This window comes from Drosophila simulans, chromosome 3R, assembly GCF_016746395.2.
Source record: "Drosophila simulans strain w501 chromosome 3R, Prin_Dsim_3.1, whole genome shotgun sequence".
In the NCBI taxonomy this organism is placed as follows: domain Eukaryota; kingdom Metazoa; phylum Arthropoda; class Insecta; order Diptera; family Drosophilidae; genus Drosophila; species Drosophila simulans.
The window spans coordinates 24506342-24791433 of record NC_052523.2 but is presented as its reverse complement, the minus strand read 5'-3'; the positions used below and the strand labels follow the sequence as shown (position 1 = coordinate 24791433).

At 45.3% G+C, this 285092-nt stretch overlaps 15 protein-coding genes and 3 long non-coding RNA genes across 37 annotated transcripts; 11 read left to right on the top strand and 7 right to left on the bottom strand.

Moving 5' to 3' along the window:
• Positions 1-4031: 4031 nt before the first annotated feature.
• Positions 4032-4545, top strand: LOC6729946. The gene is made up of 2 exons (XM_002105205.4): positions 4032-4186; positions 4245-4545. The coding sequence occupies exons 1-2, from the start codon at positions 4129-4131 to the stop codon at positions 4430-4432; spliced, it is 246 nt and encodes an 81-aa protein (XP_002105241.1). The 5' UTR covers positions 4032-4128; the 3' UTR covers positions 4433-4545.
• Positions 4546-10611: 6066 nt separating this feature from the next.
• On the top strand, positions 10612-12979 carry LOC6729945. The gene is made up of 3 exons (XM_002105204.4): positions 10612-11713; positions 11771-12163; positions 12237-12979. The coding sequence occupies exons 1-3, from the start codon at positions 11671-11673 to the stop codon at positions 12839-12841; spliced, it is 1041 nt and encodes a 346-aa protein (XP_002105240.2). The 5' UTR covers positions 10612-11670; the 3' UTR covers positions 12842-12979.
• A 691-nt stretch (positions 12980-13670) lies between these two features.
• LOC6729944 lies at positions 13671-15910 on the top strand. Its single transcript, XM_002105203.4, has 3 exons — positions 13671-14654; positions 14771-15166; positions 15230-15910. Exons 1-3 carry the CDS (start codon positions 14606-14608, stop codon positions 15838-15840), a joined length of 1056 nt encoding a protein of 351 aa, XP_002105239.1. The 5' UTR covers positions 13671-14605; the 3' UTR covers positions 15841-15910.
• A 1053-nt stretch (positions 15911-16963) lies between these two features.
• LOC6729943 lies at positions 16964-19298 on the bottom strand. Its single transcript, XM_016177701.3, has 3 exons — positions 18651-19298; positions 18296-18590; positions 16964-18236 (listed from the first exon to the last, which is right to left on the bottom strand). Exons 1-3 carry the CDS (start codon positions 19127-19129, stop codon positions 16983-16985), a joined length of 2028 nt encoding a protein of 675 aa, XP_016036704.1. The 5' UTR covers positions 19130-19298; the 3' UTR covers positions 16964-16982.
• A 763-nt stretch (positions 19299-20061) lies between these two features.
• LOC27208741 lies at positions 20062-20823 on the bottom strand. The gene is made up of 2 exons (XM_016184296.3): positions 20446-20823; positions 20062-20385 (listed from the first exon to the last, which is right to left on the bottom strand). Exons 1-2 carry the CDS (start codon positions 20821-20823, stop codon positions 20227-20229), a joined length of 537 nt encoding a protein of 178 aa, XP_016036703.2. The 3' UTR covers positions 20062-20226.
• Positions 20824-26755: 5932 nt separating this feature from the next.
• Positions 26756-53918, top strand: LOC6729942 (ankyrin repeat domain-containing protein 50). The gene is made up of 6 exons (XM_016174525.3): positions 26756-27552; positions 45689-51252; positions 51335-51645; positions 51709-51892; positions 51953-52208; positions 52277-53918. Exons 2-6 carry the CDS (start codon positions 45831-45833, stop codon positions 52458-52460), a joined length of 6357 nt encoding a protein of 2118 aa, XP_016036702.1. The 5' UTR covers positions 26756-27552; positions 45689-45830; the 3' UTR covers positions 52461-53918.
• Positions 53876-55802, bottom strand: LOC6729941 (protein C12orf4 homolog). The gene is made up of 3 exons (XM_002105200.4): positions 55500-55802; positions 54144-55443; positions 53876-54084 (listed from the first exon to the last, which is right to left on the bottom strand). Exons 1-3 carry the CDS (start codon positions 55684-55686, stop codon positions 53964-53966), a joined length of 1608 nt encoding a protein of 535 aa, XP_002105236.1. The 5' UTR covers positions 55687-55802; the 3' UTR covers positions 53876-53963.
• A 452-nt stretch (positions 55803-56254) lies between these two features.
• On the bottom strand, positions 56255-61817 carry LOC27208518 (heterogeneous nuclear ribonucleoprotein A1). 9 transcript variants are annotated; one of them, XM_016184082.3, is made up of 6 exons: positions 61624-61813; positions 60666-61155; positions 58920-59095; positions 58549-58855; positions 58170-58260; positions 56255-56392 (listed from the first exon to the last, which is right to left on the bottom strand). In XM_016184082.3, exons 1-5 carry the CDS (start codon positions 61669-61671, stop codon positions 58187-58189), a joined length of 1095 nt encoding a protein of 364 aa, XP_016036701.1. In that variant the 5' UTR covers positions 61672-61813; the 3' UTR covers positions 56255-56392; positions 58170-58186. The 9 variants fall into 9 exon arrangements, with proteins under 9 accessions (XP_016036701.1, XP_039151611.1, XP_039151613.1 ...); XM_016184079.3 differs by lacking the exon at positions 56255-56392 and adding an exon at positions 57684-57808 and having other exon boundaries at positions 60666-61143; positions 61624-61814; XM_016184076.3 differs by lacking the exon at positions 56255-56392 and adding an exon at positions 57684-57808.
• A 464-nt stretch (positions 61818-62281) lies between these two features.
• LOC6729933 (zinc finger protein 330 homolog) lies at positions 62282-63525 on the top strand. Its single transcript, XM_002105199.4, has 2 exons — positions 62282-62853; positions 62947-63525. Exons 1-2 carry the CDS (start codon positions 62362-62364, stop codon positions 63400-63402), a joined length of 948 nt encoding a protein of 315 aa, XP_002105235.1. The 5' UTR covers positions 62282-62361; the 3' UTR covers positions 63403-63525.
• Positions 63526-67470: 3945 nt separating this feature from the next.
• On the bottom strand, positions 67471-75131 carry LOC123327256. The gene is made up of 2 exons (XR_006541864.1): positions 74318-75131; positions 67471-73935 (listed from the first exon to the last, which is right to left on the bottom strand). It is a non-coding gene; the product is annotated as an uncharacterized LOC123327256 (long non-coding RNA).
• Positions 75132-76627: 1496 nt separating this feature from the next.
• LOC27206425 (protein fork head) lies at positions 76628-80492 on the top strand. Its single transcript, XM_016174526.3, is given in 1 exon segment — positions 76628-80492. A coding segment is annotated over 1 exon segment (2079 nt). The 5' UTR covers positions 76628-76911; the 3' UTR covers positions 78991-80492.
• Positions 80493-116526: 36034 nt separating this feature from the next.
• On the top strand, positions 116527-119105 carry LOC6729930 (translation initiation factor IF-2, mitochondrial). 2 transcript variants are annotated; one of them, XM_016174528.3, is made up of 5 exons: positions 116527-116794; positions 116899-117019; positions 117086-117654; positions 117708-118127; positions 118193-119105. In XM_016174528.3, exons 1-5 carry the CDS (start codon positions 116648-116650, stop codon positions 119024-119026), a joined length of 2091 nt encoding a protein of 696 aa, XP_016036693.1. In that variant the 5' UTR covers positions 116527-116647; the 3' UTR covers positions 119027-119105. The 2 variants fall into 2 exon arrangements, with proteins under 2 accessions (XP_016036693.1, XP_039151210.1); XM_039295276.1 differs by having other exon boundaries at positions 116655-116794; positions 116910-117019.
• A 1914-nt stretch (positions 119106-121019) lies between these two features.
• On the top strand, positions 121020-140611 carry LOC6729929 (papilin). Of its 6 annotated transcripts, XM_039295272.2 has the most exons (18): positions 121021-121462; positions 129693-129753; positions 129813-129991; positions 130133-131161; positions 131222-131525; positions 131582-135173; positions 135234-135413; positions 135697-135867; positions 135974-137010; positions 137067-137250; positions 137310-137504; positions 137587-137757; positions 138025-138590; positions 138653-138803; positions 139047-139463; positions 139580-139738; positions 139798-139914; positions 139973-140611. In XM_039295272.2, exons 1-18 carry the CDS (start codon positions 121440-121442, stop codon positions 140140-140142), a joined length of 8706 nt encoding a protein of 2901 aa, XP_039151206.1. In that variant the 5' UTR covers positions 121021-121439; the 3' UTR covers positions 140143-140611. The 6 variants fall into 6 exon arrangements, with proteins under 6 accessions (XP_039151209.1, XP_039151206.1, XP_039151207.1 ...); XM_039295275.2 differs by lacking the exon at positions 139047-139463 and having other exon boundaries at positions 121020-121462; XM_039295273.2 differs by lacking the exon at positions 135697-135867.
• An 85-nt stretch (positions 140612-140696) lies between these two features.
• Positions 140697-141946, top strand: LOC6729928. The gene is made up of 3 exons (XM_002105194.4): positions 140697-140917; positions 140989-141222; positions 141285-141946. Exons 1-3 carry the CDS (start codon positions 140846-140848, stop codon positions 141615-141617), a joined length of 639 nt encoding a protein of 212 aa, XP_002105230.1. The 5' UTR covers positions 140697-140845; the 3' UTR covers positions 141618-141946.
• Positions 141723-174534, bottom strand: LOC6729927 (dynein axonemal heavy chain 10). 3 transcript variants are annotated; one of them, XM_016177700.3, is made up of 46 exons: positions 173415-174534; positions 172673-172728; positions 172444-172567; positions 172220-172326; positions 171244-171470; positions 170288-170418; positions 169504-170132; positions 168988-169178; positions 168201-168795; positions 167842-168148; positions 167387-167785; positions 166451-167324; positions 166037-166390; positions 165687-165978; positions 165451-165609; positions 164132-164284; positions 163502-163720; positions 163296-163430; positions 161620-162041; positions 161359-161554; positions 160133-160366; positions 159613-159718; positions 159104-159224; positions 158015-158759; positions 157434-157961; positions 156788-156946; positions 156292-156402; positions 154803-155633; positions 154591-154683; positions 154353-154513; positions 153947-154271; positions 152285-152473; positions 151436-152229; positions 151010-151374; positions 148634-150939; positions 147859-147930; positions 146697-147162; positions 146480-146622; positions 145915-146245; positions 145718-145849; positions 143926-144137; positions 143409-143549; positions 143144-143248; positions 142811-142912; positions 142512-142658; positions 141723-142121 (listed from the first exon to the last, which is right to left on the bottom strand). In XM_016177700.3, exons 1-46 carry the CDS (start codon positions 173995-173997, stop codon positions 141972-141974), a joined length of 15222 nt encoding a protein of 5073 aa, XP_016036686.1. In that variant the 5' UTR covers positions 173998-174534; the 3' UTR covers positions 141723-141971. The 3 variants fall into 3 exon arrangements, with proteins under 3 accessions (XP_016036686.1, XP_039151205.1, XP_039151204.1); XM_039295271.2 differs by lacking the exons at positions 168988-169178; positions 169504-170132; positions 170288-170418; ... (3 more) ...; positions 172673-172728; positions 173415-174534 and adding an exon at positions 168855-168871; XM_039295270.2 differs by lacking the exons at positions 168988-169178; positions 169504-170132; positions 170288-170418; ... (3 more) ...; positions 172673-172728; positions 173415-174534 and adding an exon at positions 168846-168866.
• On the top strand, positions 169061-169611 carry LOC27208515. 2 transcript variants are annotated; one of them, XR_005544256.2, is made up of 3 exons: positions 169061-169181; positions 169236-169412; positions 169476-169611. It is a non-coding gene; the product is annotated as an uncharacterized LOC27208515 (long non-coding RNA). The 2 variants fall into 2 exon arrangements; XR_001600899.3 differs by having other exon boundaries at positions 169073-169181; positions 169241-169412.
• Positions 170012-270769, top strand: LOC123327293. 2 transcript variants are annotated; one of them, XR_006541936.1, is made up of 3 exons: positions 170012-170149; positions 175948-176174; positions 270627-270769. It is a non-coding gene; the product is annotated as an uncharacterized LOC123327293 (long non-coding RNA). The 2 variants fall into 2 exon arrangements; XR_006541935.1 differs by lacking the exon at positions 270627-270769 and adding an exon at positions 181692-182127.
• On the bottom strand, positions 185447-250360 carry LOC6729926. 2 transcript variants are annotated; one of them, XM_016177699.3, is made up of 7 exons: positions 249665-250360; positions 225473-225518; positions 206103-206298; positions 204456-204547; positions 204058-204168; positions 187832-188101; positions 185447-187616 (listed from the first exon to the last, which is right to left on the bottom strand). In XM_016177699.3, exons 3-7 carry the CDS (start codon positions 206245-206247, stop codon positions 187236-187238), a joined length of 999 nt encoding a protein of 332 aa, XP_016036685.1. In that variant the 5' UTR covers positions 206248-206298; positions 225473-225518; positions 249665-250360; the 3' UTR covers positions 185447-187235. The 2 variants fall into 2 exon arrangements, with proteins under 2 accessions (XP_016036685.1, XP_016036684.1); XM_016177698.3 differs by having other exon boundaries at positions 206103-206295.
• Positions 270770-285092: the final 14323 nt, after the last annotated feature.

Here is a 285092-nt window from a genome sequence, read left to right as displayed (position 1 = left end):
GACAGCCATGCTCAACACGACTGCGAATTGTTGAACAAGCCTTGCAATTTCCATTTACCCAGCCAAGTTTCGCATTAACCGAACGCTTGAGCTAATTGACTAGACAGCCAAACTGCAGTTGTTACAATTTACCCGTGTACCTGTTTTGGCGAGGCCCATTTTTTCCCCCGGCTAATTAGACGGGCAAACAGCAAAGGGGCGTGCCGAGTGGGCATATAAATTACGCCATCAACCCAATAAGTTTACACCTATCGAGAGTTCGTAATAGATTGCATTGCAAATTTGAGGTGCACGGCTGGCAATTCAAAAATGATTTACGCACACACGCACTCACCCCAAAAAGCCAACGCTGCGTATACGCATTATATATATTTTGGGAGCATTCAGTTTCAGCATCTGTAGGAAATATCTGTGTGCCACCCCAAGTTAATTAATGTGCGGTCAGCATAGGTTTTTGTGGCTTCCAGCTGCTAGGAGCCAAGGATCCAAGGAGCAGGCATTCAGATCCTCCTGATATTTATGTAGCCTGATGTTTTGCATTATTGTGGCCAAACATTGGGCCGTTGTTAAGGCGTCCGGAGAAGGAAATGTATGCGGCCAGTGCATATCATTTAATAAGAATTTTAATGCAGAGGGAGAATGCACATTGCATATTGCGTATTGCATATTGCTGCAGGAAATTGAATTCCAGCCCCATTTCATGATGAATTTATGTTGTGTGGTTAAATTAAATAAGACATTAAGTGCTGCATTATGACCGAGCTGAGTGCATTCCGTTCCATCTGGCTGGGCCGGCAATCAGTTGGCTCGAGAATTAAGAGCCATGCGGCTTGGACTATGCCAAATAACTTGCCAAGAACTGTTGCCACACCATTCTGGGCCCTTCAATTTTAATTAGCATTCCGAGAAGCTAGCAGGCCGGAGGACTTCTTCTTCTTATCCCGGTCCCACTCACGTCCACCGCCAGGTAATTAACAATAACAACTACGACACTCCGGCGACACAAAGCCGCCAACCGAAAACATGACATAACAACAAGCCGCCGAGCTTATTTGCCTGGCAATGGTCAGCCGGTTGAATTAGCACTGGGCTCTTGGGCCCGGGTGGCTAATTAAAATGTATTGCTTTGTTGTTTTGTTTTGAATACAATCCGGTGGGATGAATTAAGTCCTGCTTTTAAAGACTCCCCCTCGGAGGAGTGGGCGATATGATGTGGCAGCAACATCAACAGCATCATTATTCAAGGAGTAGACGTTTGGCAAAAGTTCGCTGGAAGCGCTAACGATCTGCCAATGTCGAGCTGTAGCTTCAGCTTTAGCTTCAGCTGAAACTGATGCGAAATCGAGCCGAACCGAACCGAGTTGAGCTGAGCTGCGACCATGCACCATTAACGATAACATCATCAAAGAAAATCCTTTACAACCATGTGTCACGTCAGAACGTAACCACCCACCCACTCCCCCTTCGAAGGACACGCACACACACACACATACGTGCATACACACGCTGGGAGAGGCGCAATAGAAGCCTACGCTTCCTGTCACAGGACAAAACGCACAGCAGCAAATTGGCAGCAACGACAGCAATTGCTACAAAAGGGACGACCATCCGAGTATGCCCGCATCCGAGTATCCCGATGAGTCCCTAGCATCCCCCAGCTTGCCCCACATCCCGGCCTTCCAACATCCGAGCGTCCTTCGGCGCCGGAGACGCACGTCGCCAAAGCTCAACTGCACACACATCAAAAATAAACCATCAGGCGAAGGCTGGGAAAAACCGACAACAAAAAACGACGACATATCAACATTAGTCAATGTCGTGTAAGGGAGTACCCGTGTCTAGGCCACCCAATCTCCCAGTCGTTCCATCTCCACCCGCTGTACTCGGTAAGCATCGAGTAAAGGGTATACTGTATTCGGGTGCATTAAGAAATTTGCTTGAAAATAATACAATTCATATCAGATTTTAACATTAATCTATAGATATTGTATTTGATTATACCCATTACTCGTTTTTAAATTCCTATTTTTGGTTTTTTCATATCAGTTGTATAAAACTGCCCAACTGCTAAGGGTATGTCATAGTCGTTCCAAAAACTATATTATTTTTTCTTTGTTTTTTTTCGGGTGGTTTGGGCTGTGCGGCTGTTTTGAATAATTGAGCTTCGCTCCGCTTGTGGATTTTGTAAAGTATGAAAAATATGCGTGTCTTACTTAGAGCCGCGCCATGGGCCTAATGAAGTGCTCAGCCCCCAAAGGGCTGCACCGCCTGACCCGCCCCCTTGGGCCAATAATTAAAACGTGTCGGGCGATTCCTCTCAGCTTACACGCCCCTTCCGTTCCGTTTATCTATTTTTTGCCATTTTTTACCCCTTTGCTGCCACACGAGGCGGCATCGAGGTGTCATCGAGGTGGCATCGTTATGGCACTCCTGCTGTCTCCAATTCAAGCTGCCTGCTGGTGCGAATGGTTCGACTGGATCGAGTGGCCGAGATAGAGATGGAGATGGAGCTGCATTTGCACGAGCTTGTCATTTATCAGTGGCTCTGCTGCGTCTGCTCTTGAATTTCAATGCAGCTTATACAATTTGCCCGACTTTGCATAAAAGAAAACGCCTGCCTGCTGCCATCATCGAAACATTTTCAGAGCCCTGCTTATGTGTGTTCCAAGTGGCGATGTTTGCTAAGTCGTGGATATTTTTGGAGCACGCACCGCACTCTCGATTGGCAGGCAATGGATTGAAAGCTGGAGGAGCTACTTCCCCAATCCGCTGGCTCTATATTGACTTGCACATTGTGGCGCTTTGCGGTATTGCGTGGTGCATGCGAAATGCCTGCAAGACAATTCGCCGAAAGAAGCGTCAGTGGCAGAAAAGCCAGGAAATGATGGAACAAAACATAAAAACAATTTTCACTTGCGGTTCGTCTTTGAGCGCATTTCAATTTTCAGTTGTGCTTCTTATTCGCGCCACTTTTTGGGCTCCTTGAATCACTTGTGCATCGTCTTTGGCATACCATTCCACAAAATAAGGTATTTCTTTAAGAGTATTTCTTGAGATAGAAACTTAGACAATATATTTCTATTTTTTTTTGTGAAACACTTGTTCTTTTATTTCCAACGAATAACGCACCAAAAAAGTTCCATTGAAATTGGTGGTTTCTTTTGTTTTTACTTTTGTGCTCACCATTTTTTGTTGCAGCTTTGTTAGGACATCACCCGTTCATTTCAAGACATGCAATTGCTTATTAAGAGTCCTGCGGACCAAGCGGCGTATGCGTAACGTAGACAAGAGAATGTGACACGTAACAGGTGATTTGACCTAGCCAAGCAAAGGCAGACAATGGCAAAAAACTGATAACGATAACTTTATCCCAAGATCTTTTGACATGAGCAAACAAATAACGAAGAAAGCACGCAACAGCCAAAGGAGCAAGGAATGGCAGTGGAATGGAATGGAAATGCAGAGGAAAAAAACTTGGAAAAATACAAAGTGCTGTCATTCATTGTGTACAGCTATTTGCCAAGGCAAGGCAGTTCCACTGACATTCTCCTGTCCCCCACCTTCCCCCACGTTTTGTTTTCCTTGGCCGCCCCGCAAGGACATATGCGTATGTCTGCGTTTGTGGATGTGTCCAAGTCCAAGTCTTTGTGCGTGTGACGTTTTATCTCTGTCACTAAATTGACACTTTAGTTAATGGATTTTGTGTGTGTGAGTGTGCCACTTTTGTGGCGCTTACTTTTTATCTGCGCTCCTTGGATTTGGATTTCTGCCACTGTTGCTCCTTAACATATCAGACCCAGGAGCCAGCAAACACAAACAGGACACGCACTTGCCCGAAACGCTCGTTCGCAAGTGTAAGTGTAAGTACTTTGAATAATAAGAATGCTCACTTTGATGGATGCGCAACAAATCTCTTTAGATTTATCAGCGGAACGATGACAACGCTGCGGATGGGTAATATGTTGTGTACACCGCGTCGAAGGCGTCATGATCCCCATAACAATTGAGGGATTATTCACGTGCTCGTGAACGTTCAAAGCAAACGATTTACCAAGACTTTCGTGTCACAGTGTGTAGAAGTGTATAAACGTTAGCAAAGTCTCTGTGTCTCGATTTCGGTCAAACAAAATGCCCCGTCGGGTACTGGAAACCTACGGATTTGAACCAGCCAAGCAGCCATGTCTTCGTGAGTCCTTTCACATACTTGCAAACTATAAAGAGTACAGCTTATGTACCGCGTGCAGGCAAGTCAAAATTGGAACCCAAAGGTAAATGCGGCGCTGCCATCAAGAAACAGCCGAAGGAGCAACCTGTTGAGCAGAAGAACCCGCTGCACTTCCTCCACCAGAATACAGATGGGCAACTCGTCGTGCATTGGACTCGTATTAGTGGAAGTACTCAGTCTCCAATCAAGTTGTTGCCTCCTTGGTAGTTGTGTGTATCGCGCATAAGTATTCTGTTTACCATGCTCTCTCGCAATCATGGTCGTATTAACAAAAGTATTGATAATATTTGCAAGTCCAAAATTAAAAACAAAAGCATAGATTTTTAATTTTCACCTACCTGGTCAGTAATACACAACCATTTTGATATTTAGCTGATCAGCAGTCTTAGGATAGCTAAGCTGTGGCTATCTCGTTTTTAGCAAAAATAAATATGTTTGTTACCTTTCGGGAACATTTAAATATAAATATAATCAAAACTTTTCCAAAATTGTCATAAAGCTGCCCTTAAGTATTATTTTTGATTGCTAAGCTCCTTTGAAGGCTCTCGGTATGCTTATTCCATAGACATGATACCATAGAAAGCGAGCGCACACATGCAGCTTATTTTCAGGATTTTCCAGTTTTTCGAGGGGAAAAAACAAGGAAGAAGACTCCGCTTAAAGTTAAAAAAAAGTGAAATACTTAATACCTTCGGCTTATGTGCGGGATTTCGATTCGACCTGGGCCGCGTGCGATAAATACACATGTGTATATCTGTCACACTGTGTCAAGTTTTAAATCGGCTTTCGGGTCGGCCAGCAGCTTCAATTTGACGCAATAATTTATATGTGATTTGGTCGCATTGCGGCGGCTTGTCAGGACGCAGTGCGTCCGGGGGGCAGTTCGGTGGGGGATTTGTAAGTTCTGTTGACAAAATAAGCAAAATAATATATTACAAAAGTTGTGGCACGCGCTGCCGCCGGGATTTGGTTAATCGAATATGCACACAGTGGGATACGCTTCGAACCGCTCCAATCACTTTTCCCAACCGACCACGACGCATCATCATCATCATCACCACCGTGTGCTGGTCCTTGACAGATTAATTGGCCAAGTGCTCGGGAAAGTTGAGGGGCTCCTTTGGCCGCATTAAATAAATATATGGGCATGTGCTTTATGCAGCACCCAGGTGTTCTCCAAACTGGCCAAAGCCGAAGTGGTAAACTTTCCTCTGAATGTGCCAGCACATGCAAGTTGCCAGTTGCCAGTGGTGCGCTGCTAGTTGCAACATGCCCATGCAACCGCCACCCACCACTTGGGCGCTGGGCGCGAACTTGGCCCAGCAAACTTTTCCTGTTCGCTTGCGGATTGCTTTAAAGCGACTCTATTTATGCCACTGCCAGACTAGCCACTCACACTTGAAAAAATATAGTTTAAACTTTGGAGGAAGCTGCTACCTTGTGGCCAACGTTATGGGAACTTGAACGAGAAGTCCTTGATTTGAAGTGGAACTTTCTCCAATCAGAAGTAATAAGAATATTGATATACATATTGTACATTGAAATTATGTTTAAAATCGAGATAAATATTATGCAGATTTTTTTGGAGTGCAGATTGCTTCCCGAATACGGACCCTTGGTGACCGGGTGCTCATTATGCCCATTGCCGAGGGTATCGCGCTAAGTGGCTCCTGCATTGGGAATGGAAACTAAATGAATGGCCGCTTGAAATGCCTTGAAGCCCAAAGGATTAAATGCTCGCTGCACACACAAAGGCGACGGATTGTGCCACCGCATTGTGAAAACAACTCATTTATCATAAGCGTGCTGCAGTGGGGATGATGATGGTGGTGCTGATGAGTAGTGGGGCTCCTAGGGGCGGGGCAGCGGGATTTCGAGAGCGGACTGGAGCTTACGACAAAAGTAACTGACAACTGCAGATGAAATGTTGAAAGCGCGAACTGAACACACAGCGCAACAATTAATTGTCTCCGCATTCATTTGCCCTTCGCCAAGATGCCAGATGCTATTCTATGGAGGGGAGCTGGAGGCGCTGACGCGATGGGGTCAAGGGGCAGGTGGGCGGGGCGGTCACTTGGTCACGGGTGCGGCAGCAAGTTGGTCCGCGCGGCACGCAATAATCGCCCGGCATTTGCCCTTAATTAATGGTTGAGCGCAAAGTAATAAACGATATTTAAACAGAAATTGCTTTGTTTTTTCTGCTCTGCTTTTGTAATTGAAAGCAGACGGAATTCATATTTTATGTGGCTGTCATAAAACTTTAACAACTATTTTGCCAGCACAAATAAAAACAAACTGAAAACAACAACGTTCCTTTTAATTAACTCAAAAGCTCGAGCATGCGATAAAGGCATTGGCCAATAATTACCCTCCCTTAATTAAAATATTTATTATTAAATTAGATAGGGGTCAGCAAAAAACTCACCCGATCCAAGCGAAGATAATTCATTTTAATGATGACAGACGCCGACTCAGGGGTCCGTGCGTGTCAGGACAAAAGGCAAGAAAACTAGGACCAAGGATGGGTCCCAGGTGATCGGCTAGAATATAAGAAAAGTGTGGGAAAATGGCCATAGTATTTCTATGGATGTTTAAATTAATTCCATTCCTTTGAGAGATACCCCATTTCGACACCCATCAATCAGCAGACAAGTTAACCCATCGCTTCATTTAATTCAGAAATCCAGCTCTTTTCGGCTTGCCGCAACATGACCAATCACTTTTACCAGCCACCGCGATCTAATTAATTTGTTGCAAAATAATTTATTAATTAGCATGTCAGTGTCAGAGATTTTTGGCCACGGCTTATCATTAAACAAAGGCGAAGCCGGCAGCAGATGGTGGGTGGCGGTGGGATTCCACCGAGAGGTAAATAGGCAATTAATCTGGCTCAACTGCGGACAGGTGTGTGCGCGAAAAAGCTGCATAGGAAAGCCGGGAAAACGGGCCGGACCGGACCGAGCCGGGCCAGTCCATGCCAGTTGCCATCGGCCCGGCCATGTTTCTCTTTCGCCGGACATCGAGGAAGAAAGGACGAGCAAACTGGCGGAGCCAAGTGCGACACAGATGGAGGACAGCCAGCGGGAAATTGAACGAGCAATTATTTATTAATTTAACAGACACGCAATGCACATGGAGTTATCTCGATGCGATTCCTGACATCCGCACCGATTGCCGGCAATTCGAGTTTTCGCAGCGCAGTCGAATGTCAGGCGAGGATGCGGATTCAGATGCAGATTCACAAGCAGTTTCACATGCAATTGCAGTTGCAATCGCAGTCGCAGTCGCAGTGCAGTGCGTGTGTGGCCATTAAGCATTTATGATGTGCATGTCAGCGTCGGGATTCCAGATTCCTGATTCCAGCTCCTGGCAGGACTTGCAGAACTGATTTCCCATGGCGACCTTTCGTGCGCAGGACTTTCCGGCTGGTCGGCTTTAATTCGACCAGCCAGGCTGGCTTAAGAATCATGAGACAATTAATCAATTGCCTTGATAAGTTGCCCTTAATTGGGCAGCTCTCGACGTATCAAGTGATTGCTGACAGCCATTCTCGGGCACATCCTCTTAGAAATTTTATTCAAAAGTAGTCTGCTTTTGGGAATTTAATATAAAACCAACGTTGTATTTTCGGGGCTCAGCTTCTGGCTTTGGCCTCCTTTTCCACATCGCCTGAAGGGCTTGGCATTTTGGCTAGGTTTTAGCAAATTGCAGGGAGGCATTTGCCCCAAGCCGAATCCAACCGAAACCGAAATGAAAACTAAAACGTCGCATTTTCCACTCACATCTGCAGCACTGCATTCAAGTCTCTGGGTCAGCAATTTGCCAAGTTTCTGGCAAGTGAAAATGAAAGCCCTCAGTGTCTGTGTATTGGCGGTGAGTGTGAGTGCGGGGATTTTGCAACGGAAGTGGGTAAATAGTGCAAGGAGGAAATGTACAAATAAATATTTGCAAATGAAAATGAACAAGGAAATGCAAGCGCCATGTGGCAGCGACAAGCGCTAAAACGTTTTCTATATGTGGGCAAGTGTCCGCAACGATAATAAATGCGCCTCCTTGGCCACACAAAAATTTGCAGCAACCCTGATCCAGAAATAGCTCAAAGAAAATTCGTTGGAAAATTCGTGAATTGTTTTACTACAGCACAATGGGCAGGAAATGACGTTTGTGAAAATACACAAAATATTTTTCTCCCGTCGAGCCAAAATATCAAGGCTATGTGTGTATACACGCCCGAGTTTGTGGAGTATTTGGATACCTTAAAATTCTATTGATCATTATATTAAAAAGCTTTTCTACCATAAAAGCATGAAAAGTAAAGTCCCATGGGACGCAATCATTCAGAAATGAATAAGCCTGGGCCCAAATCATGATTGAAAATTTAATGCGCAACTTTAAAGCCAAAGATTATCGCCAGTGAATCAAATTAATTCGAGTGCAGGAATTCCAGATAAAAGAGGAGCGAAATATGTAAAGGCAAAAATGCTAACCAACTGAATTATTTTCAAATCATTCTAGGCAAAAGCAATTTGCATCTCAATTGGTGCTCAAAAATCGAGGGGCGACGGCACGAAGGATCTGATGGGAATGGCAATCGGAATGGGTGTGTGCGGCATGGGCATGGGTATGGGTGAAAAAATGCTGCCACAAAGCGGCAATCAGTAACAGTTATAGCGGAAAATAGCTATAATATGAATAGGGCTGATATGAATATCTAGCCCAAAACAGGCAGAAAATTGCAAAAGTGCCTAAAAAGAATCCACAGAAAAGGGGCTGCACACATGACTGAAATTAAAATAGCAACAGCAACAGCCGAGCTGATGAGCAGAAGGATATTTGCGGGGCGGCGGGAGCCGAGGTCCTCCGGCAAGTCCTTCGTCCCCGGCAACCGCACAAAAGCAATTTCGATCAGGCACAAAGATAAGGAGCGGATTCGAGCAGAGAGAGAGAGAATGAGAGCCAACGCAGCACATCAGTTACAAAAATGTAGGCTACCCCCTGAAAAACACCCTCGAACATCCTGAAAACCAGACCCACACCTCAACAAAGGACCCGTGAAAGCAAAGCAGATAAAGACGAGCCGAAAAAACGAACGAGCTTGAAGGGCCGGAGTATCAAGCACACAAGGATGCGCTGCAGGATTCGTGGTTTAGGCCTCTTTTTTTGCCCCTTCTTTGCGGCTGCTGTAGGTGCGCTAAAATTATGCAAATCATCGTAATACTTTCCCGGCGCAAAGCAAAGCGGAAGGAAATTGTGTAAAAGCGGCAAGAAGGCTATATGTGCTGCTGCCTTGTCTGTCTGCTGCTTTTGGCAGCCTTTTTGGCAGGCTACAAAGCAAATAATTGCCCCAGAAATTGGGGCCATGCAAACTGTAATGTAATGGAGCCGTTTCGCTTTGAACGTCGTCGCATGTGAAGCCCTAATGATGATATTTCCCGAAAAGAACTCTGAATCAAATAAAGCGCCTGTGTGTTCGGCTGGTGGAAAACAGTAAAATGAAGTGAAATACTTGGAAAGTGTTTGCTCAGGCGACCGCAGTCAATGGTGGAAAGCTTAAAGACTCTTGGCCCATAAAAGAGTTTAAGCTGCCGCCCAGCCGAGCATAAAGTGCACACCCCTCTCGCCAGGACTCAGTCCAGCCGCCAGCATCCTTGGTTTCCGCTTCCTGTGGTTTGGTCGAAAAATTTAATAAACGTCAAGCTGAGTGGCAAAGAAGAACGAGGGTCCAAACATTGCACCTGCCGCTGACCGCATTCGGGAATGTTAGTGAAAAGGTGGCACGCCGAAATGCATACTTGTATGGCCGTACACCCGTACGTATACGTATTGTCCACACGAAGCAGCGGCGGCGAGTATGCAATATAGCGTATACGCCCCGTGACACTTTTGGGACAGCCAGCAGCCTTGATCCCAGTGATATCACGGAAACTTCATAAGTCTCTCGCACACGCACACGCCCAAGACCCATCTCTGATTTATGGTCTTTAACTTGGTTAACTTGCCATCGCTCATATGTCCTCGTGGTCTTATAATTGCACTTCTAAACATGAGCCATTTATAAATCTTAGACTTGCAAAACTTTTCCCATTTCCCCAATAATTTCGCGCAACATTAACGAGCTTATTAATCGTTGCCCCCTTATAGTCAGAAACATCAAGCACGTCGCTCGCTCGATTCAGGACACAGGACTCTGATCCTGGGATGAAGGACGCGTGAAATTGTCACACACAACCACATTTACGTGGGGTTGGGGTTGAGGTCACGGAATTTTATTGCCCCCCGGTTGGGTGGATACCTTTTTTGAATAGCGCGACACATTAACTTAATAATTTAGTGGGTGTCGAGTGGGCTGTTATAAATATTTATAAGAGCCGCCCTGAGTGGGCCGTCGATGGCAGGACTAGATCTGCTGCTAAGAGCTACTCCAAACTATCCCATCCGTGCGGAGATTCCCCTGGATTCTCAGGCTCAATTGCGCGTAAAAGTCAAATGTCTGTGCCTTTCGCCCAAAATGCTTCCTTGGCACTTGGCAGATTCCGATACACACATGCAAAGTTTGCACGTCCCGGCACACACACACGTATAGGTATCCCATATACATGGCTCTCTAAGTCGACGTTATATATGCGCATGTATTAGTTTTGGCCGCCATTGCTGCATGCCGCACAAACGGAAAAGCTTACAGTCGTTAAGGGATTTAGCAGGCAAATATAAATTTATGAAATATTCGCAAGGATGTGCGAGATGCCCGTCTATGGTGGCTACTGCTAGTGCACCTTTCCGCAAACAAACCAGAAAATCACACCGTTTTGGCCTGGTTATAGCTACAGCTATAGCTCCAGCCATGCAGCCATATAGATGAGGCAACAAACACAATCTCAGCCACAACACGAGTTGTTGTTGCCCACTGGACGTGGACGTGGAGCAGGACATGGACAAAATCAATGCTAAACCAAACCAAACCGAACCAAACCGAACTAATGTTATTTGTGGAACAAACAACGATAATGAAATCATGGGGCGCTGGGTAAATGGAAAGTGATTCGGTTGGTTCTGGTCAGGTTGTGGCATCGGGCCAATAACTAATTTCATTTACTCTGCCAGGCACATTTGCAATCGGCAAATGGCAGCATATGCACACAAAAGTTGACAATATCCGCATCAGGCCCCCGCCTTAAACATTACCTGGGCGCCTGATCTGGAAGTAATTAAGCCAACCAGGTGATAATGTAGGCCACACTTTTTCACCTTTAATTCGTTACCCAGTTTAACCAATAATGATGTAATAATATAATTAATTCTGGATCGCTCGTGCAAGTCGATGCAAACAATAAAATTCGAGAATGAATTGCACATATTTTTGAAACAGTTGTGCACACACTTCTCCGATTTCCGAACAATATAAATAGACCTGCAAGCGATTAACTGCCGAGTTGAATCTTTCGGATATGTTGCGAATTCTACTTCTGCTACTGGCATTCTGTGCCTTGGGTAATAAATGAAAATATGTTCTCGCCAATTGCTGGATGTAAAGTTTATATTCTTAAGCACATGGACAGTGCCGATTCACCAGGGCTCAAGTGGAAGGGACCAATCGCATCTTTATGGTGCGTGGTCGGAACCGCCAGCTGTCCCTGAAGCGAACTGCCAGTTCGGCGGTTGGAGAAACCCTGCAGATGTGGTGCAATTCCCGGGACATAGTGGCCACCACCTGCCAGGCGGGAAGGGTTCCAGCCTTCCGACCACCCCTGCCCATGACCTGCCGCGCTGCTCCGGCGGCCATCACCACACCGGTCCAGGATCGCAGCTGTCCGGCCACCATGTACCGGGTGGGCTACAACGTGGGCAACAACCAGTTCCTGGAGCTCTATCGCGCCTGCTTCGATACCAGAGCTGTGAGGGCTATCTTCGTGGAACACCGGGTGTATGGAAAGCCCTTCTGTAAGTATATATACGTAAGTGTAAGATACATCTTAATTATGATATGTATTTCATATTTGTATCAAATTTTTAGATATCACCCGACCCTGTGTCCAGTTCAGTTCTGATGGAGTGATCAGTGGCGCGGATGAGGCTAGCTATACGGTCCGAAATATCCACGGCACCTTTAGGAGGCTGTTTGGCAACAACCAGAACTATATACCGAACAACCGCGATGTGATCATCAATCGCGGACATCTGGCCGCCTCGGCTGACTTCTTCTTTGGTGACCAATTGTGCGCCACCTTCAAGTATGTGAATGCAGTGCCGCAGTTCAAGAGCATCAACGATGGCAACTGGGAGACCATCGAGCGATTCGTTCGCAATTCGGTGACCGGAAACAACTTTGTGAATGTGCGCACCGGGGCCAGGGGTGTACTCTCGCTGCCATCGGCCAGTGGACCCAAGAATGTCTTCCTAAGTGGCAACAGGAACCCGGTGCCCCAGTGGATGTACAAGATAGTGCGGAACGCCAACAACCAGCCCATCGTGGCCTTCCTCACCCTGAACAACATCTACGCCCGTCAACGTCCAGCTGCTCCCAACTTTTGTCAGCCCGTGAATTGCCCAGTGGCATTGGCCAACACGGCACAGGCTGGCTTTTCGTTCTGCTGCAACCCCGCCACTTTCAGGCCCTAATTGGATGTCTTTCTCGATACAAAAAACCTTCGAGCCTTACAAATATGAGTCATTTTATTACCATGATCTTTATGCTGGCTGGGTTTTTAATACAACATAACAATCAAACATGGTAAACTTGCGATAATTTCAACTGAAATTAAAAGTATATTATTTCGCCTTCAGGTCGCAAATCAATTTTCATTTTCATAAATCGTAAATGCTTGCGTGGCAGTTTAAAACGCGTGCGAACACTTCGAATTCATGGCTCATTCGGAATGGACTCGAGACGTCAGTTTTAATGGTCATTCAGCGGCTTCTCATAAATTTATCCCCCCGGGCCGCCACTGCCACTGCCGCCCGCTTTTGGCCCATTTAAATTCAAGCTGCGATTGTGGCGGAGGGCAAACGCTTTTCAATGCGTGCGAGTGCAATAAAGGCAGGCGGCCATGGCAATTGCTTGGCCGGGGGTTGCGCCTAAAAGTAGACATTAAATAAATTATTCAGCAGGGCATGGCTGTTTGTGTCTGTGCGGCTTTTAAATACGCACGCCTGCGAAATTGTTTTGTGCGTGTGCTGTCGGAATGGAGCTGATGGATATCCTGGGTGGATGATGGAGCCGCGGGGCTGTGGGGCCGGGGACACTGGGAGCTCATAAAAGTGCAGAATAAATTTAGCAACCCGGACATGCGTTCAACTGGGCTCTCATAAAACCTAACAGTTGTAATTGTGCTGTAAACACGCAACTCAATGGCGTTGTGAATGGGCTGAGCACTTGCACCACCCAGCTTGCCGGGCACCCACATTCTGACCATTTCTATGCATCCATTTTGCACTGCGGCACAATTTAATTTATGCCCCGTTTTGTGGCCGGCTTGTTGATTTTGCTGCCCCTTTTACTTTTATTTCTATTTTTATTGACCATTACAATTCTACACAAGCATGGGGGCAGAGTTCCTCACACCAACCGCACGATTTGAGGCACAAATTTTATATGGGATAATTCGGTTCGCCCCTGTGAGCATGCATTAAAAGTGCCCAAATAGCGCCAAATTGCTCGTAAGCAGCGGAAATTGCGTTACGCCCACTTCAAATCCAGACGGACGGAAATCAGACAAAAGCCTAGCATACTTTACCCAGCATTAACCATTTCGCAACATGGCCATTAAAACACATAGCCACTTAGACAACTCCCAAACATTTGGGCACGGAAAGCATTTCAATGACCAGACAACAACTGACAGACGAATAAAACACGGCCATTATGCAGCCTCTGTCTGGCATGGATTTTGTAAAAGTTGAACCTTGCTTTCGGCCACAAAAATCTATGGAAATCACTGGCTAACTAACCACAACACCTCTTCCCAGGAAAGTGCCATCAAATTCCCAATAAAACACCTATCCATATGCACCACTAATGGCCAACTATGCTTAGCCATGCATAAACTGTATATATTTCCTTCTAAGCCAGTTCCTGTTACTGAATAGCTTTCGAAAATAAATTTCATCGGCAGTCAGGAAAAATATGCACCAATTACTACGCATTTTCCAAGTGGAAAACGTGCCTGAGTGCAGAGCCGTCCAGAATAGTGAAAAGTAATAAAATCGCTTTTTCATGCATTTAAGTCAGTAGAAGAAGAGGAAGTATGCCTATGGCCAAAAATAGTCTGTTGTCTGAATGCACACACGTGCCCACGAGCCGGCCAGAACAAAGGGCCAGGCCAGAAAAGCCGGCCTAAACGGTATATAAGCACCAGTGGCTCAACTCATTGATCAACAAGCACGATGGAAGTGAAACAACTGCTCCTAATCGTAGTCATCGGACTGGGATTGGGTAAGAAAACATAGATATAAACCACATACAACCTGGCGATTCTAAATGAAATTAACATTAATAAGGAATCCTAATCCCTAATGCAGCAAATAACTAACTTGCTTTTCCCATTCCAGTGCTCCTGTCCCATGCGGACTGCCCGCTCTCCAGGGCAATGATCGAGGGCACCAATAGGATCTTTACGAACCGCAATGCCGCCGGCCAGTACGAACTGAAGCGTCTGCAGAGGGTCCGCACCAACGAGGTGCTCCACATGATCTGCCAGCCTAACGACATTGTCCAGACGACCTGTCAGCGGACGCACAACAACTTCAGCAGGCCATTCCCAATGCGCTGCCAAAGACCACTGGCTGCCTCGGCCACGGCAGTTACGGATACCTCCTGTCCAGCTACCATGTACTCCGTGGGCTATACCATCAACAATCGGCGTTTGGAGCTCTACCGCGCCTGCTACGATCGCAATGGAGTTCGGGCCAGGTTTACTACCCACTCCGTGTACCACAAGACCTTCTGTAAGTTACCTTCTTCTGATTGTTAGCAAAGAATTCAATGGTTTTGTTTCCCCCACGTTGCAGTTCCTCAACGACCATGTGCGGATTTCTCCAGGGACGGCGTGCTCAGCGAGGCCGATACCCAAAGCTTCCTGCCTCGCAGCATTTACCGTGCATTCCGCACCATCTTCGGCAATAACCAGAGGTATATTCCCAACGAACGCGATGTGATCATCAATCGGGGACATCTGACCCCATCGGGAGACTACCTCTATGGAGACCAGATGTGCGCCACATTCAAGTACGTCAATGTGGCACCCATGTTCAAGAGCATCAACGATCGCAATTGGGAGACCATCGAGCGGTGGATTCGAACTCGCATAAGTGCCGGCGGATCGCTGAGGATCAAGACCGGGACTAATGGCGATCTGCACCTTCCTGACAATCGGGGACGCCAGCGTCGCATTATCCTGGGCGCCGGCACCAAGAACATAATGCCCCTGTGGCTCTACAAGGTGGTCCGCACCTCCTCCAATGCACCGCACAGTGTTTTTATCACGCTGAACAACATCTTCGCCAGAACCCGACCTCCGGCTCCAGCTTTCTGCACCAGCATCACCTGCCCCATGGCCCTGGAGAGTGTGGCAGCTGCTGGATGGACTTACTGTTGCAATGCCACCACTTTCGCCCTTTAAATCCACGCGTCATGACAATAAATATATCTCATATCAGCAAAACAAAGCGGCGCTTTAATGTATTCCAGTGACTTTTTGTCACTTAAGAGAGACCTTTGCTTTCAATTTTGACTTTACCAGGACCTCACCCTTTTTCCACTGAGTCACGTAAGCTCAGCCCCATCACATGATGAAATCCTGCTTAAAGATTGCCCCGACGAACGGTTTCAAGTGCGGAATCTTATTTTATTATTCCCTGCTGCACCTAAGATTCAATTTTAGATAGGTTTTTATGAGTGCTGCTGACAAAATGCAAGCCACATAAAGTTCATTGGATGCAGCTGGAAAGCTCGCAGGAAAAGGAAGGGCGACTCCTTTGTTATTAAACGTGCGCTTGTGCAGGTAAACAACCCACGCGATGATAAGCGCAGATAAGTCCGACTGAAAGGAGCGGAAACAGAGGTGAGCTCGGATGGCTTCCACCTTTCCATCCGCCCTTTGAACCTAGAAAAAGCGCACGGCAAGGTACCCATGCCGCTTATCACCGATGACCTGCGAGGCGCCTTGATGAATGTCTGGATTCTTTACAGCTAGATATATAGGAAAAGTTCTAGCATGAGCACCTTTGATTGGTCAGGTCTAATCTCGATCTCCGGTTCCAGCTGAGAAGATGATCGCGCTGAAGTATCTGTATCTGTGTTTCTGCGAGTAAATTTTGTAGATGCAATCATTACCTTCAGTATTAGCTACTGCAAACAAAACAAAAATAAACAATATTTCTGTTATTTCGATTCGAAACTGATAAGGAAAAACTACTCAATCCGATCATCGAACATTCTCAGAGTTAATTTATAATTATATTTACATATGTTTATCAGACAATAAAGAGAACAGCAACCCTCTACTAACAAGTGATGTAACAACAAATGCTTATCACAAAAGTTGCGAAGTATAATTGCAGTCGGAACTATGACATTTTTCGATAAGAAAAATCTATATATGAAATTGGAATACGTTGTCTGATCTATTGGGGAACTTATCAATTATCGTAAATTTTGTTTCAAAGATTAAAAAAAAGATATCCCTAAAATGCAGTCAATGTTGTAATCATTAAACCTACTATGCAAGTAAAGGAGGCAATAGATAAATATATGTACAACATTTTAGTCATCTTTGATATCACAAGTGCAAATGCAATACATCTTGTCGGTTTTATCTTTTACACACGTGGAATCATCTTCATAGCTGTCCAACCGACTAATGGTAGGTACATCCACCTCCACGGAATCTGTAACATTATTGAAGACAACGGTGGCTCGAAAGTCGGCGGAGTTCTGCTTCACCTTGAACATGGTGCGATAGGTGCCCACCTCCACACGGGGCACATCGTCGTGGAAGTTCTGGTCTAGCTCGACTTTCATCTCTGTCAAGTGAATATAGCTGAGCGTGAGTTCCGAGCAAATCTCACTCAGATTCCTGCCGGCCAGATACTCGTTGATCCGACCGATCACCTTGGGGGCAATGCTCTTCGCCCATTGCGTATCCAGTCTTTTGTAAGGCACACAGGTGCAGAAGTGCTCCGGTATTCCGGCGTCCTCACACGACCTCGTCTCATCGACGGGATAAAATAGGGATTGGCACTTGGGACAGTCGGCCGCTTTGGGCAATGTTTGACCATCTGGAGTGCCGCCCAGTTCGATGATGTGTTTCAGGGTGTTGTGCAGATCGTAGTTGGATGTAAGCCGATTCCGATTCAGCTCAAGGGCCCTGGCGTATTCCGGATACTGAGCCCGGAACCAAGGCGGCAAATAGATAAACATCGAGGGAAGACGCTCTTCTAGGAATCCACTGGGCAGGGACATGATTCTGCCATAGCGTGAGCCATGATCCGAGAGGAACACCATAATACTCTGGTCGAACACACCATCGGCCTCGAAGTCCAGAAGGTACTTAAGCACATAGTCCTCCATTTTCGAGGGCATCTGGAAGCTGTCGTGGCTGAAACTGTTTGACCAGAACAGACCCCAAATGGGTCGCTCATCCACGAAACGGTTGGCAAAATTACTGGCCATGTCGTAGACGTAACTGCTCGTGATCCGCCGGCCGATGCAGTACCTCATCGAGCAGTCACTGCATTTCCAGGTATTTAGGCCCGATTCAACGGCCTTCTGAAAGGGCCTTAAGTAGAAGTCGGTGGGCTGCTCCAGGAAGCCCGGTTTCACGTAGTTGAAAGTATTCATGCCAGTCTCATCCTCAGCATAGGCTGTGAGGTAGCTGGCATTCCGGAAGTAGTGCCATATAAAAGGCGTCCTATCTAGGCATCCATCTTCGTGCCAGTTGCACACCTTCTTAATGGCTGACTCAGGATTGTAGCCTGTCAAAATGGCCAACAGATTGGGGAAGGTGTTGTCGCCTATCTACACATGATATAATCCATATTTAGTCCTCGGCTATAAATCCCGGCTTCTTTACCCACCTTGTTGTATCCTTGCTGCTCGAACCACCCGTCCCCCGTTAGGAACTTATAGACCTTCGGCATAGTTCTACGCAAATTGATCCGCGAAAGGCTGTCTATGCCGAACATAAGGACACTTGCCTTCCTTTTGGACGGTTCCAGCGAGAGTCCTTCGGGTGGTGGCCTATATTGGATGAGGTTATACGCATCGCTCTGCAAAATGTCCGACTCGTTGCCCAGACGATGGCAGGCCAAGATCAGGCCCTGAACATGGAGCGGCACCTCGTAGTTCTGAGTGAAGTATTTTCGCTCCACTCTGAAAAGTATGAAGTTAATAGGGAGTTGGTCATAAGAAACATATCAAGCCAGATATTACTTATCATAACTGTCGTGCTCACGGTCCCGCGTTATCTCCTGATAATAGCAATTGTACTCCCCCCCATGGGAGTTGAGAATTATGGAGGCCAACGACTCATTGATGAAGAGCATATATCGCTGCCGACTGATGTCATAGATCGGAGTAACCAGTGCGGTTTCGTTGGAGCAGGTCTCAAAGTGCTGGGGCTGGAAAATGGCCATTGCATCTGAGGCGAAGGGATCAACATACGGGATCTTGCACTTGGCGGACTCCACAAAATATGCGGGTGGGACTTCGTCCTGTACTTCTCGATCTTCTTCAGCAGTAAGGAAGTCGGAATTGGAGTCTTCCGATCCTGTGACTTCTGAAGCTCTGGGCTTTTCCGATATTTTCTTATATTTAGTATTTGCATTTTGGGTTTTAATGCCGAGTATTACGATTATTGCAATTAGGCAGAAGCAGAGCCATTTATGAATTGGTCGCATTAGGGTTATCATGACTGTTTAGCCAACGATAGTTACTCACAAACTGTTCAGACCAGCCGGAATGTCTTGCCATTTAGATAGCTTCCTCCATCACCACAGTGTATATGCTCTTATCGCTTTACCGTTAAGCAAAGTAAATTGTTTCATTGTTTTTAAAAATAAAACTTTTAATTTCCGGAAATATTCATTTAGTTAATGCTGTAGTCGAGTTCGCCGACTATTCCCGTTACTCTGCTAGTAAAAGTAAGAACGCTAAATTTCATTATTTTTCTGGCATATCGATAGATATTGGAGACTATGATGAGAAAAAATTAACGGTTTGTGGGAGTAAGATGGCACGTGGCAAGAAGTTGTTTTATCAAACTGATAGAAATTATAAAAGATTATATAGTTTTCAACGAATCCTAAGACGGCGGCTACTGCGGAGCCCAGCGAAAAGACTGAAGCAACGACGGTATGTTGAGCTTTTTAGTCGCATTCGGAAACTGCGTCCCGATGCACCGATGATTCTCCTGCTAACCAAGTTCCACGCCAATTTCGTATGGTAGTTAAACCGTGACCTTCTGTTAATAAGTGATATGGATAAAATAAGTGTGCCGACGTAATCCCTGCAGCTATTTTCTTTTTTTCCTATTTACTTTTATCACTGGAGGATGTAGGCTCGACTGCACTTCTATGATGCCTGGATAAGACGCCGAGACACAACTGGCGGTAACCCCAAGTTGATCGAGTGTGGATCGTCAGATAAAGCTGACGGGAACCTATGGTAAGAATAATGCCCCCACATCTTCCACAACAAACTCACTCCTAGATGGCGACACCATACCAACTACAAGCGAATATATTTAATATTTTACACTATCGTAACTACGATTTCAGAGCACAAGAACTTTGTGACTTAAACGATATGCTTCTGTACAATATTTTACATTCACTGCTTGAAATTAAAGCGGCTTAAGCGTTGCTAGAATTTAATTTTACACGTTGTTAGTCAAATGGATTGTGTCATTGCTAAAACGGGAAACATTTGAAAAATTTGGTTTGACTGTAGACACATATACAAAAAATTAATATTACGAATATAGCTAAAACTAAATTTAATACAAAATCTACACTTTGTCAACATTTATGTCCAAATAAGAAAAAACAGTCGCCCTCCAAGCGTCGTTAGCCATAATTTTTATTACGAACATGTAGTTACCCCTGTGAACTGGAACAATTGAGAACATCTTGTCATCCAAAACGAAATCCTTGAGTATGATGTCGTGCTGTGAGATAGAAAAATTAGAAGAAAACCATTGAAAGAAAATGTTCGAAACGTAACTTACGTTGAACGGACAAGAGTGATTAGCATTGATGAAGGGCCGTAGTGCCCCATAAAAGTAGAAGAATACATTTGACGGATTCGGGTGCTTTATGATGTGGCAAAGATCCACGGTAGTATTAAATAGATATGGATGGTAGCCGGACAATCTTTTCCACACACTGAAATTGACATGTACCGTCTTCACTGGTAGCTTCTTTACTTTGTAGTAAACGTTAGCTCCAATAATTCCCCGACCCAGGACTTTCAATCGACACTCTTTTATTTCACCAAAGGATTTATCCTTATCCTCGCACTTAATGTTTGTGTGTCGAGTTGTGGGTATTCCGTGTACCAGAGCACCGAAAACCCACATCAGAGCAACTATAAGTGGGATGTTCATTTCGTTGAAGTTCACAATGTACTAATTACTAGAATTGCTGTCGCGACTATTTAGATACAGCTGTGTTCAAAAAAATAGCAGTGCTTGGGACCTGCGAGTTTAAGTTAAAAAATTCCTATGATTTACAATTTTAATGGTCAAATTTTTTTTAAAATATCGTTAGGTATTTAATTTCAAACAATTTAGCAAATGTTTCACTTTTATTTCTTTAATAGTTTCGAAAATATAGATTAAAACAACATAATAGGCAGAAATTCAGGTTTTTTTTTTTTTTTTTTTTTTTTTTTTTTTTTTTTTTTGGATATATTAATTTAAAACTGTCCTTCGCGGACAATCATTAAATTTGATGACTAAACTTAACGGTAGAGAATTAATTGATTACATAAATTGTTGCGAAACTATACAATAACTGTCGATATTGTATGTATGATGTATATAATAATGTATGTATATAATTTAATTTAATTTGCGTGTCTAATCCCAGAGAGGTCCAAAGGGTGTGATCGGTGCAGCCTCCTGGTGCGTTGACTGGTGTCCAGCAGGTCTTGTGCCAGGTTGTTTGGGTGGTCTTGAAGCCTCTGCATGTACTGCCTGCTGCTTTTCTTAATCTCATCCTTCACCCAGGGGAAGCTGAGGACCTCGTGTATAGTGGCATTATCGTGGAAAGGGTGAGCGTTTGTGACTGTGCGGAGCGTTTTGTTTTCGAATGTCTGGATTATGTTGATGTTACTTTTCGATGCAGTGCCCCACAGTTGAATGCCATACGTCCAGATTGGCCTTATGATCGCTTTGTAGATAAGGAGCTTAGTGGAAGTCGGTAGCTTAGATTGTCTGCCCATCAGCCAGTAGAATTCACGGACTCTGTTCTCCGCCTGTTTCCGCTTCTTTAGCAGGTGTGGTCTCCATGTAAGTCTCCTGTCCAGTGTAAAGCCAAGATAATTTGGATTGGCTACCTCTGGGATTGGGAACCCGTTGAAACTGACTGGTGGGCAAGTGCCGCGTCTAGTTGCGAAGGTGGTAGCGGTTGACTTGTCGCTGTTTACCGATATATTCCATCTCGTGTGCCACGTGTTCAGTAGATCTAGTTGCTCCTGCATAGTCTGGGAGGCCTCTGCTGGGGTATCTGCTGTTGTTAGGAACGCAGTATCATCGGCGTAAGTGGCTGCCATAATGTACTGGCTCGGTATCACCGGCAGGTCAGCCGTATACGCGTTGTAGAGGAGCGGACCGAGAACGCTTCCTTGGGGAACTCCTGCACGGGCTTCTTTGACGTCTGAGCGCGCTTCTCCACACCTGACGGCGAATCTTCTGCCCTCCAGGAACGATTTTAAGAACTTGAAATATGGCTGGGGCAGGCCGTTTTTGAGCTTTAGGAGGAGACCGGGGTGCCAAACACGATCAAAGGCTTGCTTAATGTCCAGCATTACTGCTAGGCAGTATTTCTTATTCTCAAAGGCGTCCAGGATATATTGCGCTACTCGGTGGCCTTGCTCTGGTGTCCCGTGGCGGCGCCTAAAGCCAAACTGGTGATCAGGGATCAGACCAGCCTCCTCAATCACCGGCAATACTCTGGTCAAAAATACTCTTTCGAGTATCTTGGAGAGTACTGGTAGTAGGCTGATCGGGCGGTAGGAGGCGGGATTGGCTTCGTGTTTACCAGGCTTCAGGATCATAACTACTTCGGCGCGTTTCCATGATGAAGGGAAGTGCCCCAATTGCAAGCACTTATTTATTATGGTCGTGATTAGTGACTTGCTAATAGGGGGGAGGAGCTTTAAAGCAATGGCATTGATGGCATCATCGCCTGGAGCCTTGTGGTTACCCATTGCCGCTATTAAATTGCTGATTTCCTCTTCCGTGGCCTGGGGTATCGACTCGGAGTCAAAGAGAGGTTCTGACAGGAGCCTGGCTGTTTCGGCTGCTTCATTTGGGGAACATCGATTGGCTGGTGTGAAGACTTCCTCCAAGTGCTCGGCGAATGCGTTGGCTCTTTCGGTCTCAGTTCTGCACCATGAGTTGTCTTGTCTTCTGATGGGCGGGATCCTCTTCAGTGGCCTCTTGATGCGCTTGGTAACATTCCACAGGTTGTGGTGGGGATCACCCGGCGCGAGATTACCAACAAAGCTGTCGAGGGCCTCCTTCCTTAGCCTGACCAGAGTTTCCTTCAGCTCCTTGGTGGCTCTGTTGAGAGCTGTTTTGTCTCTAGGGTTCCTGGAGAGGAACCAAACCCGTCGGAGACGCCTTTTCTCTGACTTGAGCTCATTAACCCGAGGATTCCAAAAGTGGACGTCTCTACTTCTGTCCCTCGTTTGGTTAGAGAACCTTGGAGCAGCATAAGTTGCTGCCTCCTGAATTTGCGAGGTGAGGTTCACAACGGCCGCATCTATAAGTTCAGGGGTATCCAATGGTGGATTAGTGACTGTCGAGTTGTTCAGCCAGTGGTGGTATTTGCTGATGTCGGACGTTTTGAAGATTAACTTTTTACCCGCGGATCTCAACATGGCTGAGGCGTAGACCGAAACGGCAATGGCACTATGGTCCGAGAGAAGGTCTTCCACCTCCCTGGTCTGGATTCTTGCCGGGTCCAGGCCGCCAGAGATCGCAAAGTCCAAGATGTCTGGAGTTTTTGCAGGGTCAGTGGGCCAGTATGTTGGCGTCCCAGTTCCGTGGCAATTGAGGTTGCGGGAGAGAACCTGCCTGCATAGCGCGCGTCCTTTTGGATTGCATACTCTGGAACCCCACCAAGTGTGCTTGGCGTTAAAGTCACCTCCTATGACGAATTTGGGGCCGAGGCTGTCCAAAAGCGAAGAGAAGCAATCGTCCGTGGCTCTAAATCTGGGTGGGCAGTAGGCAGCAGCTAAGGTAATGTCTCCGTGGGTGGTGCTTACCGATATTCGGGCGCATTGCACCCAATCCTCTTGAATTGGTGGTTGGGTGTCGAATTTGATGCTGCTGCGAATAAGGATGGCGGCGCCGCCGCGTGCTGAACCATTAGGGTGGATGGCTGACACGAGGTCATACCCCCTTAAGGTGAAGTAGGACCTGTCTGAAAAATGGGTTTCGGATATGAGAAGAATATCTGCTTGGTTGGTCTTGCAATAAAGCTCGACCTCTGGCCTGTTGTTGATCAGGCCGTTTGCGTTCCAGATAGTTATGTCTAGTGCTGATTGCATAGGGACTTACAGACGGTTGCCATCATCTGATTCATTTGACTCATTACCTTCTCCATCATCTGATTCGTTTGACTCATCGCCTTCTCCATCATTTTTTCAAACATGGCTTCCATTCTGCCCATTATTGTTTCCATCAGGTTGTCAAAATTGGCCTGAGTATGAGGGATGGCATGTGTCTCATCAGTTGCCTGTTTGACAGCGTTGGCAAAACTAACGTTAGGAGTAACCTTGCTGCTGCTCACAGTGTAATGGGCGCGTGGGGCTGAAGCCAGCTTTGGAGCGAGCATGCTTTTGGCCTTCTTATATGCGGGACAACCTTTATATGAGGCTGCATGCGGTCCTTCGCAGTGCAAGCAATGGGCCGGCTTATTATTATTTTTACACTCAACGGTTGGGTGGCTGTCTCCGCACTTGACACACCTGTGTTCTAGGTGGCAGTACCGTTGGGTATGTCCAAATGCCTGACAGCGATAGCATTGCGGCACGTCATTAAACTTTATCGGTGGCTCGATTGTCACCACTGATCTGCAAAGTCGCGTAACTTTATAGGCCTCCTTGTTGTTCTTGGCCGGCTCGAGATTGGCGAAAAATATGTTAAGTGGCTTTTTGGTACTTCTTTGGGTGGGGTTGTAGAGGTCTCTGACCTTGTGTCCGTGACGGTTTAGCCCATCCCGAATTTCCTCTGGGTCCGTTGAGTAGTGAAGACCTTTGATGACTACTCTATAGGCACGTTCGTCTCGGGGCTGGAAGGTTTGAAACCTTTTATTGGACTTGGCCAAGAAGTCCTTCAGGGCGGAGAAGCTTTCCTTGTCCGGGGTCATCACGCGAACGTTGTTGTTGCTTGCCATTTTCAGTGTGAACTCCACATCATTGCCAATTACTCCAGGAAAAAATAGTAAAAAAAATCAACTTGACTTAGAACGAAGTTAGTTTTTCTTTTTAATGAGTTAATTAGGGCCTAATACTTGGTTGGATAGCCTTTGTTAGCCAGCACAGCCTTACACCCACGCGACATGGAGTCCACCAGGTCCTGGCAACGTTTGGGGGGTATTTTTGACCATGCATCCTGCACAACTTGCCAAATCTGAGCCTTAGACGTCGGGGATTTCTTCGACACATATTGTTTAATGTCCCCCCACAGGTTTTCAATCGGGTTTAAATCGGAAGATGATGCTGGCCACGGCATTACATCTATTCTATTTTGGGTGAACCTATTCTTAGCCGATTTGCTTCTGCGTTTCGTATCATTATCCTGTTGGAATGTCTATTTTAAGGACATATTATATTCAGAATATGACAGTAAGACATCACTAAGAATATTTGCATATGCGTTTTGGTCTCTAACACCATAAATCATATGGTATGGACTCATACCATTGTAAAAAAAACAAGCCCATACCAGGATTTTAGGTCCACCATGATTGAAAGTCATCAGTGTGTGTTTTGGGTGGTACTCCGTGTTTGGAGGTCATCAGGTATACTGTAGTGAACCAGTTCCACCAAATATAACTATTTTTGACTCATCAATCCAAAGGATATTATGCCCTTTGGAGACTGGCCAGATTAGGTAGGTTTTAGGGAAGCTTAACCTTGCCTTAATATGCCTAGGGCTAAGTAGGGGATCCTTTTGTGGACTCCTCTCACATAAATTATGATTCAGTAGTCATCTCTGAATAGTAACGTTGCTTATTCCCAAGTTCAGCTCAGACTTTATGTCCCCAAAGGATGCAAAAGGATAGACTTTGCTGTAACGAACTATGCGCCGATCCTCTATATCTGTGGTTTTAAGTATGGTACCACGGTTTTCGGGCTTCCATTCATATTTAATGGCATTGGATACCATTTTGGCAGAACATTCAAGGGTTTTTTGAATGTCCTTATATGTTTTTCCTTGCTTTCTAAGCTTAAAAATTAACATTCTTTTCTCCTGGGAGCAGTGTTGTCCTCTACCCACTAAAATAAAATTTTTAAAATTTTTTTTTAATTTATTGCCCTTTAAAATATACGAATTAACTTAACCAAACTCACTTTTTAGAAAATATTGATCATTTCGAGACTTTACAATGGACAAAACCAGAGACTGCTATTTTTATGAACAGCCTAAAAGTGGTGAATTTGCTCAAGAATTTAAATAAAAAAAGGATAACATGAAAAACTGACGCGATTTTCTTTTTTTCTATATCTATACATTCCATTTTACAAAAATATGTGGAAAAAAAGTGGATTCCAAAAAGGGACATGGAGAAATACATTTGTGTTTCTTTGCTTCCATCGCACTGCTATTTTTTTGAACACAGCTGTATATAATCAAAAATCAATTAGTATTGCATGCTTGGTTGTAAGCTTTGTACATCAGGCGATCTAAACGGTGTTTAATCTTTACATTCCGTTTTTAATTACCCAAATATTTTGTCTTTAATAAGAACTTTAATGTTTTTTAACAAAGAGAAGCAAGATTTATAAGATTCAAAATAAAATAACTTAACTTATTCAAACAGCGAATGAAACCACCTTAGCCGTGTTGCCCTTCGCCTAGCGGAGTTCGTCACCCCAACCATAAAGCACTGTTTGCACAGGAGACTATTCATAATATTATCGCAACCCGGGCTAGTTATATTTTTCTTTGCATTTATCGAGTATATAGGAACATATATTAAATCCAAATAAAGAATTGTGACATCTTGCTTAGTGGCCCAGTGTGAACTGTTATCGATAGCTCGCGGTAGTGTGAATACGCTGCTAACGCGTTTGTGAGCTCGAGAGAATATCTGGATTTTTTAGGGCATTCAGTTGCGCATTTGGGGGATTTTCGTATTAACTGCAGCAAACACCCTGCGCGTTTCGATTCGATTGGTTCTTGAAATGGTAAAATGCGGCTGGGCCGTCGAAAAAATTGAGAAAAATAAATCGCGTCGAGTGTGGGACGCGAACGGAATCGCCGTGAAAATACCGAGTTAAATGTGTGTGATCGAATCTCTTCTCCGAAAAGGATCTGCAATCGAAACGGAAGAGAAAGCGCAGCGCAAGACATCCTTGCCCACGCAGGATAGCTGTGTGAAGAAGACGCGACGATTGGTCAAGAGGGAGGGGGGAGCACAAACAGGATAAGCAGTGGCAGAAGAAGAAGCAGAAGGCGGAGCCGCATCTGCCGCAGTCAAAACAAGAGAGGAAGTGCAACAAAAGCGAGATAAAAGTGCATTCAGCTGGGGGAAATGTGAAATGTGAACGATGTTGCAACGTCGCGCTGCTTGCATCGCCAAGTAAAAGCAGAGTCAGAAGCACAAGCAGAAGAAAAGCAAAACCAAAGCAAAGCCAGAACAAACAAAATACACAAAGTGAGAGAGGAGAGAAAGAGAGCGGGAGTGTTTGGTGTATCTGTGTGCAGTGCGTTCGCGTGTGCGCTTGTGTGTGTGCGTGTTACTTGCTCACAACAAATTATCGTTTAATTTGCTTCGATTTTGCACCAACAACAAGCAGTGCGAAAGGGGATGTCCTTTCCACCACCACCACTGTTACCACCCCCTGCTCCCTAAGGTCATAGGCCACCAGCCAGGAGGTGAGTAAATCAAGTTGTTTAAATTTTGTTACCCAAAACTCTTTCGCACCTAACGATAACAAACTGATGAGTTGACCTCGCTGCAAGCCGCGTAGGAAACGAATGCCAAATTTAACCAAAATAATAAAACACGTTTGCCAACGCCAGCAGCGGCGACAACAACAGCAACAACCCATGTCCAATTAAAGTTGCAGTAGGGAAAAAAAGAATGAAAAAAAACCGGCATGCCGGCTGCTGCAATTCAGAACTCAAAGTTAAACGAGCCAAGTAACACCAGAAACAACACAAACCGCACACCAGCCACAGTGAAACCTCGGAAAAAAGGGCAAAAAAACAGTCGTCTTAAAACTTAAGATTGTATCCAATAGATACACCTTCGCATTTGAAGATACATCCTGAGATCAGTATATATTTTAAAAAAAACAATTTGGTTTTCAAGAAACATTTGAAAAGAAAATTGTTTTAAAATATGTAATTGGTCAATCCATATTCGGAAATTATTTTTCAGTTCTCAACTTATTATTTCTTACTTTATCTCAAAACATCTCGGGTTACACAGGTACCACTGTACAAAGGGTACACAAATCGCGTGAGTGTTGGTGCTCCTTTGTGGGTGTGCGTGTGTTTTGGTTAGCAATACTACACCAACTCACGGCGCACTTTAAATATTTTGCCCAACTACACAGAGAATTGTGCTTGGGCTGCGGTTTTTTCTGCGCCGCCAACTTTTTGAAATGAAAATAATCATAATCAAGGGCTGGGCGCAGAAGTGGGAGGCTTTCAACAATGCCACACCCACTCGAATCCTCCAGCACTACCCCCCTCCCCCTTCCGTGCACACTTACTTCATTTTTTTTCTCTGGAAAGCCAGAATGTATGAATGAGTTAATCAGAGAGAGCAGAGGCAAAGCGCCAAAAGGCAACAGTCAGCAGACGCATCGTCTGCCCAGTTCACTGGCTGCCATCGCCATCATCAGCAAACAACCAAACAACACACAAAACGCAAAAAACAATTGCACTAAAGTTTCACTAGAATCTGCAATGAATCAGAAGGGAAAACCATGGAGAGGGGCTGAAAGTGCTGGCTATAAACTGTAAAAGTAATACTCTATTTCAGTTCGGAGTTATACACTCATATAGTTTATTACAGTATTCTAAAGATAAAACAGTAAAACAGATGATTGTATTAAAAGCTAGAATAGAAAGTCAAACAAATTAGAAACAGGTAGTATTATATTGCATAAGCTCATGCCTAGAGTGCGTTCCAGCTAAGTGACCCATTCGGTTCGGAGTGTATCAAATGCCATGACAAAGATCCCGACGATGAGTCTGCTGTAAATTGCGATGGCATTCTGCGCTTAACGGGTTTTTTGTTTGTTACATTTTTCGACATTTGCGCCATTGACGTAATTGTTAGACCCGGCCCAGACACACTACTCAACTGAACCGTCAGCAGTCCGTCTGACACCGCCACTCCAGAGATCCCGAGCTGCAGAATAACCATTCGCAGAGTTCCCAGCTCCATGGCCATTTGAATACCCACTCCCATTTCCATTTGGAACCGTCGCTCCCGTCTGCGCCTTTTTCAAGCTCAAGAGCAACGTCGGCTTTGCCTTGGTCTTTTCATGAATTTGCATTTGCGGCGGCCGGGAAAATGCTCGTATTTTCAGCGGGTATTTTTCATAATTTTCTGCTCGCGCTCTCCGATTTTTCCAGCACATTTTCCCTTTTGGCTCGCCCGGGCCGCCGCACGGTTCGTTGCACTTTTGTCAAGCTTTTGGCAAAGTTTTCGGCTGTATTTTCGTGTTATTGTCGGAATCGCATAGAAGAAATGAATGGTCTGATAAATACTGGATGCCTAGTAAACCCAGCAGACCAAACAGCGCACCAAACCGCCGCTGACTGCCAATTTGGGCGGACCACAAGCAATTAAAATTTAATTTGCCCAAAACCTCGAGCACATAAACCGCAGTATTAAAATTTAACAACGCACCAGGTCCTGCGGCCAAACTGCCTACTGACTGGGGCCCACTTTAGAGCCCAACACTTTGGATCCCAGATCCCAATTAATTGAATTGAGACACATTTGCGAGTGGCCGCAGAAAAGAGAAATTATTTCGGGAACGATTCTTGTGGGCGGCGTTGGCACATCAAATACATTTATAATTTTATTAGGCGACTTTTTCCCATTCAGCAGAATGACGGGGAAATGAAAGGTCCTTGGCAGTTAATGTTCCGAACTCACGCACTCCATGACAGGCGCAGAGGATACACTGAGAACAATAATTGAAAAGGCTTTCCTTTACAATATTTATTTGTTATTGGAAGTTTCTTAAGTGCCCTCTTATCTTGGGTCCTTAAGTGTCAAGCACAGACAACTTTGTTAAGGATACAAAGACTTGTTTTTCTGAGTGTACGGTCAAGTCGAACTGAGTCATACCCATTCAACGTGAGATGCGCCGAGGAGTGTGAAGCGCCTCCCATGATCGGCCATAAAACGGTTTGTGTTTGACTGTCGCGCAACCTTGTAGCAGAGTGTATTGTTTATGTGCCGGCAACACGCTGAGGTTCCGGCAAATCCCGCTCTATCCCTGGCTCTTGTCCCACTGTGCGGGTGTGTGCTAATGACGCCGCACTTAACCCATGTTACCAGAAAACGGGCGTGTCCAATTCCGCCCGGCAGGTAGTCGGAGTAGGGTCGAATCGAGCACCTCGATTTTTATGAGCACTTGACAACTCTATAAACAAAGAACGCTTATCACTCCAAGAACAGCTCCTCGACCCTTTAATCTAGCATATATCTTGTTACACAAAGTCTAGCACTTGAGCTGCAATTTTCACACGGCTTTAATGCTCGGTTTTATGGCTGATATGCCAGCTAGATAACTTTAAGCCCGTCCCCAGCCGCGTTGCTCTCTGGATTCCCTCCAGACAGTGGCCCCTAACCCAAACCAAACAGGGCCAGCAGAAATATGGCGAAATGAAAGCAGCATTGCGAAAAGAAAAACTGGCAAAAGATGAAAAACTTACGAAGTAACTTTTCGCTTTGCGGAGAGGAGGAGCATTCACAGGCTGTTCCAACTCAAACCGAAGATTTGTGTGGGTTTTTGTGTGTTTCTGGGGCTTGTGCCTCCTCGAGATCTCCAAGTTGCATGTTGTCAAAATTGCTTTGACGTTTTATTAGTTTCCAACTGGCCCCCGAGCAGCCGCACTCTAACAAACCGACAACATCATCATCGCCATCCCCATCGTCATCTGCTGGCATGGCAAACAAAAAACAGAAAACAAAAAGAAAAAAATAACACAAAATCGACGGGAAATTTACATAAGAAACGTTGAAGGATGCTCCACGGACCGGGCACACTTCACTCTAGCCGGCGCTAAAAATAACAAAAAAAAGCGAACTCCCAATGCGCTGACCAAAGCGAAATGAATACTCTGTAGGAAATAGCAATGCGACTCCGTCGACGAGCACATTTGAAAATAGTTTGCGGCATGTCAAAAAGCCAGTGACCGCATTAAATTTTCTCCTCTCCAATAAACGAATTTTTTCCCATTTTTTTGGAAGGCATCCAGGGGCCCAGCAAGAAAAGCCGCAGCCGCTTGCATTTGATCGGGCAGCCAGCTGGGACCCCTGAGATTTACGTTCTCATCCAGCAACTCTTACACTTTTTATTTTTTTGGGGTAGAACGATGCTCGCGTGCAGTTTGTTTTCCCAGGGCAGCAGATTTGGTCATTGATTAATCACACGGAATGGGAATTTATTGGGGAAATCAAACGATCAAACGCGTCTGAGAATCAAGCGGATTGCGAAGAGCTGCTAAAATTAGTCATTACAATAATATTGTATTAATTATCTGACTTTTGGGGATCTGGGGTTGAAGCTAAAAATGATTTGGCAGCCAAATAAATTTGTAGAAAATAAATTATATCTCATACTAATCCTCAGAGTTTCGTTTTGTTTCTATTTTAGTCAGGTCGCATCGAATATCACGAATCTTAAGATTAAATGCAGAGAACCCTTTGATTAAGAGCTGAAGAGGGGGATTTTTTTGTCGTGAAATAGATCCACATTTATCCCGTGCTCTATACAAAATGAAAAGGGCATCTAAGCTTCGGCCTTTTCCCTTCAGTTCTGTGCAGCAAATGGAGCACACGGCGCAACTCCCAAAAATGAGATTTGTGCACACGGCTATTTTTGTGGCCAATGCAGCCGGGCAGGAAAATAAATCGAAAAAAACACATGACAAATAGTTCAAAGGCCCAACTCGTTGAGAGATATTTTTTCCGGCGTCAAGTGTGTGTAGCTTGTTATTTTTGGCCCAAAACGCTGGACTGGACTCGACGCACCCAAGGGGGAAAGGAAAACTGCACATGACAGTGGGAATAATTAATTCATTGCATTGGCCAAACGGTTTTCGGTCGGCTCGGCTCGGTTCGGCTTGAATCACCCCGGCTCACCTCTGAAATGGGTCAGCAATTGTAATTGTAAGCCGGCAGGCGGTTGGTTGGTTTCCTGCCTTTTGTTTGACATGACGATCATGAGATTATGACGACGACGACGTCGACGACGCCCATGTTGCGTCACAATGCCACGCCCATGGCGTCATTTGCCCTTTTGGCCTTTGCTCCAGAATCAGATAAATTTGGTTATTGCGTTTTATTGGCGTGTTAAATTGTTGCAACTTGCAGGCCATGTGTCTATCGATTGTCTGCCCCACAGGCCCGACTCATTAAGTGAAATTGCCATAAAGACAAGCGGTTCGTTTCCCCCCAGTATTTGCTGGCTTTGCCTTTTGTAATTCAACTGATTATGAGATTGTTGACTTGTGTGCGCCTTCCCTTCCTGTGCGTCGTGATTCGAGGAAAGGGGGTGAAAGTGCCGGGCCTGGGGCTATATATATCAACACAATGAGCGCCAGAATAATAGCACTGTAAAGTTAGCACTTCTTTGCTTTAAAAACTCTCAAAAAGTTCGAGTTTCCAGGGGGTCAGATAATGTAATGTAAAGGGTACAGAGTTCCAAAGAACTTTCGTTACTTCGACGAAAGTTTGGTCCAGCTGTAAAGGAATCCTTTAATCTTTCTTCAGAACTCGAACTGTAATATACTTTTCTCACATATTAAGTTATTTAATAATGTACGTTTGACTGAACTGAACTTGAAATATTTATATATTTATAATCCGACTGCCTCTTAAGAATTTATAAAGGTATTTTGAGGTAGTATTGTCAAATCGAATGAAAATAGTACTATATGTATAGTGTCCTATTGTTTTGTCGGCAACTGTTGGTACTTGGTATGAGCACTTTTATGCGGCTCCTCTTGTTTTTGTGCTTTATTTACGTTCTGCTTTGGAGCAGCACTTCGCCATGGTCAACGGCCGATCCGCTGCATAAAGTGGGTTCTGAACCCGTGGCTATAGGATATGGGATATGGGGGAATACCATGGGGCATGTGTTATGATATAATCTGCGGTCGCCAGCGAGTGGAATAACATTTCTTCTAAGACTTCCATGCTGCTGCGCGTGGTGGCAGCTCGCTCCATCACCCGTTCGCAGCTCCCCAGTGCCCCAAACCACGCGCCACATGCATACATCCACACACATTGCCGCTTTGTCAGCTGCCAACAGCGACGGCTAAATTAAAAAAAGGGGCAAAAAAGTGAGGAAGTATGGAAGTCTAGAAGTGTAGAAGTATAGAGAGGGCCGCCAGCAAGTGCCGTTCAGTTTAACTAACGGCCTGACAAATGGGAGTGGTGTTAGCATTTCAGTTCTCAGTTAGTTTTCCATTTGCTCACAAGATGAATGCAAACAAAAACACACAACACGGCAGCGCAATACTCCTCAAAATTAAACTGGGACGACGGACAGACGGATGGCATAGGCGGACCTTGCAGGTCCTTTTTAGCAGCGCACCATAATTTACATAACACTCACTTGCACTTAGTGCCTGACCTAAATTTGACAGCCACCTGCTAACGAAGCCCGTGCTGCCAGAAAGAAAATTCCATGGGGCCTTTTGTGAGCTGCCAAGGGTGGGTGGGTGGCTCGGGGCAGGGGGGCCCGGAAAATCCAGAGATCGCGGGCTGTAATTAACTAGGGGTGGTGTGAGGGGCGGTGGGCGCAGGATGAGAGGAGCCAGCGGCAGCCGCAAAGGTCAGGGATTTCGTGTCTGCCGCAGAAGGCGTGAGGTGAAAGCGAAAATGCTCGTAATGCGGGTCTATTTAGAGCTTTGGCTAAATATTCATAAATTCAGCTATTTGCTTAATTCGTTTGGCGCCCAAGCCAGCACGGGAATAGAGAAAAGCCATTAGGGCGCTCTAACTGCCTTATGAATGATGATTCATATTGTTGCTGTGTTTTGTGCAGTACAACTTTTACCAACTTCATTTATTATGATCAGCAATTTACCCTTTCACCCGAAGAAATTCGAATGCTTTCGAATTTAAGTTGAATTAAATTGTTAAATTAAACGGCAAGCTAACAACATAAACTGTGCTATAGCAAGCTAAACATTTTGGCTTATATTTATTACTTATTTTTAGAGGAAAGCTAAAATTGTAATGAAATATGACATCAATTTTAGATGTTGCACGATATGTAAGCCAATTTTATGGTTCTCTTGCGAGAATGGAAGTTAAGAACCAAATGCTTTTGGTTTTAAAGGGTGTTGGCTTTTAATGGGTTGCTTTGTAGCATGCCCCTCCTCTCTTCACATATCCCAGAGTCCATCGTTGATAGCCGATTGCAAAGACTTGTGCAACATGCAGCGAACATTTATCATCGATGGCAGAGCTCAAATGGCACGTTTCGATGGGCGCCCAGGCAATTTACGCAATGGAAAGTGTTTGCCATCTGTGCGTGTGTGTGTGGGTGGTCTCGCCCACTCAGCCACCACCCACCTCCCCAGCCATCCTCCATCCAGCCAAAGTGTCCAACTTGCTATCTCTTGGATTTCCATTTAGCTTTATTGTGTAGCAGCGACAATTTCAATTTCTATAGACAGGGTAAGGCCTGATTAATGAATGAATACCCAAGTCAAGTGACAGAAATGTTGTTTAATTTACGGCTCCAGTCGGCGGATGAATGAGAGTACTAAACAACAGAAACGAGGAAGGGAAAGATGTTGACAGTAAACCGGAGAAATCCTTACGTAAACGGCGCTGCGCTGACTCATTCTGCTGAAATCTTCCGCCCATTTACTGCATATTAACAATATAATTTGCAGTGTGCCATTTTGAACGGGGCAAGTGGGAAAAGGAGCCTGTCAGCCAGCCCTGTGCAGTTTGTGTTTTTACACAACCCCATTGTGTGGACTAAGCCAAAAGTTTAGAGTGCTGGAGCACACACTTCCCATCCCCGGCTGCATTAGCCGAGCTGCCACTTCAGTTTGCCGATTGGCATTGTATTGGCCTTTCACTGCCCGAGTTGGCCGACAAGTGGCCGAAACTTTTGCCAGCCTGACCCATATACGTCTGCCAGTTCCGGGAGGCCATTTTAATTGCTTTGTTTTATTGCCACTGCCATTTCCCCAATAAAGTTGTTCTCTGCTTGCTTGGAAAATTTGTGTTCATTACCTAGAAGCCGTGTCCTGACGGCTGCATAGAATCACCATTAAAATCTGGCCGCAATTTTGCTAAAATATCCAAACGCTTTAACTGAGCATTGTGCAATCGGTGGCAACAACAAAATTTGCACTTCGCTAATTCCAAAGCAAGCACAAAGCTCGAATTGTTTACTCATTACTTTTCGCTGGGGCCAGTTTTATTTATATTTTTCTTTTCGAAGTGAGGCAATCGAGGCTCATAGTCAAATGCCCATAATCTATATATAAGTATGGCCAGGCAGCGCACAATTATGGCAATAAATATATCAGCGTTAATGTATGCGATTTGGGACCAACTGTTAATTAGCACTCCCTGCCCCAAAAGGCCAAAAGCGGCACAGACAAATCGGCAAATGAAGCGTGGTAAAAAATAATAGCCAAATGAAGCGTGAACAACGAGAGCGGCACAATCTGGCCAACAAAAAAAAAGTTCCATGAATGAATTGCTCTGTGCGTGTGTTTTTATTCCGGTGCTACGGTTGTCTAGCCACGCCCCCATTGGCGCCATTCAGTTGTTTACCAGGGTTTTACGGGTATTACCCATATGTACATATACGTACGAGCAACCGTTCGTGGGGCTCTGGACTTTAGCCTCCTCCGTATCGGAAAATGCCAATGACTGCGACTTTGTCTTGCTACTCAGCTAATTGTTTTGTGGCAAGTGACTTCTGTTCTGCTCTCTTTTCTCCCTTTCTTGGCCAAAACCGAAACCGATAAGCCGAATGCTTTGAATAAGTTTGTTGAGAACTTACTTGAGAATTGAACAAGAACAATGGCCAATCAGGAAGGAATCTTTGTGGGCGAAACTTTTCATTGTGCGCATCATAATCGCATTTGTCATTCCTCTGTTTTTCTTTTTTTGTTGACTCAACGTGAAGCATTCTTGAGCGCTTACTCCACTTCTATTTGCGCTTATCAATTCGGCTGGGTTTCGTCATTATTCGAAGAGGTTTTCATTTCCGCTGCGAGCGCACTTAACTGGAAGCCTAATGATGAGAATATTACCACTGCGTTTTGGCTCTAACCAAGCCCCACTTGCCCCCAAATAGGCTTCAATTAAATGCGGCGCTTTTGGCATCGCACTACCAAATCGGCAAATTACTGCATCGCCAATTGAAAAGCATTTAATTGGAGAGGGTTTTGGGTATTTGCGGTGTTGTCTATGGTCATGTCTGCCCGGTTCTTGGCGCGGATTTTGCGTTAATGCTGTGTGCCAACGCATTAACATGCAGCCAGCACCGATCGCATTACGCATACGCCACGTGTGCAGCAAACCATGTTCGGATTTGCCAATTACCCATGCAGCAAACCCAGCCGCACAAAGTGTCAGCGTAAATAATTGACTGACGGGCGAGACGACGACTACGAAGACGAGGAGGAGGAGGAGAGTCAGTCTCCTCCGGTTCAGTCTCTTTGTGATGGAAATGCAAATCTTATCGGGTTGACATAGTTAAGCCAACTAACTGGCCAACTCGCTGGTAGGCGGAAATTCGATTGTAATTACGAGCAGTTTTTAGCACCAAACAAGTTTATTTACAAGCATAACATCCCGCGGGCATTTCGTTCTTCAGCAAACCAAGCAGAGCAACAAACTCGTTTGCTGCCTTAACCATTCAGTTTGCAGTTAGCCAGTTATCGCCCACTTAGTTGTAAAAAAGAGTTCGTTTTGCGGTCGAATTGAAATGACAAATAAATAGATTCAAATCGAATAGCCGCGCATTTGCAGCCAAAATTATGACGCACTACAGGGCGTATGGGCAATGCATTTCCTTTGTTTATTCAGTGGAATATGAATGTATAGCCGCCAGAGTTTACAGCAATTAATAATAAAGTGGCAGTATTCTGATATCTCTGTGGTTTCTTTTTGTGCTGCGCGTAGATAAGGTTCGTCGGTTATTCAACGCGAACAACAGAGATTAATTACGGCACTTTAAATAAGCCCAGTTTTTTATTTCAAGCATTTTTCTCAAAGCTTATTAGCTGGCCGCGCCAATTGAACCCAACGAAACCACCCACGCGGGCGACACTCGCAATCTCAATAGCATTTGGTGCCACCGCAGAGAGTCAACTGCTCTTAATTGCGTAATAATTGAGTTTATTTTTAGTTTATTACCCGGACCACCGCAATTTTCTTTCATTTTCCGTAGTGCATTTGCAATTTGTTGAGTGTGTTTCAATTAAATTAAATGAAAAACTTTTGCGGCAAATGAAAATTTTCAGCGGGCAAACAAAGGCAGCAAAGACTCTCAACTGGCGCTCCGAGCTGCGGTCAGCAGCCGCAAAAAGCATTTAACCCACATTCGCCGGCGACACGGAAAACAACTGAAAGCCATCGTCGAGACTTGGTTTTTCGCATTATGCAAAGTGCTGGCCAGCAACTTCGGGATTCCGGGCCAACTGCCCATGGCCGAGGAGACAGCGTAGGCCTAAGAAAAAAAGTAGTTTTGAGGATGCCCGTGATGGGTTTTAAGAGACAGCTGCAAGGGGCAGTGGCTAAACAGCATTTTCATTTGCTCCTTACTCGCATTAATTAGCCAAAAGCCATGAATAACATCTGCCGTCCAAGTGCGGAAAAAACAACAAGAGTCGGGCTGAAAATGCAATTGTGCTGGCAAACAAACGAGTATGACCGGCAGTCGAAATGTGTATCAAGTGACCAATTGGCGCACTTCGGATGCCGGCATTTGCATGGCTCCCACGGCTGTCGTTTCTTTGAAATATGTGGCCGGCTAACGAAACCATAAAAAATAAACTAAAACTCGGAGGCCGAACGGTGGCAAAACATTGTATATATGTCGCCTAATTTGTACTCGTCTGTTCAGGGATGACAGAAATGTACACTCAACTAAATTAGCGATTTTTAGTGATTGAATTCGTGTATAACTAAACATATTTTCAGTTGTAAGCCTTCAATAAGAGTCTTCTTATGTGTAGCCATTTTGAAACTATTGTTTCTAATAACAATTAAATTTTACTTACATTTTCCTTGCTATATTTTTCTTTTCGCCGCTCTGTAATCTTCTTGAAATGCATAATTTTTCGCTCTGTAATTTATTTTACCCCTGTGTTTACCCACAGTTTGGCTTGCGTTGCGCCGGACATGCGATTCCCGCCATGACCATGCCCAACTGTTCAACTGACACAATTCCTATATTCCTATGTAGCGCAATCTAAGCTTTCCCGGGTTTCGACGGGGCTCCAGACCCCAAAAGCTCAAACACGTGCCCCGTCGTCCACATGCATTGCCATCAAAATATGTGCGGCAATAAATTAAATAAAATATGCAATGTGAGGAGTTAAATACGAGCATTGTCACTGTCGTCGCATCCACTTTTTGCGTGGGGCACGGTACCAACGAGTGGTTGGGGGCGTGGCTGATGGTGCGGTGGTGGCGCTGTCGGCTGCATTTACATGCTAATGGAGGAGCGTTGTAATTTATGCGATCCGCTTTTGTTGTTATCGCATATCGCGCTGGTACCGCGAACTGAGCCGTGCACAAGGTCATAACTGTGGCAACTTCCGGGAAAACAGAATTCCAAAATGGCATACGCAAATATTTATTCAATAAACTTCTCAACTAAACAGCTTTATTACCAGCCTGTCCGAAATCCTCATTCCATCACTTAGTCAGGGCTGATAAATATTTAAACATCACTCAAGTACAGAAGCCTCACGCTATTGGCAAATGACTTTAAACTAATAGCAAACAGGATAGACATTTTGCTGTCGGAAAAACAGCACAAAATCCGAACTTCATAGCCAGAGCATGTCAGAAACCTCAATCCGTTTAAGCCGTTTCCTCTGCTTTGTGCATTCTGGAAAATCTCCAGTTCTGATTCAATTTACGCTTGCCAGAAGAAGCAACAAAATATAATCTAAACTTGCCCGGAAAATTGAAAACTGTAACAGAAGAGTTGGGGCGTGGACTTCAGAGTTCCTCGGCGTGCGTTGTTCATTTGGGTGTTGTTGATTTTGATTAGCAACCCGTACACCTGATGATGCTGCTGCCACCTGCCCCACCGGAATTAGCGTCATCCATCACGAAAGTTCACTTAGCCCATAAGTTGGGAAGATAGGCAAGGAGGCGGAGATGGATTAGGCTGGTTAACACATCGCTGGTCCAAATTGATGCCACTCCATGATTACATGCCTCATTAGGGCAATCCGCCGTGGATGATCATTAATAAGCACCCGTTGATGGGGGCACGAGTTTTGGTTTATTGATTTTTCCCTAATTAGGGCAGATATTTGTATCACTTTTCCATAATCGAGTGGTAAATGTTTTGTGTATACAATCTGAGCCAATCAATTATTTAATTGAATTACTCATTTGTATACAGGTAGTTTTGTGGGCCATTCCAAATGCTATTTAATCGACTAATTGGACTAACCATCTCTAAATACGCATTTAAATCTAATTCTATCTCCTTTTTGGCTCAATTAACTTACAGTTGAACGTTTAAACTTAATATTCGTGTGTTATCTGCCTAATAAATTTAAACAACGAGTGCCAGAACATCTTGTGGCAATAACTGTTATCACATTGATTGCACTTCATGTTCATAAGTGCTCTTCAGTTGTCACTTAGTGACTTTGGTCTAGGTTGAGGTTATTCGCATATAATCCAGACGGGCAGCTCACTTAATGTCAAGTTTATTTGCGCTGATGTGCGTTCTTGCACTTGACCGGCGGAAATGCCGCAATTAAGCGACATTAAGCTGACCCAAACTGCACACGCACCGCCCACATATTTCCCATTTTCTGCACACTCTCTGATTTTCCTTTTCCCTTTGGAGAAAAGCCAGCGAGCGACAAGGGCGACAACGTGGGTTTATCAATGCCAAAACGAGGGACATTTGTTACTGCATACTTAGGAGCGACTTGGACCTTCTGCTCCCTACTTTTTGTCCCTTTGTAATCAGCAGCAACATTAATTAAACCTGAGCTTAGGATGCCAGACAACGACGACGTGCTCCAGGTTTTCACTTTAATTGAACCGAACTTCTGTCTGGGCAATGGAGAATGAGTCCTCGGACATGGATATGCACTGCTGCTCCTCCGATCGAATTAATTCCATTTTCTTTGGCCAGAACCGAAAAAGCTACTTGCCAATGGCCTTTCATCCTTTCAGACATTCTGTCAGCTTTCCGTATTCAGTTCAATTAGATTGCCAGTCAGAGTAATGAAAGGCAACTCGAATGGGGAGCACAAGTTCCCTTAAAGTTTACACAAAAAGAGGCCATGAATTAAATTTTGTATTCATGCCCTCCAGCACCACCACTACTTCATTTTCTTCGTTTCCCTTTAATTTCGCTGCCAGCCCACAGCCACTCCTGCTCATTCATCAATAAACGGCGGAAAGGACAAGGTTGTAAAATGTCAGGCAGCTGTCAGGACATTCGGGTCCTTCTGTCCCAGTTGCGTCTGCCTGTGTGTGTATTAATTTGATTAAATGCTACTCGGCACACACATGGAACATAACCCAAATCCAACAACTTTTTTCGACTTCTTTGGCAGGTTTTGGCATTACACTGAAAAAAACCGAAAATGTATTCTTTTAGATATTCTGTTCGGGTTGTAATTTCTAAACTTGGTCATTAGTTTTCACAGTGTGGCTGATGACCCATTGATTACATTGGAAGCTTACTATCAAACTTTTTATTACACCAAGCTGCTAGCTCAAACAAAAATTTCAAATTTAAATGCTACCAAATGAATAAATTGTTTAAATAGAAAGGATATTGTTAGAAAAAAACTGTAAAACTGTATCGAATCTGATTCTCCCAGTGCTTCTGATGACATTTACACAAGACTACCAAGCTCGCAGTTATTGAAAGACAAACAGAGAAACATGGACGAAACCAGGGAGCGGAAACTGGAGAGCAAAGGGCAGGGTGGAGGCGGCGGAAATGCCAAGAGGCAAGTGCGTGTGCCTGCATTTTCCGGGCGGAGAACAGGCGTCAAGGAGGCGGGGTGTCAGGATGGGTGTAGGGGTGTGGCCGGGATGAAAAGGTGATATCGGGGGCATATAGCATATAGTGTTTGTCAAAAAACGATGTCAATATGCTTGCTCTGGGCAAAGCAGACAGCGAACAAGGCAGTTGACACAGATAAACCAGAGGAGCGATGCCAGGGGCCAGCTTTTCAATGTGCAGATACAATGCAGCTGCCTGATAACAGAAAACGAATAGAAAACAAATGCGATTTCAGTCGTTAGAAATGCATGACTCGAATAATTCATATTGCTTGAGAATATAATTGCTACGCACTTTGTCTTAAAAACAATTGCCTGACTTTGCCTTGGCCAACTGCCAATTTGGAGCCTTAAAACAGCCCTTTCATAGAGAAGAAAGCTGCTGGAATAAAAGAAAAGTGGGCGTTTTCAGTTCATCTTACAGTGCTCAGCAGAATTACTTTTTCAACTTAAATAAATGCATTAAAACTTTGCAAATCGTGCAAAAAGCGGCACGCCCTGTTCTTTTTTCGGCACTTAAGATGAACTCTTGCGTTTTCCACGAAACTGTGTTTCCCCGGAGAGCGTTGAAAAATGCATGGCAGGAAGTTGGATTGGCGTGCCAAGGAGGAGCAAAAGGGGCAAGGATGCGAGTTTGAAAATTACACAAAAATCCCTGCCAAGAACGATGATCATGATGATGATGGGGACGGCAGGCTGTCAGGCTTAATGTTTGCCCTTATGCAGAATACAGGATACAGGACACAGGATATGCGCGCGCTGTTCCCTCTCATTTTCATATAGCCATAATGTCCTGTGAATGCATAAAGTGCATTTACAGAGGCATGAAAAATTTAAGTTTAATTAAGCGTTCACCCAAGGGCCCACGGACATCGCATCCTGCCAGCTCTGTGACATCCTGTTCCCATTTGTGATGCTGCTCCGTGCCACCGGCACACACCATTGTCCTTTCCGATGCCCGCATTGAATCCGCTTCCGGTGCAGCCACAAATGCTGCAGGAGGAGCGGCATGGGAGGGGGCACGAAAGCCAGCACACAATGCCATTGGTTTTGGACACGTTCCAAGCTGCAAACGCCCAACCCACTGGGAGTCCTTAGGAGGTTTAGAAAGCGGGAAGCTGCTCAGCCTCCAGCGGCATTGTATTACGAAATTAAGCGCATCTGTAAGCGGAGCCCAGAGCATTCGTTTTGATTTCAAACGATTTATTCCCTACCGTTGAAGGTGTCATTCCAATTCCTCAAGGATTTGCCACCTGGAAAAGCGGAAAAGGATTGAATGACCTAGGGCTTTAAGCAATCTCCTTGTTATACCGAATTTAATATGTATTGGACATAAATAACTATTGATTGGGAAACGCCCGGATAAAGTTTCACTTCGTACGGCATTATTCGCCCATATATCATCATTTAAGATATTTATTTAGCTGGCTAAACTTTTTGCAGAGTATGCAGACTTTGAGTTCGGTTGGCCCCTTTTTCGCCATCGTTTTTCATGGTTTCGCTGCCGGGGGAGCCTGGAAATGTGAAAATCGATACGGAAGTGCTCCTGAGTTTGCAAACTCTGGTTGGCTCTAAGCTGCTTTTGCCGCTGTTTTTCACATGATTCTGCACGTACAGCGAATTTCGCTTGATTTTTTACCTTTTGCCTGCTCGCAAACAATTTGATGCAATATTTGATTCAGTATTTGCGCTCGCAATTGTCGCACTGATGAATCGCTGCAGCCACCTAGGCATGCCATAAATATACCTACTGTATTGTATCTAACTTTGTTTGCATGCATTTATCTGGGCTCGCAAACTGTTTGGCCATGCATGGAATATATTTTGTTTGCGAAAAGTTATTGCCTGAATAATTGAGCAAGTCAACGAGTCACAGAGTTATTATTTAAACATGAGCCCAGCGCCTCCTCCAGCGGGAAATGCAAAAAGAGTAAAAATGCGAGTCAAAATATGTAAATACAAATTAATGGAGTACTTCCTGTCTGCATCCTTTTGAATGCCAGCCAGGCGGTAAATGCAAATGTAAATGCGAAGTGCATTAAACGCCCTGTCTGTGGGTGCAACATTTCAATTACATCCCAAACCGACCACTGGCTTCCTTTTCTTCTTGGGTTTTCGGCTTTTATTTGCGCCTCATTTTTGGGCGGGTCTGTTTTTCCAGGCGAAAATATTCCATTTGCATTTTGTTTGTGGGCACACGGCAGCAGGCGAAATATTCCCACGCCGGCATGGCTCAAGTTCACCCAGCTGCCAGCCGCAGATATGTTATATATATATATATGTATATGCCACATTCAAGCTCCAGATCCAGATGTCTGCAGAAAACCATGCCCCATGTGGCTTGCCGACTTGTCTGATTGCTACCCAATGTGTTTGGCAGCGGCGAATATATTTGCCCATTTAATTAAATCGCTTCTCCGCTATTTGTTTAACATTTCCCTCCTGTTTATAGACACATTTACAATGTGCGAGGGATGTGGAAAATTCCTAGCGGTGAATCACATGCGAAATAAAATTGGTTCAATTACAATGCGTGATTGGCTCTCTGCGTTTAATTAGCATAATTGCCGGAGGAGCATCAATTAAACTTTGGAAACTACGAAAAATCAAAGGGGGAGCTGTGTAATGGCCAAAGGAAACTTTATCGAGAGTTACACGGTCTGCCAGTTTGTCAAGTTTGGAAGGGAAAACTTATGCCGAGCCGGGAAAATTGCAATTAGCTGTGGGGTGCACCCCCCATTTCCCTACTGAATTTGCCTGCAACACGCACCACTCGCCTCGGAAAAGCCATTAAACTTGCATAATTAGCACTCTTTCAGCACTGTTGGTAATCTTTAAAATCCGATCGTATCGTACGGCTGAAATCACAGACTTTTGCCATTTCCATTTCGTTTACAATGGCGAATCAATTTGGTGCCCATAAAAAAGGAGAGTCGTGAAAAACGTGCAATACTCCAATGTGGCAAAGTCAAATGCAACTTGGTACGTGCCGTATTGTTGTGGATGCCTTTGCAGGGCGGATGGTGGGAGGTGCCCTGTGGGTGGTTGGGTGGAAAACCGCGGTGGCAATCGCTGGCAAACCGGGTTGAACAATGCGGGCATCCATCCAATAATTACGCTTAAACGGCCGCAGTGCCAAAAGCAGAGGAAAAGCAAAAGCAAAAGCACTCACGTGCCATCGCGGTCAGGAAGTTGATGTGTCGCCAGTCCGGAGCATTTCCATTTGACTTTACTGCTTGTGCTCCCCGTTAGCTGTTATCCTGTCTGTCTACCTGGGCCACCCCGTCATCCCGTCACCCGTTCAATCAATGGATTTTACAGCTGACTTGCCAATATTATGGTAATCCATCGTCGTCGCTCCTTTCGTCGCTGTCATTTTGGAAATGGCTCTCCCTCGTTTTCCAGCAGGCGTAAATCATTCATTTCACTTGGCCCGGATTTTTTTACGGCAAGGGTTTTGTGGCCTCGCCATCAGCGGACCAAGAGAACGTGCTGAATTTGCTCCATTTCTGGTGGAAAGTTGCACAACAAGCGTGCTGGGACGTATCATTAGTTACATTGCAAAATCCCCATCCCCATCCCCATTCCCAACAGACGTGGACACACGGAGACTCAACGAGTAAATTGAAGTTTAAAATAAAAACTTTGTGGCATCAAGAACATTATTTACACAAAGCTGTGGGCTGGTCCACCCGTTCCACTACCAGGAGCTCCTCCTCAACGACGCACATAAATGGCATATAAGCTTAGATATGGCAATAGCAACAAAAAAAGCAGAAGCAGAAGCAAAAGCCCCAAGAACAAAAGACACTGCGCGTAAAGACAAGCGCAGGAAAAATGATGACAAGTATATGTATTTTTGTGTGCACAGCCAGTGGGCGTGGATGATGTGGATGTGGGCGTGGGTGTGGATGAGGTGAATGGCTGGGAGCGGGATGGGACCAGAGCTGCCAAAGGGTTAAAAATGTATAGGAATCAGGTCAATTGTTTGCAGGATGTTAAAAAAGTGAAGCTAGTGGAAAGCATGGCAGAAGAAAGTGCTAGTTAAGTTCAAGTAATGACACATAAAAGCTAAAATGTGGAAGGATGGGAAAGGGTAATTTCTGTTATCTTAAGGATATAATAAAGCTAACGAGGAAGGAGATTACGAAAATGAAGAAGTCTTAATAACTTAAATGATCCGTTGAAATTATGCAGTGAAGATAATCAAATTCCACTGTATTTGAGTGCTTTCCTCTGTTTTCAAATTTAAATTTAAAAAAACTTACATTAGTTTGGCTAAATCTACGGGATTCATTAAAATGACGAGGTAAATCAATGCTTTTGTTACCCAAGAGTATAAAAGTCCATGAAATAAATTACCAATTGGAAATCAAATCAAAATGCAATGCAAAACTGAACTACCCAACGGGGTAACCCGTAACAGCAACTGATCTCCCCATAAAATGCAATTAAACCATTTGGCATTCGCTTGCAACGATTAGTTTTGAGAGTTGCCTGCATATTAAAGTGATAAAACTAAACCCATTTCCATGTCTCACTCTCCTTTTGCAGTCAACCGAGGAGCGGCTTAAGTGAAAGGCAGACAGACACACAGAGCCAGCAGAAGCCAACGAACCCGCTTCTGGGAGCAGACAGTCGACAAACGGATTACGCACATCCTGCAGAGCAACCAACAGCAAGCAGCCAAGCCACAATGTCTAAGCACACGGACAACGATAATCTGCGCAATGACATCTACGAAAATCTGCCCTGTCAGGCGATGTACAACGATTCGGTGCGCAAGATGCAGCAGCAGAAATCATCGACGCAGACAGCCAGCAGCAACCACAACCCCAATGCCAACTCCATTGGGAACTGCGACTCCACGCCGGCAATCAACAAGAATCATCCGCCGCCAGTCAACAACATGCCCAAGGAGATGCTGTATGCCACACCGCTGCGAAAGTCCGATCGCTACAAGAGCGGCGATAGGACTCGCCACGTGGCCACTGGGAATGCGGAGACGAAGCTGTCCAACTTCCGGGACTCAAATCGATTGGCCAGTGCTCGCAACGGTAATCCCGTTCAGGTCACCGATCTGGATGCGGACGAGGACGATGCCCAGGGTGACGGTGTAGATGGCTGCGCCTCCACCAGTGCACTAGTCGGTGGGTCCAAGTACAGCAGTCAGCCATCAGCTGGCACTGCCAACCAGCATCTAGAGGATCGGCGCATCCTCAACTTTCTCAAGGACACCACTCAGTTGCAGAAGAAGTTGGAGATCACCGGACGCGACTGTCCCAACGCCAGTTTTTCGAATCTGGCACGTGAGGAGCACTTCGCCAATCTGGTGCAGCAAAACTTTTCCCAGGATGTGGCCCACCACGCAAATGGTGAAACCAATGGATCAGCGCCAGAGGAAGATGGCCAAGAAGCAGCTGGTGGATTGAAGACCCAGCCAACTGAGGATACCGATGGCAACCTGGAGGCTCTTATGCAACGCAAGGTGTCCCCGGACAAGGAGGTCAATGGACTGGTTAACAGTGCAGGCGTGGAGCCAAACAATCGGATCGTGAGCACCGTTTACATCCACCGCGAGTGGGTGCTAAAAAAGATTGCCCTTTGCCTGGAGCAACGAACGGCGGGAAAGAAGTCAGGACCCGTGGCTCTGGGAGGAGCAGCTTCCTCCAGTTACGTATCTGCCCGAGCCAAGGCGGCGGCTATATCGAGCTCCAGCTACAATGGCTGCCTAGTGCTAGGTTCAAATGGCTCTGGCAAGACCTCCATTTGCCAGGCAATCATGAAGGGCAACTCTGGAACCAAGGGCATACTGAACCGGAAGCTGCTGGCCTGCTACCTCATCGAGTCCCAGAATCCAGAGTGCCACAGCCTTTCGCTTTTTATGCGAAAGATCGTACTGCAGCTGCTCAGCCATGCCTCGCTGATCAGTCGGGATGAGAGCCAGCGGATCATCGACGAGGGATTTTCCTTTCTGCGCGATGAGGCCCAGCAGCAAGAATTCAAGCTGGACGAGGCCATGAACAACATCAGTCTGAGTGAGAATGCCGAGGAACTGCTGATCGAGGAGCTCAAGAGGGGAGCCAGCGAGTGCGACACCAAGGAGCTGGACAACTTCCAGTCGCAGCGCACCTCCACAGTCAACAAGGCAGCCAGGACGACGCTCACGCGGCAGCAGTCGGAGCCGGCTCCGTTGCAGGCCGCGGATGCACTGAATCCGGACGAGAAGATTGGCAGTAACTACGGCACACATCCACCGAAAAGGGCCTCCCGGGAACGTGGTGATGCCGAACAAGATAAGGACATGGGCAGCGAAAAGGAGCAGAAGCAATCTCAGGAACCCAAGGAGACGCCCAAGTCGAGTCCTGCGAAGAGCAAGTCAAAAATTCCCGTCAAGCGGGGTCGTTCTGGCAGCGGTGTGCTATCGCCCTCTAAGCTAGCCACCATCAGCAATGGTGGCCAGTCTATTCAGCAAGGTGGTGGCGAGGATATAGCCGATCTGAACACAGACCAAGAGAAGCACGAAATCGAAGCGGCCATCAAGGATGACAAGGTGGAGGAACCACAAACCAACAACGAAGACAAGAAGGAAGATAAGCCTGAAGCAGATAAGGAACTGAATGACCTACTTAAGGAGGAATTGGATAAATCCAGCCAGGAGCCCAAGGAAGAGGTGACCAAGGAAGAAGCTACAGCGGATTCCAGTGCGGAACCCCTCATTGATTTCACAGAAACTAAAGTTAATGGCAAGCAGGAGGAACCGCAGCTGAAACCACCAGTTCCAGGAGAGAAGCCCCGGATAAGCACCAACACCCTGCCCCCACCACTGCCTAAAACGAAAAGCTGTCGTACCATTATAGCGGATGGCTACTATGAACTTCTGCTATCCAATCCGGAGATCCTTGAGTGCCTGAGTGTGGACAACATCGAAAAGAATCCGGATGAGTGCTTCAAAAAGGCCTTCTTGTTTCCCCTTCTGGAACTCACGCCTCCAAAGACGGCATTACTCCTGCTGATTGATTCAATCGATGAGAACTACATCAACGAGGGGAACCTCATTTCGACATTAAAGGGAGGAAGGGGCACTGTCACCAACCACAAGAGTCGCAATGTGGCCGAGCTGCTGTCAAATCACATCCACCTGTTTCCCAAATGGCTATTCCTTGTGTGCACCACCAAGAAGCAGACCAAGCAGATCACCAAGATGTTCACCGGCTTTAAGAAAATCACGCTGGATGATTTGCGCAAGTCCCACGTCGTCAAGGACGTTCAGGAGTACATCATCAACCGGCTGAATTCTGACTTCAAGGATAGCATCATGCTGACCAAGGAGATAATCGAGTCGCTTCATCAGCTGTACATCAAGTCGAATGGCTGCATTCTTTACCTCGAGAAGGTCCTGCACGGCATCAAGGATAACTTCTTCAGTTTCCGGGAGATCAAGCTGATCCCCTGCACTCTGAACGGTCTCTACTTGTACATCTGCCAGAAGTCCTTCAACAAGAAGCAGTATATGAAGATCCGACCTCTGCTAAATGTCCTGCTAGCTTCTTCCGGCTACGTGGACAAGCTCTTCCTATTCAACTGTCTCCGCACCCACAACTACACGATCGATTGCCAGGAGTTCGAGAAGCGTTTGCAACTGATGCGCAACATTCTGGCGTACGATTCCAATGCCCAGCGCCTGAAGATCTTCCACAACTCCTTTGCCGATTGGTTGGTGGACGTCAAGTTCGCCACCAAGAAATTCATCTGCGATGTAAACGAGGGTCATGTGATGATCTCCATGTACTACCTACTAGTTGCGGATACCCTCTGTGCGAACACAGTTCGAAGATTTGCCTACCATCTCATAAGGTCGGGGGAGTATCTCACCAGTCGGCACGTGGACCTGGATCTTATTCTGATGTTGCTGGAATCGAGGCTCAATTTAAGCGACTGCTTCTACACGAACCAGATGAACTGCTGTGCCCAGTGCGAGCACGATTTCAAGTACGACGTCAATTTTCTGCCCAAGACGCGGGCCATGTTGGAGCGCTTCTTGGCCAGCGAGCTGAGCGAACCCTTCGCTCAGTTCCTGTGCGATTTCTTTAAGCCCAGCCTTCCCACAGACGCCAAGATGCTGAAGCTGCTTATTGAGACGGGCATCAACAATGCCGAATCCCAGAACTCCTGCGAGTCGTCGCTCATGTCGCCGGAACTCTCTGAGAAGTCGCAAAACATTGATTTCGAGCTGGCGGATCTCCTCTTGTCCAGCGAGAAGAGTTGCCTGATGGAGACCCAGCGGGCTGGTAGTCCCTCGGAGCACAGTGAGCCACCAGCTGAGAGTCAGGATGAGAATGCCTCGAGCACGCTGCACCAACTCTCCGATTCCCATCACATTGAACTGCACAAGGGCAAGGCTCTGATCCACATCCTGGCCAACGATGGCAATCATCAGCTGCTGGAGAGGGCCCTCAATGCCTGCAAGAGTCCAATTGATCTGGAGATTGAGGATTACAATGGTCAGACAGCCCTGAACATAGCCGCGAGGAACGGTCACCTCGAGGTGGTGAAACTGCTTCTAAGCTTCTCCCAGCCTTGCAACGATGGAACTGGACGGATGAAGAGGGTGGATGTCAACCATGCTGATCGCGATGGTTGGACTCCACTGAGATCCGCCTCCTGGGGTGGTCACAGTGAGGTTGTGCGTCTACTCATAGCTCAACCAGCCTGTAAGATTGATCTCGCGGACAAGGAGGGACGCACCGCTTTAAGAGCTGCCGCCTGGAGTGGACACGAGGATATCCTAAAGCTGCTGATTGAGTCGGGGGCTGATGTGAATTCAGTGGACCGGCAAGGACGCACTTCTTTGATTGCTGCCTCCTACATGGGTCACTATGACATCGTGGAAATTCTGCTGGAGAATGGTGCTAATGTCAATCACTTGGACCTTGACGGACGCAGTGCTCTGTGCGTAGCCGCCCTGTGCGGTTCCTCAGGATATAGTAAGGTTATATCCACGCTGCTGGATCATGGCGCCAATACGGATCAGTTGGACAACGATGGCATGTCGCCACTTCTGGTCAGCTCCTTCGAGGGCAACGCCGAAGTGTGCGAGTTGCTTCTGGAGAACGCTGCAGATCCGGATCTCGCCGATTTTATGGGTCGCACACCACTTTGGGCAGCCTGCACTGCAGGACACGCCACCGTAGTAAAGTTGCTGCTCTTCTGGGGCTGCGGAATTGATTGTATGGACTCCGAGGGACGAACGGTGCTAAGCATTGGTGCCGCCCAGGGAAATGTGGAGACGGTAAGGCAACTGCTCGATCGGGGACTGGATGAAACGCATCGAGATAATGCCGGTTGGACCCCACTGCATTATGCCGCCTTTGAGGGATTCCACGAGGTGTGCCTGCAACTGCTTGAGTCGGGAGCCAAAATTGACGAGTGCGACAACGAGGGAAAGACCGCGTTGCACTTGGCCGCTCAGGAGGGACGCCTCCATTGCGTGCAGGCTCTACTGGACATCCACTCAAGTTTCGTCGACCAAAAGGCCCACGATGGAAAGACTGCCTTCCGACTGGCTTGCCTGGAGGGTCACATGGACACTGTGGAGTTTTTACTGAAGTTCTGCTGCGATGTGAACTCCAAGGACGCGGACTCGCGTACCACCCTCTACATTCTAGCGCTGGAAAACAAACTGGAGATTGTGAAATACCTGCTGGACATGACCAACGTGGACGTCAACATTCCGGACAGCGAAGGACGGACGGCACTGCATGTGGCCGCCTGGCAAGGACATGCTGACATGGTCAAGACTCTGATCGAGGCTGGAGCGGATGTGAACTCCATGGACCTGGAGGCTCGAACACCACTGCACTCGTGCGCCTGGCAAGGCAACCACGACGTAATGAACATCCTACTGTACTACGGAGCTCTGGCTGATCATGCCTGCAAGCAGGGAGCCACTGCCTTGGGTATATCGGCCCAGGAGGGACACGAGAAGTGTGTAATTGCCCTTCTGCAGTTCGGAGCTAATCCCTACAAGTCAGACCACTGCGGACGAACGCCCATAAAGCTGGCAGCCAAGTCAAGTCGTACCAGCATCCTGAAGATCTTCGAAAGCTACACCAAAAGTAAGAGTTCATCGCGCAGGAGAAGCCTCTTGCTCTGTTACTAATGCTTTCCCTTTTATCCTTTTCCCATTTCCAAACGTAGATGAAGCTAGCAATCCCAACGAACCCAAGTTCCATGCCCATGCCAGCATGCTGAGATCTCCGGATCAGCCACCGGCTCTGCCGCTTCACCAGAACCTGGCTCCGTATCCGGCACATGCCTCTGCCTCGTCGGTCTGCTCAGCAGCCACCACGGCCACCGTGCACAATGGCAGCCACCTGCACGTCCTCAATGCCTCCAGTTCCACGCACAGCTCTAACAACTTTTACCAGAACACCATGCAGTCGGACACGAGCAGTTTGCATAAGCGCAAGAGCGTCATCTCTAGTCAGTCCACGGGCAGCAGCAATGATGTGAGTATCCTTTAAAATTAATGTCATGTTATCCCATCGCTAATCCCTTGGAATCCCCCACAGCAAGCGCCGCTTACCTTCACACAGCAATTGCAGCGACAAAGCAAACTCAGCTCACGCAATAATCTGATGGTTAACTCGAAGCACGCTTCCAGTTCAGCAGGAGCAGGACACAAGTCCAGTGGTGGAGGCGGAGGGGCTCAGCGGCACTCTCAAGTTCTGCCCGATCTCAGCGAGCATCAGCTTGGTATGTCCAACAGTGTTTCTATAGCCCAGCTTCGAGCTAACATTATTGTTCTCCATATAGCATCGAACATGACCAACGAGGCGGACATGTACGACATGGAATGCATGTCGCCGCTGTACGCTACGCCCCCTCACTCGCCCAGCAGCGAATTGAGTTCACCCGGGCAACTTCCGGGTCTGAATGCCTTCGTGGACGATGAGAGGGCCGGAACCAGCAGTGGCGGAGGTGCCAAGCTGCCGGATAATCATTTCGCGCGAGACACGCACATGCGTATTATTCTGGGCAACCTCAAGGAAAACCAGCCCAGCTCCTCGGGGTAAGAAAAACTAAAACTGAATTATTTAACATCAAAGAACTTATGGATTTTGTATGTTTCTCCAACAGCAAAAGCAAGCGCAGCGGAGTATCCAGCAATCCCGCAATGCGGCTCATCCGCAGTCGCTTTGATGCCGCATCCCAGTTGATCCGGCGCACCAACAACATACTCTCTTCCAGCAGCAATCAGGGCTCCTCCAGCATTGGCGTCAAGTCGGGCACCTTCCAGTGGCGCAAGGAGAGTCAAATGTAAACGCACCGGATTACATATTATTGTGCTCCCCGAAAACTCACACCTTAAGGCACCAAAACACCCACTTGCATACTCAACCCTTAAATCGTAACTTATTTGAGTTTATATACCTTAGTACTTTTCAGAAAGTATTTGTTTTTTGTGATAGTTTCAATTTTAGTAAACTTTTGAATATGTTCTGATTTAACTAAATATATTTAGGCATACTACCCATACGACGTAGTTTAAGGCATGCGCCAGGTATTAAGCTAAAATCCCATATATAGAATACTTCATTACATTTTTGGCATGCGAACAGTAGCAGATTCTTCTTCAATGTAGCAAAAACTAACGAAATTTGAATAGATCACGACACGAATGTATACTTAAGAGAGCTCAGACCACAGCACTGTTCTCAGAATTAATTTTAAAGTATTTATTAAATCACATTGCGTAAGACAGAGCATCGGCTTATAATTTAACTATAAAATATAATTTATGCTGGAACAGGCTTCCCAAAGACAAGGGATCGTGCTCTGAAGGCCATACTACTCCAATGCGCATTTATTGGCAATCGGCTATAGAAACGTAATTTATTTATACGAGCTACTTTACCAATTAATTACGCTGTTTATGTCAATTCTTTAAATCCAGTTCCCGAAAGTACCAAAAAGCGATTATTCACTCCCACGATGTGCTTTTAAAGGCACAAGAAAGATCCCAGAGATACGATATATGTGTATTATATTGCTCGCACCTAAAAACTCAAAGCGGTCCGTTCCTGTACCTTAACACTTGTCACTAATTTTATGTAACCCTTAAGCCGGACAAACCAATCAAATACACATACACAACTGAAGCATTAATTAAATATTTTCTGAAACTCTACTCCCACTGCAAAGCAGCAAATCACAGACACAACAAACAACGCACTGGGCTAAATCCAAAAAGAATAAAACGAAGCATAGTTGAACAGCGAAATGTTAATGAACAGAAAAAACCTAATTATTGTTAACAAACCTATAACATACCGCAGAATACAATTGTTTAGATATACATAAATATATATTTCAAAAGCATATTTACAAGTTAATGATCAGAGTTATTCAAAGTATCATTATTATAATCGTAATAGATAACCGAACAGACTAAAATACAATCCACAGAGATACACACACAACACGAAATGCATGGGGGTTCGAAACCAAAGATAAACATTTACATTTGGAAGTAATATACACATGATACCTATGCCTAACATATAACTATATATATGAGAATATGTACTTATACATTGTAGTGTTGTAGTTTTGAAAAGGTTGCGATGAATTATTGACAAAAACTGATACAGGAACATTTACAGAAAATTCTGAGTGTGTTGAAGTTAAAACAACTTTTTGAGCGAAGCGACGAATAACGAAGCATATACATACATATATAACTCTGAATCTGAATAAAACTGTATATTCATACAAATAATTTAAAGTCTTTTTGCAAGTGAAGTTTGAGGAATGTGTTCGCAGTCTACTTGCTGGTGTCCACAAGTATCTTGGGATTGGCCACGTGGAAAACGCTGGGAACCATTCCCGCCAGAGTGGTGAACAAACTTTCCGATATGTCATCAGGCAGTAGCAGTTGCAAGGTGCTGAAATCGGCAAAACAATTAGCACAAACATTCACACGTTCGAAAAGCTCAATAGCCACCTTAACTCAGCTCCGCCCCAAGAGGCTGATTCTATCATAAATCCCTTGGCGCACTTAAACACCAGCTCTGCTCTTCTGATGCACCACTGGACGGTCATGTCCTCGCTCATCTCGTGGCGCAGCAGAGCCGGGATGGTCAGCGTGGTGATGTCGTGCCTGCTGGCTGTCTTTAGGATGTTTCGCAAACCCAAGATCACCGGATGCCGCGAGTTGATCTCACTGGGACTGTTGATGGGTTCGTCCGAAATCAGGTGAAAAATAACATGCGTTTGCGAGAGATTCGAGTGCTTGGTGATGAAAAAGTCTCCTGTTTTCAGTCTGGGCACGCTCTTCTTGGTCGGCGAGGGTGTGGCACTGCCCTCGGCACTGCTGTTGCTAGTACTACTGCCACTGGAATCTTCAGTGGTCAAATTCTTAATCTGCTTCTCGATCTTTTCCATCTGAACGTCGATTTGTTCAAAGTGGAACTCGGTGGACTTGTTGGCATTCTTAATGATATTCTTGTTTGCCTGCGCTTGAATCGAAGGGGTCAGCACGACGACGCCGCAGAGGGAACTGGAGTACAATCCCAGAGCCATGTTAAGGCCATTAAGACTCTCCTCGGCGTGCAGCGGACTGCAGAGCTCCGTGACATTGGCACTCAGGATGCGTATGTTGTGCATGTGCTTCAGCTGGGAGCCCAGGTGAATGGTGAAGCTCTCCTCCATGGAGGGCTGTTGCGAGACGAACATGGAGGAGCGGTTGCCCAGCGGCGTGGCCACCGGCGACACTTGAAACATCTGACTGACCTGACTGGTGATCCAGTTTCGATACTCATTCTTCTGATGACCCATCATTGCCTCTAGTTCGGATTCGTATCGCTTCCGCACATAATTCTGCGTGGTATACTGCTGCGCCAGCAAATTGTTGATATCCTCCGAGGTGGTGGTGATGTCCAACTGGTTTATCTGGCTATCCATCTCCTGCTGCTGAGAGTTGTTTAGCGTCTCCACCTCGCTGTCCATGAGCTCGGTCATGTCGGACACCACCTTGGCATATGCACGCTCTCGCTTGAGTATGTCCTCCAGGGACGAAGAGTGCACCAGGCGATGGAAGCTCTGGGCGAATATGTCCGCATCGCTGGGACCCACACGATCGGCAAACTGCAGTAGTTCCTCCTTGTACAGCCTCTCTGTGTCCCGCACAATGGCCTCGATGTCCAGCTCCTCGTGTGCCGCCTGTTTGAGTAGCTTTTCGGCATGGTCGTCCAGGAAATTTTGCTGCTCCGTATCCACGAATTTCTGCAACTCCCGTTCGAGGTCTAATTGGAATAGCACGACTTAAGCTCGTACTTTATCCAGAAATGCTGATACTCACTGATATTCTCGTCCAGGTACCGCATCATGGGGTCCATCTGGTTGAGAGCCATCAGCTGGGTGATACACTCCTCCAGATTCTCCTGGTCAAAGGGGAAAGTGATGTCCAGCCGAGATTCGCAGTCTTGGCCTTCATGATTTTTGTACTTGTACACAAAGGGCAGCGTACGAGTGGCAGTAGAGTCCATTTCAGAGGCCTTTAGTCGGTGTTTTAGTTAGTTACAGTCATTAATTCGCAAGTTAACGCCCCCTGCCCAAAAGAAATGCAATTAGTATGACCGCACTGCGACCGCTTAAATATACCGCAGAAAACATATTCACCACTTAGAGAAGACTCAAACCAACCACAATGTTTTAAAAAAAAACGTTCCCATATATGAAGTAATTATGATTTTTAGTGGCTTGATATTAAATGCAACAAAATGAATGTTTTCAAAACTATTCAAATATATTTAACAGAATTTGTGGTTTCATGCTAATCAGGTTACATTCGCACAGCAATTATTGTCCATATACCGTTATTTTCCCCCATATGCGTCCTGGTGAAATTTAAATTAAAAATCATTTTCTTTGGTTTTCTGAAATTTCTTTATTCAAAGATTGTAAAAATTAAAATAAAAGAAAATAAAATGAAATAATAAATAAAAGTCGTATATTTACGATGCTGCAGAGGGGAAATCGTTCGTTCATCCATTCCATTCTCAAGTGCGACGAGCCGATTCAGACCATCTGAAAGTTACAACTTTTTCCGGATTTGGGATCTGCGGAGGATTACTTACCCAGAGGGAACCGAATCCCAGCGACGGAGTTGCTGGCAAACGCGGGCACCTTTCGTGGCTGCATTCAGTAGCGCGGCGGCAGTCTTTCAGCGCTTCGCATACTTTTCGCAGCCAACTGGCAACAGAAATTACAATAATATACATGGTTGTAAATGACATGGTACAGCAGGCGGGGGGCAAATCAAATAAAGGGGAAAAATGATTCCTGTTAAGCGAGTGAAAGGAGAACTCTCGAACGACGTTAATGGCCCGCCCACAACAAATGCTATAGTAAAGTACATAGTATACGAGATTCTTGGCTGGCTTTTGGACCTGGTCAGACTTGCTTCTTGCTCCTTGTTACCTCTGCAATACACTCCAAAATACACTCTCATTCTGATCGAGATCCTTTTGCTGATGGTGCTACAGAAATATAGAAAACTACGAAACTTTGGCTTAGCTGCTATATACTTTTTGTTCTTTCGTCAGAGTTTACATGAATTGGGGGACATTTGCGTATTTTTTTTGCATCTTGTATTTTTTAGCTACATTAAAATGTAAATTTTGTTAAGTATAATTGCGCTGACTCCTCAGACTGCTTGCTAAAAGGTATAAATTACAATAAAGGTTGTTTGTTGATCGGTTACATCTAAGCAGCGGAAGAGGTTATATCCATGTCGACACTTATTCAAAAATCTAAGTATCTAGGTTCCTCCACACACGGTCAGGTTCGCTTAGAACTTGAATAGTAAAATTATTTAGTCTAGGGTAGCGTGCGGATGTATGCAGAAGTCGCTCCGCACGCTCTACTCGATTTAATTCTATGAGAACTTAGCCTAGTAAAGTTGTAAAATGTAATACATGTTTTTATATATTTTGTGTTTTCTGCTCTGATTATCAAAAGTAGCTGGCAGCCGATGGACTAGAGAGCTGTCTGCAACCAAAGAAACATATCTCTCGGCTGCCGCCTTGAAGATTTACATAGCTGATTCGTTTATGACTGGTTGTTTTAAGTTGGTTGATTGGTTGCTTGTGTGGTGGAAATACAAATGTTTGGCCTGTCGTCGGCTTTGTGGATCTAATTACAATGTTACTTATGTGGATTGCTATAGTGGGTTGCAAATTATAGATTACAATTCTGTGGGTATTGGATAGTTTTCGATGCGCCTCTTGACATTCAATTTATCACCGCTTGCGAAGACAAATTGAATGGAATCCTGGTCACCTTCTGTGTACGTGTATTGCCACTTGCTGTGTTTCTTCTGTTTAGCTCACACACTGCTCTGCACTGCACTGCACTCTGTATTGGTCTGGTATGCTTGGTACTGATCTCTCTTTCTGTTCTAATCCAAGACTGAACCAAACTTCTTACGACTTCACTGCACTGCACTGATCCTGATCAATCAATCTGTAATGTTTGGTTTGTGGTGCTCGGAAAACTTCTTAGGACTATGAACGTGTGTTCATACTTCTTCATATTGATCATTGAATTGCGTATCGTTTACTTGACTTTGAATTTTGGGATTATACTGAGCGATTTTTACTTTATCACCTATAAAATGTCGATAAATGAGAAACGTTATTTAAAACAATTGGTATGCAAAAGGAGTTCTTAATTGGTTGATGGGTTTTTGTTCTCTAAATACTTAAAAGTGTAAATACGTATAAGTTTGTTGAGTAAGGTGGGTCGGACTGTCTCAGCCGTTTTGCTTTTTAGTCTCAATATGCTTTATAAAACTACCGAAAATGCCGATAAGGGCGCTATTAAAAAAAAAACAACTTATGTTTGTCAAATCAAGCGAAAGATTAATGGTCATACGGGATAGATAAGCGGTTGGTGGTTGGTTAATGGTCTGAATTCGCCTTGGACTATGTATATTTTGGTGTTAGTAGTGGTTATTTGGATGTCTCACCTCGTCCGGAATCTCTCTCAATATCTGCGGTTGTTGCCACCGTTATTGAAGCCCTGATTGTTGCCGCCATAGTTGCCTTGATTGCCACCGCCTAAAAGAAAACCCAGGATCGTTAGGAACATATCCAATCGTCTTTCTAGTCTAGTTTCTACACTGGTGGTGACTGTTCATAAAAAAAACTGTAACGTGGCTGCGTGTTACGTCGTACTGGGATTATCTTACATACGCATAACATAGCGAAGGCCATCGTCAGTTGATCTTACAGCGTTTAATAAGCTAACTGCCAAACTCTATCGACGCTCTAACAGTTAGGTGTCAGGGTACTGTGTCTTGCTATCTAGTTGTTATCAATACATCAACAGATGTGCTCTTTGCTCACCTGCTTTGAATCCACCACCTCCTTGGTAGGGCTGCATGCGATTGTTGTTGAAGTTGCCGCCACCGCGCTGAGGACCGCCGCCATAGTTCTGCTGGTAGCCTCCAAAATCATTGCCACCATTGTTCCAGTTGTTGCCGCCGCCTCCAAAGTTGCCGCCTCCATTGCCATTGTCCCACGGATTGTTATTGCCCCAGCTGTTGTTGCCACCGCCATAACCACCACCACCGCCGCCGCCGCCACCGAAGTTGTTGTTGCCCCAGTTGTCGTTACCCCCGCGGTTGTTGCCCCAGTTGTTGCCACCGTTGTTCTGCAATGCCAATTAACCAGTAATAAGTCTCAAATCGAATTGTTGGCGATCAATAAGTCCTTACCCAGTTGCCGCCACCATTCTGGTTGCCGTAGTTTCCACCGCCCATGTTTCCGCGGTTTCCACCGGCACGACCTCCCGGACCACCGCGTCCTCCGCCACCTCCCTGTTGGTCATTCTGCTTGGGCAGGGCCTTCTTCACGTCCACCATTTTGCCATTCAGCTGATGCTGCTTTTGCACTGCAAAAAGAAAGAGGGAAAGCACGCTATTAGTGGGATTCGAAAATAAATTTCCCCATATGGTGCATCCGGAGGATAGTGTGCCATATACTCTTTCATCATTGGTGCACAAACACCACCAACAACAACAATATAATACTGGCTGGGATTTCATCTTACAGTCACAAACGCCGCACGAGCACATCGAACATTGCTATGCGGAGCTGGGACTGTGGAATTTTAGCTAAAATTAGGATAGATATCCGATAGTACACTTCACCATTCGGTGCCTTTGATTTGCAGTTGTAACGAGGCTGCGTGTTACACAGAATTGATTTATAATATACATTCGCATAACATAGCTTAGCCGACGCTTAAATTAATCTCACAGCGTTTAAATAAAAACTATACAGGCGACTGTTTCAAGCCCGTCAATTTGTCAGTACTGTGACGTCCACGAAGGGGGTGATCTAGAAACTTTCTGATTAATCGGTTCGATAATCAAAGTGTGCCATATACTCTTTCATCGTTGATGCACGAACAGCACCAACAACAATGATATAATACTGGCTGGAATTTAATCTTACAGTCACAAACGCCGCACGAGCACATCAAACATTGCTACGCGGAGCTGGGACTGTGGAATCGTAGCTAATTACGATATATATATTCACGCTAAAAAATATTCACCATTCTGTACATTAGTCAGTAGACTAATTGTATACTCTTTCTGTTCATATAGTTGGTAAATCACTGATATTGTGCCTTATACTCTTTCATCGTTGATGCACGAACAGCGTCAACAACACGATATAATATGGGCTGGGTCTTTTATCTTACAGTCACAAACGCCGCATAAGCACATCGAACATTGCTATGCGGAGCTGGGACTGTGTATCGATTTCCATAATAACAATTAATTGAACTATTGTAACGAGGCTGCGTGTTACACTGAATAGGCGCAATGTTTACATTCGCATAACATAGCTTAGCCGACGCTTTGATTCATCTCACAGCGTTTAAAAAAAACTACCCTGGCGATGGTTTCAAACCAGTTAATTTGTCAGTACTGTGATTTTAGGAAACAGTTTTAGATTCAAGCTATATTGTGCCATATACTCTTTCATCGTTGATGCACGAACAGCACCAACAACAATGATATAATACTGGCTGGGATTTCATCTTACAGTCACAAACGCCGCACGAGCACATCAAACATTGCTATGCGGAGCTGGGACTGTGGATATATGGTAATAAATGCAATTTCATCGAATTTCTTGCTTATAGTTTACATTCGTTTATCCGACGCTGATGGACATTTGTGAGAAGCCTTACAATTTCCAGAGCTGATTGAGCATATAGATTAGGGGTTGTTGCAGCCGCATGTTGTTCAACGCCGCATACACAAATGGGGTTAATATTTACAATGTATACCATAAGATACGTATTCGTTTCCTGTGCAGATAATTCAATCTGTATTGTATAAAACTAACAAGGCAATGTGATTTTCCTAAAAAGCTACTCTCAAAGAAATACATGACTTCTAAACTATGCGCAATTTTGTCTAGATTAGGAAAATCGTTCTACTTACACACAACTTTGTCCACGGGATCGTAGTCGTCGAACTCGACGAAGGCGAATCCTCGCTTCTTGCCAGTCTCCTTGTCGATGACGATGTTGATGTCGACGATGTTGCCGAAGTTCTGGAAGTAGTCGCGGATGCTCTGCTCATCATGGTCGTCCTTGAGGGCGCCAACAAAGAGCTTCTTTACGGTGGCTCCGGCGTTCGGGGAATCGATGTCCTGGCGGGGAACAGCGCGCTTGGGCTCCACCACTCGACCGTCGATCTTGTGGGGACGCGACTTTTGCGCCTCATCAATCATGCTCGAGTGGGAATAGGTGATGAACCCGAATCCGCGGGATCGCTTTGTGCGCGGATCCTTCATGACCACCACGTCCACGATGTTGCCCCATTTCTCGAAGTGAGCCTTCAGGTTCTCGTCGGTGGTGCGGTAGTCCAAGCCACCGATGAACAGCTTGCGCATATGCTCCGGCTCGGTGATGGAGTCCTGAGCAAAGTCCTAAATTATTGATTTTATCAATGACTGTACATAACCTCACTTTCCGCCCTTGAGACACATGCGTAATTTTCAAAATGGCGACCGGCAAGGCGAGACACCCGTTTGCACGAAATTTCTAGACCCTTAATAACCAATACTTACATCATCATGGCCATTGGAGTTGCCGTTCTGATTCGAGTTTACCATTTTACTATTCCAAGAGTCGAGTAACTTCTATACTAACTATTTTTTGCCTTTGCAAATGGAGAAAGTCCCCTGACACACGAGACGAATGAAAAACTGAATACTGTGTGACCGTTTCTAAAAACCGATTAAACACAGCAGCTATTCGATAATACTAATACGATAACGATAATTTGACAGATAGATACCCTTGTTAATACAATACTTTTACAATATCTGTCCTCTTTCTTTTCACCATGCCTTAAAAATGTATGTAATATGTGTATTCTTTTGTATGCAACTTACATCTTGCTCCTCATTTTGACCGTTGTTCCAGTTGTCGTGACCACCCATTTCGAAGTACTTATAAATATCTAACTAAACTGCAATGATTTTATATTTCTTAACCAAACTAGCAAAATTACGACACTGAGAACGCTCACTATAGAAGTCGTTACCTCAGACTGAAAAAAAATTTTGATGTGACCACACAAGCCGTAGACAGACCTTAGCACAGCTCTTACAAAATACAAGCAAAGGCATTTGGTTACACTAAACGGTACTACCGCAGACATTATGACTTGCTTCCACTGAAAATCTGTGTCCGTCAAATAAGCAACGATAGCGGAACGGTGGAAATGGGAACATGCGGACGTGATTTATAAATCAAAAATGTAAACAAATCGAACTTTTCAAGAGATCTTACTATCTATGTAAGTCGTACATACTGTTTATTGGACTCATAGAGTAAATAAAATATGCAATTGATTATTTCCACTCGCAGAGCATGTTCCAAAGTGCACGCAGGGCCACTTTAAAGGACATTTCAGGAGAAAAAAAATTATCCACAGTGTTGAGAGGAGTTCAAAAGTATTTTTACTTATTAAAAATCAATTTTTATCAACGTTTACATTATTCTAGCTATTTTCAAGATTTAGCTACATATTTATTCGAAAGCTTTTTGTGGTATTTTTCGCCGCACCCGCAGTAGCCACACTGCCGCACACGTAAGGAAATAAGTTTTCTAGTTATTTGATTTCCAAAATGCCGAAAAAGAAAACTGGGCAGCGTAAGAAGGCCGAGAAGCAGAAGCTTCGCCTCAAGGAGATCCGCAGCAGGGAGGTTCCCCTGGCGGATTTGCCCTGCAATGCGCCAATGGAGTGCGACAAGTGCGAGAAGAAGCAGAAGTCGAGAGCCTTCTGCTACTTCTGCCAGAGCATTCAGAGATTACCCATTTGCGCCCAGTGCGGGAAGATCAAGTGCATGCTAAAGACCGGCGATTGCGTGGTCAAGCATCCGGGCGTCTACACAACGGGCCTCGGAATGGTGGGCGCCATCTGCGACTTTTGCGAGGCGTGGGTCTGCCACGGACGCAAGTGTCTCCAAAACCACGCCTGCACGTGTCCGCTGCAGAATGCGACCTGCCTGGAGTGCGAACGCGGTGTCTGGGAGCACGGCGGCCGCATTTTCAAGTGTTCCTTCTGCAACGGATTCCTGTGCGAGGACGATCAGTTCGAGCACCAGGCCAGCTGTCAGGTGGGTAACCAAAAATACTCATTAAGCTTTGTTTCGAACTTCCTTTCGAGATTTATGTAACGCCTTTTGGTAATGCAATCCATTCGATTTCAGGTGCTGGAGTCCGAGAACTACAAGTGTCAATCGTGCAACAAGCTGGGTCAGTACTCCTGCCTGCGCTGCAAGACCTGCTACTGCGAGGATCACGTTCGTCGCAAGGGCTTTAAGTACGACAAGAACAAGCCAATTCCGTGCCCCAAGTGCAACTACGATACTTCGGTGACCAAGGACCTCAGCATGTCCACTCGGTCGCACAAATTCGGGCGACAGCAACAAGGAGGCAACAGCGACGACGAGGAGGGATACGGTGGATACTATGGAGCGGGTGGCAGTGGCTACTATGGTGGCGCCGCCAGTGGTGGCTACTCCTACGGCGGTGATGATGATGAAGATGAGTCCGATGGAGACTACGAAGATGAAAGCGATGAAGACGATGATGATGATGAGGAAGAGGACGAGACCACAGAAAGTGAACCGGAGAAGGAAACCGACAAAAAGGCCACCAAATAAGGCTGAATTGTTTATATACTCGTAAATGGCCTTTTGTTAGTCCTCTAAGTGTGCGAATGAATTCTCGGCTGTGCACTCGTTTCTCTCGATGTAATAGGGAAATAAATTCTTTGTCAAATTGTAGAGCTTCCAAGTAGAAATTCTCTAAAATGCAACAAGCTGCAAGTGGGCTGTGGGCCAAAGTCGAAAGGTAAATGCGCAAGCAAATGCGAACCCAAATTCCACGAGGGAGGATAACTGGGGAACTGAGGGTGCGGATTGGAAATAATTCGACTGGGCAGGGAGGAGCAGCAGGGCCAACCCATACGCATATGATGATGGCGATGCCAACGGCTCTGCCAGCGCCAACTTCTCTGCTGATAGACTCATCCATCTCCAATCCACTTACGAGCGCAAATATTTACACAATTTACTCGAAAACGGAGGTATGAGCATATAATATTTCCAAAAACGATGGCAAACACACCACACACACCAAGCGAAAGACACGCACTTCGGCATTTGGGAATGTTTGGCAGTTAGGCAGAGCGGAACAGCAACAGCAATGGGTGATGGTTGCTGGGCCATGTGGGGCACGGGATGTGGGCAGGGACGGACCCATCATCAGGCTGAAACATTTTAGGCATTGCAAATCAATGAGCGGCCTGATGGAAGGGAGGAGCATAGTTCTTCTGCATATGAATGAAATCATATGTGGCGTTACTTATGTAGGCGAGTCCTGGGCGAGGATGTGGACGCATGGGGTCGGGGACTGGGTGGGTGAGTGGCAGGCAAATCAACTGTGTACATAATACAGATTAGTGTGAGAGGATATGGGATGCACATACAGTCGCGGTCGGAACAATAGTCCTCAGATTTAGTTCTTTAGTAGCTAATATTAAACATTTGCCATACGAACTTTAAAGTTGGATTGATACTAAGCATGTCCTTGGTGTTATATGTAATTACCCTTGCTAAGATACCCCCTGCTGTGGTTACTTACACGACCATACTTATGTATAGATCGGAGCAGCTTAATGGCCGCCTGCCAGCATTTGTGTCTGCATTTCAATCAAAATGGCCTGTCTATTCCGGCCGAGGCGATGTCCAAGCCATTGGAGTTAGGGCTACTCAACAAAATTAGAAACGGGGTGGCTTATGGTGGCCAGATGGAGGGGGTGTGCCATTTATGGACTGTGGGCTGTGGTGGTCAGTGCCAAACATCAATAATAATTTCATAAATGTAATCAGAGAGAGGCAAACAAGACCCGAGTCGAGTCACAGTGATTGAGCTCTTAATTGCACTGCGATATTAATCCTTGAGCCCACTCCGTCCAGCCAATTTGGTCACTTCCCATCACGATGACCGCCTTCATTAGCCGGAGTGCATTCTCAATTACCAGATGGATGGGTCTCGGGTTTAAAGTCTCGCTGGGATCAGGATTCCCAAGAAAAGCCAAACGCAAACTCTAATCACTTCCGATCAGCATTATCTACTGCTTATTTATGCAATGCCAATATTTTTGTCGGCCAAAGTCAAGCCATAACAAAAACACAGCCATGACCAAGGATTAAGGTGGGAAAATCCTGTGGACAATCCGAGGAACACGTGGAGAAGTCAAAAAGTACGGCTTATGGCCAAACGCAATTAGCGTTAATTACGATGCAAAACAGCCGGAGCGGCACAGCTTCCCATGGCTACGGGTTAAGGACTCTAGGATTTCAGGATTCAGCAGGTCCTTGCGGCCACTTGAGGTTTAATTTAATTTCATCTTGCGTCTGCCGCAGCGTTGCTCGCTTCAAGTGATTGCGCCATGGGATTGGATTGGATTGGACAGGATTGGTTGGGATGGTCTAGGTAGTTTGGATTCGGTGGGGGTGGTATCTAACGTCATCATCAACATCAGCCATATCCACATCCACTTCGCCATCGACGTTCGTCAAAGCTGGCGATGATTGATGGTGCGTAATTTGGAAAATTAGAACCAGGATACGCAGCGAAAAAGGGGTGGCTCTCGTTTTCAGCGTACTTTTTTATTCGGCCCCTGCTAATGTTGTTGGCACAACAAGGTGTGTCCTGGTATCGGTCCGTATGCCGCGTGTCCTGCCGCCGCTCGCCGCTTGCGGACGCGTGTTTTGCGTCCAGCAAAGTAGCGCGTGGTTATTAGAAAACAATTTAATTAAATATTCACTTGAACCGGCAACACCAACACAACGTGGTCCGGTGGAAAAGCGTAGGCAGTGCCACGGAGATGGCCTCACTTTCCCATCATAAAGCGCTCAAACAATGGCCATCAATATTAAACGATGTTGTTCGGTGTCCATTTAGAGCGCTCCAGTTGCTCGTCCTTGTTGTTTTAGCCGTCCTCACTGGTCCGTGATGTAATGTGAGAAAGTTTTTTCTCCTTTTTTGTTGTTGTTCGGTCCGCGGTCGAGTTTCTGGGCAGCGGATGGAATGGGAACCCAAGTTTCTGGTCTGCGCTTTTCGACGCGGGGTACGCCTTTGATCTACTTCGTCCTGTGGGCGAGTCCCTGAGAATAAGTTCTCAAAATAACGGCGGGTTAATTGACCCTTGCCTTCCCCAGAGAAAAGTGTCGCCGACTGATTTATATGTTATTATATTATATGGAGTGGTATTATTAATATCCAACTATAGATTCTTTATAAAACCCGCCAAGGACCTAATTCGAATTAGCACACTTCCGCAGACAACAGCATCTATGATCCTTGCCGAAAGCTGTTAGAAAGTCATCGCCATCGAGTCGGAAAAGAGCTTCGTCCAGGTGTGCCGCACTGCACCCGCACAGCAGGACTGAGCGAAGGCAGAAGCTACTGTGCCGGGAAAGCGACACCAGGAGGCCCGCCCGCACACAGGCGATTCAATGGAGAAGTCACGGCAGGACAATGGGAAAGTCGTTGGCTGTCTAATTGCATCAGCGGCGCTTCCCTGGGCACGCGACCCGCTGCGCCTCACCTGCAATTAAACTGTCGCATTAGGAGCAACATGCACGGCTCTTCGCCAGAAATTCAAAGTGATGACGCAGCCAGAAAAGCGATTCCGGAACACAATCGAATGGCCTGGGTGGGTGGGAGTTGGTTTACGGCATGTAACAATTGAGGGTCACGTGTCGGCGGCGGGGGATGGAGGGCGGCGAAACTTGGACCTGAAACGAGCTTCCACCAGCCAAAAGTTTGGCTTAGGGATTAGCCGCACGCCGTGTCGGTGGTTTCTCCTTTTGCCATTGTGTTTGCCAACGCAGCTACATACTTTGCACCCGGCAAGCCGCCTAATGAAAGCAAATCTCCGAATTAATTTCAAACGAATTTGTTTTGATGCCACGATAAGCCGTCGTCTCAACTGGCTGCAAAAAAAAGGGGCAGTCGCAGGAAGCAAAAAATCTCGCCAGCGCTTGCCATTTAGCCCACTGAGCCCACTGAATCCGCCCATTCTGGCCCGTTTTGATTTCTGTCAATAGCCCGGCGGGCTGGCACTTGAGCGGCGAGACGCTCCGCTCTGCCATCGAGCGAAGCTGAATTTTGCAATACGCCCGAGGGTCCTGGTTCGAACCCCACTTCCCCTCACTCCAAACCATTCCACTCACCCACACACGCGCGCGCGCTTTGCATTACAATTGGTAAGCGGGCACGCCCACCTACGCGTCCCACGCCCACGGCGTGCTACAGTTATTAACCTCAGCTTACACTGGACTGCAAGGAAATACATAGCTTAGGTTTTTGCTCACTTGGGTGACCAGGATATACACTCATCATCATTCACCACAATTCGCTACTACTATACTAAGCTACTAAATTTTATCCATATTTTATACATATTTCCAAAACTATATCCATCCATCATATCATTTTGCAGTTTTATAATATATTTCCATTATAATGCTCATCATTGATCAGAATAAGTGAAATGTAAAATGTTCACTGACACATTATAAAAATCTGATTACCAAACCCAACTTACTACTGTCCAGATTTACCGCCCTAAGTTTGTGTTGGCCAGTGTAGTTTGCCTGCGGCTAACAGTGTAATTAAAGTAGTTGCGGTCGATTGTAATAATGTCGATGATGATGCCGATGATTATGATGACCCGCACTTGTCGTGAAGCACCAGTTGAAACGGCCTGGGAATCTATTTGCTCGCACATCCATCCCATTACATGTCCTGGATTTCGAGTCCTGCCACTTGTCCTTCCTCCAGCGGCCGCGTGCTCTGCACGTGAACTGCCATGATTATGATCGCAATCTCGCATGCAATCGCCGGTGGGAAAAGTGTGGGAGCGTCTCCTCCTCCTCGCAGGCATCAGCACAGCACTCATCAGCGGGCCATTATAGATGGCTAAATTATTTATTGTCAACAGTGTGTATGGTCGAGAAATCGCATTTATATATGCCAGTGGGCCATTGTCTTTGCATCTGTCTCTGCGGCAGCAACAGCAACTCAATGTCAAGATTAATCGCCAGCTGTGGGACGAGGCTGGCGGACAGGTAACACATCGAGCGAATCAAGCCAGACCAGGAGTCAGACTTCTATATGTTGGGTATATGCCGTGTATTTGCCGGGGGTAACAATGAAATATTGAAATGAAAAAAATTTCAAGTTCGGCAGCTTGTCAAGTGGCACTTGTCGTCAGTTGAACGTCACGGCGTTCGGGCACTTTGTCAATTCAAGTGAAATTTTTATTAATTTCGTTTTTTAAACCGTACTATAAGTATGTATGCCCTGTGACAGATACGATTGTGTGCCCTGTGTGCATTCACACTGATATGTGTGTTATTGAAAGGTTCTCGATGCACGTCCTCATCAATGGCAGCCATTAGTTGTTGTTTAATGCTAACTAATTGCCGGCAATTCGTCAGCGGCCAGTTCCCGAAAAACCATCTCATCGTGATCCTAAAACCGGCGGTGCCTTTGTGCCGCGTCGGGTGACCTGTATCCTTAATTTCTGGCCGATCTCCTCTTTGGCCACCATATGCACCCTTCGCTGGCCGGCTTTGTTGCCAATTGACAGTTGTAAATGTTTGTTGTAAATTGTGCTTTAGAGGTGCTAATAGAGTGCCACCGCCGTGCGCGTTTTCCCAAGTTCTTCGTTTGGGTTTATGCTTCCAGATTCCTGTTTTCTTCTTCAGCTTCGTCTTGGATTTTTGATTGAGTTGCCCCCCAAACAGAAAATCAATGAACTCTGCTGGTGGACACAAGGTACCACCTTTTTATGATGCTTTTGGCCGCCGCCTGGCGGAGATCTCTTTGATTTCGCACCGACCGAGTGAATCACAAGAACTTCACACCACAACTTCAGTTCTGGAATATTGGGGAGCGGGGTTTGGGGACTTGGGGATCGGGGCAGGAATCAAATCAACGGCTTCTGCTGCAGTAGCTGTCAAGTGCAAACTATTTATGAAGTGGCGGATCTTTGTTTGTCCAGCAAATTATTGTGGCCGGCCATAAAAGGCATTGTGTTTTAGTGCCACTTGATTTTTAGTGAAAGGGAAATTGGCGTTCTATGCTTCTCTATTTTTAATTTTTAGACATCTTTATAAGTGCATTTCATATCCATATTTGTATTCAACTATTTATATTCATAGATTTTAGGTTTAGTTTCTTATGGTTTCCCGTGAGTTTTCCCTACTTTCACTTATCGATTGATTCAGACTTTCAGTTTTGCCGAGCACTTCTGGGCTGTTTGCTCAGGATGTCATTGACTTTGTAGCTTTGACTTTGGTGCAGCCGAGTGTAACAATTATGGGCAGCAGCGACTTGGAAAACAAACACACCTCCCGTGCCGAAAAGGTGCCACACATTTCCCAAATTATAGTAACCGACTTTTAGTCACAAATTTGGCCATTATTAAATTAACGCTTTCGCCGATTGCTGCGTCATCGGGTGGAGGGGAGGGGGTTGGATTTTTATCCTGTGCTGCCCGTTATGCGTCGAAGGATGTTCAGTCACTGCCAGATATGAGCATATGCATGCCCTGCAGAGTCCCAGTCAGAGAGTTGGAACCAAAGAGGCAGAGACAGCTCGGGCTAACAAGGGTGCCGCATGTCCAGTTGAAATGCCAATGACTTGCCATTTTCGATGGCACTTGGCACGTCAGCCGCCCGTCACGTCATGGGTAGACCGGGCCAAAACCAAAACTAAAAACCGGGAGAGCCGTCGCTCGCAGGCCGTGGTAAGTCGGTACGACCCATGGATCGGATGCATCCAAAATTCTCTTATCAAGCGCCATCGATGGACCACACACGACGCAGCGGTGCTGCATTTAACAACTCCGTGGTACACCTAACACGTTCTTATCAGTCGGGCCAAGTCGCAACCAGATGGCGACGAGCAAAATGATGAGATGACTCTTACAAAACGATGAAGACAAGCTGCGGAGCTCCGGACTGACTTTTGGCTGCTCGTTGGATGCGCACGCATCATCGGGTAAGCGCCACTTATGTCACTTGTGCCGTTGATGTAGAGATGGAGCCTCCAGTGGAGCACATGAGCACTCACCACATGCAGCTCCAACTCCAACTCCAAGCTTTGCGTTCCACACAGAAAAGAATTGTGGTCTACATATGGGATGTATTTATGACCTTGAATTTAAACTATTTTTAAAAGGCATTTTACTTCTTAAAATTCGTTTATTTTATATATTTCTTAGTAATATTTTCATAATACATATGCAGCTTATCTTTAAAATATGAGAGTCTTACTTGGCTGTAAGTTAATGGGTAAAATACTGTATATATATACATTGAGTATTAGTATTAAGTGGTTCTAATGAACTACATTTCTTTCAGTGCAGCTCCAGTTTGTGCTGTTTCCATGTTGGTGGTGGTGGTGGTGCTGGTGCTATTGTTGCTGGTGTTGCTACTTCATAATGTGCTGGGTCTTGATGGGATTAACACAAACGGGCAACACATCTCAAGCATCCGAAGCTGTGTGCCAGTTTGGTGTTTTTACTTTTCGTTTTTACGCAGTCATCACCGTGATCAACAGCCATGCTCTTCAGGTCTCCATCTCCATCGCCAACTCGAACTCCGGAGTCTGGAGCTCTTCAGCGATCGGAGTTCCAGCTTTGGACGACTCCGATCTGCGATCTCCGATCTACGAGATCTCGGAGATCGCTGCGCTGTCTGCCTTGGCTGAAGAGCTAATTTTCATGTCAGGCCGCACAAAAGTTTATGAATGATAGCCAGAAAATGGCAAACCGGTATTCAAATTGTATTTATTTTATTATTTACCGATGCCATTGCTTAAATCTCGTTGTAAATTGATTAATGCTCGGCGACGGGCTCGTATCGCCACTGGTCATCGGTTGTCATTGTTTTCGGAAGTAATTAAGACCCAATCGGACGGGCCAGAGTAAATAAAACTCCAATCATATTTGCTTTGGCGTTTCGACACTCAAAAAATCACAACGCCACTGTGATAAGTCGGTTCCAGTTCCAGTTCCAGCTGTAGTGATAGCTGTGGTTATGGTTGTACTACTGGAACCCCAAGTGGACGCCACCCATAAACCTGCATCTATCTGTGATACGGGGGCCCCAGCTTGTAAATCAATAAACTACCGAAGAGTTTGGGCTTACAGCCCCTCAAAAAAGAACTATATGCCCAGTCCAAAGCTAGCCATCCATATCCCTCCGATGTGACATATTCCGCTCTACAACAATTAATTGAATTGTTTGTACGGACATGTGTAGATACAAATGTATCTTTGTAGCTGTATCTGTATCTGTATCTGTCTTCGTATCTGTATCTTGAGCTGGAGCTGCGTGTGAACACGGCCACTCAATAACGCGCAGCACGATAACAATAATTTTTTCGACAATTTGACAGCTTTTCGGCTGCCGCAGCGCAACGCTCGTCATTGAAATGGGCGGCTTCTGGGCCCAGGCTCAGTTCATAACATATTGTTAGATAGTTAGATAGGTAGATAAAAAACACACAGTTTTTTTGAGGGGGGACTTTATAAAACTGGCAGCAGTCTCGTTGTCGCCACTGCCATGCTACAATGTTCGCCGCTGGAAAGTTAATTTTTCAGGCAACGAATATGTAATTAGCAGCCTGGTGCTAAGTTGCATGGGTATTTTGAGAGGAGTGGATAGAAGAAATCTGTATCTTCGGACGCGAGCTGAACAAAACATTCTTTCGCATGATCAATATGGGCGGTGGTGGTGGTCACTCTCGAAATCCCAGCTAAAGTTTGGGGTTGCATAAACTGGTTTGGTGGGAGAAAACCGGCTCTCGGGGTTCTAATCAACTAAATCGATTGGAGCGATTCCAGCCAAAATATAATTTGTTTGGAAAATTACTTAAGATCGGATAAACATGGATTAAAAATCTGCTGTGAAATTAAGTTAAACAAATTAGGAACAATTGGTCAAAGTGGTACCTATTTTAACTACAATGTGTGCTTATGTTAAATGTTACATAAGATCACTTGAATTTAGAAATAAATAATTGGGAATGCCTTAGTAAAATTAATTAAAGACAAACAGTGGCACTTATTAGCTACTATTTTAGTTTAGAAAAAATGCTTACATAATTTGAAATATGGCGTATATTTTCTATTTACCCCACAAATTAAAATGGAATTCCGCTGTTTGGATTGCATGTGAGGGGTTCACCTCTTCTGCGGATTCTTAATTAAAAGAATAGAATTCGCTGTTTTCTTGGGGGCCGGTGGAAATAAGGTCGCCAGGGCCTTAATAGCACTGCTTTCCCGTGTTTGCACAAAGATAAAAACCAGAAACTTTATAGCCACCCGCAGCCAAATAGATAAAATGGAAATAATCAAGCAAAAGCGCGACTAGGCTCTGATTTATGCGATATCTAGAGTCGTAGCCCCATGGGCTCCCCAGCGATAAGGCACGCACCCCAAAATGCGCCAAATTCCCTCGATTCCCAAACTGCATCGCCCGATTCGAACCCCGAGTACTGGGGCCCTTGGAAAAGTGCAGTTTTCGGTTTCCGTCACTGTTTCGAGTGCAAACAGCGGCGGGCAGGGAGGGAAAAATGTGAATCACGATGACGACGGCTGACGCGCCAAAAACTGATAAGGCCGCGAGGGAAAATCACATGTGAAAGTAGGGAAAGAGGAAAATCTTGAGGCGGCTAAAGGTGCGCTGCGCGGCTGAGTGTGCCGGCAAACACACTCGCCAGATAAATTGTGAAACGGAAATGAAACACCTACGCAAATAGTGAAAACGGCGATGTTGTGCAGACACAGCCGCAAACAAGCAACATCCTAATTTAGATAAGAGCCGCTTTATGGCCCCGAAGAAAGTAATTTCGATCCTGAAACCCATACATATATCCGCAGCGTTCTAATTAATGCAGCGTCCCGCTCGCCAGCACCCTTTCGACCCATTTGCTCTAGTTTCGCCGTCACCTTTGGCCCCAGGTACATAAGGAACTATATACCCTACATACTCGCTGGATGCTGGACTGTCGGGATGCGGTTCTTTGGGCCATTGTCTGCGTGGCCGGGGCAGCCATAAAATTGGCATTGTTTTCTATGGTAAACACGCGCGCAATGCGGTCGTAAAACAAAAGACGCTTTTATGGTTACGCTCATTACGGCACACGCAGTACAAAGAACAAGATACACACGCAGCCGCAGATACAGATACGGATACGCATACCGATTCACAGAGCCATGGCAAAATACCTGGCAGATACACCCCACACTCAAAATGCTCCATAAAAAGCGGCAATTCTAAATTGAATATTGAAATCTAAAATAAAACTTTCTATCTAATCTTAGCTGTTTAAACAATTTGCTGTTTGGTCTATGTAGAGCAAAATCAAGAGTAAAAAACAAGAGTATATCTACGAAAACAAAACGCATTAAAACTGTTCAATAATGCAAGCTAACACTTTTCTAATGAATTTCATGGAAAAGTTAATGCAAATTAGTTGAAAAAAACCGAAACAAGATTTAAATGCCAGCGTAAACCGGATAATCTGCATTTTTTTTTAGTATTGAGTGACATAAACAAAATATATATGTTTTTAAATTGACAGAAAACCCCTTCTTTAATTTGCATACACTCCCAAGATTCTCAATACAGTATATCCATTTAATTATCCGAAGCAGAATCGTTAAGTAAACTTCATGAAACACTGCAAGATCTCGAATTGTTTGCGCTGCATATTAGAACTTTGCGATCATCTGTTGCTGCTGTTGCAAACGGTTAAATAATCACTAATGAGCCCCGATAATTGGGTTAAGCCAAAAAATACAAAGCAAATAAAACAACGAAAACCGTTTAAACGACATTGATATGGATGTCCATCGTCCGATGTCCGATGGTTGTCGGGTATTTTAATTTGTGTGAAAATATTGTTCAAACAAATAAATCAACAATAACCAATAATAACAATAAAAATAAATATTATTCGTATTATGCCACCACGCCGATATAGATATAGAAACAGATACAGCTGCGGACGTCATCTATCTGAGAAATGTTGGTCAAATGCTCCGGTGGATATATGTATATGATTTTGTAAAGTCATTGCCACACGGCGCATGCGTCACATAAATGCTTAAAACAAACAGAAAGCGCAGCATTTTAAAGCCATATCAACAAAAATCAAAACAAAGCGGCAAAAAAGTAGTAAAGCAAATATTTTCCATAAATATACATTTATACATTGTTGGGGCGCCAACAATTGAAACTAATTAAAAAGTTTGGGCATGGCTTAGATCCGAATATAGCCGACTGTATCAAAAAGGCAGCCAATCTGAATCCGAATCGCAATGTGAATCCGACCTACAGTGGCGCGCTTTTAAAGCAAATAAATAAATAGATAAATGACTAAAGGTAAATAAGTACACATTTTTGGACTGCCTGGCATTACTATTTGCAGAGAGTCTACGCCAAAAAAGCACACATTTGATGCGCTCCGAACAACCAAAGTACCTACCAACCCAACGCCCACACGGCAAACATTAATGAGCCAAAGCCACTTGAATTGCCTGTGAAATACAATAAAAATATTAAATATTTAAGCACATTACGGTTATTAGAAGCGCACATAAGGATTTGAGTACATATGTGCTCAGTCACCGAAAGTGTTTGATGTTTAATGATCATCATGATGGGATATAGATATCCGAGTGGCAAGCCAAACAATGTTAAAAAGGTTAAATATTATGAATACCTTTGTGGAGCGAAAGATTTTTTCCTGATTCAGTTTCGCTTATCTCTCAATCTTATCTAGCCCATGGTTATTGTAAACAATTATTCAAACAATTTGAAGATAATCTTGAATATGATAAAAATATTACTCAGTAGTGCTTTTGTGAAGGCAAACGGCTCTATATAACATGATCATTAGTCATTTTAATAACTCGGAAATGGGGCGATCATAAAACTGTGATTTCAACCACAAGTGAAATGTTTCATTGCATTTCATTGATAATTTGAAATATTCTAGGTCTCTGCGCCTAGATGCAGGCTACAAAAACGTGAGAGGAAAAGAAACTGCTGCATTGACAAATGGAAAAGTAATGCGGAAATTCCCCGCTTTTCCTCCAGCTCAGGTAGATCTTAATTGAGCAAAACATTCATTGAGAAACGAGACAATCGTCCTTTTATGACTCGCAATAATGAGCCTGGCTCACACACACACACTCTCACGGATTGGCACACACTCGCACACAGACACACACACACACACAGGCACTCGCAGATACACTTGGCCAAACGAAAGGGTTAAGCGGAATAGGAAAGGCGTCTATGGTTTATGGCCCGAAATTAGAATGCGTTTTAACCGGGACCATAAACGTGGATAGATGGCCGGGATACCAGGAAGTAGCCGCCAGCACGCGCTATCAATGAACTGTGGATGCTCGTGTTTCGGGTATCTCAGGTAGGATGCAGTGGGATGCTCGGATGAGATGCGGATGATGCTGGCCAGATGCAGAACTGGGTCACTTTCGCAATGACTTGCCAAAAAGGTGAACTGCGCCGCTGGTCTGATGATTTGCTGCTGCCGCTCGCGATGCCTCGCCACGAATGCGAATGGGAATGAATGAGAGTGACATTGGCATACCTTAACCTCAAAAGGGAAAAAGCGGTGCGGATACGGAAAAAACTGGCTGAAAAAACACACACAGATATTATTAAATGTCTTGTTTGGGAGCCAAACCCAGCCAAGCCAAGCCAGGCCAGACCAAAGCACTCGGTCTTTTTGTTTCTCTCGAAAAACAGAGCGTCGTCGCATTCTCAGTCTCCCCAGAGATTCGGTCTCCAGAACCCGTCTTAATGGTCTTTTTTCCACATTTTTTCTTTTTATTTTCTGATAGCACGCTACGGCGAGAAGGAGAGCGAGCGATTATTGATCGCATTAGGGAAAATCGTTAACTGTAACATGGCGTCGCTCAGCATTAGGCTAGGCCACTGCGGGTGTATCTGCAGCTGTGTGCGTATCCGGTATCTCTGCCCGTGTATCTGTGTCCGCACGGCTGAGGGTGTGTGAGTGGAGGGCGTTGCTGACGGCGGCCTGGCCACGCCCCCCCAATGGCCAGTTGCCTGGCAACCGGCCCTGCTCTGTTGATACAAGAGGCCAGCCGACCAATGCGCTTGCGCCGTAGCACCACTGTGTACGTAAGAGAACCGCCGCCTGTCATTGGTAACTCCGCCAGGGTGGTGGTGAGACGCACTATACCGCCGGGCCATTGGCGAGAACGAGTCGGAGCTGGTGCTGCCCGGGCGCGTCGCTGCTGCCGCCGCCGCCGCTGCAGACGCCGACGTCGGCCGAGGCACTTGAGCGCGGCTCGAACAATATTTGTTGGCAGCAAGCGCAAGCCAAATAGTAGACAAGCGTTCCCCTCTGCAAACAGTCACATTCAAGAGCTCAAGCCAAAGAGACACTCGAGCGGACCAGCAGCTAAAGCGGCAACGGCAACAGCAGCATCAGCCAAAGCAGCAAAAGCAAAAGCAGCAGCAGCAAAAGCAGCAGCACAGCACAGCACAACTCCCAGCTTCAGACTTCAGTGGCCAACAGCCAGCTAGATATTCACGTTCGTGCGTCGGTGTTTTGTGGCCGCTCGGTGCGGCAGACAACAAAAATCACATACAAAAATACAAAGAAAATACAAAAAGAATCGCATCATAATAGAAAATAAATATATATTTTATATGATTATCCCGCACAAATAATTAAGCCACGGTGTGTTTACAAACAAAGCTTAGAATCAGAAACGGAATCGGAATCAGAACCTTCCAGCCAACAAGTGACAAGTGCCGAAGTGCTTTCGATAAAATGCCAGATATATGCAAACCGATTGAAGCAGTGATAGTGCACTGAAACCGCAGTTGATATACGATATATCACAGTAAAGCCACGTTTTAAAGACCTCCTTTTTGATTTTCGTTTTGACTAACGCGTTGCAGAACGCGTTGCCTTTTCCATCGATCCACCAGAGGGCAGCGCCTCCGAAAGCCGGCAACATAACGGCGCAACTATTGAACAGCTTTCTGAAGGGTAGCCCCCACCAGACCACCATTGACATCATGCAGAAGCTCTACGCGGAGCCGCCTCCGAGCAGTGCTCCGGTGAGCATGGCCAGCTCGGGTGGCGGTGGTCCTCCGTCGGGCGGCGGTGGAGGCGGCGGCGGAGGAGGAGGCGGTGGGCCCCCACCGCCCAGCAACAACAACCCGAATCCGACGAGCAACGGCGGCAGCATGAGTCCCCTGGCCCGATCCGCCTACACAATGAACAGCATGGGCCTGCCGGTGGGCGGCATGTCATCGGTTTCCCCTCAGGCGGCGGCCACATTCAGCTCCAGCGTCCTGGACTCGGCGGCGGCGGTGGCCAGCATGAGCGCCAGCATGAGTGCCAGTATGAGCGCCAGCATGAATGCCAGCATGAACGGCAGCATGGGTGCGGCGGCCATGAACTCGATGGGCGGCAACTGCATGACCCCCAGCTCGATGAGCTACGCCAGCATGGGATCACCGCTCGGGAACATGGGTGGCTGCATGGCCATGTCGGCAGCCAGTATGTCGGCGGCAGGATTGAGCGGTACCTATGGTGCCATGCCGCCGGGATCGCGGGAAATGGAGACGGGATCGCCGAATTCCCTAGGCAGATCGCGGGTGGACAAACCAACTACGTACAGAAGGAGCTACACGCATGCCAAGCCGCCATACAGCTACATCTCACTAATCACCATGGCCATCCAGAATAACCCCACCAGAATGCTGACGCTCTCGGAGATCTATCAGTTCATCATGGATCTGTTTCCGTTCTACAGGCAAAATCAGCAGCGCTGGCAGAACTCCATTCGGCATTCGCTGAGCTTTAACGATTGCTTCGTAAAGATTCCCAGGACGCCGGATAAGCCAGGAAAGGGATCGTTTTGGACTCTGCATCCGGATTCGGGGAATATGTTCGAGAACGGGTGCTATTTGCGGCGACAGAAGCGTTTCAAGGACGAGAAGAAGGAGGCCATTAGGCAGCTACACAAGAGTCCGTCGCACAGCAGCCTGGAGGCCACCAGTCCGGGCAAGAAGGATCACGAGGACTCGCACCACATGCACCACCACCACCACAGCCGGCTGGACCACCATCAGCACCACAAGGAGGCGGGCGGAGCATCGATCGCCGGCGTGAATGTCCTGAGTGCGGCGCACAGCAAGGACGCGGAGGCCCTGGCCATGTTGCATGCCAATGCCGAACTGTGCCTCAGCCAGCAGCCGCAGCACGTGCCCACCCATCACCACCACCAGCATCACCAGCTGCAGCAGGAGGAGCTGTCGGCGATGATGGCCAATCGGTGCCATCCGTCGCTGATCAGTGACTACCACTCGTCGATGCATCCGCTGAAGCAGGAGCCCTCTGGCTACACGCCCTCCAGCCACCCGTTCTCCATCAACCGCCTGCTGCCCACGGAGTCCAAGGCGGACATCAAGATGTACGACATGAGCCAGTACGCCGGCTACAACGCCCTCAGTCCGCTGACCAACTCACACGCTGCCTTAGGCCAGGACTCCTACTACCAGAGTCTTGGCTACCATGCGCCCGCCGGAACCACGAGCTTGTGACATCACCAATACCCGCTGGCTTAAGGACGCGCGGAGCAGATGCTGCGCTCGCAGCAGCAACAGCACTTGCAGCAGCAGCACCAGCAACACCAGCAGCAACAGCAGCAGCACCAGCTGCATCAGCAACAGCAGCAGATGCAGCAGTCGGCGCAGCAACTGACATCCGCTTCCAATACACCAGCAACATCAGCAAAGGCCAGCGGCAAGGCGGGATCGGCTTCGGCCTCGGGATCTGGGTCAGGATCGGGTTCAGGATCGGGCTCTAACTACTCACAGAAGCTGCAACAGCAGCACCAGCAGCAGCAACAACAGCAGGCAGCGGCGCAGCAGCAACACCACCAGCAGCAGCAACAACTGCTGCACGAACTACAGGAGGACTCGTCGAACATTACCAGCGATCTGAGCGAGGAGCAACTGCAGCAGCATCAGGCCGCCCAGCAGCAGTTGTACAACAACTATCAGCAGTATGCCGCGGCGGCAGGCTATAGAAATTGGAATCACGGCCTGGCTTTCAATGGAGCCGCCGCCCTGCAGAATCTTCTGTAGCTATAGCTATAGATCCCGATCTCCACAGGCAGCGGCTTTGTTGCGGGCCTGCCAATTAGCGAGTGCAGTGGCGGTGGCTTTTAGCACCTGGCCGCATCCGCATCCGCACTCGCATCCTCATCCTTTCAGCACGTGAGTCTTGGGCCGCAACTCGCAGTTGTACATATAGAGATAGCTATGAAGAGCGCTGCCTTTTGAGTTGTTCAGTTCCAGTACTATATAGATTATATAGATTCTGTTCCGGGGGGTTATTAAATCGAGACGGAGGAGGAGGAGGAGGAGCGAAAGAAACCGTGATGTAGTTGTAAGTGCAGCAGAACTTTTGTTAACATTTTTACGTTTTGCTAATACAAATACAAAATAATAATTCCGTGCCATTTGTTTTCGTTGTTTCGAAACAAGCAATAACAATCAAAGCGGTTATAACTGAAAATTTGAAATCACATTTTAAATGTATCCGAGTAAGGAGAAGATTGAGGAGAGGAGATGTAGAGAAGGGATCGTGTGTAATGTTCTTTCAGAAAACAAAGCCCCAAATGAAACAGTCCCAAAAAGAGAGATACAAATACTAAACCCTTTATCCAAAGGCAATCGCAATCGCAATCGCAATCGAATTCGAATCGCAAAAGATCAAAACCAAAAAGAAATCTAAAACCGAAATCATCATATTGAGCAGTCCAGCAAAACCCTAAGAATCTTCAACTATCTAAGCAACAAAATCTGGCCATGCATAAGAAAACGACACGTTTTAACTGAATAATTTAACAAATTCCCATTTATATATACGCGCATCGATATACGACCATGTATCGCAAAATCCCGCATTTCATTTACATTATGTGTCTTCTGTTGTTGTACGAATTCGTTAGATTAAGGCATTTTGTAAATAATCTATAAATAGATACATTTAAGCAACCCCCTCCCCGAAATACCCAATTTAACTAAGGACCCATTGCAAGCAACCAACTTTTAACTAACTCGAGAATTAATCAAATTGTATGAAATTATGCCACACCACTTGAAAGTAAACATAATATAAATATAAATACTGTATAGCATTTAACGTTTAATTAGCATAAATAATGAAAGCAAAAAACAAAAAGGAAAAAAAATCACATAAAAAGCGAAACTGCAATTATTATTCAATAATTTTTAATATTAGTTATATTGTGCGTAATGAAAAATAAAAAACCAATTGCAAACACAAAACAAAGACCCATTTTTACATTGAGCTAAGCTAATTAATTAAACTTGATAAAAAATAGTCTAAATATAAACACAACCACACACACATACTGACACTGACAGACACAGAAACAAATGAAAATTATTGTAAAATACACAATATAAAATTCAATAAATGTCAATGCAAGAATTAAAATCCAACTCTAAAGCTAGTAAAATTAATATTATTATAAATCATGCAAAACAAACACAACGTCAACGACAACCAAAATCGACTATTTTAATGTTTGAAATACAAGAAAAAGGAAAAAAAAGTACCATAAATTAGTTTTCATTTCCCAACCTTTGTTGACTCAAGCAACTGACCTCCAACAATCATTTATATATTGATTGGGCCGCCCGGATGGCTGACTATCTCCATCGACGGTATCGACGCTATCAATGCAGCGAATTCGAATTGAACGACCGATAGCTGAGCTGAGTAGTTCCAGGAGTCGCTATCTTATCGCCGTCACTCAGATGCAGAGTGCAGTTTTCCACCACTACCATGCCGCGATAAACCCTTATCGCCGTGCACTCATAAATTGCAACGGAACAAGAAGGTAAACAACCAGGATGGGACATGGGACCCATCCCAACCCATCCCATCCCGTCCCATCCCGTCCCATACCGTCCCATTCCCGCCCGGACTTGACACACTGACTAACCCATCTCAGTCCAGGCACAACCCAGCCCGATCCCCCTGGCCAAAAAGAGCGCGTAGGGTAGTGGATATCTTCTGCCCGACTCGACTCCCCTCTGTTTGCTTTCTAGTAATATTCATGGAGCACTACGAGTCGAGTTCGAGCACCTTCCCTATCGCTGCAATGGACCTTATCGCTGCAATATAACCCAACAGAGCCTGATCCGACGCAGTTCCCCCTGGCGAACTACAACCACCTTTTGATTAACATCGGTGTGATTCATTTGGAAGAATCTACGATCCAGGTCCTACGATTCTCGGACATTCCGAAGACATTAAAATTATTGCTTATCTAGAGCTCGGGCATGAGCGTGTTTGACGAGCAGTTGTCGCTTTTAATTAAGCGGGAAGGTCACCATTTTCAATATGTCCATACGACACATTTTATTTATATGTACATGTACATACATGTGCCTGTGGGGGCGACTGGACTGGCTTTAATACATTTTTTATAGCCTCCAAGCCGACTGGAGCTGTTCCATAAAGAGTTCGCTTTGTTGTTCAGCTGGGGTCGTGCCGTCGACGGTATTGGATTGTATTGGACTGGAAATGGGCACGGCGGTTAGGGGATAGGGGATAGGGGATTGTGGGATCGGGGGACCTGGGAATGGGTGACTTGGTCTGGGTCTCGGTCTCCAGCAAAAGCGACAACAAACGAAGCGCCATTTTGTTGTCGCTTCAATTTCGATTTTTCCTTGACATTGTGACTGTCAGCGTTCTGGCGGAGTTTCTTCATTTTACCCCGGCTGGCAAACAACCCCATCTGGGCTGGCTTAGGAAATCTGTGTTTTGGGGTTGGTTCGGCTAAACTGACAACCACCCAACCACCCACTCGAACCCCCGCCGAGCCCGTCCACAATTTATATATCGATGCCTTAATGCCAGACATGCGCGCTAAAGACGCTCCAGAGTTTGTTGAGCTCTCTAGACAAGGCGGCCCGGCTATATTCCATATCTATATCTATATCTACATATACATCTATATCTATATCTATATCTATATCTATTCATAAATGCCACACCACAGACTGCCACCGCTGTAGCCATCAATTTGCAATTATTTTTGCCGGAGACCGATTTAAAATTCTATTTCCACCAACAAGTTCAGCTGCACTCTCTCTTTCACAAAACTGGCAAAACAAAGGCATTTCGAAATCGGCAAATAGGAACATTTTGTCATGACATTTGTCGGGTCATTAAAAATTTATGATAGTTCCGTGAAAGTCATCGAATAATGTCTGGGAACCCCCTCTTTTCATATTATGTGCATGCATCTATTTGATAAAATGTATTATTTACACAAGCAAAATTCAGCAAAAATGCCAAGTTTAAATTGAATTCAGAGTGAAAAGTTTCAGACACTTTTCCAAAAGCAACCGAATTTCAGTTCGGTTTTCCCGCAGCACAGATTGTGGCAACAAAGTTGAATTCAGTCGAGTTTCTGGCCAAAAGCCCCGGCTGCTTTTGCTGCTAATAAAGAACCACAATCTTGTAGTAATATTCTAATGGAATATTTAATTTTAAAACGAGACACTGCCAACTCGGAGCGTACAAAGCGAGGAGAATCCCTGCGAAGCGTTGAAAAAGTGGTCGGGCAACCCTTTTTTCCTCAGCTTATGCCGGATGGATACACAGGAAGTAGTGCCTTTGCCATCCTCCCAGCTCCGTACTCCCTCTCCTCCTGCTCCTTGATCTCCAAACAGCAAGGCACTCAAAGACAGCGCAAGTACACTGGATTAAAAAGTGGTTAAGCATTAGGATTGCCTCAAAACATAATAGTTAACCAAATCGTTTGCATTTACTATTTTCTATAGTCAGTAGCTCACAATAATGGCAAATCTTTTCTATTCAAAAAGCATTAATTATGTTGGTAAGATCACATTTTTCGCTCATGTGCTAGTATGTGCCATTAAGCATGGCATGATTAATGCGATTGTGGCACTCAAAGTTTTGCAATCTAGTCGGCTTACTTAATAGTAAGAAAATAGTATGGGTATAGTATAAATTCCATAGTGTCAGTGCTGACTTGAATACTCAAGCGCCAAGAATTATTAATGGTATTTCGAATCACTTGTTTAATAGTGAATGTAGTCCATGGGAACATATGTTTCTTTTTGCCAGTGTATCCATCTCCTGGTTGGAGGTGGTGGAAACGGAGGATGTAGTCGTGGATGTCGCTGCAGGGGCAGCACTCGCTTGGTTGGTTGGCTGGTTGGCTGGATGGTTCCATCTCTCCACGTGGACCCCCATGGACCCGGACCCGCCTCTGCGATCTCCACTCGCTTTGTGCACTGCTTTTTCATTATAATAATACTTTGTAATTAGGTTTTCGAAAGTTAATTAAAATTCGGTTATGAAAGCGGAAACTTTCTCATGAACGCTTCCGGTTATAAAAACGCATGATGGCGGATGGGTTGAGAGTTTTGCCGTTCCGGGTGGTGGGGTTTTTTTTGGGGGGTTCAGTCCTTGTGGGTGGGGCTACCCGGTTAGGCAAATGGAAAACGCCTGGGTAGAAAAAAAGGGTAGAAGCATGAGAGGGAAAAAGGATTTTCGGTCTACAGTTGAGACAAGCAGGGAATAAAAGATGAAAACGTACAAGGAACCGAAAATGTGGGGGGGTGGTCTCTTTTTTGGCACAGGGAAAAAGGACACGGTGTGGATACAGCGGGCACGGCGGCTGTACAGCAGACAACGGACTGGCGCTCTCAACTTTGTTTCGAGAAAATTTTTGTGCAAACATTTCTGTGAAATTAAAAAATACATATTATATTTTAATGAGCAAAATGGCTGCCTGCCATCGTGTTGTCACGTTTTAATGCCAGCCGCGCCCAGAAACGCAAGGTTGCCATTGCCAGGCATTGCGAACGGGATAATTAAAATGATGACTTGAAAATAAATTGCCGTTATCTCTGACCAACAGGCTGGCTCTGTGCGCTCTGCCTCTGCTGCGCTCGGCTGTTCTGTTCTGTTCTGTGACCCCACCCAAAACCGTTGCCGGTTGTCGATGACACGTCGATGTCGACAGCGCCCCATCATTATGAAGTGGGTGGGTGGGCACTGCTGGCCCAGGTCCTCGTCCTGGCGAGTGTCCTCGGTGTCCTTTTGGCGGGTCCGTTGCTGTGTGTGTGTGCTCTATCAGCGCCTGCCGCTGCTGCGTGCTTGAGAACGACACTTACGGATTAGGCCAGCACCAGCGCCATCACCACGAAGCATCACCATCAGCATCAGCAGCAACAGCAAGCGAAGCAGCCAACAGCAACATCTGATGTCCTTTTGGCCGCTGCAGCCTCTTCCTTGCTGCATTGTTCGCTCTCCTTGTTTATCTAAAACATTCCACACATAATTAGCAGCAAAGCTCTGCAGTGCCACACCCTCATTTCCTGGCTGGCAAATTGAAATTAATCCGCGAAACCTTACGCTCGAAAATGCGGGCACGTGTCCTTCGGCGCAAAGGAGTTCCGAAAGTCCTGCCACGCGTCATCCTCTGCCCTCCGACAATCAAAACATTACAAATCTGTATGGGCTGAGTGTGAAATCTGCTGGGCATTATCTGAAAACAAAGTGCCATACGTTTTGGCCGATATCTTGGACTATATCTGCTGCCGATGATGGCCGGCAACAGCGGGCTTAGCTGCAACGTCAACGCATTAATCACGTTTCGGCATGGGTATGGATGGTATGGAAAGGTATAGGAATTGGTATAGTAGGAATCGCTGGGGAGTGGGTGGTTGCCCATTTGTGGTTGGTGGGTGGCTCGGCTCGGCTCGGTGGGTTGACAGTGACTGATGTGCTGGGAAAGAGGAGGTCGGACGGGCGGTTAGGAAGGCGGCTTATCGATTGGCAGTTCGAACACACCTTTATCGTGGAGCAGCAGCCCATTCGATTGGATGAAATTTCAGACGACCACATGGCTGGCATCTAATAATCAAATTGCATTTTGACAGGCCAACAGTAGGGGAGTATGGTGGCATGGGAGTGTGGGATGGAACTCATTAGGAGCTGAGTATGATGAATGAACACAGCACGCAGTGTTTGGCCAGCGGCAGAAAGTCTTATTGGAAATGTTTAAAGCCAGCAGGAAAATGAAAAAAGTATCCGGATAGCATTCAGCATTCCGGGCGAATGAGTGCTCCGCATCGCAGGTTGATTATTTATTTTTGTTTTAATTAAAACTCGCACGAAATGCACTCGCAATGTTTTTCATTTAAATGCAATTAAGTTAATGCCCGGCACAAACGGCGGAAAGTATACAGATACATTTAGCATTTGGCAAAAATCAAATCAAAATCTCGTATTAAATTAATTCGATTTGTTTGAAAATGTGTTTGCATACGCAGGCGAAATTAATGCGAAAATGGGGAGTGGGCGTGGAAGTAGGCGTGGCAGCTGGCCCATCCGGTTCCGGTTGCGAATGCCGAACAGCGGAAAGCGGAAACGGACATGGTCATGGTCCGATCTGCTCGGTTGTTTGCGGAAAACGCCTCACTGCATAAATGGACGAGTGAGTGATTGAATGGGTTCCACAGCCACATCAAATCACATTCACATCCATACTCACATTCACACAACGAACAACAAGGATAAACAAATTTGGCAGAGGCAACAGTTTCATGCAATCTAATTCACAATTAATGACAAATTCCCTGCCACTTACGAGTCTACGTGGGCATGTGTGTATGCATGTGTATGTGCGTACGAGTATCTGTGTGTTGCAAGCGAAAATATTTGCACAATAATTAATTGAATAATGTCAATAAATTTTCAACACATTTCCTCACTGACACACACACACACACACAATGTGAGCCAAACTTTCCCAGACTCACACATGTCCGTGCACAGGACAAACACATTTGCGTACGAAGGAGCAAGGGAGTCGAGTCCTGACCCGCTTCCAACTTGGGACAATGTGCTCGCCAACTGGACAAGTTTGTCTGCCATTCCTCGACCATCCAACGGACTCGTTCCAGCAGCGAATCCGCCTCTCCGCCGCTTCTGCCCTCCAGTTCCCCAGCTCTCCAGCTCTCCGGCTCTCCGTGGTGGTGATGGTGCGATTAGGCGAAACGAATCAACAAATCAACACACTCAGCAAATTCGTCAGCAGGATGCGGATGCCGTTCGCCACTGCTGGTGCACATTGTGTCTCATTTCCATTTTCAGCAAGACCAAGAGCAAAAGCAAAAGCAGCACGACCAGCAGCAGCCGACGTCGACTGTTCAAAAGTTTGTCTTTCAATTTCGAAAATGGTATTTGTCAAGTGGGTGCCCCAACCCATCGCTTCCCCCATCCCCTCTCCCAGTCCACCCACTATGCCACCCCCACATGCTTCACCCTTCTGTTGGGCTTTTGGATTTGCATAGCTCAGCAGGAGCAGCTCGCCCGGACCGAACCGCTTGAATCGTAGGGTCCATGTGTGTCCTTCAAATGGCTCAAGTGGCGTTGAGCAACAGCCCCGGGAAAAGGCGACTCCGGCTGACACACAGACCGGCTGCCCCAATTCCGGGCTTTTTCCTGGCCTTTCGCATGTGAGCGCCGCTTGTTTTACTCCGAAAAAACATCCGAGTTGGTCAGCTTGGGAGAAGGATAATAAGGCTTGGTCGTGATCGGTATTTAAATGTTCGTGGTTTTTAGTTGAAGAACTGCACAGCATAGATTCAGAAAGAAATCTGTCATTGATTAACTTTTCCTAGACAACCTTTTCCATAGGTATGAAAGTAAACCAAAAGTATGTAAATGATTCTAAATGCGAATTGTTGTGGATGTTTGCCAGTTGATGAGATACATTCAATCGATGGCTCATAGGTGAATGCGCTGGCATCCTTTTGCCCGGCAGGCTTGATCCTTGATTCCATTCATGAATCGCTAGCTAGGGAAATAGGGAATGGGATGAGCAGGACGGACAGGACAACAGAACCGATCTGGCATGAGAGCGACCGAGGTAGGATCCCAGAGCAATTGTTAAGCCAGCTAAGCCATCAAAACAAGGACCATTCAAAGCAGCGACGACTCACGGCATCTTAAGCCAATAAAGAAAACAGGATAAGCCATCATTTCCGAATTGCAAGTCAAAAGGATGTAAGCAGGCGGAATTCCCCGCAAAACATCAAATGAGCAAATGCGCAAATGAGCGCCGAGTCGGGGGAAATGCACTTTTCCCTGTCATGTGTTCGAGAGTGCTCAAACAGTTTTTCCGGCCAATTGAGCAGGGGCCACAACAACTACCAGAAGTTACCCAGAAAGTTACGTGGAGTGGGCGGAGGAAGCCCCGGTGGCAAAGCTCACCGCATAGCACATGTAAATGTCAGAGCTGGCAAATCCTCCGTAATTGATTGAGCCCATGGAGCGAAGCTTACCGACTGTCGCCGCGGGTGCAATCCCAATAAAATTCGAAATCCGTAATGCTGCAGCTCTCCGGCGGCTAAGTACCTGCTCCGCACTCGGGCACAATGGGCGCCCATTCATAAGGCGACTGTCAATCATGTCTAACCCGTCGACAAAACGTCGCCGCGCCGAAGAATTTCGAGCCACCCCGGGGAAAATTCGTGCAGATGTTCTAGGGTCACGAAAAACAAAAAAAAAAAAACAAAACATAAAAAAGAAAATTCTTAAACCTGACTGACATGCAAATAAATGTCAGGTGCAAGTCCCGGGGTCAGATCAAAGTCTTGAAAAGTCTGCGGCCCAAATGCTAACAGCAGGTCAACTAGCCAGCTCAAAATATTTTCCACATTATATATCTACTAGCTGTTATCTATGCGTAATGTGCCAATATTTTTACATGTTAAACAATTGTCGCTGCCCCTTTATGGCCCTCTGGCCCGAGGACTGACAACTAAATTAAGCCATTTGTCACAGCTTATTTTCACATATGCTGGCATTTAGCACGCAGGTTACTCGGAAAGTGCACCCCAATCCGGGGGAGTAAGCCCCGGAATCAGCCTCCGTCCGGCGGTGGTGACAGACGCCTTTTGATTGGAAATATTCCGGCGTGGTCGGGCATTAGAATAACAGCAACGGAAATCCAATGAAAACAAAACCGCCCATCAACACCCTCGAAATAAATTGCCATGACATGGAAGTGCCAGTGGGTGGGTGGGTTATGTCGATTTCATTGTGGGTTCTCCTGCCTCGCAGGACATAAAGGAGCTGTGTTGTTTTTGTTATTGTTGCTGATGCTGATGCTGTTGTTGCTCTTGTTCCGCGTGTCTTTGTGCCCAGGAAGACCCTTGGACCCCGGGACTCGTGTAGCATTTAATTGAAATGGGCGCGAGCGTTTGTTTCTACATTTTATGCTCACTAGCCGCATTAAAGTGCTAATGCACTGTTGTTGTTCTTGGCCGGGACAACCCCTAAACCGCCCAACAACAAAACGGCCGTCTGCCCTCACACCCGATTCACGAACAATCAACCCCAAATAATAGCAAGGATTATGCCATACATCAGGACGAAGGCTTGGGTTCTTGCTCGAAGGTCCTGGCTGACTGACTGACTGGGCTCGGCGCACCGAGTCCTGGCGACAGGGCGCAGGAGCGATAGAGACAGAGTGCATTGTCCTGACAGCAGAGAGGAAAGTAGAAATGTTATTGTGAAACTCGAAATACTCTTCCAATATAAAATATATACGTTATGCTTTCTATGTTTAACTAATGCAAAAATAAATAAAATAATTTATTTGTTGGGATCTTACAACTTGTACATGTTGTCTAACTATCTCAATATGAACATTACACTTGTTTTTTACAAAAGTGTATTGGCGTGATGGAAGAGTATTCAAATAGTTTTCTATAGTTTCTTTGATTTTTTTCCAAAGGGGACGCTTTAGCTGCCGGATTGCTCTTCATCATCGTCATTTCCATCGACGTCGACATCCCGACGTCCCCTTCCAATTCACTTGGTCTCGTATTCTCGTTTTTGGTGTATGTTTTGAGGCTACAGATATCAGGGCAATAAAATAATTGCGACAATAAGCGTTTCATTATTCATTTGTGTGACTGCAAGGGGCGAGCAATTTGTGAGCAGGTCGACCCACCGGGTGGTGCTGGCTGATGGCTGCTGGTGGGTGGGAGGCGGGAAAAGTCGACCCGGGATGGAGTAAAATGCGGTGACGGATACGGATCGGCACTGATTGCAGGGGTGGTGACTGGCCTGAGCTGATGTTAATCCAACTGTGCTCGGCTTTACTGGCTCTCATGCCCATTGCCGTTTTAGCAGTTAATAGTTTGGTACTCCGGCACTAAACTTTGATTTTCCCATTTCGGAATGGGTAAGGTTGTCATAAAGGGCGGAGGAGGAGGGTGGCTGGCTGGCTGATGATCTTGATTTGATTAGGCCGGCGTTAATACAATTGATATTCCAGCAATGGGCTAATATAAAACTGCGTTTAGCCTTTTTTGTTTGGGTTGATGTTGCTGTTGTTGTGCTCTAAGCCGCACAAAGTCGTTGCAGTTGGTTGATTGCTTTTTTATTCCGACATTTGTTTGCCTGCCGGAGGATAAGCCAATTGCAATCTGGACTCTTCACATTGCTTGCAGACACTTCAAGCTAATTGCAGGCATTCCAGCATTAATCTGGGAAAAAAGTGCGAAAAAAGCGTGGAAAAAGCTTGGCTCAAACCAACTTCAATTGATTGGCCTGGCCAATTGCAGTTTAATCTTTCGTCTGCCATTCGATTCCGCTTAATTGCACGGCTGGGTCAACTGTCTGTCTTAGCCAAAAAGGAAAATCGCTGGAAATAATTATAATTGAGGGCTCAGAAACCGCTTGAATTTACATTCTTTTTCTACTTGCAGAAACTCATTGGAAATTTCTTAATTGAGTTTGCATAATTAGCGCGCTTAATCGTCATTGAATCTGCATATTAATTGGGTCTCAATTTTTTTTTTTTTTGGTGAACACAACTGGAAAAGGGTCCTAACTTTGGCTTTAATCGATGTGCCAGTGTCAATGACTTCTCATTCGGCATTTACTATGCGATTTTAATTTTGTGTATATATTTGTGTGTTTGCATTGACAAATGCACAGTCAAAGCTGAAAATAAACAAAAGGCGAATAGCCACCCAGAATATCTCCTTCCGAATCGCAGTTGTGTGCCCAAGCCCAACTATATAGTACACAATACAGTCTTCAAATGCGCTGCTACCTTGCGCTTGTTATTACAGCAAACAAATGAAAGTGAAAGCACAAATTTTGCAATGCTTTCGCTTTGCTTTTTTTCGGAATACTACTATGGAGTACTACTGCTTTTTCCCGCTTTCATGGTTGTGGACTTGGCGAGACGGAAGACGAGGAAAGCGCGACGTTCGTTCACTTTGGTGCCAAAATTGCTTCCGAAATCAACCAGAATGTGTGTGTGTGTGTTGGCCATGTTGTGTTGGCCATCCCAAACATACCAACACATCCACGACGAAGCCCGGCTAGAACCCAAAGAGCCATGGAAGAGAGCTGGAGCTCGGCTGTCGAGTTTGAGTTTGCTGCTCAAATATTATGCGAACGCAAATATTTTTATTTAGTAAATGTCATTTATTATTTATGTTTATTCGAGCACTTATCTAGCGCTGCTTAACAACTTTGGCTCTAATGCAGCCAGGGGAGCGGAATGTGGCAAGTTGCCGATTGCGTGGTGGCAAGGGGGCAAGGTCGATCCAATTGGATCGAATCGAGCCGCATCGCAAAGCGGAATCAACAAGAAATCCAACCGGCATCCAGGAGGCGGAGGACACGCCCACGCATGGTATTTCAGGCCAGGACGATTCCGGAGGATTCAGGACGATTCCGGATGGCGGCGGGAATAAATTTAAACTCAAACTAAACTTGCGAGTAAATAGAAATACAAAAAGGCAAACAAAAACAATGCCGCTGTGCCAGTAAGGATGTCGGTGGCAATCCGGCTCCCCTACCATCAGTACACTTAAATAAAGTAAATAGTTTTTATAAAATTTCTGTGTATTAAAAACTATTAAGGTATAGGATTCTCTAATTGTCCATTGTATTAAATGTTTGCTAAAGATAATTAGCCTATACAAGATCTACATCTGAATCCTGAAATAGTGGTGGTACTGGTTGGGCTTTTCGGAATATTTTTTCCAGTGCAGCCGGAGTCGCAGGCAAATGGCGGACAGAGTGTACACAAGCCGCCGTCTAGCGCATGTCTGCCAAGTGCGAAATGGGGGCGACCTGCTGCTCCTCCCGCTCCGGCTGTCCCCCAGCTCCTCCGAATCCCCGCCTGCAGTCGCTGGCTGCCAATATTTGTGATTGTTTCGTATTCGATTTTCATAGCGGTGCAGTGTCCTTGGCGGCGAGGATGGGAGTGCGGGAATAGGGAGCTGGCATCGAAGTGGGTACACATCGTTGGTGGGGCTATGTGCATTGGGGTAGCTCTGGAGCCCTGGAACTGGAGCTCTCTATGAATGACTTTTTCTTTTTTGTTGCGGCTTCTCTGTGCGCCCGCTCTTGTTGTTGTTCTTGTGCTGCTACGATTATTGTTATTAGTCGAGCAAACAAATTGGTAAATAATAAATATTTTTCAGTTAAATATTGTTAGTAGAATGCCTCTTGCGGACTTGCAGGGCCAACTAGCTGCGGCACGAGCCTTCTTTTTTCCCGATTTTTATTGCCACAAAGTGTGAGTGTGAGTGGTGGATATGTAGATCTCTGGAACAGGCCAAGCCACATTGCCAATGACTTGCGCTTTCGTCCATGTGTACACACGGAGTGGAGTTTATGTGTGTGCCGAGGGAAATTGGTAGCCCACATTTACAAAATCAGAAAAGCGCTTGATTTGTAAAATATTTGCTTTGCGCAAACGAACGCAGCACAGCAATTGTTCAATTCATACAGGCATTGGAGCTCCCCACCTACTCCTCCTCCTCCTCCTCCTTCGGCTACAGCTCCTCCTCCGTTTCCGTCTTCGATTCCAACCTGGGCCGCACAGCTCCCTGGCTTGGAGCTGGAGTGCCGGTGATGTTGTCGTCATGTTTGAAAATGTTTATGGAACGACACCTGTAGGTGATAATAATAAACAATCGAAGCACGACGCCCACGACTGCCAATCGATGTGTTTTTGGGAGCCACAATGGAGCAGGCACACATTTGTATGCATAGGTAAATATGAGGATTAAAATTAGCTGGAGCTCTAGGGAGTCAGTACTCTTGCGGGGGAGATTTGCTCCGAGTTGATAGTTTGAAAGTGGCTGATGCGACAAGGGGATGCACTGGATTTAGCCAATCTTCTAGCGTCACAGATAAGATACGAGGGAAATAGTTGAGGATAGTAGTAGATCTGACTTATAAGCTCTACTAATACTCTGCGAGTGGTGAAAATATAATTAGCATATGCAGAATTTTTAATATCTTTCGGTTTTGCTAAGTGGGACTGCTTCTTTACATTTCATGAGAACTTTTCTGACTTCCTCCCGGCCCGAGGAATACTCATCATGCCTTTTGCCAGCGGAATCCCCTTTAATGGCCAGCCCATGTAAGAGTGCAGGAATTTCTTGGAATTCCATTGGGGCTTTTGCTTTTCACACCGGGCTCGAGCTTCCAACGCACTCAGTCGGTCAAGCCTTTTTTTGTTTTAGCCCTGGCTTTGTTTGTCCATTTGAGTGGTTTTGGTTACTTTGACGCACTGTGATCTTAATTTTTCGCTACAAAAGCCGCAGCAGGGCAAACAATAATTTGGATATTCAAATGCGGCTGGGGATGTTGAAAACTTGAAAATATGTCCGAGATCGACGATCGACGATTTGTGGACTATTTGCGAAAGCATTAAGCATTAAGAGGGGATTGTCCCGGCATGCGGGATCGCAGTGCTTTACTTTCCCATGTGGGTTGGGTGGATTTTTACGGCGTTTTAATAAACCCCAATGCGGCGGCATACTTTTTTTGTACACTTCTCGGAAAAGTTGTAAATTGCACTTTGTAAACAAGAAAAGGCTGGGCATGGAATGGCGGAGAATCAACGACGCTAAGACCCCGTCGTCGTTTATCTCTGGCGTGGCTATGTGATAAAGTCGCGGTCCGCGTGGAAGCCACCTCATTATCTGGATCAGGTACCGACCTGGGACCGACCAGAGAACAGGAAGACGCACAAGGCACTCGCGTATCTGTATCTTGAACTGGCGTTGGATGTGGAGGTGGAGGTGCCTTATCTAATCTCGGGCTGCATAAATGCAAATAACGAAAGATCGCTACGATCGCCGTACCCCGTACCGCTGTACTTCAGTACCGCTGTACCGCCGTATAATGAGGCAGTTGTCGAGGCTATGGCGATAAGCCCTCCGGTGAATGCATCCGGAGAGAAGACAAGACGACGACAGCGCCAACACACCGAGCAAACAGTGCCCAGAACAGAGCAGATTCTTTCTTCTGCCAGCCGCGTAGATAACAAAAAAATAACGCGAAAAGGTCGTGCCTGTGTGCACGGCTATATATAGAGCGTTGGCTCAGACCCGGGACTTATTTCTTCTTCTTCCTCTCCGGGAGACTCAATCTGCGCCAGCTCTTATCGGCTCCACATATATGGCTGCTGATTAAGGCAAGAAATACAAAATGGTGGCTGCTTTGGCTTTGGCTCTGGTTCTGGGGCGAAATGTGAACAGCTTGTTGACCCAACTGAAAGCAGGGGTTGGGGTGCACATACATATGTAGGTGTACCTGGCTCTCCAGCCTGGCTTAATTAAGAACAAGTTGGCAAACATGACAGACAATGAAAATAGTTGGCCTTGCTTATCGCGCCCTATCAGGGGGCGTGGCGGGTGGGCAGCAATACGATTACTTTCCCGCAGGACAACGACCATCGTGAGTGCCACCCACCGAATGACAAGCCAAAGTTGAACTACGGAAATGATTTTCTAATCAGCGGGAATCCTGGTAATAGCTGCAAATTCAAAATACATACAAAATGTTGGTATGCCCTACAATTCACCACTCCGAATACATAAAGTTTCTCGAGATGTACTTTTACAATCATGGAAGATTATTCCACGCTATAAACTTCATAAGTTGTAATTTATCGGTTAATTCGTTAATATATTTAGTAATCTTTACACCCTGGAATGCAGTATTCCCATCTAGGATAGGGTATTTGATTATTGGGCCTCGTCTGCTTAGCGTGTCTGGTTGCCATTGCTGTCCACATGCATAATACTCCTGAATCCCAGTTTTATGTGTGTGTGTGAGTGGTGGCTATGTGTTGGCGAGTCCTTATGACAATTTGATGAGGACGTTATTTACACTAGTTAAAAGCTACGACTACGCCACTCCGGCCCGCCCCGTCTATCGCGGGGTTGTCAATAGAAAGGAAATAAGCAGTTGGATCCATGCCGAATCCGGATCCGGACACCCGACCCCAACTCGGTGCCCCAGTGGAGCTGACACTCGCATGACAAGCAGCCATTTCCATGGTCAGTCCCGTCGAATTTCCCGCCACCGTTCCTCTAGACCCATTTTCCATTCCCATTTCCATGTCCATTTCCATTTCGATTTTGATGGCCGTTGGCTCGAACGCTGCCTGGCATTTTTCCGTATACGCGCGTATCCAATCAAGCATATATCGTTTGTAGCTAGGCTATATGCTATATCCGCCGAAATGTGGGCGTGTGCGTGGTGGACGTGGTCAACATTCCGTTGATTACGTATACGACTGGGGCGCCAATCAACCAAATGTCAACGTCAGCGACGCGACGTTTGTCATGTTGACTGTTTTATTGTCGCTGTTGCTGTTTCAGTGCTGTTTCTGTGCCGCTTGCGCTGCTCCTGCATAGCAAAATGCCTGAAATGTCGCCGAACAACAATGCGTTTACATTTTTTCTCGTGGCCCGAATCAATATTAGTAATTTGAATTATTCAGAAGTCAAATATGAAGCTTTAATGGCCAAACAGCGTGCCCGCACACGAGGCCGAAAAACCCCGAGTCGCCGTCCCCCTGGAAAACTGACCACCCCCATACCCCAATAAACCATCCCAATCTCGACTCCCATTCCCTCCATTTGCGCTCTCACTGCCCATTGGATGTGCATGTCCTCCTGGCGGCGACAACTCAATAATTTGGCGAATCGCCCAATTTAATGCGGGGGATCAAAGGGGGAGTGGGTGTTGGCCAAGTCGGAACTGCAACTCCGGAACCTGCTGCCATTGTCTACGGCTCTACGGGTCTCCGGCTCTACGGTTTGGGGCTGCCCGAGCACAGTCGTTGCGCAGGTAAATACGTCAATTTAAATCCGTGGATTGGATTGTAAGTCAATGTTTGACTTTTGCTCGCTGATTGATTGCTCAAAAGCAACAGCAGCAGTAGCAGCAGCAGCAGCAGCATCGCCAGTTGCTGCAGCACTCACTGGCAGCAGTAGCCAGTAGCATGGAGCTGCTGCAGCAATATCGAGGCAACTGCATATGCATACGGCCCTGGGCTGATGACTTGGCCAGTTCCCGTGGGGTGGCAACTGAATTGCCGGATGGGGCATGGGCATGGGCATGGGCACGGGCACTGACTGCCACATGCATCAACAGTTTACCCGATTTACAGCCAGTGGAGTTTGCATAGCGGAGTCAACCGTATGAATCAACGATTTCTGCTGCGCCGGCATAATTTCCAAAAAATGTGCACACACACTCCTGTGCAAGTGGTATATCCCGGAATGTGGCTCTTCAAGGAGCTGAACATGCACATGTGTTTAAGGACTTGCAGTGGAGCAGTGCAACTCCTGCTGCCTCTGACTTTAAGTGGCAAAATCAACAAATTATAGTGTGTGTGGGTGGCCATTGTGCGTTGTGTCTGCCGCCCGCACAACTTCCGCAAAGTTTGGCCCGCTGCGACACGAAATATTTAACTTCAGATTTTGGTTGTCATCCTGCCAGCATCTACAGGCGATAAATATCTATCTATCTAACAAGGGGATGGACCAAAGTCGAAAAATAAAACTATGGATTTTTCTAAAAATCTTTTTAATGTAATCAAAAGTATAATCAGTTTGTATATAGACAAGCATTATTAGTAGACACGTGTTATGATTAAGTTCTAGCGAAACCCTTAGATGAATTAATTAGTTAAGTTCAGATTTGTTAATTTTCATTTAATATAACTGCATTGTCTGCTTTATTTGTATCTTGCTTCTGTTGCAAACTCCGTGCGCCGCTCCTGGTTGTCTGTATATTTAAACTCAATTCTAGACACATGTGCATTATTGTTGCCTATCTGGCGGACGTTCTCTATCCGACCGCAACAACAGTGCCAACAACAAACAGTCGGAGGCAAAGCCACCGCAGCAGCGGCATTTGCAGCAGCAACATTTGCAGCAGCAACAGCAACAGCAGCATCAGCTCATATAAAAGCGTTCGCATATCCTTGTGTGTGCATATCCTTTGCTGTGTGCGCTGCACTGCGTTGTTTTGCCGCTCTTGATAATGATGCTGGCCAGCATATTCATAATGAAATTTCATTGCGGCAGGACCTCCCAACACCCGCCACCCCGCCCTCCTACTCAAACGATGTGTGTGCGTATGTGCACTGAGTGGAAAACAGGACACACCCGGACCCAGGCATATTATGTATAAACACAAATTAATTTCGTTTCACTGGCCCCAACCGTAGTAGCCAAAGCCGTAGCCGTAGCCATATAGCCGGAGCCGTACAGCCGTAGCCGTATTGCCGTATAGCCGGGTCCGTGCAATGACGGGGCCCGGACATTTGCATAAAATATTTGCACAGCTTTCGGCTAGTGCAACGCCACTGTTGCTGTTGCTGCCTCTACTGCTGTGGGTTTGCCCTCGCTTTGAGGACTCGTGTCCGTATCCGTGTCCATAAACTAGGCAACAACAGGCAGTTTCCCAGCTCAGATTTAATGAATCAGCAGCAGCCAGATAGTGGGCTATCCGGCTTGGGTTTCCGTTCCGGTTTTGGGTCTCGGCCAGGCCAGGATCTGGGCTCCTTTTTCCGGACAACGTGCCGCATCAGCAAACGTCTTGCACCGCAGCCATGTTCAACCATGTCTGGGTTTTGGTCATTTTTGATAAATTAGCACAAATTCAGCAGATACCGAATCAAGGCCTAAAATAATGTCCTTTCTGTGCTGCTCGAATTGTTTGATACCTCATACATTTTATGAAAAGAATTCATTGTGTTATGGTTGCTGTTTTATGATACTACCTACCTAGTGATGCCCACAAATTCATTACCTTTACAGCATATAAATCAACTGGACTTTCATCACCCTTATTTAATTTATGAGTCGCATATCCCATCATTCATGTATTTATAGACAAACAGGATTTGTGTATTTGTGTGGGTGGATGGGGAAGGAGGGCGTTGAATGTTGCTGAGTGGACTTACTTGAAACTGCGTCCCCTGTAGCCTGTAATTGGCCAAATGTCAGAGCCATTGATGCATACAAGCTCGGGGATTCAGCCTGCTGTCGATTTCTGAATCTGGCCATGATATCATGTTTATATAACTCGACGGTTTCTCCTCGCAAGGAGAACTGACACCAGTTTCCCGCCCCCTTTTCTCGTATGCCGCCCCACACTTTAGCACATAATTAACCTAAAAATGTAACTCCATCTTGTTTATCAGCGAAAAAAGCAGCGAGGAGGAGAAAAATGTGACAGAGGCGGAGATACCGAGATACTGAGAGAGAGCAACGCAGTGGAAAAAGGCGCGCATCTCATTATCACTCGGACGTGAATATCTCGACATGTTTGTCGTTGTCGTTCGTCATCGGTGCGGATGCGAACGCGAATGCTTGTCGCTGTCTTGGCCCCATCCAAAAGTCCCCTCTTCAGGCCCTCCCCCCTTCGTCCACGCCCATGTGGCCGCACCCCCTCCCCCGCGCGTCACAGCAAAACGTTTAAAGTGAATTTGTGTTGAGCTCACATCGTTAAAATATCCGTCAAAAACTTAAGTAAACAGACATAACTACGTGCATTTTAAATTGAATTCGAACACGAAACAAAAAAAAGAAAAAAACACCAAAAAAATAAGCAAGCGACAGTGAAAATTTACACATACCACTCGGCCGTACTTAGCCTGAAATATCCACCTTTTCATATATCGGTACGGTATATACGGTATATGTTAACTCGATCCGTCGCATCGATCCCAGCCGTCCGCGCCCATTTCTCAGACGCTCGAGAGTTTCGAGCCGTTTCTCCTTCTTTCCCGGCTTATTTGCCAAAAAAATTAAAGACAAGTAAAAGTCGTGATTAACGTTGAATTGACTGGCTGGTTAACTGGTTAGCTGGATGGCCTGGGCACCGCTGCTCGAGCGTCATTATCACCGCAAACAAGCACATCTCGGACCTATAATGAGTGTTTCAAACGAGTACGAGGTACTACAAAAATGCCGCGCTCGGTTGAATCTAAATGGTGGATAGAGTATTTTCTGTTTTTATAAACAGTGTTCGTGGATAACAGGGGAATGCTCTATTGTATATGAATATAAATGTAAGTAGGCATATGGTCTAGGTAACCGCTTACCGCTCAGGTATATTACATATGTCTATATGTTATATTAATAACCTGCAATAACTGGTTATTAAGACCAACTTACATATTTTATATTATTGCTAGCACTGAATTGGGCAACATTTATGAACAGGGTAGCCAATAGTCGAGCTAACTCAATTGATCTTTCTCAAATGTCTTCTTTATTTAGCTCTGAGCAGGACAGGTTTTGTACACGCAAATGCTTTTCGGTCAAGGTAAATAGGCCCGATGTGCCATTGAGTGGGCTAAATTGGATCTTTCGCTCCCGATCTGAGCAAGAAATAGTAACCAATGCCCGTATTTGCGGTATTCCATCGGCAAACATGGCGATAATTGACCAGATCGCTGCGCATGCTCTGGAGATTTCCAAACATTTCGAAGGAGCGTCCGTCGCAGAATCGCATGGCTGCTGCTCCCCGGCTTATGCTGGAGTATCTGTTAACCCGGGTATCTGGTATCTGGCCATTTCGCGGTATTTCGCGTTAAATATTTACCCACACAGCGAGGTACACGCCCAATAAGCAATCCGCGGTGCAAAGTGTGCCAGCAACAACATTCGCAAATGGCGGGGTCAAGTGCTGGATTGATCGGCGGCAGCCGGGGGAGCCACTGGAGGGCAGGAGGAGCACCGATCGCTATGGGCATGACGCGAGTGGCAGGCACTTTGCATATTTTAGCGCGTGCATTGCAGTTGCTAATTGAAATAGTGTCGCTGCGGTGATCGTTGCTGTTGCTGCCGTAGATGTTGCTGGTGTGCACATATTTGCGCATTGCCAGAGATGCGCAACGGAGTGGCGACCTCGCCTAGTCCGTACTGTCTGCCTGGTTTTTTTCTTCTTTTTTTTTCCATTTCACTAGAGGTAAAGGTGCGTGAGCCGAGCGGACGTTTCCCAATCCGCACGGGTAATGCCCACAATTGCGTCACGACGGCGTACCGGCAACATGCAACGAATGTTGCTGGTGGCACGTACGCGAAACCCGCTGACTTTTGCCACTTTCATGCGTCTTGGTCCTTGGCCAAACAATCGGGAATCGGGCGGTGGAGAAAAGCGAGTACGAAATCTGGACATGGAGTGTACGTCATGATTTTTTGATTGATCTGAAAGGCACACAGCGCAGTTGGTCTTTGTATATTCTTAATGAAAAATGAAACGTTTTTCATTACGATTCGGCCGGATGTTGGGGTGTTGCCTGCAGCGTTTGCTGCTGCATTTTCATATTTATAAGATAATTGAAAGCGGGTATTGCCAAATTAACAACGCTCGGCAAACAAAGAAGGCAACCGAAAGGACTGCCAATATGGCGACTGTTACACAGGACTCATATGTATATGCCAGTGTGTGCGATATGTGCGAGTGTGTGTGTATGTGTGTGCCGAAAGACAGGAGCATATCCCTTGTGTACACAAGCTCGCTTTATTGTTTTGCGCTGGGCTGGCTTTACTCCTTGCCCCGGACTTTGTGCTTCGGGATTCAGGACTCAACCCACCACCACCACCGGCAATATAGAACCACCCGGATTTCACTCTCTGCTCTGCTCTCGTCTTGGAAAGAATTTCGCCCGTGCACGGATTTTATTAAATTGCATTCGCAGTTGTTTTGAATTGATTCGACTACGTGGAATCGCCCGCAGCATCAGCTACAGCAACCAGATCAAGAACTGGCTCCCTTTCTCCCCCTGGCTCGGCTTTATCTCCCCGTCCTTTGTTTTCTACATTTGATTTTTTACTTTTTTACTTTTATATCATTTTATTGCCGACTGTGAGGGCTCGTGGTGTGGGGTTGTTTGGGGGTGGTACTGGCGCAGGATGCCTGGCTGCCAAACAGGAAGCAGCCTGGCAACTATTACAAATGGCTGGCTGTCTGCCCGAGCCCCAGTCCCTGCCACGCCCCCGACTCCTACATCCGTGGAGCAGACACTCGAGGATTTGCCGCCTGCCCTCCTTGTTGTTGTCTTAATATTTTTCTTGAAATTTTCTTGTGCTTTTCTCGGCTGCTACGACAAGAGTTTCATTTGTTTTATGCGCTCTCCTTTTTGGCCTCCTGTTTGCACATACTTTGTCGGTACTTTTCGGCTACTTTGAAGGGGGCACTAGTGGACCAAGTTATTGTATCTTGTAGATACACACAGAGCAGCCAAACACGGAACACAGAATGAAAAAGAACAGAACGGAACAGAGACGTTGGCCACTTTCCTCGATTTCAATTCAGCTTAAATACCCCAATTCGGATTGCTACTTCTGCTGGAACTTAATAAAACGAACTTTAAATCGAACCGAGGTACACACACACTGTTCTCACATGTGATTGTGATTGTGTGCTCATGCCTTAGCCTACACACGCATATGGCGCATCCTGGACATAAAGGATATTATAAGAGATTTAGCACTCTGTTTGCACACGGATGATGCATTGTCATCGAGCCGGGCCGAGATTTATGATGGATTCGGTTTGTGCCTGGAGTGCGCAAAATTATTAGAATTTTACCAGTCCCACATACGCTACAATCAAAAGGATGGAGTTGTTTGGAGATGGAAAGACCATTGAAACAGGATTAAAAGATGCATCTATGAGTTACGCTCAAACGTACTATAGACTTTCTTTGCCTTGTATATAAGTTCAATAGTTAAATATATATTTTGTATCCTTACCTTTCGATTAATTTATAGTTCCTATTTAATAAACTATTTTATAGAATTGCATGCATTTCCGTGATGTTAGAGCACCCAGGTGCCCGTTCAGCCGGAATCCTTGACACATTCTATGCATACATATAGAAATCCTTCTCTTTTCGGTTCGGCTTTGAAACTTCTTTTTTAATATTCATCACGCAGTGAAAATTTGCGATAAAATGTGACACATGCGCAGGATTTTGCCGCGTTGGCAACTTGCTCTCTGCCTGCATGTGTGTGCGTGTGTGTGTGTGTGTGCATGTCCTGGCTAAAGTTATAAATAAAGGATAGACGTGCACACACACAACGCGAAAACAAATGGGGCAAAAAGCAATGCAATTGAATTGCCAATAGACTGGGGGCATGATGGCCATTGTTTCGGCAGCGGCGTGTTAAAAAATTAAAACATAAAGCACAATAAAATATTCCTTTTGCTCTAAATAAATTACTATGCAAAATTAAATGACCCAAAGGCGCACAAGCACAGCACACATGGCCTGCTTTTTTTGTGTCACTTACCTTCGAGCGCCGCAAAATGAAATTAAATAGAAATTTTAAATTTTCGCCATGGGTGGCGGCGGTGGCGGGGGCTCAACCGGTGGGCAAAAAGGGGGTCAGCGTCAACGTCGCTGTCGCCGCCAACGTTTGCTATATGCCAACTGTAAATATTTGAAAAGGATTTTGTTTGTTTATTGTTTGCACACACACCTCGCACGGTGTTAGTCGGTGTTAGCTTTTTAATTATAAAATATTTAACCAAAAAACTCACACTCGAATGGCCCCCCAAATATGCGTGTGTGTGTGTGTATTTCTCGTATAGTGTGGTATTGTTACCCCTTCTTTTCCGCGACTTTTTCAGCTGGTTTTTAGTTTGGCGGCAGTCCTGGTTATCGCTCACTAAACACAACAATGGCCAAGGCAATTTAGCATTTTAAAAAATTCACAAACCAAAATTGATGACATGCAGCGCATTCAAACCCGGCCGAACTGTTATTTTCTTTTTCCTCCATTTACCCATTTTTTTTTTTGCGAAAATAGCTTCATTGTCATTTTTATTAACTGGACAGCGAAGGGCTTGCAAATTAAACAAATATTGCCAGAGCGCAGTCAAATGGCTGGCACCAGGATTTGTGCCAAGGCAAATAAGAGCTCGTCGTCGTCGTCGTCGTCGTTGCTCAACGTTGCTGTCGGCTGATTACTGCAACAGGACAAATAAATGTCGAGCTGACTAATCGCCGGGGCAGAAGGTGTCCATGCCCTCCAGTCTATAATGAAAATTTATATGTACGGCATATAGACTTACGGCTCGCTGCCTGTGGAGAAATGAGGACGTTACAATTTCGCCCCGTCCATAAAAACAACAAACAAGCAACTTCGGGCCGGGGCCAACAACAAACAGTCGAAATTGTGAAGGCAAATAAACCGAATTGCAGGCGGAATGAAGATGGTGGCCCACACGCTGGCCAAAAGAAGGAGCAGGAGGGCCAACAACCTGGCGGTGCAAAAATTGCGTTGCGTATACGCAGCGTTGCAATCGGAATTTGATTTTCGAAGCAGCACGCCGCCCAGTCGGCAGCGGCACAATATTTGCTCGCCAAGTACAATACAAAAAGCTGGAGTGGCATGGGGAAATGGAGTTGCGAATTCCCTGCCAAAAGGTTCCTCGCGTCGAAGAATTAGTCATGGAACATAGTTATTAGGGTTTAGCCAAATGTAGATATTAAAGTCCGCAACTCAAAACCAGCAGAACATCAATTGGATTCGGTTTGTAAGGGTTTCAGATTAAAAGAAAGACACAAAAAAGAAGATGTTCATCAACTGAGGGTTGTTTTTGGATGTAATAATTGTTAGAGAAAGATTTCTCAGGGTATTCCATATCCTGTCTGGATTTGAGTGCCGTATTACTTTTACCTCTTTGTTGCCTTATAAAACCGCGAAGGCAAACTTAATTTTCATCCGCGAGTTTCCATTTCGGCAAAAGCCGCGATTTTTGATGGAATTTTACATGTGAACGCGTACGTATTTCTCTAAGCCCCCAGTGGGTATTAACTTGAAATAGATTGTTTTGGGCCAAATCTTAAAGTGATTGCAAATGAAAATTTAAACTTCTGGGTTGCGGGCTCTATTTACCGACAGTTGACAAATGAAAAATGGCGGCTAAAGGCTTTTTATGTTTGTGCAAATTTCACATTTACAGTTATTGCTAATTGGAGGCTCATGCGGCCACATCGGGCTGCCAATGCCGCCCATCCAGTCCAATAGCCCAAAAGTCCGCCCGTCCAACAGTCCGGGCCAAGCAAATAATGGACGTTAATGTTGTTGGCATTGGCCATTTAATGTTTAATATTGGCAGCAGAGTGTGTGTGTGCGCGGCCGCGTGTGCACACACACTTTAAAGTGCATTTCGATAAATGAATTATTATAAAATGTATTTTACAGATTTGGAAGATATTTATGTAATTAATTTTAAAAATTATTACAAATGCAAATAGCAGCCGCAGTCAATTCAAACAATGCAGCGGCCGAAACAGAAGCAATTAATACGCGCGATCAACCGTTATATGAGGCATTAAGCCGCCTCAATGACTTTTGGCAACAAAATGAATCAACATTTCGGTCAGAGCCAACAAAAAGCGGCCTGCCTCATGATTCATGACCGATTGCCAAATTGAGGCATTATTACTCGCGGATTAACGCTAGTGCACATTTATTAAAACCCAGAATGGCACACAAAGGAAGAGGTCCTTTAAATTTGAGTCAAAAGCTCAAAAACAATATTAACTATTATAATATGCTTACAACTTTTTCTGAAATGCGGCGTTATGAGAAGATCAATCCATATTCAGCTGTCTTACTTTTTGACTAATTTGAATATCTCCAACATACTCTTATTATGATATTTTGTACAGCTTAAGGACCTTAAATCTATCTGAATTTGTATGACTTTCAGGCATCAGGTGCCCCGTCTAGTTTCTCGGTATGGTAAAAAGTTTCCATTTCAAAATGTTTGCCTCTCAATCAGCCCGCTTCTACACTTGGCCCCAATTAGGTGACCAACTTAATGGCCGCCTCATTAGCCATGCGGAGGAGCACTTGGTGCCCAGCCCCTCCATCCCGCCGCCGCCAGTGGAGCTGAATGCTAAAGCGCCGACGCCTCTTTGGCGGCACTTGGGCTGAATGGAGGGAATTTGCATACAGCATCCGCTACTGTATTTTCGATGGGAATCATGGGACGTGAGGTGATCTGGTGCTCCTCCTGGAACCGAGCGAACGGAAGCCGAATGGATTTCGTAATAATGACGGCCAAATTGGGGAGTTTTTCACCGGAGAAGTGAGATTTGTCATTCGGCCGGATGTGTTTTGTGTGGATCATGGCAATGTCATGCCCATTTGCTCCGTTGTTATGTTATGTTACATTAGGGCTGACAGGTTGGCAGAATGCTACCTGGTTCTGCTGGCTATAAAGGCCATTGTTGGGCCTGTGCGGAAGCAGCCGGTTTCTTTGGGCCGTCTTGCTTACCTTAGTTTTTGGGCTTGCCTCCGCATTGTTAGCGATCTTTCGAGGGGGTGTGCAAACATTTGACGTGTGTTTTGACGCGAGTCAAGATATGGCCAAGATCGTTACAAAACTGTTTCGATTCTGGGGCCTGTGCAAACACACATCTCTCGTATTGATAGGCTTGAAATTGGAACGAATGCCAGACCCTGTTGACCTAACGCGACAATGTTATTTCTGTGTTATTATTATTATTTTTTTTCCTCATTTCTGGCCGCTTGTATTTTTCCCATTTATTTGGAATTTTTGCCCGGGCTCACAATGCAGCAACTGTGCAAATAGCAGGCGACAACTCCGACAGCGATAATGAAAGCTGTTTGGAAAGTTAGAAGCCTGATGAACCGCCAGACAGGCGACAGCATCGCCGGAGAGTATCAAGATCGAACTACTCTAATCGCGGGTATCATAGGTACAGTAAGTAGATCGAGACATGAGGAAACATAAGGAACACTTCCTTATCACGTGTTAGGGAAATTCAATTGGTACACAGTAAGTTCTTATATACTTAGATACAAGATACATGGAATGTCATATCTGCTCAGATTGCTTCTTTTTTAAATTATTCACTTAAAATAATAATTATAGAACGGGTTAGTGAACTCTGAGCGTTAGAGCATTGAATCTTCAACTAGCATTTGATGAACATTTCGCCTATCCGTTTCTACATTTCTATTCAATTTCGAGGCGTTCTGTTTGCCTAGCTGAAACAGAGATACTTATTTTTCATTTAGCACTCTTTCAATACAATATTTGAACAAGCCGCACAGTTGTTTCTGTACGGGGACAATAGAATTGAATTTAGCATTATCTTCTAACTGGTGATAAGGCTCCTAATGATGCGTCGTTTCTTTTAATTATACATGCTGTGCGCTGAGCTGTTATGTTGGATTTGCCAGGGATGTGACGATGGGGATGGGATGGGATGGATCGACCCCAAATGACCTTCGACTTGACGGTCGTTTTTGTGGCGTGTGAAAGTCGCTTTCTTCTCGGAAATCCACCATGGAAGTGCAGACAAATTGGCTACAAATGAGGGGCATGTTCTCCTCCTTCCTCCGCAAAGGACACAACGCAACAAACAGATAACGCCCCTATCCTGGGTCCTGTTTTGGCAAAAGGGACAAAAGGACCCGGCCTGGACACAATCAACTACCGGGTAATTAGAGTTGAATGCGAGAGTCAAAAAGTCGTGTAATGCGATTTGTATGGCCCAGCGGGAGATCCCAGCAGGATGCCAGTCTATTGCATCAAGACACATTGCACGGCCCATTAGGGGAAAGGGAGTCCTGGTCCTGGTCCCAACACCCATTTGCCAAATAGGTGAAATTTATGAGCCGAAATGGCACAACAATGACAAATTCGTTTTGGTTTTCGATTTATCCTGGCACCTCATTTCCTTCTTCCTATGTCTTGGCTTGGCCAAATATTTATAAATTGTTGAAATCGCCTGACAGTTTTTTGTGCCTTCCTCTTTTTCACTTTTTCATTATAATTGTGACAGATTGCTCCTCGGCGTGATTTGGGCAGCAGATGCTCTGGGTGCTGCTACTCCTGCTCCTGATCCAGATCCTGCCGACGACATCCTGCGGCTATTTGCTGCTGCACTTGTCACGGCCTCTCTGGCCGCTTGTCGTCTTAGGGCTGCCTCAAATTGTGTTAGGGTTAGGCCTAGCCCTGGATTTCCGCTGCAGGCCATAGACCATCTGACCATCGTGTTACAGCTCCTGCTCCTGCTCCTGATCCTGTTCGTGCTTATGCTCCTGCTGCTACTGCTGGTTGCTGCTCTTCGTCCTGGTCACGCTTATTATGGCCGCGGGCACTGGTTCCTTTGCCGGCGCCTCTTCTCCTGTGTTTGCCCAAATGCTTGACTGCCGCGGCTGCAGCTGTGCACTGAGAGAAAAATTTGGGATTCAACCAGGTTGAATATCGGAACTAACAAAATTTATTGCTTTCCATCTTTGTTATTCTAAGAAGTAACTTTCAATCATCTTTCATCTCTCCTATCATCTTTACGGAATTTGATAAAATAACTAAGGAGGATCTTGTACAAATGCTAGATAGTAAACTGGCTGAATAGTATTTAATGATCTTAAGTGGCTGTTATAATGATTCATTGATGGTAAACAGTAAGTGCCTTGTATTTTGCCTGAGTGTAGGGGGCTCTACTACTTTTCACTGCTAAACATCGGCACAATATCCGTCGTACGTTGTGCAAACAGAGCTTCAGGTCCTGCTCCTCTAGCTCCTCCTCCTCCTCTTGGTTCTCCTGCTCCTGCTGCTGCTGCTGCGTCCTGTCGCTGCCATCTTTGTGCTGATGATGTTTGCTTAGCTGTCTTTGCATCTTTTTGCCGAGCAGCGAAGGACCGAGGAGGACCCTGCCATCCAGCCAGGCAGCTCTAAAACGGAAATGATGGCGGCTGCAGGAACATCGGCGACCGCTGCAGAAAGCTGTATTTGCCCTCCCCGCTCGCCAGACAATGCAGGACAATGAAATGAATTTTTAAGAACACCCTGCCCTATATGCGTTGCCACTTCAAAGTCATTCGCCAGGCATCCCAGCAGCATCTTCAGCATCCCTGCATTCCGGATTCAGGCATTCCGGCGGTGCAGTTTCGAGTTGCCTTTGCTGCGATATGCAGTTTGCAGTTGCAGTTGCCAGATTCCCGGGCACGGAACGAAGGGAGGCTACTGCGTTTTGTTTGCATTTGCATGCAGGTGCAGTTCAGATGCAGTTGCCCCTCCTTTTTTGTATTTTTTTGTATTTTTTTTTTGGCCCCGTAAATTTGCAGTCGACCGTCGGAGGATGCTGGCTGCACGGCTATTTGCCAAGCGTTTCGTGTGTGCATGTCAAATTCAAACGTTTGCATATTTTGCAAGATTGTCGGGCACAATTAACCGGCATCATCAGCAGCGTTGACAAAAAATTATAATTTTCTGTGCTAATGAACGCCGGGCCACGACTACGCAACTCGGCCAGAAAACGGGGCAATTGCACTTGAAAACGGAATGTTAATCAGGCGATAATCTTGTTGTCGATGCGATAATGAAGAGCTGTCTAAATTACAGCCCAAAAGGAGGATAAATGAGGTCATATTTCTTAAAATATATATGGTGTTGTGTGCTTTTGCACTTAAAGTTGTTAAGAGAATTTCATGGAAAATAAATCCAGTTAAATAAATTCAAGGAAAATCTGCATAATCAACGATGTAAACGTACGGAGTCTGAAGTTTGTGTCCTTTTAAGATCGTATCATAGCCTATATCCTAAGAGCGAAACTTTCACTAAAAAGTGAGTATAATTTAACTATAAGAAAGGACCTAGATGGCTTGTAATATTGGGCGAATACTCAGTTCTAAATTGATTTACCGAATAGTTTGCTATATGTATAACATGTGCACTTAAAATGACATTGGAAAACAAACTAATTGTCTTGGCAAACAATAATTTCCACAACACGGCCGATAATGGAGCAATAACATCTAATTGAATTCAAATACGAGCGAGACAAAGTCGTGCCTATAGAGAGTATACTAATTTCCACAAATATAAATAAAGTGCTTAATTATCATGAATATAAGTGCATTATCTGAGTGCATTGTGTCATTCAAACAGTTGGAAGATGCGTCGTTTGAAACTAATCATTTTTAAATAACTAAATAAATATAGGATTTCTTCTCTGCTTCCTGTCTTAACCAATATTGTCCGCCATATAGGCAGTTTGATTAAAGTTTCTGTAAAGTACCCTATGATATCTTATTTGTCCTAATATAGCATCTTATCCCCAGAGAAGTTTACTTTGCATGACTTTATCTGCGGAGGGCAAAGACCTTGTTTTCCAGCGAGTAAAGGTGTCACGGCAGTTGATTTTTATTCGGTAAATGATGCAATTGAAGGGATAATTTTATTTATTTTCATTTTGTGTATATTCTGCTGCATTTTTTTTTAATTTCCCCCCTTTTTGCGATGTTTTTTTATGCCACACTTGGTCGCTAATTAATCCTTACGCCGGGAAAGGCAAACAGGGCGCATGGCTGATGCGTGGATGCCTGGAAGAGAGCGCAGTCAAATATGCACAAATACGAGCATGAAAAGCTGACGACTCTTTGGCTCGCCTGCCTGGCTTTTCCGAGTGTGTGGTGCTGATGGGTGGGTGGAAAAGCTGGATGGGCTGGATGTGCTGGATATGGTGGAAATGGTGGGTTCATGGGCTTGGTGGCTCAGCGAGCGACTTGCTATGTACATATTTGTGCAGTTATGTTCACATTTGTACTGATCATAATGTACACACACACACGCACACGTCGAGCGAAAGAGAGCGAGCATCCTGGCACACACACACACACTAACTATATGTGTATATAGATTTCAGTCAAACACTCGAGCAAGCACAGACAAATTCTATTTGCAAACATTTCACTTGATTTGCAAGCGAGTAGCACCCCCCCAGAAACACCCCCCTCTCCACCTTCCAGCAACTCGCACACACACACACACTCTCCAAGCCAGACTCCTGTAAGTGTGCTTGTGTTTGTGCACACACACACACATGCGCGAGTGTGGGTGTGCGGATGTGAACGCTTCACACAACGTATTTTTTAGCAGCACCACTGAGAATAAAGCACTTGGGTGTCCTATCTGCGGATCATCTGCATAAAAAAAAAGTAAAAAACAAAATATTTGAAGATTTGAAATATTAAATCGAGAAGGTACTCTATTAAGCTATGATACAATAATATTGCAATATGGAATACCAATTTAAAGTCCATTTTTCCTTGTGTAGCAGCCGCTCCGTTGACATTCGTGCAGGAGACATCCACATCCACATCCACAACCACATCTACAGCCGAATGCCGACTGCGACTGCGACTCTGACTGTCGACTGGGTGTCAAGGACGTGGCATGGAGCACCGACAGGACGAAGGGAAGCAGCGGGCGGTGGCCGGGTAGCTGGAGCCAAATGCTGAGCGCCAGCCATGATGAGTACGATGAGCGCCAAAGTTGCACTCGACAAATCGAAATTGTGTGCTCTGGAAAAATATTGGCACAAGAAATCATTCCTTCCTGTTGTTGGTGTCGTTGGCTGGTGCCCGGGTTGCCGATTCCCTCGGATTCCCTGGCTCCCTCGATTCCGGACTCCTCCCGGAACTTGGCTGTTGACATGATTGGGCGGGCTTTCATTTGCCAACTTGTCGCAAAATGTTTTAATATTTTCAAGTTGCATTTAATCCCCGAACGGGCGCTGAGCCACGTGAATCGTGTAAACAAAAGCACGCGCTCCACTCCGCGCAACTCTCATTTTATGTTGCCCGATTTTTAACTCATCATCTGCCGGGCTGCAAGTTATTATCCTTTGGGCTTAGAACGGGCTAGCCTTGGAACTGAAAATTAAAAATGTGCCTGGCACGCGTCCTGCTATCCTGCCGGGAATTGGCATCGAGTGGGTTGGTTGGGTGGGTGAACGTGTGGGTGGGTGGCTCACTTTTGCTTGCTTTCTGCCGATGTGATGTCTTCGGTGCTGTTTGCACGCTCATTTGTTTGTATGTTTGAACTTTCTCCTGTTTCGTTTGCATTTGTAAATATTCCTGTGGAGCTTCACTTCACTTCAGTTCGGTTCGTTTCGGTTTGGTTTGGTTTCTGTTGAACTGGAGCTGCAAATGTGCACCAAAGGGCCACCCACAACCCGACTGGCTTAACAATTTTTGCACAATTTTCAAGGCGGGAGCGAGAGGTCGCCTGCTGTTGGGGGCGTGTCTGGTTAGTGGAATCGAACAAATATGTTTACATTTAGCACATGTGCAATTATTTGATTAAAACTGTTAAAAGCACACAAAATCAGGCAAAAGTTTACCAACACCCGTGGAACGAGAAAGTCGAAAGAGAGGCGGGTTGCCTTTCGGGGAAATTGGGGAAATGTGGAGACAGCAGGGCGCGCAAATGGAGCAATATGCCAGACCTCAGCTCGTCTATCTCCTGGGTTCCTGATGCTGATGATAGGATGGGGATGGGGATGGCAATGGAGATGATGATGGCCTGCCATTCGAGGCGGTGCCGCCATGTCACTCAGTTTGTGATGCAAACTGGGCGTGTAAACAGAGAGAGAGACAGCCGCACTCGACGCCCACACACGTACGAGGAAAAGAGAGACGGATGGAGTCCCTCCACCTAATGCGAAACGAAAACAAATTAAAATCAAACTTTCGAATTACTTCGAGTCTCGCATTTCAATGTAAATTTAACCAACAACAAGAGGGCCACGCCGGAGCTCCGTAGGACCGACTGGTGGACTGGTGGACTCATGGACTGAGGGACTCATGGAACTGGTGGGCTAATGGACGGACAATCGAGTTGGGTCGACGGGTTAGAAGTCGGGAACAGCATAAATTACGGCGGAACTAAACTGGATAACTAAAGCGATTGCAGTTGGTGCGAAGGAAATTTTGAGTATTTGGAAGAACGATTTGATATGACATGGATGTGAGAAAATCGATGTTTCACTTCGGACAAAATATTAAGCCAAGGGAACTGACATACTTAAACTATCATACTCACTGTTAAGCTAAAGATATAATATTCCTGATTACAGAAAATGAAAGACACATAAAGTGATGAGTTAATAGGATCTATTATTTTATTAATGGTAGTGGTTATACATATAATTACATTCCCTTGTAAACTTTAATGGCTTGAATATGTTGTATAAATAAATTAAAAACATGTTGTTGAATCGGTCTGTAAGCACACACTTACTTCTTTCTCTAAAACCAGCCGAGTGAATCAATATTTTGTTAAAACATTATTGGTGCATGTCCTGCGCGGGGGCAAAGTATAAAGGATGAAGAGGCTTTCGAGCAGCCTTCGGTTGATTAAGTGTTGTTATTGTTGCTACCGCCTGGTTGTAACGCTCGCTGCCTTTGTTGTTGCCTTATTATTCGGCCTTATGTTTATGCCACCCCTTCGAGTGCTTGAAATCCACCCAACTAAGGCGAATACTTTGACATTTTCGTGTAGCAAAGCAATTTGTTGTAGTGCCACGTTATTGTGCCAGTGTTCCCTTTTCCTTTTTGTTAACCACAAGCGTCACCTCAATGAACTTTAAGTGGCAATGGCCCACGTAGAACCATCGAAGCCCATGCCCAAACGCCACCCACCACCCACTGGCCTCTGTTTAATTTTCGCATTTTCCGTTGCGCGTTTTCATCTTTGATTGACATACAAACAATTTAGCTGAATGGCACTTGAAGCAGCAGCAGCAGCAAACCGCAAACAGAAGCAACAATAAAGAAGGCTGCGCCGCCACCCCCTCGGCAATAATATTTTTGATATTTTGTATTTATGGCAAACTTGGCCGGACTCTGGCATCCAGATCGAGGAGCTGGAATGTGCCTGGGCCACAAGAAGTGGCCTGGTGACAACTGCAGAAACCAGGGACTGTTTGCCCAAGTGCTAAATGGAAACTTCCTCCAGCAAATTAACAGCCATGGCCGATCTCTTGATGAGAACGGCAAGACGAAGGGAAGTCATAATTGGGTGGACACGACTATCAGATACCTGGTAGTTGTTCATTTCTTTAGAAACAACATTTAAAACATGATGCTTTAAGTATGCCGTTTAAAAACTAGTTTCTACAATTCAAATTTGATTTTTACAGAATTGCATATTTAGAAGCCTTGCTTATAATATAAATCAAAACCTACTCTTAAATGTTACTTATATCCTGGATATTTCTGGATTTTCTAATCGAAGAATATATAATACCATTACTATAGGGTATACAACGTGAATCTTCCAGAAGGAAGACCACCGGAGTGGAATCTCTTGCCCCCTCCCCACAGGATTTCTTCCCCCACCTCTTCGATGTGTTTTTTCTCCCTTTTTTTGCATCTCGCGGATGCTTGCATCTCGAAATCAATCAACTCAAGTGTCGCCGCATTTATGGGAGAGTCTGTGTGGTCCACTATCAAAGGCCGGACCGCCGAAACCCCGGCCAAAGTGCATTTGTTGTAAGTGGCCGTGTCTATGGGCCGCCGTTTGGCATCGAGGTTCCACCTCGCACACAGGTGAAATTTACCACTTCAATGGCTAAAAACAACATTTGAATGCGACAGTCGACAACGGCTACAACGGATGTTGTAGCTGGCTGGCTCGGCTCTAATGTGTGTAAACAGTGAAACCCAACGAACTGGACGGTCTGGGGATGGAAATGCTCAGATACTCGATACACGATTTACCTGTACACCCAGGGACCCATGGACGGTGTTACCTGGCCCTGCTGAATCGGCAACGTCATATCGCAACGGATCGCATATGCATATAAGTAGATGCGGGCATATATGGTATGGTATATGGCCAGAAATTGATGTCGGGGCCTTTTCACCTTGGAGTTTGCCGCTCTGTCAATATTTTGCTTATATTTGAAAGCCGCCATTGCGCCGATGATTACCTGTTGGCTGGCAAAAAACCTAAACAAAAAACAGAGAAAACTGAAAAAACCCAACCCAAGCGATCGAGAGGAGAACCTCGCTTAACCCTTGAGAGCCGAGATGCCGACGCTGTGGTAGGTGCCCACTCAAGTGGGCGACACTTTTCCTGCGTCAAGTGGGCGGTCGCAGCTTTGAAGTGCAACGATGTCCAAAAAGTTTTGGTCCCGCTCGAGTGTCCATAGGTGACAGGGTCACTTTCCGAGAGTACCAACTAATTAGCTGCAATGTTCTTCAATTAAAAAGAAGCTTCGAAAATTTCCACCTTCGAGTGGCCGTAAATGGGCTTTGATTGGTCTTGCCACTTGAGGTCTGGACTTCAAATCAATTTCGAGCGAGGTAAACAGCCGGAAAAGGAACTGATGATAACTTGATAAATTAACCTAGAGTGCTTGGCCGTGTGAAAAGTGCTACTACCACTATCAATTTTCAAATCGATAAGTGCATTTTCCGTTCCTAAAATATTATCAACTTGAAATGCAGAGCCTAGCAGTTGAAAGCAGTTGGGGTATTTATTAAAATTGCAAGCCATCTTCTTAAGGTGGCTTGTTTTGCCACCAATTGTGTTTCGATTGCTGCCAAATTCGAGGGAATCATTTGGCAACGCCTGAGTAGTCACTTAGCCCCTTTTGATTGCCCAAGAAACGAGCAGCTGAGCTATTGATGCCGATTACATGGCTGCTGTGATTAACACCTGGCCAAAAAGTTCGCACATCTTGAGCGAGATGATAAGTGTGTGGTTTCCAATCGCCAACCAGTTGGAAACTGCGATGGTCTCAGAGTCTCTCTGTATGCCAGAGTGTGTGTGTGTGTGTGTGCTGGCATTTGCACTTGTATCGGATTATGAGCATCAAACATTTTCGGCCATGTTTGTTTACTTTGCTCCGCCTCGTCGGCTTGAATGTGTGCGTGCCTGGGTGTTTCGCTCTCTTGTGCGTGTGTATCCGTATCTGTCTCTGTGGCTGTATCTTCATATGTATCTGTGAGTATCTGTATCTCAGTCGCTCTTGCGCATGTCTTATGCGCAGTTCGCCCGAAAAGTTGCCATTGCCGCGCTTCAAGCGATTGGAAGAACTGAACGAGCGACCCTCGCTTTCAGCACGCCATTTTCGCACATTCGCTGAAATTAACGAAAATCAATTTCTCAGCAAATAACCGGATCTATACATGTGAGCCTACCTGGTGTGGTGGCGAAATTAAGACGCGACCAGGGCAAACACATCGGTTGGAGCTGCTTTAATGCGAAACGGATTAGCTGGCCAAAGGTGGCTCACTATTTTTGGCCAACAGCAAGCCTATGTTTGCTTATCGGTTATCTTTCTTATATCTATCTTATATCCTTAAACGAAGAGATTAAGCTACAAATTTGGAAATATTTTATGCAGCTTATCTGTGTTAATAAAAAGAGAAATCTGTACCGCTTTAATGACCACTAAAAATACAATTAGAAGTTACTCAAGTCTTAAAAATTAAATTGGAAATGTGCCTTATTTACAAATAAAGGGATCTCTTTACTTCAGTCATATACATTTATACATATATGTACATAATCGATGATTTCAATCCTGATTTTATATCTTGCTTTAGCTCTTTTGCACGTTCTGCCTGACTTAAATCCTCCATGGCTCGAAACTTTAAGCCGAGCCGCTCAGGGCCAGGAAAGTTGCACGCACTTAAATCCTGGAAGCGAAGGGAAGGATGGGGTATGTGCCTCGTCGCCTGCACCCAGGATCCTAATTACATTTTACTAGATAAATTGTAAACTTTTCCTGTGCCCGCTTCCCCCGCGCCCTGCAGCTCCATTCCGCTGGTTGCATCAGCTTCTTCCAACAGTTATATTTTGTTTGAGTTCTTTGCGTCGCTGCCGTCTTCTTGCGCTGCAAAGTAAACAGAGAGTGGGGCGGGATGGTGGGGCAGTGGGAAGGTGATATGGCACCATTGCCAGGAAGGACTCGAAAGGACACCCTGTAGCAGCGTTGTACGTGCTGGTTGCGTTTGTAAGCGTATTTCCGGCAGCGGATGTCTGCAACAGCAGCAGCTCCACCGCCACCAACAAATGTTGGCTCCGGCCAAACGATTCCTGGATCGAGTCCTGAGTCCTTCGCCCTTCGTCCTTAGTCCTTGGTCCTCGGTCCTCAGTTCTCAGCTCTCAGTTCTCAGCTGGCGAAAGTCAGTCAGTGCCGGTTACACATTTTCAAAAGTGCTTGGCGCTGCCACGCTTTGCCATTAGTAGTCCAAAGTTCCGAACTGAGAGTCCTGCGTCCTGCATGTGTATCTGTAGCTGTAGCTCCTGGCCAACACTTCAAGTCACTCCCGTATCTGTGTGCCGCATATGTGCGTGTGTGTGTGTGCCGGCCCCTCACTATGCATGCGTGTGTGTAGTATTGCGCAAATATTTGCATCTGGAATATTTGCGCGCTCCATCATAATTCAAACACAGATGCGCTGTTTGCAGAAGAGCAATCATTTTGACATGCAACTCGCTTCAAAACCGAATTAAGTGGCATTCAGCGTCAGTCACGAGAAGGGCTCGAGCCTCGAGAGCCGAGAATCCCTATTCCTATCCCCAACCCCATCCCCATTCCTATGCCATCCCTCCCAGTTTGAGCCCAGTTTGAGTTTGCAGCCCCAAATGACAGTGATTGACACTCACGCAGCCGGTTAGAAGGGCAATTTAAAGAATTTGCAACGATTTAAATAACTCATTCCAGCAGAAGAGGTAAAATAACATTATTAGTTATGGCTTTATAATTTAAAATATAACTTATCAGATCTTGAACAAGGAAATGGTAATCATGCACGCCAAACATATCATTGGTTAATTCTATTCACTATGCCTTCGTATTATTTATAGGTTTGTACTATATTAGGTAAAGAATATGACTTACTTTTTAAAAAGTTGCATAGATACTTTAATTTTAGACTAGTTGATGTAGAGAACGCTGTAATGTTAAAACTTTAAACTTGGGAACCAAAATCCTTTTACTTCTTACACTTTATTAGACATTTTAAGGCAGCGCCACCTTGTGGACTTATTTGGAAGTATGTGATTATCGCATACAAATCTTTAATAGTCAGTTTGGCAACTCTTGTCTTTTATAGTTATGACGATTGCAGCTCCCGGCATGTGTTAAGATCAAGGTGGCAACTGTGGAAATACTGTGAAAATTACATCGAAGTTTCATACAGTGTTAGATTTAAAATGAGATGTCAAAAATGAAAAAACAACGTTTGTGTTATTAACGTATTTTTTTTAATGGAAAGACAACTTTAATTTTAAATTACTCATTTTTTCTGTGTTTCTTATAATCTCTCTTAAGTATTAGTACACATATTTTGTAAGAAAAATATTAGTTTATTTTTCAGTTTTGTTTACTTCTTTCTGAATTGTATATCAATTTTAACACGCCCTCTAGGCGGCTAACAGGATGAATCGCAGCGCTGAAAAACAGCTGATTGGATTGTCAGTCCCTGGTATCAGTCAGCTGCTGCGTTACGCGACATCTAAAACATAAGCGAGATTCAATTAAAAATATAATATTATCTATAAAAAATGTTGCGGATCATAAATATAAGTCGACTTGGTAATACCCTCCACTTCAGCAGAGCAGTCACACAATGGCAACTGCCACCGGCGTTTCAAAGGGAATTCCATGTGAGCGCCGCCAGCTTGAAACGCCGGAAAACAGCAGAGGAGAAGGTAGGTTTTAGAGCCACTATGCCAATGTCAAACTGTAAGCGGGAAAACTTGAATCTCTTGATAATCCCCTTGATCCCAGAGGACACACTCACTAATTGATTTAGAAATCCCCAAGAATTATAGAGTACTCCCCCAAGAAGTTGCAAACGGCGGCCGGAGGCGCCTCAAACATCTGGAAGCATATGACCGTGGCCCAATTGGCGAAGGAACTGGAAAGGCCACTGGGTAAACATTCCATCCACTGGTTATATCTTATTTTATTGAAGGAACTTTTGACCATTTATCTTCCAGATGATGTTCAGGAGGCCATGCTATATGTCAAGGGCGCTGACAACATTGAACCCGCTTTTAAGCTTGCAGACCTCAAAATCATCCAGGAGATAGCCAAGAAACTGGGTGCCAAAACACGGGTGGTGGCCACACCCGAAGAATCAAACACAGATGAGCAAAAGGAACGCGATGTGGCACCCAGGCCGCCAGCTGCTCCAGAGCTCCTGCAGCCCCGTCCGCCTGTAGTGACAGTAATGGGCCACGTGGATCATGGCAAGACCACGCTCCTGGATTCCCTGCGAGGTGCTGATGTTGCTGCCGGCGAGGCTGGCGGAATTACCCAGCACATAGGCGCCTTTACCGTCACCTTGGAGAACGGAGAACGTGTCACGTTTCTGGATACACCAGGACATGCTGCCTTTAGCGCGATGAGAGCTCGTGGAGCTGTTGCCACGGACATAATTGTCCTTGTGGTGGCCGCAGAAGATGGCGTAATGGCGCAGACACGTGAAGTCATCCAGCTGGCGAAGGAAGCTCAAGTTCCTATTATCGTAGCGCTCAACAAAATTGATAAGCCAGAGGCTAATATTGTAAGTTATAAAGAAGGTTTTAAAAAACACGCCTATCACCCCATTCATTTCAGGAAAAAAGTAAACGAGAGCTAGCGCAAATGGGGCTTGCTCTCGAGGAGCACGGTGGTGATGTACAAGTGATTCCGATCTCAGCCCTCAAGGGCACCAACCTTCAACTTCTGGCCGAGGCTGTCAGCACACAGGCCACCCTAATGGGACTTAAAGCAGATCCCACTGGTCTTGTTGAGGGAATTGTAGTGGAATCAAAGACCGATCCCCGTCGTGGCAAACTATCGACAGCCATCGTCTCCCGCGGAACTCTTCGTAAAGGTTCTGTGTTACTAAGTGGCTTAGCTCACGCCAAGGTGCGAGGTCTCTTCGATCATAATGGCCAGCCTTTGAGCGAAGCCCCACCAGGCACACCAGTGGAGATTCTGGGCTGGCGGGAGCTGCCGCTCGCTGGTGATCTCATACTCGAGGTGGAAACGGAGGTAGATTTAGTGCAGCATTTCATTTATATTCATAATACAATAATAAGTGCCATCTCTGCGATTAGAAAAAAGCCCACGCCGTGCTGAAGTACCGCGAACACGAGTCCCAGCAGGAGAAGATCGAGTCGAGCAGTGATGAAATCCGCAAGAAGGAGGAGGAGCACCAGGCCAAGTATAGAGCTGAGCGAGAAGCCCGTCGACTGGCCGGACGCTTCCGGATGCGCGGTGGCCAGCGTGTCAAACAGGTGGATGAAAACGAGGGCAAGCCTCGGGTTAGTGTCATTATCAAGGGCGATGTGCATGGCTCAGTGGAGGCCATACTTGATGTGCTAGAGACCTATAACAGCAACGAGAGCTGCCGCCTGGACATCGTGCACTATGGCGTGGGAAATGTGACCGAGGGCGATCTCGAGCTGGCCAAGGCTTTCGATGCTATTATCTATGCCTTTGCAGTGGAGACTCCCCAGCTGAAAGCTGCCAAAGAAGTGAACATACGAAGCTACAACATCATCTACCGTCTAATCGACGATCTTAAGGAGCAACTGAGCAGTAAGTTGCCTCCAGTGGAAGTGGAGGAGGTTCTGGGCGAGGCCAATGTCCTGCAAAACTTCCTCATCAACGAGGGTCGCAAGGAAGTTCCCGTGGCGGGCTGTCGTTGCACGAAGGGAGTGCTGAAGAAGTCCCAAAAGTTCCGCCTGCTGCGTGATGGAGAGGTTGTCTACGATGGCCCCCTGGATTCAATGCGACATCTGAAGAATGAAGTGGATACCATCAAGAAGGACGTGGAGTGCGGACTACGCTTCAGAGACACCAAGGTGCTGCCCCAGGCCGGCGATATACTGCAGTGCTACACCACGAAAATGGAGGCCCAGCAAACGGACTGGGATCCAGGTTTCTAGTTTGTATGCGCTGCCAAATCTGCCTTGTTATCGTCTTGTAATCTATAGTTCTCTATTATATACTGTTTATATAAAACAATCCACTATCCGACTTCCTGTTGATCCCACTGCTGCCGCTGTTGCCGTTGCTGCCACCCTTCACCCACATACTTAGGCGTTTAGGATACCGATATAGAGTGGCAGCGGAACTGGCCGATGATAAGGGAGACGTTCTAGCATCGAGAGCGACAGCGGGAGAAGCGCCCCTGTCCCAGAGACGGAAGCTGTTCTAAATGGGTCATCGCCATGCTAATTGGAGTTCACCCAAACCAAGGCGGTGTCCGTAGCCCCATATCGACTGGTAGAGATAGCAGGCTTCCGCCGCGGAGCCAATTAGAACTTGGTCCTATATTCATGAATGGATGCTTTTTATATCAAGCCCGCGCCTCTGCATATATGTTTGCGAATTTCTATAATATCAAGCGCGTTCCCTGTATCGCCAGTGGCCAGTTTGCCTTGAAATGTGGATAATTCATTTCTGCGACTTATTAGCTAACTGGAGGCGACTTTCCCTGGCCGACTGCTGATAAGGGGAGTGTAAAAATAACTGTAACATCAGTCTTATATAATTATGCTCAAGGACTTTTATAACCGCACACACTTTATTCGGGTTTTCGGCTTAAAATTGTAAATCAGCGAGGAAGAACTATTTTTGGCGGAAATATGACTTGTGGTTGACATAATCTCGTTGTATTTAAACCACTCATATTTGTAAGTAGAAGCTTCCTGCCATGAACCAAAAAAAAAACTTGGAGCTATCAAAATAATATTTTGATAGTGTGAGCGATGATTTACTTGTAAAACTCGAAATCCTTATCGCATTTGGCTGTTACCATGCTAAAGTTTTAGTTTTTTCAAAGCAATCCAGATAAATTGTCTATGTTGTCAAGCAAATTTTGTTAGAAATTTGTTTTTGTTGCATATACATGAAAGTTTGATGATATTTAAAGTTCTATTATATTATAGTAGAGCTCCCACACATTTTTCGGCTCTATAATATCAGGTCTCGTATTTTTTCGGCGGAAATTTGAGTTTCGGTTGAGATTTGAGTGCTGGATATAAACTATATATAGAACCCCGAGCTAAGCGGAATGCGGAAATTATCGCTCAGGCTTCGGGTTTTTCTAGACGGGCGAATTTCATGAATGAACTTATCAAATTTCGTGAAATCGATGCTGCGAATAACTAATATGCTGCACCAATGACGCTCTTGCAATGCCAGACTGCAATTTATCCCACACCAGAACGGATGCCTAAATTTGTCTGTGAAATGGGCGAGCAAATCAGAGTAAACACATCGCACATGTGTTTGCCAGTGGCAATTAGAGTGAAATTGAGCTGCATTCGGGGTTATGACGAGTCAGGATCACTGGCCAAAGGATGTCGACATGTGTTGGCAGGGGCGGCTCATTAGTACCGCCGCTTGATCTTGACAGGCACGGCAAGAGCAATGCGAGTGCTGCATGTGGTGGTCGAGGGCAGGGCCACTAAATCACTTGCCAACTTCGGATCGGATCGTATCGTATCGCATCGCATCGCTCCTCACACACGTGCAACGCATAAAGATCAGCGAGAGTCGCCGGGGAACCAGTTGTTACAAAGACTGCAAAAAAAAAAACCGAACTCGAGTCGACTTTAGTCTCTAGTGGGGGCCGGTTGGCAAAGGATCACTAATGCAGCGTGCATAAACTGAGTAGATTTATATATGCCCCAAGAAGCCCTAGCGACAAGATTGGGTGCTGGGCCATATAGGCTCATCTAGAGACCCCTTCAATTTGGGAGCGCGAGATTAGAAGGGGCGGAAGCCGTCCTTTGTGGCGCTATCGCTGCAGAAAAGAAGCTATGGCTATGGCTACAGCTATATAGCTTGGGTGCCACGATTATCGGGCTGCTGCTTCCGATCCGCTGCTCTGCTCTGCTCTTGCTTTGCTGCTTTTGCTTTGCTGCTTTTGCTTTTGCTCTGCTGCGGCTTTTGTGTGGCACAGAATTAGAGCGATCGCATGCGAGCGACTCGATCAGTTGCTGGCGTGCCGTCAAACCCTGCGGATGTGTTCCGAATCGAGGCGGATACTTCGACTCCGACTTTGACTCTTAGGATAGTGCGCGATCGATCGACCGGATATATCCTGCGGCAATGCGCAGGCGCAAAGTGCCGAGTGAATTCTGATTTCAAGTGACAACTCTGTGCCAGATAATTAAAACTCAAGTGGTGCTCCACTCAAGTGCTAGCCACTCTGCAGGGACAAGGAACGACACAGAAAGATACAAAATAAATAGATATATATTTATACATATATATACTATTCGAGTGGGTGAGAAACGCGAAAAGTGAGGCGACGCTTATTGTGCTGTCCTGCCAGCAAGGAGCCACAAAATGGATTTATCGAGGCGGTTGTGGTAAGCATCCGACAAACATGTATCCATATCCATCCAAACGCGACTGATGCGGCACTGCAATCCCTGAAATTGATTCCCTTTGTGTTGCTAGCAAATTACTGTGTCAATTGGAATTTTAATTCCGTTTGAACTACATGGGCAAACACTTGACACGGGTCTCCTCCTCGCCTGAGTTCTCATCCTGCCTTCCAGTTGTCCTTTCACATGTGCGGATGTGGATGTAGCTGTGGATGTGGGCGTATCCTGGCTACGTGCTCGCTGTGCAACAGGCGGTGCTCCTGTTTCTGCTCCTGTTCCTCGATGTTGACACTGCGCGCGACTGCCATTATCCTGGCCAGCATTTTGTTTGCATGCCAAATTACATTGCCAACTTAATTGAAGTTTGTTAATGAAAATTGCAACATTTTTCAAAGCGTTTTCCCAGCCCGCCCCTAATGTGCTTTAGTTTGTATTTGTGTGAGTTCTGATTGCCGTGTTTCCATTAGCAATTAAGCTTTGGAAGCTGTATTAAAAATTATGGCCTTCATGGAGGGAATGCGTATCCTTTTCAAGGAATTCAAAATGAAATTAAAACAATTAAACAACGTATAGTCCAGCTAATTTGGTTGGGCAGGGCCGATTGCAATTCCAACCACAATCAATTTCGCTTTTAACATCTCAATTTCCGGCATCACGATCTTACTTCAAACAGCCAGATCGGTGGTTCTCCACCCACTGTCCCAGAAATTGTGCCATTACCTCACCTGCAACTCATCGACAGGTCTTTCTGTTTCTTCACCGAAATGTGTGTGCGATTCGAACCCCTTCCCTGGAAAAAGAAACGAAGAAATCAAATCAAATTTTCAAATGGAAATGTAAATATTTATCCCAAAGAGTTGCGTTCGTAGGTGAAGTGCGTGTGCTTTGAAGTGCCCTCATCCCTGCCCACAAGAAGGTAGGGAAAACAAGGTGAGATGCTCGGACAGGCCAACAGATACTTGCGGAGCAGCTCGGAGGTCGGTTCAAAGTTGACTCCATGGCAGCCATGAGTCTAGCGATCTCACGCACATGCTGGACATCCCTATCTTGGCCATAATCTCCACCCGAGGCGGTTCTTCGCTGACCACAAGCGTTGCGTGCGTTTTATTTTTGGCCAGAGTCATAAAGTCCGACACCGTCACATAAAAGCCCAGAAACTTGTTCCTCGGCCAACTGGCAGTTAGCGCATCCATTCGTCAAGTTCTTTAGAGTTTTTCGCGAAAACTGTGCGTTAGCCACTTGAAAGCAAAAAATCTCTATCTCTTTGTCAACGGCGGGAAAATGGGAAAAACTATAGATTTCGGAATGAAAATGTGGCCACCACATGACCCATGTTGGCCAGAGCTTGGGGACATGTGTGTGGCTAATCACAATTCACAGGAAATCATATCATAGTTTTTCCTGCCTCAATTTCCCAATGTTTTTTAGTTGAATTAATGGAAAAGTTCTTGAGAATACATTGCTTGAAAATCTTCTCGAGTAGGGTATCTGATCACTTGGCTAGCCAAAACAAAAAATCCAAGCCCCCAAACGGGTCAACATACCTAAGACCATCATTATGTCTGTAGTTTAATGGCACAAACTAAACGTTTTAACGCACTCGGTAAATCAGTAACCGAGTATCTTGTAGGTTGTATCTCGCCTGTGTGTGGCCATTAAGTGGCCAAAATATACATTACATTAAGCGAAAATCTGTGGCTCGTGACGTCTTTGAACTTGACTCCAGTTGACGCTGTTGGAGGCTCTCTTGAAGTCTCTTCAGAAGAGACGAAAAATTCCATCATACCTTTTCGTCTTTCTGTGGAAATTAGGATGCTCAGATCTTGTGTACTCAATGAAAATTCCCAATCTAAATATAAGACTCTACCTATGCTGATATATAGCAATGTTTGTTATGTTTTAAGTATAATATTCCGCGGAAAACACTAAATTCCGCTGGGCAGCAGGAAAATGGATGCAACAAGAAAAACACGTACCCAATCCAATTGCCCACACATAGTTGCTGGGCCAAATTGTTTATTGAGTGTGATCTGTGCGAGAGCCGCAACTATAAACAGTGAATTTCCAAAATATATGCTTTTGAAATGAAACACGCAGAGCCAGTTGCCTTGAAACTCGGAATATCATCATGCACACACGAGTTTCGAGTCGAGAGTAAACACTCGAATTGCATAATTGATCCTTAATGGCTATAAATAAATCAGAAATCCAAATGTTGATCTAGCAAAGTGGCTGCTTCTCTGCCGCGAAGTGTGCAAATTCAGTAAAAGCAAAATCCACGCCCGGATATGGCATGTGGGTATGGACTTCTCCAGAATATCGAATGATGCGGCAAATGAGCTGCAAATTATGATGAACAAACGCCCCCCTTGTTGTTGCACTTGCAACTTGCTGCAATCCTGTGGATCAGTTCATGCCTATTCCACGCCTCACTGGCCTCCCAAGTTCATGGCGGCGATGTTGCACGCTGCATTTGCCACATCTGCTCTGGATGGGGTATGGATGGGATGGACCCCCAATGGCACGGTTAATGGTTTCGCGACCGATCTGCACATCGCTTTCCCATGACTTAATGTCTTATGCTTAATTAAGCAAAGGCTGCCGACTGGGTGGCGTTTAATTATTCCAACTCCTCCATCCGAATCAAGTGTGTGAGTGGCAAATAGCTTAAGAGCCATTGTTAATGTTTGCCCCGCCACGAACACACACACGCACACACGAGTGGAGTGTATGGACACACACAATCGGATCGATCGGATGAGGTCGTCGCTCCCTGGCAACGCGGAAGATAAAAAGGATGCCCCAAAATATGCCGCCGCAGAAATTGCACAAGATACAAAATACTATATACAGACAGCAGAATAAAAACGGAGGAGCCAACCGCCATGGCACGACTGCAAAAATATCCAAAAATTGTGCAGATCCAACCAGGAGGCAACCGGCAACCGGCAAACGATGCGTCACATGCAGTAAAATGTGCCTAAAAAGTTCTGTCTGTCTGAGGAGCCAGAAAACCAGAAAAGTAGGGACAGCATCAGCATCAACAAGTGAAATATATTCGCCGCCAGGCAAAAGCCAAAAACCAAAAAAGAGCGCAAAAAAAGGGGGAATATATAAAAACCCATAAAAATGTTTTGGCGGACGACAGGCGACGATCGGTTTGCTGGGTGTTCTTGGGAAACGTGATGCGCATCTTGATGACAGCAAATGAAGCGAAATGCAGACCCGACTATCAGCCCTTTCTGGGGGTCAGGGACGCAGCCCTTTTACCACTTCCGATGGTCCGGCTGTTTAGCAAATACCTCGGAGGAATCTGCAAGACTCAAGGAACCCACTGACAAGTACTGGAACGATGAGCTAACCCGTAATTGCGCTATAAATCAATGTCTGCTCCACATTTTATGCGTCAGGTAGTCAGGTAATCGTACTGGCCAACATGATGGCATTTAAGCCAATTTGATTTGAAGGCTATTGTGAATAAGTGAAATTGGGAGTTGGTCATTGTTTATTTTAGATTTCTTCGAGGAAACAAACAGGCTGTTGAAATTCAGACAGATATTTCTATTTAGCATAAGTAATGGGCAATTCAATTGCTAGAGCAGAAAGAATGATCTGACATAACTAAAAATTCTATAAAAAGTAGCCTTCCCAAAATAGTTTTGGTTTGCTCAAGAATTCCACCATTTATTTACTTTTTCCTTAGTTTATTAGTTCCCCGCTAATTAAGTGCTGAAATATGCCAGCTCATTTGGCATCCTGTGAGCGCACCGTTGTGTGTTTTTTATCGCAAGTCGGCGCTAAAATGTTTACACAGAGGCCTGATTAATAATCCCCCACTGGCTGGGATGGGTTCAAAGTTCGAGGAGGTGCAAAAGTGTATGTTTCCCTAGAAACCATTTCCCCCTGTTTCCCATTTCGAGTGCTATTAGCCATAAGTGAAGTCAAGCAGCTTGTTGCAATCTCGGGCCGAATGAGTTGGGCAAATAGAAAATTGCCAATGCTCGTGGGGCTTGGTGGAGGTGGAGATGTGGGGCTGTGGGTATGTGAGGATGGGAAGTCGCGACAGCGGCGTTATGATGCCTCTAATTAGCTGCACAGCACTGTTGATTCTCCGGAGGAGGTCGCTTCTGGTGGCTCCCGCGACATGGTCATAAAGATTTGTTTGCCCGTCGAACATTTAGCCGCCGCCGTTGACAGCGGGGGAAATTTATGGGTCAGTAAGTTGGCAAAGTGAAACGCATAGTGAAATCTCTTTCCCTTTTATTTTTCTCAGGCCCAGTCTTGGTGAACTGGGCTTAAATGCGCATTCTGTTTGCTCATTTGCACTGCTCGTTTGGTCAAATGCGTGGCAAATATTTCATTAGGCATTTGGGCAAACTTTGTTGTGCCTCTCAACGTTCAACATTTGCTGCTGCTGCAACATTGTAGCAGTGCAGCACTAAATTTGGTAAAATGTTGCATAATCCCTGTGCATTTCGCAAACACTTGGGGGCAAAGGCGTATGTTTATTATTTTCACTACTCAATTAAGTTAAATTAATTTCGAAATTGATAATTGCTCGGACAGGCTGGGTGCAAGTGTTTGGCTGCCAGTCAAAATGGCAGCAGCACAAGTGGAGCTGGGGCTTCCATTCCCCGCCAGAGCGGAGGATGTCGCTCCGTCTCCATACCCATCTCCACTGTGTCTCTGTGTGCGTTGCTTTATGCAAATGCAATTAAAATTTCAACAATGCAAACATTTACTTCCGTTGCAACAAATGTCGTCGCTCCGCCAGCCTTCTGCCCGCATCTTCTTCATAGAGACATCATCATCATCATCGTGGGAGCTTCGGCAGCAGCAGCAGGAGCACCATCATCGCATTTACCTGGCCACACCTCAGCCGCAATTTGGCGTTTTGCATTAGAGTCTGCTTGTCTTGTGATAATTGTATGACTATGTAATTGTATTTGAACAAACGGGTGTCACACACTCGCACGCACCCTTCCGACTAATGAGGTGGATACCTGTGCAATAATTGCTGCCTGGTATTTTGCGGCCAAATAAAACGCACTAACGAAGCTGATTAGGACTTACTGCCTGGATCGATCTTGGGTGGAAAAAGGCAGTGGATTAAGTACACAAGGAAATACTTGGTACACACGTTGGAATTTAGTCATATATTCTATTGTATGCCTATACAGTATATAAAGTATTCTCTCTGTGTAGGAGGTGGGTGCACTTGTACGCATTTTCCGTTGGCTGCAATTAAATCAGTTGCCTGCAACATCGAATTCCTTTCGTTCCTCACAATCAACATAAAAAAACGAAAAAAGGGGCCAGCAGAAGTCAAACGGTTGCAGCTGGGCGAACTGGGGCCATGGGCATTCCATCTTCATCAAAGGGCCCCGGGATCTGCAGAGGCAGGCAGCTGCGGAATCGGAATCCTCATGGATGCAGCTCGCATATTGCATGCCCCACCGCCAATTGATTAACTCCAGCTAGTTGTTTCCCCGATCAATTGGCATGGGAAAGGCCCGAAGAATCGAATCTAGTGGGTGGTTGCGATTGAAGTGCGGGGAATTCTACTAACTCGACCTCGCGGATGAGTCATGTAAACAAATCCAACGTCAGTTCCCGATGGGCAGGTGTGAGAGCTGCTCGAAATTTATGTGTGTTTTTGCGGCACTTGTTTGGATTTCGGCTTGCCACATAATATTTTTTTCGGTTCGCTTTTCAGATTTAGATTACTTTTGGTTGCCCCAAAATTAGCTGTAATTTGTTGTCGGTCTTGAGATTGGCGGCTAAGTGCGCGCACTTGTGGAGTAAGTGCCGCTGATAGTGTTGTTCTTACGGCTCATTAGCAGGCGCTTTATTTACGATGGTCATTGCAACATTTTACATGGAAAGATATCTGTTTGGAGTACCTACATTCTTGAAACACTTTCTTTCACTGAAACGAAAATCGTATCTGTATCTTAATACTTGCAATCTGTATATGAAAACTCAATACTTGAATGTATCAATCTGTTTCCATCATACTATAGTATATAAAATAAATATATTTCTCCCAGTGCATTACGCATTCTATGCCAGAATGCACTTGTTGCGTGGAAGGCATTTGAAAGCAATTACACGATCGTGAATATATCTCTGGCATGGACGCGGAGTGAATATCTTTTAGCTACTCGGTCTGGAGAGAGCGTATCTATATCTGTGGCCTGGATTTGCATCCATGCTGCAGTTGTTCAAGTTGACTGATAATGTCTGCAATTGTGTAGCTGAAAAGGGAGCATTTCCCTGCACTCTCACTGCATCTATGCAGTGATTGCCAGGGCCCCTTAAAGTATTATCACCGCTTAGAGCCGCTATCCGAAACCCAAATGCCTTTGTAATGCGGCGCACAATGAACAATGGACTGCTATTGTGGGACCGTTTCTGGCCAGAAAGATGGAAGGCCAGAAAGGCATTGCGACCCGATAATTGGCCCCCTTAGAGGCGCAGCTTTGATCTCGCCAGCCAACTAAATCCTGGTCACAAAGCTAAATGGGGTCAGGGATTGGAGAAGGCCCACCATCCGGCATTAATCTGGTATTATATAGTACACCGTATTTGTGTAAAGTTCCCGCCCCCGAACTTAGCATTTCCTGCAGACTTATTTGACGTTTCTGTGGCGGCATTTCGGTGGTTCACATGACATGTGTAACTTATTTGACGATTGCGCCAACTGTTTGTGCTAGTGTCACGTGGCTTCCGCCACATGTGGCAATAACAATGTTATTCCCATTCCCATTTCCCCGCACCCGACCAAACAAAATATCTGGGGGTCCGAGGATTTTGCGTAATCAGCAGACGCGTATGAAATCGAAATCGAGAAGTGCGCTCTTGCGGTTTTTGCCAGCTCATCGGTTTCCTTGGAACTGCCCAATTAATGGAGTTGGTCCTGGTTTTGGTTCTGGTCCTGGTTTGGCGGGTATCTTAGTGTCGTGGTGTCCTGTTTGCATGACGCAATGGCTGAGAAGAAGGCGACTGGGCGACGCCGCCCCTGCTCAATGGACTGTGAAATGTGTGCCGTTGTCGGTTTGCCATTTGCCTTCCGTTGTCCTTGCCAAAGCAATAGGTGTCCTGGCATTGGTTTCAAAAGGGAAATGCGCTCAAATTGCATTAAAATGCCAACACAGAAGCATAAAAATTATGGCCACACTTGGCGCCCAGCCCTCTGCTGCTCTCGGCTGTCATAAGCAGCACGCCTGCTGCGGCAGGACTCCCGAATCCAAGGACCCAGGCACCAAGGCATGTCCTTCGTAGCCAGGAGGACAGAATTACAGAGGGCAGGAGGCGAGCGCCATCAGTCGGAGGCGTCCAAGCGTAACAAACCGAGCGGCTCCCTGCACGCAGCAGCGTCAGAAATTAAATTGGCAAGCCCCCAACAAGAAAGCGCTGGGATGCAGTGCAGCAAACGTTGCCTGCAACATTGAACGCCTTTGACATATTCACGCAACTTGTCCTCGGGGCGCAACGACATCCTCCTCCGTGGAGCAACTTCCTTGAAGAAGTCAGATTCTGCGGCGTCGAATTGTCTGCGGCATAATCGTATATTCTCCCTGGCTTCGGTACTTATTATTTGCTTGGTTCTGCGCTTCTTTCTGGTTCTTTCGTTTTGGCAAATCGGCAGGAAGCCCTGCTAAATTATGTCTTGTTTATGTGGCATTGCATATTTATGGTCCGTGCGCGCGGCGCATAATAAAAAAATGTTACCGAAGAAATTGCAAATTTTACTTGACCAAGTCCCATTCTTTTCGCCATCCAGTGGTAAGGGATCCACCGCCTATCCCGCCACAGATTTAGCCGCAAAAACAAGTTCAATGTTTGCTTGCTCTGGCCAGTGAGCATAAACAAGTTCATCATGTTGTCGCCGCGAAGCCCCACAAAAGTTTGTTTGTGCCCCTTCGCTGGACGCAGACCCAAGTCTTTTGAGAAAGTCCCAGTCGAAGTTGGTGACTCCCCCGCCAGCCAGCCAACCAGCCAGAGAGAGCCACCCAGCCTGTTGCTCCTCTAATGAGTCTGAGCACTCGTGTGTCCACAGGCATGCGGAGAAGTCAACAAATACATGGCTATATATGTGCAACAAGTCAACACGTGACTTCGGTCCCATGATTTTAATGAATGGTCGAGTTGGGCGAGGTTATGTCTGGTGGCGTTTAATTAAATTGCCTCCTTCGCTCTCCATTTGCAGCTCAACTGCCTTGGTAGCATTCATTGTTCTGGCCGGCATTCATGATTCCCAGAGCAGATTCGTAAGTATGCAGAGGATATCCTGAGGGACTTACGACTAATCCACTTAGCCCTTTTCCAGCCTGGACTCAGACAAAAAAGACAATATGGGGCGAACATGTACTTGCCGGAGAGCTCGGTGACGCCCGGTGGCGAGGGTAACGATCCCGATGAGTGGACACCATGGAGCTCGCCCTCGGACTGTTCCAGGACCTGCGGCGGTGGAGTGTCCTACCAGACTCGGGAGTGCCTGCGAAGAGAGTGAGTATACAAGACCTGCCGTACAATAAAGCAACCCTATTCAATCCCTATCATAGCCAAATATTATAATAGGCAAGAGACCTCTAGATTGCCTATGTATAAATACTTTTTAAATCTCTTACATCTCTTACCATTCCACAGTGATCGTGGCGAGGCAGTCTGCAGTGGAGGCAGTCGCCGTTACTTCTCCTGCAACACTCAAGACTGTCCGGAGGAGGAATCCGACTTCCGGGCGCAGCAGTGCTCCCGCTTCGACAGACAGCAGTTCGATGGAGTCTACTACGAGTGGGTGCCGTACACGAATGCGCCCAATCCCTGCGAGCTGAACTGTATGCCCAAGGGCGAGCGGTTCTACTACCGTCAGCGGGAGAAGGTGGTGGACGGAACCCGCTGCAACGACAAGGATCTCGACGTGTGCGTAAACGGGGAGTGCATGCCGGTGGGCTGTGACATGATGCTGGGCAGCGATGCCAAGGAGGACAAGTGCCGAAAGTGTGGCGGTGATGGCAGCACCTGCAAGACCATTCGCAACACCATAACCACGAAGGATCTGGCTCCTGGATACAACGACTTGCTGCTCCTTCCAGAGGGAGCCACCAACATTCGTATCGAGGAGACGGTGCCCTCTAGCAATTACCTGGCCTGCCGGAACCACAGTGGGCACTACTACCTGAACGGCGATTGGCGCATCGACTTCCCACGCCCCATGTTCTTCGCGAACTCGTGGTGGAACTACCAACGGAAGCCAATGGGCTTCGCCGCTCCCGACCAACTGACCTGCAGCGGTCCGATCTCGGAGAGCCTCTTTATAGTTATGTTGGTGCAGGAGAAGAACATCAGCCTCGACTACGAGTACAGCATTCCGGAGAGCCTTAGTCACTCGCAGCAGGATACGCACACGTGGACGCATCACCAGTTCAATGCCTGCAGTGCTTCCTGCGGCGGTGGCACTCAGAGTCGAAAGGTCACCTGCAACAACCGCATCACTTTGGCGGAAGTCAATCCATCGCTGTGCGACCAAAAGTCCAAGCCAGTGGAGGAACAGGCTTGCGGCACGGAACCGTGTGCACCACACTGGGTAGAGGGAGAGTGGTCCAAGTGCTCCAAGGGCTGCGGGTCCGATGGCTTCCAAAACAGGAGCATCACCTGCGAGCGAATTTCCTCTTCGGGGTAAGTCTTTTTTTGAGTCACGAGGGATATATGATGAACAATAACGTGGGAACAATTTAGGGAGCATACAGTTGAAGAAGATGCCGTTTGTCTAAAGGAGGTGGGAAACAAGCCGGCCACCAAACAGGAGTGCAACCGCGATGTCAAGAACTGTCCCAAGTATCATCTGGGACCTTGGACGCCATGTGATAAGCTGTGCGGCGACGGAAAGCAGACGCGAAAGGTTACCTGCTTCATCGAGGAGAACGGTCACAAACGAGTCCTGCCCGAAGAAGATTGCGTGGAGGAGAAGCCGGAGACGGAGAAGTCCTGCCTCTTGACACCTTGTGAGGGCGTTGACTGGATAATCTCCCAATGGAGCGGCGTAAGTATTGTACTAATTTGGTATGTCATAAATTACTAAATTTCTGTGTATTTTAGTGCAATGCATGTGGTCAGAATACCGAAACACGTACAGCCATCTGTGGCAACAAGGAAGGTAAGGTGTATCCGGAGGAATTCTGTGAACCAGAGGTACCCACTCTATCCCGGCCGTGCAAGTCGCCCAAGTGCGAGGCACAATGGTTTTCCTCGGAGTGGAGCAAATGCTCTGCTCCTTGCGGAAAAGGTGTCAAATCTCGCATTGTCATTTGTGGGGAGTTTGATGGCAAGACGGTAACTCCAGCAGATGATGACTCTAAGTGCAACAAAGAAACGAAACCGGAATCAGAACAAGATTGCGAGGGCGAGGAGAAGGTTTGCCCCGGCCAATGGTTCACTGGACCTTGGGGAGAGTGTAGCAAGCTTTGTGATGGTGGAGAGCGAGTACGTGAGGTCCTGTGTCTTTCCAATGGAACCAAGTCAGTCAACTGCGATGAAGAAAAGGTCGAACCTCTATCTGAAACGTGTAACTCAGAAGCCTGCATTGAGGATGAGGTTTTTCCTTTTATCAGTGACGATGAGCCCATCGAGGATGATGAGGAGGATTGCGATGAAGATGGTATTGAGTTGATTAGCGATGGGTTGTCAGACGATGAAAAGAGCGAAGATGTCATCGACTTGGAAGGAACTGCAAAGACGGAAACTACGCCAGAGGATGAAGAACTTATGCAAAGTGACAGCCCGACACCATTTGATGAGTTTGAATCGACTGGTACCACATTTGAGGGATCGGGATATGATTCAGAATCAACCACCGACAGCGGCATTTCCACAGAAGGAAGCGGTGATGACGAAGAAACGTCTGAGGCTTCCACTGATTTGCCTAGCTCTACGGATTCCGAATCCACCTCCAGTGAATCTTCTTCCAGCGACTCGAGCTCTAGTATTTCCAGCGATGCAACTTCTGAAGCCCCAGCATCCTCAGTTTCCGATTCAAGCGACTCCACAGATGCATCTACAGAAACCACAGGAATTTCTGTAGACTCCACAGATGTCTCGAGCTCAACAGAAGCCTCTGCTTCGGAGTCGACTGATGTTTCAGGCGCATCAGATTCCACGGACTCCACCAATGCTTCCGACTCAACTTCTGAAAGCTCCACGGAAGCCTCAAGTTCCACAGATGACTCCACGGACTCTTCGGACAATTCTTCGAACGTTAGTGAGTCATCAACAGAGGCTTCTTCCTCATCCGTATCTGATTCTAGTGACAGTACTGATGGATCCACCGATGGCGCATCCAGTACAACAGAGAATTCATCAGACAGTACTTCTGATGCCCCTTCGGACTCAACAGCATCTTCAGATTCCACGGACTCTACTTCCGATCAGACAACTGATACTACTCCTGAATCATCGACTGATTCGACAGAATCGTCTACCCTGGACGCATCCTCAACTACAGATGCATCATCGACTATCGAATCTTCAACGGAGAGCTCAACAGATGGTTCTTCATCCACTTCAGACTCGGAATCAACCGAAACCACCGGGCTGTCCAGTGATGGATCCACTGGAACCACTGATGCAACTACTGCTACTTCTGACAGCAGTGACAGCACCACTGATGGATCAACTGATCAATCTACTGATGGTTCCTCTGATGCTTCAACTGATGGCTCAACCGAAGGCGCAAGCGAGGACACTACATTGTCCACGGAGTCCTCCGGATCAACTGAAAGCACCGACGCTAACGCCAGTGATGGTTCGACCACCGAGGGAAGTACCGTCGATGACCTGTCCAGTTCCACAAGCTCCGATGTTACATCTGATTCTACCATCACAGACTCATCATCTTCCACTGAAGTATCTGGTTCCACAGATTCATCTTCTTCCACAGATGGTTCCTCAACAGATGCTTCCTCCACTGAGGCTTCCTCTACCGATGTCACTGAGTCTACAGATAGTACTGTTAGTGGAGGTACCAGCGACACTACGGAAAGCGGTCCAACGGAGGAAAGTACTACCGAAGGCTCCACTGAAAGCACAACCGAAGGATCCACAGAAAGCACCCAGTCCACCGATCTGGACAGCACCACCAGTGATATCTGGAGCACCAGTGATAAGGATGAGGAATCGGAGAGCAGTACTCCTTACTCCTTTGATTCTGAAGTTACCAAGAGCAAGCCCCGTAAATGTAAGCCTAAGAAGAGTATCTGCGCTGCTTCCAAGTACGGCTGCTGTCCGAATGGTAAGTCCACTCCGAAGGGACCCTTTGACGAGGGTTGTCCCATTGCAAAGACTTGTGCGGATACAAAGTACGGTTGTTGCTTGGACGGAGTGTCTCCGGCTAAGGGCAAAAATAATAAGGGTTGTCCCAAGTCGCAGTGCGCTGAGACTCTCTTTGGCTGCTGCCCCGATAAATTCACCGCCGCCGATGGTGAGAATAATGAAGGTTGTCCAGAGACCACTACTGTGCCACCCACGACTACCACAGAGGAGTCACAGCCAGAGACAACTACTGAGATCGAAGGATCAGGCCAAGACTCAACGACACTTGAGCCAGACACCAAGAAGTCCTGCTCCTTCTCCGAATTTGGTTGCTGTCCCGATGCGGAAACATCCGCAAAGGGTCCTGATTTCGAGGGATGTGGTGTTGCGTCACCAGGTGCCAAGGGCTGCGCAGAGTCTGAGAACGGTTGCTGTCCGGATGGACAGACACCTGCAAGCGGTCCGAATGGCGAAGGTTGCTCTGGATGCACACGTGAGCGCTTTGGATGTTGTCCGGACTCCCAGACCCCGGCTCATGGTCCCAACAAGGAGGGTTGCTGCTTGGACACTGAGTTTGGCTGCTGCCCCGACAACATCTTGGCAGCGCGTGGTCCCAACAACGAGGGTTGCGAATGCCACTACACTCCTTATGGTTGCTGCCCGGACAACAAGTCAGCCGCAACTGGCTACAACCAGGAGGGATGCGCCTGCGAGACGACCCAGTATGGCTGCTGTCCCGACAAGATCACTGCCGCCAAGGGACCCAAGCACGAGGGCTGCCCTTGCGAGGCCACCCAGTTCGGATGCTGTCCTGATGGGCTCACCTTCGCCAAGGGTCCGCACCACCACGGATGCCACTGTACACAGACGGAGTTCAAGTGCTGCGACGACGAGAAGACCCCGGCCAAGGGCCCCAATGGCGAGGGCTGCACTTGTGTGGAGAGCAAGTTCGGTTGCTGTCCCGATGGAGTCACCAAGGCGACGGACGAGAAGTTCGGTGGATGCGAGAATGTCCAGGAGCCACCCCAAAAGGCCTGCGGCCTGCCAAAGGAGACGGGCACCTGCAACAACTACAGCGTCAAGTACTACTTCGACACATCCTACGGAGGATGCGCTCGCTTCTGGTACGGTGGCTGCGATGGCAACGACAACCGCTTCGAGAGCGAGGCCGAGTGCAAGGACACCTGCCAGGAGTACACCGGCAAGCACGTCTGCCTGCTGCCCAAGAGCGCAGGTCCCTGCACTGGCTTCACCAAGAAATGGTACTTCGATGTCGACCGCAACCGGTGCGAGGAGTTCCAGTACGGCGGATGCTACGGCACCAATAACCGCTTCGATAGCCTGGAACAGTGCCAGGGCACTTGCGCCGCCAGTGAGAATCTGCGTAAGTGGGCCTCTATTCCTGTCTTTAAGAGCCACGATTATCGACATTCTTCCACTGTAGCTACCTGTGAACAACCTGTGGAGAGCGGACCATGTGCCGGAAACTTCGAGCGTTGGTACTACGACAACGAGACGGACATCTGCCGACCCTTCACCTATGGTGGATGCAAGGGCAACAAGAACAACTATCCCACGGAACATGCCTGCAACTACAACTGCCGCCAGCCCGGCGTGCTTAAAGGTTTGAGATCTGATTTAGTATATGGTGGTGCCATGAATTGGGTAATGGGACTAGTTGTATGCAATATTTTGCTTGGGTTAATGAGTTATTTTAAGCTTAAGCCTCCTGGTTTTTCCTGGCTAACGGTATGTTCTTCCCAAACTTTCCTTCTCCCCCAAAAATTGCTTGGTTACTTTATTGTATGTGCATGATTGCTTGTTACTTGCTTTGCCGACTTTCCGAATCTGCACCCGCATCCGAATCTCCTCCTGCACCAAACACCTTCACCATCCCACAACCCCAGACCGCTGTGCGCTTCCTAAGCAAACTGGTGATTGCAGTGAAAAGCTGGCCAAGTGGCACTTCTCCGAGAATGAGAAGCGCTGCGTGCCCTTCTACTACACCGGTTGCGGTGGCAACAAGAACAACTTCCCGACCCTGGAGTCCTGCGAGGACCACTGCCCCCGCCAAGTTGGTAAGCTTTAAGTGTTGCCTGCTCCGAAGGCTTTCAATGTGTTCCTGTTTTCCGCTACCCAAACTCCCGCCCTACTGACACTCTTTCAATCCCTCAACCCAACTAGCTAAGGACATCTGTGAGATTCCGGCCGAGGTGGGCGAGTGTGCCAACTACGTTACCAGCTGGTACTACGACACCCAGGATCAGGCCTGTCGCCAGTTCTACTACGGCGGCTGTGGGGGCAACGAGAACCGCTTCTCCACCGAGGAGTCCTGTTTGGCACGTTGCGACCGCAAGCCCGAACCCACAACCACCACCCCTGCCCCTAGGCAGCAGGCCAGTAGCCAGGCCGTCTGTGACGAGGAACCCGCTCCAGGAGAATGTAGTAACTGGGTCCTCAAGTGGCACTTCGATCGGAAGGTTGGGGCTTGCCGTCAGTTCTACTATGGCAACTGTGGCGGCAATGGCAATCGCTTCGAGACAGAACACGATTGTCAGCAGCGTTGTCTTAGCCAAGAGCCTCCTGCCCCGACGCCTCCACGAGCACCTGCTCCAACCAGGCAGCCAGATCCAGCTCCTACTGTCCCTCAGTGCAGTCAGCCTGCTGATCCTGGGCAGTGCGACAAATGGGCGCTCCACTGGAACTACAACGAAACCGAGGGCCGTTGTCAGTCGTTCTACTACGGCGGATGTGGCGGCAATGATAACCGCTTCGCCACCGAGGAGGAGTGCTCTGCTCGCTGCTCTGTCAACATAGACACCCGCATTAGTGCCGATCCCGTGGAGCACGACACGTCCAAGTGCTTCTTGGCCTTCGAGTCGGGTAACTGCTACGACAACGTGACCCGCTGGTTCTACAACAGCGCGGAGGGACTCTGCGACGAGTTCGTCTACACGGGCTGCGGCGGTAATGCCAACAACTATGCCACCGAGGAGGAGTGCCAGAATGAGTGTAACGACGCCCAGACCACCTGTGCACTGCCTCCGGTCCGCGGACGATGCAGTGAACTCTCTCGGCGCTGGTACTTCGATGAGCGCAGCGGAGAATGCCACGAGTTTGAGTTCACCGGATGCCGGGGTAATCGCAACAACTTCGTGTCGCAGAGCGATTGCCTGAACTTCTGCATTGGGTTGACTGTAGTGGAGGAGCCTTCAGCGCCGGTTAGATTGTTCTCCTTTTCATGTGTCTTAATAATTATGCGAATATTATCTTACAGACCTATTCGGTTTGCGCCGAGCCTCCAGAGGCCGGCGAATGCGACAACCGCACCACCGCGTGGTTCTACGACAGCGAGAACATGGCCTGCACGGCCTTCACCTACACGGGATGCGGAGGCAATGGAAACCGCTTCGAGACCCGCGACCAGTGCGAACGGCAGTGCGGCGAGTTCAAGGGAGTGGGTAAGTTTGGGGCAGCCGGGCTGGGTACTTGTTTCAGATGCTATAATCTCTTGTGTCAGACGTTTGCAATGAACCGGTGACCACGGGTCCATGCACCGACTGGCAGACGAAGTACTACTTCAACACAGCGAGCCAGGCTTGCGAACCGTTCACCTATGGTGGATGCGATGGCACCGGCAACCGTTTCAGCGATTTGTTCGAGTGCCAGACAGTTTGCCTGGCCGGTCGTGAACCGAGAGTGGGCTCGGCTAAAGGTAACATATACAGCGGGCGGGTCTCGACTTGGGGGTCACCATGGAGTCGCTGGGCTAACTGGTTTTTCTCTTGCGTAAGTAGAAATCTGCATGCTGCCGGTGGCGACGGGCCGCTGCAATGGACCTTCGGTGCACGAGCGCCGTTGGTACTACGACGACGCTGCAGGAAACTGTGTGTCCTTCATATACGCCGGCTGCTCCGGCAACCAAAACAACTTCCGATCCTTCGAGGCATGCACGAACCAATGCCGACGTAAGCCCCACCTCCAGCCACTTATGCACCACAAAGCTCTGTGCACCACAGAGCTCACTGCACCTCAAATAGCACTCACCCACCCACAAATGCACCTTGCAATCTGCCCACACCCAAATCGCTTGTTCTCGTAGAAACTTTGAAGTAGCATCTGTAGTAGTTGCGTTAGTGCACCTTCACTAGACTTAAGTCTGCACGGGTTCTTGGGAGTGAAATGTCTCACTGAAAAAGCTCTCCTGGCTGACTCGCAATCCCCTTCTCTTGCAGCGGAACCCAACAAGCAGGACAACGAAATTGGACAAAATCCGTGCGATACCTTTGATGCCGAATGCCAGGAGCTTCGCTGTCCATACGGCGTTCGCCGTGTGGCTGCGCGATCCCAGCCAGAGTGCACGCAATGCATTTGCGAGAATCCGTGCGAGGGCTACAGTTGCCCGGAGGGCCAACAGTGTGCCATCGATGTGGCCAGTTCCGACGATCGCCAGTTTGCTCCAGTGTGTCGCGATATATATAAGCCAGGAGAGTGCCCGGCGCTGTCGGCCAATGCCAGTGGATGTGCCCGGGAATGCTACACCGATGCCGACTGCCGTGGGGACAACAAGTGCTGCAGCGACAGCTGCGGACAGCTGTGTGTGCATCCTGCTCGTCCAACTCAGCCGCCCAGGACTCAGGCTCCAGTGGTTTCCTATCCGGGCGATGCCAGAGCCGCTCTGGAACCCAAGGAGGCGCATGAGCTGGATGTCCAGACTGCCATCGGCGGCATAGCCGTGTTGCGCTGCTTCGCCACCGGCAATCCAGCCCCGAATATCACATGGTCGCTCAAGAACTTGGTGGTAAGCAATTGGGAGATTCCGCTTTTCCCATCCACCTGAATGCACTACTGTGTTCGTTACAGATCAACACGAACAAGGGACGATATGTGCTGACCGCCAACGGTGATCTGACCATTGTCCAAGTGCGTCAAACCGACGATGGCACCTACGTCTGCGTGGCCAGCAATGGTCTGGGAGAACCCGTGCGCCGTGAGGTCGCTCTCCAGGTTACAGGTGCGTTTCTAAGACCCTCTTCAATACATTTGTTTTTTTTTGTTATCCTGGTATGAATGCTAAGATTTCAATATAGACATAAGAAGGAAATGAATGAATCGGATTACCGATTCTGCTATTCCTATTATCCACTGATACTTTATACACTTTGGTGATGGCTATGTAACTAACTGCTTTATATTGAACACTTTGCGCATGTTGCCTGCTTTCCGTAATTGCTTGCTTGAATCTTGGTGGCGGTAGAACCCGTAAGTCAGCCCGCCTACATCTACGGAGACAAGAACGTTACCCAGATCGTGGAGTTGAACCGCCCGGCGGTGATCCGCTGTTCGGCCGGTGGCTTCCCCGAGCCGCATGTCAGCTGGTGGCGAAACGGACAGATGTTTGGCCTCAAGAACAACCTGATGGCCCGCGACTACTCGCTGGTCTTTAACTCGATCCAGTTGTCGGATCTTGGCCTCTACACCTGCGAGGTGTACAACCAGAGGCGTCCGGTCTCGCTGCGCGTCACTCTGAAGGCCGTGGGTCCTGTCCGGCCTCTGAGTCCAGAGGAGGAGCAATACATGCAGTATGTGCTCAATCCGGCTACCCGTCCTGTGACCCAGCGACCCAGCTATCCCTACCGACCCACCCGACCGGCCTATGTGCCAGAGCCCACAGGTAAGTACTGCACATTTGCATGTTATCGCTGGCCTGGCATTGTGTTGGATGTTTCTGTTTAGTAGTACGATCTGCCAACGAAAAACTAACCACTTACTTCATTACATGATTTATAGTTAATGTCCATGCCGTCTTGGCTCTGGAGCCGAAGAACAGCTACACCCCAGGATCCACCATTGTCATGAGCTGCTCCGTGCAGGGCTATCCAGAACCGAATGTCACATGGACCAAGGACGACGTGCCTCTCTACAACAACGAGCGGGTTCAAATTACCTGTAAGCAGTTATTTAATAATATCTCGATCTATTTAACTCAAAATCTTTTGTAACTGCAGACCAACCACATCGCCTGGTGCTGAGTGATGTCACACCCGCGGATTCGGGCAAGTACACTTGCCGGGCCAGCAATGCGTACACCTACGCCAATTCAGAAGCCAATGTGTCCATTCAATGTGAGTTTGGGGTATTAAAATCTCAGTCTTGGGGGTACTAATGTAGTTGTATTTCCAGCTGTTGTACCTGTGTCGCCCGAGTGCGTTGACAATCCGTACTTCGCCAACTGCAAGCTGATCGTCCAGGGCAGATACTGTTCCAATCCGTACTACACCAAGTTCTGCTGCCGATCCTGCACGTTGGCGGGCCAGGTAGCCACGCCTCCTCTGCATCCCAATGCGGTGTAATTCCACGGAGCGAGATAGAGCAGAGTAATTTTGTTTAGTTTTCGGATTGAATTGAGTTTAAACGCACCACACAAGAATAATTGGATCGACATTCGCGGACATCCCCATCATCCAAAAGCAGAGAGACCAAAAAAGCCAATCGTTGCTTAGCCATAGCCACCATATATATACCTACATATATATAGCCTACCGATCAAGAACGAACGAACTTCTATTGTAGTATTTTACTCTCTTCCAGGACAAAAGCAAATAGTATTAGTGATTTTATGTTTGTGTTCCTATTTATTCTTGATAACGAGTAACCTTAAATTCAATCGAGGAAAGAAAAGCGGCTAAAACGAATTTGCCTTCTACTTTTTAGTTTCTACGACATTTCTGTGCAACGAGTAAAGCATTTAAGCCTAAAAATCAGTAATTGTAAATAAATTAAAACTACATAATAAAGAGTGCATATGTATAAAAGATTCAACTCGGGGGATGGCCCACGGTTTGAAAATGCCACCCCATCTGGCAACGCTTTTGTGGCAAGGGGTTATTGATTTTCCTCAGTTTTCCCAGCAGCAGCTGTTAGTGGAGCCTGCGCCCTAGAGTCTGGGGTTGATTGGAGTTCTGGAGTCGTGCAGAGGAAGACAATAAAATTTGTTTGTGTTGTCATCGCGTTTAACTCGCTTCTTTAAACATTGTAAAGTTTAGATTTAAAAGTATGGAGGATAGCGGCATCGATAGCGAGGACAGACAATCCAATATTTACGAGGATGGGGCCGCGGGACTCCTGGTAAGTACACTGGATCAACAACAACAGCTGAGCGGGGAAAATGCAATTTTTCACGGCTAACGTCAATGCAGAAAACGGCCAGTGGAGCACCCAAACATATGTCGGATCTGGAGTTTGAGGTGGCATTCAGGGGTGCCGGCAAGGTCTATGCCCCCACGACCATAGAAATCGATGAAGAGGAGGAAGCGACCGGAGGAAGCGGTCGAGGCCACGAGCCACCCAACACCTGCCGCATACTGCAGCGCAAACTGGAGCTGAAGGTCGAGCGCGCCCGGCGGAACTACACTCAGTTTCAGGAGGAGCAGGTGAGTAGAGGTACAACCCACAACGGTCAATATGTTATATATAGTATCCAACCTACTCGCAGGCCACCAAGACGCAGTCGTCCACTCTGATACCAATCAACCGTCTACCCATTCCTGGCGAGCCGGAACACAAACCCCTGGTGGACTACAAATCCGAGAGCAGTGACGAGGCCGAGGAGATCTCCTTCTTTCCGGCCCAGCTGAAGCGGTCCAAGCGCCGCCAGCAGAACCACGAACTGACTGACACCTTCAGCATACAGGAGATGACCATTGACTCGGATCTGGAGTCGGACGACAGTGCTGGTACCCAGAACCTCGAGCTCCTGCTGCCCTCCATGAAGACGACCATTCTGGACAAGTTCAAGGGCTGCTTCGGATGCTGGCGACGCAGGTAATGCCAGGCGGAGGAGCGGAGGCATATCATCAGGCGGTTCAGGCACAAATCACGTTATTGACAGGCACTAGCAACCTACGTACTTAATAATAAACTCCATTGCCACTACAGAGCTGTAAACATAGATTTATTTGGCTTAGTAAATCCATTCGATAAATATTAATCAATACTAAAAGGAGAACAGTCTTTCAATTGAAAAGGAGAGCGGGGTAAACAAGGTGTAAACCTGCAAGTCTCTAAGCCTAAAATTGTTTACTACTTGGACGTCAAAGTATGTTATTTTTATGGAAGAACTGCTACAAATATATTACGTACGAATAAATAACATAAGGATATCACGTGTTTTTATAAAGTTTTAGGTATCTGTATTAAGGGTTAGACAGACGCCCTGTAGAATCCAGTGACTCAGATCCTCGGAAGTGGCCAAATTAGCCTCAAAGACCAGGCCCACACCCATGGCGTTTCTGCGCAGCGATGTTGTGTATACCGGTGCAAGGTAGGTATTCTATAGGAACATGGAAAAAAGTTAGTTTAGTTAGAAACATGCTGAAGACCAAGTTCACGGTCTGCCCCATTAAAAGTATCTTGCTTTCGCAGCCCCAAAGCGTGCAGTGTTTAAATACGGAAACAATTAGCACAACAGTTTACGCATTAGTTGGTGGGGGGGTTTTGCGGAAGCTGGCTGTAATTTAGTGCTATGCATTTAAACAAATATCAGCGTGGCCACGCCCACTTCCCCGCCACTGTCCACCGCCCATGGCATATGTAGATACAAGCACACATTAGTTATTGTCACTGCCAGACGGTGGCTATCCTGGGTATCCTGGCTATCCAGGGTAACCAGTGTCGGGCCAATCCCATACCATTCCACTCTGATCCCAAAATTCACACTAACCTGCAGCTTGAGACGGTGCGCCTCAATGGGCTCCACGGCGAGAATGGCCAGTTCCTCGACCAGGACCTTGGGATGAGAACGCGCCAGCTGATTAGTGGACAAGTCAAAGCGCCCGCCCTCGATGTACAGACCGTGCACCAGGCAGCCCTGCAAAAAGTTGAGCGATTAAAATGCAAACAGAATTCCTAATTACGAAATTAGTGCCAGCCCCTGAACCAGAATGGAGTTGGGTCATCGTTTTCCATTTAGAACACATCGGGTGGGCGGCAGGAGAGAAAGGATGCATTGTCCCTACTCACCGTCACAGGGCGCTCCTCCACATCGTCGGGGTCCGCAAACTTGGTTACGTAGGTGAAGAGCGTGGAGCGATCCAACGGCCAGGCGTTGCGGCGACAGGCAATCTGAAAGGTTGGGAAAGTACACTCAGAAAATTGGTACAGTTCAAAGCTTTGAGGGATATGAAATGGTGGTGACAAGCAATTGCGTTAAACTTATAATTGATAGATGGAAACTGGGTGTAAGAAGTTGACATGGAATACTCTTTTAAATAAGCAATCAGTTGCACGATGGACATTTTTCTCGAAGTCTATGTGCGGCGCACCACCAGCGAAGGCGCGACAATGCAGACTCACCTGCACCAGGGCCGTGAGATAACTCTGCGGTATATGCAGTCCCGACAGCCACATGACCAGTGGCTCCCCTGAAAGCGTCCAGTATTTGTATTGCACGGCCCGGAGCTGTGCGAACGATAGATAGAAGGGCTGATTAGTGGACACGAACTCACCTTGATTGATTTTGCGCTTAGCTGATTAATGAGCGGAGCGCCTGTGAAAGGACTTCGGACTGTATGGAAGGACTCCATTTGATCCGTCCCGACTCGACTGCGGATCTACTCACCCGCAAGTGCTCCAGCCAGCTGGCCAACTGTTTGCATGTCGCCGGCGCCAACTTGCTCCACGCGGCTGGCAGGAGGCCATTGAACAACGAGTTGGCAATGTTGTCCAGCACATTGTCCATGCCGATTTCGCCGGCAATGGCCTGCGGAGAGCATGCAATTAAATTAAAAGGCACAATGGAGAGGCACATGTGTGGGCGTGACTGCAGATCCCGGGGCCAAGACAAAAGCCCGCCCGGGTTCATTTGCATTTGTAAATTTATTTTGGCAACAAAATGCAGCCTTAGCTGAGGGCGGGATCGCCCAACGTCCCATCCTTCCGTCCTCCAGCTCCAACCCATCGTGCACATTCAAATTTGGACATTGTTTGCTTGGTCGCCAGCCAAGTTGGCAAATGCATAAACAAATGCGAAATGCAAAACAAGGCTGAAGGATTTATGTGCGGCCTCTATTGACAGCCATATACGACAAAATCCTACATAATCTATCCATGTATTTATCCTTAACACTGTTAGTTACCTTGCGTAGCAGCTCCAGCGTCTTCTTGATCCGTACGACCAGCAGATTAAAGCGGTCCAGCTCCTGGAGCAGCACCACCCCGGTGGGTGACAGGCTCATCTGGATCTGTTTGCGGATGCGCCATGTCTCGAAGGCGGGGGGCAGCTTCTTCAGAATGCCGGCTGCCACCGAGTCGATGAAGTCGTCGCGGCTGATTCCACCGGTTCCCTCACCTGGATGCACCATGCGGCGAAAAAGGAGAGAGAACGTCAGTGAAGGATTGTGGTTCTGGCAGGTGTCAGGACAAAGGCAAGGAAAATGCCATGCCGCAGTAATATATGCAGGGCCTGTGGTTTTTCCATTTGCCCTTTTTTCTGCCACGTCCATTCTCCTCCCTGCATTTCTGTTGATTTTATTAATTTCACCCTTTATCGGGCACCCAAATAGAATTTTTTCGCGTCCGCTTTATTTTTTGTTGAAGTGTCAATTAGCAAATACTAAAGCTCATGAATATGCAAATTATCGGAATTTTTCTGGGAGCTACTCAATAGGTTTTCGAGCATATTGATGTTTCCCCTTTTGTGGGTTGAAGTTCTGCTTTGACTAACGAATTAAAAATGTATTGATATGCTCAACATTAATCTCTAAAACAATGGAATTACAAGAGTCATAAGGACTGAATTTCATATTCATATTCATGGTAGCGTTTTAAACATTCCCTATAGCTGAATTTTTTTGGGCAATCGTATGTCCTTGCGTATCTCGATTGGAATAAAATGGTTAAACTCGATTTTTAATCAGTGGAAATATTGTTCTTATTATTACTTTTATTTACACTAAATGGACAATGGAGGGTTGGCTCCCCTGTTTACGCTGAATACTTTACCAGGATTGACTTCGGTCGGTGGTGTCCACTTGGTCACTTCGTGTGTGCGAATATATTTTAAAAAATATTCCAAATTGTATATACAATTATTTACAAGGCCACACATATAAAAAATATGCATGTTTCTGAATGGGTGGATTAAATTGGGGGGCTGGCAGCTGGAAAGCGCACACTGATGGCGGTTTTAACACGTTTAAGTCCGTAACGCAAAATTATCGACTTTTGTGTGACGTTTTTGCCATTTTTTGGTACTTCTGATGGCGGTTGGTGCGGTGAGGTTTGAACTCGATTCGCTGCGATTTGCGGCAATCCGATGAAAGTGAGTGAATACCAGTGGGACTGGGAGTGAGGATATATGTATACATGTGTGTGTGTACATATAGGGATATAGATACATATGGCCGTGCACTGCCCTCCAATCTGACCCGACCCATGTGGGCTACGTGTGCGGTTCTATTTTAATTTTTAATGTGTGCATTGCTGTTGTGCGCCGGCAATAATGGCGCATGCAATAAAGTTAATTGCAAAACCGCAACTAATTAATTAAATTAAATTAAAAATTCAACATGCCAAAAATACAACATTGCATAGCAGAGAGTGTGCCGGAATGAAAATCAACAAGATAAAATGTAATAAACGGCTGACAATTGGCACACGTTGCATGCAAATTGAACCATTTACCATTGACCATTTACCATTTACCATGGGTGGCCAGTGGTCATATCTACATTACATTATTATCATTACTTTTTTCCGATTCCGCTTCGAATTATCGGCGGATAGGCGAAAGGGGCAAGTGCGTTTGATAATCAGGATAATATGTGGGTTTTTTGTGCGGGATGCTATCTCTCGAGCAGTTGTGCCCGCGGCTGTACGGCGGTTAAACACTGGATTGGATCCGACCGGGATCCGACTCCATCCACTTACCCGTCTGTGGCTGCAGCTCAATCAAACTGTTCCAAATGTTGCGTGCCGCCATTGTGTAATAACCGATTTCCGCGTTCGGATGCAAACCAAATACATCCGGCTTGTTGACCAGCGGCAGTTTGTCGATGTGCGCTGTTATCAATGCATTACAAATGTAAATAGCTCGGGAATGTGACCACCCACTTCCCATCGCTCACCTATGTAGTCCTCTTTCAGAATGGTCTCCTCTTCCGGCAGGCAGTAGTCCACGTTGTCGTCCTCATAGAAGTGGAATACCTTAAACTCATCGAACAGGAAGTCACCCATGTATTCGTTCATGTAGCAGTTGGTTATCCGCCGGTCGAAGTCATCGATGACCCGTCCTCCATACATCACCTCGCCAATTAGGTATTTCAAACTGTTCCACGGTATTTTCCCAGTGCCACATCGTGTTAGGTAAGTGCGCAGGATTTCAGTACACACCTCGAAGTCCGTGTCGTTGAAATCGTACGCTATATTCCAGCCCAGCTTGTCGTACTTGCGACGTTCCTGCGGATGGGAAATGGTTACACAAATTAATCGGAGTGCCTCCAACTGGACGATCAATATCAATTTGCTGCAACTGCTTCTGCTGCTGCTCCATCAATTGTGCAACTTCACTCTGAAAAGCTTTCAGCTGCTAGAAATTAAGAGATTAATAAATAAACAACTCCACACACTCGACCAGCTGGGTTCCGTCTGTAAATAGCGATATCTACGGCTTACTATAACTGGTCCACTTACTTGGACGACGGCGTGGAAAAAGGCTAGCACATAGACCAGTGGCCGGAAAGCCACATGAGAGCAGCTCTCGAGGCGCTCCTGACGCACTTTGAAGTACGTGGAGCGCAGATTGAGCTTTAGACCATTGGGTGGCTCAGTGACCACTGCAAAAGTAAAGATAAATTGTAAGAATACTCAGAAAGAAAGATACTATAGTAGTAAAAAGTATACACTTTACCCTTCAAAGACTTTTGCAGAATGCCAATGGGGAACGTGGGCGTGGGATCTGTTGTTATCCACAGCCTAAAGTCCGGATGCGGATTCTCTATGCGATCTAAATGCTTTTCCAGCTCCCGGACGAACCTGATCAGCAGGTGTCCGTTCTGCAGCATCAACCACATTCCCTGTTTGATGGCACCGTCCAGGAGTCGCAAAGCAGCCTTCTCCTGACCCTGTCCCAGAGATATGTGACAGAAGTTGGACATGCCCACAATCGTATCCGCCAGTTTGATTAGATCATTTGTGGGATCTGACCCGGCACTCAGTACAAAGCACACGGGAATCGTGCTGGAGGTCTGTTCGTATATGGCCGTGAAGCTCACCACTGGCGGCATGATATAGAACTCATCCATCGTTTCGACGATGTATTGATTTATGCTCCTGAAGATGCGATCCACGCGGAAGCAGCGCAGGAACATTAATTTCTGTGGGGGAGATGGGCGAAATCCTTGGGCTTTAGACATTTTAATACACACAGATGACAATGAGCCGACGACAGCTCGTCATCAGTCCTCCATAGTTGGCCAGTAGCTGCTCCATTGTTGCTATTGCTGTTGCTCTTGGGTGTTGCCAACGGTTTCTGCGGTTTCAAGCTCAACTCAAGTGCAAATTGGGCTCGCTTCGCTTGGCGCTGGTTTCAAGTGCGACTGCGGGCGCAAATTGCCGCTCATCTAATGGTTTGGAAAATTGATAAAATATGGTAATGCACACAGACACCCGAAGAGACATCCATATATAGGAATACTGCCAGGCATGCTGGCTGACAAAAACAGGCTGCTAATAACTTGAGAGGAAAATGTGCGCCAAAGTTGCAGGACGTAGCAAAAGTCGAGTAAAACTAAACGCCCCCTTTTGGGCATGGATATGAATGAGGGTGTGGGTATGGGTATGGAGATGGGTTTGTGCCTGGTTTGTACATAATAATCCACTAGAAGCGAGCATAAAGTACGAAATCCAATAACGCTCAATGGCAAACGGGCAAGAGCAACAGCAACTACTCAGAAGGAGCATCTGAGTAGGAGCCTGAGTTGGAGGAGCAGCTCCTGGCCAGGACCACTCGAAGCTGAAAGCATGCAAAGCGAGTGGATGAATATACAGCAGCGGCAGGACGCAGCACTTGCCTGGAATGCATTGCATTTGATGTTGTAGTCGCCCGGACATGCCACCTCCTCAGGATTCTCCAAGTCGAACCACTGTACGATGGGCAGGGAACAGGACACAGGATCGAGGACCGAGCACCAAGAGGAAAGGACCAAAATCCACAGACCCCAGTTCATGGGCATTCGGATGACGATGGCGATGGCGATAAGTGCAGGCAAAATGAGCGTCGGCAACGGAACGGAAGTCAGTGAATGCCACATGCCAGTCAGAATCAGAATCAGAAGCAGTTTCGTTCCCATCGACCATCCGAGTCCAAGTTGTTGGGTTGTTGGGATGTTGGGTCGGGGAGTCGGTGGTTGTTTATTGTTGTTGGGCCATCGTCGTTGTTGTTGTGCATTTTATAGCACCGTCCACAGAGCAGCAGTAGCAGCAATTTGATAACGGCATCGGAGTTGACGTTGACGTTGAAGATGATGCACCCAAGCGAGCAGCGGGAAAATCGGAAAAGAAAATACAAAAAAAAATATGGAAAACATGAACATTTAACAGCGTACGGCTGAACCTTCATGGGGGTTCAAAAACTCTTCTTTTTGGGTGGTTAAATTACGTTTAAACTGTACTTTAAAGGTGGATTGCCGAAAGCTGCAAAAGAAGCTCCCATTTTAAGCATTCAAATGTGGTTTTTAACACTTTACCTTTCGCTAATTTCATTAAAAAGAAAGAATTAAATATGCCTTTAGGTTATCCTAAAAGAATGTGTGCAAAGCTCTAGAAAATAGCAAAAGTCCAACTCACTTCTTTCCATTCGGTAAGGTAACGACCAAAGTGGTCTGGTAAGGTGCCGAAAGTATCTGGGAAATCGAAGGCCAACTTGAGCACATCCTCCCAGCTCTTTTCACTCAGCCATTTGCAGGGATTGGAGCGTTCACTCTTGGTTAGAGCAATGCTGCCCTTAATGAAGAAGTCCAGCTCGGATTGCAGCAAAATTCCGTCCCGCTGGGCGAGTTTAGTGGCGATTTGGAAGGAGAAAAGCAGCTTATGCCGTTCAAAGATGCCCGTGCACCCATAGCAGTAAACGTTTTCCGTAAGCGTTTTGATGATGTTGTTCAGCCGCTTGTTGAGACTAGCATCCGGCACAGCCTTTCGCAGGGAGTAAACGAATACATCCAAATAGGCCGCCAGTGCATACTGGTACATGCTATTCACTGTGGCCATGTCAGAGAGGGCAAAGAAAAGAACAGCTCCACGTTTGGCTGCCGGACGGTAACCATTTCGGAGCACCTCAATGTCCGCCGCCGTATCCGCGGCCAGTTTTAGCTGTTCCATGACGACGCCCGCCTTAGTTTTCGTGTTCTCCAGGGTTTCAATAAGTTCCACGTTGTCCAACATGTTGCCCGTCGAGGTGGACAGCTCGCGGAGCAGTGAATCCTCCAGTTGCTGCAGCAACTGCTTATTCTCGCTGGTCTGGGCGATCAAGGACTCACGCTGAGCCTCAAGATCCGGACGCTCGGTGCCCACTACCACGCTTAGTAACTGGTCCTCCAATCCTGTCTGGGTTACCGTGTAGTTGATCACAAGTGCCTTGGCATAGACTGCCGGATCGAATTTGGGGTTAGAGAACTTGGTAGTTAAGTAGACTCGGAAGCTAGGATCCCAATCCACTTCCTTGTCACCCAGCATGACGAACTTGCGACCACCCTGAATGCGAATATTCTTTTGTAGAATGTCGTCAATAACAGGGTCTATATAATCGTCCACATCTTCGAATAGTACAGGCGTTCCGTACATAATGGCCATCTCCAGTTGCTTGAGGAAGTCAGAGTCGCTGAATGAAAGAACTTTAAGGTTGTTCCTGAACTCCCTTTTTCGAATCCACTGCAACGCCTGCAGTTGAGGATCAATGCAGAGTGGGAAGCGAGAGGCGCGCATAGTAAGGATGCCATTTTGTATGGAAAGCTCGTCGGGCGGCAGGCCCTCATTGCTCCACTGGGAGATCTCGACGTCGGTGGTTAGGTAACCATCGATTTTAAATGGTAGCTGTATGGGAATTCCCAGGGACGCAATGTCTTCCAGCCAATCGTCGAAGACCATTGCCCTGCGGAACTCCCATGTAAAGGCGCCTGTGTAGGCCAAAAATGAGGCACTTATCAGGCACCCACCAACGCTGTCGATAAGCTGCTGACCCAGGCTAGCCATCTCTTTGCTCCAGCGAATTAACTCAGAAGTCAAACCACTGATCAACTTGTCGGAGGCAATCAGACGACGCTCCGCCTGCTGCATCATTTCAGTAAGTGCACGCATCTGTTTCATGGAGGTAGCATAATTCTCGTTCAACTCGTTTAGCTTCTCCTCCAACTTTTGGATTTCTCCGTTCAGGTGGTTCAGCAGCTTAATCTGTACTTCTTGCTCTTCCACAAGGAAGTCCAAGCGTTCCTTCTTGGGCTTGACCTCTTTATATACATCGAAGAAGCCAAGCACAGCTCTGACGAATCTAAGTAATCCCGCTCCAGCAACGGATATCTTTCCCATGTCCTCTAGGTTGCCAGTCTTCATATGCTGTCGGCACTGGGTTATTTGCTTCTGGGTCAATGCCTCGCAATCCATCTCCATCAAGCTCTTCAGGAAGTTTACGTCGCTCATCATTCCTTTGGCACTCTTCCAATTTATCTCCTTGTAGCCCTTTAGAATAGCCACGCATTCGCAAACAACTTGCACAGCGGCTGGGGGCGTGGCAAAGGATCGGATCTCAGTGATCTGCGCCTTTTCGAGTTGGGATAGAGCCAATCTGGCCTCCTCGAGAGCCGGCATAGCCTCTGCCAAAATCTCCTCGGCTTCGTCCTTCTCGATAGCAATCTGTTTGCCCTTAATCTCCACCTCAACAGACTTTTCCGACGCCTCGGCCTTCTTGACATTAGCCTTTTGAGTGGACGACTCGATAGTGACCAACATAGCCTCGCACTCCTCGGACGCGACAGCCACGTTCTTCTTTTGCTCCGTGACAATAATACGCAGTTCGTCGATTTGCACGGAAGCTTCCTCGATTTTTTTGATGCCCTCGCCGAGACGCGAACGTTGCTGGGTAATGAATTTGGCCTTTTCCTCTGCATAAAGATATTATAGATATTATTATATTATATAAATAGATATTATTCCTATTGTTGTTTCACGTACCCAACAATCCTCTATAGGTGTTAATATAATCCAAGTAGTGTTTTGGGGTGACAAAATTGTTACGCCTTAGTTTTGCCAGATAGTCCTTCGAGTACTGCTGTATGGAAGTATGGACATGGACTACATGCTCCACTATGGCCTCTCGATGACTGGCCGGAATAAGGCGGTGCTCGGTCAGGAAGAGCTTGGCCACCGCGTACAAAGCCTGTCGGGGCCACGGGAACACCCAATCGATATAGGTACTGCCAATGAGACCCGGGAAGTTTCGACACCGATTGCGCAGCGCATCGCCAGCTGGAGACATACATAGGACCACGTGCAGGTTTTCCGCACAGGTGCGCAGGAAGTAGCCCCAAACAGCGTCTCTGTAATTGAGGGAAATGGGATTAAGCCAACACGAATGATGGTTAATATTCTGTCACTCACTTGGATGCCGAAACTCCATCCTCTTCGGCGAACTTGCGCACTTGATTGACAATACCGTCCTTGTCTTCATCGGGGAACAGGGCTGGCACTTGGCCCACTGTCAGGATGTTGTTGATCAACTCCAAGAATCCCTCTTCTGCTACCTGTGCTCCCGTAAACAAGAACACGACCTTCTTTCGCTTCACGCCCGCTATGGTGTAAAGGACCTTCAGATCTTCGCGGAACGCGGCCTCATTGTATCCGCGGGAAATAGTAATCTCGAAGACATCACATTCGGCGGCAAAGGCGGCCAGACGAGTAATGCACTTCTTGCCGCTGCCACCGACTCCAATGAGCAGCACATGTCCGCGATTCATGCGCAGCGTCCGATGGACGCGAGTCAGATGCTCCAGACAGTCCTCAAACAGGACCAATGTCATCTTTTGTTTGCGTTCACAGTATTCCTCTAGGATCTCCGTGAATAGAAAGTATACAGAGTTGTAGTCCAACAGATCCTCATATAAACGAGGCTCAGATTCATTGGTAAAATTGCGGAAGTCTCCAAAGAGCAGCGGATCGCGCAGCACGTAGTCCTTGAGCGAGAGTATCACCTGAGGCGCCTCCTCACCCTCCTCTTCCTCTTCGCCCTCTTCCTCTCCTCCATCGATATCAGCCTTGGATGGCTCATAGAGCAAGCGAGCCTGTGCCTCTGCTTCCGCTGCTGCTGCATCAATAAATCCATGCTCCTCCTCGAATGATGGGGGAAACCGTTCGGCCACTTCCACGGCCAGATTTCGACGCACATTTGCGATGTCCTGGTATACAGGAATACAGTAATGAGAATTGGCAATAAAATGAAGTTACACTTACGTTATCGGTTATCAGACGATCGCATATGATCCTGGTGTACTCGTTGCGCCACACCCTTATCAGGTCCCTTAGGCCCTTGAAGCAAGTGGGTTCGATGAGCAGCAGTCCGGCGAAGATACGCGACAGATCCTTCAGATTGAAAATGTAGTGGAACTTGGAGGGCGTCGGTGGCAGGTCCACAATCACCATCTGGGAATCAGGAAGCAATTAGCATAAGCGAGCCTAGCCAGACAATGGGCCATGTAACCGGTCGAGCTCACACACCACAGTCTCCCATACATATATAGGAGCCCCCACACAAATCAATTTTATCTCGACTAGCAATATGCGTTCACAAGGGTCGCAGCAAGGACTTTCTCCGCCCCCTTTTGGGGACACTGCCAAGTTGCTGAATTTACAGCCATTATCAAGTTGCAGTCGCCGCACCAGCAGGGCGCGCTTCTGAGAAACGGCAATTCTATTCAAATAATTCATTTCACTCCATTTCGTGGCGCATTAATATCCTTGCCCTGAGTGTGTAAAGAAGACATACGAACTAGGATCTCCTCTTGCCCGGTGGGCGGCAGACGGACGGGGGTAGGGCAGGTGTAAGTAAATCATTTTTTCGGATATGGAAGGGTCATGCTGCCAGGCCACCAGGCTACCCTGGCTGCTTGTGGCAATTGCGGCGACAAATGCATTTTTATCTGCACGCAATGAAATGCGATAATATTTTAGTGTCAACAATTGTTAAAAGGACCATAAACTAATGCTCCGGACCCGGTGCCACGCCCACAGCTGCGAAAAGAGCCATCTCTCTACAGTTCAATACTTGAACATAATCAAATTTCGCCCCGGCCAAGATATTCCGGCAGAGATAGGCAAAACGAGCACTGAGCAAAGCAGCAGGACCAGATACAGATACATCTACATCCACAGCCAGGGCCGGAGGGCCAGATACAGTCAACTAGGCAGCCGTCGAGGCGGGTGACCATTGTGAGGGCAGAGTGAAGTGGTTCTGGAGTGCAGTGGATTGGTGGTGCAAGTACGGGTGGGTCGTCTACGGCGACTACGGCACTGAGTTGCACTCGAAAAACCAATGGAGCAGCTACGAGATTGAGAACAAGGACGATGGAGAGGACGACGAAGCCCGACGTCGTAGTGCATTACAGACCATTGAATAATTTCCATTTCCATTGTACAGCGGGGGCGGCGGTGGGCAAGTGGGGCGTGGCAGGAGGTGAGCGGCACAGCAAAGCAGATTATGAAAAATTGTCGTTATTTGCATATGTAAATCGAATTTCATAAAATTTGTGAGAGGCCTTAAAGCATTATTCAGGAATTGATTTCTTCTAGTGAATTTGCACTGAATGCAGTCAAGGTGTTCACTGATATTGAAAAAATTCAACCGAAGGCAGATAAATAAATTCAGAGTCTATATGGGTGTCAGAGAAATATCTGAAATGTCACAAAAATGCATTTCATAATCGGTATTTCTGAGGCATGAAATTCGAACCAAAGCCATAAAGTTGACTTGAACGACGTAATTACAGACGTAATTTCTATAGGTAATGATTAAAATTAAATAATAATCGGTTAGTATCTTAGAATATCACTATACATTTGTATAAATAATCTGAAGACCTCCTTCGATTTAAGTATGCTTATATGCTTAAAACTTACCTTAAAAAGTTTTAGTGTCATGTGGACAATCATGTCGGCTATAGGCATGTACTCGGGCTGGAACTTCACGAATACCATATGGCCCTTGAAGATGGAGGAGTAGATCTGGATGAGGGACTCATCGTTGGGGAATATGATGTTGTAGGTGGAGAACATGCTGATGAATCGGGGATCCACCTCGTTCCTGCCGCCACCCGCTGTTCCCATGGCTGCGTAGAAGGTCAGATCCTTAAACTTCTTCCAGTTCAGATCCTTGTCGCGGTCGTACATGCCGCCGCGTTCAAAGAATAGCTTCAGCAGGGCAATCGGCTGCTGGGTGCCATATCTGCGGGGGAGGGAGATAAGCGAAATGAGATGGAGCCGGAATTCGCTCCGCTATCTTGCTGCTGTAACGACGTGAACTCACTCATCCACCTGCGGCATGTTCATGTCATCAATAAAGCAGGCAATTCTCTTGCCCATCGGAGGCCCGTACGTATCCTTGGTGCGTTTCTCCACGGCCGCCTCCAGGGTGTGCTGCACATCCAGCGATGAGGTTCTCGATGAAAAATTAATATTGAGTATGACCTGAAAGGGAAGCGAAAAGGATGGGGTCGCCATGTTAGCCGGGAACGCGACGTTTGTCAGAGAGATTTTTCAATTACGTTGACACTCGGATTGAGATTGCGCAAATATTGCATGATGGTAGCTGTCTTTGATGTGCCAGCCTCTCCCACAAGCAGAACGGGTCGTTTGATCTGTAAACGGGATTGGAGTTGGAGTTTAAGCGACGCAATCGAAATAGGGACAAACATTAATAAGGCATCTCCCAGAAGCTGGGAGTAATGACATTCCCAAACAGCTAGGCACTACTCACCTCGCTCATCAGACTGAGAGTCCGATTGGTTCGGGTGTTGTCCACCGTGGGCACAAGGATCTCACTGAACTTCACTTGCGGGTCGTGCGTGTACGGCAGCACCACCCATTCCCAGGCCTTCCAAACGTTGTCCTTGACGTCCCAGAAGTAGTCGTACAGTGTGGGCTTGCTCTGCGGAAACTGTCCTCCAGAGGCGGGATTCTCCGGCGTGTCCTGCACTAACGGAAAGCCGGATATGCGCTTCATATACTCATCAAAGACAGGCTGATGCTTCTCCACGAGACAAGCGCCCATGGATCCATAGACCGCCTGCAGGAAACAGCACTCCAGACTGTCTGTATTGTAGTTCTGCTGCACCGGCTCATCGTAGTTCTTACTATCCATAACATAGTTGGGCAGGAGGGCGTCGTAAAGGTTGCAGAACTGAGTTACCATGTTCAGGTCCGTTTGCATTATGACCAGCTTCAGGGGATTACCCTGAGTAGTGCCATCCAGGCCTTCCAGAATGAAGGCTATGGACTGCGTGATAATCTTCTCAAAGAAGTCGTTAAGGAGTTCCCGCTGAGGCTCCGGCCGGGTGAGCACCCACCGCTGCCAGAACGGACTGTATCGCAGATTTTTCGGGTCCACGTAAACCATTCCCGCCCGGGAGACGGTAGCTGGAGAGGCGTAGTTTAGATTGCCCACCTCGAAGAGCAGGGCACAGTAGTTCTCCAGACGGATGCGCTCGCCGTTAGCCAAAGTCAGCAGCTTGTTATCATCCATCACCGAGTTCATGTTTTCGATCCACAGAGCATCCACATCTCCATCGAAGCAGGCGTAACGTCGCTCCTGTCGGTGAGTTGGCATTGGGTTGCATTAGCCTAAGTGCGTTACTCAACGCCTGTCACCCGAGTTCTCGTCGTCACCCAGCTGCCCCCAGTCAGCTTACCACCCACGAGTGATTACTCTGCGGAGCCGAATGAATGAGCTTTCCTTGGATACGAAAATCAGCAGGGATTCACTCAATAAAAAATTGACCGAATCTTATGGACATTCTTTTTTAGTTTACCCTACAAGGCATTACAAGGTATTACCTCAACATGGTAACAACTGATGGCCATTCGGAATATTTTTAACATATTCATAAATTTTTAAAGGTAAATAAATAATAGATTAAAATTGATAAACTCAACGAAACTTCCCCGCTAAGTGAAATTTATGTTTAAGAAATTGTGAATTTGTAGCAAACCCATATACCCAGCGTTCAGTTTTTATGCAATCCCGGCTTATTACTGTATGAACGCGATTTCCGCATGAATGATGCGGCGCAACCACCAAGCACCTGCATTTGCGCCCCACGCGGGACGACATTGAGCGTGGTCGTTGTCGGATGCGGATTCGCTGATGCTGCACTTTAATTCCCGGCGGGTTGGCACCGGCACCTGCCCAGTGGTTTGATATCGGAGCCCCCTAATCCCACCCAAAAAGACAGCCCCTTTTTACGTACCTCTCGCTCGATGGGCTTATTCATTTCACGAAATATATTTGAAAACAATCCATCAATCCAATCCCTCGTTTCCATATCCAAAAAGCCGTATAATTCGATTACAGAACAGGCCTGCAAATAAAAATATGATGATAAACATGACCATATACATTCCCCAATGATGCTTTCTTAAAGCCTAATGTATGCACAATTATAAAGAATGTTTGGGTTTTCTTTGGACCAAAGCCTGATTGCTTCGGAATTGCAGTATCAATGTTTTTCAATATTGCATGGAGTAATTACAGTCCATGCAATTGAACAATTTCACAAGCACTTAACAACTCGGATTTGCCAAAGCAAAATGCGAAAAACAGAGAGAAGTGCAATTTGAAGACAGGACGAGGCCAAAGGACATGCACCTAAGCTCATAAAGGACGGAGCAAACTAAAAGTGCCGCAGGAGGAGGCAATTTGTGCGCTTGTCCAAATTTGGGGGATGGAGCCATGGGTCCACTTACCTTGGGGTTAAGCACAAGGCACTTGGTGGGCAGGCCCATGTGGGTCTGCGCCTTGACCAGGGCATTTATGACGACAGTTTTCCCGCCACCTGTAGGGCCCACCAACATGGTCGAGTGCCTGGTCATCATGGTCTCGTACATTTGCACTACTTTGTCCTCCTGCCAGCCAGAGTTTTTCGAAAGGACGAAGAAGGCGTTGCCATTGTGGGGATTTAGTTGTCATAAATGGTGTTGCCCGGACGGGAGGAACCGAGCCCGGGTGACGTCGCATGTCCAGCAGTTGTCCATTTCCGGCAGGAGGTGGCCGACATTTGCGCAACATTTTGTTTGATGAAAGTGGCAAGGATTTTGCCAGTAGTTCGAGAATAGCGTGCATGGAGGAGAGAAAGAAGAAATGGAAAATTGTATTAGTGAAAATTGTCAGCAGTTGTTGGAGAAGCAAAGTTGAAATTGGACGTGGGCGGTGGGTCACCGTAGAAGCCGGTGCAAAATGCTTTGTAACATTTCCTTCATTTGCGATTATGCGACATGGCGCAATTTACAAAGTGTCAAAGTGATGGCCGCCAGGAGAGTGACACGGCTGACTATGGGTTGTTGCCACTGTCAACACGGCAGTGACAGGGCACAAACCAGTGGACAGACGCACCTGATCGGGCAGCAATATGTAGCCATCGTTGACCAGCACATGACGCACGGCGGCATTAAAGTCGGGATAACCGATGCGGGGGCAATCGATACCAGGAAACAGATCCTTGATGAGTCCCAGGAACAATGGTACATCCTCGAACACGAATTTGGGAAAGTTCATGTCACGCAGCACTCGCATCAGTACCACTGCCTCCGGTAGATCCTCAGACTGCCGCTTCATTACGCCAGCCATTCGCAGCACGGAGTTGAGGGATCTCAATCCCCAATCGTAATGGCACTGCTTTGACAGCTGCGCCTGCGCCAGGGAGTATAAAACGGTCATCTTTTTGGCCAACACCTTGGCTGTAAGGAATCCATCAGAGAACAGGGAGATCAGACAGATTAGCTCTAGATCGGGCTTGATGCAAGTTACTGGGCGGAACAAAGCCTTAACGGACTCTGGCAGCTCCGTGCGGCCAGCGTAGCCAGGATTCATGGTCACGAACACGCCGCATTTGGGATCGAGATGGATCTCAACGCCTTCAAACTGATACAAATCATTATTAAACAGAGTCGAAGGCTAATCTTATGACTACATACCACAAACCGATCCAGTTTTCTTATTAAGCCATTCCTGATGGTTTGCAACTGGGTTGATATCACACTAAGCACCGAGATGTCGATACGATTGAATTCGTCGAAGCATCCCCAGGCACCGCACTGGACCAAGCCGGAAAGTATTGTGCCCACTGCCCGGTAGTCCATGCCCTCGCCGCAATTGGTAACCACACAAAGAAGGCCCATGGCCTTGGCCAGATCCTTGACCGTCTCCGTTTTACCCGTTCCAGCAGGTCCAGCAGGAGCACCACCCAGATTCATGAGCAGAGCTTGGGTTATAGTTAAGTAAATACGATCCGTGAGTGGAGTAATAACCAGGCGACCATTAAGACCCATGTACTCGTAACCGAAGTCGAAGCTTCCGGAGCACTGGAGCACATGCAGATTATCGTAGAACTTAATCCAGTAGAAACGCAGCTGACTTTCCCAGCTGAATTCGCTGGCATCCAGGACATTGTCCCGCACAAAGTTGTCAATAATGTCCCTCGCATGGACATCCACTGTGCACTGGGCCTTGAACTTGAGTCGATCGTTGCGGGAGAGGTTGGAGCGCACCTTGAGGACCAGCTCCTCGATCTGGTAGTTGTTCTTGCCCAGGAAATCCTTCATGGCCCGCATGTTGCCATGATTTTGGGCCTGGTCGAAGGCCTCCTCCACCTCTGCCGTCCACCAGACTTGACTCGCAGCCAGACCCACCATTCCCTGGTAGTTCATTAGCCAGTCGGGCCTGCGGACACAACAAAGTCGAAATCGAAAGTGCCCAATGACTGTCAATTTAATACAATTGGCCATAAATATGCCAGGCCATGCGCCCCACGGCTTAAACAAAATAATAAATCGCGCGAAATGACAAAATTATACAGTCGCGACCGGAGTGGGAACTGGATGAGAGTCGGAGCAGTTGACTTCCCGCAATGTAAATCGCCGGCCATAAAAGGAATTGGCTGCCGAAGTGTCACTCTGGTACCCACCCAGGACTCACTCTGTCTTCCCCACCAGAAGGATACGAAAAGGAAGCGGAAGGACAGGGGCATTAAATATGTTTTATGCCCAGCTGACGGTAGCACTTACCTTGAAATTTGCAGATCTGTGCCAAAGTCGTAGATGGCCGTCTTGTTTATGAAGCGGTTGGAGCGGCGCATTTCGTCCAGGACATCGTTCATCCAGTACTCCACGCGTCCCGCTGCCCGTGCTGTTATTCATCGCACCCGGAGGAGGAAGAAGCAGGCGAAAAGAAAAGACAATAACCGCATAAATAAACCCCAGTTGCCAATATCAATAAGTGTTATACAACAAACAATAAAGCAACAACAATGGCAGTAAGAACAGAGGAGCAATCATCCCCAGCTTGGCTGATGGGCCCATGCCGATGCCCAAGCCCATCCCATGCCCATGTCAATGCGCCACGATGCGATGCGATGCCAACTGCGACTGGCTTCAAATTAATTAAAAGAAATTGGCCAGCCGGCAGGCAGCAGACAATATTGCCATAAAAAAGTTCAATTTTAAAATTGGCAATCAGTGCGTGGATGCTGGATTGCCCCGAATCCGTTTCCCGAACGGAATGGAGCAGTACCTACCAGAGTTCCGGAACTCCATGACCTCGCCCTCGCTGGAAACCATGCCGGTAACAATCGTCTGGCTGCCCTCCTTGACCAAGCGCAACGACTTGATATTGTCGTACATCTGAAAATTGCAAAATCAATGCAAACGGAAGGGGGCGGGGGCGGAGGGAAGAAAAAATATATATATTATTTATAAGCCAAATAAATTCATAAAAATTTACCACGGCTCAAGCGTCCCAAAACGAAACGAAACGAGACCAGAGCCGTGCATGTGTTGCAGAAATTGGCGTAATTTCCGCCATGGACATTGGCCAGAACGAATAAACAGTGACATTAACTTTTATGGCAAGACTCTATGGTATATACATACATACATACATATATGTATATATATATATACACACACGCCCCGTTGTACATAAAAATAATGTCGCTGGCAGTTTGGCAAATCTGTTGTTGTCACCACCAAAAGGGCAGCACACCCACCAACTTGAAACCAGATGCGGAACCCAAACCGAACCCACCCGATACCCACCTTAATGATGTGGTTCTGCACTGCAGATGGCTCACTGCTGCCCAGGATGGAGAGCAGCTCATCGGTGGATATGAAATAGAAACGCGGAAAAATGCGACGCTTCGAGTCCAAATATTCGTTTAACGACTTCTGACAATTTTCCAAGCCAATGCCCAGGCCCTGTATTTCCACTAAGCGACCGGGTACTGTGCAGAATGGCACCACTAACGGATTTTTGGCACAATCGACCATGATCTGCAATGGAAGATGGAGAGAAAGATGTAGTAGGGAGCTGGGAGCAGGAGTCAGCAACCAGAACGCGGCATCGCCAGTCGGGGCAGTAAATTATTATGAAAGGCAATGAGCGCAACGACCAACCCAAATACAATCAAACATATTAGACGAAAGTGGGAATGGTTATGGTGTATGATATATGGCATCTCGTATACCCTACATATATAATATTAGTCTTTAGTAACTACCAAATTTAAAACCCTCATTACTCTTTAATGTAAATTGAATCTCTAACGTTTCTATAATACTTACACTTAAAACCCTTCCAAGAATGCAATCTTTGTTGCTTCAAACTGTGAAACAAACTTATAGTAATACTTAAATTGTGTAAAGTAATTTTAATCCTGAGTGGCACTACAGCCCGAACTCAAGGATCTTAATTCGGTCAAGTCAAGTAGGAGGCCCTACCAATCGAGAGAGTATGGAACATAACACGAATGTCGAGAGCAAATCAAAATAATAAATCATTTCACAAATGGCATCAAATATGGCGGCAAATGTTGCAAATGAAACGTAAAGCAAACGAAGGAAGGAATCCAGTGGTTGGCAAGGTTAAGTGAAGTTAAGCGCCAAACACAAACACAAATCTATCCCACACACACACGCCCACTTGCACACCGGGGAACGGGGAGAAAGCAGTCGGTAGTGGAAGGTGAAAGTGCTTGGCATTTGTAAACACTGCTCGGGCTAACGTTGCGTATGTGTAATGTGCTACGGCTCCTGGGATATCCTGGGATATGCTAACGTATTTCGGTGTGTGTGCGGCTACACAATTACGCATACACAATAGCAGTCGTTTGCATGCGTATTATGTTTACCGTTAAGTAAGGAGTCGCCATACTGTCGGCACACATTAAATCAACTCAAATAAATTGTAGGCAGACACTAAGTGTGCGTTCCAAATAACCCAATAGCTACATAACCAGGACCAGCAAATACCACGGATTACTCACCCTGCGATACGACTTGTCAATGTCATCGAATTTCCGCGCCTCCTCCGGCAGCTGGGTGCGAATGTCGCCGCCAATGAATATGCCCTCCAAATAGAGCCACTTGCGCTGCACCACCAACCACTCGTCGATGATCTCCGAGATGAGGGCCAAGGTACGCTCCCATTTGTTCACCGTCTCCAGAAAGGGTCCAATAAACCTGGTGATATACAAATTAATATAACAATAACTCGGGCTCTTATCTCATATCTTAGGGATACTCACTGACTGGCTCCCATCGACTGGAGATTCATGGCATTATCCTCGAGTATCTGCATGATCTCGTCCACCGGACCCAGCACCCAACCCCGATCATCCGATCCCTTGTAGTGCTTGAAGGTCTTGAAGGCCATCGAGGCCCAGGTTTCGATGACAGCCTGGACACCTCGTTCGATTTGCAGCTCCTTGATGGCATTGGTTAGGATCTGCTCGGCGATCTCCTGGTACTTGTGCAGCTGCATGGCGAACATGTTCTCCAGCGTGAATCGGGCCGGTGACATGTCAAAGTACTGACCCGTCTTCTCCATCAACTGCAGCCAGTGGCGCTCCCTTAGAGCCTCGTGTTTGAGGCTAACCATCAGCGGCACAGTGCCCTTGAACTGCTTCATGTGGATCTCCAGCTGGACGCCAACGGGCAGGGTGCGCACCTGGAAACGAAAACGAAAAGTTCCCATTGGTTAGCGGGGTGTGGATGGTTAGTTAGCTGGCTGAAAATCAGCTGAAACAATAGTGTGGTTGTTGCCTGTGGTTGCCCCCATTGAATTATGACGAACGCGCGTCCTGCGGCCAGTGGTTTCTGGTCTCGGTTATGTTTTAGCTACCAACTCCCATCGTTCCCATCATTGCCGTTGCTGTTGGCCAAAAAGCGCAGTCTGTTTGCACGCCGGGCTGTCGTCCGTTTGTTTGCACATGCAAAATGCACGGCACTCCGGACCATTCAGGACATAAATTGAAATAGCAACAACAGGAGCAACAGCAGCAATGCAGCTACACTGTCAACAAGTCGATGGACAGGACGAGTTACAGGGGTTTGAGTGTCGGAGGGAGATGACATGGACAGGCCGCTGGCATTTTAATTATTTTCAATATTGAACAAATTGATTTACATTTTAGGACGCTGATTATGTAGAGCCTTTCAGTAGTTGCTGCTTTGGGGACTGGCAGCCGAAATTATGCGCGATAAAACTGCAGTAAAATATGTGCGTGTCGAATGATTATATTCAAATTTGTTTGCACCCACTACGCTGTTTATATTAATCGCGGTGCTTTTGAAATATTTGCCATACTAATCTTCTATCCGCAGGAGTTATGATGCCAGAAAGCCAACCCCACCCAAAATGGCCACCGATGCTTTGGGCCGCGCCATTCGGGGCTGCCACGCCCACTTCATTTGTATGGGCGATGGGCGAAAAGTTTTGGCTGCAACAAACTTTTAGCCCGGCCAGCGAAATTCCTCAAAAACTTGTTAGTGAAGTAAATAAATCAATTTGTCATAATCAGTTTAGGTGCAAAATTTTGTCGCTGCAAGGCGTGGCCAGAAAATTCTCATTTCTTGTTTAACTAAAGCTTTGGGGAAACCTCATGGAAGGCCATAGGTATGAAAAAAGGAAATACCCAGCAAACGGATGTAATGGGTTTCCCATCGCACGCTTTTGAACGCAAACCGAGTGGAAGCACCAGATTTTTCTAATATTCTGAGATTTTCTTTTAAGTTATTTGAATAGCCCGACATGCTTGAGCGTAAAAGTGGCATCATAAGACGCTTTTCACAGTGAGTTCACTGTTCAAAAGTATTTTGCTTTTGTTGTTCCAAGGCGTCCTGTAATTTTATGAAAATCCAAGCAGGCCGAAAAACTTTGTTTAATTGGCAAAGTTTGCCGCGCCCCGGAGAAAAAGCTTACCGCCTTGGTAAATTTCCGGAACTCCTTCAGATAGCTCTCGACGCCCTCGGTCAGTACATTGGGATCCAGATCGGCCCACAAGGTCTTGCCCCATCCTTCGCGAGCGTATTTCTGCGCCTTGTATAGTTTGTACAGCTGCCAGAGTGAATGGGGTTTGAAAATATCTGATGAACAAGTAAGGATATTTATTATTAAGAATACCCTACCTGCTGCAGTCCCTCAAACTCGGTTTGCACCCGCGCAAACTCATGGTAATCAACCATGGCCATGTCGAACAGTCGCTCTGCATTGGCCAGCTCCTCCCGTCTCGTTTCGCGTTCGGCTATTTTCTGGCCATACGGATCCATTAGGCGCACTCCTCGCTCCAGTTCGGCGCCCACGGAGCCGGGTCCGTTCTCGTCGTAATCCTTGATAAACTCGGCCAACTGTCAAGCAAATGAGAAAAGGTTAGTGCAGCACAAAGTAGCAGTGGCACTGGGAATGGGTGGGTGGCCTCTGACCCACCCAGCCACCACATCCGTCTGTCTTGCGCTCTAATTCAAATGATAAACACTTCAAGTTAATTCATTTTACGCTGACGACAGCAGCGACGTCGCCGCTAACAATTGACAATAATGGTTGGGCGCGCGGAAAAATCCAATTAAAATGCCATTGAAAGGAAATAATAATGGGAGGAAACAAAACAGAATTGCAGAAAAAGAACGCAAAATAGCGGAAATGCAAAGTCGACAGCGCAGTCTCAGCTTCAGCATCAGCCTCAGCTCTAATCCCATTGCCACAACTCGAAAAGGAAGGACCTCCGGGGGACTTCCTTTTCCTCCATTCCGACAACTTACATCATCGCAGAACTCATCGATTTCGACGGAAGTCATGTCGGCGAATTTCTGCTTAATTGGTTGCAGCTTCTCGTAGCGATACAGGGCCGATAGGAAGAGCCTCTTCCAGCGCTTCTCCAGGTGATGGGCCATCAGCATGTCCTCGTAGGGGAACTGGAATGGCAGAGGTGAATTAAACTGCGGATCGAAATATATGCAAATACAACGCACATAAAAATTAAGCAGTGCCCTTCAATTATGGCTGAGTGCAAATAATAATCATGAAAAGTGCCGAAATTCACTAACGACCAGCGAAGCGTGGTATTCCAGCTCTTCTGACCCCATCCCATCCCCCCCCCCCCCCCCCCCCCTACTACTTTTTTTTAACCAACATCCAACAGTCCACAACCCGAAGTGGAAAAAACTATAGCATAGCTTTCAGGGCCGCCACCGCATAAATTTTCATTTGGCCTTTCCCGGCAATTGCAACGCCAATACATACAGGTGAGGTCATAACTGTAGCTAACAGAGTATCTAAATTGCGTATCCTTTACAGGGATCACCAATTTTCATTATTTATTATTTACATTTCGAAAGAAAAGCTTTGAAAATTCTTGTATAGACTTTAAAAACGGAAGTAAATCATATTTTAAGCTGGACTGAAATATATTACCATTTCATGGCGAACATCCCAAGAGCTACTCTCTTATCCTCAGCTGTATATGTATTACACTGTGCCTGTGTGCGGGCGTATGCATTCATTCGTTCATTAATTTATATAAAATGCAAGTTAATTCCTTTTTGTCTGGCCAAAGCTAAGCGACGTCGCCGCCGCAACGGAATGCCATCAATAAATGAATGGACCGAAGCAAAGCGGAGCGAGCGGATACCGAAATGGCCAGCACACAGACACAGATTCGGATACGCAGCATTGGCCGGGCCCGGATCCTAATCTGGACTATGGAGCATGGACTCTGGCACGGATAGTCCTGTTGCTGCTGCTGCAGCTGCATTTACGTAACCATTTGTGCGGTGGCTGCGCCAAAAAGCGGAAAGCCATTTCCAAATGGTCCTGGCCAGACCGACCGCCGAATATGCATATGTAAACAGAAATAGAAACAGTGACAGTAGCCTCAGTCCAGCTCTGCTGGGATTTCGATGGGATTTTTGTAAAACTGCTCATTTGAATACACAAATAAGCGCACCATGGTTGGCAGACTTAAGTAACTTTCATTAAACGGAGGGGATGTGCACATTTCAGAAGGATTGGATTAGAATGAGAAGCTCGCGAAAAAACTGAGCAATGGTACCCTATCAAAAAATTTAAAGACGATTCTTACCATAATTTTGTGTTCGCTAAGAATGGTGAAGGTCTCCTGCATTTCGTGGATTTTCTGCTCGTTGGTCAACGTCGACGACTGCACCGTGCCAATCGTGGTCATGACCAGCTTGAAGTCCTCCAGCTCGCGTGTGGTCTTGTTGAGATTCAGGCTAAGGGTCTGCCACAGATTTGCACAGATTAGGAGGGTTGTTTGAAAGGGATGTGTTTGTGGAATCTTGGAGAATCAGGACTCACTTTGACTTCGTTACGCATTGCCCTCATGTTATCGTTGACATGGCGCAACAGCTCCTCGCCCAGTGTGGTGCACCAGTCTTGGGCATGTTGCGTTATGCTCACCAGCAAGGGCTCCAAATTTATGCGCACACATTTGATGTCCTGGAACTTGCGGGTGTTGGCCAGCGTTTCCACAATGGACGAGTAAAATGTAAATTTCTCATCGATTTCGATGAGCGTCACCTGTTTTTCCAAGAACTTCTGGCAGATGAAACTCTTCTCGAAGGCCCACAGATTGAAGTACTTGCGGAATCTTTGGCATAAAGTGCATTAATTGGAATTTTTCTTCCACAAATAAAGCAATTACTCACTGCGACACAAACGCCCTGGCTTCGTTCGCCACTCTAGAAGCCAAATCGTGTATGTTTATGACCAGATCCACAATGGATCTTATCTGAATGACGTCCTCATAGTACGTGTAATTGTACTTGAACTGTTTGCCCATTTCCACCAGTGGACAGGCTATGCAGGTCCCGGTCATCCAACGGGTGAAAATTCTCAACCTGGATATATAGTCCTTAGTGGCAGTCACAATGGTGTTCTGCAGTTCCTGAACCGAAGGCTCAAGAACGATTTCTGACATGAGGAGAACAGCGTTCACCTCAAACATCGGTTTATTTGAGAGTAGGCGGTTGATATAGCACTTTAAATTCTGATACGTCATGCTAAAAAAGGAATTAATAGGTTAACTAATAAGGAAACTAGTGAAGAAGAGAACTACTTACTCAACAATACACTTGAATGTTTCTCCTTCCCAATACTCGTAGTAGGTTTTCATCCGGTCCGACCTTCCAGAAAATGTGCCCAACACCAAGCTCTCCAGCTTGACTAATACCGGGCCCAGGGAGTCGTAAAGCTTCTTCATTTGGGCTGCCTTTCGATTGCGCGATGCCTCTAAGAGTTCGAAATATCCCTGACATGGATATATGCCGGATCCGCAGGCTTGCTCCGCCTTTTCATCCGCTGGAACGTCTTTTTCGATCGAAAACATTGTTATAGTTTCCCCAGTGACCGATTTGAATCTTTGGGACGCGTTCTTTCTATCTTGTAGATATGATTCGCCAGAGGCTCTAGATGTATCCTCAACTTTAAGTTCATCATCAAGGTTGAACAAATTGAAACTCTTAATCATATCGATACGAGAGCGTAGATCCAGGCGAATAAAATTAATTTGGGACACTATAGAGGTCAGTTTGCGCAGCTGCGAATTGATTTGATCACAGAATTTGCCTATATTGAACGAGGTCCAAGTGTATCGACCCACGCCCATTTGGATAAAGAGTTCAGTGTCGTAGATGTGGCCGCGTAGGAAGATCACCTCTGACATAGACAGGTTGTTGATAATTGATCTATACCTGTCAACGACCTCGGTCATCCGTTCATAGTCCTTGAAGAGCAGGTCCTTCTTCATGATCGCAGTACGCAAGACTGCGGGAAGTGTAAAGCCAAGATGCTCAAACTGCTGAGCTTCAAACAGGACATCGAAGACATCGCGCTTCAGATTGACGACAAAATCCATGTCATATTCGATAAGTGTTTTCTCCCCAACGAGTTCACGCCAAATGGGCAGCAGATATTGGGACTCTGCTCGTTGAAGTACTAAGAGCAGAAAAAACGACATGTGTATACAATTACAACTCTGTTATATCCAAATAACTCACATTCGCAAGTCCTAACACAGTGCCGATCCATTGCCGTAACATCTTTTGGCTTCTTATCCTTGACCATTCTAATAAACGCTGTGCATTCCTGAAGTTGTATATTTGCCTTTCGTGTGTTACTGACCATCCACATGATCATGGCCACCAGCACGGTCAGCCGGTTGATGCGGCACATCAGCTTCTTTTGTGATGTGTCACCCACTAGCAAGCCCTCGTTTTCCGATTCCGAGCTGATTTCCGTTCCTGCCGAATCCGCCACGCTGTAGGCACTAAACGCTTCCGATTGCACGGGCATAAGATTTGAAGACTTTACGGGAGTAACACGCCTATCACTGGTCATTTGCAATTCAGGTCGGGGCTTGGCCTTCAAGGTCTGCACGGCCTCCGAAATATAGGACACTACGGGGACAAAGATTAATTCCATCTCCATCTAACCTACTGTTCATAAGCCCTACTTGTAGATTCCTTGCATATGCGAATACGCAGCACATTGGATCGGTTTGTGGTGTTCACCAAGTAAGTGGCGTTCTGTATGAAGTTCTCGAAGAGCACTTTTTCAAACTGGAACATCACAGTCATTAACTCGAAGTACTGCTTAAAAGAGCTGCGCTTCAGGAAGCTGTTCTTGATAGCCGGCTCATCCTCCACCCTCTTGAATGCCAGCACTGAGGTCTTGAGCTTCTTACCTAGCAAGCGTGCCCAGAAGATGGCACTTATTTTGGCCGGCTGGTGCTTGGCCATGGGCGGGGATTTTTTTAATTTCTGGAAAGGCAACCACATTATATGGGGACTATTTTTATGAATCACAACAAACCGTGAATACGCGCTCAACTGCGTTGATCTCGGTCACAAAGAATCGCAGTAGATTCTCATGTTTGGTTGCCACAAACTCCTGTAGAGTGGCTCTGGTGTCTATGTTCATTGCGTTGACCACCAAATCGAGACCCTTCTCAGAGGACAGCAGGGAGTTGATGCTTTGGTCGATCACGTTCTTGGCCTCATTCTCCACGTTATCCAGCCGCTTGTTGAACAACTCCAGCGAGTACTCCCAGTTCTCCCAGTTTCCGGGCCTGAACATGTCATAGTCGACGCTCTTGATCAGATCGTCAAGCATGCGATAGACCTTGCGCATCAGGTTGTCCACAATCGAGGGATCCGCAATGCAGGCTTTCAAGCGGTGTCCAAACAGATTCTCATACTGGACGAACACGCGACCCACATAGGCAATGTCCACGGCGACGCGGTGGATGTGGTTCACCTCGTTGAAGAGCGCCACTCGGTCGAATTCCCAGCGGGATCCAGCCCCGGAATCCTCGATGTGCTGGCGACTGAGCTTGTAGGCCTGCTTCCAGCAGCGCAGCAAGTTCGCACAGTTGGTGGCCGTCTCGTAGGTGTAGGTCGCTGAGTACCTGTCCACGAAATAAATATTATTTTAGTTCAAAATAATGCCACTTATTACATTATTTACATCGATACATCATCGAATAACGGTTTAATATCAGAAAGAACTCGATTAATGCGTTGCGATGAGCCAGCGCGTCACGCGCTCATCTCTAGTTCACGAGGGAAAGTTGCGCACTGCACTTTGCAAATTTACTCACTTGAATATGTTCTCAAAGTTGATGATGCTCTTCACCTTCTGGACGAACACATTCGAGATCTGGCAGAGCAGGACCTGCATCTCGGGATCACGGCAATAGTGGCTGGACATGGTCCAGATGTGACGAAGCCCAACCATGATGTTGGGGATCTGCAGCACCACCATCTTAAAGCTCTCATAGCTTCGTACTTTCTGGTGAGTAGATAAAGAAATTTAAAACTATTAGTACTTTCACTGATAAGCTTTAAGTTTAGGTTAGGGTTACAATTAAGATAAGTGAGCAACAATAAATTAACAAGGCCTACGAAAATTAAGCACTAATGTTTCGGTTCCGAAAGGAACACGCTCTTGAGCGAACCACTAGTTCCAAACCGAAATCAAAGTTCCAGTTAGCGTTGTTTTTTAGTTTCCAACGTCTTGGATCTGGTATGTATTTGAATAGTGTACTTGTCCTTTAAGCTATTTGGTTGAAATAATTCCTTGTTTCAGCTGCAAAACGTGGAAGTATAAAACTCACCTCCAGATAATCTATGATGGTTCCTAAGTAGTCAGAGTTTTCCTTGGCCAGCTTGAAGCGAGCCTCTGTCTTTTCGACAACAGCTTGCCACTCATCAAGCACTGGGGATTTATCATCAGTCAGACGCTGTAGAACAGCTACCACAAACTCGGTCTTTAACTGCTCCAAAGTTCCGTAGAGCTCCACCTCCATTTTGTGCCAGTAGCGGTGCTCGGCCATTGGAGTGAAATCGTCTAGTTTGGCATCCGTAAGCGTCTTCATTGTCTTCTTGAGGTACTTAATCCAACCGTCGACCACTTCTTCCAGCTGCTGCTGGGTGTATGTGATCACCAGGTCCAGTCTTTTGGGGTCGACAGGCACCCTAATGATAGCGTCCTCGAATTCCGTTGCCTCCTGACCGGGCAGAATGTACGACGACGGCAGACTGAAGGCCCACACAATGTGATTGATGGTCCACGTTATTTCACTCTGGAACTCCTCGATCTCCTTGAGTAGCCGCCTCTGGATGGGCGTGATGCGTGGCGGCGTGGCTTCTTCGGCAGCGTGTTCCGCCTCTACTTTGGCCTTCGTCTCACTGAGCATCTTTTCCCATCGCTGACCAATCGTCAACTTTTCGACTTTTACCTCCACTGTAAAGAACTATTGGGTAAGTAACTTCTCGTGTACATAAATAGAAATAAAAGTTTCTTAATAAGTCTAGAGCAAGTATTTCTGAGAACTAAGTAAGATATGTACCTAGACCGATCAATTAGATAATGGAGCTTCCCATGAAGCATCTACTCACCTTCCTCCTCGGAGGACGACAAATGGGCTTCAACTTTGTGGGCGTCAGCTTCTTCTTCCTCCTCCGTGGGCTCAGCGTCCGGTTTCTTGGCCTTCGCCTTTTTGGCCGCCGCCTCTGCCTCCTTCATTTTCCTGGGAGGGAGTGGCAAATAAACAAACAAACACAATTAACGGCCGTCCAGTATGCAAAATTAACACAAAGCGTAATGAAAGGCTACCGATAAGCAAAATGAGCAACAAATACAAAGCGTAACAAAGGCTACTCCGCTGGAAGTGGACGAGGATATGGCCGCGAACCCAACTCCAGCACCTCCTGCGTTGGCATTTTTTAATCTGCATGACAGAAAGGGGCAAAAAAAAATGTTAAAACAAAAAAGATGCCCGAAATGAAAGGGGGAAAATTTAACTGTGGCGGTCAAGTGGCATTCGCGAGGCGGCAATGAAAGGCCAATGCAAGGATGAATGAGGCTCGCCAGGAAGTGCCATAAATGCTGCCTGCCAAACAAATGGAAAATGGCCAGAAGACAACAACCCAACGACACCGACGACAACGGAGTACGGCGCCGTTGATGGTAGCATGAAATCCGATTAAAAATAAAAATTTCTTATCGGATGCGCTGTAATTTATGTGCGAAAAGGGTTCTGTGCACCAGGATCGGGAAAAGGAGCATAAAAAAGGGGAGCAACGGCAACTGTGGCCGATGGTAACCAGCGATAAGCGCAAAACAAAGGCAAACAGAAAATTTGCACCAAAAAAATCAGAGAAAAAAACTCGAATGGGTTGGTTGAAAGAAAGGCAGCATTCACAATCGGAGCCCAGTCACTCCTCCACTCCAGCAGCAGCAGTAGCACCAGTAGCATCAGCTTGAAACCAATAAACCCAGGCCCGATTTTTCCCCAGAAGCCAGCAGAGCAGCGAATGCCACACCCTGACTGCCTTTGTTAAAAGTTAAATACTTTTGTTGTTTAAGCGCTCTCAAACGAAATTCCGATGGTTTGGATAGCTCCAATAGACCCGGGCCCGATTCCTTGGCCTCGCTGGATATATCCTCGCCGGTCTCTCCTCCAGCGCCGCCTGCTCCTCCGCCCCCAGATCCGCCGGCCTGCCCCTCATAACTGTCCATTTGCTGGCTATCCGCTGTGGCCGGTTCGCGAAATTGAAATTGAATGGCGCTCTTGTAAACCTGATTTTGGGGCGAAAAAAAGAAAACAGAGCCCACATGTACAATGGAATCAAAGATGGAGTGCCCGGATATTGGAGGCCGCGTTGTTCAGGTCCTGCGGTCTGTGTAGACTTTCTAATTGATTCGCCCCGTTCGCCATTCGCCGAAAACTGATTTTCAGGGAACAATTTTCCAATTTATTTTCATGCAAAGCTAATAATATGGAAGCCCACTCGCTGCCGACTTTGTGGACCGCAGAATTCACAAGGCCGAAGTCTTGGCTGGCATGGCAGTCTAATGGAAACCGCAGCCCGTTTTGGAGCTATGATGAAGCAATTTGCGTTGGCGGTCAACGCTTAAGGCTCGGTTCAGTGGGCGTGATGGCCCACCCACCGAGTCAACCAAGTCACCCAATCCGCCCGCTATCCTCACAGCTCCAAAGTGGTGCAGTGGAGCGGAAAAATCTTGCGGCACAGCGGGCATTTTGATAGATGACTGCCTTGTTTCGGGAATTAATTACAATTCGTCACAACATTTTGTTTTGCGGTCGGAGAGCGGACTTCGGGATGAAAAGACAAGCGGACGGAAGGACGAACGAGTCCTTGAAACAATGCTGGATCGGCCTTAAAGTCCTTGATTGATTGAACAACGGTTTATGGTGTGTGAAATGAGCGAATCGGGTGCAAGTTTGAGTGATTTTGGTTTGGTGATGCGTCTCTTAATGTCCGATTACGGATGGCAGCTCAGCAGTACGGTTCTCTCAGACTTACCAGGTTCAAGTCATCCCTCAGCGAGTTGATGAGTGACCCTCGAACGGTGCCTAGCAGAAAGTACAGGGGCATTTGGGCAAAGCAGGCTGATACGTCACTGAAGTTTGCTAAAAGGAAATAGAAGTTTACAACTTGCAGGGATTCAGAAGTGGGTAATAAAATAATACTATAGTGTAAATGTAATGTATTTCATATTTGATATTTAAATTATTTAATGTACTCACGTATCTCCCTCCGGTTTTTTCGCACGATGTATATGTACTTAATCTTCGGATCCAAGTCCGAGGACTCCATCCTTCCAAAATGGCAGTGCACTTGTGGGGTTTTCACGTACGCCGGGACAAGTTTCTGTAATTTTAGGCGACATTACTATCTAGTATATTCAGGGAGTTGAGCCATTTTCAATTAGGAATCTCCCAAACACTCCAGGTGCCTTTCAATTAGGGTGCTCACCTTTACTTCCACGTAGACGGGTACATAAGTGGCTTTCTTCTTCCTAAATTTGCTACCTTTTGGGAGGAGGAGGCGGAACATTTGAGGGAGTGCATTAGTAAGGGGCCGAAATGGGCGTGTCAGAAGCGAGTAAGCGAATGCAGCGCCGCGATTACGATTGTGATTGAGATTGATGGGGTGGAACAAAGTGCAGCGGGCGGAATTTGCATTGTGGCAAGTTGCGCGCTTCCATTTAAATGCAATGAATGAGCCGGCGAAACTTTGCTCTTATCTTTGCACCAGGCAATGGGAAATCAAATGAGTCGGTTGGGTGGAATAGTGGCTGCGTCGGAATGGCTGATTCAAATTAAAAGTTACAAAAGAAATGAATTTTAGCCGGGCAAACGAAAATGAGGCCCTTAAATATTTATGATGTGAAGTGGGTGGCGCAAATCAAAGTGTGGACCAAGATTTTCGTTTGATATCAAGTTGGACGGGCTACAAAATTATGCATTGCCAAAATGGGGAAAATAAAGGAGGAAAAACTGAAACTTTTAAATTAAAATCTTTGGACAGTAACAAAGGAAACTCAAGTAATGCATCCATCTTATTTACCGTTTTCCGTATCGGAGCTGGCTGAAAATATGGTTTTTATGTGGTTACAGAGAGATAATTGTAAAAGTTTAATCATAAGGCAGATATTCCTTATTCTTCAGTTTAGAACTAACCCAAATAATGAAAATATTATGTAGTTCTGACTTACGTCTGGATCGAGCTGAGCTCTTGCCACTCCCAGCCACGGTTGCCTCCTCCTCGCCCTCCAACTCGCCTTCTACCTCGGCGTCTGTGGTTTCACCACCAGTGTTGACCTCTTCGACGGGCTCTTGATCACCACCGGCTGGTGCCGCTGCATCCTGGCCAGCTTTCTTGCGTCCCTTTCCGGCTGCTCCTGCCGATGTCCCCGCCTTGCCGGCGGACTTTCCGCCCGCCATCCGGGCATCGCCCTTCTTTTTGCCCTTGCCCTTTTTGTCGGGAACTGTGGGTGGTGGGCGTGGCACCTCCTCCAGCACGGTAATCTCCTCCTCGATGAGCTTGTCGTAAAAGGTGCGCCAGAAGAACAACACTACGAAATCCAAATCGTTTTGGGTCTCGTAACGTCGCTGGAAAAAATTCTCCACGGCGGGCATATTTTTGCTGATCGTTGCATTCACATACTTGGGTTCAAAAACTCCCAGCATATTGGACATAATCGTCTTCAGCCAGACGACACGGGGTTCAACGTTGTTAAGGGACTCTGCCGCGGCATCGGCACTGTCTGAGGTGGATTCAAATTGCGTTTGTGACATGGTGGTCGTCGCTTATTTGAATAGGTTCTTGAAGTTGGGTGGTGGAGTGGGTTTCCGATGTGAGTGGGTTTTGGGTCCCTTGCTTGCTCTCTTTTGGTTGTTTGGCTGCCACGTCGGCGTCTTCGCGCGGCTGAACATCAAACGTTTGCCTTGATTTCGCAGGATTTCTCGTTACAAACAGGATCTCTCGTCCTCCCACTTGGATGCCAACTTGGTGGATGCCCAACCACCTTTCCGTTTTTGTTGTTCTTTCAATCAATTTCAGCTGCCTCGCTGTGCAGTTTGGTTTCGCTTCCGCCACAGAGTGCTGGCGTATTTACTCCCGGGCGTCTGAAAATCCTTTTGTGTATCCCAGGACAACAGTTGCGGCTGCAGCTACGGCAATGGCCAATGCCAGCCGTCTAAAAACCAAATATGGAATGCCTTGAAATGTTGTCTTTGGGCCACACTGTTCAGATATACAGGTACACAATTTGTTAACTGCGTTCCCTGACGAAAATATAGCAGGGCTGCTTTGATTAAAGCTGTCGAATAATAATAACGACGTTGCTTAAATTGTTTATGCTGCTTGTTTTGATTCCATTTCCCGGCCATGTTGCTGGTTGCCTTGACTAGCTGTCGTTAGGGCAACCCAACCCTACCCAACCCAGCCCAGTCCAACTATCCCCAACCCATTCGATTTAATGTAATTTCTGGTGCCCCCCTTCCGGTTACCTGTCAGCCGCACTTGCAACATGCAACAGTCGAATAGCAATGCCAGAGCATTGTGGGCCCTTTGAATGCACCAACCCAACACAACACAACCCAACCAATCCCCTGCCAAGTTATAGAGCTCACGCCGTTGCGTAAACAAAACACGCAGCCCTGACTTAATGGCTATGCACATTAGCAACGTGCCAGGGACTTTCCCAGTTGCCAGGTCTCCGGGTCCAGGTCAAGTAGCCCCGTAGCCCCCTGGGCTCCTGGGAAGCGGCGGACGTGGAACGATGGCCACGCTCAATAAGTGTATGGGACCATAAATGGAAATATTTACTCGGCACCGTCAACACGGCAAAGTGAGTTGAGTGAGGCTGTGGGTTAAGTAAGTGCAAGTGCAAAAGTCAACTTTGCCCGGATCTCAAATTGCCTAACAACCGACTGCCAGGCTCTTTGACGACTTCACTTAAAGTGCATGTCCCGTTGCTACCATCAAAGTTGCGCAATCAAACTTCGCAGCCACTTCAATGGGCTTGAGGAATCAGTTCCATGGGATGTCATCGATTTTTCATTAATACCTGGATTTTACCTACTTTCTGCAGGCCTTGAATTTTGATTATCTCGCTAATGTAATTTTTTATTAGACCGTCTAAGGTACACCGCAAAAAAATAAAATCAGATAAGGACATTCTCGTAGATGAGTGCAACCAGTTTACTAGTGTAAATTGTTGGCATACAAAGTACATACAAATATCATGAAAATGTTCTACTTTCGTCCTGTGGGTATCTTCCAGGAGAGGCAATTCCTGTGTGCAATCGAACAGGTGGTAGGAGTAACTTTTCCGCAAGAACATGTATTTTACAGAATTCACAAACGTAAATGGTGGTCGCCTTGTCGTTTATTATAGGATATGGACTGGAAGACGTGGTTTCGATCTCGTAACGCCCAAATTTGACCTTTTCGATGTTTCTTATGACTTTCACATTCTTCGATGCACGATCCAGTATTGGTTTTAGGTTCCTAAATGTTTTTTTTGAAGAGATGAATCGTTCTCAAGCTGGGATTTACCCATTTCGGACTTAGGAGCACTTTGGCCAAAACCACCAATATCGGAGCATCAAAGTTATTTATAAATTTTACTTCTAATTTAATAACTACACTTTCTTTTTATTATTTAAGGTTTTGAGTTTTAAGCTTAATAAATATCGAGCAAATATATGTTTTATACAATAAGTTGTATAACTTTTTTTCAGTGACAAAACATTTCGGGATATAATCTCAGAGCTACGCCACATCCTGCTACCTTGATCTATCGAAGACGCCAGTGCAGGGACAACCCGGCTCAATACTAATTAAAATAAATGAACATTTACGTCGTCACAGCAGGTGGATGTGAGGGCGAGAGGCCAGGAGTCCGGGCGAAAGATTAGGTGACGAGCCCGGGCCAACGGAGACATCATTAAAATGCATGGTTCAAACGGTGCGTATACTTAATATAGATTGGATTGAGAATGTGTGGATGGCGGGATGGGGGGTTTTGGCAGGATGGAAAGCTCCTGGATGAGTTGGCTCCTTTCGCTACAGCATTCGCTTGCGGTGGCTGTAATCTTTATGCGTCATGTTTTTATTTGTATTTATTATTGCGTCTGCGGAGAGCAGAGTAGCGAAGAGCACACTTTGTTTGCAGGTGAAATATTCCACGCATCCAGCGAAATGAGAATTTATTGACTTCACTCTGCATATGTGCGTGTGTCTGTGTGTGTGTGCCTTTTCTATAAGAGTCTCTGTTTGCGTACACGCAAAAATATTATAGCGATTCCCCTCTTGATTTTATATATAACTTTGTGCTGCAAAATATCTATGCGCTGCATAAATATAAAAATTGTATGTCTCTACTAGAGACTATTACCCAAAAATGATTAAAATCATATACATAATTCGAATCTCATAGATATCAAACACTATTTATTGCTGTGCTGCTTCGTTTCCGCTTGAATCCTGCCAGGACTCGGAGCCCCCTCTCCGTGCACCCACTGCATATTTATCTACGTCACACGGGCTTGATAAACACAACCATGGCTTCGAGACAACTCGAACGTCTGTTTGCATTTGTGCTTAATAACTTTTAAATGATGCGGGGCATGCCTTTGAAAAGGAAGTCAACTGAAAGGAGGTTCCTGGGCCCCGGAGTCATACTCCCTAATTAGAGCCATGCGATCGTAGGTGTGTGCAAAACTATTCAAACAGGCCAAAGAAGTCGAGCTAACTTGAAGCTGAAATATTTTTAATAAAAATTCGTTTTTTGTTTCGATATGTTTAAAGCACAGCATAGCTTCTTGTTAATACATATACAATATTCTAATCCCAGCTTAATTTCACGCCTCCAAGCGTTCTGGATGCTTGTTATTACACGATACAATCAGTCTTATAAAAATATTAAGGCCAATGTATAGGCTGGTAGCTCTGGATCGATACCTATTAGCCCTTGACCTGTCCGGTGAAGATAAGCACTGGGCTCCCAATAGGCTTTGCCAAACGGTTTCCATGGGGCCACCTGGTGATGGGGGGGAGCTTGGGCGGGCTTTTGTTTAGCCAGCTGAACATTTGCGAAATGGTTACAAACAGTTTTGAATGCCCATAATTGATGCAGGAGGAGCATGCCCAGAGCCCGGGAATCGCACTTCAATATGCATGCCAGTGTGCACTGGATACCCAGTTCCAAGTTACCATCCGGTTGGAATCAAACCAAGTGTGGTCAGGCGTCTCTGCTGGGCTGCCGGATGCAAAGCCGGAATAGTGGTCGGTCGGGTTGCGTTAATTAATAAACTGGGCCTACTTTAAGACGACGCCTGCATTGGCCAATTGCCATGGCATCCATGCAGTCGGGCAACTAGGCAACTAGGCAGTCGAGCCGTAACCGCAACAACTTCAATGCAGTTTTGTCTGCCACAAAGCCGAATTCCAGTAACTGGCAGAGATTGCATGCTTTGCGGATACTTAACGAGTCGACGCCTGAGGAACGGTCCAATCCCAAACTGATGCCCTCAAAGCCGTATAATTGGCCAGCGATGCGCCATCATCGACTCGATCGATTCCTTTGAGCATTAGCCAAATGCCGCATTTTTGAAGTAATAAAGCGCAGGTCAATCTCAGTTGTGGTTGCAGCTATAGCCAATCGCACAAGTCCACAGGAATTTTGGAGCTATTTGTGCAACTAGCAGTATGTGTATCTAACGCACAAGTGACGCTCAAAACAGGCTCTTCATCAGCCAATTCCATCGGAGTCAATCAACTTTAACTATACCTTATCAATCATATACTAAGGATTCCTTTAGTTCATAGAGGTTTGTTAATTAGATTTTGATTGGTTCGTCGTTTTCTTTCCCGCGAATTCATTGAACCCAAGTTTTGCAACGACTTGTGTGACCACTTGGCTTGGTTACCCTCGTTCTGAATCATTTGGAATGCCCTTTAGTGCGCAGGCTAATTAACATAGTCTGATTGCTGAGTCAGTTCCATTTACGTCTGTTAAAATCCTTCTGAAAATGGAAAAGTTTTGAGAAAAATGTAGCGTTGTCTTCAACAATATTATTCAACATTTTAGCCACCACCCAGCCACCTCATTCGCATAAGCAAAGTCAAGTTTTTGGCCAGAGTAGCAAAGTTTTTTGACTGGCTCAAGTTTTATCATATTTTTGCACAGGCAAATCTCAGCGAATAAGTCTCCGTTGCTCCGACTCTCGGTTCAATTTGCATACAGAGTTCGAGCATTATTTTTATTTACCTGATTCAGCGCTGATTTATGATTTTATCGTGAAAAATGCAGAGCTGCGGCGGACGAAGGACTACGAAGACGACAAGGACGTGGACGTGGATGTGGTGGAGAGCGAAGCTCACGGAAAGTCAATTGAAATGCAAACGTGGCCAGTGGTTGCCTTCCGGTGTCCGCGTAGCTGGGTGTCCGGGTGTTTGGGAGTGGATCCCAAGCTCCTCCTACTGCCTCCATTGTTTGTGTGCACCATTGCGTTTGGCCATAACTCAAAGCTAGAGCTTTGTTGCCCACCAATTGCTCGGGCGTCACGTGTTTTCATTTGGCGCCTCTCGTTCTCGCAAGGACGCCTTGTGCCAAGTGCTCGGGGAAATTGTCACGTCACAGGAAGTTGCAGGCGACGTCATTGACTCATAAATAAAGTTAGAGCTACATGAAGAAGTACGCTGCTGCTGGTGAGGATTCGAGCAACCAATTGCTTTGATACAATTTTGAACGAGCATCGGACAACGGATGTGCCACGAATGCAATCCAACGATCTCGGCTTTGTTCTCTGTCTGGTGATCCAAAGGCTGTCGCACCTTCACCATAATCTTACTCTTAGAAAATGATTTGATCGAAAGCCAGGGTCACTGCAGACTTGGTGACCCTTAAATGGACACAGCTTTCTCGTTAATTGAGGACAAATTTTATTTGGCATGAACTCTCCTATACGCAGGTACCTTTTTATGTATATATGGCCTGAAATACTGGCACCATTCGCACAGTTAAACACGTCAATATGTTATGACTGTTGTTTGTGAGTGGGTGAACCAGGAGTCAGGTGCGTAAATGCTCCGGGGGGCTGTCAGTCACGGCTGCCAGCGGCATTTTCTCAAGAATTTTCGATTTTGGGGGGCGGGTGGTGTGGCGTGTCCTGGCCAGCAATGCGCGCGGCAGCCGTCATGTGGCTGTTTCATTAAAATATGCAAGCAATATTGCGGCATAAAAACACACGAAATTATACAAAAGCCGGGCAAACGAACGCCCACACACGCGGCACGATGTCAGGGTGAATTTTTCATAATTTCCAGCGTTCGAGAAGGAGGCAGGCAAAAATATTGCAATATTTAACGGACGTAGCAACGTAGGCTCGCTCCTGTTTTTGCTGCAGTTGTCAGCCAGCATGGCTAGTATGGAGTGGTTAAGGGGCGGACAGGGGGAAAAGGATACGGTGGGCAGGACGGGAGAGGCGGACAACCAACACATTGAAAGCGCATTTATTTGTCACTTGTCAACCGGCCCAACGTCGCATCCTGGTCCAACTGGCATTTTATAATTCCCGAACGTTTTCCTGGCTCCTCCTTGCCAGGACTCGTTGAGAAATGTCTCTTGATTGTCGCTCACACTCTCATACAGCGAAAGAAATAAGGTCTACCTCACTTATACACAGAATATTAGTCTTGCCTTAGTAGTTCGATTGTAACTATATTCTTACATATTGATTACTTAAAAAAACTTCACTTAAAAATATTTATTGAACACCTTATTCTTTAGAAAATATTTGTTACAGTGCATTTGGACACTTAATGTGGTTTGGGGGCTGGACAAGGCAAGGGCTGAACTTTTATTAATTACCTGCATGTGGCGGACAGCGGTCGCGCGGCGGTCTGTAGGCGGTCTGTCCGTCTATCTGTCTGCCTGCCATTTTGTGGCGCACGCGGCGTATGAGTTATATGCCGGGGACACTGGAGCGTCGAAGGCTGTTTTCATTTAATTTCATGTTTCAATTTTCAAGCAATTAACGCATAAAAGGCCGAACACTGGCTGCCTTGCCCAAATAATTGACCAAGATGGAAAACAGTCAGCTGCAATTTCATATGCAAATGGCTTCGGGTGTGGGGCGAGAAAATACAAAAAAATACAACGAAAAAAAACCGAGATGGTTAGCAGTTGGTGGAAATGCATTTCCCCAATGGCATGAAAAGAGTGGGTGCTTGAATGGTGGGTGGGCCGTCTGTTTTTTCTAATAAATGAAGTGAAAATGTTTTCAGCAAACAAATTTATGAGGCGTGCAGCATCGAAATTATGATAAAAGATTGAAGTGTGCGCATGTGAGCGTTGCCTTGGCTCCTGTCTCTCTGTGTGTGTGTGTATGGGTGTGAGTGTGTGTGTTCGAGTGTTTGTATATAAAGCAAATATGCGCAAATTCGTGTTCTGGCGAAGTAAAGCAGAATGGAGCGCCGAACCAAAAGTGGCGCGTACTCAAACGTAAAATGTTTGTTTGCGGCCGTTGAAGGGGTTGCGGGGAAAGCAACCCCCCATGGTACCCAAACACCCCTTGGTATGTGCACACATCAATCACAGTTGCCAGAGCCAACGAGAAAAAATTAAATAAAAAGAATGAAAATGCCAGTGAGAATTTTCGGGAAGCTAAAGATGCATGTGTCTGTATCTGTATCTGTACATTCATAACTACAGCAGAGTGGCAAAATAAATATGGGACGTAGTCACATAGTCATAGTCACACACACACAGACGAAGCCACGCTAATTTCCGTCACGTTGCGCACACAAAGGAGCGGCAAGGCACGTGAGGAAACCGAAAAATATATGCACGGCAAAAAATGACAAAGCATTATCGGTTCCCCAGTGCAGTCTCACATAGTTCTTGTTGATATTTTGCTAAAAAACCTTAAATCACAATGAAACAGGTTTGCAGGATACTTTCCTCATGAGCTATCCAAAAGGGTTTATGATTTGTGTCCAAAAGGATATATATAATTCCTAAATACTCGATAATTACAAGCCAATTTTGCACGCGATACAAATAGTTTTCCTCCATGTATCCATAGTGCAGAAGTCGACTTGCTCCTTTCCGCCAAAGATATGTGGCAGAAGGCAAGAGAACGGCTGAAAAAGTGGGAAAGGCAGCGGACATCGAGTGCATTGAGTGCTGTAACAAGCGTGTAGCCTTCTTTTTTGGGCCAAAAGCTGCAGCTGCGTGTATCAGGTGGCATCAGAAGTCACCTTGACTTCCACATGAATGGCGAAAAGTGCGGCACAAAAGAAAAGTCAGTGGAAATGTTGAACATGTCAGGACAGGGAATATTTTGATGCTCAGCAGAAAGCAGGCTATTTCCGGTTTGGGTTGCCGCTATGATCGACTAAAGTTTTCAATTAGCTTTACGGCTAAAACCAAAAACTCTCTCTCTCGGCTGAAAATTTGCTTTATTTGGCCATTATCCAGGCATCTAACTGGTTTCTGCTTCTGTATCTGATTCGGGGCGCACCATGCAAATTGAATTGCATATGGCCACTCCGGCAGAGGAGGAACTTTTCCACTTTTACTTTGATGAATGTTTCCAGCCAAGTCGCCTCGATAGTAACTGCGCACAAGTATGTGCTGCGATGGCTGGGCTGAAAACTTACTTTCGAGAGCCTCAAAAATAGCACAAAACACGCTTTAAGTTGGACAACTTTAATGATAGCAAACTAAACGCCAGGTAAACGAGTTTGCCCAGCAAGTTAAACACCTATAAAAATACAACTTTCATTTACGAACATCAACGACAAGGGTTCGAAGGCGGCATGTAAAACAATTTCGGGCTTCTGGGCGTTACTCTTTGCCAACTGGTGAAGCGTGCAGCGTGTAAACGAGAGCTGGGAGTGAGGAATCCAGTGACTTTCAGCTGTGATTTTCAACTTAATTAATTAAAAGCAAATTAAAAGTTTTAATCTCTGCGCTACAAATTGTTGCTGCAGAAAGGGTTTCTCTGGCAGCCCAAAAAAGTGCCTACAACATCATTTCGAGTGGGAGTGGCGTGGAATGGAAGTTAAAGAAGCCTCCACTGATGAGCAAAAATAATAAACTGTTGCCGAGTTGCTCTTGTTGTTCCCGGAATCTGAAAACAATCAGGGGGAGTGGAGTACGGCTCCGCCAGCAACAAAAGAGTTAGCCCGAAATAAAAGGGTTCATTTGGGGTTGGAGCTTCTTCGTTTTGGCATGGGTTTGAGTGGATGTTTGGTTTCATAAGCCAGTGTAAGCAGATTTTATCTTAATTCAACGCAAAATTAACAAATTTTCAAGCCAAACAACGGCTGACAAGACGAGCAAAGTCAATTTGCTTAAACGATTGGCTCGGAATTGACCCCCTCGGCGGTAGATCCACTCCACCTTTTAATGTTCCAGCAGTCGGCACAGGCCATAATAACTGTTTATTTGCTAGTTTTGAATCCAGAAATTTATTGCTCGAAGCTCCTTGATTTGATCAATGGCCCCGAATCAAAGCCAAATGGAATGCACGTAGCTTCGGCATTATGGCACAGCCATCGCCTTCACCTTCTGCCACTGCATCTCAGCCATCCGGGGATGCTGCTAAACGTCACTGGCTGAATTTATGATGCAATGTCGCCTCCGAGAGCTGCATTCATCACGTTCCCGTCAGCTGCATGTCCAAGGCGTCGGATGGTTGTCATAAAAGATGCTCATCACCAGTTTTCGGGTGCCTTCTTTTCCCGAAGATGATGCCATAAAGCGTTTGTGCCGGAGCCCCGTCCGCATCTCTGCGGCCATCACGACTAAGCCATGAATATATATTGTATTCTCGGCGAAAATCTGTTTCTTTCGCTAATTGCATGGCCATAAATCTATAGGCTGTCTCGATTTGAGGGCGTGGCCGGCAGTGTCTTGTTTTGCATTTGCGAAATGAAAACACAATGCCGGCCAAGTAAGCCGCCTGGCCTGCCAAGTGCACGTCGATTTCGCTAACGGGCGCCGTAGTAGTACACCGAGAGAAAAACTGCCCATTTATGGAACCACTTATACCCATGACAACTCTTATCCTAAAACGGCTTATTATCAAGAAAAAGGGCCATATTTTAGTGGGAAAAGTTGCCATTAACTAACCAAAGCTGGGAAATCATTAAACCATATAATTTCGTTTGGTCCAGTGAGTTTTGAACTAATTTAGAAACCCATATTTTGTTATTCTCCCCGTGTATTTAGTTGCAACATTTTATTGTGGAGTTTTTGGCAGGGCCTGTCCTGGCTCTTGTCCGATGTTGCCGCTGCTGCAGAAGCACTCGTAAATGTCATGCCGTGCATTTGCATTTCAATTTCCATTACAATTTGGAATGCCAGACCCCCGCCCAATGGTAGTGCCACCCCACTCAGCTAAGTCACCCACTGCCGTTTGCTGTTTGGCCGCGATTAGCGCGCTATAAATCCAAAAATGTTGCTGTATTTTAACAATGTTTTTGCGTTCGGAATGCCAGCCAGTCAGCTGGCTGTTTCGCCAATGGCCACTGTGTTTGCTTCCGACGTTTTGTGTTGTTAAATGCATGCAGCGACCATAAACCAAATCATTCGGCTCTGCCACGCCCCCAAAAGTGGCGGAGGCTGTGAAACATTGTCCTGGCATTTGGGAGCTCCACTCGAAGGGAGCGATAGATCGTGCTTCAAAATATGCAACTCATTTTGCTGATGTTTCTGGCAAGCGGGTTGGCATTGCTGTATTCCAGCATAGTATCCCAGTATTCCAGTATCCCATTTGCATTATTTGTTGCCCGATACGCATTTAATTAAAATGGGGCATTTGCATTAGTATTGGCTTAGCCGCATAGCGACTGGGATTAGAATCAGCCATATAGTGCTGCCATTCTAATCGGAAACACATTTCAGCAGGGTTTAAAAACTTTACAGAGTGAGCTGTCAGTGATGAATGGTCTTTCAATGCCACAAATTATTTAAAATGTAATCGTATGAAGTTGTTATACTGCCAAACAAGATACAAGTATTTTTCAGATCAAAACCTTCTATCTCTTAGTTAATATAAATAATAATAGCCAGAGACAATTTATAAAATGATATAAATGGGTTTCTGCATACCATTACATTCACTTAAGTGAGTTGCATTACCCTTCATAAGTTTTACCTTTCTTCTGCGAAGTTCACCCTGTAGTCGAGTGTAATTATAGTTGATTTACTCAGCAGAATAAGCCACATATTTACTTAGTAGCTGTGTCAGCAGAATTGAAGACGATTGAAGAGGTCTCGAGCATCTTGAGACCCGAGTTTTCCCCCGGCACGTATAGTATCCATACGTATGTGTAATGGCTGGGCATTTTGCCTACTCATTTTGCGTTACGCATACGCCGTGTGTGCGCGACGAGCTCCTTGGCAATATGGTTACGTGTAAAACTTTAAACAGCACGATGACTGCACAATTATGGCGCAAAGGGTTGAGAAAGCGGTGTGTTAGAGGAGGGAGCTCCTAGGTTGGTGGTGCAAAGTTGAAATTGTGGTTGGGTCTTGGCTGCAGCCAATGGCTTGTAAATAATACGAGCTGGGTCGCGATGGCTTTGCCATTCTGTGGCCTTTGCATCGTGCCACGGTTTGTGGCGCTGTCGCTCCTGTTGCTGTTGCTGCAACTAATTAAGACAAACTAACGGTGTGCTGGGGGTGGGCGACCGGTGTCCTTGAGCGGCAGCTTTGCTCAAGGACGAGCGCCAGGGGATGCGTGCCCACCATACGTGTTTTGATATATGTGCTTTTGTTACAATCACAATGTGCTTACACGGCGTGTAGGGAGAGTGTGTGAGCAAGCCGGGTGCCAAGTGCACTTAATTTGTTTGCTTAATTTACAAAACATGAGACGCTGGCGATGGCCTGGTCCTGCTCCTGCTCCTGTTCCCAGGACCCTGATCCCTGGCTCCTGTTCCTCCCTTGTGTGTGTGTGTGTGTGTTTAGCACTCCCCGGCTGTGTCATCAGCGGTATCAGCTTCAGTGGGTAACTGGTGTTGCATGTAAGTGCAGCTGTTGTTGGTGAACGCGAGAAACAAGGACCAACTTCGTCATGGGCATCCTTGAACGGTCCCCCTATGCGAAAGTGTGTGTGTGTCCTAATAAGGGGATCACTGCCTTAATTATGCGCACCTAAAGTGCTAGGCGATACAAACAGTGTTCAAAGCTTAAACCCGTAAATGGCAATAAAACACCGTTTGTACATTTTGTATTATTTATTTATTTCGTCATATAATTCTTGCCTTTATCGCATTTAATTTTGAGCTAAATTCCACGCCCACATCGGCGTGCACTTTGTTGGTTTTTGTGTGGTTTGATTTCGTTTGACCTTTTTGCCTTTGCTTAACTCGCATTAAATTATTCATAATTATGCATATTTAATATATAATTTCCTCCCGTTGACTCGTTTGCTCGACTCTCATCGGCTTTTGTTATTTTCTCGTTTTCCTGTATTTAAGTTTGATTTTACATTTTGTTATTAGTTTGCATTTCAGTTTAGTTAAGTTTAGTTTGGGTGTCAGTTACTTCGATCTGCCACAACTCGCTAAAATAATATCGGTTTCTCTTCTCTTTTGATTTACATTATTTTGCTTTTTGGGCTTACTCAGTAATTGGAAATATTTCCAAAATTTTCGTTTCTTAGCTGAGAAATACGATTATGCAGAACACGATTCAGAATCAAACGTAACCTGAATTTTTGTGAGTTTGCGCTGCGCATCAACATCTAAAAATAGTCCTTTGGCCAAGGAGTTTGGATTTACCTTCAGTGCGTTCCGCAGAATGCACTCTTAACATCTTTCAACTGACATATACCCACTAAAGTTCTTCTCCATGGCAACCATTACTCGATAAATATATACGCTGCATTTATTTATGTAAATTTAGTCTAAAACAAAGTCCATCTTATGCTGCCAAAACAAACCGTTCGACGGAAATAAAACATTCAACAGAAAATGGACAAAATGATACCGCAAATAAGCCACAATTGAAATGAAAACAAATCCAATTAAACTGAATTTGGCCAATATCCATTTTGACTGTTCCGATTTCATAGATTTTTCATAAGGACTTAATTAGTTTTGTATTTAACTTTTTCTCCACACATTTCGCTCTAGCTTTAATTAATGTTTGCCCATGTGAGGGTTTCGTATTTATTTATTTATTATTTACTGTTTTTTCTTTAGTTCTTTACAGTAATTATTTACATAACTTATGTGCCTAGGCTGCGGTAGTTGGAGGGTAGGGTGTACTTAGTAGTTAAATGTGTGTCGCTTATGCTTATTAATTGTTGTTTTCTTTTGTTATGTAATTTGTTTGCAAGTGTTGGTTGCAAGTGCATGTGTTAATTTATTTAAATTTATGGATTCGTTTCTTTTTTCTATACTCTGTGTTGTCTGCAGGCAGTTTTGTAGTTTTTTTTTTTCGAAGAGTTAAACACCACGCCTTCATCCACAACATGCAATTACGTGTGTTACGTATTAAATTTATGCTATATATTTACTTTTACTATTATTATTTTAACCTTCTTTTCGATCTATGCCCGAGCTTGTGTGGAAATTCAGCCCCGGCTGACTTATGTTTAATGTATTGTTATTATCAGAATTTTGTATGTAGCCATCGCAAATTAATTAATGCATTGAAAATATTCCTTCGCTTTGAACTTATGGACTGCGACCCAGTTTTTTTTGTTTGTTTGGCGAATGAGGCAAATAAAAAAAAAATATAAAATACAAGGACATGCTACTAGGCGTTGACAATCCAGGGTCGCTGTCGCCAACACTTTCCCCCACTCCCAAACCCATTATAGGTTTTTTTCTTTGTTTTTTCCTTTTGATTTTTGCATATCCTTTGCTGTTTTTTTTGCTATCAAGCACTCGTTCTGTTTTGTTATTTTTTAATTACACAGCTTGCGCTGTTGTTTCATCCTTGGAGGTGACTTGTCCGGCTGCATTTGCGTTTTCCATCGCGGATTTAAGCGGTCCGCTGCGGTCACAGATGCGCCATGGCCAGTGTGAAAATCGCCAGCGAAACAGCGCCAAAGGCTCCACAGCAAATGCAGCAGCGCTGCGAGGCGCCTGTCAGCGCCGAGTTGTCCGGATCTCCGTTGGCATACCGCTTGGATCCCTCGAGTCCCAGCAGATTTGGCGATATGGTCGTCGGCGGCGCCGCATTCAGCCCGATCCGCTGCGCCACGACCTTGTGGTACATGTGCCGGATGGTCACCACGCACTGCAGGTTCACGCTGTGCTGGTACTTCGTCTCGAAGAAGCCCTGCAGCGCCTGGCTGTTGGGGTAGATGTCCAGCGAGGAGTACGTGGTGGAGCCCTCGTAGGTGTCCTGCGAGATGCGCTGCAGCGGCGTCCTGCGGATCTGCAAGAGATGAGTGGGGAATGTCAGTATACTTGCTTTTTGCAGTCGAGGACGATGCAAATGCTTTTAAGTTGTCTGGATATTCTATAGCTATTCATTTCTTAATACCATAATAACGTAAAGTAAATGGAAATATCTCGAGTTTGGAAAGGTGTAATTGTCTCGCGTGTGTTCTAGTTCTTGTCTCGAATGTGCTTGAGTGTCCTGCAACTCACCTGGTTTCCGTTGATGCTCCAGGTGATGTTGGCCGGTGGATACGAAGGTCCCACCGTGCACACAGCCTTGAAGTTGTCGTTCACGCCAATCACCTTCTTGTCCACCTGCATCACCGGATCGTCTTTGGGCAGCTCAATCACCTGCATGTGGGCCGATCGAATCTCGGTGTGGAAGAGCGGTGCGTCCTCGGAGACCTCGCACTGATAGCTGCCGCTCAGCTCCCGGGTGACACCCTTCAACGTCACCGACGTGGCATCCGAGTTGGCGAGCTGAAAGTGGGCAAATGGAATAGGGACTTAAAGCACGGTGCACTAAAAGGTATAAAATACTTTTCGAAGTGATAACGATACGCTTTAATTGACTTCTGCACTAGACTTGATTTGACTGACTTGGGAACCTTCAATAATGTCTTGTTTCCCAGTGAGATTGCAATGGAAATGCGTCTCTGTCACTGTCAATATCCAAAACGAATTAAACTCCATCTTTGCACAGATTCCTCTTTCCGATCGCCATTCCCGAAAAACCCACATCAGATGGCATGAAAAGCGCAGGCAACGCATTTGTTGGTAATCAGCAGAGCATGAGTGAGTACCAGAAGCGAAATTTCGATTGGTTTGGGTATGCCGAACCCTAAGAGCTAGCTGGCAAAGGGAAACCACCCTTTGGAGATCCATTGACAGGGTATTCCAGCTTCGAGACCACTTGGTTTTTGAATCGCACTCGTTGTCGCAGTTTAGCATATTCTGTTAATTGCCAGCAAGCGCTTGCCACTTGGCAAACAGTTGTGCAATATCCTACTCAAAATCCACTTCAGCAGCGAACCACTCGCGATTACCTACCAGCCTGGATGAGTGTGCGAGCGTGTGTGCGTATGTGGGTGTGTGTGAGTGAGGTCCTTTTATCGCAGTCCTGGCCTTTTGTATTTAAGTTCAGCCAGCAACGAGTACAACCCATTCGCATTCGAGTTTTGCATATGCCACCAAAGCCAGAGCGCGAACGTTGCCATCGCTTTGTTCATTTGCATCTGTACTAATCCCGGCATGGCTGCCGTTGTTGGTCGGTCGGTGGGTCCCATTGCTATTGGCATATACTCGCAGCAGCATAGAGGAGCATCCACCCACAACACAATACACCATGCCCCATCCTTTATCCTTTCTAGTGCCCCGCGGCAAACAACAGCTTTTTACGATTGTTTCAACACTTTGGCGCATTGCTCGGCTTGGCCTGGCTTTTCCTATTTAGTTTGTTGTTTTCTTTCCAGCTAGTTGTGCCAGTTCATTCGCAGATAACGCCGTCGATAAGGGCCGCCAGGCACCTACAACCTTCTGGTATTTACCCCGTTACCCGCCCTTTTCGAACCCCTTCTCGGATTCCCTGTGCTCTGCGGCGGTTGCCAATTGGCATATTGGCCATGGAATGGCTGCTTCGTGGCCCCTGGCGAGCTGTGGTTTTAGTGGCGACGCTGATCTCGTTACGCAATCGTAAAATGAAAACAAATGCGAATCGTATTGATAAGGTTCTCTATATGCAAAGGGGGGTGTGCCTGGATCCATGAATAATGTGCACTGGGCTAGAGATGCATTATGGCTTCCATGACTTATGGGGGCTAGGGACTTATGAAGTAGCGACTGGTCATGCCATGTTTTTAATAAACAATAGTAAACCAAAAGTATAACTATTTTTTTATGTTATAATATGTAAGATTTATCATCTATATAGTATAAGTTATATTACACATTGCTGTGTAGCAAAGAGAAATGTACACAATGTTGTGAAAGCAAATAATTGTTTTAAATGTTGAAGTATCCCATTTGAATAATATTTTCAATTTAGCTGTGCACACAAACAGGTTGAGTTGCGCCGCTTTCACTGGGCCTGAGGCGATTGCGACCCCCTCTAATTAAATGACACTAATTATGTAATCAAGCATATACGGAAAAGTTGTTCCTGACCCGCTTTATTTATTCAACTGCTTCGTGCGGTGGGGATTTTTCTTGTTGTTCTGCGGCGGACTGCTACGTCTGTCATATTTATTTAATTGCATGTGACTTTATTTGTTGGTCCTCTCGGTGGCTCTTTGCGGCGGAAGCGGAAGTGGCAGCGCCAGGAAGCGCGCCAAACAAACGCAAATGTCTGCCATTTTGAGGAATGACACACACACACCCGCACACACATTCATCCTTTTAGTTTGCTCGCATGAAACTGTGGCCATTTCGTAACTGCTCCTCCGGGCAGAGAAAACAAGAACAGAAAAAAAGAGTAGCGAAATGTGAGGCAGGGAAAACTCAACTCAAGTTGCGTTTGTCGTGAAAAGTTTTTTTTTCTGTACCAACTCGGCCCACGCCGTTTCCCCCTTTTTATTTATTTGTTGGCTTTTAATTTCTATTTATATTTTATATTGCTTTAGCAGCCACAGCTGCAACTTTCTGGCATGAGAAAAAGGAAGAAAGAAATGAAATGACGCCACTAAAGCGTAATTTTGCATGCCAAACACACACAGGAGTTTTCCCAGCCAACACACACGCACACCCCTTCAACCCATGTGTGAGAGTAAAGTATTGTTTCAATAATTCTGGCTTTATGAAATAATAACTTTACGGCAAAAAAGCTCTCGGCCCGGCTGAGCTGAGCTGAGCTGCCAGAGTCGTCGAGTTGTAAGAATACAATGAATTTCATTGCAGTGCCCTGCCTGACTCACTTTTCTCTACTCTACTCTTCGCTACCATCCCATTCCATTCCATTTTCCCAGCACTTTCCCACAGCCATTTTCCGTTTTCTTCCTCCTGCGACTGCTGGCTCCTCGCTGAGTTTCCGCTGTTTGTTGTGCAGCAATTTTAATTTTGCCAACGCTGTCGCATGCGGCACACTAACACACGCGCACGCGAGGATGCGGAGTATCTGTGTGAGCCGGAGCTCAGCTGCAGCATCCTCGTTTGCATGCAACACTTTATGAATTATTGCTGTATCAACTCAAGTCGCGGCCACACAACCGCACACACACACACACTCCTTTACTCCTATTCCCCGACACATACACTCACACTCACGAGCTCACACACTCCCATGTGCACGTATTATGTCATGCCGAATTTCCGTTGCCTGGAGCATTGTTGTAACTAACGGCTCCTCTTTCTCCAACCAATTTTCCCCCGGCCATGCCACCCACTTCTGCGAATTTTCCAGTTGCCGTTGGCATTTCACAACTTCGACTGCCTAACGCTGGGCAAAAACCGACCACAAATTTAGTGAATGAGATGTTTCCGGTGCGGTTGTTATTCTTCTTCTGCTGCCAGAGCAGTTGCTATGAACAATTTTTGGTGTTTGGAAAATGCATGGCTTTTTATTGTGCTCATTGTTGGCCCAGGCAGACAACAGCACGCCCAAGTGAATGCCCCACCCCCACTAAAGCACCCGCAAACCCCCAATCCCCAACCGACCGACCCTCTAACCAATGCCATTTGGCGGCCGTTGGATGGAAGGACTGCAGGACGGACGCAGCTAGTTACACTCTGCGATTCCGGGGAGCTGGGTGTGCACACTTCACGAATGCATTTCGCATTTTTATTTATTATGTTTATTTGTTGCCATTTGTCACACAACAATTTCTAGCCAAGGCCGCCGCAATGGCGTAAACAACAACAGCGGAAAAATGGCTGGGGGAAAATGGCTTGGGAAAAATGCCTGCATGTGACTAGCCTGAGTGGCTAATGGAAATTGAAGTGAGTCCTCAGAAAGGGAGATTTCATAAGGTACACGGATTAAAGTTCAATGTGGTTGAAAGAATGATACAAATTAAGTAAAATGAATATCAAATTTCGTAAATAAATCGAACTAAATTATCATCATAATTCTAAATATTAACGTAATTTTAAAAAACGTACAAAAAGAAACTGATTCCGCATGGCCTTTTTGCAACAAAAAACACTACCTTGTATCTTACAATGTAGCCCATTAAGACCTTAAAAACTTGTCTGAATCAGCCATAGAAAATTAGCCCTTGCCCTTTGCACACTTAATTCTTCGCCTCCTTCTCCTGTCTAGTGCATCTAATTAACAACTGCCTAAAGAAGCCCACAAAAAGGGGAAACCCTTGGGAGTACATTCAAATCGTAGACCATAGACAACGGCCAACTTTTTTGGTCACTTCTGTCGCCAGTTTTCCCTTTTCGGCCGCCGCTGAAATTTCCCAGAGGCAAGTGCATTAATTTTAAGCGCACATTGCTGTGCATAAATGCGAGGCGTGTCGGGTTATTAACAATGTTAAAAGCAAGCGCGCCAGCAGCCAGGACACTCAGGCAAAAGCCAAAAGGACACTGCTTTCGAGTGTGTGTGTGTGTTGGAGTACGACTGACGCTGCCATTACCGCAAACTTAATGCGGAATAATTCCTTCCGTGTTGACAGTGTGCAAAAAGTTTTTGGGGCGCAAATTTCTGGGATCTCCGCGGCTGGAAAGGCGGGTGAGTGCCGAGGAAAAGTGTGTCCACACGCCGATGGCAGAGAAAGGGAGACAGCAACGGAGAAAGGAACAGGGACAGAGGCTTGCTGGCGATTTTATTGTTGTGGCGGACAATGAATAAGCCGCAAAACTTTAGAGCACTTGGCATATCCTATTCCCGTTCCCGCTCTGCAAAGGACTGCCCCTTCCCCTTTTTAAAGGATGACCCTCAACCCGTTGAGAGAGCGGCCTGGTAATTGTGTTTTTAATTGAAGATTGCCAGCGAAGCGAGCGCTGTCTCTAAATTAAAAATTTAATTACATTTAACATGATGGCTTTCCTGTTTATTTCCCCCTTTTTACATTTCTATATATTTACTTTTTTTTGCTGTTGTCCCCGTTGACATGTGTAAAGTACTGCACAGAGAAAAATCTAGGACCAGGGAATTTTTCTAACATAAATCATAGCAAAATATTATTTAAAAAAATAATATAATATTTATATATAAATAAATAAATAATCTTAATAAAATATTTATTAAGAGTGCCTTAAAATTTGTTTTAAATACTTTTATCAAGCTATAGCTGTCCTAAATCAGAAACCAATTATCAAAGTTAAAAGCTCCACTATTTTTTTCCGAGTGTGATGCATAGGGGCGGTAGGCGTGGCTGTTGCTTTGCCTTGCTGAATGACTTTTGAAGTTTTGACGACGCGACTTGGCGTTGACTTCCTGCCCACCGCCTTAATATGCATACATTTACATTCCAATAACGCTCAAGTGGACGACACGAGTGCACTTTGGTCGGTCGGCCACGCCCCCATCTCCTGCAGCGCCCAGTGCGCCCACAAGTGCCTTTGGATGTCAGCGGCAGCATCATCAGCAGCTGCAGCTGCCTTTCGAGTGCCCGATGCTTTATGGGCCACGCCCATACCACACCTACGACACGCCCCCTCACCCACACACACGCTCCTTCACATTCACATGCTCGCACACACATGTATGCATATGCATAATGGCCGCCAACTTGGCACGAGCGTAACTTTTCTCATTAAGCGTGTTTAGCTGTTTGAAATGATTTAGCAAAAGTAAAACAAGTCAAGTTATAATGTTTTAATCTCAATTAAGGCACTTGCCACAATTTCGTAGCTGGCTCACTATCACCATCCAGCATCCTGCATTCTGCATCCACTAGCCATTCCCCTCTTCATTTGGCCCAGTTGCCTTGGCATAACTTAAAAATTCCATTTCCATTTGTGGTGTGGCCTTTGACGTTTGCCTTCGTTAGTGCCGGCAACTATCAATTTAAGTTGGAAAACACAGCTGCCGGCGCCTCATTTCGATTTGTTGCTGCTGCCTTGGGGTGTAGGGTATTTTTTCCACCTTCACCTTTTTTTTAGTTTAGTTTTTGCACTTTTGCACTTTTCAAAAGCCACCTTTTAACATGGCATCATCATCAGCAGCAGCGTGGCCAGTGGGGTGGGGTCTAAAAACTATGGGCAACCTTCAAACTTAATTGCACAGCGAGCACGATGGCTAAATCATTTGCATTATGCAATCGACCACAGGATACCCAAGCTCCACTCCACTCGGATTTCCCATCTTTTCTTACGCTTTTCACCTTTAGCGGTTAACGGCTGATTGCGTCTCAAGCCGTTTTGCTCGGGAGTGGAGTGAAAATTTGCTCAAATTAAAATGAGTTTGCATCCATCTGCAGCGCTCCCATAAGTAGGCTACAAAAATTTTCGCATTAACCTCAATGTGTTGGTTTGTTTGTGAGCGTGCTCGTTTTCATTGAATAGTTTCCAATTCGCTGGCGCTGTAAGGCCAAATAAAGATCGGTGGGGGAGATGGAATTGGGAAATAATTAACACGCATAGCTTGACGCCCCGCCCACTGCACTGCCCACAGCCACGCCCACAGAACGCCAAGGACCCCGAACGCTGCAATCGAAATATTTAATTAGTGCAAAAATGCCTTTGAATGCTAATTAGTGGCAAATTAACATCTGAGCAGGGACTGCTTTATTTTTTCCGTATTTTATTGTATTTTATTTCGGTTTTCTTTCGCACGACTCCCTCTTTTTCATCTCTTTTTGTCTCGGCCAATGCATTGGGGAGACTGGGGGTGCAAATTAAAGACACAATCAAAGCAAATTAATCAAGTCCACGCTGATTGATGTGGCCAGCACGCCATTATCGATACAGTTGAGATGGCCAAAAAGACCAATGGATTTTTGGCAGAGCGAGCAGCAGGCAGACAGACAAACCGGAAACGGAAGTCGGGGGCAAATTATTTCTATGGAGCAGCCTTCGCCATCCCTCGATTGCTTTGTTTCGCTTACACAAAACAAACATTACTCCATCATTGCACCCTCGCTTTATGCCATTATTTATGATTATTTAACGTTCCCCCTTTTGGCGCATTTGAAAAATGTAGCCCGAAGTGTTTGTAAATGAGTTTGCAGTTTTATGTGCGGACGAATGAGTTTTCAATTTATATTTCGTCCATACAAATTTTTCATGGTAAATTCAATTTTATTTATTTATGATTATACGACAATCGATTCGTTTTTCACAACCCTCGGAAATCGACGCTCTCACACAGACTGTTTATTTGAATACGTGCACTTGATCGGCAGAAAGCAGATGTTAGCGGGTTCTTAAATCATTACATACATTGTACAACAGCATTAAATTGTTAATGCAATTTTTATGATTAAGATTACTGAGATGTGTGTATTCAAAGTACTTAGCCAGTCTGTAAAGGGATTTTAAAGATAAAGTTTTATATATATCTTTCTGTTAAGGAGATTCTGTACACAGCTTATATATTTTAAGGTGCTTTTCCCATGAAGATGAACGGTGATTTTTAAATGGCGTTCAAAGAATTTCGCCACTTTTCACACTGGACTCTGGTCGAGTAATTTATCGCTTACTTTGCATGCCGACAATTCAATTTTATTTATTTATGATTATACGACAATCGATTCGTTTTTCACAACCCTCGGAAATCGACGCTCTCACACAGACTGTTTATTTGAATACGTGCACTTGATCGGCAGAAAGCAGATGTTAGCGGGTTCTTAAATCATTACATACATTGTACAACAGCATTAAATTGTTAATGCAATTTTTATGATTAAGATTACTGAGATGTGTGTATTCAAAGTACTTAGCCAGTCTGTAAAGGGATTTTAAAGATAAAGTTTTATATATATCTTTCTGTTAAGGAGATTCTGTACACAGCTTATATATTTTAAGGTGCTTTTCCCATGAAGATGAACGGTGATTTTTAAATGGCGTTCAAAGAATTTCGCCACTTTTCACACTGGACTCTGGTCGAGTAATTTATCGTGTAGTATGTGCCTATGCAATATTAAGAACAATTAAATAAAATAGCATATTAACATATGACAGCACTTTGTTGCTATGTTTATGTTTATGTTTATGCACGCAGTTAGGCCCAGGGCGGATGTAACATGATCGCCCACTCGAAGGCCACAAAGTATAAGTGCATTGCCCACTTGAAGGCCAAAAAGTATAAGTGCTTGGTCAGCATTCACACGCCGACCAAATGCATATTACATACGTACATACTTAGCTCGCTCTCCCGATAAGCCTAGATATATAAGATATACATAAGAACGCCGCTCCGCCGCTGGCGTACCCGGCAGCGCAGCTACGCGGATTAGCCTAAGTCCAAATATATTCAAAACTGTAAAATCAGAGACTCTGTAGACGTTGAGCTGGCAGAACCATTTCTGCCTACTCTAAAATCAAAAGAAGAAATTGAATAAATATATGTCAGCCCGACGGCTGCCTTCAACTTAAAACGGACTTGTGTTCTTAATTGGAGTTCATCATTACATGGCGACCGTGACAGTCGTCCAACGCTGGACGAATTGACCAAAGCTGGTGAAAACAAAGGAACAAAGGAACACTGGACTGGAAGAAGACTGGACTAATTAAATGGAACTGCAAAAACCAAGGAAAAATCTGAGTGAGTAGAGTTCTATTGAGTATGGGCAAACACCGTGGCGGTTTGAAAACTAAGCTGAATAAACGTATAGCCCACGTAAGGTGGCTAATATACGGTCAGCAAACGCCACCGGTTTGGTCGAAAGCTCTAAAGCTACATGCAGAGCTAGACCACTTGTTGCAATATCAGCAAGAATTAAAGACCCATAAGCTCGAGAAAACTCACTCAGATAATATTAAAAATATACCCACAATTAATGAAGTTCCAAAATACCAGGCATGTCCAGCACCAGCACCAGCATTAACAAAACCAAAGAAGTCCTGCCCCCCTGGCTGCGAAGGAATCTGGAGTCCCCACTGCCTGGGGACTTGTGAGCGACCATCGACGTCTTCAGCGGCGAAGAAATAGACAGCAGCGAGGGAGTGTCAGCGTGCCACCCCCGGCGACGCCCAGCTGACACCCAACAAATAGACAGCAGCGAGGGAGTGTCAGCGTGCCACCCCCGGCGACGCCCAGCTGACACCTGATGAGCATCATCAACAGCAGAATATAATAATAAATATATATAAATATAAAGTAAATATAAAATATATATAGATAAGAAAAATTGTAAGAAATATTGTAAAACGGAGCATATACTATTATGCCCTGTTAACCCAATATGGCCCGTGAAGCCATAGCTAGAATCAGGCAGGCAACAATGTAAAATACAATTTTTTTTATACTCTTGCGAACATTGGAAGATTTTATAAATAGATAATTCCAAACATAAATGTCTATAGAGACAAATGAAATAAGTAAAACTGAAAATAAAAGTATATACAAAGGAAATTTTCTATTCTATTCTACAAAATATAAAATTAGTATACCCAAAATGGGTCCAATAGACACTAAAACTGTGGACTCTACAGCCAATGTAATAAATAAAGTAGAAGTCCAAAATGCAGACTTGTTCTGGATAACCATAATACTAATTGTAATTGCATTAATTATGGTATCCAATGCATTAATAAAAATATACAAACTGCATAACAAGTGTCTTAAGAAACGATACCGTAGCACTGCTAACGGTATAGATAATATTTAAGGAAGATCTTTAATAAAGTCAATTATGAATGAAAATATGAGAAAAATTATATGAAAAAAAAAATAATAAATAAAAAAAAAATATAAAACGTAATATTGAATTTATCTACATTAAAAAAAAAATATATACAAATGAATAAATTTGAAGTTATGAGTATACCACAGCATGGACTGGGAAAAGCTTGTTGATCAGATAAAAGATCCAAATGAAAATTTCAGAAAATCCTATAAGTGCTTAACGCAAAACAGATCAACACAAGCTGTAACAATCAATAGGAATGCCCAAGTCTTGGTAAATAGTTATAATGAAATCAGAGAGTTGATCCAACAAAATAGAAAGAATTTGGAACGCAAACAGTGTGCTAAGGCTTTAAACCTACTGGTGACATTAAGAGAAAAATTAATATTTATAAAAAATAAATTCAGTCTCCAGATAGAAATTCCAACCATAGTAAACACCCCACTAAGAATAAATTTGAATGAAGACAGCACTAACTCTGACGAGGAAGATAGGACTATAGTCAAGGAAGACATTAAAGAGGAAGATCTTCACGATCTAACTATACCAGCAAAATTAATGCTGAAGAACGACGATAAAACAAATAACGCAGCCGACTCCGAAAATAACTTAACCATGGCAGAAGAAGCAGCTGCCATTAGGTCTTACATTAGGGAAGTCGCCTGCACAGTGCCAGAATTTGATGGGCAAAAGATCCATTTACAAAGATTCATTAAGGCAATCAAATTGGTAGACCTAGCTAAGGGACCATTTGAAGACATTGCAGTTGAGGTCATTAAGTCAAAAATAGTTGGCACAATTTTGAACTCAGTTGACAATGAAACGACAATTCCAGCAATTATAAACAAATTGCAGAAAGTAGTTGTCGGTGAGACATCCAGTAATGTCAAAGCAAAGCTAGCAACAGTTCAGCAGAGAGGTAAAACTGCAACGCAATTTACCGCTGAAGTTGATAGCCTGAGAAAACTTTTAGAAGCTTCCTATATCGATGAGGGTATACCTCTAGAACATGCCACTGGTCTAAGCACCAAAGAGGCAATTGAAACCATGATACATCGTGCTGAGCACGAAAGTATCAAAACAGTACTGGAAGCAGGGACTTGCACCACTATGGATGCAGCGATAAGCGCATACATAAGAACGAGTACAAGAGTTACCGGTGACATCAATAAAGTGATGTACTTTAGAGGTAACAGACCCAATAGAGGATACGGAAATGCCAATAGAGGTAGTAACCGCGGTAGAGGCTTTAATAACAATAGTATTAGAGGCAACTACCATAACGGTTACCAAAATAACGGTTACCAAAATAACGGTTACCAGAATAACGGTTATCAAAACCGCTATAATGGAAATAATAACCGTTATAATGGCTATAACAGAGGCCGTTATAATGGAAACAGAGGCCGTAACAACAGTCAGAACAACTACAACAGAAACAATGCCAATGTACGAGTAATCCAAGAACAGGGAAACTCGCAACAGCCTTTAGGTACTCAGTAGAAGAAGATCGTAGAGTATACACCATCAATTATAATCTCAACATATTTTCTACATTCATTCATGCCAAAACAGGCGTAAAACTAGTTTTTCTACTTGATACAGGTGCAGATATCTCTATTCTCAAAGAGAACTCTGACAAATTTTCTAATATTCAAATAACCAATAAAATAAACATTCAAGGCATAGGCCAACAGAAAATTCAGTCTCGAGGACAGACTTTTATTGAGATACAGACAGGTAAATACGTTATCCCACACGATTTTCATTTAGTAGATAAAAACTTTCCAATACCGTGTGATGGAATAATCGGAATAGATTTCATAAAAAAATATAATTGCCAAATCGATTTAAACCAAGAAGAAGATTGGTTTATAATTAGACCAAACAATTTGAAATTTCCAATATATATTCCCATAGCATACAGCTCTGGTATTAACACAACGTTATTACCAGCAAGATCCCAAGTTGTCCGAAGATTAATAGTATCATCAAAAGATGATAACATTTTAATTCCAAACCAGGAAATTCAAACTGGTATTTATGTTGCAAATACAATCGCAACATCAAGTAATACATTTGTCCGAATTTTAAATACAACCGATTCCGACCAATTAGTCAATATGGACACTCTAAAATATGAGCCACTTTCGAACTACAATGTAGTTCAGGCAAATAGTGAACACAGAAATAAAACTGTCTTATCTCAATTAAAGAAAAATTTCCCCGAATTGTTTAAATCACAATTAGAAAATATATGCAGCGAATATATAGATATATTTGCATTAGAATCAGAACCTATAACAGTTAATAATTTTTATAAACAACAGTTGAGTTTAAAAGATGATGAGCCAGTATACACGAAAAATTATAGAAGTCCTCATAGTCAAGTGGAAGAAATACAAGCCCAAGTTCAGAAATTAATAAAAGATAAAATAGTTGAACCATCAGTTTCACAGTACAATAGCCCTTTGCTATTAGTACCCAAAAAGTCAAGCCCGAATTCTGATAAAAAGAAATGGAGATTAGTAATAGACTATCGCCAAATTAATAAGAAACTTTTAGCTGACAAATTTCCACTACCGAGAATAGATGATATTTTGGACCAACTTGGTCGAGCAAAATATTTCTCCTGCCTTGATTTAATGTCAGGTTTTCATCAAATCGAACTGGATGAAGGCTCGAGAGATATAACATCTTTCTCAACCAGCAATGGCTCATATCGTTTCACGCGATTGCCATTTGGCTTAAAAATAGCGCCTAATTCATTCCAAAGAATGATGACTATAGCATTCTCCGGAATAGAACCGTCTCAAGCATTCCTTTATATGGATGACTTAATAGTCATAGGTTGTTCCGAAAAACATATGCTTAAAAACCTCACTGAAGTTTTTGGTAAATGCAGGGAATACAACCTAAAGTTACATCCTGAAAAATGTTCATTTTTCATGCATGAAGTCACATTTTTGGGACACAAATGCACAGACAAAGGAATTTTGCCGGATGACAAAAAATATGATGTCATTCAGAACTACCCAGTTCCACATGATGCGGACAGCGCTAGACGTTTTGTAGCATTTTGCAATTACTACAGACGTTTTATCAAAAATTTCGCCGACTATTCGCGGCACATAACAAGATTATGTAAAAAGAATGTTCCATTCGAGTGGACAGATGAATGTCAAAAAGCATTCATACATTTAAAATCTCAGCTAATTAACCCAACACTCTTGCAGTACCCAGACTTCAGCAAAGAATTTTGCATAACAACAGATGCAAGCAAGCAAGCGTGTGGCGCAGTTTTAACTCAAAACCATAATGGCCACCAACTCCCAGTTGCTTATGCATCCAGAGCTTTTACGAAAGGTGAAAGCAATAAGAGTACAACAGAACAAGAGTTAGCAGCAATTCATTGGGCAATAATACATTTCAGACCATACATTTACGGAAAACATTTCACTGTGAAAACAGACCATAGACCATTGACATATTTATTCTCGATGGTGAACCCCAGCTCTAAATTAACTAGAATAAGGCTTGAACTAGAGGAATATAATTTTACAGTAGAGTATCTAAAGGGCAAGGACAATCATGTAGCAGATGCGTTATCAAGAATAACCATCAAAGAGCTAAAAGATATAACTGGAAATATATTAAAAGTCACTACAAGATTTCAAAGTAGACAAAAATCCTGCGCAGGAAAAGAACAATTGGATTTGCAAAAGCAAACCAAAGAAATAGCTTCAGAGCCCAACGTATACGAAGTCATAACAAATGACGAGGTACGAAAAGTAGTGACATTGCAATTGAATGACTCGATATGTTTATTTAAACATGGAAAGAAAATTATTGCAAGATATGATGTTGGTGATCTTTATACTAATGGAATTCTTGATTTAGATCAATTTCTCCAAAGGCTTGAATTGCAGGCCGGTATATATGATATCAGCCAAATCAAAATGGCACCGTGGAAAAAAATCTTTGAACACGTTTCAATAGATAAATTTAAAAATATGGGCAATAAAATATTAAAGAATTTAAAAGTAGCGCTACTTAACCCGGTGACCCAAATAAATAATGAAAAAGAAAAAGAAGCTATATTGTCTACATTACATGATGATCCAATACAAGGAGGGCATACAGGCATTACAAAAACCTTGGCCAAGGTCAAAAGACATTATTACTGGAAAAATATGAGTAAATACATAAAAGAGTACGTAAGAAAATGTCAAAAATGCCAAAAAGCAAAAACAACAAAGCACACAAAGACTCCAATGACGATAACTGAAACACCAGAACATGCTTTCGATAGAGTTGTTGTGGACACAATTGGTCCACTACCCAAGTCAGAAAATGGTAACGAGTACGCAGTCACTCTCATATGTGATTTAACCAAGTACTTAGTTGCCATACCAATAGCAAATAAAAGCGCAAAAACAGTCGCAAAAGCTATATTTGAATCTTTTATTCTAAAGTACGGTCCAATGAAGACGTTCATAACGGACATGGGAACAGAGTATAAGAATTCAATAATTACTGACCTGTGTAAATATTTGAAAATAAAAAATATAACATCAACAGCTCATCACCACCAGACAGTTGGAGTAGTAGAAAGAAGTCATAGAACTTTAAACGAGTATATACGATCCTACATATCGACGGACAAAACCGATTGGGACGTATGGCTTCAATATTTCGTATACTGCTTCAACACGACCCCATCTATGGTACATAATTATTGTCCATATGAATTAGTTTTCGGTAGAACAAGTAATTTACCAAAACATTTTAATAAACTACATAGCATAGAACCAATATATAACATAGATGATTACGCTAAGGAGAGTAAATATAGGTTAGAGGTAGCATATGCTCGAGCAAGAAAACTTCTTGAAGCACACAAAGAAAAAAATAAAGAAAATTATGACTTAAAAGTAAAAGACATAGAATTAGAAGTAGGAGATAAAGTTTTACTAAGAAATGAGGTAGGTCATAAATTAGACTTTAAATATACGGGGCCCTATAAGATAGAAAGCATAGGAGATAATAACAATATTACGCTACTTACTAATAAAAACAAAAAACAAATAGTTCATAAAGATAGATTAAAGAAATTTCATTCATGATTGAATTTAAACTTATATTTTCCTTAATCATTTATACAAATTTTCCATACACTACGTATATTTTTATCTTTGCATTATAAAATCAACTATTGTTGTTCAAACAAAAACACAAACAAAATAAAAATAAAAATAAAATAATTTGCATTTAATAATCAAAATAACTTCACTAGGTTACGTTATTTTTCAAAAGGAGGGAGATGTAGTATGTGCCTATGCAATATTAAGAACAATTAAATAAAATAGCATATTAACATATGACAGCACTTTGTTGCTATGTTTATGTTTATGTTTATGCACGCAGTTAGGCCCAGGGCGGATGTAACATGATCGCCCACTCGAAGGCCACAAAGTATAAGTGCATTGCCCACTTGAAGGCCAAAAAGTATAAGTGCTTGGTCAGCATTCACACGCCGACCAAATGCATATTACATACGTACATACTTAGCTCGCTCTCCCGATAAGCCTAGATATATAAGATATACATAAGAACGCCGCTCCGCCGCTGGCGTACCCGGCAGCGCAGCTACGCGGATTAGCCTAAGTCCAAATATATTCAAAACTGTAAAATCAGAGACTCTGTAGACGTTGAGCTGGCAGAACCATTTCTGCCTACTCTAAAATCAAAAGAAGAAATTGAATAAATATATGTCAGCCCGACGGCTGCCTTCAACTTAAAACGGACTTGTGTTCTTAATTGGAGTTCATCATTACAATCGCTTACTTTGCGGCTGTTGTTTTTATTAATGAGTGCAGCATGGAAGAGCGAATGCCGAGCATTTTTCCCCACTAGGTGGGCTATCCTGTCCGCTCCTTGTTGCTGCAAGTGCAGAATTTGTTTGTTTATTTGTTTGTTTTGTTTGCCAGCAGCCGCGCCATAAACTATTTTGCACTTTTCGCAATATTTCAGCCAGCTGCATGTTGGTGTGTGTGTCGTGGCACTTTCCGAATTGTAGAGCGGAATATTTCATACACAGACAACACACACATGCCCACTTGTAAATGCAAAACACCACCGAATATTGTAAATAAAAGTGAACAAATATTGCACAGCAATAGAAATAAAATGGGTGACACCGAAAGAGGGACACACAGGCGGCAAGACGCCAGCGGCAACTGCGACTGCCCCCGGCATTGTCCGCATTTAAATATTTGCACAACATTTGAATGCTTTCCCATTTTGCATTTGTTGAAATGCAAACTCGGCCCGAGCGAAACACATGCCCTGCTGCTCCAGTGATTTGTCCATTAAGCCGACAATGGGCGAGCAAAAACCAAAACAAAACAAACGGGGCTTATAATCAAAAGGCCGAACTAACAGATACCGAGCACTGACTTTACAAATCCGGATTTAAATGGTTAAGTTAAATTCTCTTTTTTTATTTCAATGTAGAGGACAACTTTAAGAAATTCTCCTCACAAGTATTATTTTTTTTTAATATTTTCATAAATTAAAATGAACATGAAATGAGCATTTTCGATACTACTGGTACACCTCGAATTCCAAGGAGTATCATACTTAATAGAGTAAAATACGAGCAGCTTGTGCTCATTGTGCGATCTTCAGCTTAATTTAACTTACATCAACATTAATGCCGGCGACGGCGAAGACAAATGTGGGCTTGGCCTCGCGGGGAACGTAGCGGTAGAACTCCTCCTGTCCGAAGTACCAGCGTACCGCGTAAAGCGCCGCCTGCGAAGGAACGGAAGGAAAATGCGTTAATGAAAAGCCTGAGTGGTGAATAGTGGAGGAGCTGTGCCAGCCGATGGAGCCGAGCGGAAGGAGCAGCCAGGACAATAGGCGACGGGCGGCAGGAGGCAGAAGACTGCTGGAGCGACGGCGTCGACGGCAAGACAAAGTGCAAGTAATTATAATAATTAAGCATGCCGCCGACGACAATATCCTCCGTATTGTTGACTTGGCTGCTGTTTCCCCGCGCATGCCGACTTACGACTATACCTGGAGGAAGTGTCGCTTACCTGCTCCAAATCGTATTGACAAGACAATGTCGCTGCATTTCCCATTAATACGGCCTCCGGTACAAATATCTTCAGGTCCTTCAGGCAGTGAGCTGAAAGAGTGCGGTGGCATTAATATTAAAGACAGTCCCAAAAGTCGTTTAACCGTAGAATCTCCCGAATGACTTGTCCCACATGTCGTATACGCAACCGTACGAATTCGATTCGATTCGAGAGGCGGTCTACAGTGGGCATACACAAAAAAAAAAGAAATACCGAAAAATAAAACCCAATTACCCAACCAGGCGGCAAAGGAAAGGTATCAGACCTGAACTACTGGCAACTCCACTTCCATGTTAATTTATGATAAAGTCGAGGGTCCGGCCCAAATTTAACTTGCATTAAATGCAATTTATTTATTTTATTCCATTTCGTTTCGATTTCGATTTGCCATTTCCATTTGAACCGTCTGAATAGCGCAATTCAACGCGAGTTGCCGCAATTATCAACATTAAACATGGCTCATTCGAATCAATTGGAAATTTAAATAAATTCCAGTAAAGAGATGTGCCAATATGATTATTCCATAAGCACAAAGCGTTAAATTAATTTACGTGAAGAGCAGAAAGTGTTGTATTTGCCATTGAGATATGCAATTAAAGTTAAATAATTTTTTAAAGGTTTTAATATGTTTAAATGCTCCTTTAATTGCCTTTGATGAAATCGTACACATTTAAAGATATGGCTTTAAAAGAATTTACCGCACATCCAAGCCATTAAAATAAATGAATTTTTATATATTTGTACGAAACTGTGATCACTTCAGGTATCGCAAATATCTGCATGTGGAAAGATCTTATTGGTTTTACTTGGAACATTTTTTAATTACAAGGTGCGGTGCATTAATTTAATTTCTGGGTGTAATTTTTACACTACATCTAAACCTTTAATTATTGTAAAGGTACCAAATGAATAAAGATAAATTCAACTAAATGAGTAAAGGTTCGGACCTAAATGAATATTTCGAGATGGCGGGCAACACAATTTGTTAATCAAACCGAGCACTTGATTAAGTGCCGGCTCAGAGCGAATGGAAATATATTAAAATATTTTAATATTCATGGCCTTCTTATCCTGGCTCATAAAAACCCATGATAAATATGTAGTTTCGGTCTCGAAGGGTAGTGTACTCAATAAATGACCTGTCCTCGCAACGGTTCATACACATGCCATTCGAAAAGTTTTCATCGATTTGTGGGATCGGCGGGATGGCGACGGAAACAAGTGGAGTGACAGGCATGTGGTTGGCCAAATTATGGCAACTTTAATTGAACAAACCAATATTAATCAAAGGCCAATGCTCGCCCATTCCCGGGCCATTTAATAAATTGACTACTTCACCGCCGTTCGGCGGAAGAGTTGGTTTTTCGCCTGGTCAATGGGTGGATGAATGGGTGGTTCAGTCCATAATATATGTGTATAAACAGTTATTTGGTAGATTAAATAATCAATTTTAACCACGCCCCGCAACACGCAGTTGGCATAATAAATTCAGCTTGTTTAACATGACAGACTGCCTGAAGTGGTGGGGGATTCGGATTCGGAAACGGATGGGGATGGGGAAGCCCTGCAATATGCCATTTATATGTGGGTCTTTTGAACACTTACCACTGAGCAATAACTCTGAGATTATAATCCAGCTCAACGCCAGCATATTGAATGCCGTATGCAAGGCTCCCGGTCGGCAGGCGCTGCTCATTCTTCGTCCTTTTCGTCCTTCTTCTGGCCGGCTCCGTATCCTTTGGCTGGCCATGTCTGTTTGTTGCCGCTACAGTCGCAATATCTGCTGCTGCTCCTGTTGCTGCTGTAAAAAGAGTTGCAGTGCCTGAGAAAAAGTTTGAAGCACCATATAATCATATTTGAGATGATGCTTTCAGGCTTATTGATAACTGGCTGGCTACTTGTCAAAGTTTCAGCAGTAGCAGCAAATTGAAATGTTGCTCTTCCATCTAGCCCCATCTTCAGTCTATTTATCCGCTCTCTCAGTGCGCTTTGTTTCAGTCTATATCTCTGCACTTTGTACTACGGAGTACATTCTATGTCCTATATGTGTCCCCCTTCTGCCGTTTGACAACTTTCTAAGGCTTTCAATGACACGCGTCCGTAAGTTTCAACAGCTCGACGTGCTTAAAAAGTTTGCAACAAGACAAAAACCTTTAACTAAACAGCACACAACAGGCGATTCTCTGTGCGAGTGAGTGTGCGTGTGAGCCAAATGGCATTAAGCATACGCAGCGTTCGCCCAGACGAGACCAGACCAGACCAGACCAGATCAGACAGATGCATCAGAACACCCACTGATTGACAGCTGGGGGCTTTATTTGGCATACAGGAGACTGAGGCGGTGCGTCTGTGACAACTGAAATAGATTGGATATGTGAACAGTGGACAGTTCTGGAGAGGGGGGATCTCGAGAACAGGGTGGATACTAGTGACCAAAACATTGAAAACAATTGTCAGTTGCTGGTTGCATTTGTAACTTGGCTGACAGGACAAGACGTCTGCGTCGTGTATCAATTAGACCGCAAAATCAGCAAGACCAATTGTTTGGCTTCCATTTGGCCGCAAAAACAGAAGCTAATGGTCAAAAGTTACAAATGGCCCGCAAGCATACACTGCACATACAGATACAGATACAGAAGCGGAGATACTGCGGTACGACCAGGATATTTTGATAATGATATCATCATATCAACGCATTAACTCAAGGCGCCCTAAGCACATAAGCCTGGGTCGGGGCTTATATGTCATTTACTGCATCGTCTTAAGGTCGAGTGCGCAGAGCGTTTTGCTTCCAATTTTGAATGGCAATCCCTCGAAATAAACAGAGAAAACCAGAACTAAAGACAAACCCCAGAGTTGGAGCAATAAAATGCCATTAGCCTGGACGGGGGACCTCTGCTCTCCAATCATTTTGTGCTCTTAAGCAGGCGACTCAAAGTTATCGTCGTCGTAGTCCCTCTGCCTCAAAAGCAACAATCGCATTAACCTACACAGCCACCCACTGAATGAAGGACCTCGGACCAAGGACGGAGGACGAAGTGTTGCCTTTGCATTTTGCATGCCCATCGACCTTTCCTTTCGACCATTTCGAGCATATCGTTTTGCAAATTGTCCGGCAGATTGAGACACATCCTCATCGATTTGTTTGCTTGCGGGTTGGTTTTCTGGATCGACTCCGTTAAATGCCCTCATGTGAGCATTTAAATTAAATTTAAATATTATTGTAGGCAAGTCGATTATGTTCGGGTCATCATTTTGAACTTTAATGTTTCGGTGTTATTGTTTGAATGGCCTGGCCCGGAGCAGCAGGCCTTCTCTGACTAATAGCCTTTCTGTTTTCGGGGCACTAAGGGAAATTATTTTGCGGTTGCCTGGTTGTGGGCCTGATATCCTCTGATGTTCCTCAGCCCCTTTTGTATTACCAGCCATTGTCTTTGTGTTCTCTGGCATTAGGAATTCACAAAATTTGTAGTCCGGCTCAAATTTGATAAAAACGAATTTCCAAATATTTCATTATGATTTTAATTGAAATTTCTCCGCATAGTAAATTTCTGGCCCAACCCAAATCCTTTTGTGCTTCGAAGAGTTAAATAAGATTGAAATATTTCATTTAATGTATGTGTGCGTGCCGTGAAAAGCCAACCGAGCTCCGTAGATCATAATAATAAACAGAGTAAATTAACAAAAAATATTATTCGGCGCTTTTCTAGAGGCATCAAAATTTCTTGCCAGACATGAAAACGTGTGTAATTAAAAAAGTTACAGCTTCAGCTAAATAAAATGTCCAGAGCAGTGCATGTATATGTGTCCGATTAACTTTTTTAAAGTGCTATAAAACAGTTGATTATGGCGTCATTAACGCAAATCTAAGCGCTGGGGAGAAATAATCAAATTAATTTTTTATGTACAAAGTTTGCAGTTTGCCAATAAGAGCCCAGCTCATCATAAGCAGTCAGCTCTGAAAAGGACGCTTAACCTAATGGGAAAGTCGGTGGTTGGTTGACGGGGGAGGGGTTCCGGGCGGATTTGAATTCTTGGGGAGCCAACCGCTCGTGACGATGGCTACGATGCCAAGGACAAAGGACAATGCCGGATATTCAAATTCCGAGAAGAAATTCAATTGAAAGTCAAATCAAAACAAAGCAAACGAAAATCCGTAATTGACAACATTTCAGCTGATAATGAGCACTTTGCCAGGGGGCTGACAAAATCGAAAACCGATGGACGGGGGCAAAAGTATCTGTACGCGGGGATATCGATGGAGTTGAAATCGAATCAAATCGGAGGGGTGGACACGTCAGCAAACCCATCAAAAGCAGTGGCCGAGCCAATTTAGATGATTTTCTGAAATGACCTGAAATAGTTCGCAAAACGCAATCGATTGTTGTATGGCTAACAACAGCTGCACTCAAATTAAAAGTATGTTTCTATGTTGATATATAGAAAATGAGTATCTTATAGATTTCTCAGTGTTACATATTTTCTTAACGTGGACTATTTATTTACGTTGACTGCCCTCTTGTATTTTTTGGTGGTTTTCTAACTTTTTTAAGTGTAGCCAATAAGTAGTTATTGGAGAGCAGTTGCTTACCGGTTTCTAATGCGGTTGGCATGACAGGCCAGAATGCTGAGCCATCATCAGGTAAGCCCAGTTGTCTGTCCAGTTAGCATCGATTTTGGAGCTATGATGCCAATCGCCGACACTTGAGCTACCGAAAATTGGCATTGTTGTAGGGAGAAAAATGGGAAACAGGGAAAGTGGAACGGCTTTAAGGCCAGAAGCACTTAAAGGATTCAGTCAGCTGTGCCGGCCCTGAAACTCATTCATTTCGCTGATCCACTTTGCTAATCGCCCGCTGTCAGACGGAGCATATACACCTAAACAATAATCGCAAATCAAGAGAAATCGTTGCTATCATACGCACACACTTATAACGCATTAAATGCGTCCTTGATTGATGCGACACTTGCTCGAGGGCTTCTCATTAGGTTTAGTGCCCCTACGAGGCGACTCGAACACTTGTGCTGCTGTTGCTGCTGCTGCTCCTCCGGCCTCTCTTAGAGCTCCAGCCTCTAATCAATCAATCAGTGTTTATGCCACATCCTCCTCGCCGGAAAGAAGGCCCTTCGCTCTGCTCCAAGGACCAAGGACAAACGAATCGAAACGAGACGAAACCAAAATAAAAGAACTGAAAGCAGCAGAAAGTACATAATGAACAAAGCGAGAAAGAAACTTGGCGAAACAATTGTCCCGCTTGATGCGTCGTTTGACGAATGCCCCACGGGGTCGGATCTGAATCCAGATTCCAAATACGGAATACTATAATCGGTTCCGTGCCACTGGTTAGCCCCCATCTTCTTTGGCTCGCTTCAAAAAGGAAGCCGCCAGCCATTGGCCCCCAAAAATACCCTTCAATGTTTGCTTTTGTGCGGCGTTGGCGTTTTTACAACTTCCGTTTTTCGGTGAGGCAAGGCGAGTTCATCACAGGTTCCTGATTGCCAATGAAGGATTAATGCTGCTGCTGCTCCTGCTGGTTAGGAACACTAGGGCCACGCTTTGATTGCAGCAGCGTTTGGCTGCAGGCTGAAACCCAACTAGGATCGAAGGAGCCAGGAGCACGACCATTTGCCAGGATACAGGCGGCGGAAGCTTTGTGTAATGGCACAAAGGATTGCAAATTGCCAAGGCACTTCCTGCAAGGACATTGATTTCTTTCCCCTTTTTTATGCCAAGCCTGATCAAACGGTCTTCCTACTTCCTCCGCCACTTATGCATCTTCCACTCAAAGACTTGCTATTGCCCAGCTTTGAGGTGACACGCCTCCTGTCTCCCGTCCACCACCCTCTGTTTCCCTTAATTATGCATGACTCACTAATGAATTTAGCCGTAATTATTTGCAGGCAGCAGCGATAGCCGGCCGCCGAAGACGTGGTCGTGAGAGTCCGTTGTTTCGGGTCAATATTTAATCAAAACGCCGATTGCGGTTGTCACTCTGACTTGGGCATCCGGAGGTCCCGAGCCCTAATTAGCCACTGCACGTCTCTTTGACGCCGTGTGCGATTGTAGGCTCATCCACTCAGGCGTGAGGTGGCAACCGAAATCTGATTAGATCTGCCCGGTGAATGTGCAATTTAATCGCCTAACTGGTTTCGAATAGCCTCTTAATTAGCATGTGGCACTAGGTTATAGATATCAAACAGATATTGTGTTATAGAGTATTGATAATTCTTTCAACTCAAAAGTTCATATACAATACATTGTTTCGCTTAGCGTTCCATGGGCATTCTTAAAAATAATCAAATCCAAGTTAAATAGTTATTTAAACATCTAATTTATTTCCTTGCATTATTTGAATACTCAGACTTTGTTTACCCAAACGGTTTCGATTAACCTCTTTATGAGCATTACGCATTAAGCAATTTGAATTATTGCATATTTCACAAATAGAGCTGTTATTCAGACAAACTTGCTGTAGGCTCTAGGCGTATATGTTTATCATTTAATCTCTTGACTTTAATTTATTTTCCAATATAATATAAATGCGCCAGGCCCGAAGTTAAACTCTTAGCCGTTAAAAGCTATTGCCATTCACTTAAGCTAATGCTGTAGGATGTATTTGAGTTGCTGAAATTCGAGTTGTGTCCAATTTGTTTCCGCCCATTCTCACACGAAAACTTTATCATTTAGTTATTATTGCCCCCAACAACCACTCGTTGAGACGAGTTGACAATTTTAAGGCCAAATAGTTTGGCCACCCACGCAGAGAACCAAGTGCCCCGCACCCAAATGAGAGGTAACCGAAAGCCATTTGAAGTTTGTTGTAGCTGGGAGTCCCAGGCCCTGACAGAGGGCTCCAGACCCAATCCAGAGACGGGCAACATAGAAAATGCATTTGAAACTCGAACTGTGAACCCCGAAACCGATAAATCACACAGTGAAAAACCGGCATTAGTACATTCCGAACAAAAGAAACTTAAAGGATTCACGCCGCCTGTCCGGTGGCTGTCAGGAGTTTGGCCAGAAGGCGGCGATGTGATTTCGAGGGCGGCTGTCCTCAAAAGGGCGTGGCATGGGCGGCCAGACGGATGGGCGGACGGACGGAGACCAGACGCCGGGACGACGGACTCTGTTTGCATTTGGCGCTGGTCGCCGACTATTTATGAAAATAGTTTGTGGAGCAAGTTCCATCCATGGCATCGCAGCAGCCCCATCTTCTGTGTGTATACTCTATGTAAAAGTTTCCTAACCACTGGCTGCCAAAAGTTGTGCAAATTGTGGCCGAACAATGGACGGCAGCTCTGTGATTTCTCGGTTTTAATTTCGATGCCTCGGATTGTTTTTTGGGTTTTCGGGGATGACAGAGCTAATCATGCCAGTCGCTCACTTTATGCACGAGCAGCACTATTCTAGCTTCCTCCAGACGGAGTTTTGCATAATTAAATGCCCGCGGGATCGCCGAGCTTTCGGTTTCAACATCAAAGTCACGCATGTGAAGTCAACTGTTTGTGGGTCTAATTCTTAAAGGCGCTAACGATTCTCCTGCCGATTTTGCCTGCCGTAGACATGTTAATTTACCAAGCTTGGGTTAAATCCATACAAGGCACCCATTTTTTCCCCTGTTATTTTGAGCATATTTGTTTTTTGGAGGCCTGGGGCGCCGAAAGTTTGTGCGTGAACCGTCGTGGCTGGTGCTGCTCAATTTAGTTAAACGTAAATAATTAATTACCTGCCGTTGCCTGAGTTATGAAATGCGCAATTAGGCGCGTTTAATATTTAATTAAGGGCCAAACGGCAGAGCGACAAAAAAGGAAACCCGGAGCAACAAAAAATCCGTAACCATTTGCCGTAGTATCCCGGCAATCCGCCGCCCGGTGAGCACGCAAACACACGCTCCTGGCGTACGAATCCCCGAAAAGGGGCGTGGCTGTTTATCCACGGGAGTGGGAATGGTTGGGCATGGGTGTGGAGCGGATGAAGTGGCTGGATTAAGTGGCAGCTTAAGAATAAACAGGAAGAGGCGGTCTGGGAAATGGCTCCTTCCACCGGGGAGTGACTAAAACATTGCTGGCCAGTCGCCGGACCCCAGTGCGTATACTTGATTTGTGTGCAAGTGTTGGTTAAAGGCAAGCTTAATGCTAAGTAGAAACTGGAGATTAGGAGCAGCATCAGCAACTCCAGTCCAAGGCGGCGATAGTAAACTAGCGGGATCTAGGGAAAAACATTAAAGAGCGCCCACACAAATGACGGAAGTTGGATGGAAACAGAAGAACGGACCATAATCTTTAAGTAACATGGAGTTCAGCATTCCCGGCGGTGAGGGAAAAAGATTCTTCTTGTACATAATCCAGCGCAAAACTAAGTAAACTATGGCCAGTGCAGTAGAGCGAAAAATGCAAAGACTGCATGGTGGGAAAATAAAATCTAATTTTCTTGTCTTAAACTATTCGATCGGATTATGGTGTCACGAAGACTGATAGGTTTTGCTCGGTGTTTGCTGAAAAATTTGGGTTTTTGTATTCCACAACATGCATATCCTTCAATTGGATTTCGTTTGACCTCCTTCCTTTATTTCTCTGTGATTGGTATTATCTAAGGCTTAAGGTTTTTCTATTTACATTTTTCATAGTGTTTAAGACATAAAGATTTCAATAATGTTTCAGGCTCATAGCCAGCATCCTTAGAACCGTTCCCCTTCATATATTTTTCCATGCTCATGGATAGCAACATTGTTCCGGATATTGGGTTAATGACGAGCATTTGCCTATTAGTAGGCCTCTTTAGATTACCCAGCTACTTGGCCCCTGACTCTGGATAGAGATAAAGTGGAAAGTCGAGGGGGAGCAGTCCTAACAGCCCGATAATTTGCCTCTGTCCCGGAATTTTTGGTTAGCTCTTAAGCAGCCGCTTCCATGTCGTTTTTTTTTTTTTATTTTACACTCATTAAAAGATAAACGAGACAAGCTAATGACTTTTGGGCTAAGTAGTGACTGGGCCTTGACAAGGGGTTGCAACAGTATGGGTGGAGCAGCTTTCCTTTGTGGAAAGGGGCAAAAGGGAAGTGACGAAAGCACCAACGATGGCAATGAAGTGAAAAGAAAATGGCGGCTGCGTTTCCGCTACAAGCCGTTAAATTAAAGCGGAGAAAAAAGAGAAAGCCAGAGATTGCGAATGATAGGGATTGCATGTCGGAGACAGGCGAGTGCCGGGCTGTGGGCGTGGCAGCCCAGAAAAAGGCGCGGCAGATAAGATTCGTTTATGACACCCACGCCCCCAACATGCCACAAATTCACATACAGTATTTCCTCGTTCTCCATATATTTCTCTCTCAGTCCCCATGTGCTTGTGTGTGTGTGTTTTTGTGCACGTCGCAAGACAAATGCAAATCCCTGGGTAATTAGGAGTTGTGTTCATGTCGTCGCGGTAATAGTTTTATGTTGCCACATTGTAGGCGACACGATGCGTGGCATCATGACAACCCAGCCCTGCAGCCTTATTCCGAGATTGAAGCCAACCACCCCAGTCGTTTTGGGGTTAATGCTGGCCTGCGTGACATCCTCGCATCCTTTTTCATTTGCCTTTGGTCCCCAGTTTGCTCATCAGGCACTGACTGCATTTAATTTGATTAGCAAGCCGAAAATATACGCTTTCATTAGCCCACGCTTTTAATTCAATTCCAGCTAATTTTTTGCGCCAAAGAGAAAGTTACAAAGTTGCCAAAAAACATTGTTCGCCCCGCTTTTAGCCTCGTCCCCTGGGTTTTTTCTTTGGCTTAAGCTGAAGTTATGTTTCGTTGCTGTTGGGGCGAGACCTATATAGTGGGATAAAGGAATATTTATTTTATTACAAATTTATGATTTTGTTTTTTCTCCGCCACGGCTGCCGCCGCTGCTGTCTTACATAATAGAAAACGGAAGCGGAAGCGTGAAATGAGCTTGTGCATAAACATCTACCGCCCACACAAACACTCGTTTAAGCAATGGCCATGCAGGTGGAATCGCATCCGCCGTTTCGGTGGCATTTTATGACACGAAACTCATAACTTTTTCGTTGGGTAGATGCTTATTTTGCTCAAAAATCCGCATCACCCACATAAATATCGTCCGAAACTCAGGCACACAGACAGACATACACGCACACACATAGCCACTGGAGGAAAATAATGTATAGCTCACTTCTAGGCATAGCATAGCCGCAAGATAAAGTGGCATTTGAAACTTGTGCTCACTATTTCTGTGTTTTGGCCTTGTTTTTCCTGTTCTATGTGCCTTTTGCTCTTACTATATATATATGTGTGTGTGTTACTGGTAAACTTTTTGCCAAGATCGCGTCACGCCTGGAAATGAAACTTTTCCCTTTTTCCCAGGCAGTTTCCGCTTGCTTAGTCGCCAAATGAAAGGGGCGACGAGTCTCGAAAGTGCACCTTTTTGGGTGATCCAAGCATCCCTCCATTTGGTTCATCAGCGTAAATGTCAAAGGGCTTTGTCATTGGCGCCACTTGACTTTGTTAAATGTTAACAGTTTTTATCTGCTGGCGGTTAATACGCGGCGCTGCCTTACTCATAATTTATAGCACGAAATAATGTGCCATTAAAAGTTTCGCCGGAAGGCAAAAGAAGTGAAAAGGAAACTGGAAACGAATGAGGAAAGGCGGCGCCTCGAGTCGCAGCTGCCACAAATAACTTTGCATGCACGTGTTGAAAACGCCAGCGATACAAATCTAAGCCAAATGGGGGGAGATGGATGCTCGGACTAAGCTCAAAATGAAATCAACGCCGGCAGATAAAAATCTTCTGCTATGCAAGCTCGTTAATACATTTTTGATGAGACACACACAACAAGTGGCAGGCGGATGGACAGCAAGTTATGAGGAAAAGTTCTGGCCCTTCCGCCCAACCAACCTGGCCAACAAGCACACACACTCGGTGCTCTCTGCTCCCTGACACAGTTTTCTCGACTCGACGACTGGCTTTTGAAATGTTTTGCCTGCGCCGCCATAAATCAGAAGCAGAAAACTGAAACTAAAAGCCTGCCCGCAGATGATGGGGGTTTTCACGGGGACGGTGCTGGAGATGGTGGGCGGAAAACTACAGTTAAATATGTTGTAACAAATAAAGTACATCAGTTGGGCAATGGCATCGCACAGTGTGCGCCACGATGAGGATGAGGATGCGGTAAGGATTCCTCTTTCTGCACGGCAGCTCATTCATATTTATGGCATTTTTGCATTCAGCCGACATCATTTCGTAATGTGAAGAGCTGTTACCGACCTTACTCTGTCAGGTCCTTTAACTCCGTGCCATTCCATTCCATTCCTCCTCCGGCCGTTTGTTACACAGAAATCATGGCAATTGGCACGTTGCTCATACGCCGCGTGGGCCCACTCGCACTAGCACTAGCACACAACTGGACCGGACTGGTGCTTATGTGCCCCCGTGCTCCCGTGCCCTCCTGCGATCCCTGGTCATTTATGAAGCTCATAAATTTCACAAAAATTTTCCCTTCGGTTTCTTTGGCGAAAATTACTTTGCAAAAATAAAGGAATTGTCTAATAAACTTTGCAATAAATTCGAACATAAATTTTATACACACAGCACGGCAGTCGAACTTCAAGCGTTAAAACTATGCCAACAAAAGCCATTAATTCCAGTCAGCAGAAATGAAGTAAAGTGTCAGTTATGCCGGTCGGTCGGTGGGTCGGTAGGTGGGAACCGGCTTCCATCGAGGGGTCCGCAGGACTTCGAAGGACTCCGGAGGTGAGCAGGCTGAGCTGAGACAGCGGAAATTAAATGCTGCCACTGGCAGTTCCCCTTACACAACTCCACCTCCCGTTTATGTTATTGCTTTTGCTGTTTGCGGAGCAAAGAGGCTTGTCCAATGCCTGCTACTCATAATTAGATGATTTAAAGTTATCGCAAAAGTTGCAGCTGCCTGGCAGGGACTGCAACCTGAACAGGTTGAATGGCTTGTGAGGTGGCACATTTGATGGGGGAGGGCAGTGGAAAGGCGGTTCGATTCACTTTGCCGTTTGCCAAATGTCTCTCGGAGCTTAATTGCAAAGTTTTTGCCATCGGAGTCGACGCTGCTGCTGTCCAAAGTGATTTCGCTGAACTTTGGCACATAAATTATGCGATTTTTAAACTGCCAGCCATCTCGGAGTTTTCAGCACTCCGCGCTTGGTTAGTGCGGGCTGTTCCTGTTCCAAGTTGAAGAAAACAAATACATATAATTTGGCATTCATGAAATTCACTTTGCAGCGCCTGAAAGTTCGAATGAGCCGCGGGCTCAAAGTAGCCTTGCCTTTTGCTCCTCTGCACTTTTTCGCGGGGCACTAATGTATAATGAGGACACACGAATCTGATACTGATGATCCCATCGCGCTCGCGCTTGTGTGTATGTGTCGGCATGTGTATGCCGGTCTATGTTTGCCTGTATGCAGAATGGATTAAAAAACTTTTGATTAACCTTATCAAAAGCAAAAGCTGTGTAAACATCGCACAGGGCGGAGCAATCAGGACATTGAGCGGAGCAGAGAGCGCAGCGCAGAAGGACTCGTACAAGTTTTTAAAAGAAAATAAGTAACTTTTTGACAGCCTGCTCTGCTCACACACGCCGGCTAAACTGTTGTTGCTTCCTCTGTTCTTAGCCCTTTGCACAAACCAAAAAGAAAAAGTTTGTTATTTTTTATAAAAAGCCAACTCCCTTAGTCTTTTGCAAAAAGCCAAGCGTTGATGCCTCGCTGCTCTCTGTATGCTCCGTGTTTATCTGGGCGACGAGGGTGTGTGCCGAAATGGCAAATAAATTAAAATAAAGGCCAGAATATGGAGGATGGTTCCCAAAGTTGGCGCATATTGATGGCCGGGGGAAGATAAGCGGGCAAACTCGCTGTCTTACACAACTTTTTGGTCTATTTGTTTTTGCTCTCCAGCACTAAGTGGCTTTTGAAATCCTGAAATACAGTCTTCATAAATTGGGAAATCCACAAATCAGGTATGCCACATATTTTATGAAAGGGACAGTTCACTTAAACACTCATTCTAGTTCTCGAACTCCAGCTTTAAATACTGGAAAACAAAAGGGTTTAAAATTTAAACTCAGGTAGCAAAGATGTTTTTCATTGTATCAGTGTGACAGTGGCAAATAGTGTTTTGCGTCTATAAATTAAAATGGTTTCTGGGGAAATATATTTTTTGTCATTGCCAAAACAAGGACATAAATTTATTCCAAACGAAAAGTGCACTTTCTTATTTTTTTGTCTATGGTATATGTCTTTAATCCCTTGTTGGTACTCTTGCGCACGCAATCGAAACTTAAAGTTCAAACTTTCGAATTTCTAAATCATGCCTTGTTTTTTTTTATACAATTTCAATTAAGAATATTTTTTTAGCGCCAGAAATTGTTTCATTTCACATATGACTGGGCTCTTGTTTGCCTACGTTTTTGTTCGATTTGGTGTGCGTTTGTTTTTTCCGCTTTCTATTTGCTCACAGTTGAGCGCAATAAAGCCGCAATTTGTGCGTATACGTAACGTGCTCAAGAGTCGCACCTTTTACGCATATGTACGCACTCGAGCTCGAGTTTTTCCAGGAAAAATCCGCCGACACCCCGTCTGAATGGAAATTGCCTTATCGCTGGGGCGTCGCACTTCAATCAGCGGTTAACTTGGCTGCCTGTTCGCCTGGAATTAACATGACACATTTGACGCAACCCCGCTGCCAGCACGATGTCTTTATCGCGACGATACACTTTGTTGTGCCTTGCAAATGAGCATTACTTGATTACCCGCAATTATTGTTACTGCTCCCAGACACACTCACGCATACCCACACTCTTACACACAGCACACACACACACACTCACAGACAGGAGCGCGGAAAGGGGCGCATAATTGCCGCATATGCGAAATGAAAACTCTGCCGGCAGCATACTTGACATTAGTGCGGTGGCTGCGAAAATTTTAGGTCAAAATGCTAGGGAAAACAAAAAGCAGAGAAAGTACTGTAAATGCGCAAAAGTCGGTACACTTCAAAAAAAAATAAGAAGAAACGAAAGAAATTTGACTTTAAAAGTAAACTTTTAGCATTGGTCTGCACAGTTACGTTTTTAATTAATGGCTAAAAAGTTAGTCACTTTAATAAATTAAGTAAAATTTAAATACAGGGACAGGGACAGATATGTATATTTACTAACATATCTTCAGAGGTCATTCACCTTTTACATACACTTTCAAAGCGGGAAACTTCTTTTTTCCAAGTGTTTTCCTGTCTGTGTGTTAGTGCTTTGTATATAAATGCTGCCGCTGCTCGGAGCAGTTATGCTCTGCATTTAATTACAGTTGCGAATCGCGGCCTTTTTTCGAGAGGCAGTCGCGAAAGTTTTCGCTCGGCCTCCACAAGTTTCACGTTGCTTGTTGCAAGCGGCAAGTTGCGCTTTGTGCCAGCCTAAAAAACCCAAACGCATTTCATTAACACAGCTCAACTTCACGGCAACAATACCAGCCGTAAAAGCAGCAACAGCGGCAAACAGGCGGAGAAATTCATTTTTTGCCTGCATTCAGCATGTCGCCAAACATTTAGCAGGCTCTTGTAGTGAAAGTGGGTGGCACTTCAGCCCTGAGCCAAAACTTGCCACTCACACTCACACACGAGTGCGCACACACTCACACACATGCAGAATCACACTCACAGTCGCAGACACATGTACTCCAAAACGCTGACGACCTCAATTTTCAGCGCATAAACACTTTTTATGCAAAATAAAAACGCTTTACTTTGTGCAGCGCATTGACCGAAATTTATTTTTATACCCACCCATACACACGAATACAATGCCATAGAAATACATGCAAAAATATATTTTAAATAAATCAAAATACGCAGAAAAATCCATTTAAACAAATGCGCCGCACAAAGAAAAGACAAAACAATTTGTCCCTAATTGGCCAGTGGCGCCCGAAAACTGGCCACAAATGCAAAATAAAACCGTAGTGCGGATTCAACTGAAAAGGGGGGCAATAATACAGCAATTCTAGCTAGACAGTCAGTTAATATCTAAATGGGTAAATTGAAGCATCATAGAAACCGAAGCGGATATGCTCTTCAAATCGAGAGATAGCTAAATAGGATGTCAAGTTTCACTATGCAGTTGAAACGTGTTAAAAAGTTTTTGTGGTTTAATTCTTATTTTTATTTCCTGAAAGCCAAATTAAGTTGTTAATTATACTCATTGACTGAATTACTAATGAGTATGCAGTACTCATTGGCAGAAGCAATATCAAATATCATTCTAAATTTAAAAACCGTAGTTCAATACCATTTATAAATCGTAATTGTTTTAATCAAGTTAACCGACATTTACTGCCAACCGAATCGATATCGAATTGCATTGTATGCTGATCGGTGAATACTATTTTATTTCTGTCGTTAACTGTGCGTGGAGTAAGGGAGTAAATATCGTCATGTCGACGACAAGGATATCGACGGCAGACGCTTGGCGACAGCCGGCCTGTTCGAACATCCCCTTTCGGCCAACATGCCCCTGCTCCTTTGCTCCTTTTGGCCAACAGCCGCCACATCCTGCACATTCGCACACGCAAAATGGGCAGGGAGGAGAAGTCAATACGTTGCCTTAATTGCTTACAAGTTGTTTGCCTTGTTGTTGCCGAGTATGTTTATCGTTTAAAGTCAAGTGAATTGACCTCGGCGCGACTGACCCATTGACCGGGCCGGAGTGCCAATCCCTCCACTCTTCCACTTTCTGCTGCCTGGCCCCAGTCTGTCGGCATTGATTTTTATGGAGCTTGGGCTATTGCCGAGATAGAACGACCAGCCGACCACTTTATGACTTTTTTAATTACTTATTTTGCTTAAAATTGTCTAGTGTAGGCAAATAAACAAATGGATCTGTGTGAGTGTGTGTGTGGGGCGCATACACTTGCAGAAAATATGGCTCCGTTTATAGGCAAATAAAATAATGAAAATTGCGATACGAAGAGCTCCATGGAGGCCACCCCAAAAAGTCTTTTGTTTGTCTTTTATTAGGACAGTAAAATCTTCCTTGTTGCTGTTTTTGCTCGCTTTTGATGCTGCTGATGCTGCTTCTGCTGCCACTGCCATAGCTTTATAGCTATATGGCTATATCGTCCTCGTCATCGTCCCGACTGCTAGCCACTTGACCAGGCCCAGGACAATGGGGACAATAACGATGTCGCTATCCCGACCTTTTGTCCCTTGGCCTGGGCAAATTTTTATATAGTTTACCATATTGTTGGGCTACTACTGGCTATCTTTTTTTTGTTGCTTCCCTGCTTGGCCTGCAAATATTTTGAGAGGAATGAGGCCAAAAGGCAAAGTCCTGGCCACAGCATAATTTCGAGTGCACAGATCCGAGGAGCAACAAAAACCATGACAAACAAGTTCGCCAGATGCTGTGACTCAATCCAAGTAGCCCGATGTCTAAATGAGAGCCACATGTACATGTATATATAGTATATATCATGTATATGCAATTTAGGGCGTGGCCACACTTTGATTATCTTCATTTAGTTAGGTTTTATGCTGATTTACTTAGGCCACAGACAGCAGCCATTTACGACCTTTTAACGCCCGCCACGATAAAATCTGAACGTCGATGCTCCCTCACTCGTCCTCGTCCATAAACCCTGGCCAAGAGCCATAAACCTGGGCTCAGACAATGGCTGCAAAGGGTCTTGAAAGCGATTTGCCATTGATACCCCCGCCTAAAATCGCCCAAGAGCTCAAGAGCACTGCATCCTCGCAATGGCCAATTCATTGGTTGCTCACATTTTCGGTGATTTAAATTAATTTCAAATATCATTTCTCACTTGCGGCGCACAAATCGACCCTGACCTGCCGCACAGGAGAGTTGCGGTGCCGGCTGGCTAATGAATATTTAAACAGCTGCACGTCCCTCTGGCACATAGAAAATATATGGACCCTTTCAACTGGTTGCCAGGACAGCACATTAGGTGAAATTTTGCAGAAGGGAAAGTTGTCTTGGCGGAAAAAAGTACATTATTTAATCAGTTGCTTTACGCTGAAAGCCGTCTTCCTTTTATATTGAAAATATAAGTACCCAAATATATTTCATTAAATCAAATGCTCCAGCCAGAGGAGCTGTCTCAATGGGAAAAATCTTAAGGCAATTGCATGGAGTGGCACATGCAGGTCGAGTCCAAACCAAGAAACCAGTTCCTACAAAACCACTTATTTCTGAGATAATATCTCAGAAATCTGTGCACGTTTGATGGCTTTATTTGCGTTTTCCGATCCAATGCCCCAGCTAGAGCCGCGCCTTTAAAGTAATTAAATTCTCGTGGTATTACGCATACGCCACATGTTACAGCTGAGATACATTGCGGACTGAGTGTTCCTGCCTGTGTGCGTTTGATTGTGCGGCTTGTAACCAGGCCATCATGTCGGCGCCTGCTGGCTTGCAAGGGCAGAAGTCTCGATTCTGGTCTGGTCTGGTCTGGTCTGGCCTGGTCTGGGTCTCTGTTTCCGTCTCCATCTCCGTATCCATCGCCTCCAACCGCCAGCCTCTTCGTCATTGCCATCATCTCATCTCTGGCCGGGTCTCATATCAACAATGTTGCTAAGCTGCCAGCTTCAGCTACTCCCAACCGCAGCGGTTTCAGCGTTGAAATAGCAGAAATTTTGATTTTACGACCTTGTTGCCGTCATTAACGTTATTTTATGATGACGCTGATACGACCGCGAAATATTGTGTGCCAGTCAGGCAGCCACACCCACATCCGTGGAGGCTGAAGGGCCTGCAGATTGTGTGCGTGTGTGTGTGTTTCGACCAAGTTATTATGTCCTGACGTCTAAGTAAAAAACCAATAAATGTTAATGAAAATACAAGAGACAAAGTTTAGTTCGACGAGAGGGAAACGCTTTGGTTGCATGAGGCATCGGACATAAGCTGATAATATTATTGCGCTATTAATGGGCTCAGGTTTTATGGCAGTTTTAATCGCTTTTGTTACAGTTGCCAAAGTCGCAACAATAACTCCACAATAGACCACAATAAAAAGAATTTGGCTTGCGTGCGATTCAACGTGTGTGTGTCTGTGTGGCGGGTCCTTTCAGCTTTTTCCTTCCACTTCCCGCCCCCTGTTGCTTTCGCTTTTGTATGACTAAGCAGCGATTGCAACTTTTTGCCATTGGCCCGAGGCAAAAACTAATTGCAAAACCAAACGCACATCCCAAGTAGCTACCGATCCCGCTTCCTCTTAGGCAGGCCCCCTCTCCCCACGCCTCCACTCGACTGGGCGGACAGGTGTGCCGAGGCAGCTGGTGCTGGTGGTGCAAGCAGAAAAGCAATTTAGCAAATTCCTTGGTGTTTGGCAAATAGAAAAGCCAACTTTCAACGGTTCTCAGTCTTTTCTTTCCCGCTTCACGCCGCCATCCGAACAGCATCCTTCTGCAAAATCAATTTTAATGATACCAAACTGCCAGGCAGCCTCAATGGAAAGGAAGCGAGGCGAGTGGTGGCAAGTAAATGGCAAATGGCACCTCCATAAAATGGTTATCCTCTAACTCATCCTGGCCTCGATTGCAACATATGCAGTCGGCAGTGGGTTGACTTTGAACGTGACCCCTTCAGCCAGAGATGGCCGGAAATTAAAGCTATACCCAAAACTTGCAACAAATAAATCGATTGATACATAAAACCTTTCTAGAATTTTAACAACAAATAATCAAAACAATATATTACAATTTGAAATCCCCTTAAAGGATTTTACAAAGAGTAACTTCAAAAATATGTCTCCTAAGAAAGGCTAAGGTATCTACAATGTATGTAATTATTTGCTGAAAATATAGTTTTAGGGGGAGTTTGCCCAAGGGAAACATGACAAAGTCTGGGGACATCTCATATCATATTTAATGCGTATGTGTGCAGAGTGTCTTTTTCTTCTTATCCCTTTTTTTAAGTATTTCCTTTGAGGGCGGCAAGTCCCTCAACTAAGTTGTTATACAGTTGCGTGCACCTGTCTCTAGCCATTTCCAGGTGCAAGCAGATGGCATTTCTTTTGCTCCTTTGGCCCCCAGGCGAGTGCTGGCTTGTCGCAATTAACGTTCGCGGAAATTCCTGGCAGTGGGATCAGCGGGTCGGAAGGAGAGGGCAAACGCATTGGGGCGTGAACAGCACGGAAGTCGTTCGGTCCACACGTCGGATACGTGCTTTAAGGTCTGACCTTCTTTATGTGTGAGTGGATGAGTGGGTGTGTGGTCGTGTGGCTGTGGGTGTGGGTGTGGGTGGGTGTCGCCGAGTGTCTGCTGCAAATTGTTGCATGACATTGTTCCATGTCACCCACATACCATCCCATTTCGTCCTGTTTGAAGGCATTTAGTGTTGGGGCTGGGTGCTCCCTTTTTAGCCATTTTTTTGCAGTGACAACTTGCGGCCTACTTACCATTCGCGTGTGGCATATGGAAAACTCGGGGAGTCACAGCAAAACAATTGCTGCCATTACAGTTTGTAATTCGGTAATCAGCCATACGAATCTGCATAATGGCAATCGGAGCTCGTTCCTCTCCGTTGTCCCTGCCAAGTTAGGTAAACATGGCAAGAAAAGTTGCCAACTTTTAATTGAAGTGAAAACGACGATAACGACAGCATTGTTTGGTGGCTGGAAACTGGGAGACTGGAGACTGGGTATTCGTATGGGATCCTGGGAAATGGTATTTGGGATGGCTCTACTCGGCTCGGTAGCTTTGTTGCCAGCCCGCTGGGATATATGAAAAACGAATACGAATATATATGTGTGATGGGAGCTAGCTACAAATACATATGCTGTGTGCGGTGCGGCATTGCAAAAACAGTTGCGGAATTGCTTTTTAAACCCACAGAGCGGCGCATAAAAAACCAGCACAGCCGCCCTCTGGGGGCGTGGCCCAGAAGGGTTGGGTTAAGCCTTTAAAACGTGAAACTTTTGAGCCGCTTCAAGTTTTAGCCAAGCGTATTTGCCTTTGTGGTCGCTCCGTTCCCAGCTGACGTGCAGGCAAAGATCCAACTCGACCCCATATGTATATACATATATATGGGAATATGGCGTTCTGGGCTGCAATGTTGAAGTTTGCACTGCATGCCTGCGTGGGGGTTTCGGGTCAACCTGTTGCCAGGTCAGGACCTCTGGGCATGGAAAGCAGCTGTAAACATTAGACAGGCTATCAATGCGGGCTGCGATACCGGCCTGAATAAGCAGGCGGCCTTGAAACGATAGTTGGCGCGGTTCGCTGGGCGGTAGTGGGTGGCTCCACGACTTGTAGCGGGTGGGGGTCAACGGGTGGCAACACCCGGCATTGTTTGCATTGGCGCACGCAAATATGTTTGGCAGCTCCAGCTGGGACCAAGGCACGCGCCGGAGTGCGACATTCGTGACGTCGCATCCAAGACCCAGTTCGCAGGTCCACCTACTGCGCCACTCCTCATCCAGGCTCATCCCTGGCCAGCTTTGATTTATTGATTTTAGCCACGGCACACAGCATACCAAATGAGACAATATTTACTAGACTCGCCGCTGGCCCACATGTGGCACCAACATGGTGCGCACTGGAACATATTTTCCAAATAAAGTCAAATTTAATATGAAGGTGTTCAAGAGTATGACGGGATTAAATATTTTCAGGCTTTGAAATATGTTGTGTAGATATTTTTAAAGGAGCTGTTGAAAACCCCATGGAATTGGTACACTTGATTGCTTCTTGATTTTTTGTAGTGTAGCATAGAAGCAGGATCCAAGCGAGCACGCCTGATATCAGTGTCAGACTTCCATTAGCCAAACTCAATGGACCCCGTTCGTCTCCTGCCCGCTGGATGTTTAATAAGCCCCCGTATTTTAAATATGGAGCAGATGCACAGTTCCCGGATCCGGATTCGAGTGCGGCCGGGCTCCATTTGGGGGGAAAATGACGCAAGTTCAATTAAATCAAAGCCTCAGCATATTTCTTACCCGCTAGACAGTTCCGGCGCCAGACGCCGTCTGCTGGCGGCAGTGTCTGCAAGTAGAAATGGAAGACGAATTAAATTACATTTAAAGCGCAAGCTGCAAAAAAAAGACGAAAATACAAAAACCCTAAGAAGAATGGAAGGGAAAATAAATTGGCCAGCAAAGAGGGAAAAAATGAAAATCATGGAATTGATGTGGGGAAGCCAAGAAAGAAGCACAAGATAAAGCCCATATTCGAATGAGAAATACACTGATTTCGGTACAGAAACAGGTTAATTTTCAATTCGCAACAAGTGCGTGATGGTATTAAGAGCTGCGTGTAAAATTTTTATATCAAATTATTTGTCCGCTTGCAGGTTATAAATCGAACTGCTCTCCATAATCCCGCTGCTCAATTGCTGAAATGCTTATCTGCTTAAGTGGCAAACGAATATGCCATTCATTCGCTCGTATCGTGATTACAGAGCGCATAAAAAGAAGCCGACAAAGTGTAAGAAATGGTGCCAATGAAACGAAATAAAATCGGAAAAAAGGCGGAGGAAACGAAAAGAATGGGATAAAAAGCTGGAAAAGCTCCTCCTGCATATAGGATGGCAAAAAAATGGGCGACCATGTGGGCGGCGGCGGTGAAGCCGAATCAAAGGCACAGCGCCAGTCCCGGAGATAAGTAAAGAGAGCAAAATTAAATTGGACATTTATCAAGAGATGCTTATTGATGCCCGAAGTGCCAGGCATCCAGCCAGCCAGGACAAACACAAACACAAACACATTCGCAGTCCCACTCACACCATCACACACCCAAGTCAAGTGGGCCGGCAATGTCGCTCAATTATTGTTTTGAGTGAAAAACTTTTATTGCCCGACAACTGGAGGAAAAGTCGAGGAGGCTCCACTGTTAAATCGTGTAATTTAAATGTTGCCCCAGGCAGACCAACAGACAAACAAACGACTGGAAGACACGCGGGCATAAATTAAAGTCAGAGGCCCCAAGAGTTCTCAGATCCCAGCCCTTAGGCCAGAGCCCCCACTCTCCAACTCAGCCTTGCGGACACGGACTCATCCCCCAGCAGAGGGATCAGCCACTAATTACGGCTATTAGTGGGGGCCCAGGAACAACAGGAGCGCCAGAAACAATTACGGCCCATTTAATCACCTGCTGAAAATGTAATTATGCTGCATACTTTTTCGGGCCAGGCTTCACACGCTCCCCAAAAAGTTTTCGTAGAACAATAAAACAAAAAAAAAAAAACAAAAACCAGCAACGAATTGAAATCGCCTCCAGTGGCATGAAATGTAGCCAAAGCGATTTAGAATTTATTGCATGAAATTAACTTTTGCAAAATAATTCACATAACTTCGGGGCGTGCTGAAAGGCCGTCCGAAGTGGCTTAATAAAATAATTTATGGTCGAGGCCGAAGGGCCATCTCAGTTGGCCGGCCACCAACTGCGACGCAGCGGTTGCCACTTGCCACGCCCACTTTTCGGGGAGTTCTGGGTGGTTGCTGCCCAGTCAAGCGGATGAAACAAAGCAAATTAATTACGAGTCAAAGCGAAAAACCTTTGACTCAACTCGGAACGCACCTTTACACACACAAACACACACGAAGGACTCGCAATGCCTTTATCAATATCCTTTTGACCAAAACCGGGGAGAAGAGCAAACAAAGTCTAATCAAATGCGACAGCAGCTGCCTGCCTCAAGGAGTCCGTGTGCCCGGTGATGCGTGCCTAATGTGGCAAAGGGGCAGGTCCGTGCTCCATCCCGATTCGATACGGCTGATCCGACTTTTTCACTCCCCCGAAAACTAAGCCCGGCCACTTTTTGCCCAGTGATGCGTTGAGTGGACTGAATCAACAGCTGCCAAACGTTCGGAACGCAAATTTATAATGTCTTAGTGCCCATTCCCAAGCTTTTTATCAACACATTTCACATGTCATTAGCCAGGAGATAGTAGATTAGGATGGACGGACATATATCCTTGAGTGGTGGAATATTCCCATCTTTATCGGGTATTCGACAGCTTGGCATTTTGTTTTCCAGCTGAGGTTCTAATGAAAAGCTTTTAAATTAAGAACAACCGCCGATGTGGGGCGATGCGGTGAGATCCATTTGAGATATTAACAAAGGGCACAGGTGACGGCGACAGGATTCGCCGGATTTTCCACAGACACACTTGAGCTGACAGTGCAACATGTGCACGTTGCACACACACACACACTCATGCCGCAGACAATTCCGCTAAAAGCTTCACACCCGTGGACAGTTGCGGGTGCCAACTCCGAGTCAAATTAAACGCTCCTCCAGCTCCGGATGCGCCTGCCACTCCTTCAGCTCCTCCTCCTCCAGCACACTCGAAAAACGCTCGAGGAGATGGGAGTTTTATCTTTGCCACGCCAGCCGCAGCAATGCGGCTAAGCATCATAACTCACGCCGGGCATCCGTGCTCGTCACTCAAGGAGCGTGAAAAACCTGCCAAGATGCCAAGAAGTCAGCAAGGAGTCCTGCCTGCATTATGCAGTGGTCCCGAGGCACCAAAGTTAGGCACTCAGGAAAAAATCGGGGCAGGAATTACTTAAAAACATGAATCCTCAAGAATTTCAATTTTGATTCACTATAAGGCGCAATCAATTCGGAATCGGATCAAAAGAAAGTACCTCAGCCTATATACGTTCTTTTATGGTATTCGAATATCTAAACTATGAAGTCTTCAACGTTATTAACACAAACAAAAGGAGATAAGTACAATTGTACATACTGTTAATCTTGGGATAAATTGAGAGATTCTTCCATCCCCATTTTCCTGGCCTACATTTTTTTGCTAACTGCAGTGGTAACATCTGGCGCTGAATGCACTTAACATGTTGTACCACAAAATCGTCCGCCATATGCCACGCATATTAATTTGATGGCACTCATATTTATGCCAAAGCAAAGCAAAAGCGTTTGCTGCTGCCGCAGTTGTTGCGACATTTTTTGACAAGTTGCAGTCAGTGTCTCGTTGTTGCAGCCGCACATTTGCAATGCAAGAAGCATGGAGCAGATGCTGCTGCTTCTATTTTGCATATGGACGAAGGACCGAGGAGTCGGTGAAAAAAAAGCTGCCAAGCTGGCAATAGACAAACAGAAGGACCAGGACCCAGGACTCGCGACCCAGGACCCCGGAAACTAAGGACAACTACGATTGCGACTCAAAATGGAAACTCCAACTCCGAACTGGCCGCGTCGCGATTTTTTTCCTCCCGCTTTGGGTGCATTCCACTTTAATTATTTCAGCAATGTTGCTGCTTCTGCTGCCGCTGCCTCTGGTAACGACATGAAATTTACATACGCAATTTCATTGTTGCCGCAGGATCTGGCGCTCCTTTTTCGCCGCCCCACGACTCGCGCCCCGCGTCCTTCGCCAATTCCACAGCATAACGCATTTTATATTCAAATTTTTTCGCTGCAGTCTGGCGACCAGGACACTGCAAATTCCATTCTATTCGCAGTTTGTTGGCCCTGCCCCCACAACTTTACTTTTTTCTTTAGCTGCTTTGTTTTTGGCCCAAGGTCTGTTAGCGCTTTTGGTACCCCGGGCTGCTTATATGGGTTCATAATAATCAGTTGCAAGAGAGAGTATGCAGAAAAGAGTGCTGAATTTACTGTCGATTTCACAGGCATTTAACCAGAGACTTACAATCCGGCCAAATAATGGTTATAACCAGCTTTTATGCGCTCCATAATGCGAGGCATAACGCCACACCAGCCGGGTTGCTAAGTCGCGGGATGGTTTATTTAAGGACCGCCAGATTTTGCTTTGCATATGACGGGGAACTTCTGGAGCAGGCATAACATCGCAGGAACTAGTTATCCCAAGGAGCAGAGTGGAGTCGAGTGGGTGGGTCCTTGCTGATGTACCTTATTATGCATGTTATGCACAAGTCCTTTTTCCATTTCCGTGCCATGTCATTGCACGCTTAAGGAGCAAATTGTCTGATGGAATTTGGTTTGTGTTTTTCTGATTTCACAGGGATTCACTGTGTTGTCCGACTGTCAACAGCTTTTAGGCCTCTTTTGGCCCTGTTAAATGTAGCGCAATAATGAGCAAAAATATTTGCATTTCTTTGGGCCAAACCGAATGCAATAAACTCTCGAAGTAAAAGCAAATAAAAAGTAATCAGAATTTCAGATTCGACCCGTAATAAAGCGACGAAGACTAAAAGGAATTAAAAAGTGTGCTAAATAATTCATTTTTGAATTAAAATATTAATCACTTTCACACCATTTTGTCGGCGGACATTGGTGTAGACCCGGTTTTTACAGCAGGCCGTCCTTTTTTCCAGGACACTTGTTTATTTTATTACTTTTTCGCCGCGCCAAGGGACAGGACGCCGAAACACCCAAGAAGAGGACGCCATGCAAATGAGCGACCTACCCGGGCATAACGAAAATCTTTTTAATATAAAAGTGAATTACTTTTAGCAGCGATTTCCGAGTGTGTCCTCCCAAGAACCATTAAAATTGACGAACTGTAAAGGAGCAGCAGAAGCAGCAGGAGCTTCACGCCCATTCCGGGCCACGCCCATAAACGTCTCGGCAGGTCGCCTTGGGTTATTAGGCAGCTTATTATCGGACGCATCAGCATGGTCAGGGCATCATTATCGAGTGCTTTGCGGCTTTCCGGGGTCCAGGATCCTTTGCCTTCCTTTGGACTGCCTTGCCGGCGAAAGTAATTTCAGTATCCTTACGCATTTTTTTAATAGGATTGCGTTTGGGGAATTACCTGAAGGGACAAGGAAAGCGGTGTGACCGCAGGCGGCAGCGGAAGCGAGTAGATGGCAGAGCGGAAATGAAAACGGCAACGGGCACTTTTAATTTCTCAAAATGGCAACTTACTGACATCCGTTGCCCGTTCGATTCATTGATTTAATGCAGAGCAACAGCCCAACGGTTCCTGGAGTTCCTGCAGCTCCGAGTTTCCTTTTCCTTTATTGGCAGCTTAAGAATTATTGGGACTTGTTGCAAGAGTTCATATCGTGCGAAGTAATTCAGAAAATACTATTGGCACGGCTGGATGGCTGCAGAAACAGGACACTTGCCACTTTCTACCCTCTGACTTTTTTACCTTTTCCACCTCCTGGCATCGAATTTCTACTCCAGTTATTCTTTTTGCGTCATTTTATGTTTGTGAAATATGCATTCGATTTTTTACGCTGCACTTTTTCGCTTATCTGCCAACTGGCAGCCACATCGCATGGGGGATACTGAGAACTCGCCGAGAGCAAATATCACGTATACGCAGTGTTGTGGCTTGTTGGTTTTCTTTTCACTGCAAATTAGCTGGCAAAGGGGGTGAGTGGAGCTGTCCCTGCCACCAAGTGTGCGATAATTTACTCATTTCATGTGCTATTAGCTGTCAGTAGAATGGGGTTGTTCGGCGGCTGTGGGGCTGTTGTGTAAGTTGTGTATGTGTCGCTGGAAATGACAGTTGCTAGTAACCAGTTAGCAGTTGCCAACTTTAAACGAACTCTGACCAGGACTCCTTCACTGGCCTCCGGTTTCGCCCTTGGTCCTTCAGTTTTATGCTTTATGTTTATATTTTCCAGGCCCCCCTGTGCCATATTTATCATGGCTCACTTTTGTGCCGGCTGCGCCTCGTTCCGTGCGGTTTCGTTGGGCTTCGTTAGTTGAGTATAGAGTAGTTGCATCCTTTCTCTCTATGTCCTGGATCGCCCTGCGTCGTCCTGCAAATTTACGCTATCTAATAGCTTCTCGGCTCGCCTCGACCAACAACAAACGAGAGCGAGACAATGGCTTCAGCACTTGCTGCACTTGAGCTCTTCCTGTGGCCTGTGGATGCCACTGCTGCGCTTTTGGCGCTTCCAGGAGAGGAACCCCGGCTGTGACCTAAATTTTTACCAAATTGGATAAATTTTTCGCATTTTCGCTTTGGCTAGTTTTTTTCCCCTTTTTTCTGTGCTCTGTGTTCGTCCTGTGACGCCGACGACGGCGACTTCGCTCTTGGCTTTGCCAGCCATTGTTGTTGCAATTTCTCGCCACATTTGATTTATCTCGCCTTATATACAAGTCGAGCAACATATATGTACCATCTACCCTACCATATCACGTTTTCAGCCCGTCGTTTTTTCTTTTTAGAACTGTGTGCTCTATGTTGTTTGTTGCTTCCGCTGTGTTGTCTCGCTTCTTGCCCATCCTTTCCTCTGGCGGCTGAGAAGTGAGTCACCACCGCAGTCGCTGGCTGGCTGGCTGGTTGGAACCAGAAACTGCTCTTCTTGTGCCACTTGTATCTCCAGAATTGAATCTCGCCCAGTTCTGCCATCTTTGCGGCAACTAGCTCCTCTGCCAGCTATGTCGTCTTGCTGGCCGCAGCGCTTTTTATTTGAAGTTTCTGCCGCCCCGTTGTTGTCCTTTTTTGTAGTATATTTCTTCCTTTTTTTTTGGTTAGCTACGTGTTAGGCATAGTATTTGGGCGGCCTGCCCTGTCGCCCGAAGCTTTTAATCATGATTTACGAGTCGGTCCCGTCCGACAAAAAGACAGACACCCAGGTCCGACAAGAGGTAAATATAAATGGAATTTTAAAATGTGATCTGATTTAATTATGCACGGCAAGTCAAAGGAAGACAGCCAGCAGGGCCAGGATGTTATTTATATATACATGGCAAAAAGCGATATAAACGACAACCTTTAGGATTTGGAACGGGCGGAGCCAAAGGGCCATTTGTTATACAATGCTTATCATGGGATAAAGAGTAAGCTGCAGGAAGTCGAATTTCCATTGCTCTAATTTCCAGTTAAAAAATGGTATATTTTCGCTTTAGCTTCATCCTAATTTTAAAACTTTGATTATGGTTTATAAAAGTAAATGTATAAATATTATATTCCACATAAAATTAAATATAATTCGGTCAAATCAAAATCTAATACCTAAAACTAACTCTTATCGCAACATTTCATTCAATCAAGAAAAATGTTAAACTTAACCGAAGTGAATGGATTCCATAACCCAGCCGGAAAATTCCCGCACTAAACTATTAAAGCTATTATGTTTTCCAGAAACTGCATATATATGTTTGTACGAGCAGGGAAAGTATACAACATTCCTGAGCTTGATCTCCCATCGTCGGCGTCGTCCTTCGTCGCCTGGCTTCATTTTCCTGCTTCCTGAACATTCTCTCGTCATTTTTTCCGTACTTTATTTTAGTTTTTGTTATTTGGATTTTTCACCCGGGGTCCTTCGCTTCGATGCATTTTGCTAAATTGCAGCCAATTGGCCATGGCGTAGGCACTCGGGCGTATACTGGATGTTGGCTAGGCCAACAATTTATGCGCTTTGTTGTTTATTAGCCCGTGCGGTCAGTGTGTCTTGGTTTCTGGGTTCACTCCCTATTGTCGGCCGGCATCAAATCAAATTCCAAGAGGCATGTTTGTCCCAGGATCGGAATTCGGTTGGGGGGATTTCGTGTGTAGGAGGCAGAATGCCGAGCAAATGGCAGGGGCACAATCACAAAATGAGACATATTCAAAAAACCACAGAAAAAGCCCCGCAACCCACAAACGCACACTCAGCGGGTAGCAAATACAAATAGCAGGCGATAACGCAAACTCACAGATACCAAGGACCTTACATAGATTCCAAACGCACACACATACGTATACACTTGTAGGCAAATATACAGGGACATGTATTTGCAGTGCCAACATCAAACGCTTTGCCCAATACCCCATCCCAATTCGCATCCCTCATTCCCATTCCCATTGCCAATCCGAATCCTCGCCGTCAACCATCAACAACGTTGTTTTTCTTCCCGTTTGCCGTCGTTGACGTCGTCGTCATGGCATAGTCAATATGTTTTCATTCAATTTGGGAAGCATTTTCATAAAATTTCCCACAAGAAAAACATTGCGCAGATACATATATAAATATGTGGAGTAACTTTGGCATGCCGTGCACAGCGCTCCACCATTTGGCAATAGGAAATTATGCGAAATGTGCTCGATTTGCGTAAACAAACCGGAAATGATGTGCCGCCTGCCGGCTGACCATTTTCAAAATGAACGGAAGGGCACAAAGGACGAAAAGTAAAAGAGGGCAACCTCAGCCCAGCGTACCCCCGAAATTCGGGGTCCAACCGCAACTGTATTTATATTTATGCATTTATTTATTTGCCAAAAGGATCAGTCGCGTCTTCATGTCTGCTCCCCACTCCCCCTCAAGAATCGCCATTTCTTTGGTGTGCCCATTATGCTAATTGAACAGTAAAAAAAGAATGTATAAAGAAGGGCCCCACTTTATAGGCCCAGCGCGTGCTTTGCCCTCCAAATTGGTCTAGGAATCGTAAAAATTTCCCGCACAAGGAAAAGTATGTAAATACAGTCCAGGTTCGAGGGGGTCGTGCCCAAATATTTTTAATAAAGTTCACGGCCCAAGCCGCTTTGGCTGACCAAAGCAGCCGCAATATAATTAGAGCATACCGCTGTCGGTCTTGTTGTTATTGCAAATTGAATTAGTAACCAAGGCAGAAAGTGGACAGGCAGCAGAAATCCTTTTTTGTCCATCCACCCACCGCCCGCTACGTGCCGGGCCAAATCAAAGGCGCTGGCAAATGGCGGCGGGGTGGAGTCGACCGTAACCGCAAATGGAAATGCAAATTTCCCGCGGTTACCGCGACTGCTACTGCGACCGCAGGACCTTTGGCCCAACGCGGCTTCTGCTATATAGCTACATGGCTACATAGCTACGCCCATTGCAGCAATTTAATTTCTTAAGCAATTTTCATAATCTGCAGCAAATTGTTTCTGAATGCTGCCAGCCAGTCCGGGGTCTCTCGTTAAATTTTATGCAGTTGGCGGCTGCATTCGCGCCACAATCTGCCATTCAGGCACAGTAGCTATTCGCTAACATGCCCACCCCGTCCCACCCGCCATGCCCTCGCAAAGTTTTTGCCATTTTATATTAATTTCGCAGGCTCTGCAAGGCGCCACGACCTCGGCGCGCCCTTGAGTTACAACCGCCCGCTGATGTCGACCGTCGAGCGTCGGTTGTCGGCTGCTGCTGCATAATTAAAATGGCAGTTCAATCCTAAGCACAGTCAGCAGACTCTGGAACGGGCTGAAGCAAAAAGTGTGGCAGAAAGCAGCTGTCCGCCTTCTAGACCCGTTCACACCAGTGGCTGTCCGAGTTCACAAAAGCTCAATTTATCCGATTAACTGGGACGGGAATTAGGTATCCCTTTTATCCCGCCTAATTCAACCTTCTTGGCGGGTTTTGTTTCATGAATATGTTATGCATTTATTTCAATAAACAAAATACGCTTTCAATTTCACGATTTAGCAAATTAATTATTAATGGCGAATACATTATTAATAGAAGGAAGCCGCATAAAGGTTTGCACTTCATAAACCCTAATAAGCTGGAGAATATTACTTAATCACTTTATTTGTATGGCATCAGCATTAGTAATCTTTATTTTTACTCATGCCAATTTTAAAGAATTGCCTACTGTTTTTCACAACAAATTTAAATGGGTGACCCTACTACTTGCTTAGGAGCATCTTTGTAAAATGCTCCGCATAAACGCGGCTTGGTTTTTGTGAAGATTCCTTAATTTCCACTGCAAACTTCACTTGGCAGCTCTGCCGACAATTGTCTTCCTCGCCCGGGGCGAAATTGGCAGCTTTTTGCTACTTGCGGCCACTTAACAGGCACCCGAGCTGCTACCGCCCCCAACACCATCTAAAGTGGCATACGGAGTGCAGCTAATTGCTCGGCCCATTTCCGCGCCCAAAATTCGCACGCCAAAAACCAATTAAGACGCAATGGACAAGGGGCGGGGGAAAATCCAATGGTGCGAGCGCGTGATAAATCAAATTTGGTTGCCTTAACAATATTTGCACATACGACAGTGTGCGCAACACAACACAAATCAAATCAAATTAAAACATAAAGTCGGCCAGATTCAGATTCATGTTGAATCGTGGAATAGGTGTAGGTTGGGTGGGGAGAAGTGGTGGAGCTTCGGGGCTGGCAGATTGGGTGTCCTCTTTTATTATTCCATTCGCATGCAGCTGCCATGTTGAGGCAAGCGACGCGTTTATGACGCTGACAGAATTATGAGGCCTACATGCGTTGATTCCAGATTTTCAGATTTCCAGATTGCCGATGCCGGGCCACGAGGGTCCTTTAAATATTTTTACGCAGATAAACTAAACTGTAAGCCCGTGCGGCGGCGCCAAATGGATTTTCAGCAAAAAATCACAAAATCGCAAAACGTGCTTCACATACACACTGGTTGGCGTTGGAGGAGCCGGATCAGTTCGGGCTCATCATAAATACATCAGGGGGAGTTTTCGGGATGGGGCACTTGAGACTGAAGCTGCTGCTGCTGGCTGCTGCTGCGTCACCACCTGTCTGTGGCAGCATGTCACGCGACCTGTCGGGCGCTCAAAAGTTGACATTTTTATTAAAATATTACCAGAATCTCAGGGCCCTCAGCGTGAAAAAATGCAGGAAGCGAATAGCGGCTAATTTTGGGTTTTGTCTGATTCGTTTCGCTATCTTGTAATTTATCGAGCTTCCACAAAGGCTGAATCCCCGCCATTGGCCACCCTTCGATGTCATCGCTGTAATGCCCTCCGTTAAAGTGCTTCTTTGTCCGCATTTTGCACCTGCCTTTTGTTTGTGCCATCAATGGACAGTCTCCGCCCTCCGGTGGACGCCTCCTTTTGTCCCACGATCTACAGCCGTCACAATTGTGTCTTTGGCACCCGCCTCCATGGACTTTCTCATGTCGCCTTCCCATGTCAACTACTCCTTCTTCGGCCAGACAACTGGGTTGAACAATAAAATTTTAATAAGCCTCAGCAGGATGTCCAGCAGGCAGCAGCAAGCTTCAATTGCGAATTCCCTTCCAGTGCTGTTTCGTCTCCCTTCTTTTCCTCCTCTGCATCCTTGTTCCGCTACATCCTGTCAATCGTTTGAAGTTTACGGAACGCTATTGTTCGACATTGCTGCTGTCCCACATTGCGTATGAGCAATGCGTCAAATTCGAACCATGCTGTTGCATATGCATGTGTGTAGGGTTGCAAAAGTCATTCCTGTTTGACTTTTAATTAGCTTGGAACTTATGTGCTCACCGAAGGCACTAACATCCAAAGGTTTTTCATCAGGTTATGACTGGGAAAGTACTTTGGGAAAGACCACCTTTCCCCAAAGTAAAAACTCAGTTCAGGGGTGGAGTAGAAGGGATTAGTTAAGTGCGCTCCCACCTGCAATTAACTACAAAATAAAACCCAACCGTGACGCATTAAATTTACATTCTCACACCGAACAAAAAGTATCTGGGATTTGAATCTATTATGTCCCATTCGAAAAGCCCCCTCAAAACCCATTTGCTGGCTACGCTCCTAATCCGTTCACGGCCTACGCACACCCATGTGACATATTTGGTTTGCCAGCTTGATGTATAAATAAAAAATCAAGCGTGACGAACAAATTCATGCAAAGTAAATTTTCATGTTACCGCCAGCCAGCAAATAAAAAAGGACTCTGGAGTGGATTCAGGATCCTGGATCACGGGGCCTAAGCCTAGACCCACACATATACTTTTTGTGCCAGTAACACCTAGCCGAGTTTGAGTGGGTTTGCTCGGTGTTCTGTGTATAAGTGCCACCACACACTCGCAGCTGGAGAATAAATTGCTGCTGGTGGGGAAACCTTAAAATCAATTGCGAATACTTCACTGTACTTAATGCTCTTCTCAGACGTTTTGTTCACAGCCTGAACTTCAGGCGGCATATAAATTTGAGGTGCAATATTTTTTCCTTAATCTGATTTATTGGCTGGTTATTAAGTGGCAAATACTTGAAGGTCTTTCTCGAGGATGTATTTGAATGAGAATTGAAATTTGATCAGCATAAACACAAAGAGGATTTTAAGCTTTTAAAATTTCGTAGAATTTATATAAATTCAAGTTGCAAAATACTCAAGGGAAATCATAATTAATGCTCTTTTAAAAATAAATAAACTTGGTATCAATTAGGAATGCTTTCAGTTGTTAATGATCATTTGGAAAAATAGTTTTCTTTAAAGTTATTTCTAAATATTTAAGTGACTTTATTGGGTCGAGGGCATATTGAAATTCGGTCCTTTGGAATATATTTGTTTGCTGTCTGATTGCCAGTGCAAACAATTCCATATGCTGTCCATGTTCCTATTTGCTTTGCCGATTCAAATTCTTTTTTCCATTTTCATTTTTGTTCATTTTGCACTCTCAACTGTGAACCCTCCTCCCATTTCCGCACACACGCGCCCAGCTGACGCAGCGCAAATCAATCAAATCAAAGTGGAGTTGTTTGATTCATTGTCGGCACTGCTGGCTGAGTTTTCCGGTTTTGCGGTGGCGGCTGGAAGAAAATCAGAAGAAAACGCAATACAATGAAGAACAAATACGGGCGCAGACAAAGGGCAAACACGCTCACGCACCGCCTCAAACTCACACACATAATACAAAGTGGCATAAACTAACTAAATAACAGTAACAATAACTTAAGTGTATTTGTGTATTAGTGAGGAGGGCATCGCCTGCTCTCTGGCTATCTGGGTTTTCCTTATTGCCCACAGCCCCCACCGAACTCCCCTGCTTTTCCAGGCCCCTTCGCCTTGCTCCTTCTTTCTGAGACTTCGGGGCGACTGTTGCAAAGTTTTTATTTATACACACGTTCCGTGTGCAGCAACTCCAATGACTACGTTTCGTTCCATTCGTTTGTTTGTTTGTTTATTTGTCATTTGCTTTGTTCCGTGCGCTGGCAATCTATGCCACAGCGGCCATGCCCCTAAATTGACTGGCCAGCCAGCCGGCATTCGCACACTGAGCGAAAAATCAATAATTTTTGGCCAAACAAAAATGAAGGCCGTGAATCAAATAACAACCAAAAAGGACATTCCTAATTGCTTTGATGGTTTATGTTTCATACTTATGAGGTCATGTCAGCTAGAACGATTTTTCTTTCCCTTTGTCTTCGTTTTTCTCACTGTATCGTGGGGTGTGGGGGATAAAGCACAGAAAAAGAAATCCCGTACAATTGTAGAAGCTCACGTACCACATACCCACTACACACACTGGACCACATGTCGTATACGTAACGTGGCATATCTCTAACAGTGGCGTCCCCCGCACCGGTCTGCGTTTGCGTTTGCAATCAGCCGCAGTGAGTGGCCGCGCGGCCAGGCGACAAGTGCCCACACAGGGCACAATACAACACACAGAGCTGGAAACACGGACACATGGATACACGTGGAGTCACACACAAGTTTCGATACTTTTAATTATTGCGTACATGACCGTAACGATGTAGCCGGACTTTAGAGAAGATGCCCGCAGGTAGGGATGCCAGGACTCGTTTAGTGCACGTATTAATCAAAGGACTGCGAAGTTTTTTCTCCCTCTCCCTCTGCCCCTTCGACTTGTTCTAGTTTTCTGCGACTTTGTACCTTTTGGCCCAAAAGCCAAGCCAACAACTTTTGGTTCATTAAAAATCAGTGAGCGTTTCATATTTTGAAGAACGTGACACTACGTGTACGAAATCACAAAGGCCGATAAGAAGTTCTTGGGCGTGGCCAAGGGATCATAGTGGAGGCAACCAAAGGAGCCAGCTGCTCAGTGGCCAAACTGATTGACGTATAAACACGCAATTAAGTGTAAAAGGCAGTTTCAATTGTTTGACAATGCCGCGCTAAATGAATTTCCTTGCACGCATTACGAATCAAATTTACGAAAATTTAATTTCTGGCTCGCTTTCATGGGTCGCCAGATCCTTGAAACGTGTGTGTGTGCGTGCTGGAGATACACATACCATACGTGAGTGGCTGGGGGTGTGGGTATGGGTATGGGTGAGTTCCGGGCATGTGGGGCACGTTCGTAGATTTGTTTACTTTGTAGCCAGAGAAACGAAATGGAACAGAGCAGAGCGACGCATAAATACATTTTCTATAAATTCTTGCACGGCATTTCATTTGCCATTCGCCGCTGCTCGCTGTCCAAAAATGCCAGCGCAGTCAGTCAGCAAACGGCGCTGCTTCAAAGGATTCGGATGGGATTGGGACTGGGCTGTGGATTCGGGCACAAGATACAGTAGCAGAGGCAGGAACAGCGGCTCTGGCTTATTTATTTATTCATTCGCTGCGACCTTCGCTCCTCCTTTGTCTCTAGGAGCTGTGCTGCTACTGTGCTTGTTTGCCATTTTCTGTATGAAAGGATTTTGCAGAATTTAACAAACAAACACACACAGGAGTCGCAAAGAATCGGCCCAGAAGCAACACAACACGCACTGCGTGGCTGCTCATAAAGTTGACCCGAATTCATGCTAAACTTGTCCTGTCCCTGCCGCTGTGTGCGAATAAATAAAGCAACAAGATATAGGATTCCCGATTGGGTAAGGCCGCATCTCGAATGCTCTTATCGCTGTAACCAACTATCCTGTTAATGGAAATCTAATTGGAAGTTCAGCCAAAATAATTGGATAGCCTTTGAGGTATGCACCAAAAAAAACTCAAGTATCTGTAAAAATTTAATATCTTCGTAATTCTTATATTTATAAGACGGTCTTTTAGAGTATGTACCATTTGTAATCTGCGTGCTAATATTTCACTTGCTTAATATTCATGACCATATCTTAAGTTGGCATTTATTGACATTTCAAATAAATATTTCTCCTCGCTTTTTTCCCCTGTGCATATATCAATCAGAGACCATTGGGTCAACCCTGATGACAAAATTCCTATGCCCGGCACCCCCTACAAATCGCTTCCGTTTGTGCGAGGGTGCCAAAAGGACTTAGACCAAGGCATTAGAAGCGACAGCAGCAACAACAAATGATGGTAAGGCATCGAACGTATTTTTGGGTATGCCGGCATGCGATTTAGGCATGGCATTCAATACGTTTTATCTGTGCAAGCAACACTCGTGCTCAAGAAATTGCAAAACCAAAATAAATAAGATTCGATTTATGTTGTTAGCCCCGAAACCAAAAAGGGGCGAAAAAGCCCCTCAACATCTTCCGTGCTTATTTATAGACGCTCAAATAGTTCGTCGAACAGCCTCCGCCGGAAGACCCAAAGAGCAAACCCGGCTCTTTTATCACTCACACAAAAGTTTCCATTCGCATTTTCAGGCCGCAAAATTTGTGTATTTGCACTGCGGATTTGTATTTTGTGTTCGCCGTGTGGCAGCAAATTTTTAATGAATTTACAGGGACAAAAGGCAACTGAACCAAACTCAACCAAACCAAACCGAACCGAAACGAAACGAGTGAAAGGGCCCGGAATGGCGTTCCGTACGGAATGGGAATCCGGGACTCATTTGATATTCAAAACACATTCGGCAAATATTGATACCCCCGTAAATTGTTTAAAATGCGCAATATCCAACGTCAATAGAAGACAAATTGTGAACTAAAAGCGTAAAACGCAAATCACGCAGCTTTTAAAACTTTGTCCCCGGCGCCATGGGGCGTATACTTGATTATTGGCAATCAGCCATAGTTGGGCAACTTCCCCATCAACCGCCCACAGTTAGCGGGGTCCGCCAGTTGTATAATTAAGGCCTGAACCTACTTTCGAGCTAATTATAATTGATGCCACAGCCAATACCAGTTTTTTAGTTAAAACTTTTCGAAACGGTACCGCAAAACCGCACACACATACACACACACTTACGAAATGCCACAAGAAATGATTAATTATGGTCTAAAAGTTGCACGTTAAAGGGATGAATTTTGCTTTTGACTTTTCACTTTTAATAGCTCCAGTCAGGCACTAATGGCGTTTCTAAAAACGCCTGCGAGCGAATCGGATATCGTTTTTTAACGCAGCACCCATATATATATAGTAGCCGTAGTTTCGAAAATCCCTTCAAGCCATTCGACATGCCAGGGAAAAGTTTTTCGATTATCTAAGATACTCGCACTGCATACGTATACCAAGTGAACGAGAAATTTTGTTAGAACAGCATTGTTGTGCCCGGGGATAATTTAGTCATTTTTGTTATTGTTTGCAAGTCGGAAAACATAGAGTTTTAATTGAAAATCTTTGACTGCACATGGGAACTGAAGCTGATGCGAAGTACCAAATGCCAAAACCGAAAGCTGACTACCACTTGCAACACATTCTCCGGTGGTGGAGCGAAGCATCCGGGGGGAAAGTTTGATTGATTTATCTGTCAATATGCAGGAGGCAGCAGAAAGCCAACGATGCTACAAATGCACAAAACATACCGAAAGGCAAAGCCTGCGAATGGCACAAGGAAGGCAGGCAGCGCCATGCAAAAATTGCAATTGTTAACTCAACTGAATTTACATGAATTCCCTTTCTGTTGCCTTGTTGTCCTGCCCCTTTCGTACAAAAGGCTTAGTCTGGACAGGATTCTGGTCCTTATTGCCTCCCGTCACTGTCACTTACGGGCCGCTTTAGCCCGTATTCCATATGTCCAGGCCCGTTTATGCAATATATATTTTTTCCTTTGCTACTTCTTTTCTGGCCAAGGCATGAGCAAATATATATTTGGCCGATTGGAAGCCGTTGAGGAGCTCGGCGTAATGATGACCACAGTTCACTTAAAAGTCATATGCTTCGATTGCACTTGCATATGCACATGCACATGCACCAGCAACAAACCATAAAGTTGCCACATTTGCATAAAATACCCTGATGCCTCAAAAAGCATCTGGAGTACATGGCATAGCTCAGCAGCCAGTCCGTAAAAGTCTCCTGGCACAAATCGTATTTCACCAATAAATTGAGGAAATGTTTAGCTTGCTTCCAGCTCTACTCCCCTTGCTCGACGCTGCTTTTTCTCCGGCTATCTCTCTCCGGGTGTACGTTCCGGTTTATGGTCCCCATGTTTGCCGTAGTTCAAAAGCAATGACTTGATTTTTGATTTTGCCCCAAAAATCGCTTGTTATTTCTGCTCTGCACTGCCATTCCATTCCCCACACGACGTATGCGCAATGCCTGTTGACTGGCCAGAAAGCATATTTTCAAGCATATCTCTACGGCTCGAGCCGCCTGCCAACTGCATATTTGCCATTGAAAATTCACCAGAAATGGGAAACAAAATGCTGAGTAATCACTTTCAGACTCATGTACGAACTTTCGGCCAGCCTCCTCAATGGAATCTGTTAATCCCCCCAATCACGTCTAATAAAATCCGCTTTTAATGCGTTTCTAATTAATTTTAAATAAGACCGAAATACTGGCTCTTGGACATTAGGGAAAAGCCCCAAAGCGGCCAGATAAGACGTGGTTCAAATAGTTTTATTGGAGGTCTTGGCTTAGAGGGAAATGCGTGTCTGGCCTTCGATTAATTCATTATGACCGGCATTCAAGCAGTCGGGCATCCAGAGAGCAAGTTTCCCACAGTTTTCCCGCCAACAACGACAACTGTCAATGTCCTAGTTAAGGGCTTAGATGTGGCATTAGGCGTCGATTTAACACGACCCCATTCCCATTCAGCCGTTTTAGCTGTTTCAGCCTGGCCACTCGAAGTTTGGGCGCGCTAAGAGCGCCTAAAAGTGCTTCAGGCCAGGCTCAGGACTCCGGGTTCAGGACTAGGACGAACTTATGAATACACACGCATTCACACCCACACACACATAGAGGGGGATTGAATTCAAGGATGTGAGAGAGCCACTGTCACAGCGCTGATAAAATGTGAAGCGGATTAGGAACAGGCAGCTCCTTTCAGCCGCCGCACCGTGGGACACAATCAGTAAATGGCACTTGATTCACTGCGCAAGTGGAATTTTTGATAACTTTGCCAAGAGGAAAAGTTGGTCAAAAGTTGGCTGTCGCTTTAATGCGTATAAATGCTTATCTGGCAACGAGTATATGACTAGATGACGATGGCTTTGCTGCGAGTCTCAAAGCCAACTTAAATCCACTGAAGGCATTGGCTTTCTTTGCTACCAGCTTTCAGCTTTACTTCTTCGCTTCTCTTTTTGCTGGTTTCTTTTCTTTTCTTTTTTTTACTTTTCTTTGTTTTCCAAAGTTGGCAAAGTTTTTAGCTCGAGCATTTGCGCCTCGCAGCGTCGCACACGCACACACATATCTATATCTATATCTACACATAATTCAGCAAGAAGCTAGGGCAACACGTCACACAAATGTCGCCAAAAGCAAGTCTCGATGCACGCCATCCATCTTGAAGGCATTGGTCCGCTGCACAATTGAATTATTACATCGGGTGGAGCAGACGTTTGCCCATTTGGTACTCGATTTGGTCACTTAACCAGCCAACAAGAAGCAGCAGCAACAACAGCTGAGAATATCGTTGGTAACAGCAAGGACCACCACCCACCGCCCACAGCAAGGACATCGACACTCATTTGCACCCATGTTTGTTTGCCTTTCGTCTGTGCGAAATAAGGGTTATCATCGGGTGCTCTGTAAGCTATGAACTCGGAAATAAATGCCAAATATAAATTTCCATGCCCTGTTGTTTGATTCAATGTTCTATTTTTACAAACTAAAGGATTTCATTGATTTGTATGCCACAACTATGGTCTATATTAAAATGAACTATAAATCTAAAACGTAAATATGTAAAAAGATGTAATCAAATGATGTACACTTTAAAAACATTCAAATATTCATGACACGCATAAGTGTTATTGATACCTATTTAAACTACTGATTTTAAGCCCTGAATTTCGATTTTATTTATTATTTAACTGTTTTTTCTCTTTTTCCCCTGTATCTGTTGTAACCCTGATGGCCGACTCTGGCTGCCTTTGGCTTACTGACCCATTCGCATCCTAGTTGACCTTCAGTCTGGGCTTTTATTTGATGACGGCTTGTTGTTGGCCCTGTCGTTTTCCGATGTTGTCAGCTGTGTTTTTGTGTTTGCCCTCCTTCAGCTGTGTGTATTCGACTGCGAACAGCAAATTAAAACAATTTTAACAGCTACTTTCGATGTCGTTTGTCGTCGTCTACGTTTCCTCCATAAATAAAACATGTCCACTTGTTATTGCTGCCCTCGACAGACGTTATTCCTGGCTATATCGATGTCCATGTGTTCCTGGCTCTCGGTTCCAACTGCCTGCAGCCGGGCATTGTTATTGGTTATTGGGCTCTACAGATTGGCATTGGCAGCGCCTTTGTTATTGAACTATTTACATTTGTTGCTGCAGGGCGTCGGCTAATTTACGACCCTCTCCCGGGCATCAATGAGCCTTAAAGCAACCGGCAAATTGTTGTTCATAAATAAATATGCCGAACATAAATCCCTACGCTATAAATAAGCGTGAGCAGGCGTCAAGCAATTTATAGGCATTGATTTTCCGGCTCCTCGCTCCGGCGACTCAGAGCCTCAAAAGAAAGGGAGTTGCCCTTGCCCGGAAAAGTGACAAAAGTCTTGGGTGCTTACCCCAAAAAGCGAAAGTGAAACTTTTGCTTTGAGGTCGGGGGTCAGCCGCAGCACGTTGTTATTGTTTCTACTTCTGTTTTCCCCACGTTGTCCAACTGACACTTATTAGATAAGTTTTAGAGCAGCTCGAACCGCCAGCTACCGTACATCATTTCACCATTTAGCGGTCCAAAAAGTCGTCTTCAGTTTTAATTGCACGCTTATCTGGGCCAAAAACAATGCGAATGCCATTCGGCCTCTCGAAATCCCCAGCTAAGCCGGTCCAATAAGACTTTTTATTGTCTTAGCCGGGCATTTAAATTGATCAAAAATGTTGCAAGGCAAACCAGAACAGCAAAGCAATGCCTAAGCCAGGGCAAAAGACCTGGAGTCTTGGAGCGCCTGACGATTCCATTCAATCTATAAGTAATTTCTTGGCCATTTTTATCACCCAGCCAGGAGGAAGCCGACGTTGCCGGGCGATGAGCTGAGACCACCCACGTGATTTGAATATTTTTCCAATAAACTTCAACAGCTTTTCAACAGTTCGAGTGGGGGTTCGAGTCCAACGGCCTGATCCTGCTGCTTTCCCATCCTGTTTTCATTTACATATTGGATTTAAATGCCCAAGACTTCCTTCCGTCCTTCCTTCCTTGTCCAGCTGAGTGTTTTTCCAGCTCGACTTTGGCTTTTGTGTCAGAGGACCACGAAAAGGAAAACGAAGCAGCGGCCTAAGCTTAATCGAATTTCCCGCAAATTGGCAATAAATTTTAATTTTGAAAGCGATTCCCCAGCGCTGATTGAAGTTAATCAAAGCGAGGCCGCAACTTAAGGGGGCTCGCTCGAGGTAGGACTCCATTTGGCCACAATGCGATGCAGCTCCATGCACTCCATTGTCCTTTTCCCGGGGCAATGCACTTCGCAGGCTGCAGCCCGAAATCCCATTCAATTTGCAGGTAAAAGCGCGGGAGCTCCTGGCAAAAACTTAGCGGCAAACAAGTTGCAAAGAGCAGGAGGCAAAAACAAGGCTTATTTACCTTGGTCAGGAAGGGTTTTTTCCTCGGAAGCAAAGGCAGTGCAGCAGCACCAGTAGCAGCTTTTGAAACTACTTCATCAATTTCATTCAGCACAACGGCGCCGCTTTTTTTCACTGCTCTGCTTGCTCGCTCTATCCTTTATTTTGTTGTTTCTAGCTTGCTTTTTTTTTGCGTCCATAATCAACTTAAAAGGCATTGGCATCGTGAAAAAAGTCAGGAACTAGCATAGCTACACAGGAAAATATTTAATCGTCTGCGCAAAATATGACATCTTAAATCCAATTAGGACATATATTTAACATCAATACAATACTAATTAGTTTTTGTGACACTTTGAAATATTTTGCTTACTTTCACACAACTATGTAAAAAAATTTAAAATTTGCTAGCTTAGTTTTTTTCTGAAAATCCATATGAAATGCGAATCTTAAAGTATGGTCATAGCTTTTAAAGTATATTTTGAATTTTTAAAAGGTTAAAATTATGGAAATTTGTCTTCTGTGTAGGCTTAGACCATGGTGATATAATTTCGTAGTTGTGAATATAGCTATTGCTGGTTGCTAGTTGTTGGCTGTTGGTTGCTGCCGGTTGGCCGTTGGTTGCTAGACCGCCAGAGGCATTGGCATCGCTGTTACGACGATGCCAGCGATTACGCCCACTTTTGGCCAGGACACCCAGTGTGCCCGTGTTCCGGCCTTGCCTTGTCGCCTGTCTGTCGCTATCCTTCCAGCCTGTGCCACTCGCCACGGAAACGGATTTGACGAGGCATGCAGCACTTGTAGAAGCAGCGTTTTGACACTAATTTCATTTGGTGGAGACCGGTTTTTGTGGCCGGCATCGAAACAAAGGGCCTGGCAACAGTTAAAGGTTGGGAACACGTCGCGAATGGCAGGAATGGTGGGTACTACGCCGAATAAGTTGTAATTCCACTGCATTACGTTTAAGTTCAATTTGCGAGCTGTTCACAAAAACACGACGGCTGGCTGTTGAAAGTTTCGCAAAGTATTTATTTATTTTGCACGCAGCAATTCCGTTTGCCTTGCGAGTTAACTGAAAACTTTAAATGGTTTTTAGCGCTCGGCGGCTAAGACAACCGAGCAAACAAACAGACGCTGATGGTTGCCTCTTGTTTCCTTTCATTTAGCCAAGTTCTCAAGTGCTGCCTGCAGTTTACTTTTCCTGCACCCTTCCCAAAGGACTCGGAAATCAGCAAAACGGAGTCGAAATAATGAAGTAAATTTAAGGATGCAAAGAAAAATGTAATATCCGAGAACATTATGGCCCCGACTTTGTTGGCCGTATGTGTGCGGTTTGGAATCCTATTTCGTTCTGGAATAGTTACATTCACTAAAGTGCACTTTATACTCTTTTCTATGTACATCTCTATTTATATCAAATAACCTAAAAATTTTGCCCTGCAGCAAACAGCAAATGGAATACATTTACATTTATCTTATTTTCATTTCGATATTTTCGCTGAAATTCTATCAATGTTTACTATTCAATTTAATTTTCGATGTGGTATTTAAATATATTTTGGACATTGACCATGAGCTAAAAAAAATGTGGCTAAGCACCGTTCTGTTAATTCAGATTTTAGGGAATTTGTTTTAAATATTTGCTCTGTGACGAGAATTCTCCGTTTTTAGGGAGATTTTAATTTCCAAATTTCGTAAATCTTGGACATTTTATTTTAATAAAGAGAGTATTACTTTTATATATCATCTAAACGTCCTTAGATATTAACTTTCAGTTTAATTTATTTTACTCCATTTGCCACCTGTCTGCAATTTCTTCTGCTGATCCCCCGTTCGATTTTTCTACCTAGTGCTGCCAACATGCTGCCATCTAAGCCATCCTCTTGGCTGAGCTGAAATAACCGTTTCAACTTTGACTTTGCTCCTCGAACACGATTCCTATATGGGTTGGTGCTCTCAATCTGACAATCGCATTGGAAATGCGTGTGCGCCACGCTTTAATGCGAAATTCTGATTGCGCTCGAATGGCTTCATTTATTTTCGCCACCAACGACCAGCAAACAAAATAAAAAACAAACAAAAAAACAAGAAAAATTCAACAAGAAAACAAGCAAAAACGGCAAAGAAGAAAACTGCGAAAAAAGCGCAAAGGAAAAACAAACCCGACAGTTGTACATAATATTTCACTTATGCATGTGCGCCCCCTCAGAGCCTGTGAGCAAAGTGAAATGAATGAACGAATGAACGAACGAACGAATGAATGAGTGGCATGCGTAGCGCTAGGAAATTTGTTATAGCAATTTGAACTGTCAACAGAAAACCGAAAAAGTAAATTAAGAAACATTTGAAATTTAATTCACTTGCCAAGCCGAGTCCTTCCGGCGACTATTGCCCCTATGGGGCACACATAAGTGTATACTCGCTGCGGATGCAGTACGCGCGTGTGTGTGTGTGTGGGTGTGAGCATGTGAGTGTGTGTGCTCGCATTAGAGCGTAGAGCTCGTGAGTGGCAGCATCATAGTCGCCGAGCATACCTGTCTGCCAGGTGACACCTCCGCCACTTGAGTAACGTAACACAGCAACGCCGGGAACAACTGACAGACCCAACACACACATTTAACTCAGGAGCTCCAGCAACTACACTGTGAAAAAAACTCGGGACTTTTTACAGGGCATACGAGTTTTGGACTTAATAATTCAGGAGTTTAGAGCTTTCAATTGCAGTTTTAGTGTTTGATACAGTATTTCGGAATATTATTTAATTGATATTTATGTTAATTAAAAGAAAACCCACATGCAATGTATTAGAAGCTTAGTTTACCCCTTTTTAAGTAGCCATATAACACATATACGTATTCTTAATATCCCGTTTTCTCAAACATTTTAAACATATAATAAATAAACTTGTTGGTTTGTAAGCTTGTTATTTTCCCTGTGCACAAACATTTGGAGACCTGCAAAATTAGGCGAGTGTCACGAATTTAAAATAACTTTTAATTCATTCTTGATGAACATATGCAAACGTTGTTGCCCCAGCCCGAGTGGGGCACACGGCGTATGAGTGCGGCTGGGAAAGAGCCCCAGTGCGAATGCGAACGGGAATGTGTGCGTGAGTGTGTGGTTGCCACGCCTCTCGAGTGCCACATAACTCGGGCTGAGCATAAACAACCGCACTCGCATAAATGTTCGTTAAACTCAACCCAACTGAGACAGAAATGCGGTGCCGGCAGCTCCATAGCTTCCCCTTTTGCCCCCCACCTGGGCTACATAATTATTTAGTTTCCAGTTGGACGGGAGCTGTGCACACACAGCTACTCGTACTTGGGCAAATAGACGGGGGGATTCCCTGTCTTCGATTGTCATAAATCAACAAGGACCTACACGGCCCAGGATCGCTTGATGGGCCTACAAGGGGGCCATGGACCGGGCTGTCAACCGATTGTTGGCCGTTGGCATATGCTCGCTCCGCTGACCAAATGCCCAAGGCCTCTGACAGGTGCAAGTTTGAGCGACCCACTTAACGGAAAAATTCAAATTTCTGTTTGCAGTTGCCGAACTTTCCAGTTCACTTGCCAGGGGAAATAAGCGAAAAGGTATATCCGGTACAGCTGATATAGCTGGCATAGCTGGTGGCAAAGTGAAAAGTTAGCGTAAATTATGCGCCAACGTGCGCGGCCCCAATAAAAATAGAAAGAAAAATTGGGAAAACAAGAACCCAGCGCAGAGAAAACAAAGAGCAGTCCATTGAACTGGTACCTTTGTATAGGATGTGATACGAACCTTATGGGAATGTTTCTGCTCTCACTACCAAGTTGGCGGTAGTTGTTGTGGTTGCCGCTCCTTTCAAAGGATCCTGCCTGCCTGCCAGCCAGCCGGTTTATGCTTTCTAATCCACGCACGTTTCGCTTTTAATATTTATTTTGCGCTTTTTCACACTTTGCACACTGAGACACACTCTCACTCACTCAGACATCAAAGGATAATCGGGCAGGAGGAGGATTCTCTGGTCTGGAGGTCTGCAGGGGTTCTTCTTCCACTGATTATCGATGAACCCCACGCTCCGTTGATGCGGATGACGGAATTTGGATTACGGCTTGGTTTCTGCTTTCGTTATGCACTGCGGGCGGCGCGCACAGTTCATCAATGCAAATTGCAAATGGCCAATGGAACCACGGAGCCGCGTTATCGGCGGGTTATCAGTGCCCACTAGCGGTGGGCATTTGGATTCCGGTCTCTTGTTTATATAATTTAAATACGTTTCTGTTTCGTCTGCGAACTTTTCCATCTACTTATGGAGCATACGCATGGATATATATGTGCAGCACTCGGGCGGTGGACAAATGTTATTTAATTATTGTTGTTGTTTACTTTTGGGCGAAGGCAGCTTTTCCCAGTGGGAGCGCTATAAACACCGTTACACTAACCGACCCGCACGAAGGACCTTTTTCAACTGATTCGCACTCGAAGTCGCGGCGGAACGAGGCAGCTCGACGAGCCGAACTCCTGTTTTCGGTTGACGGGCCAGAAAGCCGAGCCGAGCATCCTGTCGGCTGCGTGTGGAACGCGAACGCTTCGGCACTTTGTGGACAAAAACGTTTGGGAAAAGGACCACAGGACCCTTTTGTGGATGCTGTGTGCCAAGTCCAAAGCGTTCCGCCTGATAAGAGGCTGCAACGCGTTTTTTCGCCCAGCGCGCATTGACAACAATTTATTTTTTGCACGTTGCTCGCATTTAAATGTTTTTGCTTATTGTCTTCCGTCTCTCTCGCTGGAAATTTGTGTGTGTGTGCGCACTTTTTTAATCACTTAAAAATGTATGTGCCTTTTTTCGACACGTGCGTGTCAAAATGCTACCAAAGGGTTAAACGTCAAAGGAAAAAAACGAGCGGCGCGGAAGGGGCATGGGTAAGAGGGCTAGAGGAAGACACACGCTGGCTGGCAATTTGTTGCCAAGTTTATTACAGTGACAAACAGGCCAGGTCCGAACGAACTGCACGCGCTAAAGACGTCACGCAGCGATATGCAATGCCAAAGTTAATGGCTATAATCCCGAACGAGTTGGACAAGTCAGGCGGAGGAGCCGTTTCTTTTTACGAGTGCGTAATAAGAAAGCCGGAGACGTGCCAACAGGACGTGATGGCACAAAAATCAGGAGGAGGCTAGCTCCACCCTACTCCGGCTCTCCTGGAGTTTTTAAATTTAAGCACGCAACCCATCCTAATCCCGACCAAATTAAAAACACTATCCTCATCATCGTGGCCAAAAGAGAGAGCGGAACAGGAAATGAGAGAGAGCGAGAAAGAGAGAGAGAAGGAAGGAGAGAGCTTGTCGGCCGGGCTAAGAGCATCGGACTGACTAGGTTAGTGGGCCAGCCAACTTAAGCCAGCAATTAAATTCGAGCCCAGCTCGCAGGCTGCATATCGACTCGCAGGATGCCAGGATCCAAGGTGTTATCCTGCCATGCGTGTGCATTGCACTTGAACGGCTGCTTTAAAGGTGTGCCTTTGCCATTTGACACTCTCTTGAGCTCGGGAACTAGAGCTAGAGACTTTGCTAAGTATTTTTCAATTAAAACGTTGGCGAAACTTGCACGCATGATAAGCACAAAAGTTTTTCATTGTCAGCGCCTAAAAGCATGCTACACAATGACAGCCTGGAAACTTTCGCCTTCCCGCATCGCAGGACCAAAACCGAAACCAGACAAGTCTCGACGGGCGCCCATCAATCTCTCGGGCCCCCATAGCATAACATAATGTTGGTACAAGTATTCTTGCCACTTCCGATTCGCCTCTTTTTCTGCGACTGCCAGCGACACATATTTAAATCAGGATCGGGTGACTCGAATCGGCTTCCGGGCGCTTAGGCTCTTGAAAAATTAACTTTCCCGCCTACTGGCGCCACTAAATAAGCACGATTCTGACTTTTAAAAAGATAGAGTGCACTAAGAAAATGTTTATGGTTTTAATAGCGTCCCTTTAACTCTGGGAATATAAAAATTTCTCCGGTAATTTAAAAACCATAGGATAGGATCACCTAGGACGAAGGATTCAAAAGAAATGACTTACTTTTTTAAAAGGAAAATTAATTCAGTAAAAAGCCGGAGTGGACCAAACTAAATCTGCATGTGTAAATAGACGCTGCATACAAACATTAAGAGTAAAAGAAAAATAATTTCTTCGAATTTAAACGAGTGACCATGGAAACGCGTGTTTCCAGGGAATTTGCGGGGCATTCACGCCGGCTTTTCTTCGAGTGTGGCTTTTGAAAAGCTTCTAATCTAAGTGCTATGGAATCATCAGCGATGTGTCGGCGACATGTGGGCAGGGATTGGGTGTCCTGGGTGATATTGGAGTGCGAAGTGACCCTGCCCAGCATTAAACTGGACAAAGCTGTGCCTGTTGCTGTCCTGCGTTCAGTTTGCCTTTGCGTTTGGGCTTGCCTTTGCCGCCTTTCCTGTTCCCTTGATGTGGATGAGGATGTGGCTGTGAATGTGGATGTGGATGTTTCTGTCTGCTGACATGAGCTGCAAAGTGCGGCACGTGTTGGCGTAACAATTTGGCAGGACCAAAATAGCAACGGCAACAACAACACCAGGGCGTCCAGGACAATGGCAAACGCTTTTATGTGCCGTAATGAAAAACTGTTATCTGCGTGCGCAATTTGAACGCAATTTGGTAACGCGTTTCGCCACATAAAACTTAAGTGACCCGAAACCGGGCCGACAGGAGCGAAGCTGCACATAGCACATAGCAAATACATGGCGGTCCCGAGATCTAAAGGACCTTTCCACCTCCTTTCGGTTGGGTCGTGTGTTTATGGCCCTGCGTGCAGCTTGCAAAAACTGTTGACACTCGCAGGAAAGTCAGAAAAGGCCAAGCAAGGTCCAAAAACAACCTGAGTGTGAGAAATGAAATTGTTTGGCGATTATGCAGCATTAAAGCCAAATGTGCCGTTCAACGGCATCCGTTTCACTTTGTCGTCACCATCAACGCACTTTACTTTTATTTACATGTCACTCAACTAAGGCAGGCACACAAAGCCCTCCGTTTGCTCCGCTTGCATTCCGCTGGAGAACCGTCGTGTGGCAACAGATTTGCTGCAGCTGCGGCTTTGGCAAACTATCATTAACATGTGGCATCCGGCGACCCCCTGAACCATGAACCCTCAACCCATGGCTGCCCACTCAGCGTGGACAACAAAAATCCTGCGCTCTTGCAGTTTTTACAACTTTTCCCCGCCCGGCTGCTGCTGGTGCTTATTTACTTGTAAAATTTATTAAATATTTTTGTGGCTGTTGCCTTTGCTTTGTTACCCTTTTTTCGTGCTCCCTTGCTGTTTTGTGTTCCTTTCTTTTCATTCGGGCCCCTCATTTTTTGTGTACCGCAAAATTGCTGACGTTTTTAATCCTTAAGAAGCTTTTGGCTCACATTTTTACTGCACCCACCGTTTAGAGAGCAGCCAGCAAGCGGGCTTACCTTTCTTTTTTAATATGCATTTTGCATAATTTTCATATAAACATTACTCATACGCCATGTGCACCGTGCAGTAGCAGAAACACCCGGTAGCATTGTAGCTACATAATAAGCAAAACAATTTAGCCAGCTTAACACAAATGAAATTTTGAGCCGGGCTCGCTAAACCGCGGCTGTAATTTGATTGGCAGAGGTTACAGGTTACGGGTTAATGGTACACAGCTCCAGTGTGCCCCAAATTGTTGCACCCGACGCCAGTGGTCCAACATTTGTTGGCTTAATAAACTTTTATTGAGAGCACCAGATCGCAAATATCTGCGTAACTCGCCAGTTCAGCAGTCAAACAAAACCATAGCCGGTATTAGACAACAATAACAGCAGAAAGCAGGGGCTTTCTCTTCATTGACCAGCCAGGGGCGTAGATGAATAGGGGTAACTTACTTGTAAAATCGAAATAATGCAACCCTTCTACGCTGCTGCAATTTGCAATATTTTTGTGCGAGCCCAAGCTGCAGCTTTTGGCGCCGCCGGCTATCAAATTTTAATTAAAATTCAAAAACCAATAAATGCTCCTCGGCAAGAAACAGAAGGGGGCGAAATACTCGCTCTCTCTGAGAAAATAAACTTGCATGCGGCATGTAGCATGCAGCACAAAAGGATGCCACTAAAACGATCTATTAAAAATATTTCGCATGCATATTATTCTATGCACTTTTTCGATTAAATTCATTATTTGGTCCAGCCAACTCGACAACCCATGGCTACATGCACATATTTGTGTCTGTCTGGTCAATGGAACAACGTTTATGCAAGCTAATTGAGAATTCCACAACTCCAGAGACTCGAAAATATTTTTCCGGATCTTATCAACATGGTTTGGGAGAATTTTATTGCATTGCGAAATGCAAAAGGTAATTGTGTACCGTCACATTGTCCAATCCTCGCATGCCACAAACTTTCGCCCAGTTCAAGGAACTATGGAACTTTTGCCTGGTAATTAAGCACTGAACAGAAACAATGCCGGAGTATTTTCCACTCGCTTGCCCGGCTGTCTATTGTTGTTTCTGTTGCCGCTTGTTATAGTTTAGCTGTACACTGTGGAATTAAAATAATGTTTAAAATAATTGCAGAAATGATTTTAAGTGGATGTCTAAAAAAGCGCTAGGGGCTTAAAAGCATTTATAAAGGTGTTGAAAAGTATGCAACCATATATTTTCACTCAATCCTTCTCGAGAGTATGCAACTATGTGTTTTCACTGCATTCCTATTTGACACCCTTTAATTGCATTGCATGCACTTTACATTTATGTAACTGAAATGCCGCCTATAAAAAGTGAATAATTTTTCCATTCTACAATTGATTTTTCTGGGTGTACCCAACGCAGCTGCACTACCTCCAGCCAGCTGCTGCTTTCGCCGGCATTGTTTATGTATCTTAAGGATAATGACGCGCTTCATTATGCGCCTGTGTGAAGATGCTCCGTGAATGCAGCTCGTACTGCCTTTTGGCTGTTGGCGCTGCTGGCGCTCTTGCTTTATGTTTCCGTGGTATTTATTTTTTATTTTTTAAGTTCCCCATCTTTTGCGTAAAAACTTTTCGACTCCCAGACGTCGCGACGTTTTCGCAGAGATAATAGAAACTCGATACGCTTTGCGCATCTAAGCTTTATCTATGGCTGACTCCTTCGCTGTTTTGGCATTGTTCTCGCGGCCCTCCCCGCCTTTTGTTTTTATTTACCCACACCGGGGCAAGCGGCTTTTACAAGCAGTAAATTTAAGTTGCTGCTGCTCCTTGCTACTTCCTGTTTTCTTTTTTTTTTTTCTACCGACTTCGGCCCTTTTATCCTCCGCCAGCACTCCTTGCAGTGCGGTGGAAATAAAAATGTTGAATCGTCATAAATGGCTCCATAAACTACGTCAATAATGCCCATGCCCCCAATGCCTGGCCTCGACATCGCAATTCGCAATGTTGCCGGGTTACTTGTAAGGCAGCCGCCAGGAATGAGCATAAAAATGAGAATGGAAATAAAAATAGTTGGCCAGCATAAACGCCCCCGTGATTTTTACATAGGGCAGCCCCCAGATCCTCCAACGCCATGTCCAGGCAAATCTCGACTCCAAGTCCGAGTTCCAAGTCCTTTTTTTTCTGTCCCCTTGTTTTTTATTGTTTGCATTGGGACGTCATTGCCATGGGCGCGAAATGCTGGCTAGAATTAATTAAAATGAATGAGGGGACATGTCATAAACAAAGGCAAAGTCAACTGTTGACTGAGCGACCCGACCGCCCCCATTCCAAAAGCTTGTCAGCGGGGGCGTGTCCCCAAGATAAAACCACATCAGAGAACGAAAAGCAAGCCATTGCGACCAGCAGCGAAAAAAATAAAACGAAAAAATGCGGAAAATCGGGGGAGAAATTGTAACGAAAAGAAAACTCCATAAATATTTCAAGTCCTTCGTCCTAGCGAGTGGCGCCATCTATCGATGGAGTGTGTTCGTATGTGTGGGGGTGCCTGTAAAACAAGTCATAAATTATAGCCCGCCACTGTCAAAGTTCAGCTGACTGCGTTTTGGCCAGCCAAGTGCCAAAGAAATGCTGCACAGCCAGCAAATATTGCGCATACGCCGCGTGGCTGCAACATGCCGCTGGCTGGCCGACAAGTGCAATGAACTCAATTTGCGGACCTAAAACCAAGGGATAAAAAAATACAAATTATAAGCCCAGCATTTCTATTGCAGCGGCAATTTATGGCCAGCCAACTGATGTTTAATTAGCTAACAAATTCGAAAAAATATCTGAAAGGTTGTGGAAAAAGGTCGTGGGCCACGAAACTTTGATGTGGTTTTCAATTCGTCTTCTGACTATTGACATTCTAAGCCCAAAAGAGCAAAAGGCTTAAAGCGAAATGATTTTCAATGGGGGTCCGTAATTAACCGGCTTTAACAACAGACCCTCACCCACACAAATATACGTACCTTTTGAAACGAAACAATTAGCCTGTGAATTCCGTGTTAGTTGGCCCAAATTCAACTCAACCCGCCTCGACTCGACTCGACTCGACACTCCTCAACTTGACACTCGACTCCTGACACACGCACTCGGCGAGCTAATTATGCTGCAAATACTTAAAAGATGACGCAGCAGAAAGCACTTAACGCCCCAAAAATGAGTGTACGAGTATATACGGAGCTTATACATATACATATATGCTATCATATGCGTGCTCGGGTGTTTAAGCGTGTTTTTGTGTGTATTATTTCATATAATATTTTCTTAGCTGCTCTGGCAGCACAAAAGATCATGCCAAGACATAAATCTTAACGTTTCAGTTGGCCCAAGACGCTAACGACGACGGCAATGAGGAGTTAAGACGTCGTCATCATCTGGCAACGAGCTGGGTAACTACGTGTGTACATTTGCTCATATATACTCGTCCATGCATATATATAAATCGTTCGGAGAAATACAAATACTTTTGGCATATTCTCATTGTCATTATTTTTGTTAGGCTGACACAGCTAATAACGTGCCGTATGATTGCTGCAAACGCAGCGTATGAGTAATCATAATGGCACCACACACCCACTCATACACACACACACATACAAAGTCATGTCGAATATTTGTGGCAATGCGTAAATTGCTTCTGTTTCTCTTGTTGCGTTACGCACAAAACTTTGGCTAGAGCGCCCAAAAATACGCGTACAATGAAAAATAGCCAAAATTTTGCAGCGCTCAAATGTATGGTACACTTTTTGTTCTTGCTTTGATTAATACTTCCATATGGCCAACTGGCAACCAACGAACTAGACGCGTTCGAGGCACATTAATAAAATATAACAATTTATGGCGGCTTATAATAAAAGCTGCCAGCAGGCACACGACAGGGTGGCTGACATATAAATTTAGAAAAAAAATTTAACATTACTTTTTAACTGCAATTAACTTAATGAGAGTATAAGCTTGACGAATTCGTGCATTAAAATTCACAACCCGTTTTTTTTTTAATGCAACTCAACAAAATTACGGAAATATCAATATCAACTTTGCTTCTAACTAAATAAATACAAAAAATGAAAACTTCACTTTGCATATTTATCTTGCCGAGTTGCGACACTCCACAATTCATCTGCACCCTAGCAGCAAACAGAAAATTTATGAAAAATTTACTTAAACACAGTTTTCCGTTACATTGACAAACTTTGAGCCGGGAAAAGTGCTCGAACAATGCCAGGACACTTCAGCAGCCACAAGGCACAACAAAGGACACAACCAGCTAGAGCAGCCATAGTCAAAAAAGCAAAAAACGAAATGTGTACAACAATTTGTTGGCTGCCCCTGCTAACTGTGCGCATTTGTTAGACTTCAATGCGGAGTGGTTGGGCTGATTTTATGCCGCATTTAATAATGCCAGCCCACAAAAATCACATCCGCCAATTTACAACGCCAAACCGAATCGATGCCGCATCCTCGACTCGCTGGGTTGACGTCTACTTATAAGAAATATCAGCCACGAGATGCTCAATGCTCGACGCTGGATGCTGGATGCTCGACTCGGGTTCAGGGCAAACTTTCCCAGAAAGTTGTCGTATATTTGTTGCCTTTTTCACAATTCATTAAATTTGATTAGAGAACTTTTGCCATAAAAATTACGAAATTGTGCCGTTGACGCAGCTAGCCCTCGTCTCGGGATCAGGCCCAAGTTCCCCAATATACCATATATGTATATGTGTGCGTTTATATAGAAAAGCCGGTGTGTGTGTGTGTGTGTGTGCGGCTAAGATTTGTGTTTGTTGTGCGTGAATATGATTTCGTGCATGTGCTCCCTGGGTTTTTCGGCAAAAGTTTCAACTGTCAGGTGGCAAAAGCCAATCGGCCAGCTATCGGAATTTTTCCCCAATTTATATGCCTTCTTGGCCCATCGCGCAGCGAAAATCACCCACCACCCACCATATTAGAGGTCGTATTATTTATTGTCCGACGACCGTTTTCGCTGGGCAGGGTCAAGTTGACAAAGTTTGTTAAACTCTGATCTGTGCGGACTCGTGCTGCTGCAGAGCAGACAAAAGTGCTCATAATTAAATGCAAAGGCTCGTTGGAATTAAAAACGCAAAGGCATCGCTTTTAAGGCTGCTTAATAATTAAAACAACTTAATGGACTTGGCCTGCCAGCAGCGAACGGAGTAGTCTGAATGCGAACTTCTTTCCCTCCCGTTGATCTCCAAAAACTTCCTTTTCTGAGTGCAGCGGCAATTGAATTAAGTTGCTGCTCAAAGTGAAAAACGCACCCAAAATGTTTGACTGGTAATTGCCATTTAAACTCATTCGTCTAACTTTTCAAGGTCCCTCGATGGTAGAAAATCCCGTAGGAAACGGTGAACACAATACTGAGGAATGCAATCCCTGGCTTTTGCTTATTAAGCTCTGGTACGCTGGGCAAAAATTTCAAAATTAAACAATGCTTACGTACACACGCATCGCTCTGCATATTTCAGCGGGAATTTAGGTCCGGGCCACGGATATGGGAAATGGGGTAAAATGAATATGCCTTCACGCTTGACCCGAAACATAAACTCCCAGCGACTCCTGGACTCCCGGACCACTGACTAAAGCCCCCGGGAACCCCATCAGCTCGCTTAGAAAGAGGAGCCAGAGCCGGAGCAGCATCAGCAGATTGAAGATTCCAGCATTCGACATAATGTTGCGGTTAAGCTAAACGACTGCATAGAACAAGCTTTTTATGCCGGTCCAGCGCTCGCTGACCTCCGCCCTTGCCCATTTTCCCCTCTGGTTTTTCCCCGATTTTCTCCTGCTATTTCTCCGGTTTTCCCACACTCACACACTGACACACCCAAACTCATGGGCAGCTGTGTATGCATGTGGGTTGTTCCTGCGGCCAGGCACATGCGATTACTGAACTGGCTCGCTCGCTTCCATATACCACAAAAGCCATACATATGCATACACTAAGAGGGAATTGGGCATTTCTGTGATTGGGAGAAGGTTCTAGGGAGAAGGGAAAGTCAATAAGACACTACATTTGTACATTAGGTATATTAGTTTTCAAAATATAATAGTATTTAGAAAACATTGTTTCCCCTAATCTTTAATATATTTTCAATTAAAACCCCCTTAAAGGGTATTTGTGTTACTATGTTAGCCCATTGCCGATGATTGCCGCCCGTTGTGTATTTAAATGAGGATTCCGTAAAATCCATTTAAAGGCCCGACCACGGACGCAGCTCCCGTCGAGGAATCACTCGCTCCTGGCCCGAACTCCATATGAATGAACTTATTTCCGAATGTTTTCTTCTACGCATTGAGTGCTTAACAGGTTCTCAACTCTATAGAGGAAGTGTCTGCGAACGGAAATAACTACCTTGGCGCCCCATCGTTTCAGTTCGTTCCATTTCGTCCTGTCACGTCATTGTGACTCCATCAGCAGCTGAGGGCAAACATTTTTTCGCTTTGCACCGTAAAATAAATGCATTAAAATGATGATTCGGTTATTTGGCTATTTGCTGTATTTTATTTATGGAAAAACGTCCCAAAAGCCGTTGGTTAATAGCTTTAAAATAAACCGTAAAATATTTGATTGTTGGCAAAAGGTATTAATTAAAATTTCTGGCACGTATGTCCTAGCTGAAATTTAAACAATTTCGGCAACAGCAAAAATTTATTGTTTTACACTTTATACAGATTTCCCAAATGCCAGCTAAAAGGGTAGTAAAAATATAACTCAATTGCGTTTATTGGTTATTTTTTTTTTACATATTAAAATGTTATAAAGTGGCCAATGTTTTCTGATGAAAACTTTTATAAGAAAAATATATATCTTCGCTTGGATTGCAACCAACCATTTTCAAACGTAATTGGCAAACAGCAATCTCGGTGTCTCGACAAAACTGATTGATTCGATCTCCGGCTCAATTAAATGAACTCAACGCTTCGCAGCTTATTACTCAATCCAGCCACGCCCACTTTTATATGGCAATTGGCATTGTGGTGGCCCTCAAGTGGCTCCGAGTTTAATCCACACGATTTTGCCCCATGTCCTTGGCAGCAAATTAGCTTAGCCGCCGTTAATATGGAATGCCAGTGGCAATTGCGATTCGCATACGAAAATCGAATGAAATGGTTAATGGGTTTGTCGAATCGGAAGGGCATGCCACGAAACCCAAGACGTTGACAAGGAATCGCTGATAATTGACATTGCGACTTCGATGGATGGCATTGGTTTGGCTTGGCATTATTATTTTATTGTTTCACCCTGCTTATGAAGTAATAATCCAGCCGCGTCAACACAATTCGATTGTCAGCACAAAGAGCCAGAACCAGAACACTTCGGACACTGCGGCATCGCAATCAGCAAATCAGCAGCGCCGCCAGTCGACTGTTCAACAAAATCAGTTAGCAAATCCACTCAAATGTGCGCCGCGCATTTCCATAGACACATTGACAGCTGCCCGCATGACGCCCGCCCGCAGCTCGGAATCTGCTTCTCGGTTTCTGCCCTCTGATATCTGCACTGGGAGAAAATTATCTACACAATTATAATGACACATTACGAATCAAATAGATCAATTATCTTTTTAAAAATATTTAAATATCTCATTATATCTCACTCTATTTGCTAATAACAGAAGGACGCCGTTCCTCATTTTCTGTAATAGAACTTACTGGACCCTCATGACTTTTCTTTGGGTGTGCTGGATTGACTGACTGGCACAGTGGACGGATGTCCCCACCTCCGGTTGTCTCTACTTGGCTCATATGAATAGAGTCAGCAGCGCATCGATTCCACTTCATTTGATGCCGACCAGCAAGCTGAGCACCGAGCACCCAGAACTGAGCACTGACTAACTGACTGCCAGGATGGCTATCTGGCTGACTGATGGGCAGGCAACTCAATATAGCGGGCCCAGGACGCGAGTGCCTCTGGCAGAATGTTAAGCGACACATGTCCGTTGTTGTTTGCCGTCGTTGCCACGAGGACTTCGCATTTCGGATTTCCACTCAGCCTAAGACTTCGCCGCAGAAGAGAGGAAAGGATGTACTGCGTGGTTGGTTGGCCAGAAAGGATGCAAATATTTCAATACCGAGCGCCATTGATTTGTTCTACTGTTTCGGCTGTTTTCTATTCCTGTCGCTGAAAGGAGCTGCTGACATTGTCAAGCGGCGAATTCGCCGAGTGCTTAATTATTTTTTGCGGTCTCGTCCTTTTTCGTTTGAAAGCGCTCTGCCAAATTGCTCAAGTCGCCCACACGAGTGCGAGACATCTAAACCAAACCAAACGGCGCTGGGTTGAGCTGCTAATGAAACCCACGCGAAATTGGATTTTCATGTACATGGCAGACAGACGACTGACAGTCGGTTAGTCAGTCAGCCATCCTGGCGACCATATCCTCCTTCTACTCCCTCCTATTCCCTACACCCTTCCACCGCACCCATCCCCTCAAGAATCACTCTTTTTCTTCAACATGTCTAATGGCCGGGGCGTGGCTACACGTGCTTGACTAATTATGCGTAATTGAGCGCATATTTGTAATGCGAGCATATTAATTGGCCCACAAAGAGTATGAATAACTGCCGAAGTGCACTTGAAAGTATCTCCAAGAATTGCAAGCGCCATAGCCCCCAGCCAGATACATATATATCTGAATATGTCTGATTGGGGTGAATGTACCGACACCCACAAATTAAAAGCAGGCAGCACGTAATGCGGTTGCTAACAAGCCAGGAGTTTGGGATAAAGCCAGAACTATTATTCCACTCGGGATATATATGTATATATATATAAGAAGGGATCTAATTCCATATTGATGAGACCGAGAAGGGATTGTCATGGGTGAGGGGGTTGGACCAGCTCTCGCCCAAATTGTAACTTGTTCATTAAGGACTAATGGAGTGGGTGCTGCTCGAGCTGCAGCAAGTATAAAATCTTCGGGATTAGATGCAATCAACAATAACATCTGCTGGAGGCAACTGGACGGGCAAGTGAACTTTTCGAGCGCTGTGTCTGTCAATTCTAATTGTCATTACGTATACGTAAAGGCGAACTGAGAAGACAAACGAGTTAGCCACTGATACTGGGGCAAATGGGAATTGAGTGGAAAGCGGGCAAATGAGAACGAGTCCAAAGTTTTTGCGACCGAAAGAAAAATGAAAGAGCTAACAACTTGGCTGTCGATGAAGACAAATGCAAGACAGAGCGCAGATGGTAGGGCCAACCATCCAACAATATATACGGGAAAACAAAAAACAAACCAAAAACGGAAAAAAAAAGAAATAGAAAAGCAAAAGTAGAATTGGTAACTTGCAGCGGCGAAAACTGTGCAGTTTTCGGGGGTAAACTTCAAAAAGCGCAAGCCCACATCAAAAAAGGATCCCCTGCCTGTCCCCCATGGTTAGCCAAAGCCAAACAAAACACTAATGAAGGTAGTCAGCAGCGTTGTCAGCGGCGGGCTGCGCTTGATAGCCACCAATGCACTTCGAGAAAATACTTCACACTTTCAAAAAAGGTTTAAAATAATCAAAAGATTGAAAAGTATAAACCGAGATATGGATCTATAAGAATATTGAATGCTTTTAAACAGTATGTTTTTTCTTCGCGTGTAACATGGCCCGCCCTGCAAAAAGGACCTTTTCCCGTTTCGGACGTTCGCATTTCAAGGAAGGACGCGCAGGAGAGCGACGAGCAGCTTGAGCTCGTCGACGACATACGGCATCGATAAATTACAAAGTTAAACTAAAATTAAATTCTACGCCAAACAATGCATCTTGTCGGGTTGGTCCGCTGATGGTGATGGTGATGGCGATGGCTATGGCTATGCTGTGGATGCCTCCATTGCTGATGCTGATGCCGATGCTTCTCCGCCAGCTTACAGCTGCACAAGGACCAGGAGCAGGAGCAGTAGTGGTCCGGCGCTTTCGGCAGGATTTAAGCTGCCTGTCAGCCAAGGCTCCTGTCCGGGCTTATATATAGCATTTCCATGTTGGCGACTAATGCAACTCGGACGAAGACGACGCTCGACGGCGCCCAGTGTCTTTGCCCGATGCCATTCATTATGCCGGACATTTTTGCCGCTGCTTAGTCGCCAGTGGAAACCAATCATTGTGATACTTTCATTAAATTGCAACGGAGCGGCGTCCTTGGAGTTCCTCGGATCCTTGGATCCTTGGATTCTTGGAGCCCCGGCTTCCCGGATCCCGGCTTATTGATTGGGTATTGAAATTTAATAAACGGCATTTTGCTCCGCATCCATAATTCGCGCACACGCGTCGGAATGCAATTTAATTGGACACTGTTGTTTGGCACAAAGTTCATTGTTATCTTTGTACTGTATTGTATATGTTGCTATTCCACGATTGCCCGGGGAAACCACCGAAAACGCCCCAAAACCCCCCTAGAACTCACTTGTTATGCATGCACTTTGGGTGCCGTAAATTTGATATACTTGCGGCAATGTCGATAATTTAAACTAGATATGGGCAAACACATGCAAACTCGTGACTTTTGGCATGGGGGCGTCGAACATCCTTTCCCAGGATGACCCGGGGGCCCCTTGAAGCTTCACAGCTTTGTTTTCGGTTAAGCAAATGTTGCGATAGCGGTATCTAATAGCCCAGGAAACCGCGGGCAGCACCCAACTTGCTTTGACTATGTTCGTTTTAATTGTATTTGGATATCAGGCTTAATTAAATGCATTCAAGCGCGGTTTGGCGGCAATCCACATGCGGTATATGTATATTACTTTGACAGCTGCAATGCATTTAGGTATTTGCCATTGATGGAATAATGTGTCGATTTCTGAACACAAAAAGTGTTAAATTGGAGCTGGGAAAAAAGTATATCAATCGAAATCTGTTTGCCATTTGAAACCGATCAAGCTGTGCTTAAATCAACTTTTATTTCTGTGCACCGACCCGCGGAGTGCCTTTAAATATCTATGCTTGAACACACAACTATTATTGTGTTTTAATTCAGCTTTAGTAAAGAAACAAGATATTTGAATTCCCAGAATTAGGCATGTTCCCAACGTACTTACACAATTTTCATATTCTTGGGAGTGGGATTATACCTAGGCCATTATTACCTGTCCAGTGACCTAAGCAGTGTCGTCATCCGACATCATTTAACATTTTCGAGGAGGTGGAAGCCGAAGGCTCGCAGGATGGAGACTCTCTCAACAAGCCAAGGCATGCCCGTATCCTTCACGCTGCGGTGCCTTGCATTAGCGCCTTTCCACCGCCACTCCGCCAAATTCGCCAGCAGCGGCAGCTGCAAATTGCACTTGTATAATGCCGAGTCCTGGCAAAACACATATATATATATATATATAGAAAAAAATGGACAAAAATAATAAAAACCCGCGCAAATTTATGTGCTGCAAGTGACACTACAAGGCCGCTGTGGCAGTTGCAGTCGCAGATTCTCAGATCCTAGCTGTGCGCCACTCGAAGGCGAGAGCTCCGCGCTTGACACTCGCCGTCTAACCTTTTGCCAGCCAGCCAGAGCGTTTTGCGGAGTCCTTAGTCCTTGATGTCCTTGCTGTGCTCCGCGTTTATGCTTCTGCTGTGCTGGTGTGTGCTGTGCGCTGTATGCTGTGTTTTTTTTTCGACCCTCTCGACTGTGTGGCCCACAATTTGTGTTGACATCATCAGATTAAAAATTTTGGGCACAAGACACAGGCTGCGAAATGATTTCTTAGCTGTCGCAACACAGAGGGAAAACACTGCGATATTAGTTGGTAATTTGTCATCTCAACTTGTTCTGGTATATCTATTTCTTTGGCTAACAGAGTTATTAAAGTTAGTAGTTATTATTCACTGCATATTTACCTTTTATTTTGTTACGATACAAGCCAACAAACAAGGTTTTTCTTTGCGTGTTGTTTCTGATTCTGGTTACTGGCGGTTACCCCATAGACCCTGGGTTGCTTTTGGCCTGGCATTTAACTCGTTTCACTTCATAAATTCGCTCTTACGTAATAAGTTCATCCTAGCCGGCATCCTGTGCGCTTCTATTTTTCAGTTTTTTCCCCTATGCGATTTTTTTCTTCGCCATGTGTGTGTGCGAGTTGCTTCCGCTGCCGCGAATGCCGCGCACTTTGCATTTTGCGGCTGGTTGACTGACTTGAACTCATTGGGTTGAGGGGGTGGAGAATGGAACAGGGGCTGGGGCTGGCAGGGGTTAAGGGGTAAAAGATGGAGGCTGCGACAGCGGGTTTCAGCATGGGTTGGCTTCCATTCTTTATTTGAGTTATCATGACACATTTCGCTGGATTCAGTCATTTCTTTTACTTTTCCCAGTGCCAGCGTCTTTGGCGCATGGCTGTCACAGCGACATGGCGCCCCAGCCGATGTCTTTGTGTGCGTGCTGGTGGGGTGGGCTGCACACGTACATACACATACACATATCTATATGTCTGCCTACCTTAACAACTAACCAACGAAACCAGCCTCAACCGAACCCATCTCTCCGGCTGCTCTCACTGTTTTTGCGCTGCTTGGTTGCCCTGCCATTTTAAAGCAATTTTCAAACAAATTTACTGTCATTAACTTAGACAGTTGATGAAATTTATGTCAGACATATCAACATCATGGTGACTCCAGACCATCCGCCCACCGCCCAACTCATCCGTGTGTTTGTGTGTGTGTGAATCTAAGCGAGAGAGTCTGGGCTGCACAGCTCAACTTGAGTTTGAGTGAATGACTTCAAAAGCAAAAAGACATTAAAATTTTGTTTACACAAACTCAACGAATCCAATTTAATTCAATTTATCTGTGTGTGTGTGTGTATGTGAGTGGGTGGGTGGGCACGACTGGTGAGTGTGTGTGCGTGTTTGTGGCATGCAATGTTCAAGACAACAAAAACAACAACAAATCGTTTACCACAGTTCAGTGCCTCTTGCCTTATATCATAAAACGGTATGCCCCCCTCTTGGCCCCATTACGTTGTCCCCATCCACCGTCATCGTCCTTCATCCTTCGTCCTTCCTGTCGCTCCTGCACGAGACAATCGATCAATTTGACTGCAGTAATTTGTGGGCAAAGGCGCAAAGTGTGCGCCAGCTGTCGTGCAATATACGATGTACGAGGAGCGACAGCAACATCCACAGCAACGGCGCGATTTCCTCATAACTACAGCGATAAAGTCGAGCATTGGCATGCTTTCTTCTCCGGAAGGTGCGAGGATGTGCTATTTAAAGCGAACACGGAATACCCTGTTGTAAAAATATTCCTTATTCAAAAATATCTCATCTTGAAATATCGATATGTAATTGGAAATACAACCAAAGATTCGATCTAACTAGTATCTTATCGATTGCTTTCAGATAACCATTTCAATTTGTACTTGATATTGTTCAAACCAGAACAAGAATAAATCCTTATGTATATAAACAATCTAAAGAACTACATCTTCACCGCGCATCTGTCAAATGCTGTTTTGAGTATCTAATTTATCCAGATAAATCGTGTGTAAATTTTAATTTAACGAGCGTGGAATCAACAGTGACTGCGTTGTATGGCTATGGGTCTGTCATAAACATCCCACCGACGACGAGGACCAGGACGATGACGATGGCGATGATGATATGTAGTGTGTTGTTGATGCTTCGGCTCAGGGCGATGTTGTTTGTCTTATCTGTTTGCCGGGAACTGTGCAAATCAAGTGGCAGTTATTTCTCACGCAACTCGTCCGCAGCGTGTAAATAAAAATGGCCTATAAATGCCTATAGTTGGGCATACGGCACGCGGCAGTTTTTATAACCCCCCATTTGCTTTTCCCCGCATATATCCTTTTATTCCCACACCGATTCCCATTCCCAGTATTCATCAGCGGCTTTTGTTGTTGGTGGATGAGTGTGTCAGGAGCAGGACCGCCGTTGTTAATCCCGCATTGTATGCTTTATAAATGCGTTAATTTTATGACAAGTTCATTTTATTGGTTTTCGCTGTTTGCTATCGTCGTGTTTTCGCATTGGTTTTCCACATAAAACCGAAAGACAAGTGACAAACAACAAGGCAACTCACTCAATTTGATCGTCTGTTAATTGCTTGTTTAATTGTCCTCTTTTGGTTCCGTTGTGCGAGTGCGGGAGTTCAAGTCCGATGATTGAGCATCCTGCTCACAGGATGTGGAGCTGGCTGTGGAGCTGGGGACAAAGGAAACGCCTTTTAATCCAATTTTACTTAGCTCTCCAGCTGCTGGCCCTCATCCTCTATTCCCTGCTGCCATGGTAGTCAATTTTAATTGATAAGTAGAACTAGCATTTAATTAATAATAGTTTAATAAAGTGCTGTTTTGTTCGGCTCACTGTGCTTTTTAATAAGCAGCTGCAGCTTGTCTGAATTCCAGGGATGGTTGAATATATTATTCAGGCTTACAAGTTAAATAAAATTATCTCAAAGAGTGCAGAGTTTAAGTAATTACTTATCTTGGATCAAATTTTCACTGCCCACGAATTCCGATTTATCTGGTTGCCAAAGTTCTGCTGCATCCCTGGCGCCAGAATAAACTTTTAATTAACTGGCAGCCGAAGCCGAAGTGCTAAACACTTTTTTTCTTACCATAGTTTTTCTTACCTTTGCCACGCTTTAATGTAATTATTATTATCTGCTTCTTTTTCATATTAAGTATACGCCACCTTCGCCCCGTTGCGTATCCGCCCCGGTTTTCATTATTTAGACATCGTTCTTAATTGGCTTAAATTCAGTATGCATCAGCGGAAATTCGAACTTGAATTGCTATAATCCACTGACGAGCCAAAGTCAACTCATCAAACTTACAAATGAAGTGGCGGGAAACTCTGGTCATGTGGCCGGAGTTTAGGACAATCGATACGGCTTGGCGACCACCTGTTTTCCCTACCCCGATATGCTCTCAATGTCCTGTCGCCCTGTTTCTATATGGACTATCAGTCGTTTCGCTGCACAACTGCGCAGTCAATCATGCATGTGATGTAGCCGCCAGGCAGCAGTTCCCATCCCCAGCTCCATCTGCGAAGTTCCCGCTGTTCCGGTTGCTGCGATTTTGACTGAGAGATGGTGTCTGGAAATAAGCTCGTTAGTTCCTTGTATTGGCTTTGTTGCTGTCGCAGAAACCGGAGCTTCGAGGAGTCGCAACAGCAGCCGCAGCAGCAGCAGCTGAAACAGCAAAATATGTGCACTCCACTCCAAGATGTGTGCTATGCTATGCTTTCCCGTGCTTTTGCTTCTGCTTTTGCTGCTGCTTTAGCTATGCTCTGCTTGAACGCTTGCCTGCAGGCTGGCTGGGCAAACTGCATAAATGTCAGCTTGTTTCCACTTATCGCACACATTCCTTTTTTTTTAAAGCCACTGCGGCGGGCACTCAAGCGTATTGTCATAAAGGGCGGAGATGACAACTTTAAAAGCGCCATAGAATCGGGCGGGCCGCCTCAGTGTCAACTTAATAAGGTTGAAAATGCCCGGCAGTAAGTCAATATTGCTTCGGCTTCGTCTCGCTTGGACGGCTCCCCTGTTAGCGCTTTAAAAGCGACTGACATGACTGACCCATCTTGAATTATTTTCCATTTGACAGCGTTTATTTCACATGCGAGACTGCGGTGTGCAATAAAAAAAAGGAGAAATAACCACGTAAAATAGACTATCGACTTAGAGATACCTTCTAGCCACTACCTTAAATGTAGTGCTTTCGTTATTTGCCAAAGCATTTTTTTTTTTATTAATAATAGGAATCATGGCATAATACTAGGGATTAATTTAACTTTACTATATATACTATAACTATATACCCCTGATTGCAACCTCCTACCGGGTATGAAAAACACAACGAGTGAGGAATCCGAGCTGACTCGCACACCTTGAAAACGTGTGACGTTGTGAGAAGGAAGCGTTGAGTTGCTGCCCGCATGTATGATAGATGCTCCTCCATCTGGTCTCTTATTTATTTATTTATCCTGCATATGAGCGAATCCCCAGCTCGTGTATGTGTGTGTGCGAGTATGCTTGTCTGCTTTTTTCTGGCGACGCACTGACACTGACTCAACTGTCCTACCAGCCAGGACCGACCTGCTGGACATGCAGCCAGGACTCGGGACGGATGGCTGCTCTCATTGCCCGGCGCTTGTCATCAATCTTCCTTAATAGATGTTCACACAATTGAATTATTACATGTGTCCAAGTGCCAGGCAATCGACTGTGCTCCGTCCGTCCAGGATACTGATGCTTTCAGCCGGAGGAGACGTCCTCGTTTTTTGCCTCCTCCGATATTTTGCATACGTTCACGATTAATGTAGTTAAAATGGCATAGATTATAGGACACGCTTAAAGCAAAACACCTTTAAGAGTGCATATCCAACATTCTGTATGGAAATTTTTCGCGCTGACATTGCATCAAGATTTCGTCGGGCTTTTAATAAAGTAAACGCAAGGATGCCGCTCCAGTCGAGAGTAAGAACTTTTAAGTGAGCTGCATTAAAAGTTAGCCAACTTGTCAACGGCTTGGCTAGCCCGCCCGCCCCGCGTATCCGCCGTCACTGGCTGCTGAAGTGCAAGCTGATTACTTGGCTCAAAGTTCGCGGACTTGGCCCAAAAGCCAAAAAAAATGAAAAGAGTACAGCACCGCAAATTTAATAAGCCAAGCCGGGCCGATCCTTGTGTGGCATTTAAAAGATAAACAAATTGTTATTCCCCCCGGCGTTTCCACTTTGTTTGTCAATGTTTTTCGCGGTTGCTATTGTTGCAGCGCTCGTTCGGCGTTCGTTATCTTATTTATTGTTAAAAGATGCCGCGTTATCGCAATTAAGCTCGGAAATACATTTAACATGCGTGAAAAATAAATTTGAATGCAACACCAACGAGGCGAATGCGACGAGCATCGTTGCCAGTTCTTTTTTATATTTAATTTTAATTTAAAGCACTCGCTCGGCGATTTAATATCAATAATGCAATAAATTGCAGTGAACCTTGACGTCAGTTTAAGCACACAGGAAAAAAGTTCTTAAATAATGATGTACTCTTAATAACATAAAGGGGAAATATGAAACTGTGCTTTTTGATTAACATGAATTAATAACTAATTAAAGCTTTGGAATGTTGAATGGCCCATTGATTGAAGGCCTTTTTTCAAAACGTATAGAATAATTAATAGTAATTGTATAACATATTTTTAAATAATAAATAAATACTTCATGTATGTCCTATACTTGTCCAATCAAATACAGTTTTTAATAACACCATCAATTTTTGATAACTAATATAAAACATATATTTTTTTTATGTGCAGCATTTGCAGCTAGCGAAATCCTTAGCAATGCCATACATCAATTCATGGCATACTTGAAATGCAAATGTCTTGGCAGTAAACTCTGATCAATGCCCGCGCGGATATGCGTGCGAACCAATAAATCAAGGTATGAAAATTCTTAAAAGCATTTTCAGGTATTAAGTGGAAAGCATGGCCAAAAGCGCGCAACCCGAGACCAGGAACCTTTTCAACTGCCGCGGCACCTCGGCTTTAAAGTCAAAACCTTGCGACAAATGCGCTTAGTGCTTAGCAGAGCACAAGAAAATGCCGCTGGCTGGAAATGAATAGAGTTTTGGTGGGAAATGGAGAAACGGGGAAATGGAAAAGTGGGCGGCAGATGCAGGAGCGAACGGACGCGCAGCGCCTGAACCCGCGGCTCATTATAAATTTGCCAGTTTTGCACGTTTCCGTTGTGCGCGCCAAAAAATGTCACAAAGTTTTCCCGCCCGCCTTTCTCTGACACCGCCCTTTCTCCCTCTAGCGTTCTCTAGTCGCTCTCTCTCTCTCTCTTTCTCCATTTCTCTGTCTCATTCCTGCGTTTTGTATCACTTTTTATGCTCCTTGGGCTAAATGTCAGCTTTTGTCTTGGCGCACACGCCAAAAAGTATGCTGAAACAATGTCAAGCATAATTTGCATACAATTTTTGCCTTGCCATTTTTTACCCATTTTTTTTCCAGCCATTCCTCGTGTTCTGTTAGTGTTGGTGGTCATTATGTTTGTCGGTCATGTCAGGCACGCACAGACACTCACTCACGCTCACTCACACTCGCACAGTGCTCTTTTGACACTAATTTAATTTACGTCACTCTGCGGACGGCGACGGTCCGCCGCCACTCGCAATCTGCTCTAAATGCCATGAAATTGAGTTCGGGCCAGAATAAAAGTGTGATTCAATTCGCAGTGCGGGCCTAACCAACTAAGCAATTTATGGCTATATTTGCGCAGCTGGAAGTCGAGTACAAAGCGGTCTTCTACTTCTACGAAATGCTGTCTATAAAGGCCATTCGCTCAAAATATTTTTATTACAGCATATCACACAATTATTTCTCAAATTCTAGTAATATTAACTTCAAAGTGCGAGCAAATACTTCATTTTACAGAATTCTCTATGACTGTAGCAGCACAGTTAAATTTCAATTTGGTGCAGTTAAAAAAATTATAAACGACTTTGATGATGTTCAAAAATTAATTTAGCAAATTCGTTTATATAGAACTCGTGACAATTTTAATTTGGCAAACTCGAGAGTTCATAAAGTCCTTTCATAAGCTTTTAAAACGCACACGAAACACACACACGCACTCACTCGTTGTGGGTCATAAAATGTAGCATACATTCGGGCGCCATTCGCCACATTAATTACCTGTGCCCGAAAAATCTCAAAGTGCATATATGCAACTTTGCAGGCTATTTGTCACACAAAGTACAACATTTAACAGCTGGCCCATAAATTAAATGCTCGCGCCGAACGCTTCAGCGTATTTCAACGGGCAACACTTTTGCAAATTAACAGGAACAACCTCCTGCCTCCTGCAATCAAACCCCGATATTCGCCTAATTGTAATTAATTATGCAGTGCATGCGGAACACCTGACGAGGCCACGCCCCACCGCCCGCTGATACAGGACATAGGTATACCGATGGAAATGCCCCAAGGGACCAATCCCCCCGCTTATTCCGTGCGGTATTCATTTAAGCGACATGTACAACTTGAAACACATAACGATGACGGCCACTTCCGCTCATTAAGCAATTGAAAAATTTACACGCGCCCATAATTTATATTCGTGTTATGCAATTGTTGCCAAAACCACCGCGCCCGCATCGAGGCTGCGGCTTTTGTAAATTTGTGGGCGTGGCCGCAATGCGTAATGGGGGGCGGAAAAACCATAGCTATAATATTGTTTGAGGCAAACACGGCATTTGCACCCCGCAGAAAACTTTGATTGATAGCCCGAGAGACAAGGCCCTAACCTCTTGCACAGCTTTTGAGGTGGCCGAATTTCGACCATTTTCGGCCATTCTTCTGATTGCATTTGCATAAGCACTGACCATCACACCAACACACACACAGGAGGAAACCCGACCTGATCCTGCAAAATATTTCATTTAATTTTCAAGTTTAACCCAAACTCAACTCAACTTGAGAAATCTTTGGCCAAATTGTTGGGCAATGGCCGCCAGCCAAAGAAACCTGGCAGAGGGCGGTGCAAAAAACAAAAGCAAAACTATTCCAAGCCGAAGCAAAAGCACAAAAGAACTGCAGGCGACGCAAGGAAAAGCAAACAAGGCTACAGCTCCTTCAGTCCAAAGGCGATGTAGTGGCCCAGTGGGCTGGAGTGGAAGTGGAAGTGCTCTTCTGGATGGTGCGGGAGCAGGAAGAACTGTTTGCATTATTGATGGCCTGGATTATCTCTGAGCAGAGTGGTCCTACGGACGAGTATTGACGAGAGTACGTTGACAACTATATGGGATGTGCAAGGTACACTGCAAAGAAATCAGTAGCAATTTTATTTTAAATATAATCAGCTACAGGTTTTAAGAAATGATCTGATCATTAAAATATTTCATTTATCTTCCATTTTTAATTGATAATAATGATCGATGAAATTGATAAATTTCTAATTTTCTGTCCTTTTTTTCACACAGTGCACAGACTTTTGTGTGCGCCCAACTGACCGTGTGTGAGTGAGCAGTGCAGCTGCTTCAAGGATATTTGCAATTTAATTAATTTAGAAGTGTTTGTTCTATCAAGTGTTGATTGTGTCACTTGTTTGTGGCAGTTACGAGCGTGCCATTTGAAAAGGGATTGGTCGGATAGCAAGACAATGCACCAAATCCAGATCGATAAGCCGCACGAATGCCCAGAGACAGAGATGCTGCTGCTGCAGGTCCTGGTCCAGGTCCTGGCCAGTTCCTGGCGAGTCCTATTTCCCGGATGACATTGCCAGGGAATGCTTTTTATCTTAATCTCCAGCAAATAGACATTAAATGCTATTTCTTTAGATTTATTCAGAGGCCGACAACAAGAGCTGTGGGATCTGCAGGAGCAGCGGGCAGGAGCAATAAGGACAATAAGTAGAGGCATTGCACCAGATTGGCACGAGCGGGCAGCCAAGTGGCAATTTGTGGCTTTGCACGGCAAACCGACATCATCAGCGATGGATATAGAACAAAAGCCAGACACATAGACAGTATCCTGCGGAATCCTTCGCACTTGTCCCCCGGGGGCAGCAGAAACAGCATTGCATGTTTCAAGCAAATTTATTACAAGCAACAGTCGAAGCTAAAGCAAAGGCAAAAGCTTCTGAAATCGCCGGCGAGTCCTGTGCTCTTCTGTCCTCCGGTTCAGTGGCAGTTGTCTGGGCCATCAGCACTTGGCCCAGCTACGTGTCGTCCTCTATTGAGTGTGAATCCTTGGGGGGACGTCGGCTGGGGACCCAACTGCGGTCGTCCTGCATCCTTCCGTCCATCCCATGCTCCCTGTCCCCTGTCTCCAGTCCGCTGTCGCATGTGGGTGTCTGATGACCTTAGGCCAACTACTATCGACAAGCGTCTTGGACTGTGTTGACTGTGTCTTCCCTGACTCTTTTGCCACTTATAAATTCTGGCAGATACATGGCCCAAACACTTGTTACATCAATTAGAAGGCCACAGAGTGGCAAAATGTGTGGGCCATGGCCGGAATGTGAAAAGAGATTGTCACGGCTGTTGGCCATTAAGGTGTCCGACGAACTTGCAATGCCAACAGAGCGCACCAAATGTGTGCGGGGTTTAATGATGGCTTGTTGGGGTCAGAGGGCAAATGGCAAAGGTTTCTTTCGGAATCGGAGGGTGGGCTCCAATACTTTCCCCAATTTGTGTACTAGTAAACCACTTTTGTGTATTTAGAAATAAAGTTTGGATTACTTTAAAAGTACGAAACAGATACATTACGGTGTAATCGGGCTTAAAGTTTTTGCCGCTCTAAAGGATTTCACCCGACTTTATGTATCATGCCCATATAATGTTATGCTCTATTAATCTGTTTTAAAAGTGTTGTTTATTTTTCAGTTAAATGCTTTGACCCATATAGAGCATTAAGTCGGAATATGAATTTAAATAGTATTCAAACGTTCTTGGTTTAGCATTGCTATTGAAAAGAACTCCATGGCCTATAAAATATTTCACAGCTTTGAGAATAATCTTCAAATGCCAAACAATGGAAGTAATTGAGTTAATTAACTTGAAAGTTCTGGTCTAAATGCGCCGTCCTCCCATTCCGGCAGTGAGATGCGCTTTAAACTGTGCATTTAACTGCGCTAAAATAACACCGCCACTCACACAAACTCCCTCGTAACCAAATGCATGAGCTGGCCCACACATACAGACAGACACCGAGCCACGCTTTTGGCCAAGGCTTAATTGAATCATACTCGAGTTCAAGCACAAAACCAAAATGCCATTTGTGTCTGCATTTGGAAACCGGCGGATGGAAAGGGCGGTTGCTGGGCTGGGGCCGGAAAATCTGTTCATAATTGAAATTATTTTGGAAAATTATTCGGCATTTGAAGTGTGTGTAATCAAGGGCTTTTTCGGCTGCCCAATTTAAATGAGGCTGCAGTTTAGCATTCATAAATAATGGGTGTGCAGGCTGGAAATACAACAATATTCATTTAATATACGTAAGTAGATGAGCAAATTGCTTGTGAATGTATCAGCGAGGTGAGCGCTTTTATACATTTAAATTATAATAATATTTTATTTGGTCTGACAAATTGGTAAATTAACATGAAAAACATAATTGCATGGAAGTGTGTAGGCGTAAAAAACGGAGAATATAAACATCGAAATCAATTAAAAGGCTGGCAAATAAATAATAGGAATTAAGCTGAGCGCATGGGCATTATTTAAGTAGAAAGGCGAAAAATGCTGAAAAAACGGCACAGCTAATATGCTTAAATTATGAAATTAGCAAACGTTTTTAATTAAAATATTGCTGCCATTGCTGGCATGTCAATAAATATATTTATGCACTCGCTTGTGCACTGCATATTGATTTGTGGCATGCCCCGGCCAGTGGCCAAAATCAGAGCAATGCAACGGTAAATTAACTAATTTCCAATTTATATGTACCCAACATTTTACGGCAATTGCCATAATTATGCCGAGAAATTAGCAAACGGCAAAAACAACAAACCAAACAAATTCTCGCCCACACACACACAAACGCCAAGAGCTGCAGGCTGATTTAAAAGCCGAGTCCGAAAACAATTTGGCCAGAGCGCTTTAAGCCAAATGCTTCACCACTCGAAAGCCCCTTGGCAAAGCCATTAAAATTTGACTAATTAAATAAGCAGCAAACTTTAAGTCCGCCACGGCAATCAATCAAGGCCTTTGTCTTTCGAGCAGCTCATTTGCCGCTCTAATCGGCATCAGCAGCTCGAAAAGGATTTGCTTTTCCACCGAGACCTCTATTATTTAGCCAGCAGTATTTGTGCTCATTAGGCATTAGGCAACTTTAATATTACTTTATCGTGCGAGCAGCGACAAAGCATTTCAATTAAAGCACCAGTCGCCTAATTTGTTTATTGTTTCGCCCAAGTAAGCCCCATTTGGCAGCGCATCTTGGCTCGTGATTTTCATTCATTCTCGTGGGTTCACAGGTCAGCAGCGCTAATCCCTTCAATTAGCGATCGAACGTCACTCGAATCAACGCGACCGGCAACAAATTCAATTTCGCTGTCATTGCGTCTCGTTTGAAGTTAAACCAAACTGAAAATGAACGCAATGAACCATTCCCATTTCGAAGTCCCGCTCCTTGTTTGCCATCCCAGGACATCGACAGGACATTCGGGGCGGGTTTATTGTGCTGGCCGATTGTGCGGTGCTGCAACTTGCTGCAAATGAATATTTAAACCCAATGTATGCAAATGCGATTCGCTGCTTTACCGGCTTTAAACAAAAGCAAAATATCTGAAGCCAGCGAAATTCGCGATGCACACAAAAAAAGTATATAATCCAAATGGATATTTGGAAATGGAAATGGACAATTTTTTTTTTTTGTTTGACCTCACAAATTAACTTATGCCAAGCCACACTGCCATATTATACCAAGATAAATGTTAAGCGTAATTTAAAAAGAGTACGTTGTGTTGTTTCGTCGATATCTAACCCACATAGAATGGAACTAAAATACATTTTCAAAAATAATTTAAAAGCCGTCATCGACAATCCATCACCAATTTAGTACGATTTCATTTTGGCCGGTGCACACAAATACCAAAGAAAAAGAGCGGATTGCATGTCGCGTGGCAAAAGTTTTAAAGCAACAAATAAACAAATTACGAGGAGCAACACAAGTGTAATAAATAAGCGAAACTGACAAAAACTGCACAAATGGCTGTCATTAGAGGTAAGATGGCGGGCGGAAGTGGCATAGGGTGTGTGGGGCGGGCGCGGCGAACGCCCTAATAGCAACCAGGTGCGCCATAATTGCCCACCGTTTTGCCAGAAAGTGCTTATATGCTCGGCACAAAAACACACACACACATACGTAGGGGAGCGGAGCAGCGAAATATCAGTGAAAGCGAGCTTAGCGGCTTAAAGTAATTTATGATCCTTAAAGCAAGGAAACGGCTAAATGCCGGCATATGGCAGGTCAGCAATCGAAGGACGAAGGAGGCGTATGTGCGCCTGGCACGCACGGAAGTCAAGTATGTAATGTTAATGTCTGGTCAGCTGGAAAAACAAAGTAAATTAATTGTAGGTTCAAAGAGCAGAGGCCAAACAGGAGCTAAGCCCACTGTCCGCAGCTCCTCGTGATGCCCGCTGTCCTGTTGTCCCGATGTCCTGATGTCCTATGAGCGCCGTCATTGCTGATTATCGAGTGCGGCGCGGTCGCTGAAGACTTCCTGCTCGACTCCCTCGACGGTATTGGTTTTTCAGCAAAGTGCAGCCAAGCGAAACCAATTTCCTACACACACACACACACACACAGGACATCTCCGTGCGAGTGTGTGTGTGCGAGAGTTTGTTTATGGGTGTGCGTCTGAGCGGTCTTCCTGTTGCAGGAGACCGAGGCAGGACGAAGGACGAAGGAGTGAGCGCTTGACAAAGCGCGTGTTGATGCGCGTGTCAAACTTGCACTGCCTGACGGAAGTGTTGCCAACTAACGGCTGGCTAACGAGGTTGGAGAAGGCGGGTTCCCAGTTGGCCATACTTCTGCCACCGGCCATAACAAGCAAGGACTTTCAGTCACCCATTGCCAACTGGTCAAAAACTTGAAGGTTTTTTTTTTAAGAAGGCAAAATCAAAGATACAAACTTGATGACAAAAGAACAAATTTTGATTAAACCTAAAAGGCGGAGATAGATCTTTAAAGAATCTTTATTAACTTTTAGCTAAGTCATTTTTTTTTTGCTATAAATATATATTATATATATATAATATAAATTAATTTTTTATAAACTTTGGTTAGTTCATAAACTTTTCTAAATTCCGAAAAACAGGGTATGACCAGTGCTTAAACGACTGACACGTAATATATCAATGGGCCTCGCCTGGCTGCCCGTGACCGCTTGAAATATGCCCTGGTCCCAGGACCGTTTGTTGTTTACTTATGCAAAGTACAAACAGCAGAAAACTTTGCGAAAACTTAGGCACACATTAGGCAGAAACGCTTATTTGCTTAGGCAGCTGGTCTACTTGTACTACTTCGTACAATATGAGCTTTCTGCAGCCCATTTACCTACGATAATACCACATTCCTGCCGAGCATTTAAGTTTTCAGCTGCTAGAGTCCTTTTTCCGATTCCTATGCCACTTAAAGTTGGATTCAATTTTTTACTGTTTGCCAATGCCCTGCGGTTAGGTCAGGCCCCACCGTATGTGGGTTCACCGATTGGGGGGGAGGGAATCCCCCAAAAAAAAGAGAGGAAAATAAAATCATTTGTTGACAATTTGTTTAGCTGCTGTTGCCACTACAAATTCTATGCTTTTTTCCTCGACCCCCTGACTTGCGCTCTGGCTGCCTTGCAAGTTGTTTGGCCAAATTATTTGGTATGCAAAACACTTTCGGCAAATATTGATTTTGGAAATTTGTTTTAAAAACAAAACGACAAGGCAAAGGAACAGGAATGGGAATGGCAATAGGAATTGGAATGCAAGAGAAGGGGCACGACCAACGCGACATTGTAGCAGCTTTCACGTCGTAGTCGTCGCATTAGACGACACTAAAAGTCATGGCATAGTTTTGGGGTTTCTTGGGCGGAGTGGAGTAGCAAAAGTCGCACACTGACGTCATAAAAAGGCTTCCACGGCCACGGAAAACTCCTGCCGCTCGCTTTCCAGCTGCATTTGTATGCATGAACATCGACTGCAATGTCTTCGCCGGCACGTGATGTGTGCCACATGCCGCTGGCTTCGCAGCATCCTGCTCCTTTTCGTCCTTTCCCTTCCTTTTGTGACCGAAAGTGGGAGCGGCTTTAAATTAGCTTTAAAAATGCCCATGCTGCCGCCTCGTATTTTGTGCGGGCTCTGTTCTGGCTCGCTTTTCAATGGCTGCAGCCCGCGTTTTGGGCCACATTTAATTAGCTCCCGGCTAGTTGCACACACACACACATTCATAGCTCTGTGCTGAGAGTCGCCGCAAGTGCAACAACCCGAAAATTTGCATAAATAAAAGCAGGAGAACCGCACACTGCCAGAAATCATCCGCAACTAATTGCAACTTCACTTCAAAATTACTTGAAAAACAGTAACAATATGCGACGAGGTATTTGTATTATTACAATTCAACACCTGTAGCTGAAAAATATTAATGTTTTTGTTGTAAGCTGAGTAAAATATATTGAATAATTTCAGACCCTTTGAAAAAATAAAATCGTTTTAAATGTTTCCCTGTTAAAGTAAAAATGTTTATCCTTGCGAATGTTGTTCTAGTGGGAATGTACTTTATTTCTAGGTTTACAGCTTGCTCACAAAAACATTCAAATTAATTTAAGTATGTTCTTACATAAAAAAATGGCTTATAATAACATATATGTGAAAAATATGTACGTATGGGAAAGAAAATTAAGTTTAAGCAAATGCAACATGGTGTTATTTTAAATTCCTACCCCACTTTTGGATTTGCGTGCTATTTGTTTTTTCCAACACTTTTAATGCACTTTCGTGCTTGTGAAGTTTTTCTATGACGAAATATGTGAAACATATCTGGTTTTTTTTGAGTGCAGCAAACTGCAGCAGTCGGGCGACTATATGAATGTCCTGAATGCCGCGAATGTCTGTTTGAATGGATCCTGGCAGTCAAAGCAGTCGGCAGTCTGCGTGCGCAAAGAAGCATTTCGTCCGTGGGCAGGTTCACATTCACCCACAGACATACAGACAGACAGAAGGACCTCGTGTAAATGCAAAGTTTTTCGATTTAAGTTCATAATTAAAATTGAATTCTGGCTGGCTCGCTCTCGCACTGCGTTTTGCACTCACACACACACATCTGCATAGCGCGCGAAAGTTTAATTAAGTTTAAATTTTGCATGCGCTGGTACTAATTTTCCGTGCGAAGGTCACAGCAACTTGCAAATTTCGCTTTCCCCCAAAAATTTTGAAGGCACTCTCTCGAAACACATGTGGCCAACCGAGCATCGTGAGTATTGCCGCCGAAATATATATGTCGAGAGCTATATACTCGCAGAAGCTGGATGCTTGGTGCGTGCCAACTGCCATAATTTGGGCAATCCCTGGGTGGCACTAAACCCACCTGACAAGTTGCAGACTTGGCTTCCCGCCCTGACATTTATTGAATAACTTGGGGTGAGCTGGCGAGCGCGTTTTCAATATTTAACTGCCGGCGTTAACGACCTCGAACTGTCAACAATTTTGCAGGCGCATTTCAAAAATTCCTCGAGAGCACTCGGCAGCCAAAAACTTTGCCGAAGTTGCGACTTGTCGAGTGGGTCTTCTACTTCTACTTCTACTTTCTTCTTTTTCGGGCGAAATGTAGCCAAGCCAACTTGACGACAACGCCGCTGACATTGTGCAGGAGTTAAACATGTTGGCGGCCTGTAGATTATGGCAGGTGAAGTCGGCGGTTGGCCAGAGCCGTCTCCATCTTGCCGGTTTTACCAGCCCCAAAGCCCCCCTGCTGCCAATTAGGCAAAGTTTTTGGTCGAGTCCGCAGAAAAAAATTCAGACGGAACGAAAGCGCCTGAAATTTGCATTAGTCGCAGTCGTAGGCCACACAAAGTTGTCAGTAGGCGGAAAAAGTTTGCATTCAACTAATTATGTAGTTCATTATGCGACGAATAGAAAGACAATTCGAGCTGGGTAAATAACCCTTTCTTAAATCTAGAGTGTTTAATGGGCCAGGGGAAATAATACCCCTATTGTGTGTTTAGTTTTTATTGAAATATATATGCCAATACGTGCTGGGAATCCTAGTCCCCAATTTGGCGTCTCTTAATGTCAATCTTCTTCTAATTCTTATAGTTCCAACAATTTTTATTTCATCAGATCGGAATCTCTGCCTCTACCTGTTGAACATTTACAATTCCTTCACTCTGCGAGTATTCTGTGTTGAATTGTTAGATAATAGACTAAACAAATAACTATAAAATTTATATTGTTTCCAATTTGTTCATAATTGCATTTTTGTGGCCCAAGTGTTGTTTTTTCTAAGAAATATCTCTGGCCATAATAAACCGATTTCGTTAAATAAAAACATGTTGCTCAATTTAATGGTCATATGAAATAAAGCTTGCGTTGATTTAAAGTGCATTTTCGGGTAACCAAAACATGCACAAACGCAAATTGCGCATAAGTTTACCTTTGCATTTTGGCAATTTAATAGCATTGTTGCGGCTTCTGATAACTCAAAGGCGAAAACTACAAAGCTGTGCAATTTTCTTCTAATTGGCTTTTAATGCGTATCCTTTTCGCATACGAGTATAAGTAGTGTGCCGAGATTTGAATAATAATGATTAATGGCAGCACAAGCCGCAGGGCGCTTTTCAGTGGGGTCTTGTGAACACGAACCTGCCAGCGAGCATTGAAAGTCATTTGAAGTAGCTATATTTGTGTTGGGGGTTTCACCACGAGAACTGCATTCCGGCATTCCGTCATCAATTTGCCCGGCTTTTGTGCATTTTTCAGCAGACACGAGACAAAGGACAAAAGACAACAGCCAAAGGCAGCGCAGTATAAAATGTTATTGTGCATTAAAGTCAAATCAAAGTGTGTCACATTGGCAGTGGAGGAGCTGCAAGCTCGGATCTGGGATGCTGTGTTCCAGGGGTTCTCGAGATTCTCGATGTTCTCGGTGCTCTCTGTTTGTTTAGGCTAAGAGGCAGTCGACAAAACAAAGTGAAATGTTTTATTTATGGGCGTGCGCCGGAGTGCTGTGTGTGTGTGTGTGTGCGGTGGGCGTGGCAAGTGTCATATGCGTTGTAGCAACAAGACAAACAGTGAGTAGACGAGTCGAGTCAGTGAGGCAGCTGCCAGGATTCAGGATTCAGGATCCTCCTTAGTTGCCGTCTCCGTTTCTGTCCGTCTGTCTGTCAGCTGCCTTGCAAATGAACAACTTTAACAAATGCAGGGCGCCTTTGCCTGAGATTGTCACAACTTGAAAGATTTTCGCACAAGTCAAACAGACTGACAAAGTCGACAATGATGGGGGAAGGAAGGAAGGGAACTCCTCCCTCGGCCAGACAAGATCCACAACAAAACCCAGACTGGGTATCAAAAACATGCCCCCCTAAACACTCATACTGCGCCAAAGCGAGTCAACTTTCTAATGTTATTTAAAGCACTTTAAGTGCCATATTTCCTGCTGCTGCTCCAACTACCACTGAGCTCCTCTGCCCCCCGCAGTCCGCTTTATTTATTATGTGGCGCTGCTGTGCTTACTTTTGGCACTCCGGCAGGAAGAATCAAGTAGTTTTTTATGTTTTCCGGCTGAACTGCAATGCCAACAGCCAGAGGCCCAAGTATGCACTGCAATGAAAATCATATTTAATTGGGGTCACTCGGTGTTTGTTTAATACGCGAGAGCCATGGTAACGAACTGTTGAAGACATGGTTGTGCAATGGGTATATTTATTTACTTTTCCCATGAGGAAATTAATTATTTTTATTACCATTTAAATACAAAAAATTTAATATATATGTTATAATTTAAAAGAAAATACATACTCGTATATGTGCGTTAGCACATCATTACTTTAATCAACATTATTGAAAAGGGCCAATTCTCGAACTCCAAACTTTGTGAAATATTCAAGAACTTTTCGAGGGAGATAAATTCTTGAAGAGCTTTGCAGATTTTCCACAGATTTCTGCGCGACACTCCTTAACCTTTTCTATTTGATCCCGTGCACACAGTATTAGTTTGATCTTCACTTTTTTTCCTGTGTGAGCCACTGCAGCGGCAACTCGAAACTCCCAGTTGGCAGTCCTGGAGTCCGAGGCTGCTGCTTTTATTCAAAAGTTTAGTCAGCCATTGAGAGCGTCGAGTGCGACGTCGTCAGTCAAGACTCGCGTGGCTCTACTCCGGCGGATATCTCGCCAATGTTTGTTTTATGTTGCAAACTTTGCCAGCAGAAGACCGAAGACCAGCTGCACTCTACTTTTCCGCCTTCGTCGGCACCGCAATTTAATAGATTTTCTATGTAAGCCTTTGCGGTCCTCAGATTTGACACCGGCGACCACACAGATACACACTGACGCAACAGTCGCCAAGGGGGTGGAGTTGGGTTGGTGCTGGGATGTCCTTTGTGTAGCGTCTACCTGCCTACAGATATTTTGCACATCACTAGGACACAACACAACTTGACGTCGTGTGAACCTCAACAACTTAAAATGTAAATAACTTTTCAAGTGGTTTCACAAAGTTTTTGGCCTGAACCGAGCCATGCCCTCATACCCTATCTCACCAACACCATGACACTGCTGTCTGTGTGTGTATGTGAGAGTGCGCGTATCTGTGTGAAGTGCCCTGGCACTCAAGTGTTTCGTTTTAATTTTAGCACGAGCTTCGCAATTTCTCTCCATTTTGACGGCCCCACCGATTCTAGCCCAAAAAACAAATACCGGCCAATGGCTGCAAATTAATTTTGTTTTGATAGACTTTCGAGCATCCGGCCGAAAAACAAAGGCCGAAGTGGAAAGGAAGCGGCCGGCGTACACTGCGTATGCGTAATGTGGGAGCAGCATTTGCCATTTAGACCAAAACTGCAGCAAATCAATTAAAATCCACGCGGCACACAAACACACACTCGCATTCTAAAACGGCAACATAAGAGAAAAAAATGAAAACTGCGAAAAATGCCAAAGCAAAACCAACAGCAAAAATTTTTGTTTGTTAAAAATGCAATTTATATGCGCAATGCAACGCATCGCGGCCAAAGCAACAAACAATAAACAACAAAACAAGAGCAACAGCAATAGAAAACATTCACAATGGCCAGACAAAACGAAGTTTGATGCATTTTCACGCACAGCTTCACGGCAATCAACGCTTCATTTTAACAAAATGATTTTCGTTCCAAGGGTGGACTGCGGAAAATTCGGCAGCACAATTAAATGGGTTCTGATAACGATATGTATATGGTGTGTGGTTGCCAAAGCGAAGGCAATATATTTTAGGAATATGAAACAGTTGTTCTGGAAGGGGGAAAATTAAGCCGCGTCAGCAGCACATTTTCCAACTAATACAGTGGCACTAAATCACCACAAAGTAGCTCAAAGCTGTATAAAATAATTTAAAACTAGTTAAAAACTCATTCATATCCATTGGTATCCATTGAAATAAGACAACTAGTGATCATGAAATCAATATATATTAAAATACATTTAAATATATATTAAATATTAAAGTCGATCGTTATTAAGCATCATAGGTAAGATTAGATCTACCCTTCTGAGCTAGAGATATTCCTAATGAATTACTTTCCTGAATCTCAATCATATTAATATTTTTATCAGAATCAGTATTTCTTGGAAGCCATGCCTCGCCATTTCCATAGGTAAAATAAAGCACACTCAACTGCACCATGGCCAAATCGCTTTGATGATAATTCATGTGAAGCCCGAGAAAGCTGGAGAAATTTGCCAAAACGAAATATAAGCATCGGAAATCCACTTAAATAAATTGATGCTTTGCTACTCAAGGCAAGTTTTGTGCACCCATTTCGCCCCATTCATTACACTTACTCTACTATAGCATACACCACAGCCAGACGCGTCGCAACTTATGGACCCCAACCCAAACACCCCCTTCCCCTTGGGCTGCGCCACTGGCAAGTTGCAGAGTTGGAGAGGCGCCACTTGCGTAAATTGGCAGCATTGTAGTTGAGGGATTAGTGAGGCATTAAACGCCGTTTTTGCACATTACACGCGTGTAAAGCGCAAAGTCCATGCCACCCACGCCGGCTCCTTTGGCAGCCGAAAGGACCTTTTCCCTCATCTC

Bases quoted from the DNA above. Each gene is read 5' to 3' on its own strand.
- LOC27208741 (XM_016184296.3), bottom strand. From the start codon at position 20,823: ATGAACATCCCACTTATAGTTGCTCTGATGTGGGTTTTCGGTGCTCTG. The intron at 20,386-20,445 runs GTAAGTTACGTT...TCTATCTCACAG, and splicing joins ATCACTCTTGTCCGTTCAAC to CACGACATCATACTCAAGGA.
- LOC6729946 (XM_002105205.4), top strand. From the start codon at position 4,129: ATGCCCCGTCGGGTACTGGAAACCTACGGATTTGAACCAGCCAAGCAG. The intron at 4,187-4,244 runs GTGAGTCCTTTC...TACCGCGTGCAG, and splicing joins AGCCAAGCAGCCATGTCTTC to GCAAGTCAAAATTGGAACCC.
- LOC6729928 (XM_002105194.4), top strand. From the start codon at position 140,846: ATGGAGGATAGCGGCATCGATAGCGAGGACAGACAATCCAATATTTAC. The intron at 140,918-140,988 runs GTAAGTACACTG...ACGTCAATGCAG, and splicing joins ATGGGGCCGCGGGACTCCTG to AAAACGGCCAGTGGAGCACC. The intron at 141,223-141,284 runs GTGAGTAGAGGT...ACCTACTCGCAG, and splicing joins CTCAGTTTCAGGAGGAGCAG to GCCACCAAGACGCAGTCGTC.
- LOC6729943 (XM_016177701.3), bottom strand. From the start codon at position 19,129: ATGATAACCCTAATGCGACCAATTCATAAATGGCTCTGCTTCTGCCTA. The intron at 18,591-18,650 runs GTAATATCTGGC...CATACTTTTCAG, and splicing joins GAGCACGACAGTTATGATAA to AGTGGAGCGAAAATACTTCA. The intron at 18,237-18,295 runs GTGGGTAAAGAA...TATCATGTGTAG, and splicing joins AGCAGCAAGGATACAACAAG to ATAGGCGACAACACCTTCCC.
- LOC6729926 (XM_016177699.3), bottom strand. From the start codon at position 206,247: ATGGCCAGCCAAAGGATACGGAGCCGGCCAGAAGAAGGACGAAAAGGA. The intron at 204,169-204,455 runs GTAAGCGACACT...GTTCCTTCGCAG, and splicing joins GTCAATACGATTTGGAGCAG to GCGGCGCTTTACGCGGTACG. The intron at 187,617-187,831 runs GTGAGTTGCAGG...CATCTCTTGCAG, and splicing joins GGAGCATCAACGGAAACCAG to ATCCGCAGGACGCCGCTGCA.
- LOC6729929 (XM_039295272.2), top strand. From the start codon at position 121,440: ATGGATTTATCGAGGCGGTTGTG. The intron at 135,174-135,233 runs GTAAGTGGGCCT...CTTCCACTGTAG, and splicing joins CGCCGCCAGTGAGAATCTGC to CTACCTGTGAACAACCTGTG. The intron at 137,251-137,309 runs GTAAGTTTGGGG...CTCTTGTGTCAG, and splicing joins CGGCGAGTTCAAGGGAGTGG to ACGTTTGCAATGAACCGGTG.
- LOC27208518 (XM_039295677.2), bottom strand. From the start codon at position 61,671: ATGGGTGGTCACGACAACTGGAACAACGGTCAAAATGAGGAGCAAGAT. The intron at 61,156-61,623 runs GTAAGTTGCATA...TCAATAATTTAG, and splicing joins GTCAAAATGAGGAGCAAGAT to GACTTTGCTCAGGACTCCAT. The intron at 59,096-60,665 runs GTAAGTAGAACG...TTCTTTTTGCAG, and splicing joins TCCCGTGGACAAAGTTGTGT to TGCAAAAGCAGCATCAGCTG.
- LOC6729945 (XM_002105204.4), top strand. From the start codon at position 11,671: ATGTTGCGAATTCTACTTCTGCTACTGGCATTCTGTGCCTTGG. The intron at 11,714-11,770 runs GTAATAAATGAA...TATATTCTTAAG, and splicing joins ACTGGCATTCTGTGCCTTGG to CACATGGACAGTGCCGATTC. The intron at 12,164-12,236 runs GTAAGTATATAT...TCAAATTTTTAG, and splicing joins GGTGTATGGAAAGCCCTTCT to ATATCACCCGACCCTGTGTC.
- LOC6729927 (XM_016177700.3), bottom strand. From the start codon at position 173,997: ATGTCACAAACGCAATTTGAATCCACCTCAGACAGTGCCGATGCCGCG. The intron at 163,721-164,131 runs GTAAGTTGTCGG...TTTGCTTGACAG, and splicing joins TCGATGAGTTCTGCGATGAT to TTGGCCGAGTTTATCAAGGA. The intron at 146,623-146,696 runs GTAAAGTGTATA...TTACTTTTGCAG, and splicing joins TCTGCAAAAGTCTTTGAAGG to TGGTCACTGAGCCACCCAAT.
- LOC6729944 (XM_002105203.4), top strand. From the start codon at position 14,606: ATGGAAGTGAAACAACTGCTCCTAATCGTAGTCATCGGACTGGGATTG. The intron at 14,655-14,770 runs GTAAGAAAACAT...TTCCCATTCCAG, and splicing joins AGTCATCGGACTGGGATTGG to TGCTCCTGTCCCATGCGGAC. The intron at 15,167-15,229 runs GTAAGTTACCTT...CCCACGTTGCAG, and splicing joins CGTGTACCACAAGACCTTCT to TTCCTCAACGACCATGTGCG.
- LOC6729942 (XM_016174525.3), top strand. From the start codon at position 45,831: ATGTCTAAGCACACGGACAACGATAATCTGCGCAATGACATCTACGAA. The intron at 51,646-51,708 runs GTGAGTATCCTT...AATCCCCCACAG, and splicing joins CCACGGGCAGCAGCAATGAT to CAAGCGCCGCTTACCTTCAC. The intron at 52,209-52,276 runs GTAAGAAAAACT...TTTCTCCAACAG, and splicing joins AACCAGCCCAGCTCCTCGGG to CAAAAGCAAGCGCAGCGGAG.
- LOC6729933 (XM_002105199.4), top strand. From the start codon at position 62,362: ATGCCGAAAAAGAAAACTGGGCAGCGTAAGAAGGCCGAGAAGCAGAAG. The intron at 62,854-62,946 runs GTGGGTAACCAA...ATTCGATTTCAG, and splicing joins AGCACCAGGCCAGCTGTCAG to GTGCTGGAGTCCGAGAACTA.
- LOC6729930 (XM_016174528.3), top strand. From the start codon at position 116,648: ATGTTGCGGATCATAAATATAAGTCGACTTGGTAATACCCTCCACTTC. The intron at 117,020-117,085 runs GTAAACATTCCA...TTTATCTTCCAG, and splicing joins GGAACTGGAAAGGCCACTGG to ATGATGTTCAGGAGGCCATG. The intron at 118,128-118,192 runs GTAGATTTAGTG...CTCTGCGATTAG, and splicing joins TACTCGAGGTGGAAACGGAG to AAAAAAGCCCACGCCGTGCT.
- LOC6729941 (XM_002105200.4), bottom strand. From the start codon at position 55,686: ATGGACTCTACTGCCACTCGTACGCTGCCCTTTGTGTACAAGTACAAA. The intron at 55,444-55,499 runs GTGAGTATCAGC...TATTCCAATTAG, and splicing joins GTACCTGGACGAGAATATCA to ACCTCGAACGGGAGTTGCAG. The intron at 54,085-54,143 runs GTGGCTATTGAG...TGCCGATTTCAG, and splicing joins TGGGGCGGAGCTGAGTTAAG to CACCTTGCAACTGCTACTGC.